At 44.2% G+C, this 247,300-nt stretch overlaps 6 protein-coding genes and 1 long non-coding RNA gene across 11 annotated transcripts in view; 4 read left to right on the top strand and 3 right to left on the bottom strand.

Moving 5' to 3' along the window:
* Positions 1–11,427: 11,427 nt before the first annotated feature.
* Positions 11,428–54,618, bottom strand: PRDM15 (PR/SET domain 15). 2 transcript variants are annotated; one of them, XM_081198080.1, is made up of 24 exons: positions 53,773–54,618; positions 47,527–47,572; positions 43,423–43,516; positions 41,469–41,622; positions 40,532–40,784; positions 40,078–40,197; positions 38,577–38,801; positions 37,505–37,640; positions 36,187–36,365; positions 34,144–34,238; positions 33,699–33,786; positions 32,797–32,964; positions 31,849–31,943; positions 30,284–30,415; positions 29,411–29,545; positions 28,068–28,231; positions 26,633–26,712; positions 25,674–25,793; positions 24,121–24,252; positions 18,330–18,416; positions 16,675–16,850; positions 16,175–16,255; positions 15,372–15,581; positions 11,428–13,251 (listed from the first exon to the last, which is right to left on the bottom strand). In XM_081198080.1, the coding sequence occupies exons 2-24, from the start codon at positions 47,561–47,563 to the stop codon at positions 12,763–12,765; spliced, it is 3,450 nt and encodes a 1,149-aa protein (XP_081054206.1). In that variant the 5' UTR covers positions 47,564–47,572; positions 53,773–54,618; the 3' UTR covers positions 11,428–12,762. The 2 variants fall into 2 exon arrangements, with proteins under 2 accessions (XP_081054206.1, XP_081054207.1); XM_081198081.1 differs by having other exon boundaries at positions 18,330–18,413; positions 53,773–54,615.
* Positions 54,619–56,343: 1,725 nt separating this feature from the next.
* On the bottom strand, positions 56,344–85,091 carry C2CD2 (C2 calcium dependent domain containing 2). The gene is made up of 14 exons (XM_081199130.1): positions 84,115–85,091; positions 79,966–80,064; positions 75,022–75,153; positions 74,276–74,380; positions 72,743–72,865; positions 72,408–72,528; positions 69,462–69,570; positions 68,831–68,892; positions 68,570–68,697; positions 67,932–68,103; positions 65,940–66,056; positions 64,605–64,732; positions 64,074–64,389; positions 56,344–58,327 (listed from the first exon to the last, which is right to left on the bottom strand). Exons 1-14 carry the CDS (start codon positions 84,382–84,384, stop codon positions 58,101–58,103), a joined length of 2,109 nt encoding a protein of 702 aa, XP_081055256.1. The 5' UTR covers positions 84,385–85,091; the 3' UTR covers positions 56,344–58,100.
* Positions 85,092–89,611: 4,520 nt separating this feature from the next.
* On the bottom strand, positions 89,612–104,887 carry ZBTB21 (zinc finger and BTB domain containing 21). 3 transcript variants are annotated; one of them, XM_081199126.1, is made up of 4 exons: positions 104,768–104,887; positions 103,846–103,908; positions 100,757–100,873; positions 89,612–97,255 (listed from the first exon to the last, which is right to left on the bottom strand). In XM_081199126.1, the coding sequence occupies exon 4, from the start codon at positions 97,240–97,242 to the stop codon at positions 94,084–94,086; it is 3,159 nt and encodes a 1,052-aa protein (XP_081055252.1). In that variant the 5' UTR covers positions 97,243–97,255; positions 100,757–100,873; positions 103,846–103,908; positions 104,768–104,887; the 3' UTR covers positions 89,612–94,083. The 3 variants fall into 3 exon arrangements, with proteins under 3 accessions (XP_081055252.1, XP_081055251.1, XP_081055253.1); XM_081199125.1 differs by having other exon boundaries at positions 104,657–104,881; XM_081199127.1 differs by lacking the exon at positions 104,768–104,887 and adding an exon at positions 104,293–104,610.
* On the top strand, positions 97,262–100,768 carry LOC308589728. The gene is made up of 2 exons (XR_014009457.1): positions 97,262–98,376; positions 99,930–100,768. It is a non-coding gene; the product is annotated as an uncharacterized lncRNA (long non-coding RNA).
* A 6,782-nt stretch (positions 104,888–111,669) lies between the features above and the next one.
* UMODL1 (uromodulin like 1) lies at positions 111,670–150,002 on the top strand. The gene is made up of 22 exons (XM_081199135.1): positions 111,670–112,355; positions 115,295–115,537; positions 119,791–119,952; positions 120,954–121,069; positions 121,907–122,099; positions 124,133–124,189; positions 129,814–130,068; positions 130,384–130,496; positions 131,093–131,312; positions 131,493–131,630; positions 132,285–133,274; positions 134,479–134,724; positions 135,788–135,900; positions 137,148–137,361; positions 138,311–138,448; positions 139,221–139,663; positions 140,830–140,972; positions 142,564–142,800; positions 143,563–143,722; positions 144,900–144,984; positions 146,494–146,685; positions 148,201–150,002. The coding sequence occupies exons 1-21, from the start codon at positions 112,244–112,246 to the stop codon at positions 146,664–146,666; spliced, it is 4,551 nt and encodes a 1,516-aa protein (XP_081055261.1). The 5' UTR covers positions 111,670–112,243; the 3' UTR covers positions 146,667–146,685; positions 148,201–150,002.
* A 49,243-nt stretch (positions 150,003–199,245) lies between these two features.
* LOC308589810 (uncharacterized protein) lies at positions 199,246–216,175 on the top strand. Its single transcript, XM_081199256.1, has 10 exons — positions 199,246–199,571; positions 200,813–201,067; positions 202,785–202,897; positions 204,884–205,103; positions 205,909–206,046; positions 207,009–207,143; positions 208,529–208,609; positions 209,969–210,081; positions 211,162–211,360; positions 213,935–216,175. Exons 1-10 carry the CDS (start codon positions 199,352–199,354, stop codon positions 214,147–214,149), a joined length of 1,689 nt encoding a protein of 562 aa, XP_081055382.1. The 5' UTR covers positions 199,246–199,351; the 3' UTR covers positions 214,150–216,175.
* Positions 216,176–233,120: 16,945 nt separating this feature from the next.
* The window catches only part of ABCG1 (ATP binding cassette subfamily G member 1), a 46,559-nt gene continuing 32,379 nt past the window's right edge, over positions 233,121–247,300 (top strand). Inside the window, exons 1-2 of one of the 2 annotated variants that reach the window (XM_081199153.1) lie at positions 233,121–233,370; positions 236,374–236,617. In XM_081199153.1, the coding sequence (XP_081055279.1) occupies positions 233,329–233,370; positions 236,374–236,617 (286 nt within the window). In that variant the 5' untranslated portion in view covers positions 233,121–233,328. Of the gene's footprint in view, positions 233,371–233,904; positions 234,127–236,373; positions 236,618–247,300 lie in introns of those variants that run through there. The other variant, XM_081199154.1, reaches the window with a different exon arrangement.

Genomic DNA, 247,300 nt, shown 5'->3' with positions numbered 1-247,300 from the left:
ATGTAGTAGTTTCACAGATTAATGTCGCAATTACATGTTTCTCTTTGATTAAATAAGAGTCCAAGTTCCCGTTCTTTGGAGGATACTGTATCAAATGCCCAATTATATCTAGAAATACATTAAAATAAGCAGATCATTTTGCAAGCCGCTACCATTATAGAATAATAAGATCACAGAATTGTACTGTTGGAAGGGACCCTAAGGGTCATCTAGACCAAATCACTAACCACTTGACAAACTACAGTTCCCAGGATCCATTGGGGGAAGCCATTGCCTTTAAATCTATGGTGAACATGCAGCCACTCTGTAAACAAAGAGAGCGAAAAGCTGTAAAGTTCCTTGTACTCACCACTGATTAACAATAGGGAAGCCCGGCGGATGGCAGCCATAGTCCAAAACATCTGGGCAAAGTTGACAAAGGCTGCTTTGAAAAACTAAGCTCTAAGTTGTGTTAATTGTCAAGTCAATATTGTCCTGTTCCCAACAATAAAGTGTGCAAACCTCCTAATTGAATAGAACAGACGTTTTTGGATATTTCCTCCAGCCTCGCTCGAAACAGAACAGGAGCACTATTTAAAATTTGACTGGGGGATTATTTTCTTACTTCACTATGCAGCTCAATTAACAATTATAACGATAATAGTTTCTAAATGTTAGGTTTGAACTAACCTCCTCCACACACAGAACCAGGCTGGATTCATGCCTTTCATCTTTGCTAGGCACATAAATTGAGTACATACCATGCTGCAACCTACGTCAGCAGCTGCCCATGCACGCAGGAAACTTTAAAAGGTGACATCCCATTTATTCTGTATTGGCCATGGAAAATGCCACTGCTTGTTTTCTGTAGTTTAGCTGTGGTTTCATGCAGAAACCCATGAAGTGTCTTTGCATTTTTAAGCCAAGATTTGGGGGCAGAAGTCTACTTTACATGCAACATTTTCCCCAATACACACAAACACCCCTGTAAAAACAAAGCAAAATAGTAAAATGAAATAAAATATGTAGAGGATCATATGTGACGATCATGCAAGGGTCTGTTTTGCTGGGTGAACATCCTCTCTGCCAGTCGCAACTTTCAAATGAGCATACAACTTGCACATTGAACATTGCACAATCTTCACACACGTTAGTGTGCATCAGTTTGTTCATGCAACAATGTACACCTGCGTAGAGAAAATACTGTGAAGTGCCACTCAGTTTCCGTCTTTTTGGCAGCTCCCCCCTTTGGCTACATTCCTGTGATGTTTTATGCATATGCTCAAAGATCCTAAAAATGCCCTCGCATCTGAATGACTTTAAACAGCTAAAAAGGTCTTTGGAGATCAAAGGAACCCTTTGCATGCCTAAAATTACTCCTAAGTGTTAAATATTTGCTGTATTTGCGTATTAGGGGCTTTGGGTTTTTCAGAGATGAAAGATTCAAATAATCCTCTTTATCTACATTGGTAGGTTAAGACAGCAAACAGTTGATCTTCACAGAACTCTTGGAACATTAGGAACATAGACCTGATTTCTTTGTTGTCAAAAGGAGCAGAAGTCCAGCTAATTTGAGCTTCATTATCTTTCCCTCCCCCAATAACATAAAATTGAAAAAGAACCCACAGATGCAACTGAACTACAGCACAAATATTAGCCCTGACTGCAGGATTCTTCATTGAGGCAAGCGACTCTGTCCTCCTTGCTGAACTGAAAAATTCCCATTTCCAAACTGATCATGCTCTTTAATTTTAATAACATTGCTTGCTTGCAGGGCTTCCAGGCAGGCAGGGCAGGCAGAATACGGTAGAATCTCTTCTCTCACAGGGAAGTTTAGGGAAGTTTTTAATGACTGATGTTTTAATGTATTTTTAACCTTCTGTTGGAAGCCACCCAGAGTGGCTAGGGAAACCCAGCCAGGTGGACAGGGTAGAAATAATAAATTATTATTATTATTATTATTATTATTATTATTATTATTATTATTATTATTATTATTATTATCACCATGTCACAGTTCTTTGTGCTTCTAGTATCTGCTTCCATTCAAAGATTGCCCATGTGTGTGTGTGTATGAATACATAGGTAAGGTAAAGCTCAACCCGTCGCGGGGATTCGAACCGCTTACCTTCTGATCAGCAAGTCCTAGGCTCTGTGGTTTAACCCACAGTGCCACCCATGTAAAACTTAACAGGCTCTTTGTATACTTTTCACTAATAAGTACAGTATGCTTACTTTATTTGGTTATTTATTTATGACCAAATAATATCACAAGAAGCAAAGAAATAACAATGTTGGTGTCTTCTTTTTTTGTCATTCTCATTGGATGTACAAACATTTAGGGCCGCCTGATTCACACAATACAATTCTGTGGTCATATACCAGGATTGGTATCAGTGTGTGGCATTCTTGGGGAGCTGATAGGGCCTCACTGCCCTGGCAGGGCCCACTGTTGACGGCTAGCACTCCAAGCAGCACCTCACAACTTGGCCTAAGAAATTTTTACATTTCCCACAATGTCCCCAACCTGGTGTCATTCTGGAGCATTGTGGGAAATTCAGCAGGGTTACTGGACCCAGCTGCCCAGTGCCAGGGAAGCCCACCAGGGCCAACTGATGGGGGAGAGACCTGGCCTTGTTGTAAATGTTGCCTGCATGTGCCCATATGAACAGCTGTACAGTGGTGCCTCTGGTTACAAACGCTTCTGGTTACAAATGCTTCAGATTACGAGCTCCGCTAACCCGGAAGTAGCTGCTCCTGGTTGCGAACTTTGCCTCAGGATGAGAACGGAAGTCGTGTGCCTGCAGCAGCGGGAGTGCACCTCAGAATAAGAACGGTTTCAGCCTAAGAACGGACCTCCAGAACAAATTAAGTTCACACTGTAATGTGTGAAACAAGAAATCAGCATGATGGACTGTCACGGCAACTCTTTTTTCAGACACTGAAATTACAGGAATTGCTGCTATCCATATGGTGATCACCTGGTTCATACATTATATATCTCCATACCAGTGTGTACATACCCAGGGAACACTTAAATAGTTTAGGAGATGAAAAAATCTATTGTGTAAATACATTGTCAGAGTAGCTGGGTTCTTCTTCAATTGCTAGTGATAAACGTTCCTAGATAAGACAAGTTAATAAATGGAATAATACACCTTGTCTACTAAGCTTCTCGGTGTGTGGAAAAAACCCATTATTTCTTGTTATTGACTATTTGAGCACTTCTTTGGAAATGTACTACAGCCATCTTTCCCACTGCTACTTCTTCTGGTGATTGGTTGTGAAAACACTCCTAACACCCCTAACAGGTTGGGATTTGAAGACACGTAGTCAGTCTGCTTCCCCTTTGATAATAATGCTATGCTAATATTTCAGGGTCCATACCAGTCCTGTTGCCTGGCTTACATGCTAGAAGTACCTGTGTCTTTCTTCTTGTGCAGATCGGGGGGAAGTAATGTGCATGAAATTAGAAGAATTAATGCCATTTTAATATTTATACATGTGTTATGTATGTATATACACATCAGTTTATAAAAGGGAGAGTGTTGTATTCAGGTTCTGCTTGTGGGATCCCTACAGGCATCTGGTTCTCCACAGCGAGAACAGGACACTGGACTAAATGGGCCATTGGTCTGATCCTGAAGAGCTCTTCTTATGAGGAGCAGTAAATAGATTCATGCCTTAAAGGATTTACAATTCAGAAGTTATTTCTGGGATAGGCTTCAATAAACTTGACTCTCCTGTACTAGTGGATACTTCACACAGCTGCTGTTGGTCATTTTTTCTCATCCATGAAAACATGGCAACATGGATGCAGCCTGCAATGATCTCCATGCTGGAGGCGACCCCGTAATGTATCTCAATGGTCTCAGAAATCATTGCAGACTGTGCCCACATACAGCTAATTCTCGCAGGGCTGTATCCAATGTCAGTCGCATTCTGTGAAGATCCACTGAAATCAATGGGCATGATTAACTTAAGTACATTAATTTCAGTGGAGTACAACTTAGGTTTTTTAAAAATAATAATAATAAAGATTTTCTTGGTTTACAAAAGTACATGCCTTGTCTCTTTTTTCAAGTTGTAAAGTCTTTTCTACAGACCAGTCACATTTGTTATGAGACATTAGTGTTGAGTACAGTATAAGGTCCGGAAGAAGAGGGGGTGGAGGGGAGGGGTGGTAGTGAAATTTATATTTTGTTACAGTGTACGTGTGGGGTTTTGTGTCAGCGTCAACTAGATAGGTTCTCGTTCTATTTACTTGTTATATTCCCTTGGTAGTGAGAGGTGTTCGGGGCCCAGGTTGTGGTTGGTTGTCTGTGGTTGTCTGCAATGGGGTTTGTTTGCATTTGTGAGGAGGTGGAGGGCTTGTTGGGTCAAGTAAGCCAGGTTGATTCACATGCTGTTGGTGGATTCTTGTTGTCGTCTTGTTGTGCTGTATATGTGATAAAGGGAATCCATACTGGGAGAGTAGAACTTAGTTCAGCACAACTCACATTTCTCCATATCCTTATATCCCTGGGATATTTTGCAAGGAGAAAGACGTTCCCCAAATTACCATGTCAACTGAACCCCCAAATTAAGGCTCCAATTCTACACACTTACTTAAGATTAAGTCCCATTGATCTCAGTTGGGTTTACTTCTGAGTAGACATGTATATAGACTTGCACTGCAGACCTAGAGATGCTTACCTAATATTACTTTGCAACGGATGTGCATAGGTTGTGCTGGAAAGGGAAACCTGGAGATGACTATCTCTAGGAAGGTTTCTGACCCAAATATGTAGATAGAAATCAGGCATTTCAACATGTGAAAGATAAACTGAAACACAGTTGTTTCCTGAAGCACTTTAAGCAAGCCCAGTTGGTGATTCTTTCTCTCCCACACCCCATCCCACAGGCCCCTTTAGCAGCCTGCCACAAAACCAGTCAATGGGCATCTAAATCTCCATTACTCTGGTGGACAGGCAACATTGCACTGGAGGGAACGCCCTATGCTAAGAAGAAGGTGACAGGACCTTTCTCATGTCATTATTATGCAGGATACAGCACAGTTTTCCAAATCTGTGTTGCAATACAATCCTAAGCATCTTTACCTAGAAATGATTCCATTAAGTTCAACAGGGCTTATTCCCAAGTAAATGTCCACAGGGAGTTGCAGCATTAGGATTTTTCCACGCAAGTCATTTGAAAATTGCATTTTTGTTTGCTTGCCGATCTTTGCCCATTGCTCCTAATGACTGCATTATATTTGGACAGGAGTAAGGCTGCTCTTGCTTAGGTGCATTCTTCTTTCACCCTAGCCAAATCAGCTAGTGCTGAAGAGTCCCCATTTCTCAACTGCCTGGGCTCTATTGTGGGGCACAATGATTAGCATAACAATGATGGGTGGAGGGTGATCTGTTGATGCAGGAAGCATCTGTCCCCAGGAAACACAAGAAGTACATGAAGGATGTCTGTCTGTTTAAAAGTCAGGTCCCTGAGCATTCGAAACGGCAATAGAGTTATAGTCTTTTGCACATGTGTACCACAAGGCACAAAAGGGACTAAGACGGGACAGGGTGAAACTAAGCTTTCTTTCACCTGGATCAAAGACTCATTTTGGGACCAGCTCTGGACTTTAGATGGTTCTTGGGCATCACATCCTCACTGAGGACGGGAGCCCTCTCTGAATAGGGCCCCCTTCTCCTCACTTCTAACACAATGAGCCCAATCCAAATAGCTCCCCCAAGGGAGGAGTGCAAGGCCAGATGAAGTGGATGCTCATGTTCCATCTTCTCTTTGCTTGCTTGCTTGGAGCAGGCAGGTGAACAGGCAGTGACAGCATGGGGGACAGCAAAGCCAGAATGCTCCAGGGGTGAGCCTGGGGCCCCTCTACCTTTGTAGGCACCCCACAATGCTGACCAGGGCAAGGTGTGGTAGGGGACATTATTCTGTTGTCACGCTGAGCTAAGATTCAACTTCCAAGTAAGACTCCATGAAATGGCTTTCCTAATGCACAGGATCAGCTTGGAGTGGCCCTGATGCTAACCTCTGATGCTAGTAGCACTGGCCTAAAAGACTCTCTTAATTGTCACTTGTTAAAGGGCCCTTGGACTCTGCAGTACTCCTGCTTCTCACCAAGTGTGTAGTAAAACAACCTACTATAACTCCTTTATAAAAAAAAAAATATGTGGGTGGGCGGGTTCAATAAATCACTTATAAATTCATCTATGCATTCATACAAGGGACACAGGTGGCGCTGTGGGTTAAACCACAGAGCCTAGGACTTGCCAATCAGAAGGTTGGCAGTTTGAATCCCCGCAACAGGGTGAGCTCCCATTGCTCGGTCCCTGCTCCTGCCAACCTAGCAGTTCGAAAGCACGTCAAAGTGCAAGTAGATACCGGTAAATAGGTACCGCTCCGGCGGGAAGGTAAACGGCATTTCCGTGTGCTGCTCTGGTTCACCAGAAGCGGCTTAGGCATGCTGGCCACATGACTCGGAAGCTGTACACCAGCTCCCTCGGCCAATAAAGCGAGATGAGCGCCACAACCCCAAAGTTGGCCACGACTGGACCTAATGGTTGGGGGTACCTTTTCCTTTATACAAAGAGCCTGTTAAGTTTTTAAGCTGCCACAAGAGTATTTGTTGTTGTTTTGAGCTAACATGGCTGCTTCTCTGACACCTTTTCATGGCATGGGCAGAACAATGCTAGCAGGACTGAGAGTATTTGTGATTTTCCTTTGGCTTACACACATTCACCTCCCTTTAGTTACAATGGCAGAAAGAATAAGAATGCCAGGCTGGCACATTGGCCTCTCCCCCCGCCGCCAATTCTGGGGGCACGTCAGGTGGAAAGGAGGTACCTGTATTTGGATCTGCTGGACCCAAAGCCCCCCTCCATCTCTTTCTGGCACACCAGCTATTTGCAGGCAGAGCAGGGAGATCCACACTATCCTATGGCCCCACGAACACTCTCAGCAATCAGAGGATTGCACTTTTCTGAGTATGCTGAAATGTCTCAGGAAGTCATTTGCTGGTTTCTTGGCTGCCTATCTGCTGCCCAGAAATATTTCTTTATTACATGCCAGAGAGTAAGAGATTCCGCCACACAGAGATTCTCATAGCAGGAACCCACTCATTACACATCTTTTTCTTTTTTTTCTTTTTTCTGTTTTGCTTCTGGAAATTTTCAGTCTCTTTAAGCCCGTTTTTCTCATTCAAATAACCACGAAAGTAAGCTTATGCCCGCAGGAAAAATGTGAGCATGTTGAGATCTGCGTGCATAGCATGGGAAAATAGCAGAAGAGGGAGGAGAGGGAGTGAAGATAAGATATATTTGCCCCCGGGAGCAAGTTTCCCATTCTTTCTTCTGGTTCTGTAAGTAGTTTTAACTTGCATTAGTACACATGGACACAAGTTTATCATCATCACTCATTGGGCTAGATTCCACCTCCTTCATGCAGACAGGACCTTCTTTAAAACTTGCAGGGTTAGGGCTAAAATTAGCAGATCTTGACTTCATACGCCATAAAACAACAAAGCGGCATGTTTCTTGCATGACTCATGCTCTCCTGCATATAGCTATTTTCTTCATTAGTTCCACATAAGCAGCTGGCTCTGAGATCACAAGCAGGCTTTTTTCATTGTTAGCCTTGATACCTACACATGGGGTGATACTTGCTGTGCAAATGGGGAGTAAAATTTTAATATTTTGTTTTGGTGATTTGTAAGCCACTTAGAGGCTTTCTTAAAATCGAGTGGTATGGTGGACATTTTGTTAAAATGGAAGAAAACAATGACATCACATTTAGTTCAGATATGCTTGGATGTGTGTGGGCAATACCAGTGGAAATTCTAAAAGCTTGAAGCTGGGAGGGAGTTCAACTAGGGTAGCTAGATGAAAAAGAGGAGAGAACTCCTATATATTTTAATAGCTACACAGAAGGGGAACACTGTCTTCTTTACCAATATTAAAAGTTGCAGCAGCTGCTCACTCTACACAATGTACAGCCCAGACATAGGTTTATCTTCCAAGTTGAAACTGTTGGAAGTGCAACAGCAGGAATCAGGGCCAAATTAAGACCTTTAGAGGTCCTAAGCACTTACAGGTTTTTGGTGACCCCATATATATCTTATTCAAAGAGGAAGAGCTTGAAATGAAAGTGTAGTGTATATGCAGACTTGGCAGATAATAAGTCGTAGCGCTGCATATTTTAAAATAAAAAATAAATTTAAATGCAAATTAAAGCTGACATTTAGCTGTATGAATATCTAATTGTGTGGGCCACTATCCCAATGATACTTGGAAGTTTGGAATAATGAGCCTCCATAATTAAGTGTTTACAAGGCTCCTTTTGTGAAGTAACATTAAGGACATGTTGACTTGTGGGCTCCCTAGGAGCAAGCAGATCAAAAGAGAGGAAAGAATGTTAGCTCAGTTCACAGTATGCATTAGGGTGCCTCAGAAAAAGGCCTTGAGGGGGAACGAGAAAGCTTAAGGAGTACAGTGGAAAGTGAAGTGATTTGTGACTGCATTACCTCTTGATGCAATCATGAGGTCTGTTGCCAGAGGTCAGGAAAGGACCTGCACCTCTCTGATGACCCATCTCGAACCTGTGCTTATCGAGACGACTAACTACAGAACACAATACGTAGATATCATTGTTTGGCAGTGAAACTTTAGCCCCTCTTGGTATTATCTTCTATATGTTTTTTTGCAGAAGCTGGAACAGATAGTATTTTATTAGTCATGTTATGCATATATCTAACTCATTGTTCCTTGTTCATAGACTTCTATCTGCTGATAACCATTTCCGAAAACAAAACAAACCTCTATGTCAGGATTGTACATGGAAGCTGGGAAAGGCATCTGTCAGGGGAAACATCTTGAGTATTTTCTTGCACCTAAGGGGCAGTATCCAAAGAAGTAGTTCTGTTGCCATAAAGGCATCTGGCTGTGCAACACAACCTCCTTTCCTACTCCTTGTGTACCACTTAAATCTGTTCTGTGGGCTCCTTCAACCCTCCAAAGCAGATTTGGGGAGGGCACAGGGTTGGGGGTTGCGGGGGGGGGAGGTCCTGTTGTGCAGCCATTGTGTTAATGGAACTATTTCATTAGATACCAGCCCAGGAGTTTCTCTCTCATGGGTAGGCAAACTAAGGTCTGGGGGCCAGATTTGGCCCAAGTGCCTTCTAAATTTGGCCCATGGACGGTCCAGGAATCAGCATGTTTTTACATGAGTAGAATGTGTCCTTTTATTTAAAATGCATCTCTGGGTTATTTGTGGGGCATAGGAATTCGTTCATCCCCCACCCCCGTTCAAAATATAGTCCGGCCCCCCACAAGGTCTGAGGGACAGTGGACCAGCCCCTGCTGAAAAAGTTTGCTGACCCCTGTATCTCTCTGATGACTCTTTAAAGCAGTTGTTCCCAACTGGTGGTCCACGGACCCCCGGGAGTCTGCATAACCCACCCAGGTGGGTCGGGGCACTATTTACATAACAAACAAAAACTACCATAGAGATACGAAAATTTTCAAAAGTAGGCGGTCCATGGCTTGGTTTTCGGGGGGGAAAAGCGGGGTCCGCAGCATTTAGCTAACTGGGAGTACTTACTGGAGGCAACTGTTCTGGTCCACTGGGGGGGGGGGGGATCTCATAGTCATAGTAAGGTAATACCTTTACAAGGGCTAACTAAATCACCATAATTTGCTTGGCATTTTGTCCTAATCAAGATATTACCTGTGGATTTGGAGCTCTTAAAATACTTGATCATATACCAGTTTGTAACTTTCCACAGCGCGCACGCAACTGTTTGAATAAGCACATTATCTGGTTCATACCACCAGGTGATTAGGAGTAAATCATTATCAAGTGGCTATAAGCAATGTTGTCTGTACTAATACAGAGAGAAGACACTGCTTTCCTTAGTTTCCCATTCCTAAGAATTTGTTTATTATTTCTTTATTACATTCACATCCCAAATTTCTTCCAAGGAGCTCATGACAGCATACATCATTCTCCTCCTCCCCATTATATCCTCATGAGAACCCTGTGAAGTAGGTAAGGCTGAGAGGCAAGTGACTGGCCCAAGGTCATCCAGTGAGCTTCATGGCTGAGCAGGGATTTGAACCCTAGTCTCCCAGGTCCTAGCCCAACATTCTAACCACTACACCACAGCTTGCATGATGCTTTGGTTCCAAGTAGTTAAGATGGTAGTTAAGAATCTGTTACCCAATTCAAATCCCTAATCAGGCATGAATCTCCAAAACGGCCTTAGGCACATCTGTATATGATAAATGATGCCAGTTTAGCATATAGGATTGTTGTAACCATTACTGAGATCTTATTAATGGTACTATGTGCTAAATAAATACTAAGTGTTGCAATTGTGTCATGTGGCTGTTGATTTGTAGGTTGCTATTCTGATTTAATGTACACCATACAGCATATGACCTAATGAGATAGCAAGAATATGAGATGGTCAGCAGGCCAACAGGCAAGGGAAGATAGAAAAGGCACAATCACCTGGAAGGCATGCTGTGCCTATATTCCTGAGAGACAGTGGTGATAAGGGGTCAGCCAGGATCCCAACAGATGAAACAAATCTGGAGGCCTGTGATGAGCAACACCCGCCCTCCCAAATTTCTGGAGGCAGAGTGGCAGAAGCCCAAGCAAATCAAGACTGTTGTGTATCATGCTGTGTCTATGAAGCTTTCAACTTTGCACACTAGCCAATAATGGAGGAAATGAAGATGGAAGGCAGGGGGTTGGCCAACCATCTGAACTGCAATATTGACTAGAAATCTCGTAGACCAGCAGTGCCCCTCCAGATGCTGCTGCAGTTTAACTCCTATCAGCCCCCAGCCAGCCAGGGCAGTTGTCAGGGCAGATGGGTGTTGTAGTACAACATCATCTGGAAGGCCACAGGTTCCCCAGTACTGCTACAAACTAAAGCACAGGAAGACAGGCAGCTGCCTTTAACTGAGTCACACCATTGATCCTCCTAGCTCGATAATGTCTAAACTGAATGGGATCTCTCCAGGGTCTCAGACAGGGGAAATTCCCAGCCTCATCTGCTGGAGACCGAAACCAGGACCAAAGTGGCACCATCCATGCATCAGCAGGCTTTGGGGAACCCCAAGATTTCCAAAAGTACAACATAAAAAGCGGGTCTGAGAAACAGCCTGGTGAGAACTGAGCATGTGCAGAGGGCACAGAATGCTGTCGGCAGGCAGTGGGATGGAAAACTTAAGGGTATGCAGTGAAGTCTCCTGGGAAAGAATATCACTGGCTGGCACCCAAGGGCACTCCAAACTGCAATATCTTTTTCACAGGTCCTATATGTACACAACCTTAACATGCAACTTGTTCCTATGATGTGTACTGGAAGGTTAGAAAAGTTTCTGTAAATAACGGCACACAGTTGAGAGCAAATGGAACTGTGAGGAAATCATCAGTCAATTGTCAAATCTTATTTTTCCTTTATCGTTTAGCTAGAACAGTTGTTCACAAAGGCAAAGGAAATGCTTATTCATTCTTTTCTTTGTGTACTGCTGGGCTCCTCCTCCTTTATTTTCTGATGGTACGCTCTTTAAGTCATTCCATAAAAGATGAAGATTGAATTTGTATTTAAACACATGATATGGCAGATACATTGTATACGGATGCAAAACAAAACACGCCCTCTTCTGCCTGAACAGATGATACAACAGCTCTATAACTACCTAACGTTATCAAAGCAAGTGATTTTCATTAATTTTAGTCTAGGCTGCCTCCTTGTGGTCAACATAACCTACAAACGGTATTATATTATGACTTGCACCCAGGCAATTTGTTGCTGTGCATTTCAGATTTTCCCCAAGCAAAATCATGTATCAGTTATTACGAAGAAAATAATGAAAAGATACATGAGATCACTTTAAAAAGTGCCCCTTAATTTGTAAATATCCACTAAGAATACAGTGCAAAGTGCAAAGGGTAATATCGAACAATGACTCCCGAATATTTATGACATGATAGAAGACTAATTGGCAAAGTCAGTTTCAATGGGAAGAACTGCTTTCAGATCTATTAGCTAAATGTAATATTTAATCAACAAGCAGTTCTGTAAACAATTCTATTATCATATTAAGTGTTTAGTCCACAACAAGCTTGATTCAAGTTTTAATTTTACTAAACAGAAGACCATAAATGTTGCTCTAACATCAGACTGGCTATTTTTTCCCTCAGGTTACAACCCAAGCTGTCTTATTGGTAAAGTGAGTTCTCCATCACCAACATGGAAATGATTCATGAAATGAGGCACATTTCACATCACGGACTATCCCCACCCATTTATTCTTCCCAAACGTTCCATTAGATACAGGAATGGTCTGAGGAAAACAGAAACATTTCTTATTTGCTCAATTACATCCTCACACCCCGCTGTCAAGTTGGTCGCAACCTAACTCAGTGTGACTTAAACGCTCTTGCTGTATGGTTTTAGAAGATACTGCTGTTGTATTTACTATTTCTTATTTCCCTGTCTCCTTGCCAAATGTACCACAACCCCCAAGACCTCAGACTTCTCGCTATTCCCAGCGGCTGATTTCACCCCATATTTTGAGTAGGGCTGGCGTTGGTCGCGACTCTCAAGGCCTCTGCCTTTCAAGCTGTTGGGCCGATATCAGCATGCCCTCATTGCACACGCTCTTTCCTCCACCTCTGTTTGGTTTCCAGCAATCGATTCTGCGGTGTATGTGTCCCATGGGCTCCTACAAGCCCCTTCACAGTTTGGTGTCTCCTTACAAGTATAAGTTAGTAGCTGTACATCTGCTGCTGCTGCTGTTCTGTTTGAACCTGTTGCTGCCCTGCCTGCTGCTGCTGCGGGGGCTGGGCCTGCGTTTGAAGGGCATCCGTCTGAGGCACCGCCCTCCAGGTTAAGGGATGCTGTTCCGATATCTGGCTCCCTAACGGAGCAATGGAGTTCACCAGAGTAGTCAGGTTTATAAAATGGGCGACTGACTGGGGGTTTGCCGGCTCAGGCTGCGACTGTATTTGGATATCATTTTGGCGGTTGCCGTGCAACATGGCGGAACCGGTGACTGTATCGAACGTCACGGTGAGGATGGAATTGTTGTCTAGCTGCAACTGGCGCTCGGGAGTGGCCAGGTGGCCCACAGCCACAGGTTGCAAGTTTGTAAACTGGGTTCCAGCTGGTGTAGTGATGGGGGTAACACTAATATTGGTCAGGCCAACAGAGCTAGAAGGGGCTGTGACATTTGGGTCTCCGAGAGTCACCACCACCTGAAAAAAGAGAAATTCAGTGTTATCTGTAGTGATTGTTTTTACTAGAAATGCATGCTGTGAGGAACAGTCAACTTTGCTGCCTCTCTTTTTTGCCTGTCGATGGCATGATGGGAACACATGTATCATATAAAGCAGGCATGTCCAATAGGATGATCACGACCTACCGGTCGATCATGGTGGTCTCGGTCGATTGTGGTATCAATTTTTTTTTTAGATTCCCCCCAAAAAGTTCAATAACTTTGGCCACCCATCCCCCAAAAAAAGCTCAACAACTTTGATCAATCTTCCCTTAAAAAAGCTCGACAACTCTTTTTATACTGTGAGTAGATCTCAGTCTCTTGGGAGTTGGATGTGTCTGATATAAACCAACCCAGACTCGGTGATCAGCACCTGAGGACTTCTTCATGTGTCTTCTCCATGGGAGGTCTGGAGGTTGGCAACACAAGAACAGGCCTTTTCTAGCTCCAGGAGACTTAGTTTGGGCAGAATCGAGTATACCCTTCCAGAATTAATGCTAAATACATTAATTCTAGTAAATGAGCCACCATAGCAGCTAGACGGCTGTGGAAAATTGTGTCCTGGGTTTTTGGGACTACCCATGTAGTATCTGATACCAATAGTTGCAAGATGTGAAATATATTGTCATTATTTTCAGTTCTCCTACCCCACTATAATAAGAATAGCTTTCCCCTGCAAGCTGGTGGCCTCCAGATACTTTGGACTGCAGCTCTCATCAGCCCAGCCTGCATGGCCAGTGGCCGCGTCTGATGGGTGCTGTGGTCCAAAACATATGAAGGGCACAAAGTTGGGGAAGGCTGTAGCAGGGTCCTTCCAACCCTCATACTATATATGTTGTTATATTACAGAGTTGAAAGCAAACAGTGATAAACTTCATGGATTTAGATCATACATAGTGGCGTCCGCCCTGTGGAACACCCTCCCATCAGATGTCAAGGAAATAAAAAGCTATTTGACTTTTAGAAGACATCTGATGGCAGCCCTGTTTAAAGAAGTTCTTAATCTTTGATGTTTATTATTATTATTATTATTATTATTATTATTATTATTATTATTATTATTTTATTGAATTTTTAATATCCTGTTGGAAGCCGCCCAGAGTGGCTGGGGAAACCCAGCCAGGTGGGTGGGGTATAAATAATATATTATTGTTATTATTATTAAATTAATTTCCATCAAAGGTGATCACCACTACTGAAGATTCAGGCAATACTTTCAGTTGAGTTCCCCAAATTGAGGGCAAAATTCTCACAGATTAGAAAAATCTGGATTTCTTTAACTCTGGTATGTGGTAATGGTATTTCTGATCCCCCTCCCATTGCAATAGTTCATCTCTAGTATCTTTTGAAACTGAAATTACTTTTCAGAACAAAATACTTCACTTTTATCTCACCATCAAGCTAAGTTGGTCATAGTTACCTGGCCAAGAGATGAGCAAGGCTATGCTGACTGCAGGGCAAAACAATACAGTTGCCATAAGTTCTGGGGCTTTGGGGGATTTTAAAATGATTAAAAAAAACCACAAAATGACCCCCCTTGCCATACATCTGGGTTTCCTCAGACATTTTTCCGATTTCGCGAAAATCCCCCCAAACACCAAAATGCTGTCCGATTCCCGGACATATCGCAACCCTACAAAACAAAGAAGAGGGCCCTGGATTTCCCAGGCTACTGGTTGTATTCATTCCTACTGAAGAAAGAAAGTGGTTGCATTGAAAGGTCTAGTGTGGTTGGGGCAAAGTCTATTCTCCCAAAACAATGAGGTAATCAGTGTTTGCACCATGAGAGATGTTTGATCTAGTTGGTGCCTTAGCAGACATCCCCAGAACGCAACCGAATATTAGCTCACGTAGAAATGAATTTAGCAACTGACACTGACTCTGCATACAGAGGCATAATGAATTTCCAGGGGATTTCAGCCACCAGGGACCTCTTCCTTCCTCTCCCCTGCATATTATACTGGTGAGCTTTCCAAAAATTCACCTACTGAAAAAAATCCATCGATACATTAAAATACCTTAAATAATATTCCTAGGATATAAAGCCACTTTTTGTTGTAATTCCCACCTTCTCCCGATTCCTTGGTAAAGGGCACTCACCTGCTGAATGCTCTGCACAGCTGAATTGGTCTCATCTCCCACATTCCCTGTGAATTCCACTTCTTTTTCTGTGTATTCACTGAAGGCAGAATCCTCAGGCACTTGGGTTTCTTCCTCTTCATCGGGCTTATGCTTTCGTTTATGACCACGTTTATGAGCCTTCATATGCTTGCCTTCCGGTAACTCTCCTGGTTCCAGGGCTAGGTCTGACTGTAAGGGGAGTTTTCAATGAAAGCACAATGTCACTGAATTCAACACTTCAACATCAGGAGAAATTCCTGTTCAAAACTGCTGAATTAAAAAAAATATCAGTAAGTTTGATTTGATTTGTCGAGGACTCAACAGAGACTCTGGTTTCCTTTCATGCTACACATGTTTATTAGTGCAGCAAAGGCAGGAAGATTTGTGCTATTCCTGATGTTGTGAATGGTCAGTGTACTTATTTTGTATAGATTTGAGCTTTATACAGAAATGTCAGGCTGTACCTCTTGCATTTCATAGCCTTCCAGCACCCTTTTTCTTTTCCCCTTCTGTACTGATGTGTATCTGGCAACTGAGGACAACATTTTATGCACCTGATAAAGTGGGCTTAAGTCCAAGGGTGGGGAACCTTTTCCTGAAGGCTTCTGAGTGCATTCAGCTGAATGTGCTTGGAATCTCCCTTCAGACCTTTCCCAGTAAATGCAGGAAGCTGGCACATGTGGGGATACTGGGGGGTGGAGCTGGCACATGGGTACTCTGAATGTCCAAATAAGGACTGAAGGTAACAAGAGAGTTACTATTAGGCTACACTTGCATTTTACCTGTACAATTCCTATAGATGAAGCATCAACAGTTGTGGTTTCTGAGAGCTGCTCCAAGTCATCAATTCTAACTGAAAGCACCTGGAAAACAATATTTATATTAAGGAATAACATATTTATAGTAGTATTACCCTGCAATTGTGTATAAGGAACAGTTACGCTTATAAGTAACAGGCAGATTGGTTTGTTTTATATTATGTTTTATATCATATATGTATGCATATTTTATATTACATTTTATACACCCATTCAAATCTGGCTAGTCACTCTATCAGCTCAAATAAGGCTAGCTACCTTTTGGGTCCTTCAACCGTGGATATAATAAGCGGCGTGTGCTGTACTAAGAATTCACATTCCTAAGATGTGAAAAGCAAGTGTTGGCAGCCATCACAACAAAGCTGCACAAAAATTAAAAATTCAGAGCAAGGTAACATGTAAAGGATGCGTCTCCCCAGGAAGTCAGCAAAAATCACGAACTCTTAATCTGTCATCAAACTCACCTCTGGATGTTTTCGCCTCATGTGACGACTCATTGAAGCTCTGGTGGAAACCTTCGTCCCACAGAGCTGACAACTCTGCGCTTCTACCTTATCGTGAGTTAGCTGAATGTGCTTCTGAAGCATGTACTCTGTGACGTACTTTTTATCACACACTGAGCAAGTCCATTGCTTTCCCACTAGTAGTAGCAAGTAAAACAAGAAGTTGAGCATTAATTTTCAGGTAGGGCATCTTAATATTACAACATTTCAACTACAGGTTTTCCATTTTTTAAAGAGCTACATGGTATGGAACCTGGAGGAAGTATTTTATATTTGTATAATTGGGAGACACTTACATACTAATTAGGATGGACTGGAATTTAAAGCAGAGTGATGAATTGCATGGAAATGTGACACCTGGGCGACTGGGGACAACTATCAGGCTGCATTTGCCTTCTGAGATCAGGGGCTGACAGGATCTGATATTACTAACCTTAGCAAACCTGACAGCACTGAACCAATGTGGTTTACTGCAGATGAGGGAACGTGGCTCAGCTCTCCCTCAAAGTCTGAATGCTGTCAAATAGCTGACATGAGAGTTTTTTTAGATTTGCTGTCATACGGATGAAACAAAAAGAAGTCTTGTGGCACCTTCAAGACTAACAGGTCTATTATGGCATAAACTCTCATGGACTAGAGACCACCCCATCAAGGCTTGTCCCAAGTTGGCAGATCTATGCACACATGGGTTTTGGGGGGCAGGGCAGGGCAGGGCGGAATAGTAAGCAATGAGATCAGAGGGAACTGAAATGCACCAAACACAGGCTGTTACAATCATGTTCAAAGGAAGCTTCACAGAGAAGCTGCAGTGTGAAGCCACTGAATTACGAGGTATCAGAAAGTTCAATTCTTATAAGGTGAGGCCCGAATCAAGATAACAGGTTTTTAAAAATTCTGCTACAGGTGTAAGTCAAATTACCAACGCCTGAATGTTTTGCACTGCATCATCCACACTGCTTTGTGAATGGTCATTGGAATGATTTTGCACACATTTGTTTAATGGGACAGCTTAGTGTGTTCTTTTTCACTGCACTTCCCTCTGACCTCAGCACCAAACATCTGCTGCACATGTGTATTCATAACTGCCAAGTTAGGATAGTGCTCAATGCACCTGATGAAGTCAACTTTAGTGCACAATAATTAGATAATAGATTTGTGAAAGGAGCTAAGCGACTCCAGTGTTTTTGCTGCAACAGACTAATATGGATATGAGACTAATGGATATGTCAGGCAGCTGTTAGTGCTTCAAGGGAAATATATAATTATAGGTACGTTTTTTACAGTATAGTAACCAAACTACCTTAATTTTTATTTTTTTATTTTTCAGCCTTCTAAAAGAGAGGTTAGATTCAGAGCCATGTATTCTGCATGCCACTGGGGGCACACTGTAAGTGCAAAATCTAGAGCAGGGTTTCCCAAACTTGGGTCTTCTGCTGTTTCTAGACTACAGCTCCCATCATCCCTAGCTAGCAGGACCAGTGGTGAGGGATGATAGAAACTGTAGTCCCAAAACAGCTGGGGACCCAAGTTTGGGAAAAGCTGACCTAGAGTCTTAGCATTTATCTTTGTAAAGGTACTTTTAGAACCAGTGGCATAGAGTTCCAGCCAAACATTACCTGTGTGAATGAGCTTATGAGTCTCCATTGTATTCCTCTCGCTAAACGTCTTCCCACAGAGCTCACACATGAAATCTTTGATTCCTGCTAATTAGAAACTAGGTTAAGTACCAAAATGATAACTACCCACAGTTCCTTATGGCAAATGTGAAATTGTGTGCTACAAAAGGAATGGCCAATTAATTGTTCCTTTAGGCCCAAAGTCATGCTGGTGTTTGCTAAGCTAAGCAGTGTAGTAAATGCTAAATAGAGAGCAGATTCCAGGCAGTGCTGGGGGAGGGGGTCAGGACTTATTAACCCTCTGGCATTTATGCAGGGCTCCATCTGGTTCCCCAAACTTCTTAACATTTGCACAGAGGTGAGAACCAAGGCACGACTGTATTCATGAAATCAAGGAGCCCTTAAAGTAGAAATAAGCAAAATGGAATTTATTGACAAAAGACTACATAGTCGCACCATGAGTTTCCCCCCTCTTCATGTTTCAAAAATGCAGGCATCTTCCTCTAGCTTCCTAGCTATATTAACCATAAATAGCTATGGACAAAATTACCTGGGTATATTTTGTATTGTTGTTTTTTAAAAAGGTCTAATGGTATAAACCTCAGTCAACATCTATATATGTGCCTGTAATACACATTTGCACACCCTCCACAGAGACCTGGAAATTTGATAAAGGGTCTAGGGCAAGTAAAACTGCAACCTGACACACTCTTCTTTAGCAGCAAGCAACATCCTTCAAATGCAGCTGTAGCTACTTAGTCCTGGGGACACATGCATAAGACTGGCGCTGTAAGAAGTAACTGACATCACTGTACTGTATTACAGAGCAGCAGGTCTGTATTACAGAGCAGAGTTTGCAAGGCAGCAGCTGAAGAAGGAGCAAAAAGGGTTTTCTTGTGTGTGTGTGTTTCTTTGTGGCTGATTAGCTGTTTTCCCTGTGTAAAGGTCAGAGGGGGCAGGGTTTCTGTTGAGGCAGGGGATTAGCTGTGGGAGGAGCTTATCAGAGTTTGCAAGGCAGCAGCTGAAGAAGGAGCAAAAAGGGTTTTCTTGTGTGTGTGTGTGTGTGTTTCTTTGTGGCTGATTAGCTGTTTTCCCTGTGTAAAGGTCAGAGGGGGCAGGGTTTCTGTTGAGGCAGGGGATTAGCTGTGGGAGGAGCTTATCAGAGTTTGCAAGGCAGCAGCTGAAGAAGGAGCAAAAAGGGTTTTCTTGTGTGTGTGTGTGTTTCTTTGTGGCTGATTAGCTGTTTTCCCTGTGTAAAGGTCAGAGGGGGCAGGGTTTCTGTTGAGGCAGGGGATTAGCTGTGGGAGGAGCTTATCAGAGTTTGCAAGGCAGCAGCTGAAGAAGGAGCAAAAAGGGTTTTCTTGTGTGTGTGTGTGTGTGTTTCTTTGTGGCTGATTAGCTGTTTTCCCTGTGTAAAGGTCAGAGGGGGCAGGGTTTCTGTTGAGGCAGGGGATTAGCTGTGGGAGGAGCTTATCAGAGTTTGCAGGGCAGCGGCGCGCGCCTAGCGGCGCGCGCAGTTATACCCATCTTTTAGATTTAGGGGAGCTAGTCTCAAACGTTTGTTGGGGGAGACCTAGGGTTTTTTTGTGGGGGAAGTTATTTGTCCTGTCTTCAAGCTTTTTATGATGGAGGACCTCTGTAGCCACCCCCAACGACACGATCTCAAGATGGAAGGGGAGGGAACAGCTGCAGTCGCCTGCGATTCCTGCGCAATGTTTGCCATCTTGCCAAATGTTGCAGGCAGCTTTACGTGCAGCAATTGCATGTTGATTGCCCTTTTAAAAGACAAAGTCCAGCAACTGGAGGAACGTGTAGCTACGCTCCAAAGAATTAGAGAGCTGGAGCTCTTCTTGGAAGCAACAGAGCACACCGTCCCCACCAAGGAGGAGACAGGGGACTCCCCTGAGAAGGAGGATAGTTCACCAACACAGGAGCCAGATATATGGAGAAATGTGACTCAAAGAAGTAGGAGGCCCAGGGTTCACTCTGATTGTTTAGAAATACACAATCGCTTTGAGGTCCTCTCCCCTAGCATGGAAGATGAAGAGCAGACTCCATTTGAGGATCTCTCCCTCATTACAGTCGATCAGGTATATGAAGACGAGCAGCAAAGTCAGTCCTCAGGGAATGTGCAGGCGACCTTGGAACGGACAGCTCACGGAAGAACCCCGACCAAACCCAAGAGGAGGCGTGTAGTGGTGATAGGGGATTCCCTACTGAGGGGAACAGAAGCAGTGATCTGTGGGCCTGACAAGATGTCTCGGGAAGTGTGCTGTCTCCCCAGGGCTAAGATCCAAGATGTAACTGAACGACTGCAAGGAATCATAAAACCCACTGACAAATACCCCTTCCTCTTGGTTCATGTGGGAACCAATGACACTGCAAGCAATAGCCTCCAGAAGATCAAAAGAGACTACGAGGCTCTCGGCAGGAAATTGAAGCAACTAAATGCGCAAATTGTCATCTCATCTGTCCTCCCAGTTGAACGACGTGGCCCAGGGAGAGAGGGGGAAATAGTGGAAGTGAACAGCTGGCTTCGCAAATGGTGTAAACAGGAACGGTTTGGATTCTTAGATCACGGACTGCAGTTTCTTGAAGATGGACTTCTGGCAAGCGATGGGCTGCACCTCACAACGGTTGGGAGAAATGTTTTTGCCAAAAATCTCAGAAACCTCATCAGGAGGGCTTTAAACTGACTAATGTGGGGGAGGGAGACAGTGCTCCTGAAGGTAGGAGTCTATCAATTAATGAAGATGATCATCCAAATGTCATAGACCAAATGGAGCAAACAGCACGCGGACCTAGTGGTGGGAGGAAAAAATCCTTAAATAAGAGACACGGGGGAATGATTAATGGACTTCAATGTCTGTACACTAATGCGCAAAGCATGGGAAATAAACAAGATGAGCTTGAGCTCTTGGTACAGCAAACTAAATATGACATAATAGGCATCACTGAAACCTGGTGGGATAAGTCCCACGATTGGAATGTAATAATGGGGGGATACAATCTATTTCAGAGAAACAGACCAGACAAGAAAGGAGGAGGAGTGGCGTTATATGTCAGGGATGTGTATACCTGTGAAGAGATCCAAGATTTAGAACCTCAAAGCCAAAGTGAGAGCATTTGGGTCAAAATTAAGGGAGATAAGAATAACAGAGACCTCATTGTGGGAGTTTACTATAGATCCCCAAGCCAAACGGAGGACATAGATGATGCCTTCCTGGAACAGATGGCCAAGCATGCAAAAGGAAGGGAGATAGTAGTAATGGGGGACTTCAATTACCCGGATATTTGTTGGACGTCAAACTCAGCCAAGAGCATAAGGTCAAACAGATTCCTCACTGGCCTTGCAGACAACTTCATTGTCCAGAAAGTGGGAGAAGCAACAAGAGGAACAGCCGTTTTAGATCTGGTCCTAACCAATGTTGATGACTTGGTTAGTGGGGTAGATGTGGAAGGATCATTAGGCGCGAGTGATCATGCTCTTCTGAAGTTTACTATACAGCGGAAAGGAGCAGCCAAGCATACTAGGACTCAATTTCTTGACTTTAAGAAAGCCGACTTCATAAAACTTAGGGAAGTGCTGGGTGAGATCCCATGGACAGCAATACTAAAAGGAAAGGGAGTTCATGATGGCTGGGAGTTTGTTAAGAGGGAGATAGTAAAAGCACAACTTCAGGCAATACCATTGAGACGGAAACATGGAAGGTGCCTAAAGAAGCCAGGGTGGCTATCTAAAGAACTTTTAACTGAATTAAGATTAAAAAAGGATGTGTACAAAAAATGGAAAAGGGGGGAAACCACTAAAGAGGAATTCAAACAAATAGCCAGCACGTGTAGACACAAAGTCAGAAAAGCTAAAGCACAGAATGAACTCAGGCTTGCTAGAGAGGTTAAAAGCAACAAAAAAGGCTTTTATGGGTATGTTCGTAGCAAAAGGAAGAACAAAGAAACAGTGGGGTCACTCAGAGGAGAAGATGGTGAAATGCAAACAGGGGACACAGAAAGGGCTGAACTCCTCAATGCCTTCTTTGCCTCAGTCTTCTCCGATAAAGAAAACAATGCCTGACCTGAAGAATTTAGAGCAAATGATTCAGCAAAGGAAACACAGCCCAGAATAACTAAGGAGATAGTACAAGAATATTTGGCTAGTTTAGATGTATTCAAGTCTCCAGGGCCAGATGAACTGCATCCAAGAGTATTAAAAGAACTGGCAGATGTGATCTCAGAACCACTGGCAGTCATCTTTGAGAATTCCTGGAGAACAGGCGAAGTCCCGGCAGACTGGAGGAGGGCAAATGTTGTCCCTATTTTCAAAAAGGGGAAAAGAGAGGACCCAAATAATTACCGCCCAGTCAGTCTGACATCAATAGCAGGGAAGATTCTGGAGCAGATCATTAAGCAAACAGTCTGTGAGCACCTAGAAAGGAATGCTGTGATCACCAATAGTCAGCATGGATTTCTGAAAAATAAGTCATGTCAGACTAACCTGATCTCGTTTTTTGACAGAATTACAAGCCTGGTAGATGAAGGGAACGCAGTGGATGTAGCCTACCTTGATTTCAGCAAGGCATTTGACAAGGTGCCCCATGATATTCTTGTAAAGAAGCTGGTAAAATGCGGTCTTGACTATGCTACCACTCAGTGGATTTGTAACTGGCTGACTGACTGAACCCAAAGGGTGCTCATCAATGGTTCCTCTTCATCCTGGAGAAGAGTGACTAGTGGGGTGCCACAGGGTTCTGTCTTGGGCCCGGTCTTATTCAACATCTTTATCAACGACTTGGATGATGGACTCAAGGGCATCCTGATCAAATTTGCAGATGACACCAAACTGGGAGGGGTGGCTAACACCCCAGAGGACAGGATCACACTTCAAAACGACCTTGACAGATTAGAGAACTGGGCAAAAACAAACAAGATGAATTTTAACAGGGAGAAATGTAAAGTATTACACTTGGGCAAAAAAAATGAGAGGCACAAATACAAGATGGGTGACACCTGGCTTGAGAGCAGTACATGTGAAAAGGATCTAGGAGTCTTGGTTGACCACAAACTTGACATGAGCCAACAGTGTGACGCGGCAGCTAAAAAAGCCAATGCAATTCTGGGCTGCATCAATAGGAGTATAGCATCTAGATCAAGGGAAGTAATAGTGCCACTGTATTCTGCTCTGGTCAGACCACACCTGGAGTACTGTGTCCAGTTCTGGGCACCACAATTCAAGAAGGACACTGACAAACTGGAACGTGTCCAGAGGAGGGCAACCAAAATGGTCAAAGGCCTGGAAACGATGCCTTATGAGGAACGGCTAAGGGAGCTGGGCATGTTTAGCCTGGAGAAGAGGAGGTTAAGGGGTGATATGATAGCCATGTTCAAATATATAAAAGGATGTCACATAGAGGAGGGAGAAAGGTTGTTTTCTGCTGCTCCAGAGAAGCGGACACGGAGCAATGGATGCAAACTACAAGAAAGAAGATTCCACCTAAACATTAGGAAGAACTTCCTGACAGTAAGAGCTGTTCGACAGTGGAATTTGCTGCCAAGGAGTGTGGTGGGGTCTCCAACTTTGGAGGTCTTTAAGCAGAGGCTTGACAACCATATGTCAGGAGTGCTCTGATGGTGTTTCCTGCTTGGCAGGGGGTTGGACTCGATGGCCCTTGTGGTCTATTCCAACTCTATGATTCTATGATTCTATGATTCTAGGTCTGTAGGCCCCATTGACTCTCAGGCAATTTATCTTGCCCTGTGCAAGGGCTGTGGAGTTCCTCCTCTCCGTGGTGCTCACCTGTGTGCCTTTTGTAGTGCTTCAGCATGTTGACTTTCTGTGCAAACTTCCGATGACACTCCATACATTCGTACTCCTTTATCCCTTTGTGAAGCTTCATGTGGTGCCGCAAGGCGTGTTTTGTTTTCATGCCTGTAATGGATAAAGTCAAGGTTTAAACATGGTGGGGAAGCCCTTTCAACACCCTCTGCTTGAGAGGCATGCAAAGGAAAAAACTCTGCATGAGAATGTTCCAAGCCAATGGCCACCTCTAAGGAAACTTGAAGAGACTGTACCAGTTGGCTGAACCATGGTCTATTTCAGGAAACAATTCACCCAAAAGCTTCAAGAGACCCATGAAAAAGGGCAATGAAAGATCTCTGAAAAGCTCTTTATTGGGAATGGTGAGGCTCAGCATGCACGTGCGTGCCAGTTTATTTATTTAAAGAATCCTATTCATTCAGCTGCTGTCTTTGAAAAGCCTAAGAGGTAATTCACAACGTTTAAGGCAGCTCTTGGAATTCAAGTGAAGCGGAAAGCCACCACAGAATGGCAAGAGGGCAAAAGGCTGTCCTGTTTAATCCCACTGCTGCAAGGCAGGAACGTTTACACACTGAATCGTGCCAACCAGACAACATGTATTATAGCAGAAAGGGGCATGCAGAGCAAGCAGCTGTAGAAAATGCAAGCATGCAAATACCAGGAAGTAACAGGTGTTTTAAATAAGACGGCATCGATACAGGTGTTTGTTTTAAGTGGGAATTTAAAACCATCCTGCATGTAGAATGGGGTGGGATGCAAATATTTTAAATTATTCACTGATTAACTGAAACACTTAGAAACAAGATCCAACAAAATCAACGGGACTTCCTCTGCAATAAGTCTTAAAGACTCTTAAGCCTCTTATTCATAGCCAATTCTGTCATTGCTATTAATAACTACATTTGTATCCTATGCTTCCTCTACAAAATTCAGAACAGCTCCTTTCAGTCCACACAGCCACCTTGTAGGGTAGCGTAGGTTAAGAGACAGTGACTTGCCCAGTACATTTCACAGCTGGGTGGGGATTTGAACCCACACCCAGTACTCCTATAAGGAGTAAATTTCCTGCTACATCTTAGGTGCAGTTATAACATCCCTGATATGTGAGTGTCAGCTTTGTGCAGAAAATATCCCAGGTTCTGTTCTCTGGCATTTCCACATACAGCTGGCAATGTCCTCTACCTGAAGTCTGGCTCAATATAGTGTTCACATCCTTAATGAAGCATGTTCACAACCAATGAAGAAAAAGCCAATACAGTACCCACAGTCCTGCAGCACCACATCAGCCGGGCACGCATATGGAAGACTCAGTAATGAGATGTGCTTTGCGACAGAGCAACTTCTCATGAAAATTTAAACAAACATTAAGCACCCCAGATTCCTGATCAGTACATTATACACGTAAAAAGAATGATTCCAGTCATTTGTAAGGAATCACTCTGATTATCAAGGTAGATTCATATTCTGAAATAACCATTTTTTTTTTTTACCACGTACCATTTACTTAGGGATATAAAAGGGACATTTCATACCTTTGCCGCATTCCGCACACAGATATTCTCGGATATTATCATGGACTCTCATGTGCTCTTTCAGCATGTCCTTCCTTGCAAATGACTTACCGCACTGTTCACAGGCATGATTTTTCACACCTTAAAAATAAAATAAAACAAATTGTTATTTGAAGGGGACTGGGGTGGGGAACGTTAGGATTTGCCTGCAGGTAAAAATGAAGTCAACCCTTTCGGCAGTCGTCCCTCCCACTCTCAAAATAAAAGGGTTTTACGAACTGATGTGGAACGAGATAGAAACAGAGAAAAGATACATGGAAAATCTGGAAAGGAACCTGTAAAAAGAGTTGTGGAAAGAAGATGCAAATCAAAGAGGCAACAAGGAAGCAGAAGGAGAGGGGACGAGAGACAGATTGGGGGGGGGGAGCTATGATCAGAATGACTGAGGCAAATTACAAAATTAGAGATGCACTGAATTGCACTGAGTCTTGAGGCTACAGAACTGAATGAGAAATATGTCCTCTCCTAACAAGAAAGAACATCCCATTTGACTTGTCTACCTGCAAGGCAGAGCTGTGTGTTTCAATGATAAGTACTTGCAGGCTCATCACTCCTCCTTGCCAGGTAGACAGCAAGTGCACAGAGTCAAAATAGAAAGGCCAGGGGAATATGAGAAGACGCACCTAAAGCACAATGGACTGTACAATACTCAGCAAATTGCATTGGTTCTATAGACTTCATGAGCTGCAGCTAATGTAATGACGGACACTTTCTGTATGCTAATGAATCATCCCCCCCCCATCTCCCCACCCTCAAAAGAAAAAAGCTATTTGGGGGGCAATTTTTAGTGCAGAGTTTTCTCAGCACAGAATTAACCCATCACAATCTATGTTCCCGACAAATAGGATTCAATTACAAAATTAAAAAAACAGCACAAGAAAATATTTGTTATTAAAAGAACAGTAATAAAATGAGTCTACCTGTATGAATAAGTTTATGCCGTTCTAAATTCCCTATGCTGTTAAAAATCCTTCCACAGATTTCACATGGATGGATATATCTAAAATAGGAAATAAAAATCAGCTAGAGACATCCTTTTTTCTAATTAATTGAAAATCTATGATCTCAAAGGTGTACTTTTATTTGAAGAACAAAATTATTTGAAACAGTTCATTAAAAGAGCAACACTACACTTTTGAGGGATGTAGAAAACCAAGCTACAGTTGTCACTCTAGCTAGACAATAGTCCCTGCATTAGCTCATGGGTTCAGGAATACCGATTTTAAAATTTCTGTGCATTACAAGTGAACACTTGTAATGTGTTACAAGTGCTTAGGATTTTTCATGTTATGCATGGCTTTACAGTTTTTAAAAAAAATTTCTTGTAAGTAAATAAAAGATACTGTATTGACTTATCCATCTAGAAATATTTAAATAGCATTACACCTTTTCTTTTCTTTTTTTAAACTACAGTGGCTTGATTTGGACATCATGCTATGCTTTAGTGTTACAAAGGCAGTCAGCCTTGGGCTTGCATGCTCTCTCACTATTGTGAATCAGCAAGAAGGAGATCAGCAGCTTCCACTTAAGACTAATCACACTATAGCATTATATCCCAACACTAAATTGTATTAAGAAGTCAGCTTCTTAAATTGTGACTTGAAGTTGGCTTGTTACAGCAAACCATAGTTAAGAATAGCAACAGTTGGTCTGGGTTTGGCCAGTTTGCTATGTCATCCAGTCCAAAACATAAATGAAAGCTTTTACATTATTCCCTTCTATGTCTCATCTTAATGCTAAACTTTGATTTAGTGCTAAGTCCATGCAATGCCCACTGTCTTAGCAGTTTCTTGAGCTGGGCTTTTTCTTTGCAGCTTCTCGCTGTATAGGATATAAACCGGGGCAAATCCAAAGTATGGTCAAGTTGACATATGTGCCCTGGAAACATTATCTCTCATCTCCCACCCCTTGCCCCACACACAGACCTTGTCTGAAGCAGAACATTGTGCTTCCACACTCGTAATATTCTTTCACTAATTACATTCAAGTATCTCCCATCTTCATTTGCTGCCATGGTCATTATTAACCTGGGACTGCATCACACTTCAAAACTGCACCCTCTCCACAGGATAGAGAAGGGGAAACAGGAGCACATGTGCAAAACTATTCAGTTACTTTTGCAAGGTAAACACACTTTAAGTAGGCCACTTAAAGTCACAGTCCATCATTTCCCTCGGGCCTGTCTCTGACTGATCTTCCTTGCTAAGGCTCCACAACCATTGCTAAGAAATCATTCTCTGCTTGCGGTCCTGCCTGTAATTCATGTGTAGGTTCCACTGAAGTCAATGTATTTTTCCCATGCCCATCTGGCAAGACTGAATCCTTGATTTAGTTTTGTCAGACTTATCTCCTTACTTCTGCACATTGGGGTCTGGCAGGTTCTCCCGATGAATGACCATGTGCGCATGGTAAGTTGCCTTCAAGGCAAAGCGTCTGTTGCAGATGCTACAGCCATAGCCTTTCTCCTTGTGAACTTCCATAATGTGTTTCAGGTACTCTTTTCCTCGGCCAAACGTCAACTGAAGAATGAAACAACAGTGAATGCACCACACTGGGGGAGAGGTGGACAATCTTTGGAAATAGTAACCACAAGCTAATGCAGCATTGAAATAAACGACAAGGCTGGCTAATAATCAGACACAGTATCTGTGTTGATTTCTGCATGTGGCACGGAAGACTATACCACTGTTTGGTGCGGTTTATATGATGGCTCAGGATCTTTGGTTTCTAAGGGAGCAAAAGCTGTTTTCAGTCCAATTTCTGTAAGGAAAGGCACTATTGCTAGTTTGGATGGGATTAATAGGTCATGCAGGAGATAGCTAAAGTCTGCACCTGGGAGGTAGGGAAGCTATAAAGGGGCAAAGATTGCAGATCCAAAGACACTGAAGGAAAGGTCCAGAGTAGGCAATGGAATAAGATTTTATTTAGCCAGCTATGGACTTCTCGAATTATCAACAAAGGGTATGTAAAGGAAATTGGATGCTTGTTTCAGCAAAATTTCACACAAACCTCTGTGGAAGAGGTGAGCTGGAAACCAGACTAATATTATTAACAATTTCACCTTTCTTCCACCATTAACCAGACAGCTTCTGTTTATACAAGACAGGCATGAATGGCCTATCTCACATTTTACATGTAAACAGACAGGACTCCTTAACATAGCAATGAAGAAAGATGGAGCGGTATTTTTTGTAAAATCCTTACAGTGATGAAAACCTACTTACTTTTTTTCTTTTTAAAGTAAAGTGCTTAACTAACATTGCCTGAAATTAAATGTATTTGAATAACAGATACTGTGTGAATAAGAGAAGAATTTCTCTCTTCTGCCAATACTTGTGGGTTAAAGCCATTGATTAGCTGTCTCTCAATCGGCCTCCACACACAGCTGCCCCTGTGATTTCTTACAGGAAGGCTGTTAATACCCAAATGGAGCTTTCCAGTTTGCAACATCTACCTTGATTATTTCAGCAGAGGCAGCACATGCTCAAGTGTATGCTCAGCTCTCCTGCTGCCGCTGAAATGAATGCTACTGACTGCATGTGCAAGAGCTCCATATACACAAACACACCAGAAAAGACACAGATTTCTGGGTCAGGGAACGTAGCTGAACACCTTTTCACTATTTTCGACATTTCTTTTAGCAACCCAACTCTCCCACCCCATTCCCACTGCAAAATGTTTGAAAGGAGTAAAACTACCTGGCACCTTTTGCAGCTATACTTGTGAGGCTCAGAATCCACACTTCCATCTGAGTTTTCATCGTTCTCCTCGGAAGATATTCCGATTTTGCCAATGAACTCTTCTCTCTGGTGGTCATCCATGATTGCTATGTCCTATACAGAGTGGAAGTGCAAACTCAAAATGTTGTCTGACCAAAAAAACTAAGCAGACACAGCCATCGTGTCTCTATTAAGTCCTCCAAAACAAGGAAAAACAATAGCCTCACTTGCTTCTCAGCTGAATTTACATTAATAACAACCAGAACTATCCGAATTACGGCTTGTTGTTCTGTTGCCTGTTTTCAGATGACTGAGCTTTGTGCAAAATCACGAAATAGTGAAATATATCACCACCTTGCTTACACCTTACTGCCTGTTAAGTGTCAAAAACCAAATCTGCTAAGGTATGACATTCGCTGAATCTTCTGCACACTTTCCCCTCAATGACACTCCCTCTTTCAACAACAGATACTAACTATTCTTCATGCCTTAGTCGTATTGAATTGACAGAGGATAGAAAAAAATGGCCCCTTCTCCCCGGTCTGCTACTGAGCTCCTTTCCGATTCTAAACGTTATTGCATACTTGTAGCAATATCTTTAAATGGGAATATTACTGCTTAATATATTATATGGCTCATAATTCAGTCTTAAGGAAAGCTGAAGCAACCAACGCCACATGGCTGGTCTCATAATTTCCAAATTGGCCTTCAGCCTTTATCGCTTGCTAAACCACTTTTCCTCCGGTTTTCAGTGGTTTCCCAGTTCTCCTTGGTAGCTTCTTCGTAACCCTACTCAGCTCCAGTTCTGAATCAAATCATACTGAGCGCTGTCAAGGTTGTTAAACATTGTACCTTAAAATGAACATGAATATGATCTCTGAGCACATCTACTCTGAAGAATTTGCGGCCACAAATCTCACAGGTGTATTTCTTATCTCCATGGGTCAGGAGGTGCTTGTTCATATTGCTCCTACATGAAAATATCTAAAGGGGAAGAAAGATGTTAGCAGGTGAATTCTGTTTTCCTGTCACATGTGAAAGATCTAAAATACCCTTGGCTCATACTTTGAACTAAAGTTAGGTGACATTACTCAAGATTAGAACTTATTTCCCTGACTAAACCAGCTCAACAAATGCCCAACAATTAAACTTTGAATTCTAATACAGTACTACCCACAAAGTTTTCCAGTTGATCTCTATAACTTCATTTTCCAAATCCTCATATTCAAAGTTTAAGATTTTATTAAATCTGTTTTCCTATTTTTTGTCATTTTCACACCACTTTTAATGTGCATTGCACTGTACAGCATTTTATTATGATTGTTTTCATAACAACCTTACGATGACCATTAATTTCCCTTTTAATATTATGAAGCAATGCAAAACAGGGTTGGGGCGAGGACATGGCAGTCTTAGACTAAGACCATTCTAGCAGAGTAATTCTATGAATATTTATGTGAGAATAAGCCACATAGAATTAATTAGGACTTACACCCAAATAAACGTGTACAGGATTGCACTGCACACATCTCAACTCTGGGTCCAACACTTTTTTCACTGGCATAGGAAGGAGGGTCACTTCTGTCCCATAGTAATGACATCCAACTTAACAACAAAGCTCTTAATAGCCAGCAGTTGACCAAATAAGGTCATAATACCAATGAATGGATGGCTGAACAAGCCACAGGTTAGACCCCAAAGCACTGCATATCTAGTTCTGCATGCCCAAGGGGACTATGGGCTGGAGCTTCTTAAATAGCAACACACCATTCCACATGCTGGGGGGCGGGGCGGGGCGCAGAGCTCAACCTGTGGGACTTAAAGAGACAATATCTCATGATACTTTGACCGTGGCTGTCAGAAGACCACTGGGACCATGCTCATGTGGAAGCTTCTCCTGCTTTGCTTCTCTCTCAACTATCACCCATCAAAAAGCATCCAAGAAAAAGGAAAGAAGGTCACCAAGTTGCTTGTGCAACATTACAGTGGTACCTTGGGTTACGAACTTAATTTGTTCCGGAAGTCCGTTCTCAACCTGAAGCGTTCTTAACCCGAGGCACGCATTCCCTACATAGGCCTCCTGCAGCCCCGGTAGCAGATTACGTTTGTATCCTGGGGCAAAGTTCGCAACCCGGGACACTTGTGGAGTTCGCAACCCGAAGCATTCGTAAGCAGGGCTGTTCGCAACCCAAGGTACCACTGTAATCTGTGTGGACTTTGCCGTCTCTGCTAACCTCATGTCAGTTACACAGACTGGAAAAGTTTGCCATAGTTGTATGGACTTTGGGAACTCATCCAGAACACGTTCTGAATTGTTGTGTGTTAAAAGCACGACAAAATAAATAAATAAATGTATGTGAGCATGCCTGTGGTTTGAAACAAAAGTTCCACGAATGTAAGTCAATGGAAAATCCTACCTTTCCACAAACAGGGCACCCAGAAGGTTCTTTCTTGTAGCGAACCATGTTCTCTGTGCTGTGCTCAAAGTCCTCTCTTTTCACACGCCTCACTCCTTAAGATAACAGTTCCCACCAAAAAAAGAACAAACAAAGAATAAATCATGCTTCCTACTTCTGTGAATAATGCACACCATAATCAATACAGCGATGCATGGAAATGACATCCTGTCCGTAAGAAGTGCTGCTTAATTTTAGGTTTGCACATAAACATGGATATTGGGCTGATTTGTGTCTCATGCACGCCATCTATTTTATTTATTTGTTGCATCTGTATCCCATTTTTTTCCTTCAAGGAGATCAAAGAGGCGAAAACAATCCTACCTTCTTCTATGTTTTTTAGCAGTTCCTGGCTTTTTTTTAATCTGCGAGCTCCCTTGAGTCCATTCAGGGAAAGAGGCAGAGTATAAATAAATAAGCAAATAAGACCTCTGCTGTTTTATTCTCACAACAATCCTGATAGGCAGGTTAGGCTAAGAAAGGGACTGGCCCAAGGTCAAGCAGTGAGTATTTTGGTTGACTGGGAATCCCAACCGGGGTTTCCTGGTCGTAATCCAACACTATAACCCCGTATTTCCACTGCAAGCACAATGGTTCAGCTATTGTGGTTCAGCTATCTAGAAGCAACTTAAGGACATACCAGAGTTTTTCATGTAAAAAGGGGGTCATCGTGAATAGCCCTTAAATCGCATCCTGAATAATGAACAATTTAGATCATAGTTGTCAGACGAATAGCTACAATTGGATGGTTCAAAGCCTTCTCACCCTCAATTTCAGTGATGCATTACCACAAATGGAGAAAAGAACCAGCCTTAGTGTGCCATCCGTCAAATTTTTAAATGATTTCCATAGGCGAAAGGAAAAAATTATTGAAGGTCCAGGAAGAAGATCCATCACAAATGTACTTACCTTCCAGGTGCCTCCTCTGGTGATCTAACATGACATCCTTCCGATAGAACAACTTGTTGCAGATCTCGCAAGCAAATTTCTTGTCCCCGTGTTTCTTTTTGTGTTTTGAGAGGTTGCTGTTTGTGGAAAAGAACCTGAAGCACATCTCACACTGAAAGGTCTTGTCGTCTGCATGAAAAAGGGGAAGAACGGCAGATTTCATAAAAGCGGTTTTTAAAAACCATTTTGTTGTTTCTAAGAATAAGCCGTGGAATCCAGCTGCACAGCTCAAGCAGGGGCCATCTCTGAAAACCAACAAGCAGCTTCCTCTCGTCCAATCCTGCACTGCCCATTTTAAATGCCCTTGTCTCCAAAAGTAGGGCATTGCTGTGAGAGTGTCTGCTGTGGCTTGTGTCGATGCCACCAGTAATAGCTTTCTGAGTGAAGCGAGTGTGGGAGATGGTATCTGGCATGCCAGTTGCGACACCACTTGGATATTACCAAATAATTGATGCTTATCAATGTAGATGGTTCTGTGCTGAGCCACCCTGGTGGGCCAGTGTGGTGGATCAGCCTAGTGATTCCCTACAATAATTTGGATACTGTACTGATACAGCACTCCATCCTGCACACGCATTTGATGGTGATTATGGGAAGCGCTGCAGTTCAGTGGTAGAACATCTGTCTTATATGCAGAAGAATCCAATCCTGAACTTCTCTCGTTATGCTGATTTTATCTGCATGTTATTGATAGTTTTTAAATGTTATTTTATGCATACCAGGTATTTTAAAAGCAGTTTATAGTGTTGTCTGCATAAGCAATAAAAACGGAATGTCCAGATGACTGCTACTGCTCCCTCCTTACTAGATAAATACAATTCCAGACCATTTCATGCGGCTCAGGTAACGTGGTTTGATTATACCTGTTCTGCAGTTGTGGAATTCTAACGCACTCTCTATCCGAAAAGCTTTTTCACATGTAGCACACTTGTACCTGTATTCATTGTCAACCTGTGGATTAAAAAGTGGAAAACAGAAAAGGAATCACAATAAATATGTCCAAACATATGAAGTTCATACTGTTCAAAAAATATTTTCTTTGATTTGTTTCCCCAATGGAGCTGTCACCCCTCCCACAAAAAAAAAACAACAGAAAATTTAAACACTGATAAATTATAAGAGAGGTTTCTATGGTAATTTCTGAGGCTCTTAAGCTTTTGCACAAGTAAAGGCACCAGATTTTTCTACAAACAAAATAACTACAGGTAGGAGAAGGCCCATTCTGAGATCTGCAGACCTTGCCTGCCTACCATGGTGTGTAACCCACTTTCATCCCACAATGGCTTGCTGATGGAGACCCATACAAACCTCATTCCTACTGTGCTTGTATGAAACATGTTGCTTCAAACTCTCTTTTCGACTGAAAAGCTTGGCACATTCTTCACACTTAAACAATTTGTCACCTAAGGGATTAATCACAACAAGGCAGAGTTCAGTCACCTGCTTATCCAACTAGAAAAATTCAGGAATAACTAGCAGCACTAAAATAAAATGTATCAAATATTCAGTTAACTTGGGACCAAATAGCTATCACACAGTCCCAAATTTGCATCTGGGCTGCTCCCAGTAGGAAAAATGATAGTGTTTAGTACTATTTCAGGCTTAATAGAGAAGAAAGGAGCTAGATCACTTATATCACTGAAGTGTAAAAAAACAAACAAACTGAAAAAGACAAATGTAACATTTAGCACAATATCCTATGCAGTTAGGGCTCCAGGGACAATTAATATGCTATAGGAAACCTATGATTGAATACAAAATGCATGCACATCATACTGTATATGGTTTTTAAAAGCCTAATGTATTCCTGAAAATCTACATATCTTTCTCTGGGCACTACTCATGGGCATTCTGCCTATGAATTGGTTCCCTCATACAAATGTAACTTATGAAGCAGCTTCAGACATTATGGAAAGATTTGGCAGCAAAGGGACTTAGCAAAGAACTTGCTACAACAGCAGAGAGGAAGTGATACCATACGTTCCAAAACTTTTGGGTGGCGGTCAACTAAGTTTTTCTCAGATGAGACCCATGGAAATTAGTGAACACAACTAAATTAGGTCCATTAATTTTTATGTGTCTACTCTGAGTAAACCTTTATCGAATACCACCTGCTCATATGTACATTTAATTTAATAAATGATAATCTAAATATAACTACGACATTTTGGGTCAGGCAACTCTTTTTCAAAGGAACTGGAAAAAATATAGACTACTTCAGAATTATACATTTTAAAGAAAAACGTATTACGCCAAAAAGAAAAAAGACAGGAATTTCATTAATACAGAGGCTGCAATCATTAAAACACTCAGTGTGCTCAATGGGGCTTACTTCTGAGCAGACATGTACAGGATTGTAGGCTGGATGTTAAAAATGTAATATAAGACACTTCTATTTATGTGTTCATTATTACATTTATGTCCCATTTTTTCTCCAAGAAGCTCAATATGTTGTACATGGTTTTCCTCCCTATTTTATCCTCACAACCCTATAAGATAAGATAAGCTGAAAGTTAATGACTGGCCCAATATCACCCAGTGAGCTTCACAGCTGAGTGGGAATTTGAATACCGGTCTCCCACATCCTAGAGTCCAACACTGTAACCACATGACACTGGCTCATTTTTACATGTCCCCTTATTGAGGGGCGGGGACCAAACATTTATATATATCAAGGATGTGGAATGCATTGCATCAGTTGTTATCACAGCTGCTTGGTCAAGCATCACTTCATACTAACTGAAGTTGTTTGTCAATTTCCACCCATGTTTCTAAATTGACAGAGTAGCCAATGGATGGGGAGCAGCCCTGCTGGCTTAAAACTAGCAATGGGTGAATGGTACAGCATTATAATGGCACATCTGGAGGATGAACCACCACCAAAATTGCAACATGGGTGAAGCAGCTGAGTCATCAGTTATGTTTGTGCACTACTGAACATGCCTTGCACCTATCTTCTGTTGCAGTATCTCCAATCACCCCATCAATGCTAAACTGAAGTTTAAACACTGGATCGCTGAAAAAGAAGTGTTTCCTTGAAGAAAGACACATCAAACGAAAACCATTACAATTTTTGTGTAATATTAACTGCCCTTAGTCATCTTTTCTGATCCATCCCTTCTGGCTTACATGTTTCAAGGGACGGGAGATTCCCCTTGACTTTGGAAAACTATCTCACTAAACTGCAACCCTAATGGGTGAAAATATGCAGCCCTTCTTCTTTGGTACTGCTTCAATGTCCCATCATATGAAACTTCTTTTAATTTTGTTTTTCTGCTAGATTGAAGAGCTCTCTTCCAATGAGTTGTGGGAGCTCTGAAAACAAAACCAGGTGATCCCACCTGAACCCACCGTGAGAGCGGATGTGCCTGCTGAGATTGCTGCTGTTCTGGAACATCTTGCTGCAGATGTTACACTGATAGACGCGCTTGTGTTCCCCAAGTTGCTTGATCATCTTGCGCCGCATCCCATGTCGGCTGGACAGGAGCAAGCTCCTCTTGAGGGACATGGAGCTTTGATGGTGAGAAAACCTGCCAGATTGGAAAGAAAGAGGCAGGTAACAACGAAGCAGTGCAAACACCATCTCACCGTCCTCTTACTATTTATCGTATCTCTTCTCGTACAGTCAGCATACTGTAGGATTCATTTATTAGCAACCCTTTGGAACAGGACAGGGTGCTGGCATAGTCCTCTCACTGGCCAGCACTTCAATTATGTTGGCTGGATGCATCCTATAGCAGGAGCTCCCTACGCGTGAAGCTCCTCTCTGCTGTGTTAGCTTTCCATGGGGGCTCTTTCAAAGAGATGATCTGCCATACACACCCTAGAAGCAATATTGTCTCAGGACTGAAATACCTCAAGGACCACCTCTCCCTCATATGAACTACCACTATGTACACTTGCTCAATGGAATTATCTAAAATAACACCAATTACCGTATTTTTCCGTGTATAAGACATCCCCTATTTGGGGGGACTCAAAATTAAGAAAATGGGGGGAGATTGCCCCATGTATAAGACTACCCCCCCCCCGCTTTTTAACATTATTTTTAGTAACAAAAAAACCTAGTCTTATACAAGGAAAAGTATGGTATCATTGTTAGGGTACAAGGTTTCACCATGCGTCTATTGTCACAGACTGAATTGGAATTTTATATTTTCCCTCAAATAAGCAGAGTTTCGGTCTGCTTATGTTATTGCAAATGATCACTTTTTAAAATCTGAAACCTTAATGTTTCATTATGTCCAAGATAATAAAGGTTTTCCGGTGGGATCAGAATTGCTGAGAGTGGAAGGTCACGTATGGTTAGGATTCCTATTTTGTTCTTTAACCCCATATACGTTCTGAAAATCTACTCCAAAAGGTTGTGGAACCTTTAGAACAGTATGGGAGGGAAGGGATGGCTAGAGAGAAGATAGAGAAAATCACCAAACCCTCCTCTAGCTGGAATTCCTGCTGAATTTGAGTCACGTCTACAAACAGAAGGAGCCTTTCCATTCATGGAAGAGCAAGATTAGATTCAAATGGAAAAATAAAACTAGATTCAACACTGCATTGTGTTTCCCTCCTCAACCTCTGAATCTTTCATATTAAAATATTGAATATGCAGTGGTCCTTTATAATGAGGAAACAGAACATTTTAGCATTTGCCTTTTCTGGAGGGACTTACTTCGCTATAGAATTCCTACTGTTTGCAGTACTGGGTATCTTCGCTAACACCACCTCCATAAACCTTGCTTCTTCTGTAGGAGGAAGAGCTACGTCATCAGGTGGAATCTCCGTTATAATTTCAGCAACATGTTCCTCTGTCAAATGAATTCATTGTTATCCAGAAAGGCCACTCAGTTATGAACCCTAAATATACAGCCATACAAGTTACTGAGCTTAATGCCAAAGACAATGACTATGTTAAGCCAAAGACAATGACTAGGGCAACAGTTCAGCCACATCTGGAAAGCCAAAAGTTTCCCACACCTGCCTCAGTGAGCCAAAGTTAGACAGAGAAGGTAATACCAGACTAGATGGCTCAGTACAAGGCACTTCAATATGCTCACGTGCTGTGATACACCACTTCTTAACAAATTTAGTCCCCCAATGCAAATATGTCAAAAAAGGGAAAATTCAGCTTCTTCATGACCTCTGCCCATAAAGCAAAGCAGTTGGTAATGCAAAGTAATTTGTTTAGGGCAGTGTTGGCCAAACTTGGCCCTCCAGCTGTTTTTGGACTACAACTCCCATCATCCCTAGCTAACAGGACCAGTGGCCAGGGATGATGGGAACTGTAGTCCCAAAACAGCTGGAGGGCCAAGTTTGGCCTCAGAGGCTTAGGGTATCGTGGCCAGAACCTCTGGCCCATTGGCCTAATTAGACCCACCTGTGAGGCTATTTTGGCCACATTATGCCCACCCATATCTTAGATGATGTGTGGTATAGGACAGGTAAAAACTTGCCTCAGCTGCAAGTGTATTTGCAGATGCCACCAATCAGCCTATAAAGCCCCATATGAATTGCTGGGGGGGGGGAGCAGGCAAAAAGCTCACCAGATGCTACCGTGACTGGAGTCGCATGACAGGTGGGCAACATGACAGGTGGGCAGCTAGGCCTACCTGTCAAGCTTGGCCTGAGGGAGGCGGGGCGAACATGACCATCTGGCCCACTGGGTGAAAAGTTTTCCCCACCCCTGATTTAGGGTATGAAATGAAGTATCACTGATAGCTACTTTTAGTAGTTTCTGGGCTCACCAGAAGAGTCTTTATTGTCCACAATCACAATGGGAGTTTCTGGTCTTGCCACTTTGGGCTTCCTGCCCCTTCGTGGTTTTCTTTTCCCTTCCACTGTGGTGTTGGCATTTTCACGGGCTACAGGCTGGTCTGCAGGGGGGGCCTCCATAACCTTTTCAGCAACTGCATCTTTTTGGTTGCTCTGTGGAGCTCCTTTGGCTTGCTCCAAGTGACTCCGTCGATGCTCTGCAAGGGAAGAGCAATGAGACAAAAAACTATACGGGCATGGCTGAACATTAGAAGTAAAGGGCCTTCCCTTCATTTAAATTTAATGCCACCTAAAGTCAACAATATTCCAAACACAACCTCTGTACAAAGTTGTGACAAAACTGGTGACTTTTGACCCTTTTTGAGGAGAGCAGACCCTCATGCCATAGTACAAACCTTCATTTTGATAGTGCTTTCAACTGGGAGGATTATCACCGTTCAAGGTCAAATTCCTGCCAGTCAAAAGCACATGATGAGGGGCTGGAGCAGGTCTGCTAAAGGTGTGACCTGAGGAGAGCCCCAGGGGCCAGGCAGAGAGCTCTGGAGGGCCACATGTGGTCCCTGGGCCCGAGGTTCCCCACCCCTGTCTAAAGATAAGAGGCAAAGAAATGAACTTCTCAAATGCTCTCTTTAGAAAACACAAGCCAAACCACTGTCGCTGTAAGCACATTCAACCTTTAAAAATTACGCCTGTGGAGTTGTGGATCTTAACAGTGCCTCCCTTTTGCTCATCAGCAGCTAGGATTCTTGGAAAGCTTTCAAAAACACTGGCACATGGATGGGGAAATGCAGCCAGACAACATAGAGGACCACGGGTTTCCCACCTCTGCTCTAAAATGGCAACTGGCTGGACTCTGCTTCAGCGGCTCACTACTTTCTAGAGAGCTCACTATATCACAACAAACAAAAATTAGGGGCTTAGTATCTTAAACAAACTAAGCGGCAAGCTCTAGACTAGGGATGGGAAGCCTGTGGTTCTCTGGATGTTGTTAGTAACCCCATCTTCCATGAGCCCCAGGCAGCATGGCCAGTCATCAGGGGTGATGGGAAATGTGGTGCAGTAACATTTGGAAGGCCACAGTCCCCATTTCACCCACCCAACCCTGGTCTAGACATTCAAAATATCAGGCTTAAACCTTTCCTTCAATACCCATCAGAGATCAGTTCCACCTCAAAACCTATCATACGCCATCAGATTTTTCTCTAATACAGAGCTTTCCAAACTGTGTGTCATGACACATTAGTGTGTTGGCTGCAGTGTGTAAGTGTGTTGTGTGAACTCTCCCCGCCACTACTCCCAGGGCTGGAAAGCGGTTAGTGTAACATTCGGTTTGCTAGTAAAACTGAATTACTGTGTCACAAAATTATGCATGTCTAAAAAGCGTGTCAGCAACATGAAAAGTTTGGAAAGCTCTGCTCTAACAGGTGATTTGGCTATATAGTGTTCACACAACAAGAACCGGAGTTTCCATACCTGAAAGTTTAGAACGGGGGAATTTTAATTTTTTGAGAGAATAAGTGCCACTGGAACAGGGAGGCTTTGAAGTAGTTTTGTTTTCTTCTTGGTCACATTCCATCACTACTAAACAAACGTCTATCAGAGAAATAATGTTTGCATTAGTTTATTTTGCATTAGTTTATTTTCCTACTAACCACATTGTAACATTGCTGTTACAATGCCTGGTGTGCCTCTGCTGAAACCTAAGATCCTTGGAAGCTGTTTTATATTTAAAAGTAGAAAATATCAATCAGAGGAAGCATTCCATTACGTGTAACAAATAATACGAATCAGGACATAGATTCTATCAATTTCTTTTCATGTGAGGGAGATGTTTGCATGAAATAAGCCCCACAGAGAAAGTGGGAACATTTTTTTGAGATAGTTAAAAAAACTACCCTCCACCCATCCACGAAGCAACCCAACGTACCATTGGCAAGGCTAGAAACTTGCTTTAGAACGGGCTTTTCCATTTTTTTGGCATAGAAAGCGGCATACCACACTCGTAACTCCGTGCCTGGTGGGATGTCCCGGGATGTAGTGAAGTAAATGTCATTATCATGCTGGAAGGCAGACAGGTTCTGGTGTTCATATTGGTTGGCTGGCCTCACCATCATCATCCAGTTGCAATCATCTTCATTAGATGTATCAAAATACACTAGAGGTCCATCCTTCTGAAAAACCTAATAGACACCCGTGCAAAGAAGGAATGCAAACTTTGCAGTGATGATCAACTAATAAATAAATAGCCGTAGACAAGGATGCATATTTGTTACCATAGTATGACCTGCCCATGTGGTCCCTGCATTTAGACATTACTGTAAAGGCATGAGAGGAAGAATCTGGCTTCCATGCTACTGTGCTAAGCGGTAATGTAATAATATGAACTGGTCTGACTTTTATTTCATACCCCTGACTTCACAGATACTGGCAAGGTGAATGCAAACCTTCCCCATCAATGTGGAGCACATAAAGTCGCAGCTGCAAAGGAACAATCAGGAGTCTTACAGTGCACTCCCAACTGTTCCTGTGCCACCCGGGCTAGTATATTTCTTGCTCCATTTCCCCCCATATGAGGACTGCCAACACCAGCACATCTTGTTTGCCTGACTGCACATGTTGAAAGTTAACAGATGGAACTAAAACCAGAAGATTTCTGCACACCATACAAACAAAAACACTATAGCATTAGCTATCGGTACTGAAAAGGCTACTCTGGGGGGGGGGCAGAGAATGATTAATGAATGAACTGGCTAACTAAGAAAAGAACCAAATGAAGCAAATGCATGTTCAGACAATGGTAGAGCCTGCTTTCTCCATTTCTTAGTGCCTTCATATTATCACCAACCCAAACAGTGTCATTGTACCTTTAATGGAAATGCTGGCTCCTTTTCCAGTTTGGTAACTCTCTTTGATTCAAAGGGACCAAACTGGGTACGCTTCACCAGCTGTGTTACTGCAAAAATGCCTTCAATCCCATCTTCAACTTGCCTGATCTCCAGGTTGGAAGGAAGGGATGATCTAAGAAATGAATATTTTGACGCATAAATGAGTTGACTCTACAAAACATCTTCCACAGAAGAAAAAATTCAGCCCTGGCATCCACAGGGAAGAGCTGAGGCCTCATCCAGACTTCCATCTGTGCCATTTTTTTAGGCACAGGTCCGGGCTTTAACTCTCTGTGTTCAAGCGGTCTTTTTGTTGTTGTTATGGCACTTTCTGTGGGGAAACCCACATTTTACCATTAAATCGGAACAAACGGCAATTTACATAGATTGCCATTTGCACCAATTCAGCAGTGAAATGCAGTTTCCCCACAGAAAGCACCAGGAGGGAGGGGAAAACCCCACTCAGACATGGAGTTTTAAAGCACGGATCTTTGCCTGGAAATTGTGGTGTGAAAGAAAATCTGGATGGGCTCTGAGTCCTCTCTCCTCAGTGACAAAATTATCAATTGCAAGGGATAAATTTTCTATATAAACCTTCTACATTGACAGAGTAATTGAAATAAAGAAAAACGACACAACCTTCCACACTGTTATATAGTATGAGGATCAGTAATTGCCTATGAATGGGTTCAACAGCTCTCTAATAAGTGGTAATCAGCAATTCCTCAGGACCATTTCAGAAAATATTTTTTCTATAAAAACATAGGTAGCGACCTTATGAACATTTGTCCATTTCGACAAATGTTGCCTTCTCTGATAGGCAGGCTATACAGGCAGAGGCCTATCCCATCACCTGCTACTTGATCCTTTTAATGGAAAATGCCAGGAACTGAACCCGGGACCTTCTGCATTCAATGCATGTGCTTGATCACAGAGTTCCTCCTCAGCAAGAACTTCCATATGGGAAAGGATATGAAAAACCCTGTGCAGATCTACACCCACTTTCACCTACACTGAAGTTACTTCCATGTAGGAAATCTAAACTCTGAGTCTCAGGTTTTATGGTATAAAATGCATGCCATGCTACATTGAGGCATGCTATAAATAGCATTAGTAATACTAATAATTAAGAGAAGTGCAACTGAAGATGCTTAGGCTACCTAAGTTGCTGTTTTTATTGACAGTTTATTAACATCACCAATGACTGAGGAGAAAACTGATCTGGCATCCAGGTATTGTGTCCTTTGCCTACGAAAGGCATCTTCTCTGCTTCTCATGCTTCCAAACAAGATTAGTCCACTTAGAAGAAAGGGTTGTATCCAACTGAACTCTCTGCACTCAGGCGATGACTTCAATGGAATTTCCCTTCCCTCTCTCCTTCTTTGGCACCCCCCCCCCCGAGCACCCCCAAATCTGCTCTGGAAGGTTGAAGAAATCCCCAGAGCAGATTTGCAGGGCAGTCGTTCTGCTTGCACAATGACTTAGATACAACTAAACTGAGTCGTCTGTAAATTCCGTTTTTGTGTCGTTCACATTGTACAATCCACATGCTCCACCGACACAAATGTGATTAGCCTTGCTTTTCTCCCTCACTGCGATAAATGCCAGGAAGCTGTCATCTACATATAAGAAAAGGCAAAGGTTAAAAAGGATGATCTAGCCATAATACTCTGCCCTGGCTGGCAGGACTAATTGTCTCCCCATCTTCTCATGCTGCTGAAAACACTCCAGAATGAGATCTTGCAGCTTAGAATTGTTTGGGAGACATTTAAAGTTAACATGCATGTGAGTTCTCAAAGACTGGGAGCATTCCTAGTTCAAAATGTGACACTAGAAGCAAAATACGTGAGAACAGAAGACTCCCTTTTGCATTGGCAATCTGGCTTCATTTACTTTAAAATTAAGCAAGCCAACAAGGCAAGAGTTGGCTTACCTTGCCCGACTTAGCACAAAGGAGTCTTTGACCATCACCACTGGGCCCAGTTCTGGACATTCGGAATCATGATGCTGATTGCAATCTTCACACCCTGAAAGCAGACAAAAGAAAAAGCAGGTAGCCACGGAGAAAGCCAATCAGCTTCACAGTGTACTCCAACAACTGTGATATTCAATTACCCGTTGGCCACGTACTTGTTTGAATCAATAGTATAGTTCACCTCATCCCAGGGATAAATAAGGAATAAAATGGCACTGGTGTTATCAGACTATAACAGCACCTGCAAAAATTCCCAAAGAAAATAGGCTTTGAATAAATGTCTAACAAGTACAGTTTTGTCAGTCGAGGAAGGATGCTTAGAGGAAGGGGAAGCAACACTTGGTATAACCGATTCTGGCTGGAAAATAATATTCATATTCTCTGAATCAATGCGTGCAAAGCCGCTTTCTTCTGGATGTTACACAAACACCTTTCACCAGACTGTTTTGTAACCATTCCAGCTCAATTTACCTCAAGTTACGTCTCTTCAGTGTTCAGAGCAAAGGCTATTCCAGCAACCAAGAGGCATGACCATTTTCCCAGGCTCCACAAAAGGAGCAAACATCTCTAGGAGTGAGCTTTGTTTACAGTCATAGCTGCTTCTCCCTTTTTTGTAATAGTAGATCCATTCCATCATCCAGGCCATGCTTTTCAGAATGCCCTGTTCTAAGCACAGGCCCAGGACTTGCACAGACTGGCAGGGTGAATTTGGGGATAAAGAACGCTAGCCTGGCTGTGGTTGTACGCAGGGAAAGAACTTCAGAATAAAAAAGCTCCATCTACTGAGCTTCAGATGAACCCAGATCCTTATTTTGAAGAGCACCATGCCTGTAAGCAACCGTGGGCAGGACACCACACGAGTGTGCAAGCTTCCCTCCTCACAGCTGCTTTATTCCTCCCCTCCTAGTTGGGGAGGGAGCAGCGCACATGCTTTATATGCAAAAGTTCAAGCCCTGGCATCTCCAGTAAGGTCTGAGATCCTAGGGAACTGCTGAAGTCACCAAGTTTACGGAACAATGGTCTTGCTCGGTACAGGGCAGTTTCCTCATTGACCTATGAGAGAGCTTATGCATGCCTGAATAACATGCTAAGCCAAATATAATGTCATAAAAAGAGCCCTGTTGGATCAAGCCCCTCTAGTCCAGCATCCTTTTTCTCACAGTGGCCAACCAGATGCCCGCGGAAAGTCTGCAAGCAGGAGTTAGGTGCAGCCTCATTCTCCAAACTTCTGGGTTCCAGCAACTGTTCTCCACAGTGGATGTAGAACAAAGGCATTGCGAAGAGTAGTCTCCGATAGCCTTGCCCTCCATGCACCTGCCTAATCCTCTTTTAAAGCTGTGGCTCAGCTTCCATGTCTTTTCTTCGGATCTTAGTCGGAAAGCAAGTCCAACATCACCTCTAATTGTCTTTTGCGCCAAGTAAGGTTGCTTCCAACCTTAGGTAAAGGTAAAGGTACCCCTGCCCGTATGGGCCAGTCGTGTCCGACTCTAGGGTTGTGCGCCCATCTCACTTAAGAGGCCGGGGGCCAGCACTGTCCGGAGACACTTCCGGGTCACGTGGCCAGCGTGACGAAGCTGCTCTGGCAAGCCAGCACCAGTGCAGCACACGGAAACGCCGTTTACCTTCCCGCTATAAAGCGGTACCTATTTATCTACTTGCACTTAAGGGTGCTTTCGAACTGCTAGGTGGGCAGGAGCTGGGACCGAAAGACGGGAGCTCACCCCGCTGCGGGGATTCGAACCGCCGACCATGCGATCGGCAAGCCCTAGGCACTGAGGTTTTACCCACAGCGCCACCTGCGTCCCTGCTTCCAACCTTACCTTTCACTTATTCAAATGTTAGACCTGCACCAACACAGCCTACAGAGAGCTTATTTATTAATTATCCTCCAAGCACAGGTCTTGAGGCAATGCACAAGATACAGTCTTTAAAAGATCAGATTTATTTCGGGGGGGGGGGAGCAAAACAGGCACCCATGGCAGAGATCCATTCATCCAGCTGGAAAAATGCACTGAAAGCCCTGCTCTGAGTTACAGTAGTGCAGGCTTCTGGGATCCTTGGAACTTGTAAGAGAGGTCTCCCACCAACCACAGTGTCCCACTGGCCCTGCATGATATATGCCAACACCTTGAACTTGGCAGTCAGTGCAAACCCCACAGGCAAGGCATTATTTGCTGGCAGTAGTATGCTCCCAAGCTGCTACATTCTGCACCAGCTGCAGCCTCCTGACCAACCTCAAAGGTAGCCTCACAAACAGAGCATGGTTTCCAATCCCTGGTCTTCTGCTTTCAAACCAACACTACTGCAAGTCATCCTGTATTTTTTTGTAGTATCTCAGACACATCGGCTTAGCTTGCTGGTAAAAAAGCAAAAAAAGCACCACAGCTGTCAGCACTGCAGAGTCATCACAACTAAACAGCACTCTTGCATGCTCTCTTATGCCTTGGGGGCATCTGCAAAGCTATTAGTGCTGTTCTAACCCTTCAGTATTTATTTATTGTGATGGTGCATGAAGAAAAAAACACAGAACAGCAAAATAATGAAACAAAACAAATCGTTTGGTTTGTAAAACGAGACTGCTTGAAGCTACGAATGTCTGTGATGTCAGTTGCTATAAATTAGTTACCACCACCCCACCACCACTTAAATTCTAGCCATGAGAGGAAGAATCCCACAGCGAACAAGAAATCCTACTAAGGATTATTCAGAAGCTTCTCACAGAAATGCAAAAAAATGTGCATTTTCCAAGCACATGCACCTCAAACTTCTCCATACTCCTCTCTGGTGCGCCTTCAATCCCTTATAATAACTTTACCTAGTAGTAGGGAACAAAACAGACCTTTTACCCCATGCCAAACAAGTGCACTTCTCCCACCTTTGATATCACAGGACACCAATGCCCTGGCATACTGTTTGAAAGGGTGTTCACATGTAAAATTCAGTGTGTGTATGCCCAGATTCAACAGCTGATATCTCAGATAAAATCTGCAAATCCACAGTGCAATCTGGGCCCATGCATTTATGGCAGCAGTTCTGAAAGGTTGTGGTGCCCCAAACTGGTGTGGCAGGAAAGGATGGCTAGTGTAGCGAAAAGATTCAAGGACAATCAAAGAAACATTTAAACATTTCACTATAGTATAGTATCAAAATAATTTTTATTATTTGCAGAATACGGAGAGATATCTTTTCAAAATGACAGCAAGAACATCAAATGATACTGAGAACAATTCTAGTTGTGAGTTAGAATCACTGTTCAAACACAGTGCTAGAGAAGACGCATTTATCATTAGTTTGGGAATGATTCAAGTTCTTATGTAGCTGCATTGTTTCATACTTTCTGGTTTCCCATGATCATATTATAAAGTAGTTGTGTTCTATGTTATAAATCAAGTGCTGCAAGCTGTTGCTCCCCCCCCCCCCCGCCGCCCAATGTATTTCTAATCACTACAAAATTCAGTGTGGCACAATCAAATTTTTATTCCATGAATATGGCTCAGAGAAAAAAGTTTTGAGAACCAGTCATTTATAGTTTTGAACACCATGCTTCTGTCCCCCTCTCCAATCCCCCATCTTTTCTGTAAATCCTATTTTAACCTCTCCAGTCTCATCCCCAGACAAGAGGAAGACTAAGTATATGTGCTTGCCTTTGTTCACCTTTACAGCTTGCCAATGTGCCCACTAATACCTCCTACAGCAGTAGCAAAAGGTCTTAGTAAATATCCCCAGAAAATCTACAATGCATGGCAGACTGTTTGCTATGCCTGCTCAGTTCCTGCCTACACTGGCTCACATAGCTGTCAACGTTTCCACTTTTTTAAGGGAAATTCCCTTATTCCGAATAGGATTCCTTGCAAGAAAAGGGAAAAGTTGACAGCTATGGGCTCAGCCTCTCCTAAATGGAAAACAACCACTTAAATTGTCTGCATTTTACTGGGTGCCGGGATCTGACATTCATTGTCTTTTCTATTTAGAACACAGAAGAGGTGGCAGCCCTCATTTGGCTCTCATTGACAATTAATAGTCAGAGGCATATTTAATGCAGAAGTATTCTTGGATACTTACAGATAAGCACGGCCTCCTTGCTGCCATCCTCTGCCATTTTGAAGACCTTTGAAAACAGAAGGGACAGATTCCAATGAGACTGTTAGGCACTTCATAGCAAAAAGCTCACCTGCTCGGGTTATGTGGATTCCAACATACTAACGAAAGTGCTTTTTATGCCTAGGAGAGGCTAGATGAAAACAGGCCCCAGGTTACATTTGGCTGGAGGTTTGCTATTGATTTCTAAAGGGTTATATTACTCCCTACAGTTAAACACAGAACATAACTCACAAAATTAAAGGAACTGCATTCTATTGAGTCAGACCATCCGACAGATATTGTCTACATTGATTGGCAGCAGTTCTCCAGGGTTTCAAATGGGATATTCCTAGCCTTACCTAGGGATGGTAGGTGCTCTATCGCCTTCCCATCACCCACTAATGTTATTGTTTTAAGAACACTGTGCACAATAACTTGAAAATTTAACACTCAACCTTGTGTCTGAATTGCAGAACATGACAAGTTTCCTAAACAAACAAAATGTAAAGTATTGCACTTGGGCAAAAAAAATGAGAGGCACAAATACAAGATGGGTGACACCTGGCTTGAGAGCAGTACATGTGAAAAGGATCTAGGAGTCTTGGTTGACCACAAACTTGACATGAGCCAACAGTGTGACGCGGCAGCTAAAAAAGCCAATGCAATTCTGGGCTGCATCAATAGGATCTAGATCAAGGGAAGTAATAGTGCCACTGTATTCTGCTCTGGTCAGACCTCACCTGGAGTACTGTGTCCAGTTTTGGGCACCACAATTCAAGAAGGACACTGACAAACTGGAACATGTCCAGAGGAGGGCAACCAAAATGGTCAAAGGCCTGGAAACGATGCCTTATGAGGAACGGCTAAGGGAGCTGGGCATGTTTAGCCTGGAGAAGAGGAGGTTAAGGGGTGATATGATAGCCATGTTCAAATATATAAAAGGATGTCACATAGAGGAGGGAGAAAGGTTGTTTTCTGCTGCTCCAGAGAAGCGGACACGGAGCAATGGATCCAAACTACAAGAAAGAAGATTCCACCTAAACATTAGGAAGAACTTCCTGACAGTAAGAGCTGTTCGACAGTGGAATTTGCTGCCAAGGAGTGTGGTGGAGTCTCCTTCTTTGAGCAGAGGCTTGACAACCATATGTCAGGAGTGCTCTGATGGTGTTTCCTGCTTGGCAGGGGGTTGGACTCGATGGCCCTTGTGGTCTCTTCCAACTCTATGATTCTATGATTCTAACTTCCATACAGGAAAAAGCATATATAGACCTATGTATGGCACATGTCCATTCCATGTGATCTTATACATATGGTGGAAAGCCCTAGCCAATCCCATCTGCAAACGGACTTCACTTGAAAAATAAAAATAAAAGTGAGGTACCTAGCTTTGAGGTTGCAAAGAAAAACATGAGACCAACATATGTTGAAAGACGAAAACCAGTTAAGACCAATTAAAAATATCAAAATGTAATAATTCGAAATGAATTGATTTCCACAATATGTTCCTATGAAACTGTGCATGTAATGTGCACATTTGGAAGGATCAAACAGCTGGTAAAGAATTATTATTCTCAGTACTGTTTCCTGAAACAGCAAATGGCAGGATTGTTGGCTCATTTTACTTTAAGTGCAATGCAATAATAATAATAATAATAATAATAATAATAATAATAATAATAATAATAATTACTTAGATTGACATGCCCTTCACCAGAACGTTCCAGGGCAGGTTATATCAATATAAAATACATAACTGAAAGCAGGCTAAAAATATTTTCAATCACAACTAGAGTGGGTCCTAAATGATATGTATCTTACGTGTAAAAAGCACAGGGTAGAGATGAATCTTCAGCATACAACAAAAGCTATGCAATGAAGGTGTCAGACGCACCTCTGTGGAGAGGAAATTACACATCACTTATGACCCAATATTTTCCAGAAATTATATGATTCTCGGAGCCCAGTACTTACGGTTGTAGTCCAGCTTTGGTTCAGCTCAGTGCAGCATGGCAGCAAAAAGGACCAGGGAAGGGCACAGCAGCTGTGAGCTCCTCTCTGGAGGCTGTATGGTCCTGCTAAACCAGTGTTTCCCAAACTTGGGGCACCAGCTGCTTTTGGACTACAATTCCCATCATCCCTGACCACTGGTCTTGCTAGTTATGGATGATAGGAGTTGTAGTTCCAAAACAGCTGGAGACCCAAGTTTGGGAAACACTGCGCTAAACCATAGTTTGACTTGGCATGACATGCAGACCATGGGGTCTACTGGTAGCCCAAGAAACACTACTTTTTGCAGAAGGGTTAATGTCAGCTTTCTTGTGCAAAACTGAGTACAACTGAGATTCATGCATTGCACCTTGAGTAGATACTTGGAGCGACAGATAATCCACCACAATCCGAAGAATATATCTGAAGTTTTTATTTCTAAGATGGCACTTGCTGCTCAATCAGATACTCCGTCTCCCTACCCATCATTGACGGCCGCTTCTAAGCTTTCAGTCTGATACTTTCAGAAACAGCAGCTTCTGTTCTGAAATGTTCTGCAGGTAACTGCGATAGCTGACAACGGAGAGGGGCCAAAACTGGTATTTATTTGGGAGTCTTCTAGAAATGAAACTCCCGAATGCAGAAAAGACAAGCAAGGACATAGACATGGCACTTCTTAAGAGGGCCCTTTAGCTTTTGCTTATGGAGAGGCAATCTATAAAACAGAAAGAGCTTGTTTCAATTACTTCCATTAATCGTTTTTTATTTCTGTACATTTACCTGAAGGCATAAAGGACCCTGTCAGTTCACTTCGGCTTAATTACCTAGAACGCACATGTGGTTAAGCATGACATTCACCAACTACCTCTGAACTTGTGGGGCACAGGATGTTTCCCCTAATAGATATAGGGACTAAGTGAATTAGGGATGCTTCACGATTCTATGTAGCAGCAAACGTGCTTTCCATAACATGGATGCCCATTACAACTAATCCTAGCTCTCTGAAACACTATTTTGACTCTCATGTTATTTTTATTTGTGAGCAAATCATTTCAAGTGTGTATTTTATGTAACAAGTACCCCATACGTCTGTTAGCTTGGATGGCTCAAAAAGTGATTAAATTCAAATGATATTCTCTCCATAGCTAATATATGATAGCTAAATGGCACCTCCATACCCAGGAGTACTCTTCTGAATATCACATGCTGGGGACAGAAGGCTAACTTTACACCCTGCTTGTAAACATCCCAGAAGCACCAGGATCCTGGAAGATAAACAAGACATGTCCAGGAAAAGGAACACTGACTTTAATTGTGTTTTGACCCTTCCTCTAGGGCAGTTTCCCAAACTTGGGTCTCCAGCTGTTTTTGGACTACAACTTCCATCATCCCTAGCTAGCAGGACCAGTAGTCAGAGATAATGGGAATTGTAGTCCCAAAACAGGTGGAGACCCACATTTGAGAAACGCTGGTCTAGCGCTACTGTCCCAAACATTGACTTTGGCTCACAAGTGGTACGAGAATGAACCCTGGATAGTCCAAAATTAGAATCATAGTTGGAAGAGTTCCAAGGATCTAGTCCAACCCCGTGCAATGCAGGAATGTGAAGCATTCCCACATGCGGATCGAACCTGCAACCTTGGTATTATCAGTACCACACACTAACCAGCAGAGCCATATAGATGACAGATGGGAAGGGGGTGTGAAACACTGCACTATACAAGTCTTTAAGTTGCAAATCAACATGTTGACGAAAGCAGAGTCAATACATTTTATACTTGGTTGCAGTATTTATGCATTTGTGGCAATTTTCAGTGCTTATAACTGCTGTTAGCACTATGGTTTTTCTTTTCTTCTTTTTTCTTTTTGGTATTTTTAATGCCTTAGTTTCCCATTGACACGCAAGGCAAAATTCAGATGCACCAAACGAATTAATTTTATTGCAATGCTTTCATTTTGCAAAAATATAAATGAATAATCATACTGATATCAAGGCTACATCACTACAGAAATAGCATCCGTGAAATAAACACAGATAATAACTTGCAGTAAACTGCTAATTGGTACATTTTTCTTTGGGCAAGATAGGTGAGGAAGCAGAACTAATTAAAAAAGCAGCATCAAAAGAGTGAGATCATATCTGAGTATAGCTGAGAAAACATAGACACCTGATACTTAGTAAACAGTCCAATGCCAATCCTACAACTAGAGTAGATTTTAAGATAAACATGCAAGTATTTGCATGATTAAAGGCATTAGAGAAAATTTATTTACATCAATAACAGGAGCAGGAAAGAGACTGCAAGTGGATTAATGGATTAACTAATATCTGAATTTGTGCAAGGAAACAAGAAAAATGCTTTCCAATATTTTATTTTGCTCACTTATTGAATATTATAGTATTGGTTTTAATTTTATGAGAGATTATTTTGAAGCATCTTTGCCACCTTAAATGGGCCTCTAATAGCAAACTTCATGGGTTCCAAAGGTGTTTTAGGACCATACAATGGCACCCATGCATTTTGCAGTTGAATGTATCAATCATCAAGTAGGCTGTGGACACCATTAAACAATAAAATTTATTGAACAAACATACCTCCCCCTTTATATCTACTATCAACAGTGGTTGGAACATGTAGCCTTAATTAACTTCCTCAGCAGGACGTGACCATGTGTGAAGGGGGGAAAATAAATGCACCATGGAAATCGGCAGTTTCCCTTGAAAACACTCCATGACATTATGCTGAGTGTGTCAACACAAGCCAGAGTGCAAAGAAGTATTAATGATGGAGAATCCAAAGATTGGAAAAGCCTCCACCCCCATATCAGATTAGTACATGAACAATAATCCTACTCTAAATTCCATTTTGGGGATTTTACAAGCCACCTATGACGGGTCACTTCACACATTCCTTTCTGACATGTTAATATTTTTGACACAGTGTAGTATGTGGCCCTCGATACAGGTAAACAGGTCAAGAAACAGTGCATCTGCATTCAATGTCTTTTTATTAAAACCAGTTAAAACTTGCAGTTTTCACATTTATTTTCATACATGGACATGACCCGCATGATTAAACTAGTTTTTTGAAAAATGTAATAAAAAGAGAGCAATTTATGCCACTGGATGAATGTGCCTGGCTAACAAACCTTTGCCAGTCCATCCACATCAGAGGATGGAATACAGTTCCAACAGTAACTCCTTATAGCCAAATGGATGATTGGAGAATAGGGAAAATACCTGACTCAAGCATACATTTAATATTTAAAATATGAGAATCAATTTATCAGAATATAATATCATAATCAGCAAGCTATTCTACCAGATCTACTTCTCAACCGAGGCGAGTGGAGAATTTTTTAAAAAGAGCATTTTAAATGTTTATTTTAAAGAAACCCATATTGTTTCAATGCATTGAGAAAACGCGACTGCAAAGACAGGACGTGCCAGATATGCCGAATTTCCCCAAGGTCCGCGCGCGTGTGTGTGTGACCTTGTGCATGTGGCACAAAAGGACCAAGCGGACGCCGGAGAGGGGGCACAATCTGCGGATTTTAAGGAGAGAGTCCCGCACCTCTCCGAGTCGCTGCGGTCTATGGAGCAGGCCACCTCTACACGCCCCCTTCGCAAGAGCGGCGCCTGCCCTGCCCTTCTCCAACCGCGCACCACGGCGGGGGAGGGAGGGCGCTTTGTCCTGCCCCCGGGCAAGCCGAAGCCCTCCGCTTCCCAGCCCCAAGGCGAGCCCGAGCCTTGCCTCTTGGGGTGCACCGCCCGCCCGCGCTCCCTCCCCGAGCACAGGGGCTGCCCCACCCAGGTCCGGTGAGGGTTGGAGGGGAAAGGAGGACAGGGCGCGGGGCGGGAGAGAAGCGCAGCCCAGGGCGGCGGAGGCACCAGGCCAGCCTTGCCCGGGCGGGCGGGCGGCTGCCTGGGTTGGGCTGGGGATCCGGGAGCGGCTCCGCCGGGTTTTGCCTCGGACCCGCCTCGCCCCCTCCACGCCGCGCGGCCGCAGGCGGCTCCTGCCTGTAACAAAGAACAGGCGGCGTGGAGGAGGAGAGCGGGACGGAGGGGAGGGAGTAGCAGGCGGCGCCGCGGCCGCTGCCGGGGCCCCGCCGCGCCTCCCCGAGAAGCGCCCCGCGCGCGCCAGAGGGGGCCCGCCGGCCCAGAGTCCCCGCGCGAGGGGCGAGGGCGGCTCCCGGCGGCGCGCGGCGAGGCGAGAGGGTGGGGGAGGGGGGCTGCCTTACCTGCTTTTGGAATGTTCACACCCGGATCGAATCCGGGCTCCAGGTTCCGATCCGAGCCGGAAACCACGCGCCACCGGAAGCTGGAGCTTGGTTGTTCGCGAGGCACCACGGGAATCGTAGTTCAGGGAGTAGGGGGGGTGGAGTGGAGAATGGCTCGGCGGCCGTGAAACTAGGGCGGGCGGGCGGGCGGGCGAGGTGGATGGAGAGAGGGGCAGCCGAGCTTCTGCTGAGCCGCTTTGTGCTAAGAAGAGGAGAGGGCAGAAGTTCTATGGCAACAGCAGCAGCCAAGGGAGGGGTGTAGAGGGAGGATGGGCAGCTCTGTGTGACACGCGCACATGCGCGCCACCGCCTGGCACAGCTGAGCACGGGTGAAATCCTGGCAGCTGCCCAGGATTACTGTTTCGGTTAAGCGGTGTTAGTTGCCACCCTCTCGATTTGCAGCGGGTGGACAGAGTGGCCTCCCCTGGAACTGACGAGGGATTTACTTTTGAAAAAAACATGCCGTGCAGTTTTCGTTTTGTTTGTTTTAAAAGGCAACGAAGTGCTGCATGACATTCAGGAAGGAGACGTAGCGCAACCTTTTGCAGGGCTGCATAACGGAATTAATGCACATGGAAGGTTGCGCGTCCGAATGGTTCAGTGTGTCAGAGACAGATGTTTAGGGGAGGATGAGACGTTGGGTTCCACTTATTAGGGGTACCAGCTTATTCTGAGAGCAATCAACAGTGCTGGTGTTGACCTTCATTAATGGCAAAGGCTTGGGTTTAGGTTAGTTGAGGGATCGACCACCTTTGTCCATTTCATCCTGCCCAAGAACCTCCCACACCCCCACATCCCTTTTCTCCGTCCTTAGATAATATCCTTTTGGGGAGGACGTCCTCCCCTGAAAGTTTTGTCTGGCTTCCTTCACTGCTTGCGTTTTACCAGAACAGTTAAATTTCTCTCTTAAAACATGCCTTTAAATTCCATCCAGAGTAGCTGGAATCAGCAGAACATTCACTGCCAGTGGCTCTACCACTCAAATTGTGCCCACCCCCGTTAGGATTTCTCTGCCCATCCTTAAGGCGACTGGGAAAACTATACCACACCAGACAAAAGCAATATAGTGGGGGGGGGGCAGTTTATAATACAGAAGCTTCATCCATTTTGGTGTGAGGTGCCCTGTGTGTTATTAAAATGATATTTTGACAAAATCTTCCAGAGTTTTTCCAGAGTCTTCTAGACCCCTTTACCATTTTGTTGTTGTTGTTTAGTCGTGTCCAACTCTTCGTGACCCCATGGACCAGAGCACGCCAGGCACTCCTGTCTTCCACTGCCTCCTGCAGTTTGGTCAAACTCATGCTGGTAACTTCGAGAACACTGTCCAACCATCTCGTCCTCTGTTGTCCCCTTCTCCTTGTGCCCTCCATCTTTTCGAACATCAGGGTCTTTTCCAGGGAGTCTTCTCTTCTTGTGAGGTGGCCAAAGTATCGGAGTCTCAGCTTCCAACTCTCACTTCTATACATCACTACTGGGAAAACCATAGCTTTAACTATACGGACCTTTGTTGGCAAGGTGATGTCTCTGCTTTTTAAGATGCTGTCTAGGTTTGTCATTGCATTGCTTTTTTTTTTTAACTTGCAATGCAAGCTGAGCAGAAAAGGTTGATAACTTGCTTCTTTCAGCTAAGCTGGGTCCACACTTAGTGCGTTAATACATTCCTAGGTCAGTTCCCATGTGAGCATTCATGAACCTTTGTCTACTCATGAGCACAAACCAGAGTGCAAACCAGTATTGAGGTGGGATAATCCAACAAGTGAGATGGCTGTATCCACGCTGCCCAGGCTTGCACTCCAGGGAGGTCACTTTGGTGCTGCTAACACATTGATTTGACTTCACCCCATGAGACACACTCCATTGTCTCTTGAAACAGATGCCAACAACAAGGTTGTATTCACACTGTGTTGTTCCCTCCCCTCAACTCTCAATTAGTACGTTACCTACCTTAAGTTCTGGAAGCCTGATGGTCCCTTGTGGACATGCGGACAGGCACTTGTGTGCACACACCCCTTTTAAGTCTTTTTTGAATCAAGTTTTCTAGTGTATTATTAGCATGATTGCCCACTCTTCACCCCAAGGTCCCAGGTGGATTATGATAGTAACAATTTAACCCACTGTTTGCATAAATGAGCAGTCAAATAAATGTAAGCTACTCCAAGGAAGGTAAGGATTTGGAGTCACTCACATGGAAGTATGTTACAGATAGGTAGTCGTGTTGGTCTGCCATAGTCAAAATAAAAAAAATTCCTTCCAGTAGCACCTTAAAGACCAACTAAGTTAGTTCTTGGTATGAGCTTTCGTGTGCATGCACACTTCTTCAGATACACTGAAACAGAAGTTGCCAGACCCTGCTGTACATGTTAAAAGTGTGTAAGCTACAAGTTACGTGTACTGCAAAACAACAACCCCCTCCCTATTAACCAGTGAAAAAAGGCAGGCTGCAGCTTTGCCTTTGGGCTGCTAAAAACAAAATGGAACTGGGGGTGGGAATATGTAAAAGGCAGCATGCAGTAATGAAGAAGCCACACAATGAACCTTTGGCATTTTTTTTTAAAATCCAGCAACAGAGCTTTAAGGTTTTCAAATAGTTTTTAAATGTCTTCAAGTATTTGTAAGTTACAGCAACAAGTGCTTCTCTTTCTAAAAACAGTTTTGCATTTCATTCCACTTATGTGCCATCGTCAAGCTATACAATAAAGCAAAATCATAACTGAACGCATTTGCAATCCACCCTAAATTCATTTACATGGAAGCAAGCCCCGTCCATTATGAAATGGGCCTTACCTCCAAGAAAGTGTTAACTAGGATCACATGGTGCTTATACACAAATATTTCATTTTTATAAGTTAATACTCGTAACAGTCAATCTATAATAAGCTTTCATATTAGAAGCTAGCATTTGCCCAACATACTGGAAACTGTTGCTTCACTCAACAGCCTTCTTTTGCATATTGGCCTTTAGAATGCTGCATCCAAACCATCATTATAACTTATGTAAATCACTAATGCATATATCAGAAACAGTATCCCTTATCCCAATGATGTCTCTTGATTCGGTGGTTATAAGCAGCAGTGGTATTGGTATAAGTTTCGCCTGAATAAAAGTTAACAAGGGTTGATTGTTTACTTCAATCAAGCCGACTGTTCCAAAGTAAGTCCCAGTGAAGTCAGAATGATTAAAATAGGCTAACATTTACAATTTCAGTAAAAAAAATATATAATACGAATGTCAGTTTAAAGCTATACACATGTATTATGTTTCCTTTTCCTACCAGTCAGTAAAGGTTTCCCCAGCCTTGTTGATATTTTAAACAGCAAACTATTTCAATACTGAAATACATACATCCTTCAATGTGTGTATTTAGTTCCAAAATGGGAATGAGAAAGAAAAAAGACTAAACATACTGTATTGTCATTCATTACTTTTGTTATGATGGGGTACATTTGTCTAACAAATGGTGGGCTCGCCGAACTACAGTGCTGCACTGGCAATGCAGATCTCTCAAAGGATAACAGATAAGTTTTAAGTCATTCATCAGCATACCATCTTAAAAATAAAAGATTTTTTTTCATAGTATATGCACATAATATTAAAATTAAGAGTCATAATTGCATAAATTACAAGTTTGTATGTCTACTATCTATCAAAAGCAAGTCTGATTTACACAGCTTTAGCAATTATTATTATTCTATCAGGCTACCCCAGTCAGCATCTCATTTTTCCTTCCAGTAACATTCTGAGGCTGCAATTCTCTGCACCTGGGATTAAGCTCCTCTGCGTACTGCAGGAATCGCTTCTGAGTAATTATATACAGGATTGCATTGCAAATGCATGTATTCCTCTTCAGAACATCTGGATCAGGATTTCTTTGCTCTTTCCACTTCTACAGCTCAATACCCTGTTTAAAATTTGTATTGCTACTCTTCATTGCTTTTTCTTTAAAACAGAACCATGATATGCCACTATTAACATACATTCATGCAGACAATTGTCCACTATAGCTCCCTGGTACTGTATTTTAAGCCTGATATCTAAAAAGAAGTGTTTTTGGACTAAGGCCCGCTGATTTCAATGCGCTTACTTCCAAGTAAGTATGGTTAGGACTAAGGCCCTAGTCTTTGCAATGTAAAATAGCCATAAGTCTTCTACCAATACCATGTCCCTGCTTTGCTGCCCAGCCTTTTCCATGGACAACAGTATTAGTGAATCTCAGTAAGCATATAATAGTTTATATTTCTGTAAACAGTTGCTCATGTGCAGGTCATATACATTTGGCATGTACTAGGCTCTATGCATACGGTTCAACTGATGTGCCATTCAGTTTGCTCTTGCTCTTGCTCTTGAAGAGAATTTTCTTGTTCAAAATGCGTGTTAAAGTCCCCCCCTTTTTTCGAGTACCGTCCGATGTGGGTTGCTCTAGGTAGATGAGGTCATTATGTGACTGGCTCATTCCTGGGTCTTTTTGATGGTGCCGTCGGAGGAAAAACAGCTTTGCACTCTTTTTTAATAGCCCACCTGCAATAGGGAAGATGTGAAACATTTTAGTAGGATACGATTTCTGTATTAAGTAGCCTTTATCTGAAATAGTAACAGTCCCTAAGCGAAGCACCTGCCCCACTTTCAATTCATCTTTTCTTTTTTAGTCATTGACTTTCTTTTTTAAAACAGAAGCAGAAACCATAGTCCTAATTATATATTTTAGTAGATGTGCTAGAATACCAATAGTAGTACTTAGCATTTACATAGCTCTGAGTATTTACAGTAATTTATTTCATCCACAACAACCCTATGAGGTGAGTCACTATTCTCTCATGGGAGGGAGCTGAGGCCAATATGGTGGTTTTCCTATTGCCATTTAGTCATAGCTCAGGGTCTATATGCAATCTGGAGAGCTTGCTCATAGCTCACACTGCTAACACTACATCATTACTGGAAACTACTCCAAATATTGCAGAGACATCACCTTGCCAACAAAGGTCCGTATAGCTAAAGCTATGGTTTTCCCAGTAGTGATGCATGGAAGTGAGAGCTGGACCATAAAGAAGGCTGATCGCCGAAGAATTGATGCTTTTGAATTATGATGCTGGAGGAGACTCTTGAGAGTCCCATGGACTTATCCATTCTGAAGGAAATCAGCCCGGAGTGCTCACTGGAAGGACAGATCCTGAAGCTGAGGCTCCAATACTTTGGCCACCTCATGAGAAGAGAAGACTCCCTGGAAAAGACCCTGATGTTGGGAAAGATGGAGGGCACAAGGAGAAGGGGATGACAGAGGACCAGATGGTTGGACAGTGTCCTCGAAGCTACCAGCATGAGTTTGACCAAACTGCAGGAGGCAGTGGAAGACAGGAGTGTCTAGCGTGCTCTGGTCCATGGGGTCACGAAGAGTCGGACACGACTAAACGACTAAACAACAATAACCCCAAATATTTTTGTAGCGGTTTGGCGGACAATTATGTAAAGTGTAAGAATTCAGCTGTATCACTTTAGGATCATCCCTGAGAATAAGGGCATGAAGCCTTTTATTTTCCATAGAAGTATATATTAGAAGGTGTACACTTATTAGAAAGGCTTATGGAGAAGTATACAGATTTAAATCACTTCATGCCAATATAACTTTTATACAACTATAGGCAAGTAGAAAAGACAGGGCAGTCAAATAAAAGCACTCTGTATAGCGAGGAGCCTCAGTTAAGTTGTTTAGAGACAGACAGTGATATCCAACTAAGTCATACTCAAAATCAGACCCACTGAAATAAATGGACTGAAAATAAATTCCATTGATTTTCAGTGTGTCTTCTCCAAGTACAACTTAGTTGGGTATCACCCATAGGCCTAGTCTTCCTGACATTCAACTTCAAGGCTCAGATAGGAGAATTAAAGTTCTTCACTCTCCTTATGAAATTAAGAGTTCAGAGTGCTTAGCTTTAGGGGGATCATTCCCTTAGTGACAAGCTACAATGATAAACATATTAAACCACAAAACAAGACCCACTCTTACTTCAGTGTACAGCTGCTTAGGGCTGGAAGGCTATTATAGAGAAATGGAACTGATGCATTATTTATTCTAGTTTATAAAGTCAGCAAAACATTTGATAGCAATTTTACCAACTGCTTTTTTAAAAAAGTTCAGGGTATCTGGCATAAGTGTCCATAGTTACTTTCAAGAAATGACATTTTCAGGTTTATTTTATTTCTATAATGTATTTAATCCTTCAGGTATAGAAAGTAAGTATAAGATGAGTGTGGAAAAGGAATCAGTGCAATGATATGTTGAAAGTTGCATTATTTTTATCGTATGGGATTGTGCAAAGAGGCTAAGCGGGTATGTAACCAGCACAAAATGAAGCTACAATTCTAAATGAAGGATTCCTTTGGCTTTTTGATGGTGTTAATGCTAAATTTTGCAAACAGGTTATTCCACACTGTTAAGTGCCAGGGAGATTTACGATTTACGGCTCCAGTCTAGCATAGTTTACAACTGCCACCTCAGAGGACAGCTCCCTTCAAAGCAATTGCTTGTTTTGCACATGTTGATTCCTGTTTATGCAATAATTTTTACCAAAATGTATGCTAAAAATGACAAAAAATTAGAGAAGTAAATAAAGGGGCAATCCAGTTTCAGCCTAGGCATGTGACAACACTAGTTTTTATAAGCACCCTGATTGGTCAGGCTTCAGAAAATCAGTTTATACTCCTCCTTCCCCCTTTTCCTCCAACTACAATGCAAGTACTGTATTGGTGCAGTCTCCCATCCATAGTACTGATCAGTAACACTAAGAACCTGAACATCAGGGGCCATTAGCTTTAGAGGTCTTAAAACAAAGCAAATGATTACCTTTAATTTGGGGAAACCTGCAGACAAATAAGTCACATGATGTTAAAAGCCTCTTTGTTGTATCATATCTAACAATCTCACTTTATAGATTCCTAGGCAACAACAGGGTTTACTCTGTGCTGCTGGGATTTAAGTTTTCAGGATGACTGGCTAAATATATTTTGCTGTCTCCGGCAAAGGACAGGTTGATGCACCTGCCTTCCCCTCCACTGCACTTGAGTATAGATGGCTAATTTAAGGGGCAAAGGGCAAACCACATGGCACACACCCCTCACATGGCACACGACACCTCAACACTAGCTGCCCACTCTACCCGGTACCAGGTAACTGACTACTCAAACAAATGCTGCAATGCTTAGTGCCAGCATGCAACACAGGAGCCCAGCTATGCATGCACACACACAATGCCTGCTGTTGTCTGTGGCACCCATTTGTGGTATAGAAAGCAGCTGCTTCTTTTGCTAAAGTTGTATAATGTCCCATCAAGCCACCTGCAGTTAAAATATCCAGCCAGCTCATTCCAGGCAACAAGAAAGTATAATCTCTTGTAATGTGGGTTTGTGGGAGGAATAGCTGCCATGCACTCCCACCATCCACTATTTTAAAAATGTATCTATCCCACTTGTCAGGGTTACAGAGCATGGATCGCGCAGAGCAGGGTACTTTCTCCTCAGTGCGAACCAATCACAACCAAGCAAACACATCTGGGACTGGAAAGAAGAGCTTTCATGGCAAAGATCACAGCATCCAGCAAGCTCAGGAATAAGCACCTCTCTGCTCATAAATTAAGTACTGACTACAAATGCGTAAAGGGTATATTCCAGGAAGCCAAGTCATGCAAAGAAAGGTTCTGTGAGCACAGTGAGAAAATGGTCCTATCCAGCAGGAGGAGCCTTCACATCTGTAGTGCAGAATGACTTTTGGGCTTCTTTGGATACTAAAATTTGCGGAGTACAAAATCTTCTCTTATTGCAGTGGACGTGAAGGCATACACACACATATGCAAACAACCACTTCCCTTTCAAAGTACATGCGGGAGGCCAATTCCTTTTTAGTTTTATTTTTTAAAATGGGGGAAGTGGCTATTACTATACACACACCCCCCTCTTTTGTACTCTTGATACAAGAACTAAGTTTGTAACACGTTACAAAGAGCTTGGCTTTGAGAGAAAATGTTCTCTTTCACAGCACCTCCATGCATGAGCATTATATTTCCACAGTTAATGAATTCTAGCTCCAAACAGACTAGATTCTGTGCATTGCAGCTCGGAATGACAAGTGCTTTGCAAGTGACTTGAAATGATATGTGACAGTCCTTTTGTCTTCTAATGCAGCTGTCTTCTGCCCCAATCACTTCTGCAGGGAGTGGGTGAGATCGAAAGCACCAAAGGAACATGCATGCAAAGGGTGCTGTATTCTCTCCCCACTCACTGCCTTCCGTCTGCAACTATTTTTCACAGAAGCTTTTCTTCTGGCTGGGCCTACTTCTGATACCTGAGCCTAGATGGCAGGGAGGAGAGGGCAAAAGCAGCAAGCAGAGGAAAGACAATTTCTCCAGTTGTCTTAAGGAAAATTCATTCACACAGACTAACAGGTGTACCAACTAAGCTAGAGCTACAACCTATATTAATGGTTATGTCTACAGACACCTTTCAGAGGGGTAATCAGTATAGCCATGAAAGAAACAGATGAAATGTTCTTGGTTTGGTTTTCTTTTTTAAGTAAAAGATTATTCAAGTTATATTAAGTGTCTCACAGTAAAGCTACACACTCTCAAAAACATCAAGACAGATAACTTACTGTGTAGGCAATTAATTCTGGTTGGCATAGTGGTCCACTTATGTTTACAAAGAGAATAGGTAAGAAATTTGGAGTCAGAAATATAGGTAAGGAGGTAAATATAATGAAGATTCAAAATATGCAAGTTCCAAGTTATATTGAGTTTGGTAACAATGGCGGAGAACCTGAAGTTGTGCTTTACATATATGTCTTCCTTATATATATATATAAAAATACCCTAGTTTAAAAATTCCTGCTCTTGAACTTCTCAAACTAAGATTAAAAAGAACCACCACCCACACTGTAAGGCTGTCACACTATTGAATTTTTAAAGAGCACCCACTGACACTCAATTTTTTTCTACCAAATTTAGAATTCATATAACCAGTGCTTTTTCCTGGGAGGATGCAGGGGTACACATACCCCTAAACATTTTGTGAATCTTTGTACTTTTGTCCATTTACTGTATTTATTTCCCCCAAATCGAACATTAAAATGGTGATATTCTTGAGTCAAAATGAGTGTACCCCTAAAGAATTTTAAAGAAAAAAAGCACTGCATATAAGAAGTCATCCTTTTGCATGTGGCGCTCTTAGAGCTGCTTCACATACCAAGTTGTACACACTCACCACTTTCAATTAAAGTGCCGCAGGGCTTGCCTTGGGTTGTCTGTAGGCATTGGGGGGAACTGTAGTTAGTTTTGCTGACAGTACAGTGGTACCTTGGGTTACAGACACTTCAGGTTACAGACGCTACAGGTTACAGACTCCACTAACCCAGAAATAGTGCCTCGGGTTAAGAACTTTGCTTCAGGATGAGAACAGAAATCATTCGGTGGCAGTGGAAGGCCCCATAAGCTAAAGTGGTACCTCAGGTTAAGAACAGTTTCAGGTTAAGAATGGACCTTGAGAACGAATTAAGTTCTTAACCCAAGGTACCACTGTAGTATGTATTCATAGATTGCACATAATTTTAAAAAGAGAGAACATATAGCCATCTTTCATGTTACAGGGTATGGTGCCAGCACACACTGCACGAGTACACATGATGTGCTTACTAATGGTGTAGTGTGCAACAGCTCTTATTAAAGTGCTTGAACACCTTTATTTAGGATATATTAAAGCTGGATTTTTTTAAGTAAGAAAAATAAAGATGGTATAATATGAATGAATTATTGAAGTACAACGGAAACTAAAGTAATATGTGGATGTTCTACAAGAATTGCTCATTGCAATTCTTGCAATAATAGAAAACTTATAAAAATATTTGTTCAAGTCTAAACACTTTGCTGCCCTGGCCTGCTTTGGAAGCAAGGACAGGATACATGTTTCATAAATAAAATGATATAAAACAAGCAATAAATATAGAGCCGAGTACATCGTTCTTTAGAAGCCCTTTTATGTAGATACTTTTTGCCAAAACTGTACTTTCTCAATGGTGCTGCTTTTGAATGAGGTGCAGCACCCATTTACTAAGGCAGAGAGATGAGTAAATGCAGACACATTAACTAGAATAGGGGAGAACATGGTGTTCTTAAACAAGTTTATCTGTAGAATTAATTATGGAAAGGTCATGAAACTGCTTAAAAAGTGTGCTCATAATTTTATTTTATTACAAAAAAAGCTCCAAGAGAAATCACATTACCTTTGGATTTCTTCACAGTTCCAGGTTCCGAGATGCTTATGGAGCTCCCAGACATCTTATCACAGTCTTGGTCTAGTAGTGCATTGCTCTGCCATTGCTCGCTACTGTCATCTAAAGTCCAGGCATCATGGCTGTTTTCCTGGGGATCTTCATGGGCAGGTATTGTTTGGGATACATACAGTGAGAGTTTTTCATTGGAAGGAGACTGTGCAAGAGACCCTTCTACACTGGAAGACTCATCTTGCTTATAGGAGCCATCCATGGCTGCCGCATAGTCCATCATGAGTGCAGCTTCAGTATCCTGAGATAAATTAGTCTGGAACAGTAAAACAAGAGAGATGCAGAGATAAAACTGGTTGAGAAAAATGTATAGGAACCGAGGAGCCGTTCTAGGCATGTCCAAACCCTTGGGGGATTTTTTGGTTATTCTGCCCTTTTGAGCAAGAAATTACTGTACGAATTACCTAAATTCTAGGGGGGGGGGGGGAATTACGTAAAGGGTGGGGTTCAGGGGATGCTGACTGATCTTACCTTTGACACCCCTGATATTATGATCGTGCTTTTCTTCCTGGGAGACTTGAGTTTTTGCTTTGCAGATTCACTCAGTTGCCGAATGGCTACCTCAGCCACAGGATCTGTGCCATTCAGCACCAGCAGCTCTGAAAAGAATGTGATTAAGAGAATGACAAGATGCAGGCAAGAGGCAAGATGCAGGCAACAACTGAAGACACAAAGAATCAAAGCAGGAATCTAGTAGAAAGCCAGTTATTTATGTAAACCAAGCCTTGATTTACCAATATTTTTGCCAGTGCACTCCACTGAAATGCTGGTTTCGACCTATAAAGCCTTAAACGGCTCAGGACTGCAATTCCCCAAGGACTGCCTCTCCCCATATGAACCAGCCCAAAACCTGCAATCATCATCAGAGGCCCTTCTTTGTGTGCCCCCCTCTGTGAAAGATATGGAAGGCAACAACACAAGAACAGGCCTTTTCTGTGGTGGCTCCCTGACTGTGCAATGCTCTCCCCAGGCAGGCTCACCTGGCACCTTTGTTACATATTTCTAGTGCCATGCAGAAACATTCCTCTCAGGCCTTTGTTTAATTAGCCAGTCTATGGCCTTTTAAACGGGGAGGGAAGGTATTGTTTTTGTTTGTTACTATGTTATGTATGTTTGTGTTTTTATATTGTAAACCATCCTGTGATCCTCAGGTGAAGGGTGATATAAAAATTTAATAAATAATAATAATTCAGTTCTGACCCTTATGTTTGAGTTGTGTCTATAGAGGCAGACCAACTTTCAAACTTAATGCTATTGTAATGGTTCTAGGGGTTGCTCGTGCGTAAGCCTGTGGCAACACCTGGCTGGGTTGCCTGAGTGAACCTTTCCTGTCCGGACAGCCACTCACCCGTGGCTGTCTCAATCGCTGCCAGAATCCGTCAGTGGGCGTTTCTTAAACTTCTTCCAGCAAAGAAGTTCTTTGACGCCCAGTCTCCTCCTACTCTCCCTGCGCGGAAGCCTTCTGCGCAAGGAGGGCGTAGGCAGCGGAGGACCCTTCCTCTCCCCGCTGGTCCCCGGCAAGGAGTCATGTGACCACCTCTCTGATTCCCCCATCTGCCCCCCTTCTCCACTGGAGCTAAGCTGATTCCCTTCCCCAGAAGATGGGCTGCCTCTCCCAATCCTGGGACGCTCTCTGGGATCCCTCTGGAGCTTGCTCTCTCCCTCCGGCACTGATGGCAGTTCCCTGACAGCTATTTATTTACATGTTAATATTTTTAAAGGTCTCTGTGAGCCCTTGCACAAGTAAAACAAGACATAAGGTTTAAATGATGATGCATTGGCCCAGTTCTCTTGGTCATATCCTACCTGTATCTGATGATGATAAAGCCTTGCTTACTGAAGAAGTCTTCCGGCAATGGATTGCCTGAACAGACAAATCCTTTTCAATCACCTTCGTTCTAACAGGACTTCGGATTGGTGAATCTAATACACAGAGTATCAGTTATTTTCTCATCTGCATGTTTCAAAATATATTCCTTAATAAAGGTCTGCTAAGCAAGACATGCAAGTTCCATGATTTGATCTACTGGCAACTTAAAAAAACCAAAAAAACCAAAACCCTTAAAAACAGCTCTGGGGATTTCCAGATCGAGTCTAAACACTAGGAAGTGCATTTTTAATTCTTCCCTCCCATGACATTTCTCCCTTCCAAAATCCTTTCACCAAAACTGGTAACAGTCTTGCTGGGTGAAACGGGTACATATATTGGAACGGCTCACAGACTAGCGCTTTAACCATTCTGGTCTTCATTTTTGGAGTTTCTATATATTTTTCGGCACATTTTAAAAGCTACCTCACTAGGTCATGGATGCAAAAGCAGGACACGAGTTCAATAGGCACAGAACTGGACATTCTTGACAATTTGTGAAAACTGCAAGCCAGATTAATTTTATTGTGATTCAAGCCAGTCAGCCAGTGTTAGCACTTTCTCATTGTAAAAAAATCACACTTATTCTGAAAGTGAGCCTAGAGTTACATTGCACAGATGCCTTTTATGCTATAGTAAATTTACAATGCATGCATGGTAGATCTCTCCACTTGCAGGCTGAAGGACTGACATGGCAGATTTTAAACAGACATCTCATAAATTAGTAAAAGTAACAATCCATCATCTTCATTGCTGCAATAGGATTTTATTACTTGGACATTCAATTGCGTGTGTGTGTGTGTGTGTGTGAATATAGTCTCAGGACTAAAGAAAACAAATGGTTCTAAAGTTGAACACATGCTGCAGACCTTCTCTGTAGAAGAAGAAGAAGAAGAGTTTGGATTTGATATCCCGCCTTTTACTCCCTTTCAGGAGTCTCAAAGCGGCTAACATTCTCCTTTCCCTTCCTCCCCCACAACAAACACTCTGTGAGGTGAGTGGGGCTGAGAGACTTCAAAGAAGTGTGACTGGCCCAAGGTCACCCAGCAGCTGCATGTGGAGGAGCGGAGACGCAAACCCGGTTTCCCAGATTACGAGACTACCGCTCTTAACCACTACACCACACTGGCTATTCTTGTCTGTGCTACAATATAGCTAACACACACACACACACACACACACACACACACACAACTCTCTCTAAAGAAAGAATGTATTGCAGATGTCTTTAAGTTTCCAAGTCCTCTGATGGTAGCCTGCCTTTCATCTGGTCACCAATACATTTATAACTTCTCATTCATTTCCAAGGACTGTTCAAAATGCATCTCTTAAGTATAAAGGTAAGTGCTTGGTCAGTGGTGGAATTTGGGCTCTCAAATTTCAGCTGCTCCCTGTGTGACTCCAAAATTTGGTGCTCTTCCCGCTCCATTATGCAGCATTCATTTAGCGCCCCCTGCACTGCGACCCCCAGTACAACAGCACCAGTTGTGCCAACTTGTAATACTTGGCGAAGCCATCCATGCACAAAAATTAAGAAAATGAATTCTTATGGTAGCAGCTTCTTAAAACATTTTTGAAATTTTTACTCCTTGTACCCATCACCTCTTGAAAGGGTATGAAAAAAGCTGCACTCTTTTTCCAAATTAATTCTTTGTTTTCAACAATATTTCAGTATTTACACATGCTGGCATATGTACTTAAAGTAATTGGCTAGATGATAAAGTGTATGAATTTTTGAACCCATGCAGCTATTTGCAGAACTCAAAACCAGGCTATACTGGTACAGGAACCAACCTTGTGTATCAGGGCCACAGATAATTAGATAATTTATTACCTGCCTTTCATACAACTTAAAAATGTACCAAAGAATTGTTGTTGTTTTTTTAAGTCAAGCTTTGGGAGCAATCCAAAGTTGTGTTCTATTCTTTCACCTGAATGCAGAATAGATGGTCTCCCTTCTATTAAAGGCTTGGCTTTCACAGCAGTAACAGTAGTGATCACAGTCCCACAGGGCATCACAGTTCGATCTTTCTCTACTTTTGCAACAGGAATCTTGGGGGGAACTTGCAAGGTTCTAGACTCGGAAGGTTCTATGTATAAGAACTAAAGAAGAATAATAGTCAGGATTTTAAAATTCAATTAAGGACAGTTCAGTAGCGATAAAATGGTGATAAAATTTAGATAGGCCACATGTAAGGGAAAAACCTGCAATGTATGACCATAGTCCCACTGATTTTTGGAAATCATGTACATAAAAAGAGTAATTTTTGCATTATCGTTAGCTACTTTGTACTGGTATACATGTCTACCATTTACTGAAACAATTTATAAACTGTGTTGGACTAGAGGACCCTTGTGGGCCCTTCCAACTCAATAATTCTATGATCCTATTAAATGTTTCCAAAGCACCAAATTATGCAAATTCAGTATACACCTGAGTCATATTTCAGGGAAAGCCATTCGTTTTCAATGGCTGCCTGAAAGCAAGAAGTTGGGAGCTGATTAAAACTGGTTCGGTCAGGAGGAAAAAACTAGTTCGAGAAGCCAGCTTATAAACTTAAAATTCTACCTCTGCAGTAACAGATCCTACAGTAGAGCTACTACTGCTGAGCAGACTGTTCAGTGCAAAACCTTTGTGTCCAGAAGGCTGTCTCCTGAACAAGTCCAAAGGTACAGCAGCCACAGCTGAGAAACCACCTGCATTGAAAAGAAAAGAACTGCATTGAAATCTATCTGTACATGAATCCACTAGTAGATCAGTATCCTATTAGATTGTTGTTGCAGAAATAAAAGATTAGACACATAAAATGAATTTATCTGCAATACTTACTATCCAGTCCCCCTTTTTCTACAATCTTTACTTGCAATTCTTTTGATTTGGCATTTAATTCACTGTGAACAGAAAAAACAAGCATTTTAGAACTTGTTCAGACTGTCATATAGTTTCATATTTTGCAATATAGATTATTGACTACAGCCTAGCCACATCCTGGAAAGTTTCACAAGGTGGATTCCTGTCTGCCAAAGTAGCTGCTAAAAGGTACAAGAACCTTGCAAGAAAAATAAAAAACTTACCTCTCCACACACCTCACTTATTGCGGTATATCAAATTTACCAAAAAGTAAAAAAATAACTTATTTGGTAAGACCACTGTACTGTCTTCAGCAATACTGAAAATGTATTAAGCTGCTAACAATTAAGAAAATACAACCTCTCTCATTTAATCGTTCTTCACTGGACAACCCAAGCGCCACCCACGTTTGTTTAAAACAAACAGCAACTAAGACTTCCCCCGCCCTGTCCCCAGGCATTGGCACTAGAATATTTAGGAAATATCATGATAACTTATGAATGCTTAGCAGATAGGATTTCCCCCTGCCCCATAGTGACATCTGGAGGATAACAGAAGGTGTAACATTTTCCACTGTGCTTATTATAGTGTTATTAAAATCAGAACTTACAAGATGAATTCATCTTTCCACGAGAAGTCCATAGGACTATTGGCTGCAGAGCTTGAAAACTTCTGCAAAGGGTCATTGAGCTGGATTATACATACTGGGCTGATGCCACCTGCAATGAAGGTAAAAGATGAGGAGTTTGTTTCAAGTGAGAATTGCTTAAGGTACCTCTTTATGCTTTTTACATTTGCGAGAACTACTACCCTTTGGGAGTTGTGTGATAAGTATAACCTGTACCAACATGGCTAGCAGTGCAAGGTTTGTTATCTACATGACAACAAAGCAGAAGCAAAGTTACAAGAAAGAAGTTAGGAACTTGGGAAGGTTCCTGTGAGCAGAAGCTTAATCATTCCATCTTTGGGCAGGGGAATATTCTGTGTGCACAGTGGCAAATACAGATTATTTTCAAAACAAAAGCCTCCATTTTCTTTTTGATTCAAGCCCTTAGTAGCCAGAAATGCAATTATAGATGTATGCTAAAACAACACCTGTTTTAATGTTTGACAGCTGCTCAGGAGACTCAAAGATCCTATTAGCCATTCATCTAGGGCTTCCTTAGGAAAAATACAACCAAACCATGATTCAAATCACAACAAAAGCAAGACTGTCAAAGACTATACTGCTCCAAGATCAATTATCATCCAAATTTGGCCAAGATTTGGAAAATAGGGGTAACAATCAGTTAAAAACAGTATGCAAAGGCAAGGTGAAGAGCTCTGCCCTTAACTCTGTCCTGCCCTGAAGTTAGGGAAACAAGCAAGCATAGACTTGTAGAACCTTACAAAACCTGATGGGCAAGTTTTTAAGTCAGCTTCTCGTAAACATGCTGCACAGTTCACAGCACACACAATGTAATGCCACCTATACCTTTTGGCTGTTCTGATGTTTTGAGTTGTGTAAGGCACTTCTAGTTAATACAACAGAAGAAAGTGTTTCAGTTACTAAAACACTGTCATCGGTGAAGCACCATATGAGCAATGTAAGGTATGAAAAAGGATGGCTGGAGAGAAATATTTTTCTGTACTGAAGTTAAAAATAATATTTTTAAGAAGTATTATTATAGAAGGCCCATATTACAGAGATCAATGAAGAGTGCACTCTACATAAAAGAGAAAGATCACATCTCTCTGGGGTGATTCCCAGTGGGGTATAGGCCACCCAGTGTTCAGAGTGCAAGGCAAGTTCTTTCCTAACCTCAGAAGCAACTCTGGGAATTTTATTTTGGCAAGAGTGTTGAGAAATGTCTCCTAAGGGCCGGGAGTCCACACATGGAACTGCAACTCAAAAGAAAAGAAAGCAATTTGTTTGAGGTGTTAGCAAGCAAGGTGGATTTAAACCAGAGAATAACAGAACAAGAGATAGAGGGTGCCATTCAAGATATGCAACTGGGCAAATCTCCAGGGCCAGATGGACTGACTTCCAGATATTACAAATCTCTGAAGGAGTGGTTGGTTTATCCGTTAAAGGAAGTCTGCAACGAGATCTTAGAGGGGAAAAAGGCACCAGAATCGTGGAAAGAAGCCTATATTTCACTCATACCAAAGACAGAGACTGAAAAGACTCAACTTAAGAACTACCGCCCAATATCATTACTTAATGTGGATTACAAAATTTTTGCAGACATTTTGGCAAAAAGATTTAAAAGAGTGTTGATGGAGAAGATTCATAGGGACCAAGCAGGCTTTCTCCCAAAAAGGCACCTATCAGACAATGTAAGGAATATAATAGACATTTTGGAATTGCTAGAGGTGAAAATAAACACTAAAGCAGTGCTGATCTTTGTGGACGCGGAGAAAGCCTTTGACAATATTTCTTGGAGCTTTATGAAAAAGAATCTTCATGGGATGGGGGTAGGCCAAGGATTTGAGAATGGTATGGGTGCGATATACTCTGAACAAAAAGCCAAGTTGATTGTAAATAATGTGATAACTGAGGAACTTAAGATAGAAAAAGGAACACGACAGGGATGCCCAATTTCCCCATTGCTTTTTATTCTGGAGGTGTTGCTGAATATGATTAGAAATGACCAGCAGGTTAAAGGTGTACAGGTCGGAGCTAAACATTATAAGTTAAGGGCATTCGCAGATGACTTAGTATTGACTCTACAAGAGCCAAACACTAGTACGAAAAGGGTGTTGGAGATAATTCAACAATTTGGCCAGGTAGCTGGATTCAAACTGAACAAACAAAAAACTAAAGTCTTAGAAAAAAATTTAACAGTTATGGAGAAGGAGAAATTTCAAGAAGAGACAGGTTTGACAGTGGTTAAAAAGGTGAAATACCTAGGGGTTTATTTGACATCTAAAAATTTGAATTTGTATAAGGACAACTATGAAAAATGCTGGTTAGAAATTAAAAAAGATTTAGAAATATGGTCAAATTTGAAACTGTCAATGTTAGGCCGAATTGCAGTCATTAAGATGAATGTATTGCCTAGAATGTTATTTTTGTTTCAAACCTTACAGATCCTTGACAAGATGGACTGTTTCAAGAGGTGGCAGAAGGATATTTCGAAATTTGTCTGGCAGGGCAAAAAGCCCAGAATTAAATTCAAAATATTGACAGAAGGCAAGTTCTTTCCTAACCTCAGAAGCAACTCTGGGAATTTTATTTTGGCAAGAGTGTTGAGAAATGTCTCCTAAGGGCCGGGAGTCCACACATGGAACTGCAACTCAAAAGAAAAGAAAGCAATTTGTTTGAGGTGTTAGCATGCCATGCGATGTACGTCCTTGTGAGAGTTCTCCACCCTACATACAAAATCCTGAAGCTTCAGAGAGGAAAAAGAATAAACCAAATCTCAACCAGTCAAGTAAACTATGTATCCCTGAGGCCAAACCCAAGCCTTTCTCTGCAATTATGGGATATAATTTGTGACCACTGCTTGTTATTTTTTGCAGAATTAAGAGATTATAATATGGGGACAAAGGGAAGGAAAACCAAGTTATTTACCTGCAGTGTTTTGATTGGTCAGTGTAGCTTTGATGTTTTTCATCAGCAGTTTTAGTTCATGAGCCCTTGGAGGTTTAGGAGGACTGGTGCCCTGAGGCACAACACCTGTTTTTTGTACATTCTATTAAAAGGAAGCAAAACAAATAAGATTGTTTTAGATAAACTCCAAGCAATTTATCTTCACATCAATGAACTTCCAACAGTCATACATAGGTGTGAATTGGACAAATAGATTTAGCCAAAGCCCTGAGTCATAACTTACCACAGCAGTAATGAAGATGGAGGCACAGAGGTGACAAATAAAAACAGACTTTAAAATAAAAATAGATAATTACCTGCAATGGCTTTACATCTGTAGGTTTTGTACTCAGAACCACAGAGGGAGATGCTGAATTTATGAGATACCGCAGCAGACCTTTAAGTGTTTCTGATACTGCACATGCCCCACCTGTCGGGTCCTAAAAAGGAAGAACACATTGATACATTGCACTGCTTGTAAAATTCAGAAGCTTAGTTCACTTTCGAAAGACACCACAGCTAAATTGCTCTACATGCACTGTACTGAACAAAAACAGATTTTTGCTCCACTTCTCTCCTCATAGAACACTGGGCTTAAGTTGCATCAGGAAAATGGAAATATGTGTAGACATAAGCTCCTTTCCTATGCTCTTACAGCAAAGGGAAATAGTCGGAGCAGTTTGTAAAGCCATGATGCACTCAATTAGAGCAACATTGTCAAAAGCCAAGTCTCAAACAGCCAAGATCCAAGCAAGAGATCACACTGATTGGCTTACTTCCTGGCAAGGCCCCACAAGTCATTAATAAAATTGCTGATCGACACTGCTCACCAAGAAGGGTCTGCGGTCATAATGCTGCATTATGACTATTTAAGGAGAAGTCATCATTTACTCTGAACAACCTTGACAATTCTCTGCATTATTTTAAAAAAGCAATTCCTTTGTGCAGATGCTGATCCATGTGCAACATTGGATAATGACTAAGACACGGGACCAACAGAATATCACCTTTACCTAAGACCAGGGTAAGATACAGGTCATGTATGCATGTTGCCAACACCCTTTGAACACACACTGTTCTTCAATACTTCAGTCATGTACAACCTCCTTATTCTTACCCCCAAAAAGCTGCACTGCAACAACTTAAATACCAGTATTTGCTTTAGCGCCCCTTTTCTAGTTCTGAATATTCAGCGGGAGACACAGAAGCTAAATCCAATCCTGCCTCCTATCTGATATTTTAGTAGCATGACCCCCATAAATGCTGCCGCTCAGATGGGGTCTCTCAACCTTGACTTTTAGAAGAGAGAGCTTTAAAAGTCCCCTTGTAGGATGAGAAAGCCATCCATAGCATCCACTCAGTACACAATTTTGGGCAAACAGCGGCCCTTTTTGTTGCACCACAAAGTGCTTTTAAGTCTTCCAAGCTTGGTGTGTGGTGCAGGAAACTAATCCTCAAAGGGGGTGGGGAATGTAAAAGAAGTCTCGTTGGGTGTGTGGAGTTAATCACTGTTCTCTGTGTGGCAAATATTAAAATATCTGTAGACTATTATTAAAGGTGAGCATTGGAAGCTTGTAATTACTCATGCAAAGCCGACACCTAAACATTTAATTTGAATCATTTCAAAGAGCCATGCTTCCAAACCAGTATGCCATGGATTGCAGCTTTACATCCTGCTCCTAAATAATCTGCCTTGGAAGCAAGTCCTTCTAGGTGTCAGATCAAGGTATTAGTGATTATTTAAAAAGTTAGAATCAAATTTGTATAAGCTACTGGAAACATAACCACTAATTTAACATGTAGTTTTGATGGAAATCGTGCTAGACACAAGCAAATGCTAACAGACTTACCTCCTGTACTTTAGTAGGCTTAATTTCAGTGTTTGTTTCTGAGGTCCAGATGAAAGACCACTTGACCTGAATGTCTTCCTCTTTGGATTTCATTGAAAGTTTCAGCTGTAAATACAACATCATTACCATTTTAGTTTTGTCCATTAACAGATCTTGTACCCTAATTCTACTAGTTCTTCCAGCAATTCACAATGGTTGCAATTCATCAAGCAAGTACTGGGAATTTCCCATTGTCAGAATCTGAATATTTTATGCTTGTAGATTTTTTTTGCCTTCCATAGGCACAAAGGGAGCCTAGTCACCCACATAATTCATTGATAATCATAAACAATCAGATCAGTTTAACCTGCCATCATTTATAATTCACGCTTGCTAAAAGCTGAGCCATAGCAGTCACTAACTGCATATTAGGAACACAACATTTCATAATGTCTCCATATCTGTTTATATTTAGAATCCTGGTTCTGAGGGTTCAGTCAAACTACAGTTTTTCAGTTCAGATGTACTGGAAAACTATGGTTTGATTCAATAAGGAAGTAATGACTTAAGCTTTGCATGCAAGGAGGGGAGGAATGGTTGAGCCTACACATCTAAACCATGGTTAGCAGAATTCTTCAAATGCAGTCAATATTAAATGCGAGGAGGACATTTTCAAAAGTTCCACTTACTAGACTATCTGGGCTAACCTAATAATAGAAATAAATAAAACTATAGGTAAAATTTAACAAAACAAATTCAAAAATTACCTGCAAATGAAGTGGAGACAGTTTTACACTGTAAGACTGACATTCCGAAGTAACAGATGAAGAAACAAAAGAAGGATTGGGCATACTGACAATAAAATGAAAGGCATTTCCAATTACATTACAAGAGACCACCTGGAATAAAAGTAAAACTTAGCTTTAGAGACTGCATACACACATTTATATAGGACGCTATTATGTGCATTTATATAATTGACTGTCACTCACTGACAGTAGAGTTCAAGCCTTCATTGTGGCAACGCATGTAGTCTAAAATTAAAGGAGGCCTCTCCCCCACCTCCTCAGGTGAATACAACTGGCATATAATACTGTCCATTGTATCAAAAAGTCTAATTTTAGAACCAAAATTATATTCTTCTAAAGACAGAAATAGAACAAAGAAGTGAGCAGCTACAACTCAAAATGGTGCATTATATGCCCAGCTGCTGACAAGAGCATTCAAGGTTCCAGCAAGTATTTGGGATTTGTAGGGGAGGGGAGATAGAGTAGAGATTTTGTTCCCCTTTCCCATATTCCTGACACCTTTCCCTCCTACGTAGAGCTAGCCCTGAGTCCAATCATTCCACCCAGCCTTGCACTGTACTGGAGAATGAGGAAGTTTCTAGGGAAAGGGAAGAGGTGGGCGTTTTTTCTTCCCTCCCTCCTGAAACTGCCCTGGATTGTTCAGGCAGTTTCCTCCCCAACCAGGATACAAGCTGTTTGGGGCTTCAGCAGGTCAGTTCCTACTCTCTCCCCACCCGTTTCATTTTCCTTTCCTCCACAACTGACACCCTCAAGTTTCTATGGAATTTTGAATGTATGTGTATATGTATGGTAGTGGGGAGACAAGGGGTGTCAAATGAAATAACCAGAAAATGAAATTTAACAGGAAGATATATTAAGTTAGGGAACTAGCTCAGTTATTTTCTGCAACATGCTCTTAACAGACCAGTTGCTCTGCTTCATTGGGGGGGGGGGACCCTTCACACAGGCAGAAGCAGAACCCCCTCACTTTTTTCTCTGCCATGCCATTTAACTGAAATCAATAGCTTTAAAATTTATAAATCATGTCCTGACTGCTTGTGGCTCTAAGTTTAGTTATTAATACAATCAGCCTCTAATGCCTGACAGATTTTCAACATCCTATTAGAATACACAAATACAGTGGTGCCTCGCAAGACGAAATTAATTCGTTCCGCAATTCTCTTCGTCTTGCGGGTTTTTCGTCTTGCGATGCACGGTTTCCCATAGGAATGCATTGAAAATCAATTAATGCGTTCCTAGGGAAACCGACTTCAGACCAGGTCCGGGGACAGTCTGTCCCCGGACCTCTTCTGAAGGCTGGGGGGGGGGGAACAAGGGCTTTTCTTCCCACCCCCAGCATTTTAAAAAACCCCGGGACAGCGGAGGACTTCTCCGCTGTCCGGGGGATCTTAAAATGCTGGCGGGCGGCATTTTAAAATCGCCCCGGACAGCGGAGGACTTCTCCGCTGTCCGGGGCGATTTAAAAGCCCCTGGGAAGGCAGGCAGGGGGGAGCAAAGACTTTCGCCCCCTGCCCGCCTTCAGAAGGTGTTCCCACCCCCCCGCCCGGCTTCGCAGCAGCGCTACGAAGCCCGGCAGCTGGGGCAGCTGTTCCCGCCCCCCTCCCCCCTTCGGAACATCGTTCCGAAGTGGGGCGGCTGGGGCAGCTGTTCCCGCCCCACCTCCCCACTTCGGAACATCGTTCCGAAGTGGGGCGGCTGGGGCAGCTGTTCCCGCCCCCCTCCCCCGTTCGGAACATCGTTCCGAAGGGGGGCGGCTGGGGCAGCTGTTCCCGCCCCCCCTCCCCCCTTCGGAACATCGTTCCGAAGTGGGGCGGCTGGGGCAGATGTTCCCGCCCCCCTCCCCCCTTCGGAACATCGTTCCGAAGTGGGACGGATGGGGCAGCTGTTCCCGCCCCCCCTCCCCCCTTCGGAACATCGTTCCGAAGTGGGGCGGATGGGGCAGCTGTTCCCGCCCCCCCTCCCCCCTTCGGAACATCGTTCCGAAGTGGGGCGGATGGGGCAGATGTTCCCGCCCCACCTCCCCACTTCGGAACATCGTTCCGAAGTGGGGCGGCTGGGGCAGATGTTCCCGCCCCCCGCTTCGGAACAGCGTTTTAAAATGCTGGGGGTCGGCAGCGAACGCTCCTGACCCCCAGCATTTTAAAACCTCCCTGGGACAGAGACTTCTCTGCTGTCCCTTGGAGATTTTAAAATGCTGGGGGTCGGCAGCGAACGCTTAGCTCCCGCCCGCCAGCATTTTAAGATCGCCCGGGGCAGGTGGGGGGAAGGCAGGCGGGGGGGAGCAAAGACTTTTGCCCCCCGCCGGCCTTCAGAAGAGGTCCTCTTCTGAAGGCCGGCTGTGGGCGAAAGTCTTTGCTCCCGACCGCCAGCATTTCCCTATGGGCTTTCGTCTTGCGATGCAAGCCCATAGGGAAATTCGTCTTGCGAAGCGCCTCCAAAACAGAAAACCCTTTCGTCTTGCGGGTTTTCCGTCTTGCGAGGCATTCGTCTTGCGGGGTACCACTGTATATTATTTAACTTGCTTGCTTTTCAGCCACAGAGAGATTTGTGAAGGTTAGCTCAGGGTGGTCAGACAAAATTAAGAAGACGCTTTCTTATTACCATTATTAGTCTGGCTTCTGCTGAAGACCAGACCAATGAACCACCACTATTCGCCTCTAGGCTTACCTGCAAGAGTATAGCATTTTCTCCCTGCCCCAGATTCCTTTCCCACAACCTTTGCAATGGCAAAGGCTATTATAAGCACATATTTCTCTTTCTCAAGCTATTCTCTTTCCCAAGAACAGGTTTGCCTTGCAATTCCTATTAACTATTTCTTGTCTGCTAACTTTCAAAAGCTGAGTGGCATAACCCTAGTCATTAATCCTGTCATTAAGAGATCTGTGCAAATTTTACATAGCTAACATGGAACAGGTTGTTTATTTACCAGCATGATGCACAATTTAGCCAAACTTTTTGTGAGATACATCACAAGTAGCAAATTGGGCAATTGATAGTTAGCGAAAACTATAAACACATACAGTACTTCTGGGCATAGTGATATTGTTACATTACTAGTCCTTATAAACGTTGTATTTTGCTACAGAAAAGAAAAGACCATAAATAGCCAACTTTCCACTCAACAGCCAACTCATACAATACTCTCAGGGCAGACTGTATAACAGCAAGCAGGGAGCCCCTTACTGTGATTCCACTGGCGTTATTTATCAGCTTAAAGAAGTCTTTTAGGCTCAGTAGGTCTTAGTCCCAGCCTTAAATTGTCATTATGGTTCCTAAAATTGCAACACTTACAATTTTCCCCAGCTGTGATGTTTTCAGGGGGCAAATTAAGTGGTTTATATTCTTTTAGGGTCTAGAGTAGAATCTACTGAAAGGAACTCAGGGAGAGGGCTCAATATATATGTATCAAACAGCATAACTAGGTCTCTAAAGTACTCATTCGACAAGTGTGTTTATGTTAACAGGCAGTGATGAGACAGTGACAGGGGGCTGCCACTGTTCTGATCAAATGTTCACTCCTGTTGAGGAAAGAGTTAGCTAGCAAAATGCCTGAAGGCAGCTCTAGTGATCTTTCTTCCTTGTACTGATCAGGCCCACATCTCCTTAATTTCACTAGTGCTAGGTAGCTATTCATCAGCAATAACGTATTCCAACAAAGAAATGGGTTAACAAGGCACAGTGTGTATGAATAGTTATGCTACTTCAGGCTGTTACTGAAGAAGTTTTCACATTGCATTTGTCAATATAAGCGAATCCTGGCCATACCAAGAAAATTATAAAAGAGGATTATTGCTACTGTATGATTTTCTGTTATCAATATTCACAGGCACGTGACTGAGAGGACACACCCACTGCTAGAGAAAAGCATGTATTTAACAATGAAGTGAAAGTCTGCAGAGTGCCACTCCCACAGTTCACAACAGTTGGAAATTACAGACAATATTATGTGAACTTTGTTCAGGGTGTGCCTTAAGCTAAGAACAGCAGGAACAGAGAGATAAAAGTGTAACCCCATCAAGAAAGGCCAGCTTACAAGATGAAGGCATACCTCAGACTAGGCTTGTTTACAAGGGATTAAATTGAACCCTTGATCCTTACTCCTGTTTTGATATTATTACCTTTGCTCACAGGAGTACTTCTGCAACTTTCTCAAAGATTTTGAAGCCAGAAGGACTCGTGCTTGTGTTTGCTTCTCATGGAGACACTGGTATGCCAATTCCTAGCATACTTGTGCCTGATTTGCGAATAATTTTCTTCACTGGAGTGATTTCAGATACACTCCAGTGAGAACATCCTTGCAAAAAAGCAGTCCTAAAATATTTTGCAGTACCAGTTAAATTAAACACTATGTAGATTGCAAACTACATCAGGAGCCTGACAACCAAGTCGGTTGGCATATTACTAACAAAGACAGAGTTCTTAAAATGTAATGTTTTTATTATTTCAGATTCTAACTAGGGATTTCTGTGTATTCACAGGGCTTCTATTCCAACGTCAGATGCTAAAACACTATGCATATTCTTTTTAGAAAAACAAAATGCAGCCTATCCATTCCTGGTCTTTATCTTTGTATAGCTTATATTTTATGGAATGCAGTTTATAAGAGGGCAAGTTATTATCCAGTTGCATAGGGGCATACTGCATTTTTAGTACAGACCACTTTATTTGTGTATATTAATGATCATAAAAGAAAAAGGCAGACAGAGACAGACAGACAAAGATAGGGTGTGCAGTCCAATAAAGAAAATAACAAATTGTTACACTGACAGATATGTATTATTCTAAAATTGTCCTTCACCCAGATCTAGATTTCAGAAATTCAAATGCATACATTTTGGTGGGGATGGGAAAACGAGACAAGAGACCCACAAAGTAAGGAACTATCAGGTAAAGCAAGCTCACCTTTTCATCAGCAGACTTTACCACACTTACAACACGTTGTACCACAAGCTCTAGAGGCTGAGGAGCTGCATGTTCTTCAAATGTAAACAAGCGGGAGTCCTGGGGGAGAAAAGTAACATTTATTTGAAATAGTTTCCATAGCCCAAGGCAGAAACGCTTCTGAGTTCCAGTTGCTGGAAAACACAGGAAGGAAGAAGGCTCTTGAGCTCAAATCCTCCTTGAGAGTTTCCCACACTCATCTGGATGAACATGGTGAGAACAGGATGCTAGACTAGATGGGCCATTGGCCTGATCCAGTAGGCTCTGACGTTCTTAGTTCCCTGTTTGGCATGGGTTTCGGAGTATACGTTATTATTGAAGTTCACAGATTCCAAAGAACCCCAAACAGCTGGATGTTCAGCTAAATTCCAAGTCCTAGAACAGGACTAAATTTAGGAAGAAATATTTTACAATTAAGTATGAAAATATGCTTGCTATAACAGCTCCTTGATTTCATCTGAATTAGGTGCCTGAGAAGCTCAACTGCTTATATTAGAAGAGCCAAAAAGCAACTTATATTTATCTTGCTAAGTAATGTGTGTCATAAATCATGTGGAAACAAGATCGTCACCTAATTGTGTCACCTAATTATTACTTCAGTATAAACAGAAACCAAGTAACTAACCCCTGTAAGCAGTCCATGTCCACCCCATACTGACAATACTAAACAGAGTAATTTTACCAACAAGTTACTTAGCATTATGCAGCACTTTAGAGTGTTCAAAGGATTCACATTAACTCCCCCAGTCTTCCTAATGACTCTTTAGGGTAGGCCACTATTATTTCTATATTGCAAATTAGGGGCTAAGGCCAACAGATTCTAGTTCGCCCAAGGCAATCTTGTAGGATGTTGCATCTCATTGAGGACACTCTTTGGGTTGTGTCTGTGCATGATTAGGGTTTGCTCAAATATTATTGTGGGGTACAGCCTCCAATTCCTTATTCATTTCTACAAATATTATCAAGAATGCTAGGCATGTAACAATAATTGCCAGTAGTTTACACAAAACAGCAGTGAACCAGATACAGTGCTTGGGTTGTCTCATACAAGACAATCTCCTGGAAATGCAATTGCATGATTTGGGGTGGCCCAAGTATGAAATTGGGGTGAATAGCCCCAGTTCCTTATTTGTGCTTTCTGAGGTTCAAGTACTATGCAAAACACAATGTGTTTTTTTTGTTTTATTAGAGAGTCACATACACAAATATGTGTACCTGAATGCAGGGGTATGGTTTTTTATTAAAGTGACATTACCAGCTGTAGCGTGTGTGTGTGTGTGTTAAACTACATGCTCATACTTTCAGTTTATTATAATATACATGAAAGCTTGAGTCATGGGGTAAGGAGAATGTGTGCATGAATTCAACTGTGCTTAGCTCATTTTTGGTTGCTATTTTGTTACTGTTGTTCTTATTGTTTTATAGATTATGAAGGCTGTAGCACTTTGTGGATCCTATAATATGATTTTGGTGGTAATTGTGATGTTTAGCTTGTTTTGTTAATAGTGTTTCATAGATCGCAATTGTTTGATTGATAATTTATAATTGTTTTGCTGGTGATTCATGCTGTATTTGTGATGTTCTATCATGTAATTGTTATTTATAAGCAGCTTTGGGATCCATTTGAATGAAAAGTGGCATAGAAAAATAAGCGATCAATCATTGGCAGGGGAAAGGAACACAACTCCTGTTGAACACAAGTAAACTTTAAGCACTGCTGAAAGCTCTACTGCAGATGTTCTTAAACTGTGGCCAATGGAAAGCTTGCTGAACAGCTGAGACTTTCTGTTCTCGGTCCTACACTCAAGCTACGGCTGCTCCACTGGCTTATGACAATTCACAAGATTTTAAAATGTGCAAAATAAATTAACTGATTTGTAGGAAGGACACTATGAACCAAAAGCAGAGACACTGTATGCACTTTTGTAACCCCCCAAAAATCTTTAATAAAAACTTTTTTTTAAATAGTCATGGTCACTTAAGACTGGATACATTTACCTTTCTCTTTTGTACTTTCAGTCACGTATGATGTGATTTTAATAAGCTGTTCACATTTGTCAAGTAACAAATAAGTAAAATAAATAAAAGCTAGCACACCCCTTCATGGAAAGATGGAGAATTTAGTAGTCATCTGCATTGCTAAAAATTTAGGATTTCAAGCCTGTGTGTGTGTGTATAATCTCTTGAACTTGCAACATTAGCAATGAAGTCACATTTAACTACAAACTGCTTATTATATGTTGCATGTGCTCAGTTGTTACATTAACATTCTTCTCGAGTCTGTGATGAAGCAGAAGCAGCAAATCAGAGTTTCACTGGCTTCCTGATGACAGCATTGTTTTGAGTTGGACGGCTCAGTGAGAGAGTAAAAACACATTGCACTGCCAGGCAGTGAACTCATCAAAAGAAAAAGGATGCAGTTGCTTTCTTGGAAAGGATGTACGGATGCAAGCCATTGTTACTTTCCTATCAGCTTTCCTACAGTGTGCTTGCTTCCTAGCCTTTGACCCCCTCACAATTTACAGTTCAGTTTGCAGGGTTTTTTTGTTTTTGATTTAAAGTTATTAAGATCTAATGTAATACAGACAAGCAACGTGCTAGGTCAGGTATCATTAACCTTTCCTGACCCAGGACCCAGTTTTAAACCAAACATGCATTTGGGGACACAAAACCTTTCACCATACATATAATTGCAGGGTGCTAGTCAGAGGCATGCCTAAGGGTTGGTGAAACTGGCCTTCATCGGGGTTGCAGGCCTGGGGGGCACTTGAGCAAAAATCACCTATCAAGCTACAGAGTGTATATGTGTGTGTGGCGAAGCACTGAAATGCAGGAGAAGCTTCCCACCCTTCACACAAAGGAGTGCAGTAAAGTGATTTTTCAGGGGCGGGCACCAATAAGGGACCCTAGGTATGCCTCTGGTGGTAGTGCTCCTTTTGCAACCCACCTTGGCTCAGGCCATGATCCACAAGCGGGTCGTGACCTACCAGTTGCAGACCAATGTGCTAGATGACTATGCACGGCACAACCGCTTTGATTTATATTTTATATAAATTTCATGAAACAAAAACGTAATAGCAATAATAATAATAATAATAATAATAATAATAATAATAATAATAATAATAATAATAATAAAAAAGAGAGCTCCTGGGGGGCAGCTGCCCCCCTAAATCAAGTACGGTAAGTAAATAAAAAAATACTTAACTGACCAATTTCATCACAGATAACTCAGTTCTGTCTCCCCTAACGAAAAGCCTGTCCACTCCTTAAAATAAATCTTGTCTATGCCCATAGGTGGGAGAAAAGGATTGCTGAATGAATGAACTCTTGGGATGGGAGTTTTAAGGGATAAAGTCACAAACAATAGTGAAGGAATTGCTCCATTTTCCAGAAATTCAAGAAAACCCAGAGAGTTTATACATAACCTACTTGCAAATAGTTGTTTGGTAGAAAGGAGGAAAAGATCCCTTTTTTCAAATTTTAGATTTCAGGTTAAACAAAATTATACTGATCACTCCACACAAAGTCTCCCTGATTTTAAGGAACTGTACAGCCCCAATTCATTTATGTTTGGCCGCTTATCAACCACACACTGTTGACATCAAGTCCACTCCCTACGCAAAGCTGAAAGGTCCTGCCCGTGTGTGGTCAACGAAAATCGCCTGCTCTCGGTGCAACCAGTGCAACCCACAACACTTAAGAATCGAGCAGCTTTTACGGTGTAATTCTCATGGCACCGTGACTTGAGTGCAAGTTCTCTGGTCCCCCCCCCCCCAGTAAACATTATTTGTCGTTGCTCAGTTCCAGACTGCAGAGCGCCTTAGCACATCCCCTGTAGTCTGTTTGCAGCAAAAACAGCACGCAGTTTTGTTGTGGCACCTCCAAGACTAACTAAAGTATGCCGATGGCGGAAGCTTCGCTGGACCACGGTGCGCTTCCTCAGGTGCACGAAGTCCTCTTCCCCCGAGTTGCAGGTCTATAGGACACAGTTTGGCGAGGCAAGATCGCGACCAGCGAGGCGAGAAGGAATTGCAGGGAATGGGATGGCGAGCCCAGCTCCCTACGGAGCCGGAATCACGCAGAGCTCGCCTCAATTCTTTGTCTTACCTCCCTTGCTTTGGCTTCCCGGTTCAGCGCCGCTATCCAGGCTTTCTGCCACTGGCTCCTCCAGCTGCTCAGAGACAGCAGCCAGGCGAAGAGGGGACCCTCGTCCTGGGGCAGAAGTTGCTCCGGCGCCGGCTGCCTCCTGGCGCCTTGCCGCAGCGCGCCCAGGCCCCACTGCACCAGGTAGACGGCGACCACGGTCAAGGCGGCCGCGAACAAGGAGAGCAGCGAGAGGCGCTGCAGCTCGCCCAGCCAGTAAGCCAGCCAAGACATGACTGACCATAATGAGGGGAGCGGCGGGGGAAGCCTCCTCACATGCCAGCGGGATCCCTCCCCGCCTCCCCGCGCGCCTCAAGGCATCGGGCTCCTCCGCGCCACCGCCGGCCCACGAGGAGGAAGAAGAAGAAGAATCGCCTCTCCGGAGGGGCGAGAGCGAGCAGCCCCGGAGACGGAAGGGCTCGCGAAGGACATTCGCCTCCCTCAGCGAGAGAGAAGTCGCCCGAGCGAGGAGCCAGCAGCGAGCGGGACGCCAGAAGGAGGAGGAGGAGGAGCGCGCGTCACAGGGCAGGACCTGCCCAGCCGAGCCTTCAAGCAGCGCCACACGCGCGCAGCCACCGCAGCCGCCGGCCGGGAAGAGGAGGACGAGGAGAAGCCTTCAGAAGCGCCGCCAACAAAGCGCGCTCCGCGGCCCCGGGAAGCGGAGGAGCCAGCAGCCGCATCCTGCCCTCGCTCTGCTCCTCTCCGGGCAGCCCTGCGCGACGTGCGCGGCTCCTCAGGGCTCGGCAGCTGTCCCGCCTCCGGGCGCTGAGGGAATTGTCGTCCGGCTCTCAGCTAAGCTGCCCCGCCGCCTGCGAGGAGGAGAAGGATCCCCTCCCCTCTCACGCGGACCGGGCAGCAGCAGCAGCAGCGGCTCCTTATCCCTCGGCGGCCCTTCCCAGCCGGCACCTCACAGTCCTTAAAGGCGCAGCAGCGGGCTGCCGTCGCGCCCACCTTTGCTCCGGCCAAGCCTGCGGAAGTGGCCGTCCAGCGGCCTGGACAATGGGAAACCATCTCAGATGTCAGGTCCGATTTCAGTCTGCGCGCGCAGCCTTGCGGCGCATCTCTGGGGCTCATGAGCCCTTTGCTGTCAAGGTTTCGAGGCAGGCCCAAATCGTAGTGTTTTAGGGCATACTCTTTGGTAAGACCCTTAAAAATATTACTTGAATAATGCTCCCCAAAACCCCACAAAGTGTTGTTGAAGTTCACAGATAAATTGATTGGCCCTATTTAAAATGGTGAGCCAAGACCCCACACAGGTATAACTGCTAAGCAAAAGGCATTTCCCTAAAAATTGGTCAGGTGTGTGTCTGAATATTCGCACATAGACCATGTGGGTTAATGTTTGGGTCCTCTTTGACTGACAGTTGAGGCAAGTGGTTTGACACTGCATAACAATGTACAAGACCAAAAACAGAAATGTTACAGCTTTGACAAAATACAGACCTAAAAAATAAATAATTGATAGGGCTTTTTTTCGATAGCAGCTCCTCAAAAGGTGGCCAGGTTTTGGGAAAGGCTAAAGGGAGCCGCCTTGGCTTGCGAAAAGTTTGGCAATAACAGAAAAGCTGACTGACAAACCGAAGGAGGCTAAAGGTCAGACTGTTATATAAATGTATGGTCTGGTATGATTTTGGCACCTATAATAACAAGAAAACAGCAGAAAAGCATGGACACTGTATGCTTACTATATAAGTGATAGATTGTAACTTCTAAGTATTTGTATATTGTTTTATGCTTACTGTTTGGGTTACTGAGATTATGTAAAAATCACATTTTTTTCTCATCGTGCATCTTCTGTGCGAAAAATGCTTTCTGAAAGTATTCTGTGCATTCTCCAGTCAACTCCATGCAGCATGTTTACACATTAGGAAAAGATGCACATCAGCACCTCCCCCCCCCCCAGTTATGGGTCTGTAGTACAACAGTACCTGCTAAGATATCAAACGTAAAGGGGCAGGTGTGACATATGGTTAGAAGGTAGGTTTAAAATAACCAAAAATACTTGGGTTAAGCTTACACTAAACCCAGAACATCCCTGGAAGGACCTCACATACCTGTAGCAGATCATTTTATCGGGTTTCTGGTTGTCCAACTAAAGCAGGGAAGTTTGAGCTCTGGAGCCACAATTATTTGCCAAGAATCTCAAAAGCTAATTTTCTCATGCTGAAAGCAGCCACAGGAGAACAGAGGGAGGGGATGAAGTGCCCTGGCTCTCTGACACCCCAGTATGGAGCCCAGGGTGCCCATCTAAGCTGCTGCTTAACTTAACAGTAAAACAATTGCTTGGATTTTTAAGTGCTAAGGAAAAAATGCTGTTTAATTCCACTGCACAGCTGGATTTTAATGAGATCTCAGCATCAGTTGCCTGGGCTGCTTCCATTATAAACATGGGGGCCAAGAGTGGGGAAGGAGACTATGCTGGCCTAGCTATTGATCCCAAGAATCAGAGTGTGCCTTTAAGCAACTACACAGGCAGGGCAACAGGGAAAATACTGCAAGGGGAAGGAGGAACTGCAGTGGCAGAGGGGGAAGGGCAGAAAGGACAGGGCAGGTGGCCCTGGAAGAACTCCTGCATACAACTGTGACGCTTCTTAAATTTAAATTTGTATACCACTCTTCATCCAAAGATCTCAGGGCGGTTCACAGCATGAAAATACAAAATTTATGTATCCCAATGCTACAACACATTAAACTAGTGATACGTTCCTCTGATATTGCAGGGTCTTACTGCCACCTAATGAGAACTGGAGCACTGGCAGCCTACTTCATATGAGACTCCCATGAGACAGAATCACTCGAAAGAACATGTTTATTTTACTCCAAATTTTCTTAATAAAGATCTAGGTAAAGAAAACATACAGTAGAAAAGTAATACAAAGCAGCAACATTACATTAAAAGAAGGGATTCTGAAAACAGGATTTCTCAGTCCTAAAAAAGTTAATTGGATTGCTACTTAAAATTCAGCACAGATGTATTAAACCAGTATAATGCCTACAATATATAAATAATTATAAAAACAGACCTTTTTAATGAAATTTGTATATATCTTTAGTTTGAGATCAGAAGCAATGTCAATAGAAGTTAAGTTACAGTCCTTTCTGCATATTGGTGATGGCTACTCCAGTTGCCCTTTTAAAGAAGCCCCAGAGTAGCTAGGAATACTATCAAGAAAATTAGGCCCTTTTGTTAATTTTCTTTTGAAACGTCCCTCAAGCCATTTAGATTTGACCTTTGGCTGTAGGAAGGGGATAAAATAAATTAGCAACCAGTTCACATACAGCTGAAAGGTAACTGGCAGTATGTATAACCAACAAAGTGCTATGAAATGCAAAACTAAATTAAAATGTAAAACACAAAAACAAGAACTTGGTGCAGTCCACACAATCAGGTTCAAGAGCTATAAAAAGAATTAGCAACATTCACATGTAGGCATTTAATTGTTTACCATATAAGTGCCAATGCTGCAATTAGAAGCAGATTTAGTTCTATTGACAACAGTGGTCCTTTAAAAATAAATGATATCACCATAGGAGGCCTATAATTTAGATAGTTTCTTCATGATAGAAAGTGGTAAAATGGTTAAGGACCTCATGGAGTGCTTATCTTGATAGTGTTCCTTCACAGGTCAAGTTAAGCCATACAAAAATCTTTGAGATAAGAATACAGGCAACTCTTAACTTACACGGGGGTTAAGTTCCAGGAATAACACATAAAGCCAAAAATCACATATAGTCAAAACACATTGAGTGCAATGGCGAGTGGAATTGCCAAAGCCCCCCCCCCCCAGATGACCACTTTTTATTTATTTGTTTTTATTTGCCAAGAGTGTAAAGTTGAATGCGCACAAGTTAAATGCACGTAAGCTGCGAGTTACCTGTATATGACACTACAGCCCAGACTATTACAGTAAGGTTCAGCTCTATACAAGGTTTCAGTACTGATGAACTAGTTACCACTGTAGGAAAAAGAAATGTACGTTTATTTTACCCTAATAGGCAAGAAAATGTAAACAATGTTACAGAGGACTATAGGCACATACCAGCTGCTAATGACAATGGGTTAGGGTTGAAGAAGATATAAAAACACACTTCCAGAGAAACATGGTAAAGGCTTTGTTACCTATGATGATATACGCCTTCCTATGGCGCTGATAAACAGGTTTGAAAGGTTTGTAATTTTAGAAACCCAAAAGATCTCCTGAATCAAACATAACTGTGGGAGAATCACTTTCAGCTCTTAAAAAAACAATCTTTTGTGTCTCTAACCCAGGCATAGGCAAACTCGGCCCTCCAGATGTTTTGGGACTACAACTCCCATGATCCCTAGCTAACAGGACCAGTGGTCAGGGATGATGGGAGTTGTAGTTCCAAAACATCTGGAGGGCTGAGTTTGCCTATGCCTGCTCTAACCCTCAAGTCAGGATACAGACATGGTGCTAAAGTTACAGAAAAACTGTCTGAAACAATTTCATTGAAGTTGTGGTCTAAATCAATACATGGAACTAGTTTGGAATCAAAGTTGCTGGGTTCAGAGTTTTGACCATGTTGCTAAATGCAATTTATTTGGATATCCCACTTCTGAATCCAGGAATTACTACAATAATTTGGAAAGCTGTGTAATGCGAGAGAGATAAATATTTGCTTTGGAGCAGCCCTGATCTGACCTGGGATTGAACCAACTCTGATCTGGGCCCCTACCAATCCAGGTCTGTACACAGCATTTTATTAGGTCTAAAAACCCTGATTAAGCATGGTCTTCGCGTGGGGGGAGAATAACACATGCAGGTTGCCTGCACATCTGCCCCTGGTCTTGCTGCTAGACTGCCGCCCTTGACACTCCCAGATCATTCCAGGTGGACCTGACCTGACCTGGGGCTGCCTCAATCCAATCCAGCTGCATCCCAGTTCAACTTGAATTTGGTTTGGGATCTGGAAAGATCATGTGCACTGCCCTAGTAAATAAAAGGTAAAGGGACCCCTGACCATTAGGTCCAGCCGTTACCGACTCTGGGGTTGCGGTGCTCATCTCGCTTTACTGGCCAAGGGAGCTTCCGGGTCATGTGGCCAGCATGACTAAGCCGCTTCTGGCAAACCAGAGCAGTGCACGGAAATGCCGTTTACCTTCCCACCAGAGCGGTACCTATTTATCTACTTGCACTTTGACGTGCTTTCGAACTGCTAGGTGGGCAGGAGCAACGGGAGCTCACCCTGTCGCAGGGATTCAAACTGCCGACCTTCTGATCGGCAAGTCCTAGGCTCTGTGGTTAAACTCACAGTGCCACCTGCGTCCCCCCTAGTAAATATAGGAGAGTAAATAAAGTATCCCAATATATAATCACAAGGGTGACACCCAGATATAATTCTCTGAAATTATCCCATTGACCTAAGTGTGGCTATTCTAAGTGAGCCATCAATAGTTGCTTTTTGGGGGGGGGGGAATAATTCAAGGATCCATTTATCAAAAAAAATTGTCTTCATAACCCTTCCTTTCCATACAGAAAAATCCAACAAAGGTAGACGGGAAAGTAATGCTACATTTCCTTAGTATGTTTAAATAGCTAAAAAAATGTAGCCTTTTTAGAGAAATACTTCCATGAAGTTTTTCCACAGTTATTACCATTTGGATATTTTTATTTGTAGATAGAATTCAGCAAAGCACTTGCTTAAAACCAAAAACACTTTTTCAAGTATTGGTGCTTTCATAATTAAATGTCCATTTCCAGATGTTGATTAAGCTTTTCTGGAGGAATACTCTTATTACACAAGTCTGAAATTACTTTAATTTCAAGGGCTACTTCTGAACATGTTGACATTAAATTCTCATTCAAGTGATTATTTGGAACAGGGCTGAATTTTGTCCATTTTAGCAACAGACCTAAATAAGTATTGTAATATGTATTTAAAATCTGCAAATTTTTCTCATGTTAATACCTCAAATCCCTCAGTTTGAGAGATTGTGAACTTTATTTGATAAAAATATATACTCAAACAAAAGGCCAAAGCCTTTTCTTGTGTAGAATGAGACTATTTTAGTATTTCATTACAGCACTGCAGAATTAAACATGATAAATAACGAATCAATAGTTTTCATTTTATTTTTATTATGGTCAAACTAAATATATTCCTTGAATATTTAAGGTATATAATAAGCAACATATTCCATAATTTATAACTTTTAAAACATATATTAATCTTTAAGCAGAAGTATATTTATTCCATGTCCAGCAAAATAAACACTCTTACAGCTCTTTAAAGTATTGGATTAAAAACCTAGAGGGAAAATCTCTGTCTATAAACGTACCCAAAAAAATATTCTGAGAGGCAGGGTTGTTTTTTTAAAGAGTTAATAAACAAGAACTGATGTGAAAAAGGTAACAAAAACAGACCTAACATTAGAAACTAAGAAAAATCCTTAGTATTATTTTTTAAGAAAAAGCCCCATTTCTTAGAAAGCATATTGTAGTCTTTAAAATCCTAGTTATTTAGGTTTTATTACCTTATTGTAACCCAAATAGTAATATAGCAGAACTCCTGTTGAAGTTTCTGCTTGAGGATTAAGTTAGTGAAGCACCATTAGACAGGCATAGTACCGGTACTTCCCTTTTCTAGATGCTTGAGGATTCAGTTAACAAAGCACTGCTATGAAGGCATATTTCCCTTTTCTAGGACTGAGGTGGGGCAACCTGGTTTTGGCAGGGCTTGTAAGAAGAAATTCTATAGGTGAAGCTATTCCCAGTATGGAGTCAAAGCTGGGGGAAATGTCTGCCCCATAGTTGCTTAAAGGCACAGGAGCCCTGCTAGAATAAAATACTGGTATCTAGAAAGGATGATATTGACTCCAATCCATTGAAATTAATGCAAGTTCTATAACTAACATCAGTGAAGTTCTGATGAATGAAATTGACCGCATAGTGTTTTGTGTATAAAACCAATGGAAAAACTGTAGGTAGGTTGAGTTGCACTTTCCATTCCCGTCTACATATGAGTAGTCATGACCATCCTTAGGCAGATACACATATGGAGACATGCAACGTGTAAACTAAAGGAGAAAAGATGCAACTAGCATAGGTTTCTCTTGTCACAGCAGTTGGAAAAGGTTCTACTGCTATTTCTGCAGAAGGTATTTATGTGCTACACACAGATATGGGTAAGGAATGCTGGAATGTGTGAGAAAAGCCCTGAGCGAACTGCCCTAAATACCTTTTAAGTATGGAATAAGCAAAGTTTTGATACAAATATTTGCTTATAGCACAAAGAGAAAAGGTCTTGCTAGTAACAGGCCTCGCTTCCACTTTTAGAATTCTGTTACACTGCACAGAATCACAGAATTGCAGAGCTGAAAGGGACCCAGATAATCATCTCGTCCAACCCCCAGCAGTGCAGGAATCTTTTACCCAACATGGGGCCCGAACCCACACCTCTGAAATTAAGTCTCATGCTTTCATCACTTGATGTTCTTATTCTACTTGAAAGATATGCAAAATCTTAAAGATTAGGAAAGAAAGATCCAGGTTTTGTATGCCTCACACCCTGTTGGATTTTAAAATGGAACCATGGAAGATCCACACAGGTAATGAGCTATTTTATTTGCATTTCTGAAGAGCAGTTCCCCATGCTTCATCAGAAGCTGCTTTTAATATATAGCTGGGCTTCAAAAGCAGCTTCTAATACACTATTCTTCAGAAAACAAGTAACAAAAAACAACCCAACCATATTTCACATTAATGGCATTAAATAGATCAAAATTGCTTCTTAATGGGACTAATTTCCAAATATGTAGTAAGTTTTAGGAAATGTGCTATGTTGTTGTTCTTTCTGGACTGGCATGGAGGTTGATTCTATTGATATCAACAGAATTCCTTAAAAATAAATTCATTTAAAAATGGGGTGCCAGTTATTACTCCCGCTCCACACGAACTCAAGAACCAAGTTCTCACTCCTTTTAATGAATCTCATAATTACTCGGTGCTGAACACCAAAGTTTACTGTCTTTTCCCATAATCGAAAAGCTAAGTAATTCAACTACAGCATCCATACCTTAGATCAAGTTTAAAATGCAACTAGCAATTCATTAGTTTTAAATGTCGATTCCTGAGTAGGAAACCAAACCATAAGAGCTTCCTGGCAGATATCTATATTAATGATGCTACTCTGCCATTTGAGAGCAAGTGCCCTGCTACAACTCCAGTAGTCTTTTCCAACTGCATGAGTACCAAAGTGCACACAGAACTTGCCTACCCAATGGTTTCTCCCTTTATTTCAACAGGTGAAGTCAATGAATGAGAACCCTAATGTGTACAAGAATTTGTGCATATTATCTAAGCACACATGGATCTTTGGAAAAGGTATATGGCTACCCCTGTCCTATAAATAGGTGTGTGTAAATTGCACTGGATGAAGTGGAATTTACATGCTCTTAACACAGTAAGTATGACTGCATGTCACCATCTACTGCATGATTAGACCTACAAAAATCAATGAGTCCTATCAAACGCTGTGTGACAGAATTCCGCTTGCACAATAAAACTTTACTATCCCCCTGTTACTCCCCCAAAATCTACTCTGGATGGTCCCCCGAGCCTCTGGAGCAGATTTTGAGGGGTCTGCAGGTGAATGGGGGACATTATATTACACAAGTGGAAGTCTGCTGTACAAGTGGAACAACAGCGTTGAATACAACCCATAGGCCTTAAGCATGCCTAAGTGAGCATTGGATTGTACTTCATATGCTTTAAACAATCTTTTTTTTATTTAAGTACAAAACAAAAAGATACTCAAAGTATGATACAGGGTAAGAGAAACATTCTGCTCGTTATTTGTGAAATACATTTGTGGTACTGCATTTTCCTTTCCAAACTATTTATATTTAATAGAGGTTCTGTGTTTTTATTTTATTCACTTATACATATGTAAATATTTACATCTGAACTCCCCCCCCAAAAAAACTTTCTTGTATTCTCAGCAGAGCTCACCACCAAAAAAATTGCATTTGCTTCTCCTTTTCAGAACTAGCATAGTCATACATTCCACTGTAATAAAACACATCCACACCAATACAAATCAGAAGAAACAAAGCACAACTTAATTTTTGACATCAACTCAATGCTGTTTTGTATTTAAAACAGTAATATAGTTTGCATTAGGATATCAGTTGGCAGTTGCTTAGCACATTGTCTAGTTACCAAAATATCTATAGAATATCGGCCTCTGAGGCCCAAATAAAGCATCTTCATTTTGACACTCTTCCTTCAAAAATGCTTTAAAAATGGCTGGAAGCAGGCTGGCTGCTACTTTATATATAAAAATCCAAATATTCACATATTGCTAACATTTAATTGTATCGTATCTTGCACAATATCCATACAGAAAATTCCAGTAACCAAAAAACGCCATGTTAATCAGTTTTCAATAAGGGTAAAGTTAACTCAAACGAGGTTTTATTTGTTATTGCTAACGTTCAATAAGATCAAGGTCAACACAGCAAAATTCTCAATTTCTTCCCTTAACATCAAATGAATGAGTAATATTTCTATGGCGCCCATGAGAGAATTAATCTCTGTGAAAACAATAAACATTTTTCAGGATTTGCATTATTCTAAACTCTTTTAACTTGCTGTTGCCTTTTTATATAAATCCATATATACCAAGATCACAGGATGAAGTAACCAGATTTAAATGAATGCAATTATTCATTAAGTAGGAGATCCTAGACCACAATGCCTTAAAATGTGAGCAATTTACTAACAATAAATTGAGTTTACCTTCATCTCCACATCCAAAGCTGCACCACAAATGTCAAATTTAATTGCTGAGGGTTCTTGTCCCTTTATATATATATATATAAAAACTTCATTTCAAATGCTGTAACTTCAGAAACATCAGGGAAATTAAATCTTAAAAATCCCTTGTAGGCATTCTTTATGCCTTCTTCTTTTAATTGTGTGTCTGTTCATGACTCCAAAGACTAAATGCAGTTTTGAATGTCCTATGGCAGAGTTTGCACATATACTGTCTTTTGAAAGTGATCGCTGAAAGTGGTGGAGCGTGGTAAAAGAGTGTGTCCGATTCCTGAGGGACAAATAATTTCTCAGTAACTGAAGGAGTTTCTGACAACCCCGTAGGGCTATCGGGTTCCAAAGGTTGTATTTTGGGAAGGGGTGGGGGAGGAGGCAAAGGTGGGGGCGACGGAGAATTAGCTGGTGCATAAATCTCAGGTTCTTTTCGCACAGGCTCCTCTGTAGCTTGTGCCATGTGGGACTGGAAGTGACTCCACAGGCGGAAATTGGTGCGGAAGGCCTTGTTGCACACATGGCAAATGAAGGGCTTCACAGAACACAAAAGCTCCTGGTGGCGCTCTAGCTGCTTGTGCACCGTAAAGATTTTCCCACATTTTTCACAAGGCCACAAGCCAGTGTCTTTATTGGAGACGGTTTCCTTGTGTTCCTGGTTGCCTTCAGAGACCTCCTCTTCTAAATCATCTGCAGGCTCTTCTTTGATTTGGATTTTAAACTGCTTGGAGACACTCAGATCTTCGGGGAGGCATGAGGAATCTTCCGAGTCAAAATTAATCTGCTCGGAGGAGTCGCTGAACACGCTGTCTTCTTTGGCTGCAACGAAGCTGTTCGTCTTGTTCGGCTCCAGCTGAGAATGCAGCCTGGAAGTGCCGCTCACTTCGCCGTTGTGTTCCACGAGCGGCAGAGACAGGTTCTCTGTCGGAGCCATGGTATTTTGATTGTGAACCTCAACCTGGTGACGCCAAATACTGAAAGAGGATTTGAAAGTGCGCATACATTCTAGGCAGGTGAGCTTCTTGTATTCGCATGCCATTTCGTGGTCATGCTTCAGGTTTAGAGAAGAAAAACGGAGGCTGCAGTATGGGCAGACGGTTGCATTCCGGCAGAGCCGCTCATGATTCCCCTGTTCAATAAGAGAGGGAAGGTTAGCATGACAAAGGCGGCACTGGTAAACTTTTTTGTTTTCTACTGGGCTTTCGACGCGAGGTTCCTCTTTGGGCTTAAGTGGCTTATTTCCTCCAACTGCTTTTTCCCCTGGATGCATTTTTATATGCTGCTTGAACTGTGAGAGGAAGCGATATGCCTTCCCACAGTAGGTACATATGTAGGCTCCTCTGGTTCTCGACCTCAGGTTTCTTTTGATGACTTGCTGTGCTTGTGAACCAGCCTGCCCCTGAAAACCTTGCTTGCCACGCCTTAGCTTGACGATCAGGGCCTTTTTAATCTCTCGCTCCCTCACTATATCAATTAATTTCCTTTGGAACTTTTCATCCAAGATAGCGTGGGAACTGGAAGCAGGTGAAGGGTTCTTCACAATTCCATGCTGTGTCTGGCAATGCGTCCAAACTTTGAAGTTTGTATGAAATCTCTTATCACAAATATCACAAGAATAGGGTTTTTCAGGGTTGTGGTACATATTGACATGACGATGAAGGCCTGCTGTTGACCTGAATATCTTAAGGCAATGTTTGCACTTAAACTTTTTGTTAGGCTTTGTTTCTTCCAGCTCACTATATTCGTCTTTGCTAATGTCAGAATCTGGGAAATCAGCATCACGGGGTGTAGGATTTGAGTTTTCCTCAAAATTGTCCTCAGACCCAGGGGAAGCATGTTCATCCACTTTGATTTTTTTGAGTGGTAGCCTTCTGTCTGCTTGAAACCTCCTTTTAGCTGGGAGTCTACTGAGATCCTTATGATCATCTTCTGTTTCAAAAGCACTGATATTATTGGAAGATGATGAAGCATCCCCAACAGTAATTCTTATTATTTCAGAAGGCTCTGAAAGTGGACTGCTAGGCTCTGTTTTAATCCGTATTTCTCTAAGAGGTGAAGCGACCTCCCTGTCTCCAGACTGGGAGGCACTAAAGGACCTAAGGCGATGGGGGTACATTACATGTGTCTTGTCATCAGGAGCTGCCTCTCCTGAAGACTCTTTCACAGATGGCTTTTGTGACATTACATTTAACATTCTCCCTTGTGCGTTGTTCACCGCTGAAGTTCCTTGAGAAAACTTGAAGTCAACAGAAGGCGAATAAACAGGAACTTGACTATCCATGGACAATGACCTTCGAAGGAGACTTTTTACAAGCGGCCCACTCCTGTCAATACTTTGGTTCGCAGGACCAGATACCTTAGATGGGATCACTAATCCTAGCTTTGAATAGTATAGCAAATTCCTGTCTTCCCCTGGACCAGCTCCTTTTCCGGTCTCTCTCAACAAAAATGTGGATTCAGATGAGCTACGTAAGGATAAGACTGGTGGACAAGGTCTCTTCAAAGGTACTTCTGCTGCCTTTCCTCTTAGGAACTGATCACTTCCTCCTGCTTCATCTGCTCCCACTTCTTCCTCTACAGATGTTTTCTGTGACAATACTGCATTCCTTTTAGTTCTGCTTTGATCATCTGCTGTAGCTGAAGAATGTTCGTGGGACTTGGAGTATCTTAAAGAACTGTCTTTCAGCCATCTCCTTTCATTTTGCGATAAGCTATGTAGAAACTCAGTTGGCTGTGTAGATTGTGGCCGCTTAGGTTTGACAGCAACTGAGGACGAGGACTTAGAATTATGGCTTACATCATGTGAGGTTTGACCAACATTTTCCCCCTGTGCTTCATTTTTGCTCTGACAAACTATGACACTTCTTTTCTGGGAACTGCTTTCATCATCCTCTTGGAAAAATATTTTCTTAATAGGACATGCAGGCAATGGAATTTGAGGACTTTTGGAAACAATGTTAGTAAGAAAGGAAATCCCAAGACTGTAGCCCACTTCTTGCACACCAGCAAGGCTGCTTTTCTCAACAAACAAGGATGATGAGTAAATGTAGTTTAATACATTGTCAAATGTATCTGGTTCGCAAAAGTCAAGCTGAAACACTGATTGAGACTCATTTTCTTTTTTAGTGAACAGAGACTGAAAATATTCACTGCTGGCAGCCAGAACATTTTTATGAGCTCGAAATTTTTGGTCTCCCACTATAAGAACAACATCACAAAGTTGCCCTTTTAGTCGTTCCTCATTTAAAGCACTTAGGAGAGAAATAGCATGTGCTGGATTTATATAATGCAAGAGTCCCTCCATGATTTAGGTATACCTGGAAGACAAGAAAAAAATAAAACCAATAGCGTTTAGGTACATTTACAAGAAACAAAAAAAGGAAGGAAGGAAGGAAGGAAGGAAGAAAGAAAGCTGTAAAAGTACAGGATTCTTCTCCAGTAACAGGCTGAAAAGTCAATATATAAATAGTAATCTGTTTTCCTTTGGAGACAGAGGGAAGATGATATGCCTAATACACCATGGGAGTTAAAACAGCAATACATTGAATACATCGGCCCTGATTCAACTAACCTGGTGTGTTAACAAAAGCCATCACAATGGCTCCCTTTAGTGCTGTGTGGACATTTCTCTTCCCAAATCCACGCTGGAAAGCCAGGTAAACCCCCAGAACAACATGAGGAAGGAGGAGGGGGGGATTTTCCGTCTTGCAGCAATGAATGCTTGCACACACAGAATGAACAGAAGAGCGCAAGTTGAATTCCTCCCACAGTAAGCCACTACAACAGGCCTAGCCTAGTGCACAGTAATTGGTTTCATATATTTGCTGCCATTTTTAACTGTTTTTTATATAGTTGTTTTTATATATGCAATTGTTTAAACTGTTTTATATATGTTTTATTGTACTGCAAATCACTCCAAGATGCCTCATCAGTGGCAATTCATAAATGCAAACAACAACAACCAGATATGATTCTAGGCATATGGAAGCTAACTTATCTTTAAAAAAGGCACCCCAATGTAGTGATTACTACATACATTAGCTAGCAGAATTCAAAAAATGTGTTTAGGTATTCCCTCCTGTTCTGTAACAAAAAATAACCCAATATATGAAAGCAAACTGCATGCAAATACTTAAAAGTCAGATTTGGGGGGGGGAACCCCCATGAATTTCTAAACAAATATTTAGGGCACAGTTCGAAATATACTTACTAAGGAGAAAGATCTAGTCAACACAGCAGGACTTATCACTAAGTAAACATGGATTGTGCTGTATAGTTTCAATCCCACTGTATACATGTGCAGGCTGGCTTGGATCGATACTAAATTAGTCTGTTCAAATTGTAATCAATATGACTTAAATCCCATTGCTTTCAATGGTAATCAAGCGCAACTAACCTAGTCTGGCTCAAGCCCAATGTTTGGGAAACTGAGCCTTTTGTATCTTACATGTATAGCTTAAGGCAAGTATTGTTCCATCCTTTATTTTTTTTTACCGACAGCCTCATGAAACAACTGTCGTAAGGATTACATGAACAACTCTTCTAAAAAAGCTGTAAATTTTATATATATATATATATATATGCAGGTTTTGGTGTCTTCGGGTGTCTTCCCGTGTAAGAGTTGGGGTGTCTAGGCGACGTTTCGACGAGGTCTCACTCGTCATCTTCAGGCTGGTGCTTTCGGCTTCTTGTTACTGGAACAGAGCAGGATCTCAGTGTTTGAGTTCCTATAAATACTGTTGAGGGGGTGTGGTGTATAGCCTCCAACGTTCTGGGCAGAGAGGAAGTTCCCAGGTTAGTGTGTCTTTTCTTCTTTTGTTCATTAATTACTTGAGGGATATCTTGAGTGATTTCTTGAGTGATATTCTGAGTACCACTTAGGAGGGTCATTAGGTGTGGATTAGTTGCTAAAGCTTTCGTGTCTTGACCTCTTGAGCTAGTGAAGAGTTTTTTCTGAGAAGATGGCTGTACTGCACTTAGTTGTGCTCTGGCTTGGCTTCGTGTATAGGGGCGAGCTGTGGTTTTGTGCCCTGTGCCAGCCAGATCTGTGTAGGGATTGCAGGGGGGTGCAGCATCCGGAGGTGCCACTATGGTTTGGCTACTGGATGGTGTCTGTAATTTATCTGTGGAGAGGGTCTGGGTTTGGGTCTGGTGTGGTTGATTGGAGATGGCGTTCTGTGTGCCTCTGGTTCTGGTGTCGGTTTTTGTGGGGAGGGCTATTTTCCAGATGTCTGGCAGGCGGGACGTATCGTCACGCTTGTTCATGTTGTGAGGGTGTTTCTCTATCTCGATGGCTTCCATGATTATTCTCTTGTGGTGGTGTTCCATGTTAAAGAGCAATTTGGAATCTGAAAAATTAATTTCGTGTCCTGTTTCTTTCATGTGTTGGTAAAGAGAGGAAGTTTTTTCTTCTTTTTTGACGGCATTCTTGTGTTCTGCGATACGTGCATTTATTCGTCTGTTTGTTTGTCCAATGTACGTGGCTGGGCAGACTTTGCAGGGTATTTCATAGACCCCTTGGTTTTCTAACTGGATTTTATCTTTTGGGTTTCTGAGGATATTGGCTATTTTTTGGTTGGTGCAAAAGGCTGTTTTGATATTGTGTTTATGGAGGATTTTGCTAATTTTATCTTTAAAAAGATAAATTCCCCTTGGCTATTTTTTTTTACCGACAGCCTCATGAAACAACTGTCGTAAGGATTACATGAACAACTCTTCTAAAAAAGCTGTAAATTTTTTATATATATATATATATATATATGCGCATGCCAGGCCAGGCCAATGAAAATGAATTATGCAAACAATTATATAGGCAATCATATTATAATTTTGTTGCAGCCCAAGCAAGAAAACCCAAGAGGATTCTTCTTAAAAAAGAGAGAGAGAGAGAGAAAGGTTACTGTTCTGTAAGATAGTGGACTGATAAGTTAAGTCTCACTGAATTCAGAGGGAACTTTCCTTCAAATAAACATGTATAGGATTGTGTGTTAGAACAAGGTTGACTCAAGTGTACAAGGCTGTGTCAAGAGAAGGAGGGTTGAACACCTATATGTATCATGAGTTATGCAGCAGAAAAGAAGTGAAGAAAACTTTAGGAACAGTTCTTATTTATATAATTCAGCAGTGGAAACCTGTGGCCAATGGCTGTAAATGATTAGAGATGTAGCCTAGCAACACAAACTGCAGGTTCCCTCTGCTTAGCTATAGTTTAGCCTTGCATCCAAAATAGGCTAGCTTTTCTTCAGCTAATTTTACTATTATCCTCCAATGCTATGTCCTTTGGGAAAGCACCTCAGGGGCCATAGAGTGTTTCAGACCTCCCACTGCAAGGGTGGAGAGAGAGATTTGACCCCAGAGGGGAAGGTCCAACCTTGGGTAGCACCCGCTTGACAGAAAAACCTCCATGGCTCTTGCCTCATTGACAATGGACTTCCAACATGAGAAGAGTCACAAAAGGGCCATGCTGGGGCATGGATCTAAAAGACCCATAGCACCCCCAGCCCTTGGACACACTACTCCCCAAACCAGGGAAAACATATGCCAGCCCTGGAGCTCACCTAAGTGATTTCCCTCCCAGTGGAAACAGTGGGAAGGAAACAGTTCCAAAATGGAGAGTGAAGGAAGGAGGGAATGCCCAGAAAAGACAGAAGAACAGAAACTGTTCCTTCTCCTTCACTTCTAACTTGCAAGGTATGTCTAGCAGGACTCCCATTCCAGCAGTGTCCCCCTGTCCCACCAACAGGTATGCTCTCTAAACACAATGAAATTTCTCAAAAAGTGTAATCTTAAAACAAATGTAATTTAAAAATAAAACATACCATATGACCTTCCTTCTCTCTTCTTGAATTTAGAATATGCTCAAAAACAACAGAAAGATTCAGGATTCAATTTCTTCCTTAATTTGCAGTTACTTTCAGGTCTGCATCTCAGATGATCTGGGGGAGATAAAACAGCTTGCTTGAAAAAAAATTAATCAGTGTGTGAAAGTTTCACATTATCAGGTGCTTTGCTCCTCCTCCATTACTGCGCTGCACAGGGGAAGAAACAAGCCCAAGCCAAAGCCTGTCATGTCACAATGTGCGAACACATGGGCCTGTGGTTTGTTTCCTTCAAACGTCCACAAGTAGCCAGCCATGAACAAACTTTTGCTCCCACTCATTCTGCCCATGTTCTTATATTACAAGTCAGATTTTGGCTTTGTTTTCTTTCCCCCTGCTTAGCAGTGTCAGGAGCGAGAGGAGGCCCCTGAGCAAGGTGTGCCCCATAGTTCTACCTCAGAGTTATCAAGCACTTGCCCAGGTGTACAGAGGTACTGGAAAAAGATGATCACTGTAGCACTGGCTGTATCTTTTTACCACCACTTCTGTACAGCACAGGGCCATCCATTTGTTTTGTTTTGTTTTAAAAAAACATTTTTAAAGTGGTCAACAACAGCCCAAGTGGGTTTCCTGGAGCTGGTGAGGCCCAAAATTTAGTTGACCATGCTGGGTACTGAAGCAAGACCTGTTTACCAATGTTGCTGTTCAGCCTACAGTATGTGACATCCCGCATAAACACCTGCACTGGTTTCTTGTCCATTTGCGTAAAAACACCTCACCCTCACCTTTGCTATCTCCACTACTGTATCTTGATATATCACTACCCGTGGCCTTCATTCCACCCTGCCAGCTATTTAAAGGTTTCCTGCTCACTTAAACAACTGTGCTCTTTCTCCCTTCCACTCCTTATGTCAAGAATGCTCATACAGAACACCTTCATGATGCAACTTCTCTCTTCCTTCAAAGGTTCCTTAAAACCATCTTCCGTCAATATTTTTGGAGTACCACTTTAGTTCTCATCTCCTACTAAGCCTAAAGCACATGTAATTAAGCCCAGCGCATACAACTGAACACTTTGCGAGGAAAAACCCACCCCACCCGAACTTCACATCTCTCAACTGCTTTCCCCAGCTTAGTTCACTTCAAGTATTAGAGAAGAGCATGGAGAAAGCATCTTCATTACTCAAGCACAACAGAGGCAAAGTTTTTTTTAAGGGGGGGGGGGTAATAGTCTTGTCATCAATCTTCATTTTAGCTTTTCACAACCCTGTCTTTGACACAGGCAGGACTTCAGAGGGTAACACTTGGTGGCCCTCACTTGGAGGTCTATTATAGCCACATTAGGTGATGTCTGACTTTGATGCCCAAGGATGCCTTCTGCCTCACCTTGGGAGCACAGGATGGTCACTCTGAGTTGGGGATTCACTTTCCTGTGGTGTGGCCAAGAAATTCACACCAAGGGTTTCTTCTCCATGACTGCCTTCCCAGTGAAATGGCAAAGCATGCTGGGAAAGGAACAACTGTACTCCACCAGCACTTTTGTTTCACTAGGATTTTGGATTGTTTTAACTTTGTGCCCTTGTGTGACTGAAGTGGGAAGGGGGCAGAACAGAAGTGGTCCATTTTTATTAACACATGCTTCTTCCCCTTTACTTGGCCCATTGTCAGAAAAACTTCAGCAAATGCCCCCATTGCCTTGAAGTGTGATGGCTGAGCATAAGCGGCAGGGCCTTTTCAGTTGTGGCACCTACATATAAAGCAACTTTATCCAGGAAAACCTGCCCATCTCATTTACTTGAATTTCATCATCTTGTTCATACCATTTTAGGCAGGATATTGGCTGAAATTGATGGCTTTGTTATTTTCTTATCTGCTTCTGCAATGAGCAGAAACCCGGTATTACTCAGACTCTTTTGTGTTACTTTGTGTGTTATGGGGTTGTTTTATTTGTATACACAATCAGTTTTCACTTAGATGACTAGATACCATTGTATCATATTGGGACATACATTTGCTAGATGTATCACAAAACTCATGTTCCACATGAAGACATTCTGGCGCATCTGCTTGGGCCTACTGAAATTAAATCTAAACAGAATGCTTTATTTGTATGGGCTGGTTGTAGTTATTCAAAAGATGGCTAGGCAGCACATAGGACATGGCCAGATGCACTTTATTTTTGTGTATCCCAGGGCTGGCACCTTGTGATGAAAACAGTTCTGGGATTGAAGTAGCAGATTCTATAGCTGACCTAGCTGGATCTCCAGTTAGTTCTTGTTGGTCTGTGTGGCTGGATTTGGCATCAGTATGGTTGAGTTGATTTCAGCAGGCAATGGTATTTGATAGCACCACACTGTATTTCTTTATCACATTTATAGCCTAACTTTAAACGACAAAAGTCCCCTCCCCCTGCCCCAAGATATATATGCACCATAAAATCTTCTCCTCTTTGGTACCTGAAATCTGAAGTGAGACTAATTGATTTTGAAGCAACTGTAACTCTCCTAGCTCTTGCCAGAATTTACATTGCAAAAAACGAGAAGATCAAAGCATGTGTTCAGTTAAAAGTCTGGTTGGAAAATAAATGACAAGTAATAACATGCATTAAAATGCACATCTAAGAAGAGAAGACACAGATCAACATGAGAGCACTGGACTTTTTCATGTGAATGGAATGAGAAAACTGAAGATAATATTTACCTTTATAACTCAGTCACAGTGATTTGATCATTAAACAGCTCTTTCATTTGGAGACTCTCCATTTTAGATGTTCTGGTTTATTTTATCTCATTTTCGATTCTACTCACCATTTTTAAAGAATTTATCTCCACATATTCTTCCACTCTCTGTCAGCTATCCATTAATAACTTATCAATAATCTTAATAGATTATTTATTTGTACATATATGCCTTTGTGCTATGATTTCTCATTTCTCTCTCCTTTTACTTTTTGGCTACAAAGCAATGATGAGATAATGCTATTTTATCTGAATCAATCACATGACAATAAAGCACATTTCTGATTTAAAAAATAACAATAAAAAATCATCACCATATTATAGTAAGGCTTCAATTCCATACTAACTTACCTGGGAGTAAGCCCATTTGAAGTCTATGGGGCATACTTTATAGTTGACATGCATAAGATTGTACTGTAAAATACAAAAATCGGGGAGTTAACAAAGCAACAGTAACCTAGACCAACAAGGACAAACCTAAATTCATAGTTTTTTAGGTACCAGTGTAAGTTCAAGCCCATAACTATTTTCATTAAGGGGGGTCAGCAAGTGATAAAACAAAAGCAAAATAATATCTGGCTATTATGACCAAAGCGCTCCCCAGAATCCTCCTGCATAGCTAGAACCAACCCACGTGTATGTTGGTTTGGGGGAATGTATGTCACAGGGTGCAGATTCTATTTGTGCTTGAACCTCCATCTCCAAATGCTAGCATCTCAAGAAGTGTAAAGCACTTATGAGAGGGCACATTAGCACCCCTTTCCTTCTGCAGAGAGCAACTCCCCCCCTACTCCTTACCCAGAATGACATCATAAGGCTCAACAGCCCACCACACCCATTTTCCTGCGCACGCTCACAGAGCCCTCTTTCACCCCACCCACAGGGACTACCCCGAGCATAGCGGGTGTGCGGTCAACTGTGTCCGTATGGGCAACGCACAGGCGCAGTGAAAAGAAGTAACCATGCACCGAGAGCTGGCAACTGACATGCGTATTAGACACCCAGAGGAATACAAGGGCATGCGTATTCCGTACCATGAGCGAGGCTGCTGGGATCAACGCATGCGCCGCAAAGGGGTGGGAACCCGTTTTGTAACCTGCGCAGGCGCAAATGCGAGCTCAGGGACCGCAGCCCTTACACGGTGGAGGGGGGGAAAACATACCTCAGAGTTACGTCAGGAAAAGACGCCTTTGTGCATGGGGAAACCCACGCCTTTGTGCAGGGTGGGGGGAGACCCGCCTTGAGCAGGCAGGAACTGGGGCCCGCTACTCACCTTCTCCGCCGCTGGACAGGCTCCCCCCTTCCTGCCCCCCCACTCTCCGGCCGTTTCCTTTTACGATTCACCCGCGCGCGCTGCCGCCACCGCCGTGATTCCATCCATCTTGAATTTGACGTCATCCCACACCAGGGATGAGGTCATCGCAGTGAACGCTCGTCACGTGCGCAACATTCCGATTGGTCAGCGCCAGGCGGGGACGGCGGGGGGGGGGGGCGGCGGCGGCAGGAGAACATAAATTGCCCGAAATGGCGGTGGAGCGTGTTTGTGTTTAATGGGGTGTCATAGCAATTGCGGGCGATGTTTCTCCTCCCCACAGCCAGCGAGCGCTCCCTGCCAAGTAGGGGAGCGGGCGGCGCTGGTCGTTGCTAAGGGCGGCGGGAACTCAGCAGGTCGCTGAAGAGGAAGGAAGGAGGAGGAGGAGGCCTGAGGGACATGAAGCCGACCCAAGGCGTCCCCCCCTTTTTTAAAGAATGAGGAAGGGAGTCTTTCCTCTGTGGATTCCCCTTAGTAAGCACTTCCCGCGGCAGGATACGCCACACGCGCCTCTGCCAAATAAAAACTCCCGGGTGGAAACTTGCTGCCTGTGTGAGTTCTGAAGAAAGAAGGAAGGAAGGAAGGAAGGGGTGGGGAATAAATATCTTTCCAGCAGTCTTTGTTTTCTTAATAAAATGCCACTTGTGCCTTGGCAAGCGCCAATAATAAGTGGCATCTCTTTTCGTCCTCCTGGAGTCAAAGACTTCGTAGTGCGAGCTGGGTCTTCAAAGCGGCCGGCGCCCCTGCTGAGCGCGTTTCAGTCTTGCAGCCCTGCTGCTGATCAAGGCGAGGTTCCCCTTCCCATCCGCAAATGCAGAGGGAAACGAGGCTCTGATTCAGCGCCAAGTTTATTTTCAGGGAGTTTACACAGGCGAGGCCTTTCCGTGCCTCGTATCTAATGCGAATCACTAGCCTACTGAGCAGCTGGATTGCGCCTTTGAATTTTATTTGTTTATTGAAAAAAGCACACTGAAAATAACTGGCAGAGGACAAGCGCAAACATGCTTTTAGCATGCATGAGGAAGAATTTATGCTGCTCTCCCATGATTTGTGAGAACTGCAAAAAGACAATGCAACTTAGTTGAGTTTTGGTTTTCGGTTTCTGTAGCTGTCCTTGTTACCAGGGAATCTTGATTCGGTGCATTCTCTGTATAAGTTTTATTTTATTTTATTTTATTCAATAGGTTTGTATAAGTTATATTCATTAAGTTTGTCATCCAAAGTAACTTACAACCAAACAAACAAACAGACAATAAACCCCACATAGATACAGTAAGCCTGCAACCTAAGGAAAGGAATAGCGTCGTAGGTAGAGCATTAGACTCTTAATCTGAAGATTGGACAAAAGATTCCTGCATTGCAGGGGATTGACTAGATGACCCTCATGGTTCCTTCCAGGTCTACAATTCTATGATAACTTAGCTGCGGGTTATGTTCTGGGGTGGGATTGCCAAAGTCATTTTCTCCAGAATCCTGACCCCTTTCCACCACCATTTTATTTATTTATTACCATGCTTGTAAAGCTAGATGAGCACAAATTAAATGTGCATAAATTGTGGGATTACTATATATTAAAACCAAGAGGAAAGAGAAATACATTAAAAGAATCCCACCCACTTCTAAAGGCTACACATAGTTTAAGGCCAACTTATAAAGTTTTTGCCTGGCGCCTGAAGACAAATGATGGCACCAGGCAGTCCTGCCTGGAGAGAGCATTCCACAAGCATGGAGTCACTGCAAAAAAGGCCCGTTCTTGTATTGGTGCCCTCTGGACCTCTTGTAGAGGAGGCACATGAAGAAGGGCCTCAGGTGATGGTCACCGAGTCCAGGTTGGTTCATAGGGGGAAGCGATCCTCGAAGTATTGCTGTCCTGAGCCATTTAAGGCTTTATAGGTCAAAACCAGCACTTTGAACTGGCTCCGGAAACTAATTGGGAATCAGTGTGGTTGGGCTATGATTGACGTCATTTGCTCAAACTGTATTGCCCCTGTGAGCAATTCTGCACCAGCCACTAAATTCTGCGCCAGCTGACGTTTCTGAACTGTCTCCAGACATTCTCACATATAATGTGTTGTGGTGATCTAACCTAGAGGCTAGATTTTTCTGGCTCTCTCTCTTCCCACTTCCCACCCTGTCAACCCCATACTGCCTATTACAATAACGTCTCAGACTATAACAAGGGGAACTCGCTGAAACAGTTCCTGTACCTATCCTGTGGGTGCCATTGCCAGTATAAGAGAAAAGGGGCATTTATGGGGAGTTCCAGCCCTTCGTTTTCTGTATGTTCTTTTGTTACCCATGAAAAACTTTTAATAAAAACATTTTTTAAAAAACCTTAACCACTTGTTCTCACTAGCCTAGCTACTGTACTGGAAGGCAGTTAAACACCACCTGGGAGGACACTCTCTCACTCACTCACACACACACACCACAAGCCAAAAGCACAATAATGTAATTACAGTTGTTTACATATTACATTTATTTTTTATTGTTTAGCCATTACAAAATACTAAAAACAAACTGAGACTTAGATACTGTCTTCCATCTGTAACACATTAACTTGGTGGACATCTGGGTAGATGTGCATAGAATTATGGCAGAGTATTTCAGAGATGGATGAAATCTAAAGAAAATTAGCTATGTTGCAATTTTATTGAAGTAAAATTGATCTGGACATATACAATCCTGTTGATTCAAACAGGATTTGCTGTACAATCTGAAAATGCTTAATGTTGAATTCAGTAGAACTGCTGAGTAAGGTCTACCAAACTTCCTTTGGTTTATGTTTATTTTTTGTAGTATACTGAACTATCAAAACCCTCCTGAGGTACAGATTCTAAAATTTCAAAGCAAAAATTCCATTTTATTTTTTTTAAAACAGTGTTCATACCATAGGTGTAGAGAAGTCAAACACACACCCTGAAAAAAGTCAATGAAAATGGTAATTGTAAACATTTTTTCTTCATTAGTATAGTAGTTATGTACAGCTGTTATTTTCCTGTTAACAAGGCTTTAGGGATTAGGTTTCTTGGCAGGACTTGCAGTATAGTAATGGAACACCATTTCTCTTGATTGTAGTGTGTAAAAGGTTTGTGCATATAACATTCAGAAGGCTTTAAAGAGAAAACCTTAGGCTTATTTTGTGTGTGTCCTCAAAATGTAAAAAACCCGAAACCGCTCCCTGCGAGTAGAAAGCTAGCATATCATGGATAAAGATTTTATTCTAGCATTCTCTCTGCTCATAGAATGTTAAAACATTAGCTCTTTGCAAGTGAATCACCCACATGAGAAAAATAAAACTATTCCAAATTCAGTTGTTGGTGTCACACTGCCTTTGGGTATTTATATGTATAAAACTAAAAAATACTGGTGTTTTTTTTTTTTTACAGATATAAAAAACCCCATAGTAGAATCATAGAATCATAGAGTTGGAAGAGACCACAAGGGCCATCGAGTCCAACCCCCTGCCAAGCAGGAAACACCATCAGAGCACTCCTGACATATGGTTGTCAAGCCTCTGCTTAAAGACCTCCAAAGTAGGAGACTCCACCACACTCCTTGGCAGCAAATTCCACTGTCGAACAGCTCTTACTGTCAGGAAGTTCTTCCTAATGTTTAGGTGGAATCTTCTTTCTTGTAGTTTGGATCCATTGCTCCGTGTCCGCTTCTCTGGAGCAGCAGAAAACAACCTTTCTCCCTCCTCTATGTGACATCCTTTTATATATTTGAACATGGCTATCATATCACCCCTTAACCTCCTCTTCTCCAGGCTAAACATGCCCAGCTCCCTTAGCCGTTCCTCATAAGGCATCGTTTCCAGGCCTTTGACCATTTTGGTTGCCCTCCTCTGGACACGTTCCAGTTTGTCAGTAAATGGACACTTTATAAGTATACTGATTTGAAAGCACATATATGTTTGATTTTGTTTTTATAATCATTATGTAACATGTTTTACTTGAATGCAAAAGTTATGGAAAGGATAAACAAGTTAATAAGGTGCTATGGGAGCTGTGCAGGTTATGGCTTGTTAAAGTCAGAGCCTTGAGTTACATGCGCAGAAGAAGATGCAAGGTCATTTAGAGAAGGTCATGTCTTCTCAGTGTCCAACATTACAGATGCTTCCCTTAATTTACATTTCCACTGCTTCTCACTATCCCCAGTTATCCATACATCCCGCCCTCCCTGCCAAACACATGTACATCATAGTCCAGCAATTATACTACAAACAAACTTTGGATATTGATAAGAACCAGTGGCGTAGCGTGGGGGGTGCCAGGGGTGCCGACCGCACCGGGCGCAACATCTGGGGGGGGCGCGAGTCCAGAGGGAAGGGACAAGTTCCTTCCTCCGCCGGGCTCCCTGCCGCCACCGCCAGCCTTGCGCCCTAGCGCGCGCGCCCCCCGCCGTCGCTGTGGCTGCGCTCCGCTCACTGCTCGCAGGAGGAGCAGCCGCTGCAGCAGCGCCGACGCCGCCACCGACGCCTGGCCGGGCACGGGCAGCCTCTGCACCCTGCCGCCGCCGCCATCCCCTCGGCCCAGCCACAGGCGGCGGCTGCTTCTGCCTCCATCCTCCTCCGGGCAAGCAGCGTTGTTTGCGCGGCAGCGCCAGCGGCAACTTGCAGGTTAGGGGTTGGGGGGCGCAAATTACTTGCCTTGCCCCGGGTTAGGGGGCGCAAATTACTTGCGTTGCCCCGGGTGCTGACAACTCACGCTACGCCGCTGATAAGAACTAGCAAATAAGAGAGTTTTGTTTAAAACAAGGCTTATAACTTATTAGGATGGGTGTAATAGTTTTTAGAAGTGAGGAGATATGCAGATAAATATCCTTAAGATGGTAGCTGTGCTGTCTTTACACATACCCAAAATTATTTTCAGATCAGCTTAATGAACTTATGCAGTTATGGGCCATGTGTTAAGGATGCAGGCTAGATAACAAGGCACAGACAATTGCTCTTCCAAAACAGATGAACTCATCCTTCTCCATCTATTTGCTTCATAATGATAGAATCTGCCTAACACATTTGGAGCTAGTTAGGGGTAATATGACAGCGCAGTTCAAACTCACTGATGAAAAAAAAAATATTTGGGTACCTGAACTAGGGATGTCCCATCTTCTTAAGACTGTTGGACAGTGGGCAGTGGTGGGGTGTGATAATGCCTTAGAACCCAGCTACTGGCTTCCAGGAGGGAGGTTCTGTGATGGAGTGAGATGGCACAAGCAGGATACATGAAATAAGAATGAGTTTGCCGTATTGTTTTTGGTCTGAGTGCAGATTCTGAATGGGTTGTCCATTAATACTGCTCATTTCAGAGCATTCTTTTCTTTTACATTCTGTAGTCTCCTACAGCACAACAGAACAGGATAATGAACAGCAATATTCAGTTCTTCACCAGCTGATATCATTTAATTGAATGGACAAGTTCATGTTATTTTAGTATCAACATTTCAGTTTTAGTACAACAAATCCACCTTACACCACCTTTTACTTCAAGAAGAAAAAGTATTATTCCCTGCTACTCTGGGTACTTCCAAATGGCTTTTATTTTTCCTTTTCTGGTGGGGGTGGGTGGGTAGGTGTGCAGCCAGGGATCTGACACCTGCAAGCCATATTGGGTCTGTCTTAATCCTCAGTAATTCCAATCAGGATGGTCTAGAGGAGATCAGAGAGGTAGGTTTGTCCAGAGAGTGGTGCAAATATAAAACAAAGCAACCAACGCTTACAACTTTGTATCTTCAAGTTTAGTTTTGTTTTTTACAGTTAGTGTTACCAGCAAATAGTGGTCAGTAACAAACCACACAACCAAAAACAAGAAGCTGCTTTAGGGATGAATTTCATTTTACTTTGTATTCAAATAAGTGTACATAAAGAAATGAAGCAGAGGGAAGAAAATAGAAATGGTTGGGACAATTGAATTTAGGGAATGGAAGGAAAGGTTCATTTATTTTGGGTATCATGATAAGGAATCTGAGGTGTGAATTGAGCAGAATGTAACAGATTTTTAGAAAATTAAGACAAAAGTAAAAGACTACCAACCATATCCAAGAAGTAAAAAATGCCCCAAAGGGTAGGAAAATCCCCCATCTGACAAATTATGCAAAAGGGTGTTGAAAATATTTTCTGTTGTCCAAAATGGCTGGCAAATCTATTTTGAGTCCTTCACTGAAAACCTCTTTTGACTTGTTTCCACGGCACTGAAAAATTCACTATAGTAACCGTAGCCAGGGGGGAATCACATCCTCAGGGGATATGAAAGCTCCTCTTAAAGGTAAATGGAAACATTTCTTAATCAAATTCATTTATCTTTTGATTGAGAACACTTGCAGCACAGAATTTGAACATGCATATAATGCTGCAAATAGGACTAATCTTACAAGGAAAACCAAAATACTTTGTTCCCAAGAAAACTCATGTGCATGCTGTAGAAGTTAAAATGAAAGGTAGATAAGGCTAAGAAAACCAAACAGGGACTGGTGCTGCATATGAACTCCTGTCCATAACAGGAGTTCTCATCTTATTGGCACACAACCTTCATGTCCTACCAGGTCTAACTTCAAACAGCTCTCCTAAAAGTCCTCTTTTCCATTTAATCATACACAGTGTGCTATTTTTGAGCTGTAATTCAGATGATACTGTTGAGGTGATCTTTCTTTTTGTGCTTTTATCCAGAAAGACATTCGCAGCATGTTTCAGAGCCATGCATTCTTCCCTTGCTCATTCCACTCTCCCCTAATCTCAGGGAGCAGATTAGAACAAAGGAGGTGGCACAGAGAGAGACTAGGAGATTGAGACACACACACACACACACACACACACACACACACAGAGAGAGAGAGAGAGAGAGAGAGAGAGAGAGAGAGAGAGAGAGAGAAGGGATTGGTTCTGCCAACATGCACCCCCCCCCGAGATTACCTCCCTCCTAAAGGAGTGGGGCCCTCAACGGCACACAGGTTCCCCATGATGAAACATGATGGTGGTTTCACCCTCTGACTCTTAACTACTCCTGTTCTCCCCTAAAGAAGTCTCTTCCCTCTGCCCAGTTCAATCTAAACTACACCCCAGCTTCCACTGCTTCTCTCACAAGGGGTTGGAGCTACCCTCTAATCCTGCTGACCCCCACCCCATGCTATACTCATGTACTTGTTTTTAAGACCAGTCGACTTCCGTGAAAGCTGGCTACAAATAAGTGAGGTTTAATCAGGGTGTTATTCTGCAAGCGACTACATCAGGTTGCTGAGGACCAGGATTAGTAATTGAGATGCAAGCATTCCGTGGGGAAAGCGTTAATGAACCTCCACAGGCAAGGTACTGCCTAGATTCTCTCTTTGTTCTGAGGCCAATCACTTTACCTGTACACTAAGGAGAAAAACGAGGACATTTCTGCTTTATTTCCTAAAATCTGGATGTAAAACCAACTGCTATTTTGTTCCCTGGGAACAATGATATTTCAAAAAACGATGAGGACCTTTAATTCAGTGTCTAGGATCCTTGCTGTGTCCGTCTTCATTCTGTGTACCACTACAGGGCAGAGAACAGTTAACACCTTTACAGGCAAGTAGCAAAACACTTTACTGATACCTACGTAGTTTCACATTTATTTTTAATTTGGACGCGGCACTGAACATTGCTCTTCAAAAATCTACTTTTACCTCGAGGACCCTTTATTTTCAGGACAACTCTTGTGATTCATCCTAGCTCATTGGCAATTATGGATTTAGTGCTTGGTGTTTTTTGGATATAGGATTCTGGGTGGCAAGTGAAGCAGCTTTTTATCATGAAGCACTTTAAAAAAGATGCGAACCAGGGTCATTATGCTATGTAAACTATAGACCAGAGAACCTGCCTTTGCAGAATTCTCTGAGAATTTGTGGATGTGGACGTTTTTCAGTTCTGTTTCTAGCTCTGGAATCCTGTGATCCCATTCTCGACTGGGGTGGTGGTGAGGTTAGCTTAGTAAGCAAGAGTGGCTAGATCAGTTGTGGAGAGGCTTTCAACAAGAGATGTGATGGATGGGAGTGAAGGATGTTGTGCCTGCAAATGTGTGTGCTGACCTTTGTTTTTAAAACAGTTGGTTGATGGGTCAGAACCATGAAAGGACCCAGAATACGGTCTTCATGGGATCACCATGCTGTTTAGCCTAATCAGTGGATAGGAACAATAAGACTGTGTAGCTCTTCTGTTACCACTGTAGTCAGATCAATATTTAAACACTGGTTTAATTTCTTATCGACCCTTATCATCTAGGCTGGGCTATGATTTCTGAATAATTAGAAATATTTGCTATTCTAAAAGTGTATCCTTAAAAGCTGAAAGCTTTTGCAGACAGCTGCATTCTGAATGAATTAAAACCAGTAAAAAAATTTTTTAAAATTGTCCAATAGCATCTTAGAGACCAACTACGTTTGTTCTGGATATAAGCTTTTGTGTGCATGCACACTTCTTCAGATACCTTAAAAACTTAGTTGGTCTCCAAGGTGCTACTGGACAATTTTTAATTTTTTTAAATTAATTTCAACTGCGTCAGACCAACATGGCTACCTACCTGAATTTAAAACCAGTAGTTTCATTACAGGGGTAGCCATTATGAATCCTATAAGATTGTAGCCTGTGTGGTGGTGGTGGTTGTGTAATCAGTATCATTGGTTCAGAATGTCAAGATTTTGTGAAAGAAAACTGAAGCTACATGCTTCTCCCTCTCCCATCCATGCTGCTGTTAAATACGGCTATTGAATAACACTGTGCCCTGAGCTGCTATTTGCTGCAGGAGGCCTGACTTATCTCATTATCCTTAATTTGTTCCAACATTAAAAAGTGCAGACTTTGAATACACAGCTAGTGTGCACAACTTTATTCCCAGACATTCTGCAGTAGCCTTCCAAATATTGAATTTTGCAGAATCATATTCATAACAGAATGACAAAGGAGAAAAGAAAAACAGGCGGATAGGGAAAAAGAAGGGTAAAAATGTGTTGGCATCACCCCAAAGGGGTGGACTTCTTTCGCATGCCACATTTCCACTGGTTACCTGCCACAGTATATATATCATGTGTTATTTAACCAATTATGTATACCATGTTTAATTTACTTTACCTGCTGTGTCCACACATTGTTAGCAGTTTTAGTCTATTGAATATATTTTTTTACCCAAGAACAATACTCCAAGACTGTAAGACATTTGATTCACATAACCTTTGTCATAGTCTCCAATGGATGTAGTAAATCAGTATTTCCAAGAATCATGATATATTCCTGTTGCAAATAATCTGTGTTACAAACTTGGAAGTTTTCTGCTACTGCTAGTTGACAGGATAGCACTTTAATTTTCAGAAATACAGTATGTTTGCTTGCACAGGTACCACAAGTACTGCCAAGGTGATAATCAGTCCATAATAATAAACCTAGTAATCATCTTCTTACGGTTATACTGTACTGGAAATTTCAGCTTGTAGCTGGTTAAAAGAATCCATCCAACAAAACACATTTTAATTAGTTTAATGGCAGTCTAATCCTTGTGTTTGGAAGCTATGGAGCAGTAAATGCTAATTTGTAAACATTTTCTGAATTGTCCCTAGCAACTCTACACAGGGGAATTGTCCTTCTCTGAGTACTGAACTCTGTGCTCTGAACTCTAGGCTGTAGGACGGGTGGGATAGATTTTGAATAAATATAACAGCAGCAGCAGTAGCAGCAGCAGCAACAACAACAACATTACAACATAACAATACATAATAATACAGGATTTTAGCAAATGTACGTATAGGATTGCTTATCACACTTGGATTTCCTCCCAATCTTCCTGATTGATGTACACATAGTTGCAAAGAGATCCCGTTTTGCTACAGACTTGGCAATATATTATTATTATTATTATTATTATTATTATTATTATTATTATTATTACCCCACCCATCTGGCTGGGTTTCCCCAGCTACTCTGGGCAGCTCCCAACAGAATATTAATAATAATACTAATAATAATAAAGTGACAAAACATCAAACATTAAAAACTTCCCTAAGTTTCCCTGCTTAGCGTTAGACATAGAATACCAAAGCAAGTTGAAAGAAAATTTATTCTTCCTTCAAAAACATGAAATAGAAATAAATAAAGATTTAAAATGTTTAAAGTTACTTCTGTCTTTACATTAATTCTTGTACTTCTTGTTTATCGGCCTGGCTGTCATTCTACTGGGTCTCCAGATTACTAAAATCTTTTGAATTTTTTATTAGAGGACATGAAAAAATAGATTAGACCTAGACATACTCATTCTTACCGTAAATCAACTGAAATTCATCGGCTCTACTTTAAGCATGATGGGAAATCTGGATCCAACCTAATCTGTTTGAACACACACACACACAAACACAACAACAACAACAACAAAACAGTGGCTGGTCACCTGCAGTTGTTCCCAAGTACATAGATAGGTGAGTGCTTTTGAAAAATCACCTACTGTGTCACTAATTCCTATATCACTCTGTCTTTCTCTGCAGAGAAAGGTCTCTCCTTGCTCAGCTACCATTTATGCAATTATACTATAGACAAAAATGTGAACAAAATGGTTGCCTATCGAAAGTCGTATGAAAAGGAAACACTATGTGGAGGGTGGATTCCATGGAGGACTTGCACCAAAACCTACTACAACGAAGAATATCATCCTGTCACCGTCCCAGAGAGTATGAATCTGACCGATTGTTGCAGTGGGTATGAGCAAGTTGGTCTCTACTGTGCCTTATGTAAGTATTCAATGAAAAATGAAAATTAGAAGAACTGCAAAAATACAACACTAGAATACCTGCAGATGCAGCTTTGAGTCAGCTCACTCTAACCTGGGCATGTGGGCTTTCAACACAGGGGGACATGAGACAAGTTAGCTTTGTACACACTTAACCTATACCAGAACTGTAACTTTTGCATATAGGCTCTCTTTATGTGGCTGTGTGTCAGCCACAGTAATCATTACAGTTTATATGTGTCATGAGGGAAGCTGTTGGGGCCCAAAGCTTGCTCTTGGGTGAACTATCAGCACATAGGTAATCTTCATGCTCAGACTGTGTATGAACAAGTCTCAGCGAAACCTGTGGGTTTCAGCTATTTTAAGGGGAAGTGTTCACAGGTCAGATCAATTATTAAATTATTACTGCTCTGGCAGCTGAGGTTCAAATAGATCTGTATAAAACAGCACGCCATTTGTATCTAAACTCTGTTTTGAGTTGAAAAGGCTTAGTAAAGACAACCTGCTTTCAGATTAGGCTGTGGACATTTTGTTGTTACCTGCTTGATGATTATATCCAAAAGATGTGTTGCATTTTGTATGTCTCGTATAACACTCACTCACTTCTGTTATCACTGAGCTCATATTAACTCAAAGATCTTTTTAAAAAGTATCATCATCATCACCATTAATGGTTTTTATTTAGTTTTAAATGGGGTGGCTTTGCTTTGGGGGGGGGTATTTAACAAAAATGCACAACTAAGCAGCAACACAAAGCAGAACATATTCTGTAGGAACAAAATTTCCATTAGCCTGAACAAGGAAGCGCTGTCTCTCAATCTGCCCTCCCATAAAAATAATCTGTCAAGGAAAAGGAAGTAGAATATTTTACATGAAAGGTTAACACATCCCTGCCTTAGCATCTATGAAGGCAAAATAAATTAAGAGAACCATTCTGAGGCCTGCCTCTAAAATAGTAATGCACTGTGGGTTAAACCACAGAGCCTAGGACTTGCTGATCAGCGGTCGGCGGTTCGAATCCCCGCGACAGGGTGAGCTCCCTTTGCTCGGTCCCTGCTCCTGCCAACCTAGCTGTTCGAAAGCACGTCAAAGTGTAAGTAGATAAATAGGGACCGCTCCGGCGGGAAGGTAAACGGCGTTTCCGTGAGCTGCTCTGGTTCGCCGGAAGCGGCTTAGTCATGCTGGCCAAATGACCCAGAAGCTGTACACCGGCTTCCTCGGCCAATAAAGCGAGATGAGCACCGCAACCCCAGAGTCATCCATGACTGGACCTAATGGTCAGGGGTTCCTTTACCTTTACCTTTAAACTCCCAAGCTCAGTTTAGAATGGCCTTAGTGATTCCAAGTTTTCTTGAAAAGTGATCTGGGGGGAAAGAAGAAGGGGGAAGGAGAGAAGCGATCTTGGAAAAATTCCTTTATTTTGCAGGAGTCTCATCTCCATTTGTAACACTGGTGCAGGCACTCTTGTGTTTCTGAAAACATATATGTGTATTGTCATATTGCTCCCTGGGAACAGGTTTCCAGCACTTGTGATGGTGGACAGCTGCTTGAAAATTGAACTGTTTGCCCCTCAAACAATTGCACTTGGGAACATAAGAATGTTGTGGACAATAAAACATTGTCTTCTTTGGTAGAAACAAATTGATCCAAATAAAGAAAATGTTTATCAAATGAATGGAAGCTTAGTAAGGTGGTCTGGTCACATAGTTTATAGCAGTTGGCCAGTGAGATTAGGGGCTTGGCAATAAAAATAAAATGTGTTTTGTGAATCTGCCTACAAAGAATATGTCATTATTGTTAATGTCATTTCATAGTAAGCAAAAGAGCTGCAGTCATGTGCAGCAATAACTATTGCAAAGGTGCCTACAAAGCAGCTGGGCTTGTGTGGTCCATTGAATGCTGACTGTACGTATGCAAATTCTTTTCTAGCTGGAGAAGAGCATCTGAGAGAAATGCTGGCTGAGTCATAAACTAGCTCATCATTACAAGCTTAACAAAATTATATTCTGAGTCACAGAATTGTAGGGTCATCTAGTCCAACCCCCCAATCAGACAATTAAGAACTTCAGTGACATGAGCTTCTACTCTAAATGTGGACAGGCACCTAGACAGAAGTTGCCCTAGGGTCCTGGTGGAGCAGAAGCTCTTATTGTCGTTAGGTTAAAGAAGCTTTCTAAATTCTGAATTTCTTACTCATTAGGGCTGTCCCATTAAGCTTCAGCAGCGCGTGTTTCATTTGTCTCCTTCAGACCGTTCTTTCTAGACCTCAGAGCCTTAGTCACAGCTTCTGTGAATGGTAATGCACTGTCTAGACATGGTCTTAAATAAATGATGAAAAGAGGAAGTTGACAACTAGTGAGATGAATTAACAGCATGTCACTAAACTACGGTTAATGTTTTCTCTTATGTTAGAACCCAGACAAAGCTAGTTTGACTAAGTGATTGGAGCTCAGAGTTCTGTGGGGCTCTTCGGTGAGAATTTTCCCTTGATACATTTTCTGCAATCCCACTGGAAACCATAATTTACTTCTGCTTGGATGGCAGACTAAGGACCAATTCACACTTTATGTAGCAAATAAGTTTCCTGTTTCTCCGCTCTGTGCTGCCACACACACATTCTAATGTCAGAATAGGGAACATATGCTTTGCTTAAACTGTAAGCCTGTAGGCAAGGCTGTGTTATCTTTTATCTGTGTACAGTGTCTCATTCTCATGGGCTATTGGTAATAAATACTATACTAGTGCTGCAAATCCTGCTAAATTAATTAACACATAGGGAGAGTGAATGCTCACAAGGAAGCTGTGGATTTTTGATGCATATCCACTGCATAAACATGGTTCTCCTTGATATGGTTCACCTATAACAATATTATAGGTGATTTTCAGGAGACCAGCAGTGAACATGCAACAAATACATCAACCTCAAAAAATATGGACCAGCAAGTGGTGACTCTCTCTCTCTCTCTCTCTCTCTCTCTCTCTCTCTCTCTCTGTGGTTTATATAGGAAATCTGATCAGATATTTATGAAATATTCACTGTTTTTCTTCATCAAAAACAGTAACATTAACCCTGATGGTCTAAAGTTTTTCAAGGCAGTTTACAGATTTAAAATAGTTCTAAAAATAAATAATAAAGCACAATAAATGTTACAAGCGCTTTGTCATTCCATTCTCCTTATATTAGTTATGATGGAGCTTTCATGCATGTATACCGTACACATTTTTGCCACCCTTGTGAGTAAATCAGGAAGGCTTCTACTCACCAAAGGAACATGTCAACTGATTTCCACCTTTTAAGCAGTTGCTTGACAGATGGCTCGCTCTGGGAGTTGCACGTATAACAATTATAGCTTGATAGACTTTGACAGGGACATGTTGGATGTCTGTCTTTGTGTTTGGCTGATGTAAGAATGAAGACCTTGACATTTCAGATTAATGCTTTCTATGGCTCTGAGCCAGAACTGGTACACAACCCGGTTCCTTGCACTGATTTTTCAGGGTACTTTTGTGGCTGTGACTTGTTACATGTTTGTGCCATCATTTGCAGATTACATAGGCTGGATCTACAGGCATGTTTATTTAGCTTGGACACCTGCTGTTTCCTCTCAGCCATACCACACATTTACAACACATGACTTTGCTCAGAGGTGGTTTTAGGCGTGACTGGTGAGGTTGCACTGGGCACCCCGCTGCAGGGGGCACCAAAACAACGCTTTAGAGCGGTGTGAGGAGGTGAGGGTGCCAAATTTTAGTGTCGCTGAAATTTGAGGGCCCAAAGTTGACCACTGCTTCCCCCAAAGATTCATGGGAAGTGTAGTTTGTTAAGAGTGCCAAGAATTGTACATCCCTAAGGGGTAAACTACATTTCTTATGATTCTTTGGGAGAAAGTTATGTGTGTTAAATGTGTTGTAAATGTATGATGTTGTTCCCAAAGGAGCAGCTGTCCAAGCTGTATCCAGTGTTGTTATGAGGAAGATAGAATAGCTTTAATGAAAACAAATGATGGCTAAGATCCAAAGTACTCAGTGAGTTTCTTGATTAATAGTCCTCCTCCCCAGTCTCCAAAGAAAGACATTCAATAGCATCTTGAGGTATGGCATGGTGGGGTAAGCAGTGCATGTGTACGTGTGGTGGGAAGAGAGGAATAAAAAAATCCTGCTAAGCCATACGCAAGCTCTTGGACATGCCTAAAGTAGAACTTTAAATCCTTGCCAGTAGATGCAAATTTTGTTGTTAAATGTCTTGTTCTGTAGCCCTAAACAGTTCCAGTGAATTTGCCTCAAGACCTGGTGCCTGTCCAGCAAAGGAAATGGAAGCGTTAACTATTTCATGCACATTGGATTTGGATTGTCCAGAACCTAAAAAATGCTGCGAGACATCAAAAGGCACTGGCTGTTCTGATCCTGTATCAGAAGGTACAGTACTGACCAACATTTACCGCCTTCTGACAGGTCTGTGATCAGAAATGTGATGGTGAGGCATGCCTTAGAGTGCACACAGTGCAACAATGCAGGGCAGTCGAGCCTCGATGTAGGTAGACTAATATCCTTAACATTATTCAATTGTATTTGTTATTAATAATAGGCATTGTAATTTTATGCAAGGCTAGTGCTTGTCTGTCATCCCAGTGCCTTTGCATACATTGGTCAGAACACTGGAAAGGGAAAACAGGCCTTCTTCTTAGGAAACAGGCAGTTTGTTAACCCTTATACTTTCACAAGGAAATTTCTAGAAGGGACCTGAAATATTCATGTGTCTGTGGCCTTTCCCTCCAGCAAAAACAGCCCTTTATCTACTGAAGGTTGCAGTTTTATGTAAACACTTACCTGGGTCTTCTGAGTACTCATGCATGGGATAGTTTTGTATGGTGGTGGAAGGAAAAGGCCATATCATATTGTCTGTAGCAGCACAAAGTCTAATTCCTAATTTATTTAACAGGGAAACAAATTTGCCTTAACTGGATGAGTAAAAGATTATGCTTCTCAGATAGCCTTCCTTTTAGCTTTTAGAAGAGTGTCACTGATCCGAACACTTGAAAGACTGAAAGGGAGATAGAACAATTGTATGCATATTTACTTAGAAATAAGTCCCATTCAAATCAATGGGACATTTCCACAGGGCATAGAATTCCAGCCTTAATGTATGTTTAGGTGGAACTTTGAAAAGCCAATAAAAAGAATTAAAACAAGTTTATAGAATCTAAAACAAATACAGTACAGTACATGATTGCTCAGGAGCTATACTTTTGATAATCATTTAATAGTTGAGACTAAGAAATCAGAAGGATGTATCACTGATTTGCTGAGCAGATTAAATATGGCTGTTGTAAATGAAAAGTCCACTGTGATAACTGAAAACCTTTCCATTAATATAATGTTAACGCTCCATATAAATGGTTTCCTCTCTTCAATTCCAGAGCAAACAGTGCCAAGATACTGGTATGATGTGTCAGTCCTGGTGAAAATGGATTTTGATGAGTTAAAAAGAGTGGATCCAAAACTTCTGAATCATTCACGGCTTCTGCACTCTATGGTATGAATAAACACAGTAGTCTTCATTCTAATACATACACTTCTGCTGATTCTGTTGTAATGGTGCAACAGAACCTAAATAGGTTCTATGACTACCATCTACTGGAGAAGGCACAAATCATCAGAAAAGACATCTGTACTTCCTCCTTAAGACGCATGCACTCCTCACATTAAAAGGCATAGGCTCCTATAAGTACATGCATGCGATCTTCTTTTCATTCCTTTTCATTCTACTCAAGATACACCTGAAGAGGCACATAAGGCTTCCCCTTAAATATATAAGCTTGCAAATACCCATATTCTCTCTCCCTCTGACCTTTTGCTCTCAACGCACAGAGCCAGACTTTTACTCTGCATGAATCTTGATCAAAAGCAGGGTTTGCTTGTGAGTATTTTCACAACCAGCTAAGCAGCAAATGCTTGGTGTGCAGAATGTAATTAGCAAAAACTTGGCGTGCCAAAGGCAGAACTATTATGTGTTACGTTATAAATCTGGCTTCTAAGATCCCAGAGTTTCAGTAGCAGGTTCAAATTAACCCCTTACATGTTTAAAGCATGAATAAGAAAGTTGCAGGACCATGCCAGCTAGCCCATCCCTTGCTGCCAGAGCACTTGAAAGCCATGCTACCACTGGCCACATCATTGAGCAAAGTGGCTCTAGGCACGCACTGTGATGCCCATACAAGGGTGATTTGGGGGTCAAGCTTGTGGCCTTTATTTCTTGACTAATTTTGATTGTACTATTTCCTCCATGTGTGTTTAACACGAAAGGATTAATTGCATGACTTAAGTTTCACACAGTTATGTAATATATAAAAAGAGTTTCTTCCTTTTACAGATTACTGGCGCACTATGGCCCCTGGATGTCTCAGTGTATCATATTCGTACAACACAGGCAGAACCCTATACAGAGACATTGGTTTCCCGGGTTCTGATTGGACTGCAAGAGCTGGTTCCATTGGCAAACGTTTCTTCTTTGTTGAAGGACATTGTGATGCGAGTGTATGAAGTTATCGACATAGTTGTCCAAGGTTGTAACATTTTAAATATATCTGCCATTTGCATAGTTTTGAGGAAAGAGTTACGTAAAGCTTTATGAACTTAACTTACAAATGAGAAATAGGACCCTCTGTAAGGTACTTTGTAAACATGAGAAACTGGGATCCTTAGGCCAAAGAGGAAATTGTGTGGATCCCATGTATAATTTGCAATGTGTGGGTGACATTGACAAACCACTCTTTCACACTGTGAGACTTTCCAGAAGCCCTTTTTGTTTTAGCTTCCAGCTGCACAAAATACTCTCAAGATTCTGCTCAAGGATTTATATCAACTGCTAAGTAGTCTCAAAGTTAGCTCACATTTAAATAGCTATTTTGGGATCTGGCCTAGCATGTTATTTTATCTGTGGGGTTGTTGTTTTTTGTGTGTGTGTCAAAACCAAGAAGTTTGTAAAGCCTCTCTTTTACATTTAATTTCAGCAAAAGGAAATAAATGTTCTTAAGCAGAATTCAATGTCTGCTGCAGACAAGAAATTTGTATTAACCCAGGAGTTCTCATAAGGATACTTCTGAGAATGAATACAAATGGATACACATTTTAAGCAATCTACCAAAGTATAAAGTAGTAGGAAATTTTGGTCAAATAAAATGTGCTTTGTTTTTCAATTTGTATTTTTCCCTTCTGGCTATAGCAAGTCCTTGAGAAGTTTTACAATAAAATCTATTTAAACCCAATTAAAAGCCACATAGGCTATAAAATAAAAATGAGTGGCATAGAATAAAAAGAACATTAAACAAGCAGACCATTTTATTGCACCAAAAGCCTGAGGCGGGATGGGGGAATGCTTTTTAAAAAATTTGTTGTGAAAGAAGAGCCTCACTCAGAACCACAGAAGATGGTACTGAGGCTGGCTAATATAACTGATATAACTGCCCACACTTTCCCATCTATCAATCACCTGAAATTAGGAAGCCAGGTGACACATTTTCCTTTGCTCACAATGGTTTGAATTTAAGCTACGTAGACAAAGGAACAGGGGTTTGAAGGCACCACCGATCAGTTTGCCTCTGTAAACCCCTCTTCCTTTGCCCAGGCACTTTGAAATCAAATTGTGTGGCAAGCACATGAGGTTGTAGCTATGACTTCACCAACCCAACCCAAAATATCGCACATAAGGGGGTGGGGAAAGCAGCCTTGTAGGCCTTGTGGGTATAAGCTGTACAGCATCTGAAATGAAGGCATATAGAAGAATGCAGGGGCTGATTCCATTATTATTAAAAATGCAAGATACTGTGTTTTCTAAACTCAAAATCTGCTGCTACAGTCTTCTTTGTGCTTCCACTTCTCACAATATAGTGGTGGTGGTTGTGGATGTTTTTTTAAAATAAAAAAAAAATCTAAAGTCTGCATCAGCCTTAAGAAACAAATATAACAAGGCAGAGCTACCACTGAAAAGGTCCTGCTCTTTGTATTCATCAGCCTTGCTTTCAAAGATTGGGGCATTTAATCAGGGACTGTCCTGAGTACATGAACTTATGGAAGGGTACATAAGGACAAGATTAAACCAAGTCAAGCTAAATACATATGTTACATAGCTGCCCACTGCATCTGAACATTCTTTGAAGTAAAAATGAACAGCATTATAACTTCCCATCTATAGGCCAAATGTTAAACTGAAAATAGGTAAATGTTAAACAAAGGCAGGTGTAAGTGGACAAATGCAAAAGCACACATTATTGCCAGCAGAGACAGTGATCAGGGATGATGGGTGCCTTACATTGGCTACTCCTGATGCATGCAGATGCCGATTTGAGCCTTCCCTTGCTCACACTTACATAGCCAAAACTACCAACAACACACAGGCGAGGGCATGGATGAAAAGAAAAACGCCACAATTTTTGTTGCGGGTTCCATTTGTTCAATGAATAGTTAAAGCGAGCACTTCTGAAGAGGGGAGTTCTGGGAATTGCTTTGTAATTCTGTCTGCTTTATTATTCATTTAGATGCCACAGACTCTGGTCCAGATTCAATGTTCTATTTAAAATAAGAAATTCTTCTGTTTCAGCTACAAATTCAACATCTGCATCACAAGAATTCAGCAGACCAGAGGATTCAAAATGCTGTAAGTTACATTTTCTTTTTAAAACTATTAAATTTTGCATCCACTTTGTCTAAGGGAAATAGTGCATGGCCGCCTTTTGGCTCATTTTTTCTCAGAGGCAGCATGGAGTAGAGCACCACACAAACAAAAAATAAGTCCTAAATGAACATAGAAGGATATTTTATTTCTCTCCTGAAGTCTGCCTGAGTTCTGATATCTACAGTGACATCTGGTGGCTTGTATGAAGAAATCAGCCATCCATTCCATTACAGATTTCTTTTTTCACAGACTTGTTTAATTCCTTTTTCACTGTGAAGAAAACTAATTGAATGTGCATGTGCATTACTTGTTTTCTCATCACATGACGGCTCAATACAGCTGAATGTGCAAACTGTAGAATGTGTTTTAATAGGTAGGAGAGGTTATATTTATTGCAATTTATCCCACCAGGTGCCCATGCATGTGGGCTGAACAGAATTTAAAGTCCCATACTTAACAGCAGAATGTAAGTACAGTGGTACCTCGGGTTAAGTACTTAATTCGTTCCGGAGGTCCGTACTTAACCTGAAACTGTTCTTAACCTGAAGCACCACTTTAGCTAATGGGGCCTGCTGCCACCGCGCCACCGGAGCACAATTTCTGTTCTCATCCTGAAGCAAAGTTCTTAACCTGAAGCACTATTTCTGGGTTAGCGGAGTCTGTAACCTGAAGTGTATGTAACCTGAGGTACCACTGTATACAGAAATAGGCTGTGAACAGGGCCGGATTTAGATGAAGAGAGGTCCTAGGCTACTCCACTTTTGAGGCCCCTCCCCATAATCCACCCTCACAACTAGAACAAAATGGAAGAGTGTTATAAACAAAATTGAGTGAAGCTAAGGATGATGATGGGTATTTAAAATTATACAATTCACAATATCTCCTCTAAAGGACATATTATTGTTAAATACCATGGTGATTTTAAAAAATGCATAAAGTTAACACTGAAAAACTTTTGCAATAACTGAACTTTGTAAACCTTTTGTGGCCTGGGCAGGCCATGTCTTGTTCCTCTCTAAGGAATCCAGTTCAGACTTCATGGCATTTAACCATGGCTCAACATCCTCTGAGGTTAAACTTTGGACCGCTTGGAGGCTTGAAGGTTCCCAAACCTTCTCTGAGTTACTAACAACAGCTGTATCTGCCATGATACCACCATCTGTTGCCACCCTGGAACTTTTCTTTATTAGAGCCACTTTGTTTTGTACGATTCTTTGCAAATGAAGGAAAACAACTTTTCTGCTTGTATATGTTGATAATATAATTTTGGTTACTGAGGACAAATAAGATTGTACAAAAACAAGATTGGGTGCAGGCCTGGCCAGGACATAGGTGTCCTGACTGTGACAAAGGTGACCTGTGTCCTTGCTTGCTTGATTAAAAGCTGTTGGGAACTCCAAGGTCCCTGCTCTCCCCTCTTATGGTCTTTGTACTGGACCTGGAGACTCCAATAGAGAGCATTCCATGTCAACAAGGAGGGCAAGTGGGCACTCTATCAAATAACAGGACAGGAGTTACACAGAGCAGGGCCTTTTCACTGCTGGTGCCCATTCTATGCTTCACTCTTTCCAGACCTGCTCTCTTTTGGCCTGTATTTTGGAGCTTTATAATTTAGGAAGACTTTGGAAGAACTGATTGACAAGTCTTACCAGTCGCTGACGTATGAGCAGATTTTATTTGCTGCTATTCTGGGCTTCTGGTGCACCAGGGTTTACACCAGGCTAATAGAGTTGGCCAGGATGCCAGAAGGGATACAATTTATGAGCTTTCTCCATTATCTGCACAGCAGGGCGTGTTCAGTCAACAGTACAAAGGCTGAGCTAAAGCATTCCCTGCTGGTTACCTGCTTTCAGCAATAGAGGTCACTGTTTGGTAGTACCCAATTGGTTAGGTGTCAGATTCTAGAGCTCCCTATTGGTGGCTCTTAGGTAATTCACAAAATACAGAGTCCATTTATAAAACACAGTGTTCATTCATAAAGCAGTAACATAAATCTCCATCGCTATATACTGGGTGTATATTTCAGCGGTTGAATGTACAAGTTTATGGCCATGCTGTAGTGTAGTGCTTATGCGACTGTGAATAAAAGGTGGCTGGGCTCATTGTCTCGGGGAGAAGAGGTGACAAAATTGATTTCCAATAAGTGCCCCCCTTATTTCCATTGCAAGTCATTGAGTCTGTACTCTGAATGGTTACACCAGGGACCTAGAAGGTGCAGGGCTTGTCACAGTCTCATCAGGGCTGACCTTAAGGTCTTGCTTCTGAGGCATGTACAAAGTATCAGTGAACAAACTGACCACATGAGAAAAAAATTGTGACATTGGGATATGTGTAGATCTCCACTGTGAGGTAAATAGAAGTCACCCTAGGGTAGAAAACTAGCTGTCTGAATTCACCTTAGTTCCAGCAAAGCAAACAATTCATTATTGTACATACCACCGTTCAGTAGAAATTTGCCAGGCAGTTTACGTAAAATGATACCATTAATACATAATTACATAAATGAAACCAATTCATAAACTAGATAATGCTGTTGTGACTTTGGGACAGTAGTCTGTAGGATTCCTGAGTCTCTTCTAATCCCTGGGGTCCTAGATCCAGCAATGGTTCAAATCTAATGGAGGTCAGGCCAGTTTGTGTGTGTGAGAGAGTTAATGGTCCAAAGGACCATGGTTAGTATAACAAAAGAAGTTGCTCAGTGTCCAGGGGCAAATGCATGGCCCCCCTCCCCCACCTGTCTGGTGAGAAAGACAAAAGCCAGAGCGTGTAACACCTGGAGGCTGGTTGCAGGCAGAAGCTGGGGTCAGAGCCATGCTTGACTTCTGCTGGAATCCAACTCTAACTATGGGAAGTTAGAGTTAGGAGTTATGTGAGCTAGAAACTGGATGCAAAAATGCTGGAAAGACAGAGAGAGAGACATGGCTGATGTCTACTTGAATTCAAGGCTGCACCTATGGGAGAAACAAGACCTTCTTGGGGTGTTAATTATGTGATCCCCTCCATCATAGGCTGAAGTTGTATACATGTGTAAATAAACCATATATCATAAAGACACCACAGTCTCTGCTATGGCTTATTCCAAGGAAACCAGACCCTGAGTATAAGCTTACTGCTCAGAGACCGGGGTAGCATGCAGCCATACTTTTGGTCTGTAAATATACTTGGCCATTTTGAGGCCTCAGACTGGTACACAAAAGCTTCCTTGATAAAGTTTTCTGTATTGAAAACTTTGTTTCTTGCAGCAAAATATCATTTTGAGAAATGTGAGTTCTCTAGCAATGAAGTACTGAAGATTTTGTCTTTTCTACATAGTTGGTTTTTGCCTGAAGAATTCTAATGGCTTGCATAATTGCTTATTCTGCTGTAGATTTAGCCACTTCTTTAAGCTAATTGAATCAAGAAACTTACATTTGCATGAATGAGTAAACATGACGCTGTTGAATATTTAACTCCTGTCAAGACATGGCATGTGGTTTCCACAGTCCTGCATACCGCTACTATTTATGTAACAGAACTCCTGTGAATTTGCCTTTTAATACAGCGCTGAATAATGTTTCAATTGCAGAATTCAGAATGCATTTATTAAAGAAGTCCCCCTCAAAATAATATGATATAAATCTTCAACATTTTATATTACTTTAACTTCTTAAGAAATGTAGATGTATTCATCTTGTGACAATCCATGTTGGCCCAAGACATTTTGGTGCTTGAAGTGGCTCACAGATTTTGCCTCCCCCACACTAGGGGTGACACTTTGGAAAAGTCTTGTTGCTCCAAATATACACCAATTCATCTGAAGGAAATCATTTCACCCTGCTGCATGGCAGGACTGTCATTGGTAGCCAAATACTTTGGATGTGAGAAATAGAATGGTGTTCAGCTTAAGGACTTTTGTGTGTGTTTTTTATACTACTTTTGTATGACACAGGGATGCTGCCACAAGTCAATCTTGTATTAATTTTGTAAAAATAAAATAAAAATGACATGCAGTTTCTCGATCTCATTATAGTGATGTCTTTTCCAGATGTTGTAATGCATTTCTTCACATTCTCTTATTCCCTGAGTAGCCCAGAGATTAAGATCAGCTTTATAAGATCTCTTTCCTTTGGAGGAAAGAGCCCTGGACCCTCTTGTGGTTTGCAGCATCTGTCTATTTAAAAATACATATAAGTTGGGCAGATAACAAGCTCCTAGAATATTTTTGTCAGAAACCAAAACCATTAATTCTGAGCCCCCTATTTCCCTTTTCATCACTGTGCCCCTAACAATCTGGAGGGTCAGCTATTACTCTGACCATTCAACCCTTGGGGCCAAAAGTAAACAGTCCCACAAGTCCTTCATATGCATGGAAGCAATCCTGGATCATTAGGGGCTTGGGATACATTTTATATTGACTATGTACTTTGCTGACTTCAGCTGAGTTCGAACATTTCTATTGAAGTCGATGAAGCATTTTTTATCTCCAAATCTCAAAGAAATGCATATAAGGTTCTATACCTAGGCAATAAGGTAAGAATTCACGTATAGCAGTGATAATGGTATAGCTCAGATTTTTGCTGGTAACTGTATTTTCCTCACTTAAAGAACTATAGACAAGTGAACAATGAAGGAAGAAAAAAGAAAATAGGTGTGTAGCAGACGTTTTCTTTTTGTTTAATTCTGTAGTGCAGACGTTTTCAACCTTTTTTGAGTCCACGGCTTCCTTAACCAACAACATTATTTCTGTGGCTCCCCTGTGGGACTCAGGAGCCCAGTTATGTCACTCCTTGCCTGCAGAGCTGGCAGCCTCTCACCCTTTTTCGAACACCCTCCCTTGTGGAGTGTTCCCTCAGCCTCCTCTCCCCTCTCCTTGGGAGTCCTCTGGGCAGTTGCAGCTGCTGCCCTGGTCTCTGAGCTGCTCCCCCCCCTGCCCCAAAGAGAGGGGCCTCCTTACACTGCCCCACAGGGACCTGGGACTTATCTGTCCATTCCCAACAGCAAGGGCTGATGGACTGGCTGGCTGGGCTCCCTCACTTGCTTACTCCAAGGTCACCAGCTCCTGGCAACCAGCACCCCCTAGCCAGCCCCAGAGGCACCATTTGCCTGGGGAGCTTGTAGCCAGTGCTGCTGCAACAAACAGCTGTGCAAGCCCTTGGGAGGCAAAGATGCGAGAGGACATCAGAGGGAAGGAAAGAGGGACAGAGGCCAGTATTGCCCGCGGCACCCACGACCATCATTCAAGGCACCCCAGGGTGCCATGGCACACCGGTTGAAAACCACTACTGTAGTGTGTAACATTTTAGTTTTAATTTTGTGTGTTTATCTTACAGTAAGCCAATCAGAGTCTTTGAAATTGTGCATGCCACAAATGCAACTGAATGAATTAACAAATGATTAAAGTAGGATTAGGATTATAAATGGTCAATCTAGCATTTTCATTTAATGTCAGGAGGCAATTTTATATAAATGCACAGTGAATTTGTATTCCTATTATTACTTAAGGGCTACAATTGTATGCATATTTACCATTGAATAAAGCTCATGGATTATAACAGGGATTACTTCTTTGAGTAAGGTTACATAGTACACATGCAACTGTGGTACCTCTCACCTAATTGCTATTTCAGATGCTCCAGCTATTAGAAACCACAAGATCTTCAGTGTTACTAGCAGCAGTTTTGAAGTGGCTTGGAGTGTGAATTCGACACGGAACCATTCGTTCAATATAGAAATATACAAAGGCAAAGAACTCGTGCAACAAATGGAAACCAATGATACCAAACTAGATGTGTTCAATCTGGAAGCAGGCATAATGTACACAGTGAACATCAGTGCTGAAGACTGTGGCAAAAAGATTGTCTCAAGTAGAAGAGTAAAGACAGGTAACAACCATTTTAGAATTTGGTTTTCCTTGTATAAATCTGGACTGTCCAAGATATTTCCTTCATATTTCAGGTCAGACCTTCAGCTGCATTTCATCATCTCTACTCAGCCCACTTGAACGAGTCAGTGCAGATTTATAGCTAATCTTCATTGCCTAGATTAATTACTGTCACATAATTAGTATGAACTACTAATTCATATAGTTTTGTCATATAGTCATATAGTTTTGAAATGTGTTTTGATAGATCTGTCTGTTCTCAAATGAATATCACACCCCACCACCCATATTACTCACTTAATATTTTGTCTTTTAGATGCCTTAGTATTTGGTTTAACAATAAGGATATTGAATTATAACTTCACGGATCAGCTCCTCAACACTAGCAGTATCGAATATCAGGCATTTTCTAGCATTTTGATGACTGAGGTAATATTAAAAATATATACTCCTTTTTTAAAAAACAAAAAAACGGGATATTTTATTTTATTCACAATATTTTATAGCAGAGGATCCTAGCAAAAGATATAGGATGATAACTGCACCAAGAACAACTTCCATTTTAAGTGTTATGCTGATAATGCTACCATATTCCTTCACCAATGCAACAAATCCTCTTTCATAACATGCATAAATTCCAACATGGTTTCTCAAGGGGTTAGTTGTTTCCCCACCAACATCATTCTTGTAAAGTAGTGACAAATAATAAAGGAAAAGAGGCACATTATGAGTTGGAACACTTTAACTGGATACTATAGGTATAGGGCATTAATTTATATTCTATCCTAACTTAACCGCTACATCTTTTTTACCATTGTGAAGCAAGTGAATGACAACTGTGTAGAACCATCTGAATTAATAGAAGTTTCAGGTAGCCTACTAAATTACCACTTTTTTGTGGGTGCACCATGGAACATAGGTTTTTCTACAAATTCTGAATACAGACATGATAGTGTTGTGGAAAACAAAATTCAGCGTATATAGTTTTACATTAAACTAGCAATAGTTCTCTTATCTGTTTTCAGATCAGAAAGTCACTTCCTTCAAATATGTCTGCATTATACCAGATGGGAAAGCTGAAAGTGCAAATAGACTCTCTTAAAGCTGGTAGTATTGTTGTGAGACTTAAAATCATAGTAGAAGACCCATTATTTCCAAAAGACTTGTCTGCATTTGAGCCAATGATTTCATCACTGTTCAACAGTTCTGCATTCCTTGTTGACCAGAATAGCTCTCGAGTAGAAGGTAGGCTATCTAATTTAATGTCAAACTTGCATAGCTTCTCAGTTATAGTATAGAGGAAGCTAGTATTAGGCCTGTAGATCTCCCAGGCCTTGGAGAAATTACTGCATTATTTCTCATTCTAGTCCCAGTTAACCTAACCAAGGTTGCTTCGCTTTTTGAATTTTGGTTTTTGAATTACAGACTGGAATGAATGTGCATCCCGGGCAGAGAATGATTGTTGCACCTATGCAGAATGTATCAATACATTGGGCTCATATATGTGCAGATGCAAGACAACCACAGATGCCAATCCATCCCGACCTGGGAGAAACTGTGAAGGTAAGATTCAGACTAGTTTTTCTGTGGAGGCTTTTTTCTTCTTCACATGGATTGAAAAGGATTCTACTTTGCCCCGCTTTGTGCATTTGTTTACATGAAGGGGTTTGGACCAATTAAAGGCATGGCATGGCCATGCAGGTGGAACCACCCCCAGCATTCCAACTGCTCACCCAGATCTACCTTCACACCTGGAGGGAAGGCCTGCAGGAGGAGCCACGCATACTTGCTTAGGCTACTCCATGCAAGGAGGTGCCTCGTGTGAATGGGGAAGGGCTGTAGTTCAATGGTCGAGCAATGGTCTCAGGTTCAATTCCTGGAGGAGAACCTTGTCTAGACTCTGGGAAGCCACTGCCAGTCAGTGTAGCAAGTACTGAGCCATATGGATCACTGTTCTGACTCAGTGTTAGTCAGCAGCTGCCTTTGTTCCTCTGTACCGTCAGGACATCAGGAGATGGGCAAGTGCAATGTCAGAGGTGAGTCCAGTAAAATGGAGGCCCTTCTCATGAAATAAGACATAAAGGAGACTAGTGTTTCATATTTATTATTAATTGATTTATAATAGTACAGTAGTTTCATGTATAGTTGTTTGCCAAGGAAATACCACTCATATTGTACACTTCGGTTTGTGTCAAATGCGTAAATGTTGTATTCCAGGAGATATTGTGGATCCCGTTACAGAAATGGTGCCTGCATTTGAAGCAAATGCTACAGAAGGACTGCCTGGGACAGGTTCCACTCCTCTGGCAATGTCTGAAGTAAGGGCAGTGACTTCATTCACGTCTAAGTCCACTGAGACAATGATATTGCCCTCAAATGGGACCCAAGAGTCAAGCACTCTTCCATCAGACAAAACCCTGTCAGCATCTCAGAGAATGACCACTTCAGGGTATGTGAGGAACAATTACAGCCAGAGTACTTCAGCAACCCCTGCTCTGGTGACAAAAAAGTGGGACAATATAACTACCACTGAGTATGTCAAGAATAATAACACCCTGAGTACTTCAGAAACTCCTGCTCCAGTAACAAAAAAGTGGAACAATGTAACTACCACAGGATATGTCAGGAATAATAATACCCTGAGTACTTCAGAAACTCCTGCTCCAGTAACAAAAAAGTGGAACAATGTAACTACCACAGGATATGTCAGGAATAATAATACCCTGAGTACTTCAGAAACTCCTGCTCCAGTAACAAAAAAGTGGGAAGATGTAACTACCACTGGGTATGTCAGGGATAATAATACCCTGAGTACTTCAGAAACTCCTGCTCTGGTGACAAAAAAGTGGGACAATGTAACTTCATCAAATGAAAACTTAGTTGAAGAGAGATCAACAACACAAGAAAGGCATAACTCTTCAATGTCCATGTTTCCTGGCGTTTCAAATATTACAGTTTATCCTTTTGTGAGAAATGGCTCTGAAGTAGAGACAAGCACACCTGGCCTCATAACTGAGAGAAGTTCTCAGCAAAATGCAACTTCAGCCCTGAATGTAACCCAGCACCCCACATTTTATGTTCTCAATCATACCCTTGATAAAGAGATGGGGAAAGATAACAGAACTTGGTCTGAGAAAAATCCTTCCACAACATTACCATCTTTGTCTGGGGGCTACACAATTGCCACCCCTGCCTCAGATTGTGGCGGTGAGTCTGCCTTTACACTAAAACTTTCCTCAAAATCAACTTGTTAGTATGTAGAAAAAGACATTGAGGGTTAGTGTGTGTAGAAAATGCAAGAGAATGGCTACAGGCCAGTCAAACACTTAAATTCCTTTGAGATTTCAGCACACACCTTTCTCTTAGTTTCACTCAATTACATCTCCTGTTTGCAGAGTAGATGTCCAAAGTACAGAAGAACTGTCTAAATTTGTTGCTGAATGCAAGCTGCACTGTTAGTAATGGGTCCATTTAGGAGCTCTGATTAGGAGTTCCCAACTGGATCTGACACCAGTCAAAAGCAGTGCAACTTGCATTTAGAGTCAAATTTAAATGGTGCTGAATACAAGCTGTGCTTGCCAAGGAACAGTTCAGAGAGCACTTCAGATTACCCAATCAGAGCTCCCAAATTGATCCGATCCTGGCGGTTTAAATTTTGTACTGCATGCCAGTAGGTGGCCCCACTGGTCATATGAGCCCTTTGCAGGGTTGGCTACAATGTGATCTGGCTTTCCTATCCCTGGTAGAACCTTTGCTTTAGAGGAGTCATGCTTTCTCCAAACCCAGTTTCCACCTCTCCCTAGTAAGATTCTTCTGGCAAGCATTGAGGCCAATTCCTCACTGACAGAGGGTGCTTCCCCTCTTTCAAAGAGGTATCCTATAAACATAACAGAAGGGCAAAAGAAGCCTTGTCAAATTCTAGTTTGACTGGTAACATGTATATTCCAGTATTATTCTAAGAAAGTGCACTTTTATTACCATTTATTATTTGTAAAAGCACCAAAAATACAGTATGTGTTTAATATCTATATAAGTTAACTAGCTCATAGTCTTACTTTTTTGAAATTAAAAGTTTCACGTAGCTTTTTCTTACTGAATTCAGATATATTAATTTTGCCTTAGGTGCCAAATGTCCAAACACTGTTGTTTTTTGAACATAGTTTAAAGTTACTTCAGCTTTCCTGCCACCTTTAATTGCCACTAGTCTATAGTTTATTTGGAGATCAAATTTGTTCCAAAATGTGGCAGGTGTGGGAAGGGGATTCTTTCTACTGTAAAATCTGTAAAACTTTTCATTAAACTTTTCATTTAAAATGTGGCAAATGGAATAGATGTTTTTAAGATAATTCTTTGTTTTCCTTCCTTCAAAGATTTAATTGCCATCTCTTTTTCTTCTTAATGCACTTTTCAGCTTCAAATATTATTTTTTCCAATATAACCAGTACCAGCTTTCAAGTAACTTGGACCACAAATGTTCCACTAAATACTTCTTTCCAGTTTCTGTTGCTTAATGGAAAGGAGCTTATACGAGTGCTTAAGACCCAGAGCCACAACCTGACTATTTCCGGACTAGAACCTGGGATTTTGTACACTGTTGAAATTGTGACAGAAGTTTGTGGAAATAAAAGCATACCAGTACAGCATAAATTAAAGACAGGTAATGGACAGTTGCCCCTTCCTCCGGGTGGGCGGTTGTTGTGGATCCTTGCACTCGGTTGCCATCCCTGGGCAGCCAGAATGCACATGGCCAGCTGGCTGTTGGGGAATTCCACTGGCCTCCTGGGTAGCTGGCTGGAGTTTCCGGCAGCTCCTGCATTTTAGGTTGGCCAATGAGAGACCTGCTCTTGGGGGGGAGGTGACTCACAGGCTGAAAGGGCATTGGCTGCCACCTGCCTGGGCAGCCAATGAGGCATAAAATGCTGGTGGCACCTCCCTCCCTCAGCGCAGCCAGTGGAAGAGCAAAATGTATAAAGCATAGAGTGAAGTATACAACATAAAGTAAAGGCAGGTAAAACATTCTTAGAAGTTTTTTTTTATAATCTGGTGACCACAAGTCTATAAGAGAAATGTCAGCCCTTTATACTTATAGGGGAATGCTAAATATGGGAGGAAGAAGAAGAAGAAGAAGAAGAGGAGGAGGAGGAGGAGGAGGAGTATTCACAAAAATTTGGCTATTTAGCTTGTCAGTGAGTTGGGTCACATCCACGCCATACATTTAAAGCATTCTTGTACTGCTTCAACCGTCATGGCTTTCCCCAAAGAATCATGAGAACTGTGGTTTGTTAAGGGTCCTGGGAATTGTAGCTATGTGAAGGGATCGCCCAAGAACTTTCAGCACCCTCAACAAACTAAAGTTTATTGGATTCTTTGGGGAAAACCATGAATGTTAAAGTGATTTAAGAGCACTTTAAATGATGTGAATGTGACCTTTCACATTTCCTGCTCTTAAGAGGGAATGAAAATTTTGAAGCCAGTCATGTCTTATGAATACCTGCTTCTTCATTCATAAGTCCAGAACAGCCCAATAGTGAAGAAAACTCTCTGTATCTAAAAGTAACATTTGTTATTTTCCTCCAGTTCTTTTAAAGTTCTTTTTACTCAGCTTTGCTATTTGAGTTTAGAAAAAGAGTTATCTGAAATTTCCTAGAGGCCTAGAAATTGTATTCTGAATATCACACTTATAGCTGTGTATGTTTACATTTTTTCCTCCAATCTCACAGCTGCCCAGATACTTAGTGGAACCGTCAGGATATCAAATCTCAACTATAGTTCAGGGTTCAGCAACACAAGTAGTGAAGAGTATCAAAATTTTACACAGTTGTTTTTCACTGAGGTAAGTAAATATGATAAAGTGGGAAAACTCAGTATGATATAAAATGGGTATAATTATGTATTTAATGGGTTGTCCTGTTGTCCTTCAGTGGAGCTTCTCACTTCTCTCCTTTCTCCTGAAGCCCCCACCCCCCTCAAAACCTGCTCCAGAGTGTTGGAAGACCCTCCCGAGCAGATTTTTATTTGGGTGGGGCGGAAGAGCACAGCGAGAGGAATGAGGTACACAACCATTGTCTCTCAGGTGATCTTGAATCGTGGGCCTCAATTAGGGCTTTATAATGTGTTAATCTGGTAGTCGTGTGGCAAGAACCTGACGTGTGTTCATCACTTGAAGATTGCAACATCGTGTTGTCTTGCAAGTATGAAGCAGTGATCAGAGCCATGTTCTCACCTTCACATCCACACTGCCACTACCCAACCTGAACCTCCATGTATCCCTTGGCTCCCACATGTTCAGCCAAAGTCGAGGGCAGGCTCTATGCATGTGCAGCAGGATGCATTCATTGAATGCATGAGCTTAGGTCTATGGTTTTTGCCACCTCACATCCCTGTTTTCCCCCCATAAAGTTCCTACATTCAACTGAGAGTTATCAAATGATGAAAAATCAAGTTGTCTTGTAGTGGTGGTTGTTAACTTTATTTATACAACACTGCACAATAACATTGTTCTCTAAGCAGCTTACAAACATAAAATGATAAGATCACAACTAAAACAAGTCAACCCTAAAATAACAGTTTGCAAAAAAAGAGAAAAGCTAGGTACCTACTTATGGGAAACAGTCTTCTGTTCATACCTGTCTATAATGCGGGTTTCTCATTTATAATAAAAAGGGTAAAACTATGCTGGTCCAATCAGTTCAAAGGGTAGTAAGAAAGAATTGTGCATTATTGGCCCAGTTCCCTGATGCAGGACCACCCCATCTTCTGAATATTCTCTAATCTTGGGTTCAAACATGAAGCAGTTCCCAGTGCCTGATATGCAGTGGCGTAGCGTGGGGGGTGCAGGGGGGGCCGGCCGCACCGGGCGCAACATCTGGGGGTTAGGGTAAGGGGGCGCAAATCCACGGGTTAGGGGGCGCAAATCCACGGGTTAGGGGGCACAAATTACTTGCCTTGCCCCGGGTGCTGACAACCCACGCTACGCCACTGCTGATATGTTGAGTTGTCTGTAAAACTTCCTGCACACAAAATCCAAGTCATTCTCACTGCACATTTTTATCCACTACATTCATTCTGTTTTGACAATAGGTCCGTACGTCTCTGCCCCTTAATATTCTTCCAAAAATGGATGCTGGCTTGATTAAAATGTTGATAACAAGTGTGACTAATGGAAGTGTAGTGGTGAGCTTCAACCTCCTGATTCCAGCAGACATGGATGCAAACAACGTTTCCAGTTCTTTCCTTGAGGCCTTTCTCCACAGCCACCATTTCATGATTGATAACAGCAGTCTCTCCATACATGGTAAGCAATAGTTTATTGTTGTAATTTCTCAAACCCTGAAAAATGGTAAGTGCTGGACTTCAGGCTTCAATTCTAAAAGTAGGTCATGAATGAAAGTGACAAATGAAAAGCTGTTATGGGACCTTTAGTGTTTGTACTGGCTATTTATCTCATGAAATAAAATGTATGATTCATCATTTCCGAGGTAAAACGGCTTATGTTCGGTCACAAATGTAGAACCATTCTTGACATTGCATTTTATTTGTTTATTTTACTTAATTTATATGCCACTGTTCCTTCAAGGAGCTCAAGGTACATGGTGCAGCCACCTCCATATTGTCCCCAAACAACCCTGTGAAGTAGGTGAAGCTGAGAGAGTGTGACTGTCTATAAAGAGTCACCCAGTGGGCATTGTGGCCAAGGGAGGGTTTGAAACCATGTCCTTGCTTCCCAGTCTAATCACCTCCTTTAGTAACAGTAGAAAAGCAGCATCTCCAAAATGGCATCTAAAACACGCACACACACTCACACATTTCATGCGGCATAATCCTATGCAGGTTTATTCATTAGTAAATCTTAAAGGATTGCAGCCTTGGAATGATTGCTATGAAATAGCACCTCACCTCAGTCAAAATGACATCTCCTCTAGAAAACCTACATGCATTGTCCACCCTTAGCATCATACGGGGGGTGGGGGCTAACCCCTCCTCAGGAGTATGGAACTGGTGGCATAAGGACCCAGGGCTGGCATCTTTTGGAGAAAGCTGATGTCCATGGTGCTCATGGTGAATCAAAGCCCTTCCAGCTGGGGCTGGTACTTAAAGGTGGGGGGGGGGAAAACTTCTTGATAGCCTGTGAGAATGCTGGCTTATAACACTGCCAGTACTATAACTGCAAGCGCAGCTAAATAATAATCACTCATGAATGGTCACTCTCTTTATTATTATTGTTATTATTATTTAAAAAACAGATTATGATGAGTGTGAGAGGGAAGAAACAGATTGTTCTTCTGATGCATCTTGCTCTAATACTTATGGATCTTATGAATGCAGCTGCAAAGAAGGATTTGTCAACGTGAATGCTGAGAGACCCGGGAGAAATTGTGAAGGCAATGTTTCAATATTTACTTTCATTTCACCTTATGAATATAAGATCAGAGCATATTTAGCAAATTCACCATAGGTGGGATTACAATACAGTCTATAAACATACTGTAGCAGATGTTCACACAAAATAAGCCTGAAATAAGGTGCTGCTGGATCAATTATATATATTACATTATATTGCTCACTGGAGCCCAGTGTTTTGTAATGCAGAAAGGGGGCTCATTTCTGTGAACATTTTCAGCAGAACTGAAAAGCTCTCCCCACCCCTCCACCCCTTTTGGTGTTTGTTTGGGAAAGGCTTGAAAATGTTCGCCTATTCAGGAAGCATTTCACTTGCTGAATTAATTTTGTCCTCAGTGGCATCAGAACATAGTCAATTCCAATGGCCTACATAGCATTGTGACATCAGCTCACTAAATGGCAATCATTTAAATGACTTCTATGCAATTTTACAAGCATTTTATTTACCAAGCAAAATTAAATTATATTCATTTAACCAAAAGATCTTTTTATTCCCAAGTCATGTTACAACCTTTTAGCACCTTTCATTTTTGGAACTGAAAATTGAAAAATTCAACAAGCCCTATTGGTACAATTTAAGCTTTTTAAAAGGGAATATTTCAGCCTTCCTGAAACCACTCCTTTTGATGAGAAAATTTAAATGGAACAACATTCCCACTTTAAACCCATTTTAATAATGTGTTCTGGTTGACTCCCTGTAAGAAAATTAGTTGAATAATGCAAGTTGCCATACCTTTCCCTTCCACTCTATAGCACTTTTCCCCAACCCTGATGCAGGAGGTACCCAGACAAAGGACCTGAGCAGCACAGTTTTACCTTTGACAGATCCGTATACTTCAAACCATGTGCCATCACCTGCTGGAGAGGATTCTTCTGTCGCCAAAACCAGAAGTTTGGAAAATGCAACCACCAGCACTATATTTAGCAATGCATCTAGAGAAACAACACTGAATGTTCAAGTCTCATCCTTACCACCCAGTAAGCCTTCCCAGGGGATTTTAATTAAGAAAGCAGTCAGAGTGCTTTGCGAGATTGAAAAAATTGTCATCACCATTCAGAAGGACTTTTTGAAGCGTGAATCTATCCCAGAATCTTCTCTGTACCTGGGAAGGCCTCACTGCAATGTAAGCTCCAGCAATTCCAGTCATGTCATACTTCGGACTGGGTGGAACGAATGTGGAACTGAAGTACAAACCGTAAGTCACTTCAGTCTCGGAAGAGAACGTTAAGTGATATTTACTGACATACAGTATATTAATAATGAGTTCATTGAGATAACAAAGTAAGCATCAAAGGTCACTGAAACTAGAGAGTTCAGACTTGCACCCTCCAAAACTACTGGGGAACTTGCTTAAGAACAGAGAAGGTTGGAAAATTATTACCCACAATCTCTAAAGGAAACTGCTTACATATGAAAATAGGATAGTGAATGAGATATAGGCTTTTGGTTTGGTGAGCAGTTTGGATATAAACCATTGCTAATAATAATAATAATAATAATAATAATAATAATAATAATAATAATATTCTTACCTTCCATTTCTTTTCCTTGCTCTTGTGCAGAAACAGCACTGTGGATTCCATCACTGAGGCCTAACGTGCTAATTGTTTTTAGTCAGGATGTATAGAAGAAACATCTGCCTCTATTCAATCTGCAGAATATAGCTGCAGTTGCTTTATGGCCCTTTATAGAGATTTGGGAGACTGAAGTTTTAAAGCTATTGGCAATAGTTCTGCCTACACTGTATTTTAATATTTTGTTGGAAGCTGCCCAGAGTGGCTGGGGAAGCCCAGCCAGATGGGCGGGGTATAAATAAATAAATAAATAAATAAATAAATAAATAAATAAATAAATGTATTTATAAAAAATAATCAACATGTCTGTTCTGTGGCCTGATACAGGAAGAACTACATTTTCTTTTTGTCGCATGCATTAATATGTCTAAAGCCTACCCCTGTGCATAATGGTGGCTACATGCAGTTGGTTGGCTACGGAGACATGATGGTGTGACATTTCCTGGTAGCCATCATAAACTGAGGGTTGTGTGAATTAGTGGACATGTGCCAGTTCTAGAATCCCCCCATTCACTCCTGATTTCATTGTATTAATTATTTTATAAATATTTATATACTACCCTTCAACCAAATGCCCATATTTTCACTCTTATATCATATTTTCACTAGTGCTTTTCTAAGATGACTAAACTTAATTGTTTTAATCCTTCCTCATATGGAAAAAGTTCCATGCCCGATTGTTCTGTTTTATTTGCTGAAGCCAGTGTGTCCTCTTAAGTTATCCTTAAAATGTAACAAACAAACCCTGATTTTCTTCTTCTGTTGCATTTGGTTTTTTTTTTTCCAGAACACAACACACACCATAGTAAAATCAGTTCTTCGGAATGATCTGCTTTCTTCAAGGGTCATCCGCCACCTGAAGGTTGTCAGTCCGATCCTTTGTGTGTTTCAAAATGATCTCTTGACTTCATCTGGATATACTCCAGAAGGGTAAGTGGGAATGTTAATACCCCTATCCAAATGGTTCAGTGTACCTTCATTTTATTATACACTAAGGCAGAGGTTTTCAACCTTTTTTGAGTCCACAGCTTCCTTAACCAACTACATTCTTTCTGTGGCACCCCTGTGGGGCTCAGGAGCCCAGCCCCTTGCCTGCAGAGCTGGCAGCCCCTCAGCCTTTTCCGAACACCCTCCCTTGGGGAGTGTTCCCTCAGCCTCCTCTCTCCTCTCCTTGGGAGTCCTCTGGGCAGTTGCAGCCGCTGCCCTGGTTTCTGAGCTGCCCCCCTTCCACCCCAAAGAGCGGTGCCTTGTCACACTGCCCCACAGGGACCTGGGAAGCACCCACTGACCAGCCCCAGAGGCACCATTTGCCTGTGGAGCTTGTAGCCAGGGCTGCTGCATCAAACAGCAAGCCTTTGGGAGGCAGATACACGAGAGGGCATTAAAGGAAAGAGGGAAGGAAAGAGGGACAGAGGCCAGTGTTGCCCATGGCACCCCTGACCATCCTTCAAGGCACCTCAGGGTGCCACAGTACACTGGTTGAAAACCACTGCACTAAGGAATTGTAGTGAAGATCCCTTTCTCCAAGAGACTCAGAGGAACACTAACACTCAGATAACAGCCTACTAGAAATGGATACACTCTCTACAACCTCCATAAAAGAGAAGAGGGAGAGGATGGGGTTTTGTGACAGGCAGCTGTAGCTTACAGAGAATAATTTTACCAAGGCTCTCTCCAATCACAGTGGTTTTGGGAGGGCCAAATGGAGGTAATTGTCAGAACTGTGTCATGGTTTTCCACTCCTCTTCATAGTACACTCTTTTAGGAGAAAGAACACTGGAAACATTTTGGGTGGAGTGATATAGATTTTGTTTATGCTTAGTTTCCAGCTTAAGGGATCTAATCCCTTCCTAATGCCAGCCCATACCAATGCTTCTCGGAAGACTTTCTTTAATAAATCCCAGTTCTGCACATTGTAATTTTTAAATTAGTTAATGTTGTAGTGTGTGTCTGTTCTGCTGAGTGTTAGTTGTTGTTAGGGGAGTCACTTAACTTACCACCAATTCTCCCCATTTCTGGTCCTAGCTGTAGTTGCACCTGCTTTTTAGGATAGAATATAGCACTGTCTAGCTCTGTGGTTTTTGTTGTATATTTGTTGTGTCTGACTCTGTTTTATGTGTGTGCGTGTACACATAGTGTTGTACACAGAATCTAGAAAGAATACAGTGGTACCTCGCAAGACGAATGCCTCGCAAGATGAAAAGCGCGCAAGACGAAAGAGTTTTCCATTTTTTGAGTCATTCCGCAAGATGAATTTCCCTATGGGCTTGCTTCGCAAGACGAAACGTCTTGCGAGTTCTTGCGAGTTTGTTTCCTTTTTCTTAAAGCCGCTAAGCCGTTAATAGCCGCTAAGCCGCTAATAGCTGTGCTTCGCAAGATGCAAAAACCGCAAGACGAAGAGACTCGCGGAACGGATTAATTTCGTCTTGCAAGGCACCACTGTACTGGTATTATGCACATATAGGACAGAGGAACAGAGCTCATAAAAAACACTCAATTTTAACAACTGATTATCTTGCAGGGTTTATACCATTTTTGAGGATTTACATGGATCAGGACACTTCTTAACAGAAATGCAGCTATTCATTGAAAATGCTCCAATTCCCAAAAACTTCACCATCTCTGCTAGTGATGACCTAATGATTGAAGTGGGAATACAGAGACATGATAGCAACCTCAAGGTGGTTGTCAGCGAATGTTGGGCAACTCCAACTAATAACTCAAAGGACCCTCAGTCATTTCCTTTTATAGATGGCAGGTATGGTACACGCAATATATTCAGGGTGTCACACAAAAACCATGTACCAGGTAGTGGTTTCTGAAAAATTAAAATACAGCATTTAAGAGCATCATTTCGAGTTGGCAAGTCTGTGATTACTTAATATTTACTTTAATTATTCTTTAGATTTCATCTTATTACTTGGGGTTCACACAAGCCATTATTTCTCAGTCTCTAATGTTTCTGTGTCTGCAATGTTGGGATGATTTTATTGAACCACTGTGAATGGTCGTTGTAAAGATTACTAAGTTAATGAATATGAAGTGACTTGAATCCTCCCAAACAGTATATATAAATGCTGAACACCCAAGTTGACTGCAGCTACAGTGGGCTTTCACAAGAACAGAAAAACAAAACTTACCCTTGAGCATGGATTGATTTTATAAAGGAACGTGGTATTTCTTCCTGCATTAAATTAATTATGTTGGGGGGGGGAGAGGGCTAAGCAAAAAGGCAGTATTGAAAAGCTGAGCTTATTTTTGATCAAGTACAAGATAATGTACACCCATATATGCCTTGTTTAAATTATTATAAAGTATGAATACTCTTAGGAAACAAAATGAAAATTGCTAGGTATTGCTACTGCAGTTGTTGTTATAAGCTATTCCATAGCTGGCAAGAGAAGTGTGTCTGCTTCACTTTCTCTCTCTGGACGGCTACCATCAATTTTTGAAGGAAGCTCAAAAATAGAAATACAAGTTAGCATGGATAGTGTTGAATTATATTCTGTTCTCTTTTCAGTTGTCCAGTTCCAAATGCACACACCACTATGATTTCGAATGGGATATCCAACAAAGCCCAATTTAAACTGAAAATATTTTCCTTTGTCAATGACTCAGTGGTTTACCTACATTGCAAAATCCATGTTTGTCTGGAAATTCCGAGGAGTAGTTGCAAGACGGTAAGGCAGCTTTTCTTATTTCCTACTTGAAAACCTTGTTGGAAAACAAGATGAAGGGGGTATATACTTCCCATGTATTCCCCAACTACAACAGTAAAAATACCCAAGAACATATAAGGCAGACTCCAATGTTGTGTGAGTAGATGCCTGCTTGTCCCATTGGACTTCTCTCCCCCCCCCCCGCAGCCCCCAGTACACCCTCAAAATGTGAAACACAGCCACAATTCAAAATGTGCACATCTCTGAATTTTGCAGTGCAGTTCTTCAGTCAAGCAGTGTACACAGAAATGCATTTATTAGTGAAGATTATATAAAAAGGCATTACGCTAGGCAAAATGTGTATAGTTGGATAAGTTTGCTGATAAATTTTTATGACAACTCTTGTAAAAAAATTAAAATTGGAAATTTATATGGAGAAGTGAGCTTCAGATAGGAAAAGTTAGAAAATGAGAGAAACCAAATTTCTCCCATCCCTAGTTGCTGACCCTTCTTAGATGACCTTTTGAAATCTATTAGTAAATGACTACTTTGAGTGCTATGGATTGAAGTCAATACTTAGCAGTAGCTTTGAAGGTCCAGGAAAAGGAGTTGTAAAAAATCTCTTAGTAGAAATATAAAGTGTACAATGGAAAACTAGTTCCTATTGTAGTCTTAGGTATTAAGTAAATTAACATGGTGTTAATGAAATTAGTATTGGCAGTGATCTTAATGGAGGATTCTTATACCTTAAAGTATTTCTGAACTGTAAAAGGAAAAATTCCCCTGAGTTTAGAGAATATGTGATACATATTTTCTCCTATGCAAGCGGTTCTGTTTTTAATTTTACTTATATAAGTATTTCTCTACTGCCATATCATTAAATGTCTAGGTGGTGTACAAATAGTTCTCAAACTAGTAGCTTGCACAGTGGTGGAGCTTCATGCTCTGGCACCAGGGGGTGGAGAGCAGGCGGGGGCGGGGCGCACAGTGCGGGTGGGCGGGGGGCGGGGGCAGCCGCGATGACACCTGCCAGGATCGTGCTGCCAGGGGCGGTGCGCTCCCCCCCGCACTCCTCTTCCTCCACCAGTGAGCTTGCAAAATCTGTTAAGATGGTCTGCAAAATGGTAGGCACCTAAACATTTCGCACTGGAAAAAGAGAAGGCTACCAATTAATGTTTCTTCATTTTTATTCTTCCAGAACTGCAATGGTTTCCGTTTGATGAGGACTGGGGAAACTATAGCAATGCCCAATGCATCTTGGGGGCCTCTGCGCAAATCTGGTGGTAAGCAATCAGTCACCAGGCTGGCAAAGATTAATACCGAGAGACAGCTAGGAGTGAAAATGATAAGAATGGTCATAAATGGGTTGGGGCTGCTGTGAACTAAGCAACAGAACTGTGCTGTGGAACCACATACCCCCTGCCCAAACCAACCAGAGCAGCCGCTTGGCTCCAGGATCAGGCCTTGGGCTGGGATGCAGCCAGACATCTGGCTTACCTCAGAGCACCACCCAGCCATGCTGTGCTCTCTCACTCACTCAGTGGGAGATTGTAGGATCTCAAATTTCAGCGGCACCCTGTGCGACACTAAAATATGCCCCCCCCACCTCTCGCACTCCATTCTGGTCATGCTACCCTAAAACTGCCTCTGACTCTCCTTTCTCCCGCCTTCTTTATTTTTTTTAAATATATTTTTTTATTGATTTCTTTTTTAACACAATATTTCAACATACCAATAACAAAACAAATAAATTCTTTACTCTACTGAGCTCGTGACTTCCCTCCATTCCTTCAGCCGGTTTTTAATTTTCAAATCTTTGTGTCACACTTTATATACTCTACCTCCTTTCTCTCTCCTTATAGGGCCACACAGCAAGCACTGAAGTGCTTCAAGATGATAACACGGCAGACTAATGATTGTTTGTTAATGCTGTACTGGCACTATTCTAATCTCATGACTATTGCATTTATCCAGTCCCCACACGTTAATAAAAATAAGTTTCATTGGTGGTTGTCTGAAAGTTCTCCACCGGCTTTATGTGGAGGAAGAGGGCAACATGGCCACTGCTGATCTGCTTAGCTCACAAGATCCTGACATCTCTCTCTGTCTGGCACCATTCCTTTCCTCCCTGAGCAGGAGCAGCAGTTTGTTGATTTGTGATAGTGAGAAGATGGGTTTATCTATGCAGACATTAAGGCTGCAATCCTATACAGACATAGGAATCATTCCCTCTTCCACTTGCCTGTGCCTAGAAAGTACAGGTCCAATTGGGGTTGTTTTTTCTTGTGCTATGCTTTCTAGACATGGGTCTGAATAGTTTTCCATTTGCCCTGCCACTTAATCTGGGAAAACACGCTTCCCACTGCTGAATTGTAGCAAATTTCAGTCTGTGGAAAACCCAGTTGATGTTTGCTCCAATTCAGCAGTAAAGAGTGGATTTTCCTGGGAGAAAGTGGTGGAGTAAACAGAATTGTGGATGAGCCTTATCTTGAAGGCAAGCCCTACTGAATACAACAGGAGTTACTTCCAAGAAAACATGAATAGGATTGCACTTTTGAAATCTGGTAACGTTTTACCTTGTTTGCCTTTATGTTTTATAAGCACATTTAAGGCACCCAGTCACCCAGGGAATTCTGGGAAATGTAGTTTAAGGGTGATGGGAATTGTAGCTCTGTATTGGGTAATCTACAGTTCCCAGGCTTCTGTTTTGGAAAAGGATATACTTTAAATGCTTTGTGTGTATGCAAGCCAATATATCATCACATCTAATATTTTTATTTTATTTATTTCAGCTGAAGAAAAGCGTGGCTTAGAAGCAGGTTACATAGTCCTCATTGTCATTGGTGTATTTGCTTTTATACTGGCAATAACAGGTCTTTTAATTTTCCAACACCAACGCAAGGCTGGGGCGTACAATTTCAAAATCAAGTCTGACAATTTTAACTACCAAGTGTTCTATGACTGAACATTTCAGTTTTCCAAATGTAAGTTCTACCTTTCACTGAACTATTGTTCAAAGGGCTAGCTTGTGTGGTCCCTGGGAAATCTTTTAAAACGAGTTTTCCCTAGTGCAAATATATGGACTGGAGACTAAGTAGAATTTTTCTGCTCTTTTCTGCAGTGTGTGTGTGTGTGTGTGTGTGTGTGTGTAGCCATCTACATGTAAAAACTAGCTTTTCCTACAAAATTTGTCCTTTATACATCCTGTATCCACAATCAATCAGTACAATATGGTGAACAAACCACTAGGAAGCAAGGCTAGGAAGATGGGAAGTTAAACTCCTACTCAGTACTAAAGCTCATTGGGCAGCTTTAGCCACCTCACCTTGGGCTTGTTTGCCAACATTTGAGCATTAATAACTGCTGTTCATCCACTTTCCTCCCACCCATATTAGACCACACCTGCATGTCTTTGAATTTGTATATAAGAAGCAACTAGTGTTTTCCATGTACATACTGGCAGGCATTACATTTAGTGTTTGTCCCTGCCTTCTGATTTGTTGAGTTGATTATGCTGCTTAGCCAGTGTGGTGTAGTGGTTAAGAGCGGTAGACTCGTAATCTGATGAACCGGGTTCACGTCTCCGCTCCTCCACATGCAGCTGCTGGGTGAACTTGGGCCAGTCACACTTCTCTGAAGTCTCTCAGCCCCACTCACCTCACAGAGTGTTTGTTGTGGGGGAGGAAGGGAAAGGAGAATGTTAGCCGCTTTGAGACTCCTGAAGGGGAGTGAAAGGCGGGATATCAAATCCAAACTCTTCTTCTTCTTCTTCTTCTTCTTCTTCTTCTTCTTCTTCTTCTTCAGTCGTGACAGGGCACATGTGTCGATAGCTGAATGAACACCTTATAAAACAACCACCCAGGAAGTGTGCAAAAAGCACAGGGTCAGACAACTGTAAATTCTTAGCACACGTTTTTTCTGATTGCTGTGCAGTGTCTGGTGTAGATATTTGCAATATGGTTTGTTTGCACAGCTTTCTGGATTTGTGCAAAACTTGAGGGATCAAAAGAGAGGAAAATAAGGCTATGCTTCTCTCTGTTCAGAGCACACTAGAAATAGTGCAAGCACAGTCAGAAGAGAAATGAAAACATTAAGGGAATAGTGCATGTAGACAGGAGAAAGAAGATGATTGATCTGCCCACTCTGTGATCCTGAGTAGAGTAGTTTGGAGACTCATTATCCTCAGTTTACCTGATTATCTCGGTATGGAGTGAGCTTGAAGTTACAGGGGGGAAGCATCAAGACTGGTGTTGTTTGAGGGTAACCGTTTGTGGACTACACAAATTAAATGGGATTGGGAAAAGCTGGAAACCCACAGTAAACAGCAGTGTGGACAAGCCTTCCCTGCTTGTCTAATTGGCTTGTGAAGATAAAATAGAATCACCCCAATGGATGAAATGAAGCTTCATGGAAGAAGAGTGTGATAGAAATGTGATGAATAGGAAGACAGCCAGTGTCATGCCACTAATCAAGTATTTTCCCCCCTCTTGGTATTCTAGCTGGAAACACTCTATGAATATAATGCTGCTCCATATGATGTTGGACCTGATGCACCCCACCAAACTTAACCACAAATAGCCAATGCTCAGATGTATCTCCTGGTCTTTACATAAGTCCTCTAAGAACTTACTACTTTCTGTTGCTATGCTGAAGCACTTTACAGTTCTTGCATCCTTTCGGGAGGAAAAAATAACAATCACTTAAAAAACCCCCAAAACCTTTCTCATTCCCCTCATAGTACTATCATTGTTGATATCACTCGGTCAAGAAAGGCAGAACATTTACTCAGTTACAGAGCATTTTGATTTTCCATTCAGGCACTTAATTAAAGGACTGTAGTATTGCCATCTTGATACAAAAGCCAGACTCCTAGAATGCATTATGAGATCTGCATTATCAGGAAGAAAAGCATGTTTAAAGCTGTTGTTTAAAACCAATCCAACACTGTTATATATAAACTTTGTAAAACCAATTTAACATGTGGTTAAAAGCAACAAAGAGAAAGAACCACTTCTGCAACTGGTCTGGTCATCCCTCCCCCCCCCCCCCAAGAATATTCGTCAGTCAAGAATATTCATCATTAAAGCACTTCCCTAATATTGTAAGATTTTGCAGTGCAAGAACCACTAGGTGAATTTAAACATCTCCATGAACTTGCTTAAATTCCAAACTGATAGGAATGACAATGGCAATAACATGAGACATGCTAGAGAAAAGGATGATACTCAGACACAACCTTACGTACCAGAGCAAACTGTGCTTTAGTTGACTGGCAACTCAGCATCTAGTGTAATAGAGGAGTGAGAGATGGATTATTCCAATGTACAAAGCAGCAATCATGTCCCTGCTGTGTCCATTCTATGTTGCCTCTATTTATTGTTTACTTCAGTGGCAATACATTGCAATTATTCAACGTTTCTCACTATGCCATTGTATGCATAGACTAGGCTTGTCAACAAATATCCAGTGCCTATAACAGCTGAATTTCCACTTGACATTAAGCTGTTGTACATCTGCTTGTGGGGAAAGCCTTATTTGCTGAGTTTCAAATGTTGAAAGCACAGGATCTCTCAAAAGGGGTGGGGGAAAGAGCTGACAAATTTAGCATTGACCCATGGACATGTAATCATTTGTGGACTGTACTTACTGATTTTAGATCTTCCCACAGCCATACAAAGGTAATTAAAAGATTCTAAATTCACTTCTTTCTTTCAATCCTTATTTTACATCACAGTGCTAGTTAAATCTTAACATGAAGGTAATGATTTGGTAAAATGTCTGCTGTACAAATAAAATTGTTGAGATAGCCTGAGAGACATGCTAAACCGTTGTATGTTTTTTTAGGAGTCTATATTTTTGGTACATTTATTGTACATTTCCACAATTTAGTTGGCTTTTGTGCATATATGAAAAGAGAAACTATTTTTATAGGTTGCAATTTCTGTGTTTCTATGCTGTAATAATATTGATAGTTTTGACATGGTCACTTGTGAGCTACTTAAGCATAGTTAGTAGGGCTTTAAATGTTACATCACCTGCATGGAAACCTCCCAAAACTACTTCCACATAGTGGTGCTCAGTGCTGGAGGTGTAAAAGTGACCCTAACTGGGTTATCTTAAGTAACCCAGCTAGCTAATGAAAGGGGCTAGCTAAAATCCTGGAAGCTCTTAGAATAGTCGAAAACAAAATGGGGCAAATTCCAATTGATTTATGCTGAATAAAACCCTAGTGCTGAATTAGATACAAAGTAATATTATTAGCTTATTATTGGCTGTTTCAATAAATGCATTTTTAAGCTTATTTATGGTTTTTGATTTTGTTCTAACATCCTTTGAAGTCCAAAGGCTTACATGATTGTAGCTTGAAAAGTTGTTAATTTGGTGCTAAATTCAAGGCATGCTTACCTATGAAGAAGCCCCACTTGCTCAGGAAGCCCTGTTGGTAAATGGTTGCACTGGGGTTACAATAGATTCATTTCATGATATGAGACTGTAGGTCTTAGTGTACAAACAGATACACATAAAACATAATTTACAGCAAACAAGTGTCACCTTTTCACCTCCGTCTCAACCGATACTTGGCTTCCTGCATGCTCAGTATGAAATGCTTCACTTGAAGAGCACTTTTGACCCATGAATACATCCGTCATCCTAAGGTTTCTCAAGTTTCTTGAGGAAGTTTAAAAACCAACAAAAAAACCAACAATGTAGTACCTTTTATTATGAGCCAAGTTTTTTAGAGAAGAAATCTAAAATGAAACTTTCTGTGTTACTTTGGGGGAAGTGGTTTCATCCATAATATCATTCTTGCAAAGTTTTGGAACCACTATTAATTGAAACGCTGTTCTTAGTAGTTTACTGAAGTTTCCAGAATATAGGGTTGCCATATTTAAAAAAGTAAAAACCAGGACGAAATTTTTCGATTGACTTGCCTAAGATCCAGGACAAAGTGCCGCATTTACAAAGTTCCCCCCTGGATGTCAATTCCGTCTTTGAAAATCCAGACATATAGCTGCTCTAACCAGAATATAATTGCAGACACATGCATTGCTTGAGACAGTGGTTGGCGCCATTTACATCTGTTATGGAAATTCACCCATGAATAATGTGTAGGGATTGTACTGGAGGCATTCAATATCATGTGGGATTTCCAGAAATCCATTGGTGGCAGCACTGCTGGATCAGACCAAGATTATGGGCCAAGTCATGCTGAAATCCAGTCTAGCAGTGTGCACTGAAAGAATGAGAGAGAACTGTGTGGCTCCTGATGACACGTGCTGAACTCAGTACAGATAGCCTTTTAGTATGCTACCACAACTGGAAATAATCAGGCTAATGCAGTGGCACATGAAGATAAAACCTATCTGTATTTAGTTCCTCTCTATACTGAGTGGCAGTGATGTCCACTTCTCAATATGTAGCTCCCAAGACCCACAACATGGGACAATACTTGAAGAATGCAGAGTTGGTGGGACAAATGAGATGATATTTTTATCAAGCTTATTTCTGCTCATCAGCAACACCTAAGATGTTGAACTATACAGCGGTACCTCGGGTTACATACACTTCAGGTTACATACGCTTCAGGTTACAGACTCCGCTAACCCAGAAATAGTGCTTCAGGTTAAGAAATTTGCTTCAGGATGAGAACAGAAATTGTGCGATGGCGGCAGCAGGAGGCCCCATTAGCTAAAGTGGTGCTTCAGGTTAAGAACAGTTTCAGGTTAAGAACAGACCTCCGGAACAAATTAAGTACTTAACTCGAGGTACCACTGTATAGGAACATAGTTGTGAATAAGACAGTCAAATTTTGCCCCAGTGTGCCATGTAAGAGGTGACATGCCCATTCTAGCCCGGCTTTCTTCCTTGCCATTGCAGCACCTTATCTGATTTCCAAGAATGTGTCTGCAATAGTCTGGACACTTTAATATACAGTAATATAAAATCTGAGCAATATATGGGCAGTAAGTTATAGGTAAAAAGGGCATGCATTCTAGCTTGAAACTAATCAATATCTGGAAAGAGACATCAGTTGGCTTTAGTATTTGTTTCCATATGAGTTGTCTAATACTAAAATTATCCAGATAATATACACATTTAAATAGACAAAAGTGAAACATACAATATAGCAACTAAGTAAAAGCATAAATCAATAAAGCAGCCCAGCAGCAATAAAACTACGCAAACAAAAGAAGAATCCTGCATAGACAAACATATCGAAACTTCAGCAAGAAATCCAGCAGAACTCACATCAGTTATGAAAGCTAAAAAGAGCAAGTAGTTGCAGCTTACAAGTTAATATTGTGTACACACTTTGTAATTCACTGTTAACCAAAGAATGATACATGGATTTATAATTCTTGGAAAAGTTTCAAATTAGTAAATAACTGGTCAGTCTGACCAGGCAACAAAACAAGAGCCAAATGGTTGTCATTTCTTCCCAGAAGGTGAATAGCCATTGAGGTATTTTAAAGATTAAGTTGAGCGATTAAGCCATTAATGTGGTTCCTGGCACTTGTAACACTGGTAGCTATTTTGTCTCACTGCTGGCAATAATAATACTGTACATCAAGGAAGAAACTGGACTGTTTTATCTAACTATATAGCCCATCCCTGACCCTGGATAGGTGGCACTATCACCCTGACCAGCTCTGACAACCAGATGGGTTGGGGAATGACACAATAATGGGGTTTACCTCTGGAGATCATGTAAATAATGGCAGGGGTTATGCCTGGGAGCCAGCCGCTGGTGGCACTCTGGACTGGTTTGCTGAGATAGCCACTACACAGGTGAAATTGCCTAATCAGGCCAGCCAGCAGGAGTCAGCTTCTCTCCCAGTATGGAAATGGGAGCGAATGTACAGCATGCCTGCATGTTTGTGGGATGAGCTCAGCAAATATTCAGGAAAGAAGGGTACCCTACAGCAGGGGTAGCCTACTCCATGTGTTGTTGGACTACAACTCCTATCATACCTTTAGGCAGCAGAGCAGGGTTTAGCAGGACTGGTGCAGGGGATCCAGTCCAAAAGAGAAACTGTAGTTCAGATATTCTTTTGAGAACTTATGCATTAAGGCATAGATCCCAGCCCACCCACCCAAGCATTATTTCGATTTAAACACTAGAGTGCTAAATCAGCTGTGCAGCTGGCTGGTTCCTTGACATGACCTATTTTGATTAACCTGAAGACTACCATTCCCAGTCTCATTTTCAAACTGCTGCAATTATGTCAGTCAGCAAAGCAGGGAATCCTCAGTTTGAAGATCTGATAGTCAGTCTACACAGAATCATAGACAGAATCATAGAATTAGAAGGGACCACGTACATGTCCAGACAGTTACCACTTCAGATAGCAGTTGGGAAATTACTGCACATGTCTTGATGCAATTCCATGCCCTGATTTAAACTTTTTAATGTGGTTTTCATTGTATGGTCTTATGTACAATGGTTGTAAACCACTCTATTTTTTATGAAATGATATACATACATACTATAATTAATAAATAAGACAAATAAAACTGACTTAACATGCTAGTTTTTCTTTCTTTCCCCCTGATATGCTAGATTTCCAGGTTCAGGGACTTTTTTCCATGGCAAGGATTCAAGCATACCATATCCTACCTGCAGTCTGAAGTGGGTACCCCCATAGTCGCCTTTGACTGGACTTAACCGTCCAGGGGTCCTTTACCTTTACAGACTAGGTAAGGCTGCACCACATACAATTTCTTGCCTAGAAAAAAATGATGAACACAAGCCTCAACTAACACAACACTTTTAAATGCAGCTGTGCAAATGCAGGTATGGAAGACAACTTCCCCACCTGTATTTTTAAAATCAGTTCTTGTAGGGTGTGATTTTGTTCTTCTGTGTTTAACACAGAACAGTTTGTATTGTGTGCCAATGACTCAGGTTGATCTTGTATACTGGAAATACTTTTCTTCTCTGTAAACTCTCATTGTGCAAACAACAGGAATTATTTTCAAAAGGCTGTATACATAGCAGCAGGTAAAGTAAACTTCCACTGTCCCCAGGGAATTACTAAATCCAGGTAATAAGAGATGCCTAGTTTTTGATGGTTATTTCCAAGTGGCTTGTCCATTTCTCAGAACACTGGTTTCATTTTTGCAAGGCATATTTGTAAATCCTCAGTTTTAACAGGGGTAACTAACTCATCATTGTAGGATGCATAGGCTGTGATCATATATGCAGGCTTATTTGGGAGTCATGTCCCACTGAATTTCATAGAATTTATTCCCAGGAAGACACACAGACTTAGCCGTAGCATGTAATCCTATACAGTGGTACCTTGGGTTACATACGCTTCAGGTTACATACGCTTCAGGTTACAGACTCCACTAACCCAGAAATATTACCTCAGGTTAAGCACTTTGCTTCAGGGTGAAAACAGAACTCGTGCCCCGGCGGCGCTGCGGCAGCAGGAGGCCCCATTAGCTAAACTGGTGCTTCAGGTTAAGAACAGTTTCAGGTTAAGAATGGACCTCCAGAACGAATTAAGTACCGTATTTTTCGCTCTATAACACGCACCTGACCATAACACGCACGTAGTTTTTAGAGGAGGAAAATCCGTAGGCATGCCATCCGTAGGAATTCCTTCCATAACACGCTCAGACATTTCCCCTTACTTTCTAGGAGGAAAAAAGTGAGTGTTATGGTGCAAAAAATACGGTACAGGTACCATTGTACATGTTACTGCAAGTAAGTCCAGTTGAAGTCAATGGCTGGCATTCAACAGCATCAGCACACAAGTAAAACTGACCTGTTCTCCCACAAAACAACTTCCCCTTTCTCTCTGAACTCCCCCCCAAAAAAACACCCCTACAAGTCTGGTCCGGGGTGAGGTTGGTACAGAGCACTGCAGGGGAAAGAGAGGAAAGTGACGTCCTTCTGCACAGTGGAAATTTGTGCTTCATTGGTTATCTCCCAATGGGATTTACTTCTGAGTTTTGCTGTTAAGGTCTCTCTGAGTAATCATCAATAGTGGTTGGATCACATCACATCCCACACACAACTGGGGTGTATTCTAGTGAAGCAATTTGACAGTGTGTGATGGAGTGAGATTCAGGGAAATTCTATCTTCATTACCAAAAGGGCAGTTCCTCAGGAGAACACACATTTGCAGTGGTGTAGCGTGGGGGGTGCCAGGGGTGCCGGCCGCACCGGGCGCAACATCTGGGGGGCGCGAGTCCAGAGGGAAGGGACAAGTTCCTTCCTCCGCCGGGCTCCCCGCCGCCACCGCCAGCCTTGCGCCCTAGCGCGCGCCCACTGCCGCCGCTGCGGCTGCGCTCCACTCACTGCTCGCAGGAGGAGCAGCCGCTGCAGCAGCGCCGACGCCGCCACCGACGCCTGGCCAGGCACGGGCAGCCTCCGCACCCCGCCGCCGCCGCCATCCCCTCGGCCCAGCCACAGGCGGTGACTGCTTCTGCCGACTGGGAGGGAGGAGAGCTCCGAGGGGCCTCGCCGCGCCCTGTGCTCCCCAAAACCCTCTGAGAGGAAGCCGGCGGGCGGACGAGAGTCTCCCAGCAGAAGGGGGCGCCGCTGGCTCCGGCTTTCAGTGCAAGTCTCAGCGGCGGGGGGGGGGGGGCGAGGACGGAGCACGGCTGGAAGCCCCCGGACCCGGCCGGGAGGAGGAGAGGCGCTCGCCAAGCCCGGATCTGGAGCTCCACCTACAGCCCAAGGAGAGGAGGGGGCGGGGAGGCGCCCGAGGGGAGGGGGCTTCGGCTGCCTCGGCCCGCGGGGGCTCCGCAAATAATAAATTTAATAAATTCCTGCTGAGCCTTTGGGGGCGGTCCTTGGCTCCTTCGCTCGCCCCCAGCCCCAGTGGCGTAGCGTGGGGAGTGCAGGGGGGCCGGGCGCAACATCTGGGGGGGCGCGCTCGCACTCGAGTGCTAAAATCCACGGGTTAGGGGGCGCAAATTACTTGCCTTGCCCCAGGTGCTGACAACCCATGCTACGCCACTGCACATTTGCACTATAAAACAAACACTAGCATTTTATGTTATTCATAGTAAACAGAAACCGAAGGTGCTAATCTTTTATTTGATTTCATATAAGTATGCAGCATTAGGCTTTGGTTGTGCTACTGTTGCTAGGTTGGCTAACTGTAGTACTCAGTCATACGTTAAAGCATTGATGTCATAAAAAAACCCCACAATTGTTGATGTAGGTTTATTTGATTAAGATAGCCATATTTTGTCCCACACATCTTGTTCTATTATTACCTCAATATCTTATTTCCATATTAAACAATATGGATACTACTACCCTTTTCCTTTTCTGTTAATTGATTTATAACAGTTGCAAAAAGTAGACCAAGTCAAAAATAACAAGGGCAGAGCAGAAATCATTAGTTCATTTAAACAGAAAGTAAATTGCAAGTTCTATTACAATATCCAAATTTCACAATACACCATGGGCTGAGTCCTGTGCGCTTGATTCTGGAGAATAGGAACTTAAGTCCCACCAGGTGGGATAGAATTGTTCTAGATTTTCTTTACCTTTAGAAACACGTGTATCACAAGCTGTTTGAAAGTCTAACGATATACTGGATCATCCTTATCCAAGTACTTATTGACACTCCTTGTTTGCTTTTAGTTTATTATACCTCAATCAACCTATTACTGAGCTCAAACACATTTAAGGAACTTACTGCTGAACCAATATTTAGAATTGGGTGTAGTCAGCCTCATTCCTAGGGACAGTATTTTAAACATTATATAAAGATGTTACAAGGTAGAGGAGACAAGATGAAGACTAGTACAGTGGTACCTCGGGTTACAGACGCTTCAGGTTACAGACATTTCAGGTTACAGACTCCGCTAACCCAGAAACAGTACCTCAGGTTAAGAACTTTGCTTCAGGATGAGAACAGAAATCGCGCGGCAGCGGGAGGGCCCATTAGCTAAAGTGGTACCTCAGGTTAAGAACAGTTTCAGGTTAAGAACAGACCTCCAGAACAAATTAAGTTCTTAACGCAAGGTACCACTGTACCCTACATGCTACATCCCTTAGAACAGAGGAAAAGTTACCCAATGCTGCCTTCAGATTTTGCCCCCAATTGGAACCACTATCATGCAGTGCCCCAGCTCCAATCCATTCTAAGCAGTTCAAACGTTTTTGATTAGTTTGTTGACAAAAAAGGCATGGAGAAATCCAGAATAATGAGCAGAGCAATCTTCTCCCATTCAAGATGCCGATTGTCCATCTGAGCCCTTAAAGCAGTTCATTTCCTGAACTTTGACTTGCATCTGATTAAAATGGGTCTAGAAAAGAGTCTAGATTATTGGTTTCATCCAAGAATCCCTGGATCTGGACGACCATAGCTCACTTGACCACCATACTAATAAATGACAGGTTTGAAATCAGTGTTCAGGTGTTAAGTCTGCTGGGTCCAGTTTCTTTTTTTGACCCTAACCCTGTCTCCCCTCCCATACAGAGTATAAAAAAAAACATTTCTTCTGAAGGAAGAAATTCCTCCCTCTCCAATTCCTCTTCATCAATCCAAGATGGGGAACTTGGGCCCTTCAAATGCTGCTGAACTACAACTCTCATAATCTCTGATAATAGACCATGTTGGCTGGGGCAAATGGGAGTTGGAGTCCAATGACAACATTAATGCTTTGCAATGAGACAGAGAGCTTGCCTGTTAGAATTAGTTGGTCATGACGGAAAGGCACTGAGATGGCATTCAGAGGGAATCAGAGCACTAAGAGTTTTCAGGCAACATCGGCTGAAGGTTATGCATAGAAATCTGCCAAACAGACACTATGGATACCTTCACTTCAACTCAATAAACTGTAGGCTGAAGTGGCTGCCAGCAATTTTATCCACAAAGTTTATTGCAAACTGGACGTAGTGGTCAGTCTTTATGTGACAACATTTTCACATAAGAATCAAAGGTTTACAAGTATTTTCTTCCAACGCATGGAAGAGGTAGTGTTAACTATGTGTTGTCAAGAAACAGGTCCGTACAAACTGATTTTAAAACTTAAATAAACATCCCAGAACAAATTCTGACTGAGTCACAGTTTAAGCTCTTCACAAGCTGTACTATTTTAATCAGAACCTTCTCAACGCACTTTGACGTAAAGACGTCAAAAATAGAGGAACACTTCAAGCAAATAACTAAAAGCATTTAAGGGTTTGCTAGCTTAAAAAAAAAAAGCAGTTAACAATTCAGCAGTCAAAAGCATACATGGCAATGTCATTCACCTGGAATTTATTTTAAGCTTCTTGTTGAATTAAGGAGAAGAAGATTTTGCAGAGGAAAAGGGATGAAAGTTGTCTGGGAGAGAATGAAAGAAGATAAAGTCCCTACCAGAGAAGAATGGCAGATCAAGTTGATGGATTTTGCCGAAATGGCTAAAATGACCGGAAGAATCAGAAATCAGAAAGACCAAAATTTTAATAAGGAATGCGGTGAATTTATAACTTTATCTTAAAGCCCATTGTATACAGTTAAAATCATTAGTAGGATTGGAATATCACTTGTAGTTTAATGATGAATTTTGGACACAATGGAGAAGTAAAAGATTTGGATTATCATAAAAGGTGCAGGAGGAAATGATTGACAATAGGACCCACAAAGGGGAGGAGGGAAGTCCAAAAGATTCCTTGGAATCTTGTTTATATGTTGTATGTTGGATATGTGACTGTATAATTTTAATCTGAAAAATCAAATAAATTTATAAAAAAGAAAGAAATAAAGTTGTTTGGGCAGCAGTCATGCTTGTATGGGGATTAACAGCTGGTTTCCATTGCTTACCATGCAGCCCAAGCTTTGACCTTGTGTGCCACTACAATGCATGATTACCCCAAGAAAACTTTGTACAAGTAGGCTTCTAGGTATACTTCGTACAATGTTGCTTCTAGGGGGTAGATAGCTGCCTTTTCTCCCACTACAGAAGCAAAAATAAATATAATTTTCAAATCTAACCCTTTCAAAGACACTGTCCCATGAAGAGCATATTTAAACTGTGAGAGCCTAAATTCAACAGAGTTAGGTATGTTTAAGCCCATTAAAATGATGAGCTGAACCACAGCTAGACTCAATTGTTTGGGGCACTTCTGTCCTAAACTTAACACACTGACATTTAGTACCTACAAACCCATAACAATACAATAGTGTTTCCTTTACACTCCACCATGAGCCTTGATATCCTCAGATGCTCCCCTAAGCCCCTGGGGTTTTGTTGGCCTCCACTAAGAACTGTGACCTTCAGCTCTCAGTCCATACCCCTCACTAGTTCTGCTCTGTGCCTCCCTTGAGTTCATTTGCCTGGCTGCAATGCCTTCCTGAACTGTGCCTCTTACTTGCCTGGGTAGAGGCAACAGTGTGTGTTGGGGTGTACAAAACTGACTTTTGCAAAAGTGCAGTGAAGTCGACTGCACAAAGGTGATAAGAGCCAGTGTGGTGTAGTGGTTAGAGTGTCAGGCTAGGATCTGGGAGACCAGGGTTCAAATCCCCACTTAGCCTTGAAGCACACTGAGTGATCTTCATTCAGTCACTGCCTCTCAGCCTTACCTACATCATAGAGTTGTTGTGAGGATAAAATGGAGAGGGGAAGAACCAGCTTTGCTACCTGGGATAGCAATGTAATAAACAAACTCATAAATAAATTCATTACTCTGCCCATATTTGCTTCTGGCAGTGACTTCCACTAGCAGGTGGCCCCTGAAAAGTTTTCCACAAGGGCATGTGGCCCTTGGGCTTTAGAAGATTCCCCACCTTGTGCTGCAGGTTGCAAAGGCTGTCTATCTTCCAGAGGCATCATTCCTTCACCTCCTCTATTTATTCCCCACTCCCCAAATAGGAAACCACCAATGGGTTAGGGTGACTTTTGTCAAAACTCAGGTCATAATAAAATGAGTTTTTTAGTAGTAAAAACACTTGTGGCTTTTTAGAGCTTCTGTTATCTGTGCTGCCAATTTAATTGATGATATGAGTCACTGGCAAGCAAATATCCTGATGTTAATTCCAAAGAGGGTGTGATTTTCTTTTATTTGGTGCATGTGTTAAAATATAACATATTCAAATTGTTAGCTTTCACACGCTCAAGCTTTTGTCTACATGGGCATGGCCAGTGCAATGTTTCCTCTTTCCACGAATAATAGAGACTTCCATCATATCTCAAACAGCTATTCAAAGTTTAAACTCTGTTGAATTTCCAATGCAGTCTAATGTGCAATATAAGGGGAAGGGAGCAAATGCACATTTAAAGCCCCACTGAACCCCCCCCCTCTCTCTCTCTCTCTCTCTCTCTCTCACACACACACACACACACAGATGACCATATACCGTCTTTTTCGCCCTATAGGACGCACTTTTTCCCCTCCAAAAATGAAGGGGAAATGTGTGTGCGTCCTATGGGGCGAATGCAGGCTTTTGCTGAAGCCTGGAGAGCGAGAGGGGTCGGTGTGCACTGACCCCTCTTGCTCTCCAGGCTTCAGGAAGCTCCCCGCAAGCCTTGGGAGCCCGCGGGAGTTCCCGTCGGGCTCCCTAGGCTTGCGGATAGCAGCCTGCATCTCGAAGCCTGGGGCGCGCTGTGCAGCGCGCCCCGGGCTTTGGTTCCCCGACCTGGTTTGGAGGCTTGCGGTGGGGAGAAGTGTGCTTCTCCCCATTGCCAGCCCCACAAGCCCGGGGGACAGCGGGGAGGCACAGCGCCACCATCCCGCTGTTCCCCGACCTGGTTTGGAGGCTGGCGAGGGGGAGAAGCGCACTTCTCCTCATCGCCAGCCCCACAAGCCCGGGGGACAGCGGGGAGGCGCAGCACTGCCATCCCGCTGTTCCCCGACCTGGTTTGGAGGCTGGCGAAGGGGAGAAGCGCGCTTCTCCCTGCCGCCAGCCCCACAAGCCCCAGCCCCGCACCTGGGGGGGGGAAATAAAATTTGTTTTCTTTATTGCCCCCCCCAAAAAAACTAGGTGCGTCCTATGGGCCGGTGCGTCCTTTGGGGCAAAAAATACGGTAGTTCTCTGCCCATATAGTAGTCTGTGACTGTGTACACACCATGAATTTAAAACACATTTAAGCTACATGACTTCCCCCAATTAATCCTGGAAATTGCCACAAGGAGTAAGTTACATTTCCCAGGATTCCTTGGGGGAAGCTATGTGCATTCAATGTGCTTTCAATGTGCTTTTAATGGGTGGTGCGTCTTCAGTTGCCTGCATCTAAAGCTGGTTCTGATCTATTACTGATTTAACATATACAATTCCTCATTTACTTGCTTTGTACATAACATGGGTTTGCAAGGCTTTACTTTTTATGCTCAAGTGTTTGCAGTGCAAACCTACCTCAAAGATTGTGAAAAGCATGCATAAAAAGACAAGCTGAATAAGTCAGGTTTGAAGTACATTGAAGAGATGTGCCAAAAGAAGAGTGCTGGGAACATTGCTTAAAAGTCAGTTAGAGGGCAGGTTTTAAAAAGCCCTGCATGACTTGGTCACCCTACCATCCAAGCACACCAAAGATATATATCCAGCAGCTCTGTCTTAAAGGATAACATAATCCTTCAGATGGTTTGTAGTAGGGCTGTGTACCCCACGATCCTTCAGAAGCTTCTAAAATCTGAAGCTATCTGGGGTGATTTGGACATTTTAAAACCCATGCAAACAGACATGTTAGTCTTTTGCAGCAAAAACAGCAAAGAATCTTGTGGCACCTTAAAGTCTAACACACGATGCTGATTTTATAAATGTATTTCTTTTCAGTCCAATCCATTCCTCAAGTTATAAATACTACTGTGACAGACTGCTTTTGGATAGCCCTTAAAATTCAAAAACATTTTGCCAATTGATGAGGACCAAACAACAAAACATATGGGGTGGTGGTGGTCTATATTAACAGGGGCTACAACAGGGGGTCTGATTCTGAACACATACCTAGAATTTCACATCCTTATGCTATAGCTCTGGGGTGGGACTGAAGGCTGCATTGCATTGTGGGGAACCAACCAGGGTTTGCATGACAGAGGCGGGTTGGACCAGAGGCAAAAGTGGGCAGAGTAAAGGGTGGGATTCTCAGATTGCTACAGTAGGCTGCTCTCTATTGACACATACAACTAAGGGGTTTCTGCCCATATTAGAACAACCCTTTATCCTCCAACCAGACAAGCAAATGCTGTTCTTACCATTCAACAACACATTCTAGCCAGCAAAGTCCCTTGATGAAAGAGTGCAGCAGGTCTGATGAGGTGGATAGTCTGTCATGGGCCAAGAGTCAGCTTCACCTGCTGAACAGCAAAGGGGGAGAAGGCAGAGTGACTCCACCTGCAGCTAGCGGATCAGCCTTCAAGCACTCGGAGGAGAAGGCACTGATGATAACCAACTAACTTCAGCCCTCTTAAGTAGAGCTTCCAGCAGCAGCAGCAGCAGTCAGATGCTGCTAACAACGCTTGTAATTCCTGGCCCTACCTTGCTGCTTCCTGCACATCTTGACCCTTGACCCCTGATCATCAAGTTCCCTGACCCTGGACTGTCTGGCCATGTGGATTGCTGTTTGTGTGACCCTAGGACTGGACCTGGTTTTCCCAGTAGTGATGTATGGAAGTGAGAGCTGGACTATCAAGAAGGCTGATCGCCGAAGAATTGATGCTTTTGAATTATGGTGCTGGAGGGACGCGGGTGGCGCTGTGGGTAAAACCTCAGTGCCTAGGACTTGCCGATCGTATGGTTGGCGGTTCGAATCCCCACGGTGGGGTGAGGTCCCATCATTCGGTCCCAGCTCCTGCCCACCTAGCAGTTCGAAAGCACTCTTAAGTGCAAGTAGATAAATAGGGACCGCTTTATAGCGGGAAGGAAAATGGTGTTTCCGTGTGCTGCGCTGGTGCCGGCTCGCCAGAGCAGCTTCGTCACGCTGGCCACGTGACCCGGAAGTGTCTTGGACGGCACCGGCTCACGGCCTCTAGAGCGAGATGAGCACACAACCCTAGAGTCGGACACGACTGGCCCGTACGGGCAGGGGTACCTTTACCTTTACCTTTTAGGAGTCTCTTGAGAGTCCCATGGACTGCAAGAAGATCAAACGCATCCATTCTTAAGGAAATCAGGCCTGAATGCTCACTAGAAGGACAAATCGTGAAGCTGAGGCTCCAATACTTTGGCCACCTCATGAGAAGAGAAGACTCCCTGGAAAAGACCCTGATGTTGGGAAAGATGGAGGGCACAAGGAGAAGGGGATGACAGAGGACGAGATGGTTGGACAGTGTTCTTGAAGCTACAAACATGAGTCTGACCAAACTACGGAAGACAGTGGAAGACAGAAGTGCCTAGCGTGCTCTGGTTCATGGGGTCACGAAGAGTCGGACACGACTAAACGACTAAACAACAACAACAGGACTGGACCTGACTTCGAATGCTGACTCTGCCTCAGGCAAGTCAACCTCAGAGCCTCTTCTGGTCGTCTGGCCTCCCATGTCACTAATTTCTGGATGTTGTTGCTCAGCAATGAGACTACAACATAGCCTGGTTAAAGGGGCATTCCCTAGGAGAGTCCCAAGGGCCAGACAGTGAGGCATGGAGGGCCACATTTGGTGCCCTGGGTTCCCCACCCCTCCTTTAGCTTGATAACATGCACATTGACTCAGAAGCAAATCCCACTTTGATCAGTGGGACTTGGTTCAGGTGAACATTGAGAGGATTGCAGCTCTTGACTAAAATTACTCAGGAAGCCATGCATGAGTGTCTGGCCATTTATTGTGTGTCTGACTCATTCACATACACAATAAAGTATTAAATTACTAAAGTAGAATTTAAATTCCCATTTCTGTTTAGCTGATTATTAACTCTGTAAAAGCTTGTGCAAAGCTACGATGTAAAGATGTCAAAAAGAATGCCATGATTCTTTTAAATGTTCAGTCTCATCCACTTGAATGACTTTACAAAGGGAAGCAGCCGAGTAAGGTAAACTGAAATGATTCTGTGTGATAACATTGGGTTTAACCATAGAACTCTTGCTAGAAGGAAGAATATCCTTCATTTATTTTCATTATTTCATTTCTTCTTTTTTTTTAGCAAATTGAAATTCCTTTTGTGTTGCAGTTTTGTTTGAGTTAGTTTGTATAAGCGGCTCAAAGAGAGACACTGGTCAGGATAATAATAATAATAATAATAATAATAATAATAATAATAATAATAACAACAACAATATAAATGCTGCAATGGTGGCTGGTGCCTATTGAGACTAGTAGGGTAGAAAGGTGAGAGGCCAAGAGAAAGCATAGCGAGAACAAAGGACAGCAGGAGAAAACTAATTTTAGTTTTGTCCCCATTCTCCCTGCTGCTGAGTTCTACAGGGTCAAAACTGGGACTAAGAAGCAGGCAGATAACAGCCAGGATCGCCCCCCTGAATTGGGTGTAAGTTAGGCAAGGACTGGTTGAGGGCAGACTGAGGTTGGTAGGATAGTGCCCCCATCGCCCTAATTGACCAGCCTACACTGTTATAATAATTAAGTTGAATGGGAAAATGTTTCCAGGTATCTACTTATTGCAGGATGGGTGCAACTCATGCATGCAAGTTCTTTTCAGGCTCCACAGATGTTGGCATCAAAATGTCAGCCTGTGATTTCCCCCTCTCATCCCCACAATTTTAAATCAAGATTTACCCTTTCCATGAGAAAGCTGGGAAGTTTTTTTAAAAAAAGTTGCCAATGGCCTATATTTTATTTATTTATTTATTAAATTTATTTACCAGTCTTCATCCAAGGATCACAGGGTGGTTTACAATATAAAAACACAAAAAATATGCCATAGTAACACCGACCCACCCACCCACACTCCAGTTTAAAAGGTCATAGATTGTTTAATTGGCTCAAGGCCTGGGAGAAGAGGAATGTGTTTGCCTGCCACGTAAAGATATGTGATGAAGGCACCAGGCAAGCCTCCTTGGGGAGAGCATTCCACCAACAGGGAGACACTGCAGAAAAGGCCTGCACAGAACTTGGATTTGGTTTCCTTGAAAGAAAATCACTGGTGACTGTAGTGTATTTGTGATAGGTAGTTTTATTTACACAAATATACAGGCAGAGCAGAATATGGAATCACAACAGTAACACTCATAACACAGGGTTGGGGAACCTTTTTGGCTCTATGGCCCATATCCTCAACAGGACTGGCCAATTTTGATAGGTATGTGGGGCCATCCATCTGTTTATCATGACATCATATGACATCATTAATTTGTTGTTTAGTCGTGTCTGACTCTTCATGACCCCATGGACCAGAGCACGCCAGGCACTCCTGTCTTTCACTGCCTCCTGCAGTTTGGTCAAACTCATGCTGGTAACTTCGAGAACGCTATCCAACCATCTCGTCCTCTGTCGTCCCCTTCTCCTTGTGCCCTCCATCTTTCCCAACATCAGGGTCTTTTCCAGGGAGTCTTCTCTTCTTATGAGGTGGCCAAAGTATTAGAGCCTCAGCTTCAGGATCTGTCCTTCCAGTGAGCACTCAGGGCTGATTTCCTTCAGAATGGATAGGTTTGATCTTCTTGCCGTCCATGGGACTCTCAAGAGTCTCCTCCAGCAACATAATTCAAAAGCATCAATTCTTGATGGATCCTTCATGGATCACTTCCTTGTTGTGGCGAAGGGGCTTGAATAATTCAGAGAAGCTATGACGTCATTAATACATCACCTGATTGGTGGGTGGGCTGCCCCTCCCACATGTCAAAAGCACTTGTGCAGGCTTCCCAAGCACCCAGCAACTAGCTGGCCGGCTGGTGCTTGGGAACAGCAGCCCAAGCCCTATGCTTTGAGAAGTGCCAGCCTTAGTGCTTCTTTCTCCCCTCCCTTTATAACTATATTTTTTTACATTTGTCTTGACCTTCTGCTGAACGGCAACATGAAACTGACTGAGTCATTTCACTTAACAACAGATCGGTTTACCAGGAGTAATCTGGTATTTGTTTTATATTATTCTATTTTCTTTATCTAGCCCTTCTTCCAAAAGGAGCCTATGACAGCAAACAATCAAACAGTCAAACAATGCAATTAGAATATTATAAAAACTTAGTATTTTTTAAATGTAAAAACATTCTTAAAAACAATCACATACCCTCTTAGCTAATCATATCAAAGTTGCCAGGAACAGTTTTTTCCCCCCAGACACCAAATACCTGGGTGAACAGGAATATTTTTAACTTTCCCTTGAATGCTGCAAGACTTTGTTTTTTTCTGCAAAAGACTAACCCCTGTGGAAAGACAACAAATGAGGGAAACAGACACACCTCACGCAGGGGTGTGTGGATGGGAGTGCATTCCACAAATGAGGAACCACCACTGAAAAGACCCTGTCATGGGTAACTGCCAACTGGGCAGCACTACCAATGGGGTCTCCGCTGTCGATTGTAGGGCCTGAGGTAGTTAATATTGGGGAAGATGCTATTTTAGGCACCTGAGTCCCAAGCCATTTAGTACTTTATACAGTAGTGCCAGCACATTGAATTGAGCCTGGTAGCTCCATGGCAGCCAGTGCAGTGTTTTCAGAACTGGTGACAAATTGGACCACCCCACTCACCCACCTGGCAGGCGTAGAACTTCCATTATCTGAATCTCAGTTACCCAAAATTCCAAATTCTAGTACAGTGGTACCTCTGGTTGTGAATGGAATCCATTCCAGAGCCCTGTTCGCAACATGAGCAGAACGCAACCCGTGTCTGCGTGCACGTGGGTCGTGATTCGCCGCTTCTGCGCATGCATGTGACGTCGTTTTGAGCATCTGCGCATGCACGAGTGGCGAAACCCAGAAGTAACCCTTTCTGGTACTTCAGGGTCGCCGCGGGACGCAACCTGAAAAGATTTAACACGAAGCGTCTTTAGCCCGAGGTATGACTGTAAATATAGTATCTATTAAACTTCAATTGATGGATGTCCCTATATGATTCACTGTTACATAAAAAAATAATCTCAATAGTTTAGGTGTGGGGCTGGCCCAAGACATTTTGCTGCCTGAGGCAAGATGGTGACTCCCCCTGTCCCATGTATGAAAGCTGACCAGACAGGCAATTGCATTTTAATTTGACTCTGGCAACGGAATAGCTTCCTTCACTGCACCTGAGGGCAGCAGGCTAGTTTAGGAGGCACCGGACAGAACCTGTGGTGCACATAGCTTCTTCCATTCCCTGCACCTCAGCACTTGCCACCTGAGACGGCTGCCTCACTCTGCCTCGTGGAGGGCCAGACCTGTTCAGCTGCTTGTATTTATGGGATATGTTAGACTTCAAGTTAGAAGGGGCTGCTTAGGTTGCTGGCAGCAATGGTGGCTTTTACCTGTGGAGCAGGGCTTCTCTGCCAGCAATATCTTGATGCTGCTCACAATGTCAGCAAGTTGTGATGCTGTGTGGCGCAGCATTAATAGTACATAAACACTAGATTGCAAGGCAATTCACGGGGAAAGTGAATTTGCTACTGTGCTTCAGACGAAGTCTCAGCTTGGCAATAAAAAACAACCACCAAGAACATCCCCTGGTGTGTCATTTTAAAATTTACAGCCATTCTGTGCAAGTATGTGTGAAGTATGCGTGTGTGTTGGAACAGTAAAGTAACTTTTGTTCCTGATGGCATGAGGAATTGCTTCAGGTGGAAACGTGACAATACAGCCTCACCCTTCTTATAACACAGACAGCGTCGGTGCAAAGTGGCAGTCTCACAAATGGAACGGGTACTGAAAGGAACCCCAAAGGAACCATGGAGCCTTGGAGATATGTATGGAATTTCAGTCTTTACATTTTGCTTGGTAAGTTGAGACTCTCTTTAGTGACAAAACCTTTTTGTGTGTTTTTCTTATGCAATTGTCCGCAAAGCGCCCCAAACAAATGATTTGAAAGAGCTAGAAGCAGCCTTGTCTACGTCTATCATTTCAGGTGTTCTCCCCTCCATACTGCTTAATCTGTAAAGCCCATTCTGTGTTTTATTGTATGTAAAGACTGTTGACAAGCAGATTTCTTTTTTTTAAAAAAGATGCACAGGTATAGCAAGCTTTCAAGGTAATAGCAAAATACTTTGGTTCTGGCTCGAAATGTGCCAAGGGTTTGTGTTTCGTTTTGGCTCCTTTAAACCTTGAGGCTTTTTCTGCTAGATTTCTGGAGCGATAGGATTAGGAAACAATTCTACTGAGCCCATTTCTATTCCCCCTGAAAGAAAACTTCTTTTTCAAGTAGAATTAAATACTACTTATTCACTTTTCCCTGTTGTTGCTGATGTTATCAGTGTACAAATAAGGCACCCACCTGCATAGCAGCAAGAAAGCATTTGGAAATGCATAAATCTGCCTATCTAGGCCCCAGCTGGAGAGAAGTATTCCTAATGAATTCATACTACGTATCTCTCTGGCAAGGTTTGCTAGCATACTAAATTCTTGAATTTGAAGTTGTTGTATGGGTATTCGACTGCAGGTGATGGAAGATGTTTTCAGACAATTGCCAACTCCCAAAGCAGGTCATATCAATTAAGAGAGACAGAGAGAGATCCAAACTAAAAAGACAAGACACATTATGGAAAGGGAGTTGAAGGAAAGGAAGAGGTGGGAAATAAGTCCTTCTGAGTCACTGCGAAGTGGTTGGCTACAAGCATATACTTCTGTTTCCCACTAGGCTGATCTTCCTTTGCTTGAATAGCAATGAGTGACTCTTGTTCTTTTGACCCAAGGATGGGGCCAGAGTGTCCTCTCCCCTTGTTTCTGAAGTCCCAGTGAACAAGCGGTTGGAACAGAGTGTTCTTTCTGGGAGGTAAAGGGGAAGCAGGCTGCGTGGAGCTGTTCCTTCTTTGGCCAGTGGATGGAGCCAGTTAGATCCCCCTTGCTGTGATGTTCTGCCTGGGGCAAAGCCTCCCCTTTGGGCCTAAGACCCTTGGCTGATGGCAGAAGCCAGAGGATGCTTCCCTTCAGCGTTGCAGCCCTTTGAAGAAGTGCTGGCAGAGAGAGATTTAGGGAAATGTGACTGGGTGCAGAGTCTTGGGGGCTCTGCTAATGTATGTTATGTGATGCATTTATGTATGGCACAATACACTTCTTCACCATAATGGCATTTACTTCAAGACGTACATTTTTAAAGGCTGAACTATGCATGTGATGCAGGAACTTCCCTTTCCCCTCCCCCCCAGCCTTGTGCCCCCCAATCTGTTGTGGAAGATCCCTCAAAAGATTCAAAAAAGGGGAACTGATCATGGAGCTGGAGCAACTTCTGTTTCAGGAAAGGTATACAGTGGTACCTCGGGTTACATACGCTTCAGGTTACAGATGCTTCAGGTTACAGACTCCACTAACCCAGAAATAGTACCTCGGGTTAAGAACTTAGCTTCAGGATGAGAACAGAAATTGTGCTCTGGTGGCGCAGTGGCAGCAGGAGGCCCCTTTAGCTAAAGTGGTGCTCCAGGTTAAGAACAGTTAAGAATGGACCTCCAGAACGAATTAAGTTCTTAACCTGAGGTACCACTGTATCACAATTGGACCTTTTTAGTTTAGAATAAAGGCTAGTGGGGTGCGGGTGGCAAAATGTGTATAAAACACTGCATAGTGTGGGGGGAGAGAGGGACGGTTTTTTCTCCCTCTCTCATAATACTAGGACCTGGGACCATCCAACAAAGCTGAAAGTTGGAAGGTTCAGGATAGAAACAGCACATAAACTCTGGAATTTGCTCCCACAAGGTGTTGTAAAGACTACTAAATTTGATGGCTTTAAAAGAGGATTAGGCAAATTCATGGAGGATAAGGCGGTTGATGGCTGCTAGCCAGTTTTGGAGGCAAAATGTTTCTGAATACAGTGGTACCTCGGGTTAAGAACTTAATTCGTTCTGGCGGTCCGTTCTTAACCTGAAACTGTTCTTAACCCGGAGCACCACTTTAGCTAATGGGGCTTCCCGTTGCCGCTGCGCCGCCGGAGCACAATTTCTGTTCTCATCCTGAAGCAAAGTTCTTAACCCGAGGTACTATTTCTGGGTTAGTGGAGTCTGTAACCTGAAGCATATGTAACCCAAGGTACCACTGTACCAGTTATGATGGAGCACAAGTTGGGAGGGATCTGTGGCACTTATGTGCTGTTTGTGTGCTTTCCAGAGGCATGGTTGGACACTGCAAGAACAGTGCAGTTCCAATTAGATCATGACTCTATCAGATTATCACTAGCTGCTGCTGGGATAACTTTATGAAAAAATCAGGGAGATGAGGATCCAACGTGTTGGCATGTTTGAGGTCAAGGCCCTACCCTTATTTGGGGTCTAGTACAAATCTGTGATATAGTCCCCATCTGAAATGTTTTCTACATTTCTGAAACACATGCAATGTCTGCAAACACCCCCCCTTTACCATTTTCATCAAGTGTAAGTCTGAAAAAGAATCTGGCAAAGTTTGCCAACTACTTTATAACTTTTGGGTTGGTCTCCTTCCCACAGACACATTAAAAAGACTGTATGATATTAATCACCCCAAGGCCTGGTTGAAGATTAACATTTTCACCTGGCGTCTTAAAATATAGAATGAAAGCGCCAGGCGAAACTCCCTGAGGAGAACATTCCACAAATGAGGAGCCACTGTAGAAAAGGCCCGTTCTCTTGATGCCACCCTCTGGACCTCACATGGAGGAGGCAAACAAAGAATGGCCTTCTTTCATTTTCAGCTGCCCGATTTGAATTTACAGCCAGAGCCAGACATGACAATATGGGGTGTATGTGTGTACTAGTAATGTATTCATTTATGTAGCACTTTTTGTGTGCTAGTACTCACTGGTATGGAATACCATCATCTCTTTTTTTTTGCTGGTCATGAAAGCCATTTTATGCTGGCATCTTTATCAAGATCTGAATATCAGCACCTGATTCCCAATTATTTATTTTGTGTCGTTGTAGTTATATTATTAACCGTGGTACCTCGGGTTACATACACTTCAGGTTACATATGCTTCAGGTTACAGACTCCGCTAACCCAAAAATAGTGCTTCAGGTTAAGAACTTTGCTTCAGGATGAGAACAGAGATCGTGCTCTGGCGGCACGGCGGCAGCAGGAGGCCCCATTAGCTAAAGTGTTGCTTCAGGTTAAGAACAGTTTCAGGTTAAGTATGGACCTCCAGAATGAATTAAATACTTAACCTGAGGTACCACTGTACTTTTCCCCTTAAGAAGGCTCCTATTGTCCTTGATTATTATGGTACTTGTCCTTTATTATTATGGTACTTTTTCACTGTGCACAGAGGTGGCCTCAGGGATGGGCAAGTCAGATGTTGACCATAGGTGCTGACCATAGGTGCAGAGCTAATAGGGATAGTGAGCTGAACTTGGTGCTACCCTGCCCTGCCCGCCACCTGTGCCCTGGCTATCAGTGCCTACAAGGCGCAATGGCTGATCAGACTCATGTTCGTAGCTTCGAGAACACCGTCCAACCATCTCGTCCTCTGTCGTCCCCTTCTCCTTTGTGCCCTCAACCTTTCCCAACATCAGGGTCTTTTCCAGGGAGTCTTCTCTTCTCATGAGGTGGCCAAAGTAATCAGTGGGGTGGGACAATTAAAGGAGTGTTTAAAGTGTTTTTAAGGCTGGTTTGGGAATATTGCTGTATGACACATGATGCAACATAGTTCCCAGGAACTTTGTTACCATGGAGGTAGCAATCTTCCCCCTTCATAAATTTTCTTGGGGGGGGGGGAAATCTGCTTTTAATTTTTTTAATAAGCACTCTGCATAATTGGATCCCTCGCCCCTGCATAAACCGAATATGGCAAGGAATTATTTGTAGGAAGCTAGACCAGTCCCTTGATCATCTAAGCTGCCCATTTTTCAGCTTTTAGAATTTTGTGATATTTGCTAGGCTAAAAACTGAATGCTGTATTCCAAACATGACCATACCAAAGATTAATGTAAAGATAGTACACATTTATTTTATCTACAACGCCTTACTTCATTTAGGAAAGGACGTTCACATTTTAAAGTAAACCTATCACCTTTTTAATAAATCCATTGATTCTGCTTGCTAAACATACAGACATCATTTGGACTTGTTTGTGTTATTTCAGATTAGTGGTATGTGTTCACCTGGAGTTTTTTAAAATTGTGGTTTGTTTTTTACATACTCGAGTGTTGGTGTGCTAAACATATTTTGCTTTCACACTTATTCTGCCTTAATGGTGGTTTATCTGCCACACTAATCATGCTGCCAAGATCTTAATTAGCCCTACCCAAAATACAAAAAATTTCCACAAAGATCTAAGCAACTTATACAGAAGTGTAATAGATATACGATAGTGTCATCCATCATGCTCCATCATGGCTACCCTACTGTGTGCATGTAACACACCATATAGAATGGGAATGCTGGATATGTAGATGGTTAATCTGGATGCAGATTAACCAAAAGTGCATAGTTGACTTGATTAAAAAAGCTATAAACATAAATGAATTCCAACAAAAAGCTACATGGATAATTAAAAGATGAAAGAGTAACATTTTCATATTACACATGGAAGGAGAAATGTTCCTATCCTATTTCGACAAAGTGGAGAACTCAGATATGAGAGTTCAAGGGAATATCCAGGTTACAGCAGAAACATATTTTCTTAGTTAATGAAAACAACAAAAGGATTCTTCTCATTCAACACAGAACACCTTGTGTGAGCTGAAAATAATTAAATAAAGAATAGATTTTGAGGTCCAAACTGAAAAAAATGACTGACTATACACAATTTAAACACGAATTTTAAATCACCCCCCAAAAATGATGAAAAAAAGATGAAAAAAAAGATGAAAAAAATGATGAAAAAAAATGATGAAAAAAAGGAGTTGTTAAACAAAATATACTATTCCTAAGATGATAAACAATGCTGGTATGTTATATCTACATAAAAATAATCATGCTCTCATCTCCAGCACAAAAGACGACAATGAGCTCTACCGAGGAAGCCAGCGTGGCTGGGGCCACCGGTTTCCCTGCTGCGTCCTCCAGAAGCCCAAGTTCTCCACAGGTGGAGGGCTCCGCAACCTCTTCCCACATGACGGCTAGTTCTTCTGGGACAGAAAGCGCAGCGGGTCCCAGCACCTCGGCCGGCTTATCAAGTACGGGAACAGGCAAGCTGGAAGTCTCCTCTTTTTCCACGACAGAGTCTGTCATATCATCTGGACCCTCCGGGAGCACGGCATCCTCCAGCTCTGAAGCGCTACCTCAGCGGACCACCACGGAGCAAGTTTCTTCAGAAACATCTCCCGGGATCTCAGGGACAAGTGTGTTCTCGGCCACAACCCACACTGCTGACAACAGCTCCGCAGCACCAGTGGCAACAGAGAGCCCGGCTACCACGTGGACGGCGGGCCCAGCATCCAGTGCCTCCAGCATGGCTTCATCCAGCGCGTCTTCAGAAAGTGGGCAGACTTCTCCTAACGGAGTGCTGGACACCTCCGTGGAATCCAGCTCAGCCGCCACAGCTCACGTCACCTCTCCACTAGCACCAACGGGGACGCCTTCTGCATCGTTGAGGAGCACCACTCCGAATGCAGCCACCCCGACAGAAGAGACAGCCTCCTCGGAAGCTGCAAGCACCCTGGGCGACCAGAGCTCTGCAGCGCCAGCCACAAGCGTGGCTGGGACCACCGGTTCCCCTGCTGCCTCCTTCTCCAGAAGCCCAAGTTCTCCACAGGTGGAGGGCTCCGCAACCTCTTCCCACATGACGGCTAGTTCTTCCGGGACAGAAAGCGCAGCGGGTCCCAGCACCTCGGTCGGCTTATCAAGTACGGGAACAGGCAAGCTGGAAGTCTCCTCTTTTTCCACCACAGAGTCTGTCATATCGTCTGGACCCTCCGGGAGCACGGCATCCTCCAGCTCTGAAGCGCTACCTCAGCGGACCACCACGGAGCACGTTTCTTCAGAAACATCTCCCGAGATCTCAGGGACAAGTGTGTTTTCGGCCACAACCCACACTGCTGACAACAGCTCCGCAGCACCAGTGGCAACAGAGAGCCCGGCTACCACTTGGACGGCAGGCCCAGCATCCAGTGCCTCCAGCATGGCTTCATCCAGCGCGTCTTCGGAAAGCGGGCAGACCTCTCCTAGCGGAGTGCAGGACACCTCCGTGGAATCCAGCTCAGCCGCCACAGCTCACGTCACCTCTCCACTAGCACCAACGGGGACGCCTTCTGCATCGTTGAGGAGCACCACTCCGAATGCAGCCACCCCGACTGAAGAGACAGTCTCCTCGGAAGCTGCAAGCACCCTGGGCAGCCAGAGCTCTGCAGCGCCAGGCACAAGCGTGGCTGGGACCACCGGTTCCCCTGCTGCGTCCTTCTCCAGAAGCCCAAGTTCTCCACAGGTGGAGGGCTCCGCAACCTCTTCCCACATGACGGCTAGTTCTTCCAGGACAGAAAGCGCAGCGGGTCCCAGCACCTCGGCCGGCTTATCAAGTACGGGAACAGGCAAGCTGGAAGTCTCCTCTTTTTCCACGACAGAGTCTGTCATATCATCTGGACCCTCCGGGAGCAAGGCATCCTCCAGCTCTGAAGCGCTACATCAGCGGACCACCACGGAGCAAGTTTCTTCAGAAACATCTCCCGGGATCTCAGGGTCAAGTGTGTTCTCGGCCACAACCCACACTGCTGACAACAGCTCCGCAGCACCAATGGCAACAGAGAGCCCGGCTACCACTTGGACGGCAGGCCCAGCATCCAGTGCCTCCAGCATGGCTTCATCCAGCGCGTCTTCGGAAAGCGGGCAGACCTCTCCTAGCGGAGTGCGGGGCACCTCCATGGAATCCAGCTCAAATGCCACAGCTCACGTCACCTCTCCACTAGCACCAACGGGGACGCCTTCTGCATCATTGAGCAGAACCAGTACGAAAGCAGCCACCCCGACTAAAGAGACAGCCTCCTCGGAAGCTGCAAGCACCCTGGGCGGCCGGAGCTCTGCAGCGCCAGCCACAAGCGTGGCTGGGGCCACCGGTTCCCCTGCTGCGTCCTTCTCCAGAAGCCCAAGTTCTCCACAGGTGGAGGGCTCCACAACCTCTTCCCACATGACGGCTAGTTCTTCCAGGACAGAAAGCGCAGCGGGTCCCAGCACCTCGTCCGGCTTATCAAGTACGGGAACAGGCAAGCTGGAAGTCTCCTCTTTTTCCACGACAGAGTCTGTCATATCATCTGGACCCTCCGGGAGCACGGCATCCTCCAGCTCTGAAGCGCTACCTCAGCGGACCACCACGGAGCAAGTTTCTTCACAAACATCTCCCGGGATCTCAGGGACAAGTGTGTTCTCGGCCACAACCCACACTGCTGACAACAGCTCTGCAGCACCAGTGGCAACAGAGAGCCCGGCTACCACGTGGACGGCAGGCCCAGCATCCAGTGCCTCCAGCATGGCTTTATCCAGCGCGTCTTCGGAAAGCGGGCAGACCTCTCCTAGCGGAGTGCGGGACACCTCCGTGGAATCCAGCTCAGCCCCCACAGCTCACGCCACCTCTCCACTAGCACCAACGGGGACGCCTTCTGCATCGTTGAGGAGCACCACTCCAAATGCAGCCACCCCGACTGAAGAGACAGTCTCCTCGGAAGCTGCAAGCACCCTGGGCGGCCGGAGCTCTGCAGCGCCCGCCACAAGCGTGGCTGGGGCCACCGGTTTCCTTGCTGCGTCCTTCTCCAGAAGCCCAAGTTCTCCACAGGTGGAGGGCTCCGCAACCTCTTCCCACATGACGGCTAGTTCTTCCGGGACAGAAAGCGCAGCGGGTCCCAGCACCTCGGCCGGCTTATCAAGTACGGGAACAGGCAAGCTGGAAGTCTCCTCTTTTTCCACGACAGAGTCTGTCATATCATCTGGACCCTCCGGAAGCACGGCATCCTCCAGCTCTGAAGCGCTACCTCAGCGGACCACCACAGAGCAAGTTTCTTCAGAAACATCTCCCGGAATCTCAGGGACAAGTGTGTTCTCGGCCACAACCCACACTGCTGACAACAGCTCCGCAGCACCAGTGGCAACAGAGAGCCCGGCTACCACGTGGACGGCAGGCCCAGCATCCAGTGCCTCCAGCATGGCTTCATCCAGCGCGTCTTCGGAAAGCGGGCAGACCTCTCCTAGCGGAGTGCGGGACACCTCCGTGGAATCCAGCTCAGCCGCCACAGCTCACGTCACCTCTCCACTAGCACCAACGGGGACGCCTTCTGCATCGTTGAGGAGCACCACTCCAAATGCAGCTACCCCGACTGAAGAGACAGCCTCCTCGGAAGCTGCAAGCACCCTGGGCGGCCAGAGCTCTGCAGCGCCAGCCACAAGCGTGGCTGGGGCCACCGGTTCCCCTGCTGCGTCCTTCTCCAGAAGCCCAAGTTCTCCACAGGTGGAGGGCTCCGAAACCTATTCCCACATGACGGCTAGTTCTTCCAGGACAGAAAGCGCAGCGGGTCCCAGCACCTCGGTCGGCTTATCAAGTACGGGAACAGGCAAGCTGGAAGTCTCCTCTTTTTCCACCACAGAGTCTGTCATATCGTCTGGACCCTCCGGGAGCACGGCATCCTCCAGCTCTGAAGCGCTACCTCAGCGGACCACCACGGAGCACGTTTCTTCAGAAACATCTCCCGAGATCTCAGGGACAAGTGTGTTTTCGGCCACAACCCACACTGCTGACAACAGCTCCGCAGCACCAGTGGCAACAGAGAGCCCGGCTACCACTTGGACGGCAGGCCCAGCATCCAGTGCCTCCAGCATGGCTTCATCCAGCGCGTCTTCGGAAAGCGGGCAGACCTCTCCTAGCGGAGTGCAGGACACCTCCGTGGAATCCAGCTCAGCCGCCACAGCTCACGTCACCTCTCCACTAGCACCAACGGGGACGCCTTCTGCATCGTTGAGGAGCACCACTCCGAATGCAGCCACCCCGACTGAAGAGACAGCCTCCTCGGAAGCTGCAAGCACTCTGGGCGGCCGGAGCTCTGCAGCGCCAGCCACAAGCGTGGCTGGGACCACCGGTTCCCCTGCTGCGTCCTTCTCCAGAAGCCCAAGTTCGCCACAGGTGGAGGGCTCCACAACCTCTTCCCACATGACGGCTAGTTCTTCCGGGAAAGAAAGCGCAGCGGATCCCAGCACCTCGGCCGGCTTATCAAGTACGGGAACAGGCAAGCTGGAAGTCTCCTCTTTTTCCGCGACAGAGTCTGTCATATCATCTGGACCCTCCGGGAGCACGGCATCCTCCAGCTCTGAAGCGCAACCTCAGCGGACCACCACGGAGCAAGTTTCTTCAGAAACATCTCCCGGGATCTCAGGGACAAGTGTGTTTTCGGCCACAACCCACACTGCTGACAACAGCTCCGCAGCACCAGTGGCAACAGAGAGCCCGGCTACCACTTGGACGGCAGGCCCAGCATCCAGTGCCTCCGGCATATCTTCATCCAGCGCGTCTTCGGAAAGCGGGCAGACCTCTCCTAGCAAAGTGCGGGGCACCTCCATGGAATCCAGCTCAAATGCCACAGCTCACGTCACCTCTCCACTAGCAACAACGGGGCCGCCTTCTGCATCGTTGAGGAGCACCACTCCGAATGCTACCACCCCGACTGAAGAGACAGTCTCCTCGGAAGCTGCAAGCACCCTGGGCAGCCAGAGCTCTGCAGCGCCAGCCACAAGCGTGGCTGGGACCACCGGTTCCCCTGCTGCGTCCTTCTCCAGAAGCCCAAGTTCTCCACAGGTGGAGGGCTCCGCAACCTCTTCCCACATGACGGCTAGTTCTTACGGGACAGAAAGCGCAGCGGGTCCCAGCACCGCGGCCGGCTTATCAAGTACGGGAACAGGCAAGCTGGAAGTCTCCTCTTTTTCCACGACAGAGTCTGTCATATCATCTGGACCCTCCGGGAGCACGGCATCCTCCAGCTCTGAAGCGCTACCTCAGCGGACCACCACGGAGCAAGTTTCTTCACAAACATCTCCCGGGATCTCAGGGACAAGTGTATTCTCGGCCACAACCCACACTGCTGACAACAGCTCTGCAGCACCAGTGGCAACAGAGAGCCCGGCTACCACGTGGACGACAGGCCCAGCATCCAGTGCCTCCAGCATGGCTTCATCCAGCGCGTCTTCAGAAAGCGGGCAGACCTCTCCTAGCGGAGTGCGGGACACCTCCGTGGAATCCAGCTCAGCCGCCACAGCTCAGGTCACCTCTCCACTAGCACCAACGGGGACGCCTTCTGCATCGTTGAGGAGAACCAGTACGAATGCAGCCACCCCGACTGAAGAGACAGCCTCCTCGGAAGCTGCAAGCACCATGGGCGGCCAGAGCTCTGCAGCGCCAGGCACAAGCGTGGCTGGGACCACCGGTTCCCCTGCTGCGTCCTTCTCCAGAAGCCCAAGTTCTCCACAGGTGGAGGGCTCCGCAACTTCTTCCCACATGACGGCTAGTTCTTCCGGGACAGAAAGCGCAGCGGGTCCCAGCACCTCGGCCGGCTTATCAAGTACGGGAACAGGCAAGCTGGAAGTCTCCTCTTTTTCCACGACAGAGTCTGTCATATCATCTGGGCCCTCCGGGAGCACGGCATCCTCCAGCTCTGAAGCGCTACCTCAGCGGACCACCACGGAGCAAGTTTCTTCACAAACATCTCCCGGGATCTCAGGGACAAGTGTGTTCTCGGCCACAACCCACACTGCTGACAACAGCTCCGCAGCACCAGTGGCAACAGAGAGCCCGGCTACCACTTGGACGGCAGGCCCAGCATCCAGTGCCTCCAGCATGGCTTCATCCAGCGCGTCTTCAGAAAGCGGGCAGACCTCTCCTAGCGGAGTGCGGGACACCTCCGTGGAATCCAGCTCAGCCCCCACAGCTCACGCCACCTCTCCACTAGCACCAACGGGGAAGCCTTCTGCATCGTTGAGGAGCACCACTCCAAATGCAGCCACCCCGACTGAAGAGACAGCCTCCTCGCAAGCTGCAAAAACCCTGGGCGGCCGGAGCTCTGCAGCGCCCGCCACAAGCGTGGCTGGGGCCACCGGTTCCCTTGCTGCGTCCTTCTCCAGAAGCCCAAGTTCTCCACAGGTGGAGGGCTCCGCAACCTCTTCCCACATGACGGCTAGTTCTTACGGGACAGAAAGCGCAGTGGGTCCCAGCACCGCGGCCGGCTTATCAAGTACGGGAACAGGCAAGCTGGAAGTCTCCTCTTTTTCCACGACAGAGTCTGTCATATCATCTGGACCCTCCGGGAGCACGGCATCCTCCAGCTCTGAAGCGCTACCTCAGCGGACCACCACGGTGCAAGTTTCTTCACAAACATCTCCCGGGATCTCAGGGACAAGTGTGTTCTCGGCCACAACCCACACTGCTGACAACAGTTCTGCAGCACCAGTGGCAACAGAGAGCCCGGCTACCACGTGGACGGCAGGCCCAGCATCCAGTGCCTCCAGCATGGCTTTATCCAGCGCGTCTTCGGAAAGCGGGCAGACCTCTCCTAGCGGAGTGCGGGACACCTCTGTGGAATCCAGCTCAGCCCCCACAGCTCACGCCACCTCTCCACTAGCACCAACGGGGACGCCTTCTGCATCGTTGAGGAGCACCACTCCAAATGCACCCGCCCCGACTGAAGAGACAGTCTCCTCGGAAGCTGCAAGCACCCTGGGCGGCCGGAGCTCTGCAGCGCCCGCCACAAGCGTGGCTGGGGCCACCGGTTCCCTTGCTGCGTCCTTCTCCAGAAGCCCAAGTTCTCCACAGGTGGAGGGCTCCGCAACCTCTTCCCACATGACGGCTAGTTCTTCCGGGACAGAAAGCGCAGCGGGTCCCAGCACCTCGGCCGGCTTATCAAGTACGGGAACAGGCAAGCTGGAAGTCTCCTCTTTTTCCACGACAGAGTCTGTCATATCATCTGGACCCTCCGGGAGCACGGCATCCTCCAGCTCTGAAGCGCTACCTCAGCGGACCACCACGGAGCAATTTTCTTCAGAAACATCTCCCGGGATCTCAGGGACAAGTGTGTTCTCGGCCACAACCCACACTGCTGACAACAGCTCCGCAGCACCAGTGGCAACAGAGAGCCCGGCTACCACTTGGACGGCAGGCCCAGCATCCAGTGCCTCCAGCATGGCTTCATCCAGCGCGTCTTCAGAAAGCGGGCAGACCTCTCCTAGCGGAGTGCGGGACACCTCCGTGGAATCCAGCTCAGATGCCACAGCTCACGTCACCTCTCCACTAGCAACAACGGGGCCGCCTTCTGCATCGTTGAGGAGCACCACTCCGAATGCTACCACCCCGACTGAAGAGACAGTCTCCTCGGAAGCTGCAAGCACCCTGGGCAGCCAGAGCTCTGCAGCGCCAGCCACAAGCGTGGCTGGGACCACCGGTTCCCCTGCTGCGTCCTTCTCCAGAAGCCCAAGTTCTCCACAGGTGGAGGGCTCCGCAACCTCTTCCCACATGACGGCTAGTTCTTACGGGACAGAAAGCGCAGCGGGTCCCAGCACCGCGGCCGGCTTATCAAGTACGGGAACAGGCAAGCTGGAAGTCTCCTCTTTTTCCACGACAGAGTCTGTCATATCATCTGGACCCTCCGGGAGCACGGCATCCTCCAGCTCTGAAGCGCTACCTCAGCGGACCACCACAGAGCAAGTTTCTTCAGAAACATCTCCCGGAATCTCAGGGACAAGTGTGTTCTCGGCCACAACCCACACTGCTGACAACAGCTCCACAGCACCAGTGGCAACAGAGAGCCCGGCTACCACTTGGACGGCAGGCCCAGCATCCAGTGCCTCCAGCATGGCTTTATCCAGCGCGTCTTCGGAAAGCGGGCAGACCTCCCCTGGCGGAGTGCGGGACACCTCCGTGGAATCCAGCTCAGCCGCCACAGCTCACGTCACCTCTCCACTAGCACCAACAGGGACGCCTTCTGCATCGTTGAGGAGCACCACTCCGAATGCAGCCACCCTGACTGAAGAGACAGCCTCCTCGGAAGCTGCAAGCACTCTGGGCGGCCTGAGCTCTGCAGCGCCAGGCACAACCGTGGCTGGGACCAGCGGTTCCCCTGCTGCGTCCTTCTCCAGAAGCCCAAGTTCTCCACAGGTGGAGGGCTCCGCAACCTCTTCCCACATGACGGCTAGTTCTTCCGGGACAGAAAGCGCAGCGGGTCCCAGCACCTCGGCCGGCTTATCAAGTACGGGAACAGGCAAGCTGGAAGTCTCCTCTTTTTCCACGACAGAGCCTGTCATATCATCTGGACCCTCCGGGAGCACGGCATCCTCCAGCTCTGAAGCGCTACCTCAGCGGACCACCACGGAGCAAGTTTCTTCAGAAACATCTCCTGGGATCTCAGGGACAAGTGTGTTCTCGGCCACAACCCACACTGCTGACAACAGCTCCGCAGCACCAGTGGCAACAGAGAGCCCGGCTACCACTTGGATGGCAGGCCCAGCATCCAGTGCCTCCAGCATGGCTTCATCCAGCGCGTCTTCGGAAAGCGGGCAGACCTCTCCTAGCGGAGTGCGGGACACCTCCGTTGAATCCAGCTCAGCCGCCACAGCTCACGTCACCTCTCCACTAGCACCAACGGGGACGCCTTCTGCATCGTTGAGGAGAACCAGCACGAATGCAGCCACCCCGACTAAAGAGACAGCCTCCTCGGAAGCTGCAATCACCCTGAGCGGCCAGAGCTCTGAAGCGCCAGCCACAAGCGTGGCTGGGACCACCGGTTACCCTGCTGCGTCCTTCTCCAGAAGCCCAAGTTCTCCACAGGTGGAGGGCTCCGCAACCTCTTCCCACATGACGGCTAGTTCTTACGGAACAGAAAGCGCAGCGGGTCCCAGCACCTCGGCCGGCTTATCAAGTATGGGAACAGGCAAGCTGGAAGTCTCCTCTTTTTCCACGACAGAGTCTGTCATATCATCTGGACCCTCCGGGAGCACGGCATCCTCCAGCTCTGAAGCGCTACCTCAGCGGACCACCACGGAGCAAGTTTCTTCAGAAACATCTCCCGGGATCTCAGGGACAAGTGTGTTCTCGGCCACAACCCACACAGCTGACAACAGCTCCGCAGCACCAGTGGCAACAGAGAGCCCGGCTACCACTTGGACGGCAGGCCCAGCATCCAGTGCCTCCAGCATGGCTTCATCCAGCGCGTCTTCGGAAAGCGGGCAGACCTCTCCTAGCGGAGTGCGGGACACCTCCGTGGAATCCAGCTCAGCCGCCACAGCTCACGTCACCTCTCCACTAGCACCAACGGGGACGCCTTCTGCATCGTTGAGGAGAACCAGTACGAATGCAGCCACCCCGACTGAAGAGACAGCCTCCTCGGAAGCTGCAAGCACCATGGGCGGCCAGAGCTCTGCAGCGCCAGGCACAAGCGTGGCTGGGACCACCGGTTCCCCTGCTGCGTCCTTCTCCAGAAGCCCAAGTTCTCCACAGGTGGAGGGCTCCGCAACCTCTTCCCACATGACGGCTAGTTCTTCCGGGACAGAAAGCGCAGCGGGTCCCAGCACCTCGGCCGGCTTATCAAGTACGGGAACAGGCAAGCTGGAAGTCTCCTCTTTTTCCACGACAGAGTCTGTCATATCATCTGGACCCTCCGGGAGCACGGCATCCTCCAGCTCTGAAGCGCTACCTCAGGGCACGACCACGGAGCAAGTTTCTTCAGAAACATCTCCCGGGATCTCAGGGACAAGTGTGTTCTCGGCCACAACCCACACTGCTGACAACAGCTCCGCAGCACCAGTGGCAACAGAGAGCCCGGCTACCACTTGGACGGCAGGCCCAGCATCCAGTGCCTCCAGCATGGCTTCATCCAGCGCGTCTTCGGAAAGTGGGCAGACCTCTCCTAGCGGAGTGCGGGACACCTCCGTGGAATCCAGCTCAGCCGCCACAGCTCACGTCACCTCTCCACTAGCACCAACGGGGACGCCTTCTGCATCGTTGAGGAGAACCAGTACGAATGCAGCCACCCCGACTGAAGAGACAGCCTCCTCGCAAGCTGCAAGCACTCTGGGCGGCCAGAGCTCTGCAGCGCCAGGCACAAGCGTGGCTGGGACCACCGGTTCCCCTGCTGCGTCCTTCTCCAGAAGCCCAAGTTCTCCACAGGTGGAGGGCTCCGCAACCTCTTCCCACATGACGGCTAGTTCTACCGGGACAGAAAGCGCAGCGGGTCCCAGCACCTCGGCCGGCTTATCAAGTACGGGAACAGGCAAGCTGGAAGTCTCCTCTTTTTCCACAACAGAGTCTGTCATATCATCTGGACCCTCCGGGAGCACGGCATCCTCCAGCTCTGAAGCGCTACCTCAGCGGACCACCACGGAGCAAGTTTCTTCAGAAACATCTCCCGGGATCTCAGGGACAAGTGTGTTCTCGACCACAACCCACACTGCTGACAACAGCTCCGCAGCACCAGTGGCAACAGAGAGCCCGGCTACCACTTGGACGGCAGGCCCAGCATCCAGTGCCTCCAGCATGGCTTCATCCAGCGCGTCTTCGGAAAGCGGGCAGACCTCTCCTAGCGGAGTGCGGGACACCTCCGTGGAATCCAGCTCAGATGCCACAGCTCACGTCACTTCTCCACTATCAACAACGGGGCCGCCTTCTGCATCGTTGAGGAGCACCACTCCGAATGCTACCACCCCGACTGAAGAGACAGTCTCCTCGGAAGCTGCAAGCACCCTGGGCAGCCAGAGCTCTGCAGCGCCAGCCACAAGCGTGGCTGGGACCACCGGTTCCCCTGCTGCGTCCTTCTCCAGAAGCCCAAGTTCTCCACAGGTGGAGGGCTCCGCAACCTCTTCCCACATGACGGCTAGTTCTTACGGGACAGAAAGCGCAGTGGGTCCCAGCACCGCGGCCGGCTTATCAAGTACGGGAACAGGCAAGCTGGAAGTCTCCTCTTTTTCCACGACAGAGTCTGTCATATCATCTGGACCCTCCGGGAGCACGGCATCCTCCAGCTCTGAAGCGCTACCTCAGCGGACCACCACGGAGCAAGTTTCTTCAGAAACATCTCCCGGGATCTCAGGGACAAGTGTGTTCTCGGCCACAACCCACACTGCTGACAACAGCTCTGCAGCACCAGTGGCAACAGAGAGCCCGGCTACCACGTGGACGGCAGGCCCAGCATCCAGTGCCTCCAGCATGGCTTTATCCAGCGCGTCTTCGGAAAGCGGGCAGACCTCTCCTAGCGGAGTGCGGGACACCTCCGTGGAATCCAGCTCAGCCCCCACAGCTCACGCCACCTCTCCACTAGCACCAACGGGGACGCCTTCTGCATCGTTGAGGAGCACCACTCCAAATGCAGCCACCCCGACTGAAGAGACAGCCTCCTCGCAAGCTGCAAAAACCCTGGGCGGCCGGAGCTCTGCAGCGCCCGCCACAAGCGTGGCTGGGGCCACCGGTTCCCTTGCTGCGTCCTTCTCCAGAAGCCCAAGTTCTCCACAGGTGGAGGGCTCCGCAACCTCTTCCCACATGACGGCTAGTTCTTACGGGACAGAAAGCGCAGTGGGTCCCAGCACCTCGGCCGGCTTATCAAGTACGGGAACAGGCAAGCTGGAAGTCTCCTCTTTTTCCACGACAGAGTCTGTCATATCATCTGGACCCTCCGGGAGCACGGCATCCTCCAGCTCTGAAGCGCTACCTCAGCGCACCACCACGGAGCAAGTTTCTTCACAAACATCTCCCGGGATCTCAGGGACAAGTGTGTTCTCGGCCACAACCCACACTGCTGACAACAGCTCCGCAGCACCAGTGGCAACAGAGAGCCCGGCTACCACTTGGACGGCAGGCCCAGCATCCAGTGCCTCCAGCATGGCTTCATCCAGCGCGTCTTTGGAAAGCGGGCAGACCTCTCCTAGCGGAGTGCGGGACACCTCCGTGGAATCCAGCTCAGCCGCCACAGCTCACGTCACCTCTCCACTAGCACCAACGGGGACGCCTTCTGCATCGTTGAGGAGAACCAGTACGAATGCAGCCACCCCGACTGAAGAGACAGCCTCCTCAGAAGCTGCAAGCACCATGGGCGGCCAGAGCTCTGCAGCGCCAGGCACAAGCGTGGCTGGGACCACCGGTTCCCCTGCTGCGTCCTTCTCCAGAAGCCCAAGTTCTCCACAGGTGGAGGGCTCCACAACCTCTTCCCACATGACGGCTAGTTCTTCCGGGACAGAAAGCGCAGCGGGTCCCAGCACCTCGGCCGGCTTATCAAGTACGGGAACAGGCAAGCTGGAAGTCTCCTCTTTTTCCACGACAGAGTCTGTCATATCATCTGGAACCTCCGGGAGCACGGCATCCTCCAGCTCTGAAGTGCTACCTCAGCGGACCACCACGGAGCAAGTTTCTTCAGAAACATCTCCTGGGATCTCAGGGACAAGTGTGTTCTCGGCCACAACCCACACTGCTGACAACAGCTCCGCAGCACCAGTGGCAACAGAGAGCCCGGCTACCACGTGGACGGCAGGCCCAGCATCCAGTGCCTCCAGCATGGCTTCATCCAGCGCGTCTTCGGAAAGCGGGCAGACCTCTCCTAGCGGAGTGCGGGACACCTCCGTGGAATCCAGCTCAGCCGCCACAGCTCACGTCACCACTCCACTAGCACCAACGGGGACGCCTTCTGCATCATTGAGCAGAACCAGTACGAAAGTAGCCACCCCGACTAAAGAGACAGCCTCCTCGGAAGCTGCAATCACCCTGAGCGGCCAGAGCTCTGCAGCGCCAGCCACAAGCGTGGCTGGGACCACCAGTTCCCCTGCTGCGTCCTTCTCCAGAAGCCCAAGTTCTCCACAGTTGGACGGCTCCGCAACCTCTTCCCACATGACGGCTAGTTCTTACGGGACAGAAAGCGCAGCGGGTCCCAGCACCTCGGCCGGCTTATCAAGTACGGGAACAGGCAAGCTGGAAGTCTCCTCTTTTTCCACGACAGAGTCTGTCATATCATCTGGACCCTCCGGGAGCACGGCATCCTCCAGCTCTGAAGCGCTACCTCAGCGCACCACCACGGAGCAAGTTTCTTCACAAACATCTCCCGGGATCTCAGGGACAAGTGTGTTCTCGGCCACAACCCACACTGCTGACAACAGCTCCGCAGCACCAGTGGCAACAGAGAGCCCGGCTACCACTTGGACGGCAGGCCCAGCATCCAGTGCCTCCAGCATGGCTTCATCCAGCGCGTCTTTGGAAAGCGGGCAGACCTCTCCTAGCGGAGTGTGGGACACCTCCGTGGAATCCAGCTCAGCCGCCACAGCTCACGTCACCTCTCCACTAGCACCAACGGGGACGCCTTCTGCATCGTTGAGGAGAACCAGTATGAATGCAGCCACCCCGACTGAAGAGACAGCCTCCTCGGAAGCTGCAAGCACCATGGGCGGCCAGAGCTCTGCAGCGCCAGGCACAAGCGTGGCTGGGACCACCGGTTCCCCTGCTGCGTCCTTCTCCAGAAGCCCAAGTTCTCCACAGGTGGAGGGCTCCGCAACCTCTTCCCACATGACGGCTAGTTCTTCCGGGACAGAAAGCGCAGCGGGTCCCAGCACCTCGGCCGGCTTATCAAGTACGGGAACAGGCAAGCTGGAAGTCTCCTCTTTTTCCACGACAGAGTCTGTCATATCATCTGGACCCTCCGGGAGCACGGCATCCTCCAGCTCTGAAGTGCTACCTCAGCGGACCACCACGGAGCAAGTTTCTTCAGAAACATCTCCTGGGATCTCAGGGGCAAGTGTGTTCTCGGCCACAACCCACACTGCTGACAACAGCTCCACAGCACCAGTGGCAACAGAGAGCCCGGCTACCACTTGGACGGCAGGCCCAGCATCCAGTGCCTCCAGCATGGCTTCATCCAGCGCGTCTTCGGAAAGCGGGCAGACCTCTCCTAGCGGAGTGCGGGACACCTCCGTGGAATCCAGCTCAGCCGCCACAGCTCACGTCACCTCTCCACTAGCAGCAACGGGGACGCCTTCTGCATCGTTGAGGAGAACCAGTACGAATGCAGCCACCCCGACTAAAGAGACAGCCTCCTCGGAAGCTGCAATCACCCTGGGCAGCCCTAGCTCTGCAGCGCCAGCCACAAGCGTGGCTGGGACCACCGGTTACCCTGCTGCGTCCTTCTCCAGAAGCCCAAGTTCTCCACAGGTGGAAGGCTCCGCAACCTCTTCCCACATGACGGCTAGTTCTTCCGGGACAGAAAGCGCAGCGGGTCCCAGCACCTCGGCCGGCTTATCAAGTACGGGAACAGGCAAGCTGGAAGTCTCCTCTTTTTCCACGACAGAGTCTGTCATATCATCTGGACCCTCCGGGAGCACGGCATCCTCCAGCTCTGAAGCGCTACCTCAGCGGACCACCACGGAGCAAGTTTCTTCACAAACATCTCCCGGGATCTCAGGGACAAGTGTGTTCTCGGCCACAACCCACACTGCTGACAACAGCTCCGCAGCACCAGTGGCAACAGAGAGCCCGGCTACCACGTGGACGGCAGGCCCAGCATCCAGTGCCTCCAGCATGGCTTCATCCAGCGCGTCTTCGGAAAGCGGGCAGACCTCTCCTAGCGGAGTGCGGGACACCTCCGTGGAATCCAGCTCAGCCGCCACAGCTCACGTCACCTCTCCACTAGCACCAACGGGGACGCCTTCTGCATCGTTGAGGAGCACTACTCCGAATGCAGCCACCCCGACTGAAGAGACAGCCTCCTCGGAAGCTGCAAGCACTCTGGGCGGCCAGAGCTCTGCAGCGCCAGGCACAAGCGTGGCTGGGACCACCGGTTCCCCTGCTGCGTCCTTCTCCAGAAGCCCAAGTTCTCCACAGGTGGAGGGCTCCACAACCTCTTCCCACATGACGGCTAGTTCTTCCGGGACAGAAAGCGCAGCGGGTCCCAGCACCTCGGCCGGCTTATCAAGTACGGGAACAGGCAAGCTGGAAGTCTCCTCTTTTTCCACGACAGAGTCTGTCATATCATCTGGACCCTCCGGGAGCACGGCATCCTCCAGCTCTGAAGCGCTACCTCAGGGCACGACCACGGAGCAAGTTTCTTCAGAAACATCTCCCGGGATCTCAGGGACAAGTGTGTTCTCGGCCACAACCCACACTGCTGACAACAGCTCCGCAGCACCAGTGGCAACAGAGAGCCCGGCTACCACTTGGACGGCAGGCCCAGCATCCAGTGCCTCCAGCATGGCTTCATCCAGCGCGTCTTCGGAAAGTGGGCAGACCTCTCCTAGCGGAGTGCGGGACACCTCCGTGGAATCCAGCTCAGCCGCCACAGCTCACGTCACCTCTCCACTAGCACCAACGGGGACGCCTTCTGCATCGTTGAGGAGAACCAGTACGAATGCAGCCACCCCGACTGAAGAGACAGCCTCCTCGCAAGCTGCAAGCACTCTGGGCGGCCAGAGCTCTGCAGCGCCAGGCACAAGCGTGGCTGGGACCACCGGTTCCCCTGCTGCGTCCTTCTCCAGAAGCCCAAGTTCTCCACAGGTGGAGGGCTCCGCAACCTCTTCCCACATGACGGCTAGTTCTTCCGGGACAGAAAGCGCAGCGGGTCCCAGCACCTCGGCCGGCTTATCAAGTACGGGAACAGGCAAGCTGGAAGTCTCCTCTTTTTCCACAACAGAGTCTGTCATATCATCTGGACCCTCCGGGAGCACGGCATCCTCCAGCTCTGAAGCGCTACCTCAGCGGACCACCACGGAGCAAGTTTCTTCAGAAACATCTCCCGGGATCTCAGGGACAAGTGTGTTCTCGACCACAACCCACACTGCTGACAACAGCTCCGCAGCACCAGTGGCAACAGAGAGCCCGGCTACCACTTGGACGGCAGGCCCAGCATCCAGTGCCTCCAGCATGGCTTCATCCAGCGCGTCTTCGGAAAGCGGGCAGACCTCTCCTAGCGGAGTGCGGGACACCTCCGTGGAATCCAGCTCAGATGCCACAGCTCACGTCACTTCTCCACTAGCAACAATGGGGCCGCCTTCTGCATCGTTGAGGAGCACCACTCCGAATGCTACCACCCCGACTGAAGAGACAGTCTCCTCGGAAGCTGCAAGCACCCTGGGCAGCCAGAGCTCTGCAGCGCCAGCCACAAGCGTGGCTGGGACCACCGGTTCCCCTGCTGCGTCCTTCTCCAGAAGCCCAAGTTCTCCACAGGTGGAGGGCTCCGCAACCTCTTCCCACATGACGGCTAGTTCTTACGGGACAGAAAGCGCAGTGGGTCCCAGCACCGCGGCCGGCTTATCAAGTACGGGAACAGGCAAGCTGGAAGTCTCCTCTTTTTCCACGACAGAGTCTGTCATATCATCTGGACCCTCCGGGAGCACGGCATCCTCCAGCTCTGAAGCGCTACCTCAGCGGACCACCACGGAGCAAGTTTCTTCAGAAACATCTCCCGGGATCTCAGGGACAAGTGTGTTCTCGGCCACAACCCACACTGCTGACAACAGCTCTGCAGCACCAGTGGCAACAGAGAGCCCGGCTACCACGTGGACGGCAGGCCCAGCATCCAGTGCCTCCAGCATGGCTTTATCCAGCGCGTCTTCGGAAAGCGGGCAGACCTCTCCTAGCGGAGTGCGGGACACCTCCGTGGAATCCAGCTCAGCCCCCACAGCTCACGCCACCTCTCCACTAGCACCAACGGGGACGCCTTCTGCATCGTTGAGGAGCACCACTCCAAATGCAGCCACCCCGACTGAAGAGACAGCCTCCTCGCAAGCTGCAAAAACCCTGGGCGGCCGGAGCTCTGCAGCGCCCGCCACAAGCGTGGCTGGGGCCACCGGTTCCCTTGCTGCGTCCTTCTCCAGAAGCCCAAGTTCTCCACAGGTGGAGGGCTCCGCAACCTCTTCCCACATGACGGCTAGTTCTTACGGGACAGAAAGCGCAGTGGGTCCCAGCACCGCGGCCGGCTTATCAAGTACGGGAACAGGCAAGCTGGAAGTCTCCTCTTTTTCCACGACAGAGTCTGTCATATCATCTGGACCCTCCGGGAGCACGGCATCCTCCAGCTCTGAAGCGCTACCTCAGCGGACCACCACGGTGCAAGTTTCTTCAGAAACATCTCCCGGGATCTCAGGGACAAGTGTGTTCTCGGCCACAACCCACACTGCTGACAACAGCTCCGCAGCACCAGTGGCAACAGAGAGCCCGGCTACCACTTGGACGGCAGGCCCAGCATCCAGTGCCTCCAGCATGGCTTCATCCAGCGCGTCTTCGGAAAGCGGGCAGACCTCTCCTAGCGGAGTGCGGGACACCTCCGTGGAATCCAGCTCAGCCGCCACAGCTCACGTCACCTCTCCACTAGCACCAACGGGGACGCCTTCTGCATCGTTGAGGAGAACCAGTACGAATGCAGCCACCCCGACTGAAGAGACAGCCTCCTCGGAAGCTGCAAGCACCATGGGCGGCCAGAGCTCTGCAGCGCCAGGCACAAGCGTGGCTGGGACCACCGGTTCCCCTGCTGCGTCCTTCTCCAGAAGCCCAAGTTCTCCACAGGTGGAGGGCTCCGCAACCTCTTCCCACATGACGGCTAGTTCTTCCGGGACAGAAAGCGCAGCGGGTCCCAGCACCTCGGCCGGCTTATCAAGTACGGGAACAGGCAAGCTGGAAGTCTCCTCTTTTTCCACGACAGAGTCTGTCATATCATCTGGACCCTCCGGGAGCACGGCATCCTCCAGCTCTGAAGCGCTACCTCAGCGCACCACCACGGAGCAAGTTTCTTCACAAACATCTCCCGGGATCTCAGGGACAAGTGTGTTCTCGGCCACAACCCACACTGCTGACAACAGCTCCGCAGCACCAGTGGCAACAGAGAGCCCGGCTACCACTTGGACGGCAGGCCCAGCATCCAGTGCCTCCAGCATGGCTTCATCCAGCGCGTCTTCGGAAAGCGGGCAGACCTCTCCTAGCGGAGTGCGGGACACCTCCGTGGAATCCAGCTCAGCCGCCACAGCTCACGTCACCTCTCCACTAGCACCAACGGGGACGCCTTCTGCATCGTTGAGGAGAACCAGTACGAATGCAGCCACCCCGACTGAAGAGACAGCCTCCTCGGAAGCTGCAAGCACCATGGGCGGCCAGAGCTCTGCAGCGCCAGGCACAAGCGTGGCTGGGACCACCGGTTCCCCTGCTGCGTCCTTCTCCAGAAGCCCAAGTTCTCCACAGGTGGAGGGCTCCGCAACCTCTTCCCACATGACGGCTAGTTCTTCCGGGACAGAAAGCGCAGCGGGTCCCAGCACCTCGGCCGGCTTATCAAGTACGGGAACAGGCAAGCTGGAAGTCTCCTCTTTTTCCACGACAGAGTCTGTCATATCATCTGGACCCTCCGGGAGCACGGCATCCTCAAGCTCTGAAGTGCTACCTCAGCGGACCACCACGGAGCAAGTTTCTTCAGAAACATCTCCTGGGATCTCAGGGGCAAGTGTGTTCTCGGCCACAACCCACACTGCTGACAACAGCTCCACAGCACCAGTGGCAACAGAGAGCCCGGCTACCACTTGGACGGCAGGCCCAGCATCCAGTGCCTCCAGCATGGCTTCATCCAGCGCGTCTTCGGAAAGCGGGCAGACCTCTCCTAGCGGAGTGCGGGACACCTCCGTGGAATCCAGCTCAGCCGCCACAGCTCACGTCACCTCTCCACTAGCAGCAACGGGGACGCCTTCTGCATCGTTGAGGAGAACCAGTACGAATGCAGCCACCCCGACTAAAGAGACAGCCTCCTCGGAAGCTGCAATCACCCTGGGCAGCCCTAGCTCTGCAGCGCCAGCCACAAGCGTGGCTGGGACCACCGGTTACCCTGCTGCGTCCTTCTCCAGAAGCCCAAGTTCTCCACAGGTGGAAGGCTCCGCAACCTCTTCCCACATGACGGCTAGTTCTTCCGGGACAGAAAGCGCAGCGGGTCCCAGCACCTCGGCCGGCTTATCAAGTACGGGAACAGGCAAGCTGGAAGTCTCCTCTTTTTCCACGACAGAGTCTGTCATATCATCTGGACCCTCCGGGAGCACGGCATCCTCCAGCTCTGAAGCGCTACCTCAGCGGACCACCACGGAGCAAGTTTCTTCACAAACATCTCCCGGGATCTCAGGGACAAGTGTGTTCTCGGCCACAACCCACACTGCTGACAACAGCTCCGCAGCACCAGTGGCAACAGAGAGCCCGGCTACCACGTGGACGGCAGGCCCAGCATCCAGTGCCTCCAGCATGGCTTCATCCAGCGCGTCTTCGGAAAGCGGGCAGACCTCTCCTAGCGGAGTGCGGGACACCTCCGTGGAATCCAGCTCAGCCGCCACAGCTCACGTCACCTCTCCACTAGCACCAACGGGGACGCCTTCTGCATCGTTGAGGAGCACTACTCCGAATGCAGCCACCCCGACTGAAGAGACAGCCTCCTCGGAAGCTGCAATCACCCTGAGCGGCCAGAGCTCTGAAGCGCCAGCCACAAGCGTGGCTGGGACCACCGGTTACCCTGCTGCGTCCTTCTCCAGAAGCCCAAGTTCTCCACAGGTGGAGGGCTCCGCAACCTCTTCCCACATGACGGCTAGTTCTTACGGAACAGAAATCGCAGCGGGTCCCAGCACCTCGGCCGGCTTATCAAGTATGGGAACAGGCAAGCTGGAAGTCTCCTCTTTTTCCACGACAGAGTCTGTCATATCATCTGGACCCTCCGGGAGCACGGCATCCTCCAGCTCTGAAGCGCTACCTCAGCGGACCACCACGGAGCAAGTTTCTTCAGAAACATCTCCCGGGATCTCAGGGACAAGTGTGTTCTCGGCCACAACCCACACTGCTGACAACAGCTCCGCAGCACCAGTGGCAACAGAGAGCCCGGCTACCACTTGGACGGCAGGCCCAGCATCCAGTGCCTCCAGCATGGCTTTATCCAGCGCGTCTTTGGAAAGCGGGCAGACCTCTCCTAGCGGAGTGCGGGACACCTCCGTGGAATCCAGCTCAGCCGCCACAGCTCACGTCACCTCTCCACTAGCACCAACGGGGACGCCTTCTGCATCATTGAGCAGAACCAGTACGAAAGTAGCCACCCCGACTAAAGAGACAGCCTCCTCGGAAGCTGCAATCACCCTGAGCGGCCAGAGCTCTGCAGCGCCAGCCACAAGCATGGGTGGGACCACCAGTTCCCCTGCTGCGTCCTTCTCCAGAAGCCCAAGTTCTCCACAGGTGGACGGCTCCGCAACCTCTTCCCACATGACGGCTAGTTCTTACGGGACAGAAAGCGCAGCGGGTCCCAGCACCTCGGCCGGCTTATCAAGTACGGGAACAGGCAAGCTGGAAGTCTCCTCTTTTTCCACGACAGAGTCTGTCATATCATCTGGACCCTCCGGGAGCACGGCATCCTCCAGCTCTGAAGCGCTACCTCAGCGCACCACCACGGAGCAAGTTTCTTCACAAACATCTCCCGTTATCTCAGGGACAAGTGTGTTCTCGGCCACAACCCACACTGCTGACAACAGCTCCGCAGCACCAGTGGCAACAGAGAGCCCGGCTACCACTTGGACGGCAGGCCCAGCATCCAGTGCCTCCAGCATGGCTTCATCCAGCGCGTCTTTGGAAAGCGGGCAGACCTCTCCTAGCGGAGTGCGGGACACCTCCGTGGAATCCAGCTCAGCCGCCACAGCTCACGTCACCTCTCCACTAGCAGCAACGGGGACGCCTTCTGCATCGTTGAGGAGAACCAGTACGAATGCAGCCACCCCGACTGAAGAGACAGCCTCCTCGGAAGCTGCAAGCACCATGGGCGGCCAGAGCTCTGCAGCGCCAGGCACAAGCGTGGCTGGGACCACCGGTTCCCCTGCTGCGTCCTTCTCCAGAAGCCCAAGTTCTCCACAGGTGGAGGGCTCCGCAACCTCTTCCCACATGACGGCTAGTTCTTCCGGGACAGAAAGCGCAGCGGGTCCCAGCACCTCGGCCGGCTTATCAAGTACGGGAACAGGCAAGCTGGAAGTCTCCTCTTTTTCCACGACAGAGTCTGTCATATCATCTGGACCCTCCGGGAGCACGGCATCCTCCAGCTCTGAAGTGCTACCTCAGCGGACCACCACGGAGCAAGTTTCTTCACAAACATCTCCCGTTATCTCAGGGACAAGTGTGTTCTCGGCCACAACCCACACTGCTGACAACAGCTCCACAGCACCAGTGGCAACAGAGAGCCCGGCTACCACTTGGACGGCAGGTCCAGCATCCAGTGCCTCCAGCATGGCTTCATCCAGCGCGTCTTCGGAAAGCGGGCAGACCTCTCCTAGCGGAGTGCGGGACACCTCCGTGGAATCCAGCTCAGCCGCCACAGCTCACGTCACCTCTCCACTAGCAGCAACGGGGACGCCTTCTGCATCGTTGAGGAGAACCAGTACGAATGCAGCCACCCCGACTAAAGAGACAGCCTCCTCGGAAGCTGCAATCACCCTGGGCAGCCCTAGCTCTGCAGCGCCAGCCACAAGCGTGGCTGGGACCACCGGTTACCCTGCTGCGTCCTTCTCCAGAAGCCCAAGTTCTCCACAGGTGGAAGGCTCCGCAACCTCTTCCCACATGACGGCTAGTTCTTCCGGGACAGAAAGCGCAGCGGGTCCCAGCACCTCGGCCGGCTTATCAAGTACGGGAACAGGCAAGCTGGAAGTCTCCTCTTTTTCCACGACAGAGTCTGTCATATCATCTGGACCCTCCGGGAGCACGGCATCCTCCAGCTCTGAAGCGCTACCTCAGCGGACCACCACGGAGCAAGTTTCTTCACAAACATCTCCCGGGATCTCAGGGACAAGTGTGTTCTCGGCCACAACCCACACTGCTGACAACAGCTCCGCAGCACCAGTGGCAACAGAGAGCCCGGCTACCACGTGGACGGCAGGCCCAGCATCCAGTGCCTCCAGCATGGCTTCATCCAGCGCGTCTTCGGAAAGCGGGCAGACCTCTCCTAGCGGAGTGCGGGACACCTCCGTGGAATCCAGCTCAGCCGCCACAGCTCACGTCACCTCTCCACTAGCACCAACGGGGACGCCTTCTGCATCGTTGAGGAGCACTACTCCGAATGCAGCCACCCCGACTGAAGAGACAGCCTCCTCGGAAGCTGCAAGCACTCTGGGCGGCCAGAGCTCTGCAGCGCCAGGCACAAGCGTGGCTGGGACCACCGGTTCCCCTGCTGCGTCCTTCTCCAGAAGCCCAAGTTCTCCACAGGTGGAGGGCTCCACAACCTCTTCCCACATGACGGCTAGTTCTTCCGGGACAGAAAGCGCAGCGGGTCCCAGCACCTCGGCCGGCTTATCAAGTACGGGAACAGGCAAGCTGGAAGTCTCCTCTTTTTCCACGACAGAGTCTGTCATATCATCTGGACCCTCCGGGAGCACGGCATCCTCCAGCTCTGAAGCGCTACCTCAGGGCACGACCACGGAGCAAGTTTCTTCAGAAACATCTCCCGGGATCTCAGGGACAAGTGTGTTCTCGGCCACAACCCACACTGCTGACAACAGCTCCGCAGCACCAGTGGCAACAGAGAGCCCGGCTACCACTTGGACGGCAGGCCCAGCATCCAGTGCCTCCAGCATGGCTTCATCCAGCGCGTCTTCGGAAAGTGGGCAGACCTCTCCTAGCGGAGTGCGGGACACCTCCGTGGAATCCAGCTCAGCCGCCACAGCTCACGTCACCTCTCCACTAGCACCAACGGGGACGCCTTCTGCATCGTTGAGGAGAACCAGTACGAATGCAGCCACCCCGACTGAAGAGACAGCCTCCTCGCAAGCTGCAAGCACTCTGGGCGGCCAGAGCTCTGCAGCGCCAGGCACAAGCGTGGCTGGGACCACCGGTTCCCCTGCTGCGTCCTTCTCCAGAAGCCCAAGTTCTCCACAGGTGGAGGGCTCCGCAACCTCTTCCCACATGACGGCTAGTTCTTCCGGGACAGAAAGCGCAGCGGGTCCCAGCACCTCGGCCGGCTTATCAAGTACGGGAACAGGCAAGCTGGAAGTCTCCTCTTTTTCCACAACAGAGTCTGTCATATCATCTGGACCCTCCGGGAGCACGGCATCCTCCAGCTCTGAAGCGCTACCTCAGCGGACCACCACGGAGCAAGTTTCTTCAGAAACATCTCCCGGGATCTCAGGGACAAGTGTGTTCTCGACCACAACCCACACTGCTGACAACAGCTCCGCAGCACCAGTGGCAACAGAGAGCCCGGCTACCACTTGGACGGCAGGCCCAGCATCCAGTGCCTCCAGCATGGCTTCATCCAGCGCGTCTTCGGAAAGCGGGCAGACCTCTCCTAGCGGAGTATGGGACACCTCCGTGGAATCCAGCTCAGCCGCCACAGCTCACGTCACCTCTCCACTAGCACCAACGGGGACACCTTCTGCATTGTTGAGGAGCACCACTCCGAATGCAGCCACCCCGACTGAAGAGACAGCCTCCTCGGAAGCTGCAAGCACTCTGGGCGGCCAGAGCTCTGCAGCGCCAGGCACAAGCGTGGCTGGGACCACCGGTTCCCCTGCTGCGTCCTTCTCCAGAAGCCCAAGTTCTCCACAGGTGGAGGGCTCCGCAACCTCTTCCCACATGACTGCTAGTTTTTCCTGGACAGAAAGCGCAGTGGGTCCCAGCACCTCGGCCGGCTTATCAAGTACGGGAACAGGCAAGCTGGAAGTCTCCTCTTTTTCCACGACAGAGTCTGTCATATCATCTGGACCCTCCGGGAGCACGGCATCCTCAAGCTCTGAAGCGCTACCTCAGCGGACCACCACGGAGCAAGTTTCTTCAGAAACATCTCCCGGGATCTCAGGGACAAGTGTGTTCTCGGCCACAACCCACACTGCTGACAACAGCTCCGCAGCACCAGTGGCAACAGAGAGCCCGGCTACCACTTGGACGGCAGGCCCAGCATCCAGTGCCTCCAGCATGGCTTCATCCAGCGCGTCTTCGGAAAGCGGGCAGACCTCTCCTAGCGGAGTGCGGGACACCTCCGTGGAATCCAGCTCAGCCGCCACAGCTCACGTCACCTCTCCACTAGCACCAACGGGGACGCCTTCTGCATCGTTGAGGAGAACCAGTACGAATGCAGCCACCCCGACTAAAGAGACAGCCTCCTCGGAAGCTGCAATCACCCTGAGCGGCCAGAGCTCTGCAGCGCCAGCCACAAGCGTGGGTGGGACCACCGGTTCCCCTGCTGCGTCCTTCTCCAGAAGCCCAAGTTCTCCACAGGTGGAGGGCTCCGCAACCTCTTCCCACATGACGGCTAGTTCTTCCGGGACAGAAAGCGCAGCGGGTCCCAGCACCTCGGCCGGCTTATCAAGTACGGGAACAGGCAAGCTGGAAGTCTCCTCTTTTTCCACGACAGAGTCTGTCATATCATCTGGACCCTCCGGGAGCACGGCATCCTCCAGCTCTGAAGCGCTACCTCAGCAGACCACCACGGAGCACGTTTCTTCAGAAACATCTCCTGGGATCTCAGGGGCAAGTGTGTTCTCGGCCACAACCCACACTGCTGACAACATCTCCGCAGCACCAGTGGCAACAGAGAGCCCGGCTACCACTTGGACGGCAGGCCCAGCATCCAGTGCCTCCAGCATGGCTTCATCCAGCGCGTCTTCGGAAAGCGGGCAGACCTCTCCTAGCGGAGTACGGGACACCTCCATGGAATCCAGCTCAGCCGCCACAGCTCACGTCACCTCTCCACTAGCACCAACGGGGACGCCTTCTGCATCGTTGAGGAGCACCACTCCAAATGCAGCCACCCAGACTGAAGAGACAGCCTCCTCGGAAGCTGCAAGCACTCTGGGCGGCCAGAGCTCTGCAGCGCCAGGCAGAAGCGTGGGTGGGACCACCGGTTCCCCTGCTGCGTCCTTCTCCAGAAGCCCAAGTTCTCCACAGGTGGAGGGCTCCGCAACCTCTTCCCACATGACGGCTAGTTCTTCCGGGACAGAAAGCGCAGTGGGTCCCAGCACCTCGGCCGGCTTATCAAGTACGGGAACAGGCAAGCTGGAGGTATCCTCTTTTTCCACGACAGAGTCTGTCATATCATCTGGACCCTCCGGGAGCACGGCATCCTCCAGCTCTGAAGCGCTACCTCAGCGGACCACCACGGAGCACGTTTCTTCAGAAACATCTCCCGGGATCTCAGGGACAAGTGTGTTCTCGGCCACAACCCACACTGCTGACAACAGCTCCGCAGCACCAGTGGCAACAGAGAGCCCGGCTACCACTTGGACGGCAGGCCCAGCATCCAGTGCCTCCAGCATGGCTTCATCCAGCGCGTCTTCGGAAAGCGGGCAGACCTCTCCTAGCGGAGTACGGGACACCTCCGTGGAATCCAGCTCAGCCGCCACAGCTCACGTCACCTCTCCACTAGCACCAACGGGGACACCTTCTGCATTGTTGAGGAGCACCACTCCGAATGCAGCCACCCCGACTGAAGAGACAGCCTCCTCGGAAGCTGCAAGCACTCTGGGCGGCCAGAGCTCTGCAGCGCCAGGCACAAGCGTGGCTGGGACCACCGGTTCCCCTGCTGCGTCCTTCTCCAGAAGCCCAAGTTCTCCACAGGTGGAGGGCTCCGCAACCTCTTCCCACATGACTGCTAGTTTTTCCGGGACAGAAAGCGCAGTGGGTCCCAGCACCTCGGCCGGCTTATCAAGTACGGGAACAGGCAAGCTGGAAGTCTCCTCTTTTTCCACGACAGAGTCTGTCATATCATCTGGACCCTCCGGGAGCACGGCATCCTCAAGCTCTGAAGCGCTACCTCAGCGGACCACCACGGAGCAAGTTTCTTCAGAAACATCTCCCGGGATCTCAGGGACAAGTGTGTTCTCGGCCACAACCCACACTGCTGACAACAGCTCCGCAGCACCAGTGGCAACAGAGAGCCCGGCTACCACTTGGACGGCAGGCCCAGCATCCAGTGCCTCCAGCATGGCTTCATCCAGCGCGTCTTCGGAAAGCGGGCAGACCTCTCCTAGCGGAGTGCGGGACACCTCCGTGGAATCCAGCTCAGCCGCCACAGCTCACGTCACCTCTCCACTAGCACCAACGGGGACGCCTTCTGCATCGTTGAGGAGAACCAGTACGAATGCAGCCACCCCGACTAAAGAGACAGCCTCCTCGGAAGCTGCAATCACCCTGAGCGGCCAGAGCTCTGCAGCGCCAGCCACAAGCGTGGGTGGGACCACCGGTTCCCCTGCTGCGTCCTTCTCCAGAAGCCCAAGTTCTCCACAGGTGGAGGGCTCCGCAACCTCTTCCCACATGACGGCTAGTTCTTCCGGGACAGAAAGCGCAGCTGGTCCCAGCACCTCGGCCGGCTTATCAAGTACGGGAACAGGCAAGCTGGAAGTCTCCTCTTTTTCCACGACAGAGTCTGACATATCATCTGGACCCTCCGGGAGCATGGCATCCTCCAGCTCTGAAGCGCTACCTCAGCGGACCACCACGGAGCACGTTTCTTTAGAAACATCTCCCGTTATCTCAGGGACAAGTGTGTTCTCGGCCACAACCCACACTGCTGACAACAGCTCCGCAGCACCAGTGGCAACAGAGAGCCCGGCTACCACTTGGACGGCAGGCCCAGCATCCAGTGCCTCCAGCATGGCTTCATCCAGCGCGTCTTCGGAAAGCGGGCAGACCTCTCCTAGCGGAGTGCGGGACACCTCCGTGGAATCCAGCTCAGCCGCCGCAGCTCATGTCACCTCTCCACTATCACCAACGGGGATGCCTGCTACATCGTTGAGGAGCACCACCCACACTGCTGACAACAGCTCTGCAGCACCAGTGGCAATAGGGAGCTCGGCTGCCACTCGGCCCAGAGGCCCAGCATCCATTTCCTCTGTTATGGCTTCATCCAGCACATCTTTGGGAAGTGCACAGACCTCCTCTGTATCCTCTCCGCACACTATTAGGAATGATTCTCTCACAGAAAGTACAGCAGTTTCCAGAACCTTGGCCAGAACTTCTCTAAGTGACTTTTCAATGACATCCCATAAGCCAGAGGTATTCTCTTCTGTGAAAACACCCCACCCAGTACCCTCTACCAAAATGCCTGAAGAATGCTGTGAGTGTATTAGATTTTTTTTATAATATTTGATGTTCTTTTTAACTGTGTATCAAATTTGCACTACCATTTTTTGTCTTTACAAATTATATTTTAATTTACAGTACCCCTTAATTTCTTGTCTTTGCCCAATTAGAATATATATTTAAAATTCTTCCCCCCCCTTCATATATAGAAAGATCACTCTTGTTTTCTGCCCCCAGCCCTTATATGGGTCAGACTGCACCATCCTCAGGGAGGCTCTATTTCTTGTCTCACTTTGCATATGCTGTGGAATAGAAGATCCCTGGAGCACAATATTAAATTGGGTGAAGAATGCTTCCTGGTCATGGAATGCTTACTTACTTTCATAGGTGGATGGTAGAAAAATAGTGAAGGAGGGAATGCAATGGAATGGAATGGAATAGTCTACATGGCTCTATTCCTTACCATAATATTTTGTAGTAAGTCCCACATGGGTATGCTATGCTATTTTGTTATTTTACATTGTGAGTGCAGTGTGACATATTGAATAACTTCTATCCAAGAGGAGCAGTACATGTGGTCAACAGTGGGTTCGGCCGCCTGGCAATCCTAAACACACACACACACACACATTTTGCATGCCCTTATAAGAAAAGCCAGAAGCACACACACACATACATACATGCACACACAGACTCACTCAGGTGTGCACACATACAAATGGCTTCTCTTTTCTCCAATCCATGAAAATCTGCTGAGGAGTGGGTTTATCAATCCCTTCCTGCTCCTCAGATGATTGATGTGATGTGTGAAGTTTCAGGGACATCTTTGCAAATCCATCATGGCATTGGCAGAGTGGGTTAAATCTCTACATTCACCTGAGCAGTATGTCACTTTGATGTTTACAGCAACAAAACCAGGGGTTTGGGGGGTGGGAGGGTTAGAAAAAGTTGTTTGAGGGCTTGATTATACCGTTGCTGCAAATTTCCCACCCTCTCATATACATACTGTGATATGGCGCCCCAGAATCTCTTTATATTCCTTATTTTTTCCCCTTCTGGTTTATGTTGTTTTTGGAAGGCTTATTAAAGCTAGAATTTACCATTTATTCACTGGATTTACTTTTTTGAAGTGGGAGTAAGAATTCAACCATAGCAGAAACTCAGCAAAATAACATATTCTCCCCCCCATCATATTTAACATTTTGCGAATATTTCCAGAGTTGTTGAAATGCACCTTTGACATCAGATGTGTATTTTTGTTTTTGTTTTGTTTAGCTGTAGATGCTTTCTACATTCAACTTGAAAAAGTAACCAGCCAAGTGATACAATTCCGTTGGTTTCTTCAGAGTGTGGGAAGGGACAGCCCTTATACCGTGTCTCTCATGGCAGATAACACAGTTATAAATAACACTGTCACAAATGACACCAGGATGGTATTTGGAAACCTTTCTCCAGGTGGTTTGTATACAGTAACTGTGGACGTGTGGAGTTGCAGTAACAAGTTCAGTTCCTCCGTGATGGTTCGGACAGGTATTATCTCAATCATCCATCTACACTTGCTTTATTGTAGTAATGCATACAGTACCAGACAGTATTCTGATACATTTTGCTCAGCACTAGCTTTCATTCAAACAGTGTCCCCAAAGGAAAACCCAAAATATGAATAGGGAATTAATCTCCAGCCATTTGTGAATTTCCCTTTTCTGTCTCTTTGGTGCATTAGGTGGGTTAGCTCATGTAATGGGACAACCCAGGATATCTCTCATTGCTCACCGCTTTCTTCATGGGAATCCCTGACATCCAAATGTTGCACACAGCTTTTGCAAGAAGACTGAGCCTAGTGAGCAAGTTGATGGCTTTTTTGGCTGCTGTGTGAAGCAGTCCTATGCACATAAAGATGCATCATGAGGTGGACTCTTAACTAGCCCTAGATTTTCCCCTGTGAGAAGGAATCTTGAGCATGTGCATCAGAATTTTTATTTTTTTTATTTACATTTTTCTTCCAAGAAGCTTAGAGAGACATAAAGGGTAGGGGTTTGAACGCTGGTCTCCCAGGTCCTAGTTCAACACTCTAAGTACTACACCACCCTGGCTCTCACATTGGACCACTTCCTATGGCTTCTGAATGTATGGCCAACAGGGGGCTGGGGAGGATGGTCTGAAGTTTTCCATATAAGTTTTCTATTTGCAAAATCCTTGATATATGTGGATGTCCATGTACTTTAATATGATGATGATGATGATTAGTAGAGGTATATTATTATTATTACTATTATTATTATTAAAATTTGTATGTCACCCTTCATTCAAAGATCACAGGACAGTTCACAACATAAAAATACAAAACAAAAACATAAAATACATAACAAAACAAAAACAATAGCCCCCTTCCATAATTATATCTCTGTAGTATGGGGATTAACGGCAGGAAAACAAAAGAGGATTTTGCAAGCCTTCACAGTCACCAAGAGACTCATACTTTGAGCCTGGAAGGATAAACACCCACCGCCTATTATGAAATGCCCTGCAGAGTTTACCCGCCCCCGCCCCCCCCCCGCTATATTTGAATATGCTTCTTATCAACTCCATGTGAATATCTGGACATTTGGAGGGCACACATTGATTTCTATGTTTAAATTAAGATGACTGCATTAATGGTTATTGTATTTTAATGTTCTTTCTTAATTAAATGTGTTATAAAAATCAGTTTAAAAAATCCAATGGAGTTTTATGGATAAGGCTTACTCCTAGGTAAGTGGAATAGGTCTGCAGCCTTAAGAAACTAATGTCCCAATACCTTCTGGGCAGGCATTTGGCTTTCCTGGCATATGGAATCTTTTAAAAAGCTATTTTATATGCCATTTCTGTCCTTTTTGGTGCTTTTAATTTATTTGTATTTTCGTATTTTAATACCTGTTGTAAGCAGCCTTGAACATTTTGTTGGGAAGGTAGAATATAAATATTTTAAATAAGTAAGTAAACAGACAAATAATACATCCTATGCATGTTTATTTGGACATAAGTCCCACTATGTTCAATGGAATTTGCTCTCAAGTAAATGTGGAATTTCAGTCTAAATGAGAAAAGATTGTTTCATTTGTTTCACATTGTCCTTAAGGACCTCACAACTAATGAATATTAGTTTATCTATCTGGAACAGCAGCAGCAGCAACAACAACAGCATAAGTATTCTGTACTAAAAATGTTACCTATACTATTAACTAAATGGTTCTCTTATTCCTTATAGAAGGCACAGCCTATCGTGGAACAGCCAGGATTACAAATAAGAAGTACATACCTCAGTTCAGCAACAAATCAAGTACAGAGTTTCAGGAGCTTCAAAAAAATGTCACCGAAGAGGTATCATCCGCAGCATTTAAAAAAATGAAAAGTAATTTGTTAAAAGCACTGAGCATAACCCAAGACAAGCATTTTTAAGCCCCATTGATTTCAATGAAACTGACTTAAAAATGAACTTAATGGTTCTTTAGAATCTAGTGGGACTTAAAATGTTCACATTTGCCTCGACCAGAGTTTGTGCAGGCCAGATGGTGAATTTAGGCCCCATTTCAATAATTCTTTTTTTTTAAAAGATATTTATTAAAGGTTTTAAACAGTGGAACCCATTTCAATAATTCTTACCAATGGGCAGGCCCCCTCAAAATCGCAGGCCCTCTGTTCTGGCCTGGGCTGGAGTATGCCCATATTTTCAGTGCTCTCTTACTGATCCTCAGCAGAGTAACGTTAAATCCCCCTTTCCATGGCACAGCTATGACTATGTGCTTCCCTGAGACTGACGACAGATTGGGCAGACTTGATCCCTTTCAGCCATTTCCTACCACACCCTTGCAATTGCATGGAAGGCAAACTGGGCCCTGCTAGCCTCGCCTCTTCCACCCACATGCAGAGTTGGGGTGAGCTTGCACATATTCAGCCGGCACTCCTTTACATAAGTTATCTCCAGCAGGGCTGGCAGGGACAACATTGACAGACATGGCTCCCCCCTCCACATGATTACCATTTCATGGAAGAGAATGCTTGAAACAAGGTGGTACTTTCTGTCAGCTTCCCAACCTTCTGTCAATCACAATCCTGAGGTAGACCCAGGGAATCGCCACACCCCTCTTAACTGGTTTGGCAGTCTTCTCTTTCCAGAAGATCTCTCCCCTCCTGACTGAAATGAGATCCAAACAGACTGTACCCTCACAGCTTCTCCCTCTCCTTGCTCAAACTCAGCCCTCTAGTTAACTCCTGTCTGAATATTCTCACAAGACACTAAGCACTGTCTTTCTATCTTAAGCTCTGAGACTCCCTTCTCTTGCTGTAGATAATTTTCTCAGAGTGGATGTTATACACACAGAAACAACTCTCAACTCTCCCCCTCGTCTTCTCTCTATCGCCACACTCTCTTAGAAAGGCTCTTTTTATTTTTCCTCCCAAAGTACTGTCTCCACCCACTTCTGGCTCGCTGTCTTGGTAGCCAATCAGAGAGAGGCTGCAGCACTCTGGTGGAGTTCTGAGGTACTGCATCACCAGACTCCGGTCTAGCTCAGCTGTCTGTCACAGCTGTCAATTATAGTTTGTGGCTTTTGGAGGTTGGCTTGGTTTTGTAATGTTATGATCTTTGCTATTTATGGTTATTGTTTTCAATTTCTGGATGTGTAGTAAGTTACCTAGATGCCATTTGGTATTAGATGGCTACAAAGCAAATATTTATTTATTATTATTAGTAGTAGTAGTAGTAGTAGTAATAACAGCAACAACATAATGTCTAATCAGAAGTAAGGGCCAGGAAGCTTGATTTTATGTTTGCTGCCTGAGATAAGGAAGCCTCAGACAACAGGAAAGAAAAAGACGCTTGGGAGGAATCTAGTGGGCTGTGAGAGATGTGGTGTGGGGCTCAGGAGAACAAAAGTCAGCAACTCCTTAGATTCAAGGATGTTGCACCAAGCTGGAGCATCCAGCAGAATCTGGATAATTTTTCAAAAAGTCGAAAAACAAGACAGAGTGGTAAGGAACTTGCAAATTTTAGGTCTGTGTTGAATCTTGGCCCTTCAGACAGTGTTCACATTCAGCCCCTATCACCCCTTATCATGGCCATGCCGTCTGGGGATGATGGAAATTGAAGTCCAACAAACTCCAGATGCCCACCTATGCAATCCATTCTCCGTTGTGAGGCCAGAAAGAATGCCTTTATTTTCTATTCTCGGGTACAAACCTGCCTAAGGCCAGACTTTTGGCTGTTGACAGTCTGAGATCCAACATTTATTGGAAGAAATGATAAACAAATTATTCTGAATATTATGCAAAGCATAGAAAATAATCTCAAACCTGCCACTTTTACAGATAATAAACAACTTGCCACCTTCATTGAGAGCATTAATAGATTCTGGGAAAATGCGTATAACAATAACTGAGATTAGAAATGGCAGTGTGATTGTGACCTTCATCATCGAGATGGTTCCAGATAGAAATATAGCACACAATGAGGTGGAAAGGGCTGTAATCGAAGCCTTAAACAAAAGCAGGCATCTGGATGTAGACCTCACTCGGACTTCCATAGAAGGTATGGTCTTTCTATTATATGGTAGGAACATAGGAAGCTTCCTCATATCAAGTCAGAATATTGGTTCATCTTACTCTGTAGTACCCATACTGACCGACAGGGGCTCTCTAGGGTTCAGACGGGAGCCTATTCCAGGGAGATGCCAGAGACTAAACCTAGGACTGTCTAAACGCAAAACGTGTGCTGCCTATCCCCACTTAGCCATGGCTCTTCAGTCGGTTTATGTGTGATTCAGCCAGTGCAGATGTGCCAAGTCTGCATTGCCTTTCCTGGCCTGCTTCACAGTTAGTCTGTGCTCATACAGTGGACAAGACGTGCTTATTTGAACATTTATATCCTGCCTTTTTAAGCAAATAAAACATCCTATGCGGTTAACAACAGTGGAAAAATAGTAGCAAAAATAGTGATAAAATCATGATGCTACCCCAGAGTGTTTCCCAGAAGCAACTGTTAAATGGGGCTGGGGGACCTGTGGTCCTGCAGATCCTCCTAGACACTAGCTCCCATCAGCCCTAGCAAGTGACAGGCATTAAGAGATCCATTTGGTGGCATAGTTCTGTGCATAGCTGTCAACTTTTCCCTTTTCTTGCAAGGAATCCTATTCGGAATAAGGGAATTTCTCTTAAAAAAAGGAAAACGTTGACAACTATGGTTCTCTGTGTGTAAATAAATTACGGATTATATTGTATGCCAATGAAAGTGCTTTCTCTTTAAAAATGACAGCATGCATATAAGCGATTGTGGTGCCTTTTATGTTGACCTTCGTGCATTAATTTTGTTGCTCTTTTACTGAAATTTGTCATAGTAATCCCTGCCTGTCAGCCAGACAACAATGGCTGTTCTGAATTTGCCTACTGCATCCCCCAAAGCACAAATTATTCATGTGAATGTAAGCCGGGATTTTTGGATCTGAGTCCCCAGGTGCCAGGAAGACAATGCGAAGGTAAGAACGGGGATTTCTTCAGAGGGTCTGCTTATTCAACATTCATCCTGATTTGCTTGCCCAAAGATTACACAATGGCTAGGCTATATCCGGTCTATACTGTATGAGTATTCATTCTGATTTGCTTATGGCACAGCTCTATGCTAATGAACATTCATCCTGTTTGCAGGGTGTTTATGTGTCCCTCATTCAACCTTCATTCACCCCATACTTTTCAATGTATCTCCCTGTCACTTTCCAAACTGGAAAAAGTCCAGATTTTTAAAAAAGTGGATTTGTTGCCCTAGGGGTACAGGGTGCTTTAATTCATTTTAAATACATAAATCTGAAGTTTCAGTATGTGCTTGAATCCCTCCTACAAAATACTGACTGGAGGTTTTTTAAAAAAAATAAATGACAAAGAGGGAAGAAAGTGATGCTGATCTGCCTTGATTCAATAGTAGAGATGAGAAAAGTGCAATTTTAGTGTTGTTGGGATGAAGATGGGACTAAAGGTTGTCTAGCTTCCAGTTTTATTGTGGGCTGGTAGGCTCACTGGGCTGTAAAACTGTATTTGCGGATAGTCTGCATGTGTGCAAACTATCGATTTCAGTGAGAATTGCCTCTAAATAGCAATACACCATCCTGTGTTTTAATCTGTAAAAGCACTGATTCCCAACCCACTTGTTCTGCAGACATGCTTCTTACTTCAAGAGAGCTTTCCCAAAAACAAGTGCTTTGAGGGTCTCCAGTGAAGAGAAAACCGAAGTCTCACTGTGTCCCAACTGCAGAGGGAAAGTGTCTTTCACAGTCAGGCCCATCTAAAGATAGGGGAGGGTTGCAAGAGTTTTGAAAGTTTCCCCTGGAGGATTACGACTACTCTTCCACATGTATAGAACATGAAATTCCTTATTTGCTTCAATGCTAGAATTTATTACTATAGCAGAATATTGCAGTTGTTTCTTACCCCATCCCTCTTCCAGATATAAATGAATGCAAGGAAAATAACGCCTGTTCCAAGTTGGCTGCGTGTGAGAACACTATTGGCAGCTATAAATGTCAATGTTATCCAGGCATAACAGATCTGAATACAAGTAATCCTGGAACAGAGTGTCAAGGTTAGTGAATATGACCTTCCCATGATATGATGATTAAAATTATAAAGCTGTATGGCTAATTAAATGATTAAGGTTTAAGCTTCACTGCTTCATCATGGGATGCACATGTGCACATCTCACTGCTGTCAGGAGTCCCTTTTTTCAAAAGCCCTTTTATTCCTGTTTTTAGCACAATGCAGGCTAAATTTCTCCAGCTGCAGTGGTTCATTCAAGGCGCGTTAGAGTAACATGAAGTGTAATGGAGTGCACGATGAGTTTGTTGTGCAACAGTTTCAGTAGGTCGAGCCATGACTAATTAAAGCTAGTTCAAGGAAGGTCTGTTTGATAGAAAAATCACCCCTGGTGTTGACCTTCATAATGCCAGATAAATGATAGGAGGTACTTCCAAAAGCATACTGTACTCCCTTGTGAATTTGATCCGGATTCTAGCACTTCTTCTGAATCACTAGCACTACTTGCATTTTCCTGAGTTGGCGCCAAGAGGCTATAGCCCCCACTTGACATGTTGCTTAGCTGAAAGGGGTTTCCTGCGTTGAAGTGGCTGGGGGACCATGCTGCTGCCCCTACCCCATATGTCCTCTGAATCTGGATGTCTCAAAAGGGAAACCTATGCATGTAAAGGTTGACAAGTTTAGGCTTTTCTTCTGCAGATGTCCTCTCTTAATGTGTGGACATTGGCGTAGGGAAGCTATACAATGCCAGAGGGAGGGCAATCCTTGGTGTCTCTTCAATTAGTAGAGACGATTTTGCATGAGTACTATGTGAGGGTGGCTATATAGAATTTGTTACGCCAGTACAAACTACTGTCAATGTGGGTTTGGGCTAGTATGCTAAAAGCATATTCCTGTGAGTAGTGATGCTTAGGACAATTGCACATGGATTTCCAGTGACTGCCATGTGTCAAATGTACATACGCATCATCTCTAAATTGCTATTTCCAAAAATGGGTGTATTTGGGTCTGGAATTAGGATATGCAACAAACCTTTTGGTATTACAGTGGTACCTCAGGTTACAGGCGCTTCAGGTTACATACGCTTCAGGTTACAGACTCCGCTAACCCAGAAAAAGTGCTTCAGGTTAAGAACTTTGCTTCAGGATGAGAACAGAAATCGTGCTTCAGCGGCGCGGCGGCAGCAGGAGGCCCCATTAGCTAAAGCGGTGCTTCAGGTTAAGAACAGTTTCAGGTTAAGTACGGACCTCCGGAACGAATTAAGTACTTAACCTGAGGTACCACTGTGTTCTTTGAAATCAGGCAGGGAGTACAACTTTCATAAGCTGCATTTCATATTTTGAAGTTTATATTTCAGTTACGTAAATGGCAGTTCAGCAAGAGGAGGAATCTTATCTTTTACATGATTAATTTGGTTTTGTGCTTCTTTTATAGACCCCATCTTGTGTCTGAACATGCCTAATATTTGCTTGCAATCCACTGTGTGTCTTTCCTTACAACGTGACATCTGTTCAAGTATGTTGTAAATATGTATTATGATTTTTTTTTTAGCCACTGTAAGATTAGATTGCTTAAATACATGACTACAAATGATGTTTTGTAGAGCAGGACTGGGAAACCTGTGAACTTCTAGGTGCCATTTGTCACCAACTCCCATCAGCCCCAGCCAGCATGGCCAATGGCCAGGGAGCCTGGCAGCTATAGACCCACATCCTTTGGGGGGCCATGGGTTCACCATCCCTCCTGAATAAGTTGGGTGCTCTTCTGACAGTTTTACAATGAATTTTTTTCTTAGCAAGTGTTAAGACCATATTTCTTTGAGCACATCAACATTTTTTAGCACATGAGCAAAAATAAAATGTTTATTTATAATTGTTAAGCAGATAAACAAACAGCTCACTTTTCAGTCCTTTTAGCTGGTTCACAACCACCATTAAAAATAATCTAATAAAAACATAAGAATGTATTCTGGAGTTGCATATCCAGTCGTAATATATCTAGACTGGAAGGCTGTTCACGCTGACCTAATAAGCAAGTAACACTAAGTCAAGCCATGGCTTAGTGTCAGTATTTTTTTCTTTTTCTTTCCCAATTTCCTTTTTTAAAAAACTTTTTTTATTCAAAATTAAAACAAAACATATTATCCAGAAACATATCATCCTTATTCCCCCCCATTTTTCCTCCCTCCCCCCACCCTCCTACACAACCCCCCACCCCGACTTCCCTCAGTTCCAGTCTTTGACTTCTGTAAGAATGCTGTTTTCTGCATTGTTACACAGTTGTATAGATCCTCAAACAATTTAGCTGATTATTATCAATAAAAAGTTTGTGAATGTTTATTCAAAGCCAGCCAAGGAGTCCAGTTCGCTTTGTTGCGTCTTCAAATACTTTGTAAAGGGTTCCCATTCATCTTTAAAGTCACAGTTATCCTTGTCCCGTAGCTTATGTGTCAGTTTTGCCAGTTCTGCATAGTCCATCAATTTTTCTTGCCATGATTCTTTAGTTGGGGTTTCTTCAGTCTTCCATCCTTGTGCTATTAAAACTCTTGTGGTCATTGTCACATATATGAAGATGTTTTTCAGCTTTTTTGGCAGATAATAATAATAATAATAATAATAATAATAATAATAATAATAATAATAATAATATCTTAGTGTCAGTATTGAGGGGTTCTCATAGAGATGATTATAGCTGCTGCACTCCCCTGAACCTGCTGATTCTGCCTCAACACAGTTTGGCACAGAGTTACATCCAAACCTGGGGTTGTGGTTTGTCTTGTTCCAGACAGGCATGAGCTGTAGCCAATGAAATATGGAAAACTAGTTCTGAGATGGAACTGATTGAGGTGTTAATTGTGTTGCATTTCTTTTCCAGGCAAACAAGCATTTGCTTGCAGAATTTTATTCAAAAACCAGAGTTTTACACCTGACCTTTATAATCCAGAAAGTGAGATCTATAAGAATATGTCTAACAAAATCAGAACAACTGTGAGTTCTTTAACATTATCCCTTGTTGCAGTCATTATCTTTTGAAGAAGCATTCTCAACACAATGTGCAAATCTATTTCAAACCAGTATACACAACAGCAGCAATAGAATGTGCCCCCCTATCTGAGATTACGAGATTGGGAATATTTAAAATCATACCCTAAAAGCATAACAAACAAAATGCTGCAATATTTAGAACCTTTGGGGATCAGTAAAAAGCACCATGGAATAAAAGTCTCAAACTAGAAAAGCCATAGTAATTAAAAAATAATAATGAGTGTCTATGTCTTTATGCTTCTTGCCCAAGGGTACCCAACCCAAAACCAGCAACATACCCTAATATTTCCAGTCCAGATAGCAAATCCTTATACTTCTACACATGTTGTATGTCTTTCATCAGTGTTGACCTATCCCACAGGACAGTGGTAACTGGGGCTCACTGAGTTCTGTGAACTGGGGTGGGATGGGGGGGGCATGAGCAGAGTGTGACAGGAGTCCAGCAGGAGACCTGGAACCAACAGCGGGAGTGGAATTCTTGGATCTCTATGGGAAGAAGCCTAGAACAAGGTCAGCTTTTAGATTGCTAGATGATTTGCAGTCAGACAGGGGTTCCTGACTCCCACTTGTTTAATCATAGTAATAACAAAAAGGCCCTGCCACTCTACAAACAATTAGGCTATTAGAAACTCTGTTCAGTAGTAACTCAATATAGATTTGTTCTTGCATATGTAGATAATATATACCTGCATATATACGTATATGCAGGAGTGCAGTAGGAAATTGACTACAGTCCCTGAGCCACCATTTCTCATCTGACTTTGGGTAGCAGACCTTGGTACAGTATGGCAAAGAACTGCTGTCACATATGAGCTCTTACATATGAAACTTTAGGCTATTTATTGCACAACATTTTGGAAATGTTAAATATGTTTTGTTTAGACCAATCTCATGGTCTCTTTTATTTGTTCTTTTAAAAGAAGTCCGGTAAAAGTGAAAAGAGTTAACGTTTGGGGGAATGGTGATGGTGTCTTGCCCGTTTCTTACGTATTGACAGTTTGGAATAAATATAAATGTTTTCAGGTTTCTAAAGGAATGATAATGAAGCTTGGAGATGGCAGCTTTAATATTGAAATGGTGGGATACCAAGCTGGAAGTGTGGATGCATATTTCGCATTTCTCCTGCAAGGACAACAGTGGATTGGAACAAAAAATTTCACGGACTATTTAACAGAAGTAGTAACAAAAATGCTTGATAACAAGACTGCTGTAACAGTAACAGGTAATCTTGTTGTTCAGGGCACTACAAATAGCTCTTGATCTAGTCAAAAAGTGCCCACCATGACAAGTTCCATCACGACCTCCCTCCCAAAGGACTGGAAGTTGAATTCCCAGATCAGAGGATGTATTCCCTTTGAGGCCTCCTTCAGATCAGTTCAGCAGCAAGGAGAGAAAGCTTTTCCTGTTTAAAATATTATTTGGGAAGTGTGACTGAGGCTTGGAGGACACGTACTACAAAACATATCTTATCGGGGGCTAGTTTGCCCTATACTTTCAGTGGTGAAGGGGCAATCCCCCGCTCACCCAAGGATCCTTTAAGTGGTGAAGAGGGAGCCCATCTCACCACAGAAAGGAACCTTTGTACCCTTTCATGGGTGTCCTCCAAGGTCAGTTCCACCCAAGCTTTCCACAGCAGAGGGGGAGTCCTCCTTGCCATGGAGTGAATCTTCAGTGGGGCTATAACCAGAACTGGAGGACACACTCCATTGTGTCCTCTGAACCTAGTTCCTCTCCATCCTTTTAGTACAAAGAGGAATCCACCCTTTGTTTCCAAATGGATTGTTTGTGCTGTGGCTGTGTTAAGAAACCAAACTTTGAGGATGCACCCACAGGGCATAGGTCCCTCTTCCTTGCAGGCTCCAAACAGGGTATAAATAAATGCCTCTTAAGCCCTAACTAAAGGGAAGATTCTAAAACTGCCCAGCTCCAGTTGGCCAACAGGTTATACGTGCAAATATTTGCTGGCAACCTGAGAGGGCATACAGGAAGCACAGCTGTCATCCTCAGCTTGTTTGGGGAGTATTTGAGGAAAAGTGTAATGTTTCTTCACTCTCAGGTTGCCTTCATACATCACTCCCACTTTACCAACAGAAGGAGTGGTCTTTGCATTGTTTGATACTACACAAACTGCTGATTCTAAGAAGCAATGGGAAATCCAGGGACTGTAGCTTTCCATGGCTACTTGGATTTTAGTCCATCATTCTCATGTGTACTTGCATTCTTTCTCTATTAGAAGTGAGTCCAGTCATGTGAAGGATCCATCCTTTGTTCAGGGAGATTAGGCAAGAAATAATATCCCATTTTTGTGTACTGCTTCAAATGTCTGGGCATTGTCTTGCTTGCATATTCAAAATCACAAGGTATGCAGGAAGTGGGTTTCCCTCCCCCTTTGGGTAGGATGTCCAGTGGAAGCCAAAGTAAATGTTCAGACCTTTTGAATCCTCAGTACATAAGACAGATTCAGACTTGCACAGGTGTTTACCTAGATAACAGACTGATGACATTAGAATTCCACATGCAAAACCAGCTTTGGCCATTTGCCACATTATGCTGTGCATGTAATTAACAAATGTGGTCCTTCTTTTTCTGTGCTAAATAGGAGGTGAATGGGAGGGAAGAAAATCCCAAGTGGGGGGTTTTAACCTTTTGTCCCTACTGCAATCCTGATCCAGATCAGGCCATCCTACCTGGACAAACAGTAGGTGCAGGAATGGGGCAGAAATCTAGATCAGGACTGTAGCAAGAGCAGTCACCTACTGTTTAGCAAAGAAAATACTGGCAACAATGGATAATTGCATGCTCACTGTAAAATGAAGGACGGGCTGGCAAAACGACCCAAACCTCCCTCCTCACCATCCCAGGTCATGGCAGCAGTGCTATTTGCTGGGGCCGGGGGCAGGTCTGCAGTGGAACATCTCCTTACCACCCACTCCTGGTCACATGTAGCTTAGTTTGGCTGTTTCATGGCAAATTAATTTCCAGAGACTTTGCCGGCTCTGTAGCTTTTCAATAATCCACCAACTTAGAAAAACCTTCCCCAAGCATAGGGCCTAAATGTTGTGCTATCTTTTCCATATACATTGTGGCACATTCAGTTTGATTGAAAGCTGATTACTCTTGTCTATAAGTAGTTTAAAATATCTGCCTGCAAGCCTCATAAAATAAAGTAACACTTGAGGTGTCACAAGTAAAACGTTAGTACAGTGAATGCTCGGGTTGCAAATGTGATCCGTACGGGAGGCACGTTCACAACCCACAGCGCCCGCAACCCGCAGCGCCATCTGCGCACGCGCAGGTCATGATTTGGTGCTTTTGCACATGCACGAGCGCCGAAACCTGGAAGTAACCCGTTCTGGTACTTCCGGGTTCAGCACAGTGCACAACCCGCAAAATGCACAACCTGAAGTGTCTGTAACCCGAGGTATGACTGTATTAACAATGTCTAGTGCTCCCTGAGAAAATTTCCTATGATGCTGTGGAAAAAATAGTATCCAGTGACTTGTGCTAATTTGGGCCAGCCCTACCATGAAGTAATGTGTGGCGGCCACCTATGACAGCTGACTTTCATGAAAGAGCAGCCAACTGTTATTTATTTATTATTGCTTCAAGGGAGAGGCACATGTAGGATTGAATGCCTCAAGTACCAAAAGGACTTGACTGCCTTAGATTCCATACACCTTGACTTTTTGGCATTGGGGCACCGTTTGCTGTTTGGCCTCAGGCAGCAAAATGTCTTGGACCAGCTCTGCTCGTTTCAGCACTAAGCTAATTTTTTGTTTCCACAATATACTTTCAGCAATTGCCACATCCCAGCAAGTGGAAGATCTGAAGCCAACGGAAGACAATTCAGCCTGGAAAACAGGAGTCATTGTCCTTGCAGTGCTCTTTAGCATTGCGCTGATATCTATTGTGCTAATGGTCACAGTATGGCTTTATATGAAGAAAAAAATGGGCAAATATATTATCGAACCTCAAGGACCCATGGGAAAGTTTGCCTTTCAGAACTTGTGAATGTCTCAGTTGCCTCCCAACTGTGGCATATTTTAACTCTGAAGTTTGCATAGTTATTAGAAAACAGACTAACCAGAACAGAAGACGAATGCCAGTAGAATCTGTACGTTATTTACATAAGTCTGACTAGAACTTAGAACTGCTGTGACTCAGTGGAATTCCCCGTGTTTGTTCGAGGGAATAGGGCAAGACCTGAAGAAACAGAACTCAGCGTTGCATCAAAGGGACACTTCATCAGGACTAGAAATCTCACAAGGGACTTCAAGATAAAAGATAATGGATATTTTCAATTATTTCACATTTTCAGACTCGGCTTACTTTTGCATGCAACGGAATCTTCGGGAAATGGTTTTGGACTTGAGACAGCCCAGAATGCCTTTCAGAGGTCCCCCACACAGTGTTTGCATTGAATAACTTGCCATGTACTTTCATTTCTTCTTTCTAGTTCTGCAAAGCAGGAGCAATTCTATTGCGACATGTTGGTGCAAAACCTTGCCATTGTAAACCAAGCTTTAAGCATAAGGGAAAGTACTAGAACGATGAGAAGAGCTTTCGATTCATATTCTATAGGGCTATGCTGTGATTGCTTCTGTGAAAAATCTATGGACCCACACCCCATATTTGCTGGGAAATCATGTCATCCTTATGCTCAGCAGTGGGCTGCATGCATACCTTGCATGTGAAGGTTTTTCCAGACTGTCACTATTTTCAGGTGGCATTCAGTCACACACTGGCAAATTCGGATTGCACATTATAATTGATTGGGATGCCTTGCCCAACAAACCTGGTTTCCCCAAAGACTGGAAAGTGACAGGAAAATGCACTGGGAACACTTGCTTTGATGCAGTGTCATGTAGCCCACTGGTCAGGACCCACTCATGAGCCATGGCCTGATCGAAGGTGGGTTTGCAAGAAGAGCACTACCACCATGCAAGTATATGGCAAAAGATTAAGAAATAGGTCTGTAGATGCATGTTGGGGTTAAAAGTGAAAGGTTGAAGATAGCTAGCTCAAACAAATCAGAATGAATGCTCGTTAAATAGCTGATATAACCTAGCCTCCCCTGAAAATAATCAGGATGAATGCTCAATAAACACATTCCCTGGAAGTGCCACCCGATTCCCTTCTAGGACGGTTGGTGAATACTGTCAGCTTGGGCAGGATTGATCAGATGGAAGGGTATGGCTGGGCTCACCCACTGTGTGTGAGAGAATGTGCCAAGTTAGTTCCCCTACCTGCAAAACAAGGCAGTCAGAGTGGACAGCTCCAGCTATCAGCTTGGTGAGTGATGGATGTGGGCATTCCCATCTCATACGGCATCATTTGTCATGCATGAACCCCAATCAGGAATAAATTGCCAACATCTCCATGGAAGCCTGTGCAGCTAATAGAACTTGAAAATAGGTAAGCAATAGTTCCGATATTCAAATAAACTTAATTATTCCACGATAAATGGAATTAGCAGAGGCAAATGGGCAATATTAATATGCTTGCATTATTTTTAGGCAGTGCGCAAGCTGTGAAAGGTACATTTTTAATCATTTGAACTTTTGAACATAGTTAAATTAGCTCAGCGAACACAGACTTAATTATTGCGCACTGCATATGAAGATTAATAGTAATATATATGGAGGCTGCTTTTTAATGGGATTTGAAAACAGATTGAAGTAAAATAAGCAATGTGCTGCTATATATGCTGCATCAGACTTGAATTTGTACAATAATATTTATTTTGAGCCTACCTGAGACGCATTTCTTTTACATGTTTCTCCAAAAAAATTAAAAAGTTTAGTAAATATAGACTTGCTTGAAACCTGCGTATTGCACATGGAGATTAAAATGTAATGTTAATAGTAATGTTGCTTGTTAAGTATTCTTTGAAACCAGACTGAGGTTAAATTCAGCAAAATACCCTATTTTATAATATACCAAACTTGAATTTGTATAATAATATTTATTTTAAGGCTGCTAGAGACATATTTCTTTTCATGAAACTGTGGCAAATAAATATATTATTTTTACTATAGTGTTTAGTCGGGACTCAATTTTTCACTGTGTAAATGTACATACAAAGACCCATGGTTTTACTATCCTACCTCTATGCCTGAAATATATGGCAGCCTCATTACTTTTTATCAGCTCTTTTAGTAGGAACTCGGGGAAACTGAATTCCCTTGCCTCTTTTAAATTAAATAATTGGGTTGTTTATTTGTCTGGTAATGAACAAAGCTGTGGCCATTTCTAATCCAGATCATTGTCTGCTTGAGTTTATTAATCACTTCTTACATTTAGCCACTGCCCATGTGGGGTGTGTGTGTGTGTGTTTGGCACTGCAACTGGGCTCTCAACAAACAAACAAACAAAAAACTTTGTAGCGAATTCCCCCACCTCCCCCCCAAAAAAACACACTGCTTTTTATCTACCTATAGTAACCAAACAATTAAACCCCTGTGTTGCAAACAATTATCAGAAACATCCAAGGCAATACAATGACCAAGTACAACAATGCAACGTCACTATAAACTCTTTATATAATCTATACAGAACCTTGAACAGTATGAAATATATGAAATATGCACTCTCTGCAAAACCAAATGAACAAAAATATTATAAATTTCTTTAAGTCGCAAAATATGCACTCTTGATGGATTCTCTTGAAAAAATAGAACCAAATAAGTCTTATAAGTCTCTGAAAGTCTTTGTAGACTATGCAATCTCTTTTATGCAAGTCTCTGAAAGAAGCAATGGGTCAGATTCTTATTAGGTGAAAACAAGCCGTAAAGCTTTGTTTTATGACGTCCAACGCTGCCGAAGTGGTCCGCAAACAGACATAGTGAACAGTGATTCCGGATATACCCACTGTTTCGTGGAATTCTTCTTCAGCACAGCAGAAGGATACAGAAATGTTTCATAAACCCATCTAAATGGTGAATGAAATTGTATAACAACAATTGCTTTGGGGCAGTGGTCATAAAGTTATCTACCTATGGCTTGGTTCACATGACACAGGAAGCCAAACTATACATTGTTTTTATTCAGTTTGCTTAGTAAAGTGTTATCAGGACTTTTTTCTCTGGATTCCATCTGTGTTATTTAAGCGACTTTGATAACAATAATAGGATTGGAAACCAGAGATATTCAGGCATACAGCTATTTGGCCAATGGTGACCATCATCCTATATGGATAATATTCTGCGCTTGCAAGATATGATGTAATGAACTAAGATCATCATATCTTTTAATTTATTTTCATTATTTCAATTTGTATACTGCATTTCCGCATAAATGTGCCCTAGTGGCTCAGAACACGACAGCAATAAATTCAAATTGATGCACCATTACAGTAACAGTCTAAATACTAATTCATTTCAAAACATAACAGCTGAAATACATATTTCATTTTGCTAATATGGGCATTATAACATTTTAAATGCATTATAAAATAAACTCAATTTAAAACATATCAATTTACATAGCTGTCAACGTTTCCCCTTTTTTAAGGGAAATTCCCTTATTCCGAATAGGATTCCTCGCAAGAAAAGGGAAAAGTTGACAGCTATGTCAATTTATAACAGTTGGTTAAAATATGAGATCTTCACTCAGCACATACGCTTGTATCCCTTATCCCACACTCTCTGTTTAGTGCTCATTTTTAAAGCTTTTTTTTATCATAGCTCATTACATTTCGTTGTCATATTTTTAAGCAGAGATAGTAGCATTCCGATGTCATAGGTTCGGCGGCAATAATGTGAAGTATTCGCCGCTAGGTGTCTCTGTTTGCACTCCTTTTATAGACAAGAACTCAATGTAAGCGGTTGAGTCATTAGAGACTTAGCATGGCAGGCAGGCTTTGTTTGTCGCAACACGTGAAGAAACTGGCAGGGAAAGGCAGAACCTTCTTTGCTCACCTAAAATTAATTCCTTGTGCCAATACAAAGCTTATCTTACATGTAAAGCTAAAGAGGATTAGCAGGGATTAATTGCTATGTACAAAAGGTGTGCATTTAGATCCATTTTTAAAATACCGCCCCCCCCCCGTTTTTGAAAAACCCTATTCCCATTTACAACCAATGTAAAAAAGCAGAGTTGTCCAACATGGTTCTCTCCAGGTGCTGGTGCACTATAACTCCCAGCAGATTTAGCCATCACAGTGACTGGAAAAGGGTGAAGGGAGCTGCAGGCACCTGTTTTGGCTACCTGCATTGTAAAGCTAAGCAGGCAACAGCTTGGAAGATCAAAATTAAAGTAAGGGAAACTCCAGGCCTCTCTCTTGAAGTGCTTGCAGTATACAAGTATATCTCCTTTGGTGTGTTCTGAAATAAAAGATAGCCTGTGGAGCTATGAAATTTCAGAATAAGGAGAGGCGGAAATGAAAAGTAAGAGCAGGGAATGTATCGTAACACATGTACGTTTCTTTAAAACAAAGGGTAGCTGGCAAATCAATGTACTTTTCTGGCACAGCAAGCCAGGACAGGAACAGAATGTAAATGATGAGAGCCAGAGAGAGGGAGGTCTGGACAGGATCAGGTGTTAATATAGTCGGGAGCCAGGAAGACTGTGAACATAATAGCACACAGGCAAGTGGACAGGTTGGGTGGGGAAGCGGGGGAGGCCAGAGGTTCACATTACCCCAGTTCATGCATTTTTATGCACGTTACTTGCATGGCATGCAGAAAGTGGACAGAAAAGAGCCCCCCCCCAAAAAAAAATAACACTAGAACTCAGGGACAATCAATGAAGCTGAATGCTGGAAGATTTGGGACAGATAAAAGAAAGTACCTCACAAGAGGCAGCAATGGCCACCAACTCAGACGGCTCTAAAAGAGGGTTTGGTAAATTCATGGACCATCAGGCTACCCGTAGCTTCTGGATGCCAGTTGCTGGAAGCCACAGGAGGACAGAGTGATCTTGTGCTCATGTCCAGCTTGCAGGCTTCCCAAAGGCATCTGGCTGGCCTTGTGAGAACAGGACATTGGTCTACTTAGGCCCAGCAGACTCTTCTTATGTTCTTATAATCTAGACTGCAGAATCGCATTGTGAAATTCGGTGAATTTCAAAGGATGGCTGTGTTTCCATCTGTGTCTTGTTTTGGAAAGGGAAAATTAGGTATGTTCACTGCTAAATGCATGCTGAATTGAATTTATTCCCCATCCTGACCACCAAGGCTTCTGAGACGACTGAGGAAAAGGGTGGTGGTGAAGCAGGAGGCCAAGTCTGGAGTTCCCTGCACACCCTGTTTATGAGAGTTCTGAGCAAAACTCTAGCAGGATTCCAAAACTGATAACTTGGTGACTCTGGTAAATGTATTAATTACTGGTATTTCTTCCTTCTAAGTTGCAGGCAGCTGTGTTAACTACTGGAGTCACACAATTTCCGATGGATGGCTGTGCCAGATCTTCACTGCTGTTTTCCAAGAATTTTAAACATCTATGACATTTTGCAGATACCTGAAGGCTGTTTCAGGAAGCTTTCAATGTTTGATGTTTTGATGTTAATACTTTGTTGGATGTGGGATGTTTATACTCCTGAATCATCAGCCCACTCGCCTTGCCGTGTCTTGATTCGAAAGCCAGTGTGGTGTAGTGGTTAAGAGCGGTAGACTCGTAATCTGGTGAACCGGGTTCGCGTCTCCGCTCCTCCACATGCAGCTGCTGGGTGACCTTGGGCTAGTCACACTTCTCTGAAGTCTCTCAGCCCCACTCACCTCACAGTGTTTGTTGTGGGGGAGGAAGGGAAAGGAGAATGTTAGCCGCTTCGAGACTCCTTTGGGTAGTGATAAAGCGGGATATCAAATCCAAACTCCTCCTCCTCCTCCTCCTCCTCCTCCTCCTCCTCTTCTTCTTCTTTGTTGGAAGCCACCCAGAGTGGTTGGGGCAACGTGATCAGATGAGCAGGATACCAGAAATTGATGATGATGATTTTATGGTTTCTCCAATCTTTGGCCTTCAGATGTTTTGTACTACAAGCATTCCTTCTAATAGTGAACTCAGGTGGTGAGCGCTGCCAAGACTGTAACTAAAGTAGGACAAATCAGCAGAAGTATAAAAGGGGGAAAAAATTGGGAGGGGACTAAGGGGATGTGTCCCAAAACATCTCAAGAGGACTGAGCATGATCAGTGGTCACAGAATGCTAAATGTCCGTTGACAGGCGTAGAATGAAAAAGGGGTTGGGGTGAGGCAATGGAATGCCAGGACATAGGAAGGTGCCTCAGATCATGTCAGACCAATGGTCCATCTACACTGACCTGCAGGGGCCCTCCAGGGATTCAGGCAGGAGACATTCCCAGCCTGATCTGGAGATTCCAGGGATTGAACCTTGTACCTTCTACACGCAAAACAGAGGCTCTGCCACTGGGCATGGTTGTCTGTCTGCCTGGCACACAGAAAAGGAAGTCCTCTATGCTACAACATTCTGATGCAGGTCTCATCTGTCTGTTTAAAGTGCTGAACTGTTAAAGAGCGTCAGGAGCACAGGGAAAGAGGAGGCAATCAATGGATGTAAGGAAATTCACAAGAAGATCAAGCAAAGAGGGCCATGAGTCTGTTATAAAATGTGTGTTGTCATTTTAAGTGGTGGTGGTCCATGCAGAACAGCCCTGGGTGTGGGTGGGTGCAGCATTCTCACAGAACTATTTACAATTGGCTGAACCCATCCTTAGTTTATATGGAGTATAGTGAATTGGATGACAATGTGAACCTATATAGGTAGATTCATTTGGGAACTCACAGTATTTCCACTGCTGTGTTACAAAAGCTCCATAAATAACATGCTGCTGCTGCTGCTATATCCTAATAGCGTGCCTCTTGAAGACTGAGCTATATTTCTTTTCCAAACTCTTTGAGAAGTCTCCATTGTATTGTTTTAGTATTGACATGCTGGTTGCCTTGGGTGCCTTTGGAGGAACGGTGGAATATAAATAATATTCATTCAAGTACTCTTGTATGAGGTATATTTGAACCGATATGCTTCTGTCTGGTTTCCATTGTAAATAAGCTTTACTTGGATAAATGGTAGTGTTAGGGGGGGAGGGGCTGGACCAGTCGGAAAATAGAATCTGAACACTTTAGCATATTGTTTTTCTCCAAGGACCTGCTTTTCACTTGTCAAATAAGGAAAGAAGTGGCACTTTCAAAAGCATAATCCCCTCCATGTTGGCCTGGAGTCTTGCTCTTACCCTGACTCAGAAGAAAGCATGCTGCCTCCTGAATCATCAGCCCACTCGCCTTCCCATATCTCAAATCCAAAGCCAGGCCATCTGGTTTGCATTGTTCTCACAAACTTTTATTCAGCTCATTTCAACAATCAGCACTGCACACTTGAGGTTGGCAGGTCAATACAGTGGTACCTCTGGTTACATACTTAATTCATTCCGGAGGTCCGTTCTTAACCCGAAACACTACTTTAGCTAATGGGGCCTCCCGCTGCTGCCACCGCACGATTTCTGTTCTCATCCTGAAGCAAAGTTCTTAACCCGAGGTACTATTTCTGGGTTAGCGGGGTCTGTAACCTGAAGCGTATGTAACCTGAAGCGTCTGTAACCTGAGGTACCACTGTATTATACAAAACAGTATTAGTGGTACATCATTAAAATTCTTGATGTGCTTAAAATGTTAATTTCTCTTTATGTTCTTATAGGCATTATACAAATATTTGGATTGCTGATCATTATTACAGTAGCTTGTGGTCATTTCTTACTTGGAGATATTGAATCAGCAACTAGTGATGATGATAGATGTTGCAGAGCCTTTTTTAAAAAAATTAGCCTGATTTATTGAAAATACTCAATAATTTAAAAAGGTATTTTAAATGCATTCTCTATGTTAATTAGACTGCTTGATTTTTGTCATTCCCTTTTATCATTCAAGAAATCTTATGCTGAATTATTTCCCTGTTGTGCATCTCTACTCATTATTAGCTCTACTGATCTCTGGGAGAATCCTGTGGGTTTTAGTCAGAGTCATCCATCTTCTGTGCCTTTATGACGTATGAAGGAAAAATTAGAGTTGAGCCACACTGCTCAATAGTGCAGCCTAGTTATTGTGCATTAAGCTTTGCATTCTGATTACTTCTTAAGAGGAGAATGGTGAAGTCTGAAATACACTGCATTTGGCTCTAACAATATCAGTAACTTCAGAAAAGTCAATAATACTCAGAAAGGGCTTCCAAAATATCTGAAGTCCAAAGCTTCCTTTATGAAAACAAAATCAATCACACACCTCTTAACCCAACCTTTCAGTTTTTAAATTAGAAGTCACTTGGCGTGGGCAGGAAAAATCCTTGGAAGGTTCCCATGCCTTTTATCTTACTTGGACAGCAAAACAGTAGACTATGTATGCAGTTAGAGTCCTCATTGGCTTGTCTCGGTGGAGGGCAGAATTCTCCCTATTTTCTGGACCTATATTTGCAGGGCTGGCCCAATTATTTAGTTGCCTGAGGCAAAAGACAACACCGGCAATGGGACAGTATCTTTCGCAAAAGCCAGCAGGCTGACTTAGCGGATACAGAGCAGATTGCATGGTCCTCAGAGCTCTGTCCTTCAGCACTTTCTCATTGCTTCACAACTCCAAGTAATTTCTGCCTGAGGCAGCTGCCTCACTGCCTAATGATAGAGCTGACCATACACACTGAGAATCTCCCCTGAGCAGAGCTTTGAGGCTTCTAGATCTAGGAGGACTTTAACTAGACTGTGAGTGGATAATTCTGAACAACAAAACATTGTTCGGCAATGGAGCTCATCCTTTCTATGTATAAGGTCTGAGGTTATCTCTCTGGCATATCCAGTTAAACATTTTCAGGCAGCAGGTCTAGAGTCCTTGGCCTTAGACTTTTAAGAGCTGCTGCCTCTCATTGTACACTGTACTGGACTAGATGGGCCAAAGATCTGATACTCTGTAAGGAAGCTTCTAATGGGCTGGCCCAAAGATTCACCACATCTGAGCCAATCCCATTTAATATCCTTGAAGTACCAGTCCACGTTCTCTTGACTGACTGCTGTGGTCCTATGCCATGCTGAATTGAACATGGGGAATGTTGGACTCCCATTAAGCTCATACCCATCAGCTGACCGACTTGTAGAATGGAAATTAAACTATAAGTAGTTTATGACCACTTCTAAAGCTTTCTTCTTCACAAAAGTGGTGTCACGTTCTTCGTCTACACCAGGGTTCCCCAAACTTCAGTCTCCAACTGCTGTTCGACTACAACTCCCATCATCGCTAGCTAGCAGAACTAATGGTCAGGGAAGATGGGAATTGTAGTCCAAAACAGCTGGAGACCCAAGTTTGGGAAACTCTGGTCTACACCATTGAACTTGTCTATCGTTTTCTCTAATGGGCTTGTTTGTCTGCTTGACTGATCAGCTGATCATTTTAATGAGCAAAAGCTATTTTCTTTTCCTCTGCTGGCAAAGATGAGGCATATATACATAAAACAATACATTTTGCATCTTGCCAGCTAAGGAAAAGAAAAAAGTCTTTGCTCCTTATGAGACTTCTCTCTCTACTTGAAAGGTTCTCTCTATACTTGATAGCTAAGCTAAATCAATGTCTTAATTAGAATGCTATTTTATTATTCTTTTTGATACCACAGACTTCGTGTGGTGATGCTAAATAAATCTAACTTTTATTTAACACTGCCTTCTTGTTATTAGATCCCAGATGATTCCGCTGTTTTCATGCTGTGATGACACCTCATTTCAGTGTGAGAATCTAGCCTAATTTATCACAGGAATCAGGCACCTACGACCTTCCAGATCTGCCGGACTCAAAGTCCCATCTGTCCCAGCCAACATAGGGATGATGGGAGTTACAGTCAAACTTCTGAAGAGTCAGTTTCCCACCCCTTCCTTATAACTAGAAATACTTAAATATAAATAGAATTGTAAAGAAATAATTTTCTTATTTGGAAAATAGCACAGCAATGTGAAAACTGTAAATAGGATTACATCCTATTCATTTATAATGAATTGATTTTAGAATGCTGTATTATTTTACTGCTGTTAGCCGCTCTGAGCCCGGCTTTGGCTGGGGAGGGAGGAATATAAATTAATTATTATTATTATTATTATTATTATTATTATTATTATTATTATTATCCTTATAAATGCACAAACCTGAATTTCATTAATTTCATAGCCCTTTTTTGTACACTGATTTGACATTTCTATTTTTTAAAAAATAATATTTATTAAAAGTTTAAGAATTAAAGAAAGAAATAAGAAAAAGAGAAAAAATAAACAATACAAATCAATACATTACAGTACATATAAAAAAGCAAAAGACACAATACATCAAAACAAAAACAAAATCAAAAACAGTTAAAAACACATCCAATATTTCCATATCTTTATCTTTCATTAACTTGTTTCATCGACCTCCTCACACCTCCCTTTTTGTGTTCTAGTTATTAATTATTTCAGCAAATCCTTTCCATCTTTCAATGTTTTCTGTCATTTAATTATCTTAATTTATTTTAACCTTATCTTACCATTAAAACCCTAAAACTTATTTATACTTAACTCCTTATAACATTTCTACTAAAGCCATATAATTTCATTCCAACATTTTTCTAACACTCATTAATTTTGCAACATTTCTCTAAATAATTTTTTTAAAAAACTTTTTTTCCAATCTTCTTCCACCGTCTCTTCTCCCTGGTCTCGGATTCTGTCAGTCCTTTCTATCAATTCTATATGGTCCATCAACCTGGTGCCCTTCTGTCCGAGGCTCTTAACTCTTTTCCATGTCCCTTCTGCAGATCTTCTTCATATTTATACATGCACTTTACTTTATCTTCTGCTGATCTTAATTTCCTTCCTTTGGCACTGAGGAGTAGATCTCGGGGAAGCTCCAACCTAACAATGTCTTTATTCCTTCTCGACAGGTCAGCCCATTCTCCATAGTCAGAACTAAAGTCCAAAAGGTATTTCAGAGCGCCAATCTCCCCCTGACCCAAATCCAGATCCCAAAGGCCAAAACATCCCTGCATAAAGGGATCTATCCAACTTTCCTTCTCCAATCCAAGCGGGGCTCCATCCCACCAAATCTGACTTTCTCTAGATTTGATCGTAAAAGGCAACAGCTTATGTTCATCAAATTGCCTCTGTGAGGCCGGGGCTCTCTTCACTTGAATTACTTGAGGTTCAACAACAACTTTCTCCTTCGTCTTCTCCACAATCAAAACAGATTCCTGAATCAATTCCTGAGTAGTTTCTGTATAGGTATTCACTTTTTGTCCCAAATCAGTCATTTTTTGTCCCAAATTGTCAATTTTAATAATCATCACATCCGTCTTCTCATGAAGCTGTTCCAGTAAAGCACTTGTCTTACAAAATGCAATCACTAAGGCTTCTTCTGTCAACATTCTTGTCCAAGGTCAATTTCTGATTCTCACGGTCTTTAATCTCTGCAGCTGGAAAATTCCCCAGCTCCACTCCTGCAACAGTTTCAAAGGCTCCCTCTAGGGGAAACAATTTCTATTTGTATTCATCCGTTTAAGCGCAGATCCAGCAACAAAGTTATTTTCAGTTACTTTTTGCTCCTTTTTAAGTGCAAAAGGAAACAATGGAAACAATATATTTCTCTTATTTAACTATCTGTCAACATACATTTTATTCACAGTCAATGAACTTTCCCAAAACGTCAATCTTACTGGCAGCCCGTTCCCAGGTTCGAAACGGTGGTAATTTATGTTTCTTCACTCTCTCTCCTGCAGGCTTAAACTATCTAAAATTTCCCCCCTCTTCTCCTGCTTCCAAGGGGGGTTTAGTAATTTTAACCGATGAAGATTTAGTCCTTTACAAAAGACTTTCCAGGCTTTAGCTTGCAATGTCTTTGCTTCAATCTATTTACAAAAGAGGAAGGCGGACTTCCTGTTTGAAACCTTCCCGTTTCGATGCCAAATTAAGATGTTTAGAGCAGTGTTTCCCAACCTTTTTTGGGCAAAGGCACACTTGTTTCATGAAAAAAATCTCGAGGCACACCACCATGCCAGATGGGGAAAGGTCACTTTTTGCTTATGTAAAAAAAAATAAAAAAATAGTAACAGCATAGAAGGTAATGGTTAGGCTAGCATCCCTCTTCCAAATATGCTAGGTTTTTATTTGCAGGGACTGTTCTACATGGGAAAGCATTCAGCACTGTCATTCTCCCATCTGCCATCTGAATTGGTACTATTCTGGGTCAACTTACTCTGCTGCATGTGTAGATGAAAATGGCACCAAGTGTGGGGGAGGGGGCAGAACAGGTTTCAGATACAGGATATTAAGCATACACGTACTTCAGATTGAACTGGTTGCTTGCTTTGCAAGTTTTCATTTCCCAAATGACTGCCTTGGCAAGCGCAATACCTACCAGGCTCAACGCCGGTCTCGCGCTGCCGCTTCCCGCGCTCTCAAGGACCCGGGAGGAGGAAGGCGTGAAGGGAATCCCGAAGGCGCGAAAACCTTGCGCATGCGCAGGCCTTCCGCCTGCGACAGCCCAGTAGGCCGGCCGAAGCGAGCGGCGATGGGATGTGGGAGGGAGCTCGCTCGCCGCCCCGCGTGTGCCTATGTGGGGCACGTTACCCAACACCGTGCTTCAGGTAGACCAAAGACTAAAACTTTTCGATGCCTGATCTCCTGTGTACCAGTCCCCCCTCCACGATATTTAGTGCATCTAGACCGCTTTGAAAATTATAGTCGTTCACACATGTGCAGAAGAGAGGCGTCAATGTGATTTCGACTACGACTGAAATCCTGTGCACGGTTATTTGCAACTTCCAACGAATTCTGTAGGTCTTGTTTCTGAATCATTAAAGCTGCATTTGGGAAGGATTCGTAAGGGCACACAGCAACTCAGTCCCACCAACTCCACAGCAGGGTTCTCAGGTTCAGTGAAGGGCTCCCTCAGGGGGGCACATATATACACCTGGGCTCCCGAAAAGCTACCGCAAGAGCCCTTCAGGAGTTCACATAGCGCAGGCCTGAAGGCTGCAGCTTCCCACTTAGCATCCCGCCAGAGGAGGAAACCTCAAGTGGTCGACCTGTTTTTTCCCCCTCCCGCCTCCCTTTTGGAGTGCAGAGTTTTGAAGGCCGGCATCAACTCCGTTTTCCCGGAAACTTCCCACTCGAACCGAGGGCTGGGTGAAGCAAGGGCGGCGCTGCGCGTTTTACCTCCACGGCGCAGGGGCTCTGGCTCGCCTTCAGCCACCGCACGACAGCGCTGGCTGCCACTTCGTCCTGCAGCAACAGCTCCAAAACAGCCGCCATGCCCACCTCTCTCCTCCTCTAGCACTACCGCGCGGGCGAGCCTCCGGGGCGGGCGCGCAAGGAGCGTGGGCGCCACCCCTCGACGCCATCCCAAAAGCCGCCAAAAAGCCCTTAAAAAAAGAGGAGCAGCAAAAAAACCACACCACACACGGGGGGGCGTGTTCTAATTCGCTTCTAACTCCGGGTTAGAGCGCAGCACGTGGAGGATGGGTGGGGCAAGAGAGAGGAGGCGCACTGATAGAACGCCAGGCACGGGGGGCCGCCAGGGAGAGCCAGCGCGCGCCCCACCCCGGACGCTCGCGGCCACCGCCGTCCCTCCCTCCCAGGGAAGGCGGGATTAGAGCAAGCGCCCGGGCAGCCCTGCCCTGGATCCCTCAGAACCGCCAGTCTCTGGGAAAGTGGGCGTGGCTTCAGAACTCTCAGGCAGCAGCGCCCGCCGCCCAGCAAGGCTTCCCATAGGGAGGCGCGAATGCTTTAGTGGGCGGGGATTGGCGCAAATATAGGCAGGGCGGGCTGAGAGGAGGAGCCGCCGCTGAGGAGCAGCGGCACCAGCAGCGTTTCCTCTCCCCCCTCCCCTCCCGTGTCAACAAGCGGGGCGCCTGCGCCGGGGGTTTGCGCGTCAGGCAGGCAGCCAGGCAGGCAGATGGCGAGAGCCCCGCGCTGGGCGGCCTCTCCTCGCCGCCGCCGCCCCGCCTCTCGCCGCCCGACTCGCCCGCCTCCCTCCCACGGCACACCAGGCAACGTCTCGCGGCACACTAGTGTGGCGCGGAACACCGGTTGGGAAACACTGGTTTAGAGATCCAATTTTCCGTTCTACTCACGGGTAGTTGTTTAGAGTCCAATTGTCCACAGGAAAAAGTCAGCGCTCTCCGGCAACAGCAATGTGGCTTCACTCCGTGAAAGAAGCAGTCGATTCGAAGCACCGTGCCGCTCACCCCACATCGCTCCGGATCCCCAAAACCGGGTTTCCCCGCGAGTAGGGGAGGCGCAAAAGGTGCCAGCTGAATCCCACATCCACAGGCTTCTCCCGCCTGTGGTTTTTAATGGGTCTCCGCCTCACCGTGGCGGTTCAGACCCTAAATTCCACGGAGCGGATTCCTCCCAATCAGAGGAAATCCGCCATTGCCGGAGGCGCTAACCCGGAAGTCGATTTGACATTTCTAGTGTGATAAGGCATTGTTACATCCATACCTTAGTGCTTCTATGGAAAACACTGCCTAGACAGATATAGCAGAAGTGAAAATATAGTAGAAAAATAATGGACAGAGTTCATGGTTGACCTAAGATATTTCACTTTCTGAGGTGAACAGGATTCTTCCCCTGCCCATTTGATGCACAGAAACTAAGGAGGCTGGTGGTGGATAAATCTTACTTCAATGCTGGAACAAGGGAGGCGTTCATTGTGAGTTTCAGCACCTCTTTTTCTTGAAAAATAGCACTGATTATGACAGCAGTCTTAAACACACAGACTAAGGACTGAGAGCCATTGGACACAGTGGAATTTACATCTGAGTAAATATGCATAGGATTTCCCTGCATGAGACCAAATCAAACCCGGCCCTGTTATGTCTATTAATTTCAATGGATAAGTTAAACAAATTTTCAAGTGTGAAACAGATTCGTTATTTTGAACAAGAACTTGGGAGTAGAAAAAATAATCTAAGAGTTGGAAATTAAAAAAATGTGTTTCCCCCCAGAAATGTGTTGCCATGGTAGTTAATTTATTTGTATTTTCCCCAAGCTTTCCCCCCCTTTCACTTTTGGCAATATATTATGCACTCTGCACTTCTTTCATAATGGCTTAAGTAATTACTTTCCCTGTGTTTTCATTGTTAAAATATCAAAGCATTATTTACAATACTCACTTGGAACACAAATTGTAAAAAGCATTTAGACCTTGGAGGAGAAATGGGTGCAGATTCACTTTAGAAGCCTAAACTGCCATGCAATTATCCGAAGTACAGAGACGAGTTTTTAGCTTTCTATCTTTTTCTAATGCTGCTATTTGGAAGGGGTACTCAAGAAGTTTGTGATTTTTTTTAAAAAAAATGAAATTCAGTGAAAACATAAACAACAAACATTAAAATGTGTGTGGGGTTTTTTTTTAAAAAAAACTGAGAACAATCTCAGATGTCCCCTCAGAAAAATTGCTTGTGTCAGGATCCAGATGTATAATGTTTTAAATGTGCAAATAAATGCCTCTGAAGAACAAGGAACAAAATGGTAAGATGGGTAGATAATCCTCCTAATCGCTTACCTGAAATCCATAGCCCCAACAAACAGAACTTACTGCAAGAGATGTCCTTTCACAAAGGTAACTGTCATATCCATCGCTTCATCCACTTTTTGCCTCTTGCCCCACCCACCTGCATACAGTCCCACTGGGCTTGCCCATCAGCTCCATCCCTGCTTCCTTTGTAATTAGTTATTTCCTATTCATTTGCATGTCGAGGGCATTCCTGAACTAGCCTCTAATTAGTTGCTGTGTGTGCTGTGTAGGAAATGGGAGAACCTATCAATTTTTGTCCTCTCTGTTTCTCATTTTCCAAAACTGAAATTAAGCTCTCCAAATTTATTCAGCAATTTGCAAATTTCTTTTTACAGATCCTCTTGAAATTGCTGTGGCCAGTTACTCCTAATAAACACACGTTTGCATGGATGTTTCTGCATGTTATATTTGCCAATATACAGACAGAGCGGGGAAATCCTTTTGGAGAACATCTGACAGCCGGAACAGACATACTGGGCTAGATAATGTTCCATATGTTTACATTTCAGGTGGATATGGCACAACAAGGGTGAAGAACCATTTTTAGCCCACAAGCTGAATTCCTATGTGGACAATCTCCCACGTGTCACATGGGTATGGGTCAGAGCTAAAACTGGGTGGAACAATGAATGCAAACATTACCTTTGTAGGCTACTTCCTACAGACACTCTCTCACAGCTTCTGTCCAGACAAGCAGGAGGCATTCTGAGAGTTGAAGGACACATTCATTTCTGCTAGGCAAAAGCATTCAGAGTGCAAAGCAGCGCCAGTTAGAGGGTGGGTGCTGCAGAGAGATCCAAAGGTGTGAGAAGCATGGAAGGCTTCATTTGGTCCCCACCCCTGTGGCAGAAAATGATTTGAAGTTGCTTCTTGTAGTTCCCTCTCTAGCTCAAGCCAGGAGGCTGCATATTATGCATTGTACACCATTCTGAGGCCCTTATTGCAGTGGTGATGGGGCAGAACAAACAGGTAGCAAATGAATATATGCAAGCACACAGGAACATGCAATGGTAAAAGACTAAATGGTAATTGTAATACTGTAGCAATGAGAACATGTCACTTGCTAGCATCACAGGGAGAGCATACACCAGGGCTGTATCCAACTTTTGCACCTATTCACTGCCAGACCAATATTTTAAGGGCAGCATGCCAGCTTTAATTTTTCATTATGGTAATGTCTACTAATTGTCCCATATCCCATTTGCAAAGTTAATGCAAGAGTTGGAACGCAGGAGAGTCTTTGCTATTTTTAGGCTGTGGATTACGTAATTTTATTGCTATGCAATATCCCTAAGTGCAATTTGGTAGCAGTTAGCATCCTTGACACTTCACAGGGGTTTACACAGAGATGAATCACTTATCGATCTGTCAGAGGTTCTGTGGAAAAGTGAATCATCTAATAGGAACCCCAAATTCTGTTGTCAAGGAAATCCTTTTGAAACTTAAAGGGACTTTCGAGATCACATGTTTGGAAGGGGTGCTGGGAAAATAGGGAAGTGAGAACTTCCTGCGATTCTGCAGGAGATGGGTTGTGAAGGGCAGTTGCACTCCTATTGTCTTTTAAACACCAGTCTTCCTTTGGAATGCAATAGGGAAATTTAGATTATTCAGGCAGATAAAAGAGAGGGGGGAACTTCCTTTCTTGCTGAGGCTTGCATTGCTTCTAAACATGGTTTTAATGGTTTGTTTTTTTAAAAAAGCAAACTGAGTTAAAGTAACCAACCACCACCACCAACCCCAGATAAAGGAAGTTAAGTTTAACAGTAATTTCCTTCAATCAATATATAGTGATGGTACCATAATTCTTTATTCAGTAGATTCAAGAAATGGGAGAAAGGCAAATCAGGTATTAATAAATGTGTCTGAACTTTCTTCATTCTTCGTTTCAACTGTCTGACAGGTGAGTTTGTGCCTTATCTCTCAAACTTTGTTTGTCCACACACACTGTACAAGGCATGATGTTTTGATTTGAAAGCCTGTGTTATTTTTAACTGCTAAAAGCAGAAGCAAAATAAATAAAAAAATAATAATTTTCATACTTTAGTGGGCTGAGCAATTGCTATCCAAAATGTGTAAGAGAATTGATTCAGGATATTTTTCTACAGCGCAATGGAAAGCTTTGTCACATTTGGATAGTAGTGCTATGAGTTTGTGTGTGTAGTGGTGGGCAGGCTGTATGACTGAACTCCCTTCTAATTCCTTGATCCAGCACAGATTCAATCCAGGGAATAACCAGGTTAGCTTCTTGGTAATGGCCCATGGGCCATTAAGGTAACAAAGGAAGTGGATTGGCTCCAGAGGTCAACTGGTGGCCCCCCCTCCCTCAACTCATTGGTAGTCAGAAAGACAAAGGCCAGAGTTGAGAGTCTGTGTGAGAGAGCCAGAAGCTGGAAGCAAAGCAGCAAGCTGGGCAGCTGAGAGACAGAGCCATGCATGATTTCTGCTGGAATCAAAGGATGTGGCTATGAGAGAAGCAAGACCCTCTTGCTGCTGTGAACCCCTCCAGCATAGGCTTAGGTTGTAAATAAACCATATCTCACAAACACACCACAATCTCCACTGGCCTCATTCCATTGGAAGCACAAACCCTGGGTTTAAGTGCCTAGAACCCCTGGAATCTTGCACTGCTCAGAGATTAGGGTGGCATCCAACAGTATCAATATATTTTCCAGAAGCTTGAACTACAGAACAATCACACCAAGCACCAGTCCATCCCAGTCACAAGGTGTGAAATGGGGAGTAGGGACAAGCTTCTTCCTGTGAATGCATTCAGAAGATGTAGGGCTGCTTCTTTATATTTAACGAAGCTTGGCATGATAGGAAAGTGTGCTTCTGAGCATCTGCAAAGTGCCCTTTAGTACTGGGTAACCGCAGCTGGAGACGGTAACGCTGAGGGGATAGAGAGCAGAAATCTCTTTGAGCCCCAGCACCCTTTCTTCTGGAATCTAAGCCCCAGCAGCAGAGAGAGCTTCCTTGCTCCATTAGACTTGACATCAGGAATAACTTTCTGACAGTAGGAGCTGTTCCAACAGTGCAGTGGACTCCCTTGGGAGGTTCTGGACTCTCCTTCCTTGGAGGTTTCTAAGCAGAGGTTGGATGGCCATCTGTCTTGGATACTTTCGCTGAGATTCATGCATTGCAAGGGGTTGGACTAGATGGCCCTTGCCACTCTCTAATTCTATTATCCTTCTGTTCACCCCAAGTGCCCGTGTATCTCTGGTCTGGAAATGGCAGTCAAGGAAGTAGGGGGGCGCGTCAGGACCCCGCCAACGCCACGCAACGCCGCTCAGGGCAGGAGGAAAACAAGAGCACGTTTACGGGCAAGAGGCAAGTCACGCCCCCGGCGGCCCCTCAGCCAATCGGGAACGAGGGAGAGCCAGTGGGAGAGCCAGTGGGACGCCGAGAGAGGGCAGGCTAAGTAAACAAGCAGCCGGTACCCAGAGAGGCCCCGCCTCCTCTCTCTCTCTCTCTCTCGTGCTCCCCCCTTTTCTTTTAGGTGCTGCTTCCAGTCGATTTTGCCCCAGCCGCGACGCCTCGCTCTCAGGCTGCTGCAGTTGCTCTGGATCTCCTCCTCTCTTCTTCTTTTTTGCGGTTTGTTTTGTGTGTGCTTCTCCTCCTGCTGCTGATCTTTTCTCCTGCGCTGGTTGCAGCCTCCGGGGGCACATGGCATGCCTGATGGCCGCTTTCTCAGTGGGCACCGCTTTGGTAAGTTGGGCGCCCCTTTGCTTCCGTAGGATTGGGACAAGCACAGCTGCGCAGAGCGATCTTGACCCTGCGCCCCATCCCTGGCCATGACAGGACCCTTGACTTGCTTGCATATACCATCTGCTCTGAATGACCCATGGACAAGACGGGGAGAGTCGTGTGTGTGTGTGTGTGTGTGTGTGTGTGTGTAGGTGTGTGTAGGCAAGGAGGTGGAATCGGAGAACCTGAGCTTAGTATGCGACTTTGAAGGGACAGCACCCCCCGCACCCAAATCCCCCATACTTGAACTGTTACAGTATGTCTGTCTTTGACGTCGCTCTCGCCTTGGGGGCTGGTGGCTTGCTCTATGTGTTGTTGTGTGTTGTGTTGAAAACAAACGAAACGGGGGCCAAGAGCAACCCATTATCTAGATCAAACGTAGCCCAGCTGTTGGCCGGCTAGAAACGCTCAAAGAGCGAAGGAGATAATACCCAGCGGGTCAAAAGCGACGAGTTAATTCATTACAGCTAGAGCGGAGGGGGCGGGGGGACGACGACGAGGAGGAGGAGGGACACTTCTGCAAAAGTGACCCAGAGCCGGCGCTAAAGCTGGGTCAGTGGTTGCCTCTTTTAATCGGAGCTTTGCTGGGGTGGATCAACCCTCGCTTTAATTAGTTGCGTGTTGATCCACCGAATGGGAAGGAAAAGGGGACCTGGAGTTTGGTTTCTCAGGAATTAACCAATCTTGATTGGCAGCTTCAGCATTTCCTTTGCTTTGGTAAGAAATCTCTCTGTTGTTTTATTTCTTTCCGTTTCGAATGGATGCCTCTGGTGGGGTTTATTTCTATATTTATAGACAGTTGACCTGCGGAGGTTGTTTTTTTGTATAGCGTGGCAACTTACTTGTATGCATCTTTCCCCGCAAGCTTCAGTGACAATTTCTCTTCCCTTTGGGGGCTGTTAGTTGCTGTGGCTTCAATGTTGTCATCTTGCAGGTACAGGCTGGTTAGAACTGCGGGGTTTATTTTGTTTTTGTCATGTACATCATTCTGGATTTGAAGTCATCTGGGTTTGACCGAAAGTTACCTCTCTGCCTCGAGCTTATAATAAAAGATGGAGCTGGAGGAGGGGAGGGGGGAAATGAGATGGGTTTTCTGAGCATGCTCAGACTTTTCGCGACTGCATCCTATGATTTGGAAACAGATTTACTGAGGCACAGATAACCTTTCCAGCTCATTATATAATGGATTTAAACTTGGAGCCAAATAGTGGGTTTTCTCAAAAGTAAGTTTCATGGGTGAAGGATGCAAGTTCTCTCTCCCCCCCCCCCCCGGCCGCCGTCAGTGTCCTTCTCTTTTTGCAAGGGAACGCAACAAATTTATTTCTCAGCTTCTGGTTGTGTAACATGATGTAATTAAAAATCTTCAAAAGTGAAATGGGAATGTAGAACCCCACAGGAAAATGATGCAGCTTTACAGCAGAGGAAATAGGTTACATAAACTGGATTTCAGAACCTAAGTCTGCTGCAAGGCATCTGTACTAGACGTACATTATTTGTAATTTGTTGTAAATATTAATTGTTATAAAATATTAAGTGACTTGGCTCATTCAGAAAGAGAAGCATATCTGAGATTGAGGTATTTGTTTTCCTCTATGCATTTCTGCTCTCCACCAAATTATAAACTAGGACAGTCTTGAATCTTACCGGGATAAGATCAACTATTATTTCAAATCATGTGATGCCATTTCTCATCTTACCAAATTCCAAAAAAGTTGGCAGTGGTGGGAAGATGTTTGATCGCAGGAAATAATCCTCACAGGAAGAATCCCTGAGTCAACGTCATCATCTGACATTTTAAAATCTCAGGTCTGGTGTTTATCTTGCCTACTGGGAGACCTCGGGGTCTCAAATTTTGGTGGTGCCCTGTGCCTTCCATTCTACATCATTACCCCCCAAAGCTCAACACCCTGTGTGACTGAACTGCTTGCGCTCCCCTAAATCCGCCTCTGTCTTGGGCCCCATGCATCTCTTTTTGTACCACAATGCCTGATGGACAAGGAAACAAGAGAAAATATCAAAAGTGTCTTGAGTGTGTGAATTCTCAATACTTTTAAAGCAAGTCTCTTGAAATCAGTGCTTGGACCTTGAGGGTAAATGGAGCCCTATCCAGCTAACCTCAGCCAGCCACCATCTGCCTGCTTTCTTACATACATCAGTCCAGGGGATAGTACAAGCTGTTTGCTTCTTCCTCCTTAGTCTCAGTGTTGCCATTGTAGAACATAGTAGAGAGGAGGATGGGAGAGAGCGATAATCAGCTGTCTCTGTGTCATCCTCTCTGGCTCCTTGTCTTCTGCACTACCAGTTCCAGTGGTCATCACTCATCACTCACCATCTCTTGCAGCTACACCATGCAGAGTATTCAAACACTATGGCACCCATTTTTTTGCATCATTCTGCAAAGTCCATGCCTTTTAAAGCCAATTGCAGGAGTAGCACTAGGTGGATTTCCTTACCAGATCTACTACCTTTGCCCCACCAGCTGGCACTGTGTGCTTTACTTGTTGATGTTTGTCCACACAAATGTAGCACAGGAATCCCCTGGGCTGCTTGGGAAGAGGAAGAACATGTTGTGTGAGCCACTTCTTATAGCATAGCTTCTTGGGGGCGGGGGGAGTGGTTAATGTAGTCATTGTTGGGTTGTCCTAGTCAAATATTGGAGTGTGAACATTTCTCCCTATATGCTGTTTTATCATGCAATTGTGTAGATCAGCCTCTTCTAGCCTGGTGCCTTCTAGATGTTTTGGACTACAACTCCCATCAGCCCCAGCTAGCATGTGCTGATGGGAGTTGTAGTTCAAAACATCTGGAGGGCAGAAGGTTGTGAAGGCTGGTGAAGATGTAACATGAACAGAGCTGAACCTAGGCTTGTTTCTTCTTCTTCTTCTTTGACATTACAGTTGGAACAAATGACTAGCAGATGCATTTTCCTGCGTGGAAACTATTTTCTCCCTTCTTGTATTCCAGAATGCCAGCAATTCTGCATCTGCTATGCCTGAACCAAAGTCTGTATGCGTTTCAGTAGATGAAGTGGTCTCCAATGGAACCGACACCCAAGAAGTCCACCTACTCAATGGCCATTTAAAAAAGGTGGACAATGCATTGACAGAAGCCCATCGCTTCTCCTACCTTCCGCGGAGACCGGCTGTGAACATTGAGTTTAAAGAACTCTCTTACTCGATCCAAGAAGGACCATGGTGGAGGAAGAAGGGTAAGTCTGTGAGAAAATTTCCTGTTCTGTTCTTGTTGGAAGGGAAGCAAGTGTTCTCATCTTGACATGGCCCTGAAGGGGAACAATGGAAATTAGATGATAGCAAAGGCAGTCAGTGATATGTCCTGAAGTTAAAGATTTCTATTTTTGTCTTGCTGAGGCATTGCGATAATCTTCTGCTGTAGTCATGCTTGCTTTCTTGTTTGTCTACATGGACTTAATGTATACTAAATATAAATGTTTTTTTAAAAAGGACTAATGGGCAAGTTGTGCCCCTCTTCTTGGTTGTCAGTCTGACAACCACTGCCCCCAGTGTCTTGCTGCCCCCAGTGTCTTGGGTTCAGTTTCTAGAGGAGCTAAGCTCATTGTCCACTTTTGGTGGTGAATCTTGCCAAGAGAGAAGTCATTATGCATTGGATTCCTTTGGTTAGTTGTGAAAGTGTGCTTGAAGGAGGAGAAACAAGAAGGCAAAGGAAATTGCTCAATCAGATGGCTCCTTTGATAAAGGATGGATTGAATTTAGATGCTCACCACTTCCAAATAAGTCCTTGTTCATAGAATTGTAGAGTTGGAAGGGATCCAAGGGTCATCTAGTCCAACCCCTTGCAATGCAGGAATTTCAGCTAAAGCATCCATGACAGATGGCCATCTAACCTTTGGTTAAAAACCTCCAAGGAAGGAGGTGTCTTAGCAGAGCCTGCCCTATCACCACCACCACCACCACCACCACCATCACATTTATTTATACTTCACTAGGAAGTTCCATGGTGGGTTACAACAATTTACAATTCAGTATTAAAAACAGTTAAAACTAAATTACAATTTTAGGAACAGGGTGGCTACTGAACAGAAACGTCTCAAGTGGCAAAGGTCAGGGTAAAAAGGTGCGTCATCAGCAGTCACTATTGAGTAGGTGGTCAGAGCCAGGTGGGCAATTTAGGGGCTGCCTTGGAGAATGCTCCCTCCCAAGCCACTTCCATGAACTTCTGAGGACAGCAGAACTACTCAGAGATTCCCTGCTCTGCTGCTCTTAACACCCAATAGGTTCTGTAGGAAAGGAGGCAGCCTCTCAGAAATTTGGGGCCCAAGTCACTTTAGGGCTTTAAACACTAGTGTGAGCATCTTTTAATTGGGCCCAGAAACAAACTGGCAGCCACTATAGCTGTTTTATATGAGTGCTATATGCGGGGTTATATGAGTGCTAAAGGCAACCCCAGCTAATAATCTGGCCACTGCATTTTTGACCAGTTGAAGTTTCTGAGTCAACAAGGGCAACTCCATGTGTTGAGCACATTGCAGTGATCTAAACTGGAAGCTGACAGAGCATGGCACATTAGTACACATTAGGCAGAGACAGCTGTCTTAGGCACCAGAAGCTCAGGGCAGCAAGTAATGGTGAGATGTTGGAGGTATTGAAGCTGGCCAAGCCAACTGTTTGCCTTCATGTGTGTTGGAGGGTGCTATCTCTTCGTGAGTGATTCATCTGTCAGTCCAGTTGGCAGGGGAAGGGGGATGCCATCTTGCTTGCTTTGAACAGCAAAATGCCTTACTGATCTGTAGTTCCAACAATGTGAAATGTGTGATGTTGTTTTAAAGGAATAAATATGCATCTTAGATAGCATAACACTCCTTGGCCTTCAGAGAGACTGTAGTGTGTGTTTCTATGCCCAAACTGCTTACTCCTGAATAAATCTAATGAAGTCAAGGGCAAACATATATTGGTTCTCTTGGTTGTCTTCAGTGTGCTGATTCACTGCAAAGCCTTTATGTTCAGCACATGCAATAGGTGCTCATGTCTCCAAATTCAAGCCAAACATGTCAAACATGAGACTTTTCTTGGATCAAATGAGACTCCTGTGTTTGTTTCAAGTTCCTTTCTCAATAAAGGAATCAAGAAAAACTAAACATCACAGGGTTTACATAGTTCCTAGCTGTGTGGATGGATTTATTGCTCTATAGCAGTGTGGCAGGATGCAGTGCAAAATGAACCACAGTGGTCTGACTCTGTATAAGGCAACTTTCTATGTTCCTAAGTTCATTTCATGTGCTTTTACTGGTGGAGGACCATTCTTTATTAAATTTTAAACACTGTCATCAGAAAAACTCGAATGAATCTGATTCATAATTTTGGAGGAAGATTTCATTTTATTGTATCTTTTTATATATAAAATGGCTAGTGTTCATATCTGCTGAAATGATAAAATTGGGGGCAACTTGTACTTAAATGTGAGGGGAAACAAAGGCTCACAGATGAGTATGATAAATAAAACAGCTGTCTCCCAACCAGAAATGGGTCTCGTGAACCAAGGAGGAAAAAAAGAAATAGTATCGGGGCCCAACTGTGAATGACTGAGTGCTACTACTAGTTATATAACCTAACCGAATGTGTTTATTGCTGTGACAAACAAACAGACCCCAGAAATGTAAAGTTGTAAGTCATAAGGCTTAGCTGTGCTATTTCAGAAATAAAATATAAATATTTTGCTCATTACTTGCCATGTTTCTTTGAATGGAATCAGCTGTGATCTGCATTAGGGCCTGATAACCTATAGAAATGTTACATTTGTCTATAACTGCTGCACTTTAAGTATTGTTTAAATATCATCTAATAATGTCACATTTGTGAAGATTTGTTTTAAGAAGAAGGTGGTTGCAGTCTATAAAACAGCCCAACCCCCCCAATAAACTAGTAATGTCTTCTTAATTTGGGGACTTCGCAGTTCTATGGAGGTGTCTGGCAAAGCTTCTAGCGAAAGATCAACAGGACTTCTAATCGGGCTTTAACACCCGGAAGGCACTCAGGGACAGGGAGTTCTTATCAAAGTTGCCCAGAACACTTTTTTTCTTTCTTACTATGACCAGGTTTATGAAGAAAACTTTTTCAGACTATTGGAAAAAACCAGTGTAGATTGTTAAAAAGTCTTTTTGTGCTGACTGTGACTTTTCCTTTCTTCAGTCTATGCAAAACTAAAATCCCATCAGAAGATCAGTTCTGGCTTGGGGTAATACTGACTCAAAACACTCCCTTAATTAGAGCATGGACGGAGGAGCATTTTCTGCTTGATACATAACCTAGAACCCGTAACAATGGATATAGTAGTTTGGGCCCAGATCCAGGGTGCTCCCTCTGCATACAACAAAGATGGAGGAGCACTGTCCCATCTGTTCTGTAATTCAAGATCTGTAGTAAGTTACATGGCTTCTAACAACATTGACTTGTGCGCTAGTATTTTGTCAACACAGAATGAAAAATGCTGTCAGTCAGAATGATAACATTTGGCAGATACCATTATGGTTTTCTGCAAGCACCAACAGCAGAATAAGTCAAATATACACTTAGTTTGAAGTCTTGTTTTCTTCAAGTGATGTGTGTCCTCCATGAAAGGACTAGAGGACGTATGTGGGATTCCCAGCAGCAAATACTTCCGAAGAGAAAATTACCCAAGAGAGAAATGCAGCTCTTGAGGCTGGTGTCACATGTTTTAATGAAGTAATTACAGTTCCACGTGGGATTGTCTTCTATTGTCTAAACTGGCATGACTGCAGGTTGCCAATTGTGTTACCTTTGACTTGATCTATTTTAGATGTGTAATTACCAATGTTTGTTTGAATGTGCACAGAAAATTCTGCCCTTGATTCATCAACTGCTAGTTTGTGGGAAAATAAAAGTAGAGATTCTTCTAGTTTGTTTTAAGTGCTGTTCCCCGCCCCCTTTTCCACACACAGCTAGTTAAGAGAAACTCAGCATGCTGGATGAATTGTTTAGTGAGTCCAGACCCTCCAAGTGTCCCTATTTTCCAGGGATGTCCCTGATTTAGTGAGGCCGTCCTGGTTTTTCATTTGATCGTGGATTCTCCCTCTTTTACTTAGGATGTCCCTGTTTTCATTGGAGAAATGTTGGAGCCCTACTCATTGCCACCCCATCACCGCACTTACCTGACCTGGGGGTTCTGGATTGTGGGCTCTACTAGTCAAAACAGGAACATCAGTGATCGCCCTCTCACACCAGAAACAAACCAGGACTGCTCCAAGAATACACACGTGGCAAAAAGGAGCACTTGGCCCTGGCGAGCCACTCCCTTACCCACTTGTGATTGGCCAAGTGGATAGCCAGCTGATCAGGGGTTTTTAAAAAAACAAAATTGATTCCCCCCCTTCACTTCTTACTTCCCTCTGTGGCCCCCTAGCCTCAAGCTGTTGCCCTCCCATTAATGCAATTTTCACCTGTCACCCCCTTAGAATATCTTGGGGGCCCCCGGTTGGAAAACGCTGCTCTAAACTACTTCAAATATGAAGCTAGATACCCAAATGAATATTTAATGTCCAAGCTTCACGTTTTGAAAAATAGCTGTTTTCTTAAAATCTGATTTGCATTGAGAGAGAAAATATATGACCATATACTATATATTTGCACCTACCCTGCTCAATTTTTTGCCAGAGGATGGGACGGATTTCTTTATTTATTACAGATTTCTCGGAAAGAAGTGCATTGATACAAACTAGTTCTTGAATTTCAGAATGCATTGTCTTCCTGTCAACTGCAGTACATTTTTAACTGCCCGAATCTAGACAGGAAATTTAATTTAGGAGTTTTCCACATAAAGCTTTTATTGGCACATAAAAAAAATAGAAACTGGATTTGTTGAGGCTATATAGCCAGGTCACATAGAAATAACACATAAAATGAATCAATAGCCAGCTTCTCTTGCTGTTAAAAAACAAAAGACAAGTGTCTGTCCCTTTGCACAGAAGGGGTATGGACAGAAGGCGAAAAGCTGTAGATACAGTTAGAGGGGGCATTGTGCAGTGTGTTTCAAATTAAGTTCTTTGTGAAGATGATAACTTACATTTATTAAGTCACAAGCTGGATGAAGGGTGGTATATAAATTACATAATGAAGTGTGATGCTGGAAGCCCTGAACATATTAATTTCTGCCTCAAGTTAAAGTGCTGGCCATGATTCAGGTTCCATGAGAGACTGATGGAACTCAAAGAAGGAGGACCTGCCCCCATCAGGTTCATTTTTAGCATATTCTGTGAACAGATGTGAAGAGTGCTAAAGAGATGAGCTGTATTTGTTCTTACATAGCTCTGTGCGTATATTGACATCACTGCATGTGCACCAGAATTACCATATTGAGATTAAGATGGGGTTTTTTTTAATTTAAGAACTAACTCTAGTTTGTGTCTGTGTCTGCAAGATTTCTAATGGCACTTTAGTTGTTCCTTAGTTACATGTAATGGAGCAAACATTGAAACATAATGTAATGCCTGACAACTCATGCAGTGAAAAGGATGAACACAGGCAACTTTTATCATCAAAATATAACTTATAATGGTGTCTACGACCATTCAGTAAGGTAGTTTGCAGGGTCCTGCTGTGTGATGAGGAAACCTTGACCACTTTACTCTGACCACATATTTATGATCATGTGTGGACATGTAGTGAAATTCTCTGTACTACTTGGCAGGATATTCCAGACTTAATGGAAAACTACATTTGGTAAATCGTTCCTACTCAAAACCATAAGGTCTGTTCTACCAGGAAGTTCTCATGTGTAAGCTCCCTTAAAGGGAATGAGAGCAGGATAACCCAACATTTTAATAGGGCTTGCGCCAAATAACTTCTTGAATGATTTTTACATTTCCTAGACCAAACATGGCAATTCTGCTCTCTTCTCTCAGAGGAATAGTATGTCTCTGGTAACTTCAGCTGGGGTCATAAATACTTTTCTTATCTTGTTCCATTAACTTGCTTTCCCATAAGCAGAGGACTAGAATAACACCAGCCTTTGGCAAGAAAATACCTGTTGCCGCCTTGCTACCAGCATGTACATAATATGCTCATCCAGAAGTTCAACAAGGAAGCCTACTATAGGCTTAACAGTTGATACTGTGATGAATATGTCTTTGTATCATTGGTTCTGACTCTATCCTCTGCCGCCCAGTCATCTATAAGAAATATGTGTTCCCACATGCAGTCTTGTGGGGGCAGGGAGTGACATCCATGTCTTTCTGGCTTGATGATTTGAGACATCTTAACAAAAGCAAACCACATCCCTGTATCTATCTTCATATAGGATGCAAAACCAGGGTGACATAAGACACATATGATGGCATTGCTGAAAAAGTCCCTCCAGTAATAATAATTCAAAGGAGATCATGAATCCCTTATTCCCATTCAGTTCAAGAAGTGCTTTGCTTTTGTATAAGTGAATACAGAAGTCTTATTCATCCTGTGGTACCTAATTTCAGCTTTATTGATGTGTTTGGGGTGAATGTGTGTAACCTTAAAGTGGGGTGAGGACATGGAGGTGCATTAGTTGCAAAAGAGGCTCAGTCAAGTAGGTGGAATACACCATTAAAGAATCCAGCATAAGCATGCTCATTGTGGAAAGGGGCCAACTTCCCCCTAATGTACCTTGATTTGAAAAGGAAAGCCTGAAAAGGAATCTATTGCTTTCATTATTAATGAAATGGCTGGTACTGTAGATCCATCCATTTGACAGGCCATTTCCACCAGAGGTTTAGTTTTCTAAAGGAAGTTCCACTTCAAGATGACTTCAGGGATAGACCGTCTGCTTCGCGTGCAGAAGACCCCCATGTTCAATTCCTGCCATCTTCAGGGAGGGCTGGGGAATGTTCAATGTCCAAAACTCTGGAGAGCAGCTTTTGGTTGGTGTAAACAATACTGAGCAAGATGGACCAGTGACCTGACTCTGCATAAAGCAGCTTCCTCTGTTCCTTCCTGAGTCCTCAAGATTTAAAGTGGCAATTGGAGATGGGGTGAATTGTGAGTCGTTCAAGATGTAGGAATCCCTTCCTGATCATTGGTTTGTGTCTCGCTGAGAAGGAATATTGAATTTAACTTTCATCATATTGCAAAATAATCATATATTTTAAGCATATTTTAAATTATTTCCTCGCAAAAGTTCAGTCTCACAACTACATCATTCCCAGAGGATATAAATTCTGCTTTTCAATAGTAGTGTAACTATCACAGGGAGCAGCTGAAGACTGAGATAAATAGGCAGAACTGGCACAGGATGTGCTCGGGTTTATCTTGTTCCACGCACCACCATTCTGTCTAGCGGCCCTAGGGGTCCATTTTCCAAAACGTTGAAGCCGCAGACAAATTCACTGTCTTGTATTGCTTATACTGATGCAATAATCAGTTTAATATTTATTAGGATAGCGTATAGTGGTGCTTTCACAAAAGAAAAATTCTCTGTTGCTGAGATACATATTCTTATACAGTATGTTTCTTTTGATTTGGTTTTATTTAACACCCCTCATTATCTTTCTTGCATATTTAACAATATGCCTTTTGGATTGTGTGATAGTGTTAATACAGAAAAGTAATAAAACCATGATAAAACCACCATAATTTGTTTGATATTTCAATGGAGGCAGAGGAATGAGAATTGAGTTTATATGTGGAAGAAAAAGATTTAAATCCCTATTACCTGTGTTGGTTACCCTACAACTGGGAGGCAGATAGTGATGTTCCCTGAGAACACTGTAGTGGTGATGGTTGTAATGAGGCAACGAGTTTTAGGGCATTTTATACAAGGATGCTAACTATGCAGGTCATTGGTTCATGACTTGACCACAAATTAATCATGGATTTCTGAGGAGAGTACCATTTTTGTACACATTTCCAAACATGTTCACACATTACATTTTTAGGCCTGGGTTATGCCTGTAAAATCTCAGATATTCACCTCACAACAGAATGTGTGAACCAGTCTTATTTGGTGGTTGATAGAATGCTTCTAGTACAATCCACTGGAATGTTTCGCATGCAAGCCCCACTGAACTGACAATACTTAACTTTTCCCTCCTTCAATACAGCAACCTCTGAGAAGAAGATTCTGAAACATTCTTCTCTTGTTTTTGTTTATATTAGTAGGAAGTACATAGAGATCCAGAATTGGCCTCCACAGTCACCTATGGACACACTGTTAAGATCATATTCATAGAAGACAATCTTACTCAGCTATGAGTGATTGCAAAAGAAGACGACATATAGATAAAAATATAAATTCCATCACATTTAATCAAAACTTGCTCCCTATCGGATATGAAGGAGCACAAATTTTGGCTGGCCACCAAACTGTTAAAACCTTCCCAAAATCAATGTTTGAAATTAATGCCATCAGGTAATTTACATCTTGCGTCTTAGCTAAAATATCTTAAAACTGAAAACAGTGTTTAAAAACAGTTGGGTAAAGCAGACTTTACAATAGAGTTGTTGACAAAATCCAGTTTAAACTCACCAGGTTTTTCTGTGTGGTGTTTTGTTTGGTTTAGAGGTACTGTTACAAATTCATTCTGACACATTCATTGAAACAAGTGCATATTTTGTTCTGCAAGAATCTATACCCTGAGCCTTTTAAAGATGCAAACGATCAAAAATAGGATTTGCCCTAAATTATTTGCTGATCCTGGTTAGAGGAGTCGAGAAAAGCCTGTCCTTATCATAGCAGGTGCATTGCAGCAGAGGCGCCGCATGAGCCAGCTCTCTCTCACTCATGCTCGGTTACTGTCGGTCAATGCACGATAGTAACCTCGGATTGTGATGCTTGAGCAGCGAGGAAGCAGATGTTGGATTGGCTGCACTGTGGCTGTTGCTAAGATGAGAAAGAAAAAGAATGGGGAATATTAAGGACCGAAATCATTGCTGGAGGAAAGATGCATAGTTCTATTCTGTAAAAAGCATGTGAATTACGTAATCCACAAGTCACCTTGGAGCCTGCGTTTTCAAACACAGCAGAAGTATTCGTGCCGTATACCCCCATTTTAAAAAGGGAAATAAGCAGCTAGTCTGAACTAACTGCAGGAAGTAGAAACCCAGTACAGAGACACAATTTTAAAGCCACCCTTTCTGAATGGCACTTGATTAGTTTAATTGTTTTTTCTTCTTATTGTTCCAGCAAAAACCACATAGATGCACCTTGTCTAAGAAAATTATTTTTCTTTGGTAAAAGGGGCACATGGTATTTTTAGCATCTGACCTGTAAAAACTGTGAGTCAGTGACTTAATTGGACATCATGCTCTATCAGGGAGAGATGGAACGAAGGCTATATATTTCACAGGTGCCTGCTCAGGTGCATTTCAGGCATGTGCAAATAGACACATTGTACTACATGGGTTTGTGGGTTTGAACCCTATACTGGACAAAATATTCCTGAATTGCAGGGGGTTGGACTAGATGATCCTACGGGTCCCTTTCAACTTCACAATACTGTAACAATGGTATCTCGGGTTATATACGCTTCAGGTTACAGACTCCGCTAACCCAGAAATAGTGCTTCAGGTTAAGAACTTTGCTTCAGGATGAGAACATAAATCGTGCTCCGGCGGCGCAGCAGCAGCAGCAGGAGGCCCCATTAGCTAAAGTGGTGCTTCAGGTTAAGAACAGTTTCAGGTTAAGTACGGACCTCCGGAACGAATTCAGTACTTAACCCGAGGTACCACTGTATTCTATTCTATTCTATTCTATTCTATTCTATTCTATTCTATTCTATTCTATTCTATTCTATTCTATTATTCTATAGTTGTCTCAAAGTATGAGGACCTCCTTCACCTAGCCCTACTCCTGAAGATAAGACTTTACATAGTCCCTGCCATGATCTTGAGCAAACTTTTTCAGCAGGAGGCTGGTTCACTGTCCCTCAGACCTTGTGGGGCGGCCAAACTATTTTTTTTTTTTGGGGGGGGGGGTAACGAATTCCTATGCCCCACAAATAAACCCAGAGATGCATTTTAAATAAAAGGACACATTTTATTCATGTACAAACATGCTGATTCCCAGACCGTCTGCGGGCCGGATTTAGAAGGCGATTGGGCTGGATCTGGCCTCCAGGCCTTAGTTTGCCTACCCATGATCTTGAGTCTCTACTAATATTTAAGAAGGGGTAGGACTGCAGAGTCTCCCACAACAACCCTCAACTTCTCTATCCTGCCCAGTCTCTTGTTCCTTGCCTTAGCTCCCCTATGGGCAGCTCTTCTGCTATTTTACTAATTGTGGCCTAGACTCTGGCTCTAGCCCTCCTGAATGAACTGCATCCTGCTTCTCCCTTCCAAGTGGGACTGATGGGGCTGGAGTTGATGGGAATGGGATGGTGGGGAAGGACTTCGCCTCCACCACGGTAGGTTTCTTTTTTTATATATATAAAATTTTTTATTGGTTTTACAAAATTTTTAAAACAATACAAACATATAAAAAGACATACAAACACGTATAGTTTCATAACCTTTTTTTCATAAACCTTGTTTCTCAGACTCCCCCATACCTCCCCTTTCTGCATCCCAATGTCCAAAGTTTTTTAGCAACTTCTAGGTGTTTCTGTCAAGCCTCTGTCCTCTTAATCTTTCCTTCAGCCTAATCTTTTATCGCTGTAACCCTTTCTTTCTCAAAACCTCGACATTCTAACATTCATCAAGTTTATAATAGTCCTTAAGATAAATTTTAAATTTCTTCCATTCTTCTTCCGCCGTCTCTTTTCCCTGATCACGGATTCTGCCAGTCATCTCAGCCAATGTCATGTAGTCCATCACTTTCATCTGCCATTCTTCCAGAGTGGGTAGATCTTGTGTCTTCCAATACTTTGCGATGAGTATTCTTGCTGCTGTCGTAGCATACATAAAAAAAGTTCTGTCTTTCTTTGGCACCAATT

Source organism: Podarcis bocagei (assembly GCF_964188305.1).
Source record: "Podarcis bocagei genome assembly, chromosome: 6".
NCBI lineage: Eukaryota > Metazoa > Chordata > Lepidosauria > Squamata > Lacertidae > Podarcis > Podarcis bocagei.
This window is presented reverse-complemented; position numbering and strand designations above follow the sequence as displayed.

What these genes read in the sequence shown, in the direction of transcription:
- PRDM15 (XM_081198080.1), bottom strand. Translation starts at nt 47,563, where the DNA reads ATGGCAGAGGATGGCAGCAAGGAGGCCGTGCTTATCT. An exon ending in AGTTTCTAGCCTTGCCAATG is followed by an intron (nt 40,198 to 40,531) that starts GTACGTTGGGTT and finishes TTTCTCTGATAG; the next exon opens with ACGTTTGTTTAGTAGTGATG. An exon ending in TCATAAGCTCATTCACACAG is followed by an intron (nt 16,851 to 18,329) that starts GTAATGTTTGGC and finishes TGCTACTACTAG; the next exon opens with TGGGAAAGCAATGGACTTGC.
- C2CD2 (XM_081199130.1), bottom strand. Translation starts at nt 84,384, where the DNA reads ATGTCTTGGCTGGCTTACTGGCTGGGCGAGCTGCAGCGCCTCTCGCTG. An exon ending in GGGAAGCCAAAGCAAGGGAG is followed by an intron (nt 80,065 to 84,114) that starts GTAAGACAAAGA and finishes TTTCTCCCCCAG; the next exon opens with GACTCCCGCTTGTTTACATT. An exon ending in AACTGTGAAGAAATCCAAAG is followed by an intron (nt 58,328 to 64,073) that starts GTAATGTGATTT and finishes TCCCTATTGCAG; the next exon opens with GTGGGCTATTAAAAAAGAGT.
- ZBTB21 (XM_081199126.1), bottom strand. Translation starts at nt 97,242, where the DNA reads ATGGAGGGACTCTTGCATTATATAAATCCAGCACATGCTATTTCTCTC.
- UMODL1 (XM_081199135.1), top strand. Translation starts at nt 112,244, where the DNA reads ATGATATTTCAAAAAACGATGAGGACCTTTAATTCAGTGTCTAGGATC. An exon ending in AACAGTTAACACCTTTACAG is followed by an intron (nt 112,356 to 115,294) that starts GCAAGTAGCAAA and finishes CTTTCTCTGCAG; the next exon opens with AGAAAGGTCTCTCCTTGCTC. An exon ending in TTCTGATCCTGTATCAGAAG is followed by an intron (nt 119,953 to 120,953) that starts GTACAGTACTGA and finishes CTTCAATTCCAG; the next exon opens with AGCAAACAGTGCCAAGATAC.
- LOC308589810 (XM_081199256.1), top strand. Translation starts at nt 199,352, where the DNA reads ATGGCTTCATCCAGCACATCTTTGGGAAGTGCACAGACCTCCTCTGTA. An exon ending in CAAAATGCCTGAAGAATGCT is followed by an intron (nt 199,572 to 200,812) that starts GTGAGTGTATTA and finishes TGTTTTGTTTAG; the next exon opens with CTGTAGATGCTTTCTACATT. An exon ending in CACTCGGACTTCCATAGAAG is followed by an intron (nt 205,104 to 205,908) that starts GTATGGTCTTTC and finishes AATTTGTCATAG; the next exon opens with TAATCCCTGCCTGTCAGCCA.